The sequence below is a fragment of the Dermacentor silvarum genome, chromosome 11 (assembly GCF_013339745.2).
Source record: "Dermacentor silvarum isolate Dsil-2018 chromosome 11, BIME_Dsil_1.4, whole genome shotgun sequence".
In the NCBI taxonomy this organism is placed as follows: domain Eukaryota; kingdom Metazoa; phylum Arthropoda; class Arachnida; order Ixodida; family Ixodidae; genus Dermacentor; species Dermacentor silvarum.
The window spans coordinates 62,839,501-63,127,858 of record NC_051164.1 but is presented as its reverse complement, the minus strand read 5'-3'; the positions used below and the strand labels follow the sequence as shown (position 1 = coordinate 63,127,858).

The 288,358-nt window shown below is 46.1% G+C and overlaps 9 protein-coding genes and 2 long non-coding RNA genes across 15 annotated transcripts in view; 5 read left to right on the top strand and 6 right to left on the bottom strand.

The window, feature by feature from the left end:
- Nucleotides 1-5,660, top strand: part of LOC125941391 (uncharacterized) — a 5,831-nt gene extending 171 nt beyond the window's left edge. Inside the window, exons 1-2 of the mRNA XM_049658528.1 lie at nt 1-48; nt 4,168-5,660. The exon at nt 1-48 is cut by the window's left edge and continues 171 nt beyond it. Coding sequence (XP_049514485.1) covers nt 1-48; nt 4,168-4,346 — 227 coding nt within the window. The 3' untranslated portion in view covers nt 4,347-5,660. The remainder of the gene's footprint in view (nt 49-4,167) is intronic.
- Nucleotides 5,661-8,373: 2,713 nt separating this feature from the next.
- LOC119432988 (uncharacterized) lies at nt 8,374-16,481 on the bottom strand. Its single transcript, XR_005188224.2, has 3 exons — nt 16,376-16,481; nt 12,966-13,163; nt 8,374-8,587 (listed from the first exon to the last, which is right to left on the bottom strand). It is a non-coding gene; the product is annotated as an uncharacterized LOC119432988 (long non-coding RNA).
- A 5,250-nt stretch (nt 16,482-21,731) lies between these two features.
- LOC125941316 (monocarboxylate transporter 9-like) lies at nt 21,732-33,248 on the top strand. Its single transcript, XM_049658329.1, has 4 exons — nt 21,732-22,170; nt 25,629-25,772; nt 29,001-29,232; nt 33,050-33,248. Exons 1-4 carry the CDS (start codon nt 21,732-21,734, stop codon nt 33,246-33,248), a joined length of 1,014 nt encoding a protein of 337 aa, XP_049514286.1.
- A 38,285-nt stretch (nt 33,249-71,533) lies between these two features.
- LOC119433105 (polycystic kidney disease protein 1-like 2) lies at nt 71,534-77,492 on the bottom strand. Its single transcript, XM_037700251.2, has 2 exons — nt 77,235-77,492; nt 71,534-73,743 (listed from the first exon to the last, which is right to left on the bottom strand). The coding sequence occupies exons 1-2, from the start codon at nt 77,490-77,492 to the stop codon at nt 71,560-71,562; spliced, it is 2,442 nt and encodes an 813-aa protein (XP_037556179.1). The 3' UTR covers nt 71,534-71,559.
- Nucleotides 77,493-77,506: 14 nt separating this feature from the next.
- Nucleotides 77,507-95,040, bottom strand: LOC125941480 (uncharacterized). The gene is made up of 8 exons (XM_049658831.1): nt 94,800-95,040; nt 93,765-93,959; nt 92,117-92,376; nt 90,313-90,491; nt 87,661-87,785; nt 83,406-83,537; nt 80,436-80,677; nt 77,507-78,188 (listed from the first exon to the last, which is right to left on the bottom strand). The coding sequence occupies exons 1-8, from the start codon at nt 94,917-94,919 to the stop codon at nt 77,507-77,509; spliced, it is 1,935 nt and encodes a 644-aa protein (XP_049514788.1). The 5' UTR covers nt 94,920-95,040.
- Nucleotides 95,041-114,595: 19,555 nt separating this feature from the next.
- On the bottom strand, nt 114,596-143,561 carry LOC119432979 (monocarboxylate transporter 9). Of its 5 annotated transcripts, none has more exons than XM_049658865.1 (8): nt 143,294-143,561; nt 140,810-140,953; nt 132,979-133,108; nt 127,387-127,629; nt 122,870-123,085; nt 120,080-120,314; nt 118,176-118,324; nt 114,596-115,326 (listed from the first exon to the last, which is right to left on the bottom strand). In XM_049658865.1, the coding sequence occupies exons 1-8, from the start codon at nt 143,431-143,433 to the stop codon at nt 115,117-115,119; spliced, it is 1,467 nt and encodes a 488-aa protein (XP_049514822.1). In that variant the 5' UTR covers nt 143,434-143,561; the 3' UTR covers nt 114,596-115,116. The 5 variants fall into 5 exon arrangements, with proteins under 5 accessions (XP_049514822.1, XP_049514823.1, XP_049514825.1 ...); XM_049658866.1 differs by having other exon boundaries at nt 127,387-127,626; XM_049658868.1 differs by lacking the exon at nt 140,810-140,953.
- A 13,217-nt stretch (nt 143,562-156,778) lies between these two features.
- Nucleotides 156,779-186,220, top strand: LOC119433862 (uncharacterized). The gene is given in 16 exon segments (XM_037701136.2): nt 156,779-156,920; nt 160,239-160,503; nt 161,351-161,701; nt 164,410-164,619; nt 164,621-164,770; nt 165,492-165,848; nt 166,948-167,028; nt 167,030-167,175; nt 170,168-170,432; nt 171,439-171,625; nt 173,064-173,321; nt 176,792-176,889; nt 179,014-179,236; nt 180,375-180,499; nt 181,723-183,408; nt 185,841-186,220. Coding segments are annotated over 15 exon segments (4,656 nt in total). The 5' UTR covers nt 156,779-156,920; nt 160,239; the 3' UTR covers nt 186,096-186,220.
- Nucleotides 186,221-186,229: 9 nt separating this feature from the next.
- LOC125941243 (uncharacterized) lies at nt 186,230-188,883 on the bottom strand. Its single transcript, XR_007464169.1, has 3 exons — nt 187,908-188,883; nt 186,480-186,655; nt 186,230-186,414 (listed from the first exon to the last, which is right to left on the bottom strand). It is a non-coding gene; the product is annotated as an uncharacterized LOC125941243 (long non-coding RNA).
- Nucleotides 188,884-191,988: 3,105 nt separating this feature from the next.
- Nucleotides 191,989-222,790, bottom strand: LOC119434123 (dolichyl pyrophosphate Man9GlcNAc2 alpha-1,3-glucosyltransferase-like). The gene is made up of 15 exons (XM_037701444.2): nt 222,741-222,790; nt 222,506-222,586; nt 220,570-220,654; nt 219,503-219,592; nt 217,520-217,608; nt 214,023-214,114; nt 211,482-211,546; nt 208,713-208,898; nt 206,445-206,580; nt 204,046-204,131; nt 202,615-202,699; nt 200,357-200,427; nt 200,194-200,262; nt 198,135-198,262; nt 191,989-194,474 (listed from the first exon to the last, which is right to left on the bottom strand). Exons 1-15 carry the CDS (start codon nt 222,748-222,750, stop codon nt 194,242-194,244), a joined length of 1,506 nt encoding a protein of 501 aa, XP_037557372.2. The 5' UTR covers nt 222,751-222,790; the 3' UTR covers nt 191,989-194,241.
- A 204-nt stretch (nt 222,791-222,994) lies between these two features.
- LOC119434121 (asparagine synthetase domain-containing protein 1-like) lies at nt 222,995-278,180 on the top strand. The gene is made up of 15 exons (XM_037701442.2): nt 222,995-223,191; nt 236,441-236,641; nt 241,546-241,668; nt 242,343-242,459; nt 246,026-246,286; nt 250,752-250,975; nt 253,240-253,429; nt 255,579-255,613; nt 259,536-259,683; nt 266,614-266,681; nt 266,772-266,855; nt 268,741-268,831; nt 271,775-271,954; nt 276,352-276,401; nt 278,040-278,180. Coding segments are annotated over exons 1-15 (1,842 nt in total). The 5' UTR covers nt 222,995-223,122; the 3' UTR covers nt 278,041-278,180.
- LOC119434124 (secretory carrier-associated membrane protein 1-like) lies at nt 223,846-227,616 on the top strand. Its single transcript, XM_037701445.2, is given in 2 exon segments — nt 223,846-224,370; nt 224,372-227,616. Coding segments are annotated over 2 exon segments (1,068 nt in total). The 5' UTR covers nt 223,846-224,022; the 3' UTR covers nt 225,092-227,616.
- Nucleotides 278,181-288,358: the final 10,178 nt, after the last annotated feature.

Below are 288,358 nucleotides of genomic sequence, written 5' to 3'. Positions count from 1 at the left end.
CCAGAGCCAGCGACTGCGGCTGCTGCGAGCAGTGCGTCAAGCAGCTCAGTAAGTGAAGGTCCCGAGATGTGGTGGGCGCCATTTTCCAGTGCAGCGGACGGGGAGGAGGAGGGGGGGGGGGGGGCGTGTCACCGAATAGATAAAACAAGGCAGCGCGTTCACTATCAAGTGGTGATGTTTATTGTTCGAGTCTTGGGATATGCCGTAATCAGGTGTCCTTTCGAATGTCATTCTTTGCACATCTGATTACGGTTCTTACGGGGTGTTTTTTTTTACGTGCAAGCGTAAATCGCTAGACGCACCGAGGGCCGTCGTGGGGTAGTGTGAAACCCGGGGAAAGTATGAAGGAGCGCGCAGAGCGCGCTGTAATTCAATGCTACCTAGAGGAAAGTTCAGGTAGCGTTGAGAGAAGCTGAAAAGGAGAAAATAGGCGAAGCTTCGCAGAGGAGGAGGGTAGGCGAAGCGCGCTGGGTTGACCTCCTCCGGAAGTTCCTGCGGGTTGTGCGCGCGCTATGGAGGTACCGGGTTCGTCTCGTGATCGAGTTGTCGAGCGCCGTGCGAGAAGGACGGAGCAGCAACGCGAGCGCCGGCACGCCGACTGCGAGTCGACCAACCCGAAGTCGTCACATGTGCAGATCGTTTTCAAGATACGGCGCGCGCCTCTGCGCGAACTACGCAGTTGCTACCAGAGTACAAACCACCCCCCCTCGCTCCCTGCGGTGCCTTCCCGCTTTTCTTCCTTGTGCGCCATTCGGCTCACTGTCGCACACTTTCACTCGCACATACAGCATACGGCACGTGGGAACCCTTAGACTTTATATGGAACATCGTGGCAACCACGACGGGAGAAATGCGCCTGGAGTGTCCATATCATTGCTATCCCAATTATATAGGAATGACATCCATACGCTTGTACGTAGCCTGCGTTCACAAAGTGAAACGTCATTGTAATTTTCTTTTATCATTTAACAAAATTTGTAAAAAACAGTATGGTTGATTCCTCTTTCATAGGAATTCGTAGAACACGAAAGTGAAGCGTGTATTCACAGAAGCTGCTTGCATATTTGCTTCATAAACTCACGGTCTGCTGCAGCGAAAGGCACACGATTTGCGGGACGGCGTCCGTGTTGCGTATTTGCTTCACGCACGGCGTGTTGGCGAGCGGCGTTGAAACGCGCCAGGCGTCTCAACGCGCCGACTTGCCCACGAGAAATTGATAAGGGCGTTCTAAGCCGCGCGTCGGTGAATGCGTCCGTGGCGTAATGGTTTCACTGTCGGGCTTCTGTATACTAGAGGTACGAGGCTCGAATCCTGCCATTGGACACTTTTAATAATGTTTATTTTATTATTTATTACACAGTACTTCGTTGAAAATGAGTTCACGAAGCCGGTTTACTCTTGGTTCTTTATTCTATGGCTACACCGCGTTGGAGCCTCCGCTACAGCGTACACTGTACCTCCGCTGCGCCGTGACTACCGAAGCGATCCCTGTCGGCGCCCGCTAGTGTCACGATGCAGTACTTCGCCTAACCGCTAGCTCCTAGACGGATGCACCGAAGCCGACGTTAACATCCGTTGCCGGAAATCAGTTGTGAAATCCGGCATAAAACACTTTCGTGTTAAAACAACCTGCGGCCACAATTCTACTTCTTGAGCTAGATTACGCTCAGAGGCGGAATTATGTGCGCAACAAATAATGAATATTTGACTAATTAGGAAATCTTCTCTAGTTAACTTTCTAAACGAATTACGTGATGGCAAGTATAGCAATTCAAGAATTGTAGCCAGTGACTTCGAAAGCCATATCCACTTCGATCGAATTATGAGGATGACGCCAGTTTCGGGATACGCGTTCCAAATGCTTGCTATGAAATGCATTGGTGTTACAGTAATGTTTGAGCTTTAATGTACCAAAATGTGTTTTTTTAGAAAGGTAAGCGTAACAACGTGCAGTGCACCTTTACCGCAAGATTGACTGCGCTTATTTTAAAACGGATGCTAGTTTTAAAATTCGTTCCAATAGGATGTGCCTTGTGAAATCACTGGCTTCAGTCCGAGTATTGCAATATGCGGGCTAAAGTAATTAACTAAAAAGTTGATTAGGGAAATATTGTCAATAAGTCAGTTAGCCATTTTGATTTCCAGTGTAAGCAATTTCAGCCTCTTCGGGTAATCCATATCAATAATCAGATTAGTGCGATATGCCGCAGGAGATATTAAAAATTTTGTTAACGTTGAAATAATGCATCTGGTTTACTTTGGAAAATCGAACAGCAAACATAAAATGACCTCTTTTTCTGCGTTTTTCCCCCAATTCTGCTGACCCATAGCAGAATGGAACTACCTGATGTAACAGTAATTTTTAAAGCAGGAAACAAAAATGAATAAATAATTACCGTGCAATATCCATACTGCCTATTTTTTCTAAAGTGGTTGAACGTGTAATACATCAGATACTTGATTCGATGTCATTTGTGAACAACAGTCTGGTAGACCGACCCAAACAGCACTACTCCACATAAGGGATTACATACTTAACAACATTAAAGAAAAACTTAACAATGCGGGAATATTTCTTGATTTCCGCAAAGCGTTTGATTCTCTGCAGCATGATATTTTGATTAGTAAACTGGAAATGTATGATATACGTGGAACTACGCTTGCTTTATTGAAAAGCTACCTTAGCAATAAAAAACAGTATACAAGGATTCATGATAATAAATCTGACTTTGGTATTATTAAGTATGGTGCTCTGCAACGCTCAATCCTTGGCCCTTTTAGATAAATGACATAATAAATATTCATTTCAGCCCTCACCTTGTCATGTATGCAGATGATACAAACGTCTTTTTTTTCTAGCATAAATTTACAGGAAGTTGAGCCAAAATCAAACCGCTGGTTACACAAACTATAAACATGGCTTATGACCAATCAGTTAGAATTAAACGTAAAGAAAACAAAATGCAAACCCGGAAGCTATAGGCGCTGTAAGTATATCCGATGCGACGGTGAGTGCGTATGTACAGCTCCGGCGGCATCGCGCGCGCACCCGTGCATTTTTTATTTTTTATTTTTTGAAAGGTAAGGAGACGTGCGTTCGGCGAGCGCGCTCATTGAGTGGCATCTATGGCTAAGGGCGATGCATGCGTTTAAAAGCGGGCGACCGGCGAGCTCACCGTCTTCCTTCACCTCCCCTTTCCAGCCGCTTCCATTTTTATTGCGACAGCAATTATTTGGAGTCTCCAAGCGCATTTTGCCGCCGCCGTCGCCGTGATGTTCCGTATAAAGTCCAAACACGACGACATCGTCATAACCAGTGAACCAGTAACCAGTGAACCCATAACCAGTGATGCTAGTTGGTCCTACCGTTGGCTTCGAACCCTGTTCCTTGACCGATCCAAGTTAGCGGGAGAACGGTTAGAGAGACAGGTACATGACCCACTGAAAGGGCGTGAAGCGTCCTAATCACGATAATCGCATTAAAATTGTTTGCAGCAATTGGTCTGTTCTTAATATTGCCGGGAAAATATGCTGCAGGTGCAACATATTTTTGTTTCACAAATAATGTTTCTGCTGCCATGGAATCATAACTGAGGAGACCCACGATGTGTCTCTTCAGATAATCATGGGAGGATACTGCCCAGGAGCTTCTTAGAGAAAAAAAAAAGATCAAAAACATTTTCACGTGATCCAACCAATAATTTCTTAAATGCCTTGCTGTGTTTACCCAACAACTTGACAAAACTGAGGAATCTTCAGCAAGCTAGGCGAATTACCAGCTTTTGTGACAGCGCACAGATTTGCATACTATACCGGCATAGAGCGATTATTTAATAGCTTGAGTAAGAGTACTTAAATGACTACGTTGTCTTACGCAATGAAATATACGCAAGTCTGCACTGCCTTCTAGTTTCAATGCTGCTTCATTCCCCATATTATGTGGCGAATATTTGAGCGCATCAAGAATATGAAATTTCGAGTTCCTCTAGACCACTTCTCTTGAGACGAACTTTTCACGAGACGAACAAACTTTACGGCCCTTTCGAGTTCGTCAAGGGAAGTGTATGTATACTTCAATGTCATTTCAATGCAGCATTAACTTGGGCTCAGAACAACGCAGCCCCAGTCTGCTTCTCTTCCTTTCATATTATTTTTTGTTTCTTTCAGATGAAGGCGACATCTGCTTTGATTTCACCATGTATGGTCTCGCAAAGTGGGCCGAGTGCAAAGAAGGCTTGAAGTGCTACAACAAGCGTTCCAAGTGCGTCAGAATCCGCAATCTGCCCTTCCAGGAATACGACGACGACGCTGCAGACAAGGATGCAGCCATCCTTGCCTATCTGTAGAGCTCGTTCCTGTCCGATGACGACGCCTCGATCGTGTATCCTACTGACGCACGTTCACGCACGCGCGAACCAGCACACCTATACTGTACACCGGACACATACAGACGCGCAGGTCCATACGACATGTACAGACGCGCGCAAGATGTTCCAACGTTTTGGTGACTGCAAAAACCGGACAGATTTACGAATTTACGATGTGGTGGGGCTGCCTCACTATTGGCCAGAATTAGTTCGCGCTAATAGGCGCCCGTCTGATAGAAGGGCGGAGGCGCCCTTTCTGACAACCCCAAGAAAAAAAGAGCCGGGCCGCGGTTTTTAATAAACGCCGTGATATAAGCGAGTATTATTTAGCCCTTATTCACTACCACAGCGGGAGTCCGGAGAGGGGGGATAATTAGTTCAATAAACTATGACAGAAGAAATAGAAACGAAGAAACGACATCAGTATCACAGTATACGACTTCTCATTCAACTACTGTGTGTGCATGAGGAAACAATTTTGAGGACTGGTGAAGGTGATTCAGAACTTTTAATTAAAGCTTACTCCATTTATGTTCGAAACGAAAAAAAAAAGCTCGACGTAATTTATTAGCAGTATCAGAAGGGCCCTTTTCGTGGAGTGCTTCCATGGTCCTAGGGCACAGATTTCTTTCCTTGTATGTGTACTCTGTAACTGAACAGTTTATTGATGCTTTTCTCAGCCAGGTGTAATCGCAGGAGGGCTGATACCTGATATGCCGTACTGACATGAAAGCCACGTACTGCAAAGTAAAAATATCTGCAACTTGCACGCAACGTGACGTAAGTGCACAATGCTACTAACAGTCAGCTCCAGTTTCATAATAATGACGCATATCGGATGCAGAAACGCTTACAAACCTTAAATGCGTTAATTGTTGGCAGTATGATGAAAACCGCAGCAGCGAGTGCTGTGTAACTGCGTGTCTATCGATTGATGTCGTTGAAGCTGTCGGCTTGTCAAACCATAAAGCCCTCCTGTGATTACACCTGGCTGAGAAAAGCATCAATAAACTGTTCAGTTACAGAGTACACATACAAGGAAAGAAATCTGTGCCCTAGGACCATGGAAGCACTCCACGAAAAGGGCCCTTCTGATACTGCTAATAAATTGCGTCTAGCTTTTTTGTTTCGTTTCGAACATAAATGGAGTAAGCTTTATTTAAAAGTTCTGAATCACCTTCACCCTCCTGTACGTGGCTTTCATGTCAGTACGGCATATCAGGTAAACTCACGTCCTTACACATTTTTGGGTGTAAGGGGTGTGAGTTAGACATACACCATTTTTCCTTATTAATGGTGACAGTGACAGTGACAAGAACTTTTATTGGTCCTGAGAAACTGGCCAGGGGGAGCCGAAGGCTCCCTCAGGTCAAGTCGGATGGCTCCGCCCACGATGGCACCGGGAGGCGAAATCCCGTTGCGATGTCGTGGGCCCTCTGGACTGCCTGGAGTTGGATGTGGTGGTGGTCGCTTCTTAGGAACTCCTCCCACTGTTCCTTTGTGGCAAGCATAGAGTTTTCTATGGCTGGGCACAGCCAGAGCATGTGATCGAAAGAGCATGAGTCGGCTCCGCATTTGGGGCATGACTGCGGGAAGTGCGGGTCTATCCTGCTAAGGGACCGCCATTTTACACCATTTACACCATTTAATGGTGTAAATTATTTTACACTGTAGGCAAGTTGTCGGTCTCTTGCTGCTTGCTGCTGTTATATTACTGCAATAGCAACTATATGGACACTCCAAGCGCATTTCTGCCGTCGCCGTCGCCATGATGTTCCGTATAAAGTCCACGGGAGATAACATCACCGCCGCGCGCCGTATGCTGTATATGCGAGTGAGAGCGTGTGATCGATGTGAGCCGACAATCTCGCGTGAGCAAGGGAGGAAAGCGGGGAGGAAGCGAGCCGTGTTACGTCACACACAAGGCACCGGGAGGAGGAGAGCGAGGGGGGGGGGTTCGTTTTATTTCGGCGGCTGTTGTGTATGGCGCGGCCGCACGGGCCCTACCTTGAAAGCGATCTGCGACGAGTACAGAGTCTAGGTGCGCCGAGAGCTCATAGCTTCGTGTGCCCTGTGTTCTCGCCGCATAGTTGGCGTCGAAGAGAGAGGCAGCACGAAGGTCAATTCTCGTTGCTGCTGCCGCGCTTACTCCCTCCAGCGTTTCGACAGCAAGTTTCCGCGGTCATCGAGTGAGATGTGTTCATGTTTGCCTGTGCGCGCGTGACACCCTACTTGTTAATTTAGTAAGCGAATGCTTACCAGTTCATACGGCCTATAAAACTAGTATCCTTGCTGTCTATATAGCTGCCTACTAATTTGCTTTCGCAATCAATGCTTCGCCCGTTCGGCGAAACTACGACCTTTTTGGGAGCGACAGAAAGTTGGGCTAGTTGATGCGGATTCATTTTAGGAAAATGTAGGCGTGCAGACGAGGACACAAGAAGAGGCCAGCGCACCACACGAACGCCGACTATCAACTGAAAGGTCGCACAGTGGCGGAAAAGAAAGCAGAAACAAAACTTGCTGCTTTTATATTGTTGTGCGTCTGTGAGATTACTTTGGTGCTTCATAAGTCTAATATGCTTGGGAGCCAGGATAGAACGTCTTCAGCTTCTCATTAAAGTTAGCACTTCTTGTCTGTGCGATAGAGCAAATGCCTTAAAGGGACACTAAACATAAATACTAAGTTGACGTGGACTGTTTAAATACCGTTCCAGAAATCGCGCAATGCTTGCTTCGTGCCAAGACAGTTTACGAGAAAATTGCATTTGAAGGGTCAGAATACCTTTACCGCAATTCAAATCTCCGGCCACTCAACCGGGGAGTGGTGACGTTGCATAAGCCATCACCGCTCTTTGCGGCCGTCGGTGAGTAAAACGGTGCTCGACAGACAGAGGTACGGCTTTTTGCACAAAACGCGAACGCGCGGCCATGCAAAGGCGAGCCAGGACACAGCGGTGGATTCGCCGCGGCAGCTGCATTCCGTCAAGTGGCGTGGACCGTTCGGGCATCCAGCGACATCACATGGGCGTCAAATTCTCTGATACTTGCAGTTTGTGCGAGTTTCGCAAGCCAGCAAAACCAGCGCAGCACGATTCGATAACGAAACTACCGAAACGCGAAAGCGCAGGCGGCGCAGAGTCGAGCGAAAACGAAACTTTTCGACCGTCCGCGTCTTTGTCAAGGGCAATGTCAATGAGTTCGTTTTTCTAAATATGAAAAATAACTGGCCAAGTAGCATTTTCGTTAGTCTTTTTATGCAATACAATTGTATTTTTTTAACGAGTGGCTGAGTACTAGTGCCATTACTTAAATGAGGAGTGCTTTCGTCATCGAACAAGTACTTGAATGACCCGGGGGAGACTCTAATCGTGTTCTGCATTTACCTCAATTTCTCGATTACTAAAGCTCTATTCGTGACAATATTGACGCCTTACAGATTCTTAAGCACTAATCTCTCATTTTAGCTTGACATAATGTTTGCCTTTAGAGGCCCTTTAAGGCAAGAAATAATCAAAAGGAAGCAGGTTAAGCGTGTGTGCTGGTTACTGTTAACCTGAGATTCGTGTTGTGAAGGATAAATATTTGTGACTTGACGCTTTTCACGTGCCGCTTAATTTGTACAAGAGGTGACTTTTAGCGTCACGCATGAACTGAATGTAAAAAGCACGGAAAATATCGGCATATACCTAAAAAGTATTCACCTTTATTGTGATCGAAACAACCAACACTTCTGATAGATTTGGTACCCGAAGAAAATACAAGTGAATTACACTTGCTGAAACAAAGCTTATGTCTTAATGGCACTTCTCAAATTGGAAATTGTACTAAAAATGTGCCGTTATATTATGGCACCAATACATCACTGCGCCTCACCTTAACGTACACGTGTGTGAAGTAGACAATGGCAATAATCTGAAAGCTCACATTGACATAGGCGCAGGCTACCAGAAATGATGTTATTTGCAATAGCATTCTTTCTTGACACCGAGTAAATGTTGGAATGCAGGGAGTTGAGGCGCCAGCTACTGTGATGCCAGGGTTGTTTTATTGAATAAATTTGCGAAAAAATGTCTGAATGTTTTTGTTATGTTCAGGAGTAATGTGCCACCGAGGTCGGCTGCACACGTGGGTGTAAGAATCGCAGATGAGGCCTTTCGCACATTTGGACGTTGCGGGCACACCGAACAACGTTAAATACATGCACGGCTGCCCAAGCTCTGAAATCAAAACCATAAAGAAATGTCAATCACACGTTGGCAGAAAAAATTTGCAAGCAGAAAAAGTACTTGAACACGAAGAACATTTCTCCTCTGAATCAAAAGCCGTGTTCTCTTTTGTGAATTAGGCATTTTATACGTCTTGAGTCAGCTAACTCAGCCTCTTGGTTCACTTCAGATGATGCCCATGACAACAATTGTCCAATCATGTGAGGTAGGTAGGCAGATTGGTAGGCAGAAACTTTATTTTCTGTCCGGCAAGTTAATAGGGTGGGCTTCACCCTGCCAATATTGTTATACATAATTGTATAGTAAAGTAAATGCTCAGTACGCATTCTACATGTATTGTTCAAGATCAAGACTGCCGGAAATGCTAAACTGATTCATTTTAAGTGTGACCACGATCTATCCAGTAACATGCAAGACTTATTGCGAGAAAAGCAAACTGACTGCAAGTGTTTTCATAGAGTGCCACACAGTTTCACTTTCACTTTGTTTCCTTCAAGGCTCCTTGCGGGTTATTACACAAGGGTTGGGAGCACAAGAACATATTGTTATTTGCTAAACAATATTTCGGCCATGAATGCAGATGAATTGGCGATGGTAGCGTTGTGGTAGGAAAGGCCATTCCAGTCTGCCACCGTGGCGAGGAATTAGTAATGACGAAAAGGCTGCAGTGCGTGCACTTAGGCGAGTAACATTTCGCGCATGGCTCGTGCGCTGCGATAAGCGTGAAGGCGGTAGCATTTGTGGCACGTGGCGAAGTAAACTGGTGCATAAATTGCAAAATAATTGTGAGATCGCGATACGACGGCGATGGGACAGGGCGTACAAACCCGATTCTGAAGAGGACGGGAAACTGGACGAGTTGGCACTGATTCATGGCAAATAAGCAGCAACACACTGAAAACGAAGACGAAGGAAGGCGTAGACACAGGACAAGCGCTTGTGTTGTTTCTACGTCTTCCTTCGTCTTCCTATTCACTTTTAAGTGCGCTGCTGCTTATTTGCCGTAAACCCTATGCTACGTTTAATGAGGACCACCGGCTATCACGCGTTAATTTTTACTACAACACTACACCGTAGAGAATATTTGCGCACCTTAAGGCAGACAGGTGAATTCATAATGCGTTGCATAAAATTCAAGAGCAACGCATGTGGTGTGAGAACGATTATAGCAGGCGCTGTGACTTTCGAGATATTCTTGGTATTGATAGGATGATATCAATAGTTCAAAGAAAATGAAATCAGGTCCTCGGACGAGTCTCTAAGGAGAAAACGAATGATTATCTTCTAATTACCTTTTATTATGTTAAACACTTAATTTCAGCTTGTTTTCATTAGTTGTTGATGATAGTACGTACGCACTGCGTTGCGCTACCATTACTTCGAGTTCCGTATGAAAGCAACAAGAGATATTTAATAATCATCAGTGTAATAGCTCACAAGTTCCGCGCAGCACAAAGGCCTTTTCAAGTCACCTTAAATTACCTCTGTGCTGCGTCATCTTGAATCGTCCTATAAATGAAAAGCCCTAACTTCGTTCATGGACAAGATCAATTAGAAGAACCAGAAAGCTCGGCCTTTCGTTACTAAAACCAAGCCAAGGAAAACACATAAGAAATTAAGCGCTTTGAATTGTAACGTCGAAATTAATAAGCAAATGGGAAATAAGACATGACAATATGCCGTCACTGGGAACCAAACCCACGACTATCGATTGATTTCGAGGGATGATCAAATGAGCTACCTAGTCAGGCTTTCCCCCGTAAACTTTCTCGGGCATTTTTGTACCTGTACTAGACCAATGGCACTGCCGTTTCGTCATTTCCTGTCGTAGTTGGCCGCCTTTCCTTTGACTTAGCACAGGTTGCTCTAACATGCAATATACAATCGAGCGCCTCACAACGAATGCCTCTACAACAAAATGCACCTGTATAACGAAGGAATAATTATGGCCCGGTCCTATTGTGAACTGTGCGGTGCGCGACCTTTATAACGAAGTGACCTGTATAACGAATGATATCGGAGTCCTCAAACACTTCGTTATAAAAGCTTTCCATTGCATACCATCGCTAATCGATTTGTCGCTCTAGGTGACATGTCGGACTTCGTTTCCATGCACTTGATCTCAGCTAGATCGCTGTCCATTCCCGTTTGATTCCTTATCAATTCTGTAATAAAAATTTGAATGTGTTGCTATCTGGCGTTCTATATTGCGTTTTTGTTTCTTCAGTTTTACTATTTTTGAGGCAGACGGTACTCCACCGATACGTCTTTTCTTTTTATTTGTACAGACCAGAGAACGAGAATGCTAGAATTGCGGTGCTAATTAACCGCCGTATATTTGCAAATATCCTCGACACTCTTCCTTCACTCCACCGTGTATAGGGCCACCTGCCATGCCGAATAAGCGCGACAGTGCCGACGTCTGAGTATATGTCCCGAGTCCCGGCTTGACCCAGTCGGGGATGGCCAATTGTCCTGACTTATAGCTTTTTCTGATGCTGTAAAGCCAACAATAAACCAAAATTTCATTTTACTAATGCCTTACAGCTCTGTTGCGCATGGTTCCCGTTTGTCTTCTGCTGGGTTGTCATAACTTACATAAAGGCGGTTTCTTATTTTTCGCGGTTCGAGTTGTGTTGTCGGCTCCAAGCTTTCACAGTATTGCCTGTATTGTTAAGCTGTAACTACTGCCCCTTTGTTGTTGCCAATCGCGACATGGCCGGAGGAAAATATTTCTGCAACTTTTTCTGCACGCACAAACTGAAATTAGCGGCTCCTGTAGTCGCCGTGCTTGTATACAAGCCTTCTCGCACGCCATCTTGACAACGAACAAAATCGGCATCCATTGTCATTTTGTTTCCTCAAATGCGCGTGTGCCGCTGCATGCTCCGACGCGTCAAGGTTCTTGTGCGTGCGCGTTACAAGCGCATCTCTATTCTGCTAACAGAATTTTTGTACGCAAGCAATGTCACGTTCAGAATAAGGCCTGATCCTAATCTGTGTGTTTTTGACGTCTGTTGGTCTGAGCCCGTGTCTATGAAGGGCGTTGTGGTAGCTATGATTTCGCAACGATGATTCCGGGTGCATTATAATCCTCCTTCAGGTTGGCAGCGTCTATATTCTGTCGCTGCTTTTTTTTTTTTGCCATCATTTATGTTTCTACCGTGTGCCTCAAGACTCCGCATTAACCCTTTACCTGCCATTTTTTTTTCTGACTGTGGCAGAGCCCACACCGTTTTTTTTTTTAAATCACGTGCTGGGTCAGTGGATATTTCGTACAAATATAGAAATACATAGAAGGCTGTTTTTCGTCGCCGTTTTCTCATATTTCAGTATTTGTGAACACTTCTTAAATTCCTTGGTCTGTCATAGCCCAGACGGACGGACATGCCATTCTAGTCATGACCAGCACTGTCCTTTCGATACTCAGTCCCGGCCGCTTTTTTTCTTGTTGGCTCGGCAGAAATCTTATGCTACACTGAAACTGGTTCTCCGTAGTCTGTTTCTTCCGATTCATAATTCATCAAGTATTCATAAATCTCTCTGCCTGTCAAAGTGCGGATGGATCTGTCACACTGGTTCACCATGGCTGTCCTGCAGTGACGGAGCGACAGAGCACTGAAACATTCGCTCCAGCTGCAGTAATATATTCACCTGACAATGTATTTGTGGGTTTAGATGACATCGCCATAGATGGAACAACCGGCACACAATGTTAGATTTTGCATTAGTTGCTTCTGGAGAGGCAGGGAGTACGCTGAAAACGCAAACCGAGCATACTCGGGAGTGGTAGTCAAAGGGTTAAGGGTTGGTACAACCTGCTACACGAATTTGGCATCACCTCGCCTTGCCCACGCACGTAAGGTTTTTGTTCTCCAATGCAAAACCACTGCCTTTTCGAATTCATTCATCTGAAAAATTGTAGTGAGTAGAAGCAGCTTCCGCATTTTATTGCGAGCACCGCGGATAAGTTATCCAATCGTATAGCGCCTGAACCACTACACAAAACAAGCTTGTGCATAATTGCCTACGTTTTTTTTTACTTCGCTGCGCTTAGAAATTTTCGTATAATAATCATATAATAATAATAATAATAATAATAATAATAATAATAATAATAATAATAATAATAATAATAATAATAATAATAATAAGTACACACTTATGTTATTCTGTGTTACATTTTCATGTGGTGCACTGTGATGCTTAACAGAAAATTGCTTGTACATATTTCTGCCGTCTGGCTATCGTCCCCGTCCTCCGCTGTAATGCATGAGGGCCCGAAGCGCAGAAATATAAATGGAATGGAATGAAGATCTACCCTTCTCACTCTCCACCTCTTTCCGCACCCCGTCAAAATATTATTCACCTAATTCGGGTACGCAGATCATGCAGCACCCGCAGAAGCTGCCTTCAGTGCTAAGTCGACCGTGGCAGGTTTCGACTGAGACATGCGGGCACGTGGTGTTTTCGCAGACGTGCGGTGGACACACGAAGGCCGTGGCCCCCTGGGCTATCAGAAGCATCAGCCACTGAGTTACCGTCATAGCGCCAGTCCTGCAGAGCCCTGCACGGTTGACAGAAAAGTTCATTCAAACAACCACGAAACTGCGACATGACACATACACGCACGCACGATTATGGTGTGCAGGATTATGGTGTGCCCGATTATGGTGTGCACGATTATGGTGTGCGCGATTATGATGCGCACGAACGGATGCCATATTCGAAGGCGGTAATGGAGCCCAAGATGTCCACATTAGGCTTGTAGTGTGTGCAGGACACTGAGCTAGGAAGAAGGTTCTCGATCACTGGCGTCTTCCCACTGCAGTTCGGAACACTTTCCCAGATGCTTCCAGTTAACCCTGCTTTATATGTGGATCCAATACATTGTATGACTACAACTTACCTGACGTCATAACATAGTTTAATCCTCTTCCGCTACGGTACAGGATTTTCGGAAAAATAGGATGATAATTCTCTCTCTGCTGCAATAAGCTGCATTTCCCCGCCTTCGTAAAGCTTCTCTTATTCTAATGGGTCCATAGTTACCTCTCTGTGCATTGTTAACAGCAGAACTACCTTTCTTTATTTTTATCTCGATTAAAATATATCGTTTCCCCGGGGCACGCTCTGTAATCCGTATACTGTCTTACTTTCATATCTCTTCATAAAAAAGTTGTCGCAGTTCCACCTGAAAGGCGAAGCATCAATTGCGATAGCAAATTTCAAGAGAGCTATACGGAGTAATGATAGCAGCTTTATCAGCTGTATAAACTTGGACATGCAGCAGCACCGGCAGCACGCAGAACTGTTGTCGACGCCGTCGGCGTTTTGCCCGCGTTCGCTCAAAATGCGTGCGGCGTTGGTGACTATTGCCGGAGCCTCTGATATAAATAAGCACTTGGTGCCGCAGCTAAACGTCGCCTCCCTTCCCTACCCGCCCCCCTCCCCCACGGCCTGTCGCACGTCGGAAGAAGGCACGTTTGCTCTACATATATGCATCCCTTCTTTCGCTCCCACTTACCCTTCCCCGTTGGCGCTGAGCCGTGCTCCCTCAAGGGCTGCAGAAGATAGCGTCAACCTTTCCCTTTCCCTCAAGAACCACTTATCATCTACATATATGGTGATTGTAGAGGAGGAAAGAGACGCCTACTTCTGCAGCCCTTAAGGGAGCACAGCGCAGAACGCGCGTTTGTTCTCCGTCGTGCATTCACTCCCCGTGAAAGCGCGCGTCCCTGGCGCCCTTTCACTCGCACATACAGCGTTCGGCGCGCGGCTACGATTTCCTCGTAACAGAGTTATGTTTTCTGCACATTCAAATTACAATCCGACGCCACCATGTCTGTAGGTTGTGGTTAAGTCGCACTTTACCCACTGTGAGAAAAATTGTTCGGCAAGCCTTAGTGTCGTTTCGGAGTAGCCGCAGACCATAGGCAGCTCGTAGGAAGACGCAGCAGTCGCAGAGCAGACAGATACCTCATCATACACCTCGGCGCCGATGGGAGCGCTCTTGAAGGGGGGGGGGGGGGGGTACCTCAGTGAGCAACCGGAAATACCACATCACAAATAATTACATCACGGGATGGGGAATGACTTTGCGCACCAACGTGGCACAAACAAAATAAGCAAGAAACAAGGGAGAGTCATACCCTATGCACAAGAACATACAGCAATATGAACATAATAGTAACATAAGGGCAAGAGTAGACGATATAAAGTAACAATACATGTATCCAATGTACAACAAGACATAATCCCGCGACATAGACCGTTAAGTGGGCGGAGTCTGTTGCGTTTGGTGGCTTCTTCAACCGCTGACAAATGAACGTTTTAGCCAACGCGGACAATTGCATGCTCATATTCTAGTCACCTCAAATCTACGACAGCGACTACGTCGACACTGTTCAAAACCCGTGAGGGGTTTTTGCCAACCCTATCCTTCTCCGCATGCACTTCGACAAGTTTCGAAGCATTCCAAACAGATCCATCACTTAGCCTGAACGTACTTGAAGAGCCCCGACTTGATGGGACGCGTGGTCGCCAACTTGTCGTCAAGTCCATAAAGTAAGCATGGGGTTCCTCAGTGAGCAACCGAAACCAAAACCGAAATACCACACTTAGCAACTCTACTGACGCGCTCGTTCGCGTCTGCCTAAAGCACGCGTACATGCAGCCAAGAGAAATGTTGCGTCCGGGGCCAACGCGTAATGCACGTTCTAGCTAAACCACCCGATTCCTGGCCTAAACCCCACGCTGCTAGTGCCATTTTAAAAGCAAATGGTTACGATCATAAAAGCAAAACAAAGCATGCTTCATATGTCTTCGAAAGTAGAGTACGGCAACTAGCCAACAATTTTTGCAGATTTCGAGTGCGCCAGACAAAGGAGACATTTTACTCGACTTTGGCTTAAAGACTACAACGAGAATGCTATAGGACAGTTACAGTAATTATGTAGCGCACCAGGGCAATTTTCACAAACCTAGACGTCTCTTAGCACGATCTTTCTCTTCTTTTTCCATGCTGTGTTGAATTAATAATAAACTTGAATGAGGCCTGTTCGAGTGCTCAAACACACTTCATCTCTTTTGCTTGCTTTCTGTTCGTTCGTTATATTGTCGCTTTAAAACGATCCTGAACGCCACCTAATTGTTGGTCTTCATTCTTAGACAGTGCGCGCCTTTCTGCTATTTAGATCATCGTCATCAACATCGGTGCCTTGAAGAGACATGTTCTGTCTAGCCTTTAATTTTAGGCTCCCCTGAACGGTAAACAGTTTGCTTGGCGAAATGTGATAACACTAAAATAACTTTCGCACTTAGTTTCCTGGACTTCTACAGAAATTACGGGGCATGATTACAATGCTCCTTCATAAATAAAACGTACTCGATATCCGTTGCACGCGTCTCGATGTGATATGTCCTTCGCGTGGCCCCATCGCTGAGTCGGCCATGGATAATTGCTAAACTGAGTAGGAAACCGCGCCGACGATTGTCACAGACACAGAGAAGTCGTGCAATATTGGCCTACACTGAACAACAAAACAGCTCCAACATGCGGGACAAGCAATTCACACGTGACTGCTAACACGACGATGGGCAAAGCCGAAAGGAGCGGGTTTAAAGAAACGAAGGGGACGCAAACGTATAGCAATTAAGTGGACCGTGAATAAGGCGAACCGTGGCCTGAAGCCTTCTTTCTCCTTCTCTTTTTGCGTCTTCGACCACGGAAACACGCTTTACGTAACAGAGTAAGCATAACGAAAGCTACTTGTTTACCTGTTTCAGTTGCGCAGATGAGAGGTCCGAACTGCCAACGACACCATTGCGCAGCAAAGTGAACGCCCCCGCGAGACCGGCTGACAGACAGCGCTGCGGTGTGGCGGGGGGCTGACCAACGAGGCCGGCACGCACATGCGCAAAAGCCCGCAACGTCGCAGCTGTCGTTCACACGACCAGCAGCTGTGGCCACGGCTGCGACCCTCAAAACACACTCCGCTTCGCTCACGGCTTCCTATGTAGGGAGGCTGCAGTTTCGTTTAACGAAGTGCTCATAGGTGGCGGCCCGTCACGTTTGACACCTGGCTCTCGGTTAATCTCTTCCACACAATGCGGCAAGTGCGGGCCGTGATTCCTCAGATCGACTGCTGTTTGCAAACATGCAGCCTATACTAAACTTGCCGGGGATAGAGACAGAGAGAGTGAGAGAGCAATCTCTAATAAAACGCAAGGACTGCTGTCGGCATGTGTATAGTCGCTTGCATGTTCTCTGGATGAAAAATGGAACGGAGGATTGAGAAGGCCTTAGGATACAGAGAGCGCGAAAAAAGGGGGGTGGGAAGGCGGGGAGGGGGGGGGGGGCGTGATAAGGGTGGACTTGATATTTGCACATAAAATTTGATGCGTTACACTGGAAACGAAGGCAGCGTAAAGATGAACTTCGGTCATTCTAATGTTTATACAGCATTACCATGAAGCTTGTCTGAGGATAAAGCAATGCCGGAGAGTAATCTGCAAAACGGTGCCTGCGTGTGATCCAGGCGTCGCGACTACGCCGGCATAGAATTGGTCGGCACTACACAAATTCACCTAGACATCATTCTGCGGGTTGCGAAGGCTCTGTTTTCATCTTTCTTTGTCATCTTTCTTTATTGTACGAACAGAATAAGTCAAAATGTTAAGTTATAGTGTAAATAATAGTTCAGTAACAGGTGCAGCTGCAAATTTCTATGACGCATATTTTAACTATAGACAGACATATATCGGTATTTGCTCTGTAAAGCAATTGACGACTATTCTTGGGCTACGTGCTGTTAGGCATTCCCGACTGGAGTACCCCTGCGCAATTCTTGATACGTCAGTGAGCTCGGCGCTGAGTTTTTAGACAAAATATTGTTATTAGTTGGTTGGACCAAAGATAAATGACGCGATTCGCTGTCGGTGTGGATCAAGAACGCTCTACTGGTGTTGTTGGTGAGTAACATAAATTTAACCCTTTCAGACGCCAGTGAATTCGGTTGACTGAAAACTTACCTACACCGCATTTTTTTGCATATTCAGAATCATAAAAAGCACACAGCTGCAGAATAGATTAAGAATTTTACATTCTTTAGTGAGTTTTGTCAAGTTTACAGAATATGGACTCCATGCGAAAACTTAGTACAGGAACATTACATATGAGAACATCAACTATTTCATGTCTAGCAAGCTCGAAACGCACCCATCCCGGCAATTGAAATTATGCCTGATGCAACACACTGTGAAAAACGATGAAAGGAGTACACCCACTGCATACAACAGCATACTCGCACCGAGCAAGTACGCACAACCGTCTACCTTCCCACTCGTTTTACTAAACACTTTGAACCCGTTATTCAAACTTGCAACACGATTCCAATATGAACAGTTTCAAGGTGTATGCGACACCACATTTGAAATACCATTACTTTCATCAACGCGATTGCTGTTGACGCTCTTTCTTGACGTACACAATTGTATGCACAGCTTCATAAAGGGTTAATTAGAGAAGAAAGAGAATTTGATCGCGTGGCCTAATTGGTAAGCCCGTACTAGAAATTTCATGTCGAAAACCCTTGGCCTATTACTAACCCCGCCAACCATTGTCTCTTTTGGGGCGACTTCACTGGGACACAGCCACAGCGATGCTTTTCTTGCAGTTTACAATTTCATTAGAGATACAAAAAGAGTACTTTGCTGAATTTCTAGAATTTTGAATTATTTCTATTATTTCCCTTCTTTATGTCAAAATTATTTCATCTCAAAATTCATAGTAGTGTTTTTTTTTATTTCTGCTTGCAAATTTAGTTTTTGTTTGATTTCTAATAAATATAGTTGAAACCGCCTGCTTCTTGGCCAATCCCCCGTAGTGGGTATGAGCCAAAGTTTGGGAGACAAGACAAGAGCGCTTTGTAAGCGCTGCAGTTAAATACTAATTCCATAGATATTTGGAAGTGTATCCTCCATATTAATTTGGAATAATCCACCCATTTCTTGGCCAATCCCCCGCCGTGGGTAGGAGCCACATGCGTGATAGGCTACAACAACAACAGCACAAATTTAATGCCGTCAGGTGCGCCTCGCGGCGGCCTCGTTCTCCGACCTCCGTTCGAAGAAGAAGAAGCAGAAGCCATTGTGACAAGCAGCACGCCTTTTTGTGTCCGTCCAGGCAAGTGCGTTTATTTTTTTTTCTCACCCTACCTGCACCAACAGTTTACTACAGGTTGCATCCGCTTCACTTTTAGCCCCATTTAAGGCCAGGCTTTCACTAAGCAAATCGGGAACTCTTGATCACTAGCATGAGCAAGCGAGGTGGGCCCGAGACTGACTGCATGACAGAAATATAACGCCCTCACTCTTTCTCTGTTTCACTGTCACCCCCGGTGTCATACACCGGGGGTGACAGTGAAACAGAGAAAGAACTTAATCAGTGATCATCATGTATTCGCGGACAATATTGCAGGCCCAAACCATCCTATCATTGCCACAATGGCTGACACGTCATACCCCCAAGTTGAAAGTGTTCTCGGTTCAGTTATCACGACAGACAGCGTGGACTCTCCCACGCGTAATTCTCGCATTAGTTTATAGTCTAACTACAATGCTTGTTGCTCTAAATCCTGCCGGCATTGCTGTTCTTGTTTGCGTGCCTGTGAGGCACGTTGGCCGTGGCCAAGGAATGCCAGCCGCGACGACTTAGATATATGCGTCTTTATATATGTCCCGTTCGAGGCCCAGATGAGAATGCAACAAGCCTGGCCTCTGCTAAGATGGCCACCCGAAGGATGGCTCCTCCATCAACAGTCTGCGCTGTCGAGTTCACAGCAGGCTCACTTTTTGACACTACGCAGCGTTCCGTCTCATTACGAGCGTTACGCTTGGACAGCAATAAATTGTCATTAGTTTATGTGGGCGTCCTTAGCATTAACAAACTTGGTGTTGTGCAGGAAAGAACAGAGAATTTAGTGCATAAATATTACATTTCTAGGTCACGCAGGCTTACACGGTCCCATACAGGTGAGAGCAAACATCAATAAACATCGTAGACGCTCTTTCCGCCAGCGAAACGTCTGACCCATCATTGAACGAACACTCTTGCAGAATTTGCTTTAAAATGCCTGCCATTTAGTTCAAGGCTTGAAGCATACGACAGCAATTGTCAGCACAGCCATAGTAAAGCCTGCACATTTCTTCTATGTACAGCCATGAGCAAATGTCTCGAGGCCATCTGCCATTCCACGATGCATGGTTTCGCCATCCGCGCCTCTAAGGGTTTGCTCCCGGGCGGTACATGTACATGAGCGCTGAGCTCTGACCAGCTTTAGTTCCGCTATTGAGACGTACGCCGTCACGTAAATACTTAAATTATCATATTGCAGCTGATTACATGTACTACTTAATCAGTGATCATCACGTATTCGCTGACATGAACCAACGCTTATTACGCGTTCTCGTTACAAAGACGCAGTTCCAGTGTGCTACCCTATAAAACCGACGCTTACGGTGACGCATTGAAGCAGGTGGTATGTCATACAATAGCCTGGTATGTCAACAAGACAGGATCAAAACAAGGTGGAGGCCTGGAGGCCAAATAAGGGATCCTTCGTTCGACTACTGTCGGTAAATGACATAGGAAGTGTGGTGCGAGTTGCCGTGATGGTATGGTGCAAGGGTTGATAAGATTGCTCTTCCAACACAAAAGAATACAAATACTATGGTAATTGCACCATTCTTTTTTTTTTGTTGAATTAGGTCACATTGTGGTCATGGTTACGTCAGGCAACATCACTAAAGTAGCAATTTGTTCTTGTTAGTGGTTAATTAAGAGCAACAGACACAGTGCGTTGCGGACGAGGTATGACAGGAACAACTTAGCGCTAACTCGCGACATTCTATTTCGAAGATCGTGACTATTTTTTACGCCAAGCGAAGCAAAGGCAACATCATGGTACCGCAATCCTTCTTCCCCTTATTCCTCAAATTTTGACAATCCGCTATGTTAAAATCACTGTTTATTGGCGAGCATTTTTTCTATGTAACACTCAACTGACCGCCCGAGACTCAAAAAATTTATTGTGTCAATGTCTACAAAGACTTCACAAGATCAATAACAAAGGTATGTGTTTTCATTCTTGCATCTGGAGATTAGACCATGAACATATCTCATCGACTTCACGTTTCTACTGGTAGAAGAACATGTTCCTCATCAGGCAACTTCTTTTGAAAACATTTCACATTAAGAAAGTTGATCTTGAAGTGATTTCAATGCTTATTACGTGAACTATGCGCGTCTGTCAGTATCCGTGTGAGGGTCTACGTGAGCACGTGTGCTGCCATGCGCACGGTAACAAGCCAATAGTTCTGGCGGTGATCCCCAGAATGTGCCAGACGAACCATGAGCGAACTATGTCGTTCAAGTCAATTTAATTCATTCGTTTAACAGTAAATACACTAGAGGGACTGGATCAATTGAATTCATTTATTTGCCAGTAAATTATATTTTTTCACCCGCTATAAATGTGTGCCAGAGTGGTTGGATAGCGTCAAATCACTGACAACCGTAAAGCAGTTTTAATAAGGTGCCATCCTCAGTCAGGTTGAGCGGTAGAAAAATTTCGTATCTCCACAGTTTTATATTGTGTAAACGTTATGAATGTGTTCAGATTATGTGTTAACGTCAAGTAAGTATTAGTCTTGTATTTTTATGTGCCAGGCAATAAAAATAAGAGCAGAGTGGTATAGAGGCAAGACTTACGTCTGGCAATGTGTAAGTGCACAGTTCGAATCCCTGTTGCACGGTTTTTTTTTCTTTCACTTACTACTTTTATAAACGACTCGGAGAACACTTCGGCATTACTTTGGCGGACATTCTAAATACTAGAGTAGTGAAAGCATAAAATATAACGTAATAAAAATAAAACGTGTTAATGTCGGCTACAATACGCACTGGAAGAAAAGGCGAACTTACAAAAAAAAAGAGGCTTAAACACTCTTTTCTATTAGTGTACAGGGGTGAGTTACAGACACGAGAAAGCACCCTTAGGGTCCAGCTTTCCTTAATGTGTAACTCTTGCAACACTGCCACACGCTACAGGAACTTTTCGGGCTTCACGAACCCATGGGAGACGAAGTCCAGCCGCATCCTCAGCCCAAACAACCACAAGAGATCGTCGAAGAGCCAGGACAAGGGGCTCAGCCGGAACAGCGCCAGCAGCATGAACAGCAGCTCCAACAACCTGAGCAGCAACCTGAGCAGCAACCTGAGCAGCAACCTGAGCAGCAGCCTGAGCAGCAGCCTGAGCAGCAGCCTGAGCAGCAGCCTGAGCAGCAACCTGTGCAGCAACCTGTGCAGCCTCCAGCTGATCGCAGCCTCGCCCCAGATAACCCGCACAGCCAGATGGTTGCGTGGGCTGCTGCCTGGAACGTGTTCTGCTGCTCGCTGCTGCGTCGTGCCATGCCGGTGATGTTCCTTGCCATGGGCGACGCCTTCGCGACCACCGCCAAGGGCATGGTCGCCTGGATGAATGCCTTCATCTACAGCCTGGCATACATTCTGTGTGAGTGAGGGCTATACGGCCTGCATATAACATGTACGCCATTTTCAATCGACGGCGGCGGTCGTACGGTGACACGTCTGGCCGTCGCGTAAGGCAACCTGTCGCCGTCGCATGTCGCATCGCCAGCTTTACGCCGGCCAGAAATGTTCGTTTGCCAACCGTAAATCCGCGTAGCGGCTTCCACCGGCTACCGTGATTGCCTAACATGGCAGCACACACGCCACCCTCTTCGATGCTGTTAGTTCTTTCTCCTTGCTCTCGGTCATGACAGCAAGAAATAATTTATGAACGTTCACTTAGTTTGGTCTCACGCTGCAGAGGACAAAGTATTGGTGGTGATTTTTCGTTATTGTCGAGATCAGCTGTTTGTTTCGACACTCTTAAGCCTAAAAGGCTAACGAGAGTCGCAAAAGTGTTTTGAGTGTAATCAAACAAGGCGCCACAGCATCCAGTACCCTGTTTAAAACGTTGGCCTCGTGGCCACGTGTGCATTTTTTTGATGGCGTGCGATGGTACCTAAACGGGTAACAATGAAAATTTGTTGTTTTCTTTTCTTCTTTTTTGGCGATAATTCCTGTCCATGTCCCACACCACGACGCCACAGCGGGACAGGGTCGGCATCGTCGCCATCGCTTGAATAGCACGTCAATTTGGTTGCCTCCTTAGCGTACGTCTAGTTCAATTGTTCCCGTTCGCCGTGTTTAGGCTTGAGTTTGCAGAACATATCTTATTGTCGCCAGCTTCGTTGCACACTTGCCACCGCAAGAGTGGTTACGTGAGGATGCCTGACCACATCCCAATATCTTACACAATCGTGTTTTTACTTGGTTGCTTTGTTAGGACCTCACCAATCGTAAGCAAATTTGTGACACTGCGTCACAAATTCGTCACACTGCGCACGCAATGTGACGCTTTGCTTTTGTAATATATGTTCAGGTTCCCTAAGGATCACCATCATCAGCGTCGTCTGACAAAAAGAATAACAACTGAATAGGGGGGCGATCAACAGAAGCATAAACCTTGAGCCCAAATTTCTTCAAACGAACTTGCCTTCTCATTCATCAGTTCTCTTATGGAAAATATTACTTGATTGATTAATTGGTTCACTTATGATTCCGGGCGGTGACAGGAGACCGCAGTGGTAGTGAACTGGTAGAGCGCCTGTCTCGTATGCGGGAAGAGCTTGCTTCAAACCCCGGTGCCACCGGAAATCCATCATTTTTTTTTCTAATGGGAAGAGATGCACCTCAACCGGGCGCTCGGTTGTATATACGCGTATGGGTTATTTATATGGGTTGTTTATATGGGTTTATAAGGGTGCCCTACAGAGATTTGCGAGAAGTCTCAAGGCGTCCCTCGTCCCGCCACAGCTTTGGGGAAAAGGCGAGCATCGGCCGCTGCTGTGGGAGGCAGACGAGTGCTGTCGCCGGGTATACCTATCGGTAAATAGGCACAAGCGCGTTCCAAGCCCGGTGCTCGGCAACTATGGGAGTTTCAGACGCTTGGAAGGACGCCCACATATTGGGAAGTTAGTGAAATGTGACCGCCAGACTCTTTTTCCTGCGCTCACGATGGTTTCAGCTGGATTTTAAGGGCGCAGGCTACTTTCCCAAGCATATCAACCATGCAGAAAGTCGCTCGCCAGGCCGGGGTAGGCTTGTGACCATTTTAAACGAACCAGTTGGTGCCAGGCAGCAGCAGGAATCGAACCCATGACCTTCCGCAGCCGAACATCCCTCCTTCGCGGAAGGTGCCTCAATTGGTATATTCTTCTGGGACACCGTTGTCTTGTTAAACGCCGTATAGACAATTGTTTTATTTATTTCATTCTTTATTTTATTTATCATACTCTCAGGGCCAGAGACATTATAGAGGGGAGTGGCACAAAAGAAAATGTGGTACCTTGGAAGTAAACAAGACAAAGCGCTGCGATTCATGTGAAAACAAAATGCTAGAATACAAGAGATTTCTTTCTATACAATGTTATAGTGCTGTGTCACAAAAGATAAATTCTGGTTACACAATGCTAGTTAGAGTTTCACGAAAGAGGCTGTTATCAGTAATATCTACAATATCAATAGTAATGTTTACAATACCAACAGCGGCGGGCTGAGTGCACAAGCCCTTCCGCGAAAGTTTTGCTTTCGGCAGCTTCAGTCAGAAACGGGAAAATCGTTGTCGAGTACGTGCACGCGCTATTTTAAGAAACGAGAGCGGGAGTATTACGAAAATTGGTGCTCACCTATCATGGTTTCCAGCATGTTTCCAGCATAGTACTTCATAAGCACGATCGATCCCGACGGCAGATAAAAAAATTGTGATAAAGTTTTCCACGGTGTTTCCCGCGTTACCGCTGCAGGGTTCGACGCACTGACCGGTAAGCTTTTCATTGCACTAAAAAAGCATCGTTACCATAAAAATTGGTTGATGGTCCCTTTAGTGTAACTTGGGTTGCTATAACGTAAAGCTATTTCCAACCGTTTTTATTCCATTTCTGCAATCAGCCCGCTATTATTGGTCAAACATTTTTCGGGCTGCCGCCGCTTCGCCTGTCTGCCACGCGACGGCTCGAAAACCGCGACAACTCTCTGATATGACCTGTGCACACCGATTACACATGATTAGAAAGAACAAAAAAAAATGATTATTTCTGATTACACACCTTTTTTCGCCGTTGGCCCTCCGCTATTGGTCAAAAGCTTTCAGGCTGCGCCCACTTAGCCTTTCTGTCACGCGATGTCACTAAGCCACGAAAACTCACCACGCCAAAGTGTGCGCATTAAAGATGCATTATTGTGCCGAACAAAACTGAACCTTTTTTTTTTTCTCGTATAACCGGAGACTGTCCCCCGTTCCGAAAGGAATAGAAGGCGTCTGCCCACCGATCCGCTCTGGCAGTGGCAGGGGTGATGCCGGGGAGGACAGATTTATTTGCGTATGATACAATTTTATCCGTGGTAGTATAACATTGTCAAGCTCTTTAGGCACGTATATGGCATCACTCTGCCAACCCTTCCTCGCTGAGCATCCGCTTTAGTGGCATTTTTAACCTTCCGTTGCACGCCGCCACGATTTTCGACCAGCCACCGCAAGCTAAGCAAAGAGAAGCGGGCAAATCCCAGACGCCGGCACCACCCTCCTCATCCGCTTATCTACTTTCACTGCGATAGCTCGACCCCACTGAAATCGTCTCCACTTCTGCGTGTTCTTCGCCTCTTCTCAGTCAATTGGATAAGAAGGAACTTGTCAAAATTGGCCACGTTATTCGCTTTGAAAGCAAACAAAAGTGACCGCCTATAAACGTGGACAGCATTTTATTAGGGGTTTCAAACAACGCTGTGGGTTACCGCCCGATGCTTGCGTCGGTGGTTACGTAAATTTGACGCCGCGAAATCGGAATAAAAGCAGATTGGCACAGTTTTGCGTTATTGCATCGCTTTACCCTGTACTCTTCGCAGCGCCTGTAGCGACGATGTTGTGCCGCACCATCTCGCTGAAGCAACTGTCCATCGCGGGCGCCCTGCTGATCAGCGTGGGCCAGATAGCCTGTCTTGTCATCGACAGCCTGTTGCTCATGGCGCCTGTGTTAGCACTGTTCTGCGGTAAGTCTGCCAACGGATATTACTAATGCGTCAGCATTAGAACGCTCGTGTGAACGAAAACCCGGCGGCGTCCGGCGGTTACCTCGTGGCGTGGGAGAGGAAGAAAAAGTGGAGAGGGACAGAAAGCGTGTGACGTCGCAAGTGTAGAGGAGTAACGATAGAGGGAAAGGAGGTGAGCGAGGTTGTGCAGGAAGGAGAGGATGTTGTGATGTCACGCCTTAGGAGCCAATAGGAATACAGGTGGAGCGTGACGTTTCGCTTGAGGATTATGAAAGAAAGTAGATGGGGGTGCAAAGGAGGGGGGGGGGGGTGTTCAGGTATTTGCACAGGCAAGACATCGACTCACAGTGGAGGAAAGGAGCTAGGAAGCTTACCATCAAGTATGCGACCGGTATGGTCAGCAACATGGCAACAAAGAACGTCAACCGCAAAGTGAGAGAGGCTGAGACAATGTCATGGGTGGCGACAATGGAAAAGAAACCTGCTATGACTAACTACCTCAAGGAAAAAAAACAAAATCGGGATGCCTTAGAACGCGTAGTTCCAAAGTGAGGTACACCAAGGATGAAGACGCATGTGCTTCCTGCTTTACTAGTAAAGCTAGGGAAGCGATGGAACATGTTTGATTGGAATGTGAAGAAATCTGTCCAGCTGCCAGTCTAGGCTCCTCTTGCCTCCTTGAAGCCCTCGTGTTCAGGGATAGCAGAGGGAAAGTAAACATGTCCACTATAGAGATTATAGTAAGAGGCGCTTGGAGGTTTAGTGGCAGAAAAGTAGGGAGACCACCACAAACAATGGAGACGTACAGAAACAGAGTTCCCAGTAATGGTTCAAAACGTTTGATGCTTGAAATTCTTTGTATTTGTATTCGACCGTAATTTATTAATTATTCACCGTACGACCATAACCAAAAGTGCCATTAAATCATCACTGGACCTTTACCCTCTCCCTCATCATCGAAGAATCGCTCGTGTACGTCTTTTTAACAGCTTTTATTACAGCTAACCTGGCTTGCGTAATAGCATTATTTTCCTCCAGGCAAGTATTCCGTGGCGGCTGTTGAATTCATGTGTTCAGCGTGAATTCGGTAAAATAGTAGCCTTTAATCAATCACTGTCACTGCTGCCATTGATGACTCGAATAAACGACCAGATACCATTGCAAGCCTTCACCCAAAAAAGGTGACCGAGCTCAAATGCAGAACAAACACGTTCAAGAACTCTTTTTTTTTTCTTTCCTCGGACGATTGCCATTGGAATGCCTTGTCTGCTGATGTGGTCGAACGTCCAAGTGTTGATTCATTTCTGCAAGCGATTAGAACTACAGTGCCGTGGGCGGGACCATGCACACTTCAAGGACGTTACGCCATCTGCCCGCACGTTGTTGCTTTTTCTTTCTTATTTTCTTTAGTGGCAAGAGCACGGAGTGACACTCTTGTTTATTGCGCAGCAAGTTCCGGTTAGAGACCGACTTTCGGTTTGTCACAGAGGTGGGACGAAATTGAAAATAAATCATAAAAAATAAAGACAGGTAGATATCGATGGTTCTACTTATGGTTGATGATAGATATGACATCAGAGCACAGGTTTAGCATAGTAAAGAGCTAATTCAGCGCCAGGAATAATTCGAAACAATCAAGGAAAGTCTAATTCCTGTACACCAAAGCACACAATCGTACACTTAGATACCCACCGCACCAGTAATGATATGGCTCCATGTGCGTGGTAGTTTCCCGCCCGTTCCGTTCCCCATAGAAGTAGACGCCGGGCCAAGTGTTGTGTACCGTCGAGTTTCCGACGAAGAGGACGCCGGACCTAGTATAGTGCAGTATAGTGTAGTCTACATCGTTTACATCAAGAATTCACCAGCATTCTGTGTGTCTGTACCTTACCTCAACATATTAACACAAAGTTAACACAAGGAAAACACAAAGTTAACCCAAAAACACACCAGGGTACACCAACGCCGAGGCGCGAGTGCCACTAGCAAACAACGAAGTCATGGATTAAGGTCGTTTCTCATTTTTTTCTTTCCACTTCTGCATGTTCGAATAAATGCGCATGCTTCGTGCACTCTTTCTTTTCTTTTGTATCATTGTTAGGTTTTACTTTATTAATTTCAAGTGGGCCCATCCCCAAATTTAAGTAGGCCCACCCCCAAATTTCAAGGTGCTCCCCCACCCAAGTTTAAGTTGGCCCACCCCTACTAAAAGCTTCTCCATGCATTTTCTTAGGAGCCCTATGTATCCCTAAGGGTTTTCTCTTATAACTTTTTAATTTGTTCTTTGTCGCTTATAAAGCTATCAATCATCTACACTTACACTATAATAACGATTAAATATGTTAACTTTGGAGATTATGCATTTTTGAGCAGATACAAGGCATTACACTTTTCGCGTGAAGGGGCTGGGGTACTCGCCAAGAATGCTTACGCATTAAAATTACTGCGATAAAATTTCCTAAAATAAATTGAAAGATATTGTCTATGAAATACGCAACATCTTATATTTTTAGGTGGATCACCACAATTCGTAATTTACAGTTAAAACGCTACATATTGAATTTTTGCAAATAGGGGACCATTGAACTCTCATATTTCGCTGTTGTATGCGACAATATTTCAGCCAAATATTTAGACAATAATGCTAAGAATAGTAAACAAGACGACTGAGGACAAATATAAAGTTGTTACAAAAAATCTGAAAGCTAGCTGTCTCAGGTTGACGCTTTGTTTACGTTATAAATCTATCAAAAATAAACTTGGGGCCTTAAAAAGAAAGTGCTTAGGGATCGAAGCACAATCCTTCTATGGTATTTCAGTTATTTATGCACTAAATTTTCCGTTTTCTATAAATGAAGGTTAATTTTCTTGCGATTTTCTCTAGTACATCATGTATTGCTTTAATGGTAGATTGCAATGTCACTGAGGCAGGCAAATTTTTTTCCGCGCAACGTATTTTGGGAATACATTTCTAGAGGCCTACTAATTGCCACAATATTTATAAAAAAATCAGAGAGGTTCGAATTTTCGGCTCATGTGCTTGGTGTATTTCTACCTTTTTTGTTTTTGTTTATCTGAGCACCAGGCCTTGACCTTAGTGTTGTTCATGAGCACGTTAAATAAACTATTGGCTGATTGATTCATTAGTATTATTATTATTGCTCACCTGTCGTCGGCCAAACGGATGTTCATATGCTTGCGCAAACGACGTTCCATGTGTGCTCGCAGGCATCGGGTCGGCACTGTCCACCGTGGTGAACGAGACGGCGATACACCTGCACTTCACGCCGGCACGGAGGAGCAAAGCGATGACCCTGCACGGGGCGGCGTTTGCCTTGGCGGCTATCGTGTACCCCGTGGTGCTCTTGTTCCTGGTGGACACTTACGGGCTCAACGGTGCCCTGCTCCTCTCCGGTGCCCTGTCCCTCAACGCGCTCGGGGGATCCCTAATTATCGCCAGGTGCGCAGCGCATTGCACAGCTGGCTCGCGGACGCATTGCGAATACCAAAGCGGGCGAAATGGGTTTGTTGATTGGGTCTCATTCTGAAGGACAGGTAACTCGCTAAAGATATCCGGTTAGAGTCTACCACAAAATCTTACTCAATGGACGCCTGTGCTACCAGCGCCTTTTCTGGACCGCGCCTCAACGCTGAAAATGTTGCGCAAGCGCACAGGGTATGAAAGACAAAACTATGTTCATCGTGAGCATATTGTAATCTGAGCTATGGCTCTTTTACTGTGACGTTGAACAGCAGGAATGGAAAAAAAATCGGCATTTACTTCAGTAGCAGATATTTACAGAATTCACCATATACAACACTTACACGCCCCTTCGAGTGCACCATACGGTGCAGGGAGATCACACTTCAGCTATTTCCTAAAAAAATATCAAGCAAAATGGCACAAGGTAGAAAATAGTCGTGATAATGGAAAACGGTGGACACATTGCGGAAACTGTTTAGAATTTGTTACGCAAAACAATGACACATGCTGCCTTTTTAATTTCTTTTACTAAGCGTTTTTCTGCAGTCCAATTTATGCTAAATTTTGTCCATTTATTTATTATTTCCGCTGCCCATCATTCATATATTTAGTTATTCTTCGTCAGAGTCAGGAAGTAAGGCTAGCGGAAGACATGCGAGCAATTCTTTGTGGCCACTAGCGTGATGGCAGCACATCTTCGCGACTCGGGTACTAGCACCTTCTGCGCTGTGTTCTTAAAATGCGCACATAGTACACCGAGCCACGCAGTCCATTGTACCCGCTAAGTATGTTCAAAATGAAACGACGTACTCAGTGGCCAGGCAAAATATTTGCCCGACGTTAATGCACTAAAACACTCGAACCGCAGCAACCGAAGCAACAAAATCAATACTTGATGTCATGTGCCCTGATATACGGCGGTTTCATATGCCAACATCCATACAAATAAAATATTACACAACAGAAAAAGGTCGCACTTTTCAGTCACTCCAACAAGCTAATCACATAATCGTCGCTAAAACCTAAAACGTCGCTGAGTGAGCTTTGTTGAGAACTCACGCACACATACGCATGCGCGTATGTGCCCAAACTTTGAAAATTCAGGATGCGGGTGTGTGAAGCTCGGCGATAAAAGTTGGCACAGTGCCAAGAGAAAAGTCAGCGGCACAGCTGTCACAGCGGATGATGGATTACCTAGATAAGGATAGTCGAGCAGCGCTGCGGATGACGTCATGAGCACAGCTGGCGCTGTGCCAGCTCGCTCAGGTAGAGCGGAGCGGATAGCTTCAGCGCCCGACATAATTCGCCGCTTGGAGAGGCGCGCAATAAAATAAAATAAACAATTATATAAGCAATAAGAGACTAATCAGGTAAACAATGACGGCAAAAATGAGAGAAAGTACGCTCACGCAAAATACGGGTTCAGTTCGTGGAACGAGTTTTTTTTTTTTTTTTTCTCGCAGCCACCGCAAAAAACATGTACATTCAGAAAAGGCGGAAATAGACCTTTAGACATTTATCAAGCACAGTGGCTAGCCCTTACGTGTGCTATTACAAGGTAGTAAAGCAAACTTTAAGACCCATATCAGACGTGGTTTCACAAAGCGCAACGTCAGCTGAAATGTCGGAACACGCCTAGTTGCTAAATTTTGTTACTCTCCTCATGAATTTTCTTTGCGGGAATTGCAGTCTTGTTCTGTTTCATAACCACGTGGAAAGTATCGGGTGAAATAATACGTCTTGCACTCTTTGTAACGTATTTGAAAAGAAAACCACTCACCTCTTAAAGGTGGCGAAAGAAGAAGCGGAGCAGTCCAGACATGCCTTGACTCGAAGAGCAGCCATCTTGAATATGGCGCGGTGCATCAAAACAGTACCGCAGACACTCAAAGTCGTGCGTAATGTGTGCGAAATACGCCGTTTACGAAAAGAAAAAATTCTAGATTGTTATTTTGTAGCTTTCTATGCAGTTACAATAATTTAGAATGCTTATACTTTAGTTTTGACTCGATTTACAGGCTGGAGATCATCGAAGAACAGGGCATTTCTGTTTATTATTTAGCAGGTTTTTGTGAGAGCATTTACAGAAAAATTATTTTGCTGTACAGAAAATTTCTGTGATTTTTTTAATTTGCACTTATTTTTTGCAGCGTGGCATGGCTTCATGGAGGAAGTAAAATAAAATTTGGCAGACTCAGCTGTACTTGACGTCTACGTAATGAGAAGCATTCATGCATTGTAGCAAACAGCAAGAGGTGATGTTGAAATTAGTATATGTTGTAGTGCCCATAAGTATCATAAGTAAGACAGAATGATTACAATGTCAATATATAAGATTAAAAGCAAACTAAAAGCCAATGACAAATACGCAGGGGCCCCAGTGAACTTGATCAATACATATAACCCGTGGCCCATGCCCAGTCGACCCGGGTCTGTGGCACGTAGTTTTAGACTGCACTCTAACCGGGATCGGCCCACCAAAAGAACAAGATACCGCACTGCCAGCCTGTCTGCAAAAAAAAAAAAAAAAAAAAGTGGCTGCACTTGGAGAAGTATGATTCGCATTAAAACTGAGAGGGACCACGTGTCAGGCAGCTATCCTCGGCAGGCCGACTCCTCAGACGCCACCCCTTCTTCCAGTGCACGTTGACTCTTGGGAAGTAAGCCCTCCATAGTTGCCTGACCTTTAAAGTCATTGTTTAGGTTCCTGGTATAGCTCCTGGCGACGACCTCAATTGTCACGACCTACCCGGTCCACTTGCGCTCCGCTCCACTATCTCCCGTACTGGCGGCGCGCTCAGCGGCCAGAAATGACGGCTTGCGTATCACGTAGTGAAGACATATTTCGCCTGAGCCTTTCCATTATATTTTTTTATGAAGAGGCTTCAAGAATGTCACGTGGCCCTCCTTCCTATAGTCCTATTTTTTCCTCCGTGCGTGGCTTACTCAGGCATATGCTTCCCAAGACAAAGTTGTATATTCTCTACGGTTAATTGATTGATAAGAAAGCCGCAGTTTCGCCCGAAAGGCGAAGCATGGATTGCGATAGCAAATTAGTAGACAGCTATACGAAGTAGGGATAGCAGTTTTATCGGCCGTATAAAGTTGTAAACCTTCGCTTACTAAATTAACAAGCACGGGGCGTCACGCGCACACACGTAAACGTGAACACCTCTCACCCGATGACCGCGGACACTCGCTGTCAAATCGCTGAAGTGAGGAGGCGCGGCAGCAGCAGCGAGCGAATTGACCTTCGCGCCGTCTCTCGCTTCAAGGCGAACTAAACGTCGAAAGCACAGCGCATACTAAGCTACCAGCCGTCGCCGTACTTTGTCCACATAGCAGATCGCTTTGAAAATGAGGTCCGCGCGGGCGCGCACTTTGCCGACGTCGCAGATCCCTTTCAAGATACGGCGCCCGCGCAGGCGCCCCGTGAGCAGCAGCCGCCGGAGGAGAAAGCCGCCCCCCCCTCCCTCTTCATCGCCTCCTCCCCGTGCCTCGCGTGCGAGCGAAGACGGCGCGCTTCCGCCCCGCCTTTCTCCCTCGCGCGCGCGAGATTTAGCCGCGAATCGTCAGCTGACCCTCGCAAGCTTTCACTCGCGCATACAGCGTACGGCGCGCGGCGACGATGTAATCGCGTTTGGACTTTATACGGAACATCACGGCGACGGCAACGGCAGAAATACGGTTGGAGTGTGAATATAACTGCTACGGCAATAATAAATTAACTTACTGCTTAAATGAATAAACGGTGATAATTCGTGGGGAGGCCAAAACACTCTTTCCTACGCAGGCCTGCATGGATGTCTCCGGACGACCCGATCGCTCCTATCCATCGGCCGTCGCATGCAGCGCCGGCAGCAGTCTCTGAGGGCTCGACGGCAGTCGGAAGCGGAGCGAAAGGCGCCGAGGACGACGGGGCCTACAAACCGGAAACTTCCAAGGTGCGCGCCCCGCTTCTTCCGGTGGGAATTAGGTTCCGTTCGCTGTGAGCGGAAAGTGCCGTTTCGATCACACTCGTTGAACGACAACTGATGACGATATTGTCGCGTTTTATGGCGTTTTAGAGCGCACGGGGCAAATGAGCTGTCAATGGGTGGCGAATTACGCGGGGTGGGGATGTTGTCTGAATGTAAACAGGCCTAGAAAGCATTGGTTGTAAGTGTGCCCAAATATTATAGATGACATCACACGGAGATAGGTTCGGTGCCTCAGATGTGCAGTTCATCAGTCCAGCACTACCTTATATTCGTATTTTATTGTGTCTTTAAACAGAGATTTTATTTGAATTTATTGCAGAAAACGCTAGCTTTGTGCTTAAGTGTCCAGCTGTGACGGGAATGATGGGAAATACATGGATTTGCCAAATATTCGAGCTTGTGGCTTCAGGTGTTCTTGTGTCCGTGTGGATTAAGCATTATAGTTTCTGCGCACACGGATAATCATTACACATTGTTGCGTTTATATATAGCGTAACGTTTAGATGATTATGGTCAGTTAACGACGTCACAGAGCTGTTAGAAACAAGGATGAAGTTCAAGCAACTACGTGTACTAATAACTATAATATATATACACACGATCCCCATGGTAGCTGACCAACATGCCTACATCTCCGGTTGACACTAGCGCCTAATTTGCCTCTAGTGATTTTTGTAGGAAACTCGATACCTTTCACATGTCCTCCGCGATGGGGCGCCGCGCGCCGTTACACGTGACCAATCTAGGAGGCGATGCGTTTTATTACTTTGGTGAGACAAAAATTCACAGGGTCTCTTATGTTATCCCTAGGACGACTTGAAGGCGAAAGCCCGAGTGCCGATGCATTCAAGACAGACACATGACGTGCTCTGTTTCACAATCTCTTGTTTCACATTCTCTCATTCCTCTTACTTCGCTTCCTCATCCTCTTAATTCGCTTAGTCATCCCCCTTAATTCGCTTAGTCTACGTTGCTTAGTCATCCCCCTTAATTCAATTCCAAAGATTCAAGGTTCGACTCCCACCCAAAGTCGTTTGTTCGAGTGCCTTAATCAACTCTACCTTCATTAACTGTGCCCTAATTAACTACCGCCTTCATTAACACCAAAGGTCGTGGGTTTGACTCCCACCACAGGTCAAGGGTTCCGAGTGCCTTAATTAACTCTATCTTAATTACCTGTGCCTAATTACCCTCGCCTTAAGTACCACCAAAGGTGGTGGGTTCGACTCACACCAAAGGCCGAGGACTCGACTTCCATTAAAGGACGCGAGGGTTCGTAGCCTTAACACCAAAGGCCGTGGACTCAACTCCCCCCAAAGGTCGGGGGTTCGCAGTCTTTTTGTGCCTTTCGTGTCGTCGACGTGTATTCGCTCAAGGTCCACTGACTGATAAGACATATAAGGCTTTCGCCGTAATAATTGCAATCCCACTTCGACCCCGTCTCACGCGCAGATGTCTGCGGCTGGCGGAGACCTGTCGAGCGCGGCTTCAGCCGGCAACTTGGGCACCGCCTCAGCCGCTGTATCGGGAGTCGGTGGCGAAGGACCCGTGGCCGATGAGCCGGAACAGCCCGGCCCGAATAAGGACGAGCAGCAGAGGGAAGGTCACGAAGAAGCGGCCAAGCCACCTGCAGGAGCCAGCCCAGCCGACCAGCAGGCGCACACCATGGACGCGGCTAAGGCGTCGCCGATGCTGTCCGGAGTAAGGGGAACCATGTGTGGAGCTAAACATGAATTTTACAACGCAAGGAACGGAGCTGCTAGTTGTAAGCGATTCGAGATACCGCCGTAAAAATGTTTAACCTACCAGCCGCGGTATCCGCGCCTTCTATCTCGGCCGCGGAAGCGACATTTCCATCAAGGCTAAAAAAAAAAAAAAAGTTAAAAAAAAAAACGTTTGTAGGTTCAGATTTATGCACACGTTAAAGATCTACAGATGGCAAAAATTAATGAGGTCGTATATTAACCGGATTAACGGCAGAAAAAAATACTTGCAAGCGCCTGAGCCTCCTTAATATAGTTTGCTGGAACACTAGTTTACTGTGATGATATAGCTTTGTCTGATGACCTATCGATAACGTCGACGACACCAGGTCTGGTGTTTGAGACCCAACTTTAGTGTGAAATGAAAAAAAAGCAATAATAACCTTAATACTTCCTAAGCGGGATCATTTTACTAGCTGGAAGCCTGTGGTGTATTGTTTCTAGAATACCGCAAGAAAATGTGTCAGTGTTCAATTCAATTTATTAAGGTTCATTCAGATCCAGGCCCGAGCAAAATACGAGACACTTTGAAAGAAAAGCCCGAGGCTTCCTTGTACAAGGCGTACTACAAAAGCACGCAAATGTATGACATACACACACAAAAAAAGGGCACATCACATATACCGGAACTCGCAGTTACTGAAAAGGTTACAAAAATTCACATGGCGAAATCTTCTGAGCGCTAGCTTAAGACGTACTCGTGGGCTAGTTGGTTAATCACGATGGAATAAGGCAGCGCACTTCGAAACAAGAATGTAACACAGAGTGAACAAACACGAGTTACGTCCTTGTTTGCGTCCCTGTGTTACGTCCTTGTTTCGAAGTGTGCTTCCATATTACACTCCGAGCACCAGTTAGAAACTACTCAATCATTCCTATTTGATGTATCAATTAGTACAGAACAACCTTTGGTTGAAATGAAAGCATTGAAGCGCATTTGTATTTCAAGAAACACTTTATCAACAATGACTTTTATATTTATTTCTAATTTATTTCAATTACTCTCAAGGCCAGATGGCGTTACAGAGGAGTGGGAGAGAAAAACAAATACATACGCAATTTTTTGCAAGAAAAAGCATTGTAAACAGCAGATTTGAAGTGGCAATACACATCTACCCAAATATCGCGATAAACACGTGCTTTTAGACAATGCATAAAGCACAATGGATGATTTCATTGAATGTTGTATTTTTTTTTCGGCTCTCCCTTCTTGGGTACGAAAAAAAAGGTGCTGTACCGTATTTGTTTAAATATAGGTCGACCTCGATAATGTGACCCAAAATGAGCTATCGACTTACATTCGTGACCAAAGAATCTCGACTTATATTCGTGAACAAAGCTAGCAAAAGTATCGAGCTAACGGAATTCCTTCGTCGCACCCACCGTTAAAGTCTGTACACTCTCCAGACTGCAGTTAAGAAATGCTGCATACGGTATACCCAACGCACTCGACAACACTGAGGGCGACGTCGTTTGGGGTTCCGAGGATGCCTGTACAGCATCTGACGAGAAAAACGACTTACTTGTCAGTTCCGATGAGGATGTCACCTGTGGAATCGACTAGCGAGATATAGTATCCAACATGATGGTGAATAAGACTAGGTTGCATTTAGAGCTTTTTTTGTTTTTCTGCGAATATATGGGTCGACCTCTATTCGAATTATATTTGTTTGTTTTTTGGCAAGTTCAATATGTAGGGGTCGACCCCTATTCGTGTTCCACCTATGTTCGAGTAAAATACGGTTACAGAGCAGTTTCCTTAGGAGCAGGGGCTGCACCACGATTTTTCTGTCAGGAAGGAAGGGAGGGGGGGGGGGGGTCAACAGGCATAACATGATTCTCTATTTTCGTTGGAGGTGCAGGAGTACTCTCCAACACTTGGAACTGCATGTTGCTAGTAAAGGATCAATGGAGGGGGGGTGGGAGGGGGGGGAGGCATTAAGAAATATTGAAGGGATAGATGTTCCCCTTTAGAGCCACTCCTGTTCACGGGTATTGCAAGCAGAAGTCCTATGACTAAGCTTACAACACGATTGTGAAGTGTTTGACTCTCTTCCACACAGCCAATTCCGGACAACTCAGTGGGAGTGGTCCTAGCTGTGCACTCTGCCTTGGTCTCCCACTCGGTGACCACGGGTGCGGTGGTCTACGACTACGTCATGGATGGTGACCACTCCCGCTCCCTGTCGGCAACGCTCGTCCTCGTATCGTACGGCATCGGCGACCTGCTCGGAAGGGCCTGCTACGAGATCCTGCTCACCACCGAGGAATACAGAAAGGTACAAAATGTGCATTGCCTCAGGCGGGATGCTACTTGAGTGTTACTTGTCTTCATATGTACAAGTTCGCCCACTAGGGAGCTAGTTTAGTGACTCACTACAATGAGACAATTTCGCCTCTTCAAGTAATCCAGATAAAAATGAAGAATGGGCCTATCCGCCACAGGCAATCTCAAAAAAAAAAAATTCACCGATGATTACGATACTCCCTAATGCGAAATTTGTGCGCAAGAAAGCATAGTTGAAATTGACTTTTACAAATGAAAATGTGAAAAAAATATGACTAATACAATTCAGTAAGAATAATTAAATTTGCCATAAACTTGATATTTATAAACATAAAAAACGCGAAATGGGAATAGAACTAGACGAAAACATAACTTGCCGTCAATAGGTACCAAGCGCACAGTCTCCGGATGACCAACCTAATTTGGTGCAAACAGCCCACTTCGCGCAATTAATTGGTGAGATCAGTCACAATACAAGAAACCACTTACTCTGTGTTCTTGTGGTACAATATTTGTCTTTTATCGCTCACGAACATACATAGAAGATGATATTGAGAGCATAAACAATGTTCGAGTACCCGTAGGAAGCTCTGCAGAATAGTCCATATAGCGCTTGCCATCGTCTTGTTAAACTATACGCGAGGGTAGTAAACATCGCGCTCTCCCACCTGTCGGCGCGATTCATAGCAGCCACCGCAGACAGACCTCCACTCATGCAGCGCTTTGTTTCCATATATGGTTTCGGTGGACACGCATGCCATCGGTGAACAGACGACAGCCTGCCCCTGTGCAGGTGATGGCGGTGCAGACGTTCTTGCACGGCGGCGTCCTGTTCCTTGTGGCGCTGACCCAGGAACTCTTGCCGCTGATTCCCTTCAGCTGTGCTTTCGGGTGGCTCAGCAGCACGCTAGACGTGATGCCCGTGCCGATGCTACAGCGCTTCCTCTTGCCGGACGCCGTGGAACGTCAGCTGGGAATCTGCCGGGCAGCATCGGGCGTGGCGTGCCTGCTCGGGCCAGTGCTCGTCAGTCAGTATAGTCGCACTTCCATTTTTATACAGTGAGCTCTTTGTGCAGCAGTAACAGTGTGCGTGCGTGCGTGCGTCTCTGTCTAGTGCGAAAAAAAGGCTTAGAGTCTGTTGCTTGGAGAAACACTGGCTCCAGCCTTAGACACCTCTTGTCATCTCTTTCTTTTGATTGTACTGATGATAACATTCCAATTTACAACTTGGAGTGTTATAGAATTATAGGTTCAAGCCTTACGCTACTAAACAACTTCATATTTAACAGGATAGTATCTATTAATATACACCTGTCATCGTGCAGCTGTTAACAAAGGGCTGCTCAAGGGTTTAATCCTGGGTCCTTAATTATTCTTATTAGATGTCAGTGATCTGCCATCTTCCCTTACTGTATTCGTGGTCTCTTCTTTAGGCCGACGGCACTACGCTTCTTTCGTGGCACTTTTGCATCACAACACTTATGTCACACTTAAAGAAGACTAAATTTAACTCCAACAGTGGTGTACACAAAACTGGTTATAAATGAATTGCATCTAAAGCTAGCCGTACGATATTCTATTCTCCGAATTAAAAAAAAATAGACATCACTCAGACACTACACGTAAATGGAGAAACACTACGAATAGGGGAACAGTCATTATTTCTAGGTGTCGTAGTCGACTCTCACTTAAAATTTCACAATCCTATTTCATCACTTTTCAGAAAGGTTTTCTTTGCGATAAGAGCTTTGCCCTAAGTTAGGCAATACTTCAAGGGCTTCACCCTCACCCTCACCATGTTACATTATGCTTTTGTATACAGTCATATTACCTACTGTATTATGCCTTAAGGAAATTCGTACGCAACTCACACCTGGCCCTTCTACAAAATAAAAAAAGCACAGTTCGAAATCTCACTTTCTCGCCCTGGCTATAACCGTGTTTCCCTATATTTTATGAACTAAAGGTACTGCCGCTTCTCAAATTTTATCTGTTCAACACTTGTGTATTATTTTTTTAAAGCTTTATCACCACCTACTTATTTTAGGCATTGTTCCAGTCGTTTTACTCTCTAATGCTAACAAAACTAAGTTTTCCGCGAGGGACAATCCTCTTTTGCCAATGTAATCGCTAACTATGGCAAACAAACTGTACTTTGTTTTTGTACATCCATTTGGAATTCCTTAAACGGTAATGTTAAAGACGCTACGTCTATAGAACTATTTAAGATTAAGCCAAAATCGTTTTTTTTTTTTCAATGGCTCGTGTACGGAGTCAATCCGAGTCATTAAGAGTGATACTGACCACCAATCTTTACAAACTGACTTCGATTCACTTAACACTTCGTGTTCATCGTGGCTAATATGACCCTTAAGCACTCTAAGGCAAAGCTCGTCTCCTTTATAAGAAATTCTTGCCGCATCCCAACCGCATACACTCTCAATGACATAACAGTTAGGACAGCTTCCATCGAAATGCGGCCGCCGCGGCCGGGATTCGATCCCGCGATCTCATGCTCAGCAGCACAACGCCTTAGCTGACTGAGCCACCGCGGCGGGTAAGGTTGGGTTCAAGCCACGTGAAGCACCTCCTGTACAATCGGTATTACTCAGCAGCATTCGCTATTAAAAAAATCGATTTCGCCAGGAAATGTAAACGCTTTACATACTTGAAAAACATCGTTGTCTTCACTGCGCATACTGCGTACTCAAATGTCCTACGCTATAGACCCCATCATGAGCATATTTCCCCATGATGTCCCTCACGTGCATGCAAGGGATGTCCGCAGGGAGCGAAAAGTTCGGCCGAATGATAATTCAAGGGACGTCCGCTGGAGAAATTCGGCACATCCTAGGGATCCGTATTCCAACAATGGATATCCGACTGGATGCCATAGCTTGAAAAGAACTTGAGTTCGGCCTAGTTGATGTTTACTGCATGTCATGTTGACCGCTAATAAGAGACGAAGACAGCGAAACAAAAACACGAAATGATGTACATGTCATAGTGGTTACTGGGTTCTTTGTAGTAAAGGTTTTTCGACTGCATTGAAATCGCCTGCGCCATTTCCCAGCAGTCTGAAATGCTGCGACATATTCACCGCACACCGCTACCAGTTCGGCATAAATTTCCTTCGCATTGTGACTTGAATTGCACAAAATAAGGCACTGCTCGTGCTTGAACAAAGTTTCCTGTTGGATGATGCCATTTTTTGTTTTGATCCCCTGGCGGTGTTCCGCGGTACTATATTGAACACAATCGTTCTGTTTCGCTAAAGCTCGAGACGCATGTACTCATTTTGATGCTTATCGCGAACGCCTGTTCCAAATTGATGGTACGGATAATACGAACTCTATGAACCGCCCTCGTAAAAAAATTGCTGAGATTTAACTCTTGTAAGCCTAGTTATCACGAGCGAAAGGTCTGTTTGGCTTGCAGTTTGCAAAGACTATGTGTTGTATTCTGCTTGTTTTGATTCGATTTGATCCTCACCACTGGCGCCCCGCCGCTGCCTAATGTTGTATTCAGCGCGAACGCTGATCCATAAGCTGATCACTTCCCCCTCTCCGAATAAACTGAGTCGTCGTTTGGTCCCCAACAGAAGAAGTCGTCTCGTTTTCTCTGCGGCGCTTAGCGCCAGGCCGTTAGGCCTCACCAAGTAGGTCATGCGCGTCCGGCCGCCTCGCCGTGCGAGGCCCCGACACCACATCGTGGAGACTCGATAAGCACTATGCACACAGTATTTCATTCATGCACGCTTCCGCGCTTGGTAAGCTGCTTTATAGCGTGCTAATCTGGACTCCCTTTGCTCCGGTGTTTCAGCAGCCAGAATAACGTGGCGTGACGTCACACCTGCCACACTTGCGCTTCGGCGGCTCAAGGTCATTGCGACGCGATGAATGACCTTGCGAGGCATGGCGTAGTAGAGGTTTCGCTCTAAAAAAGCTACCTGGCATGCTGTCTGATTCACTTCCGCAGTGCTCTTCCGCGATGGCGAATCTCAGTCGTACACGGGCCTCTTCCTGGTTTCCGGTGGCCTGTCTCTGCTGGCCGGTGCACTCTGGCTACCGGGCCTCAAGAAGGAGATGGACGAGGATGGGGCCAAGCTCAAGGCGACCACGGGTGTGCCTGCGTCGGCCGCCGACTACCCCCGCATGGATAACGTAATTACCTATAGTTAATGATTTCACGAGGGAGAACCATACAAATGGCGTTCAAGCACTGCTCGAATGGTGCATCTGGCGCGTGAACCACGGCTATACCAACCGGCAATGGTCCATTCGCATTCGTTAAATAATGACGTCACATTTTAATGCGAATAGCATTCTTGACATTGTCAAACAAGTTTTATTTTCAGCTATCTAGCTATCTAGACATTTCCGACTCGTCATTTTCTTTTGGGAAATGAAAGTCCAGGCTCTCTAAACCCTGGAAAGAAATACCTTAAAAACCCGGGTCCCGAATTCGATGCAAGATCGATTCAGTCTATGCAATAGCTTATGCGTCTCATCAGTTGGATATGCATTTTGAGCAGATTATAATTATCAATAGGCATCATTTTTAAGATCAGTAGTCTATCGGGTAGATAATAAAGGTTTATCAAAGATTTGCCGCTGTGCGACCAGCGTCAGCCATATCTACGCTCTCACCGCCCTCTCTTTGTCTTTGTTCCAAACACTTGCGTGCCTAGTTTCCTTCCGCTCTCACGTGGTGGCGGGTACGTCGCGCGTGTCTGCATTCCGCCCGGTGGCGGGCACGTCGAAACGTCACGCGTGTCTAGGTTCCTCCGTCTCCTCGGGGCGATGGTAGTCGTCCATGCGTATATAGCGAGCTAGTTCGTCACGATGATCACCGATCAAGACAATAAATGTGTTCGTACCTTACTTCAAAATTCTATGTCAAGTCGCTGGTCATCCACCTTCACAGAGTGGAATGGGTCATGATTTCTTCCGATGACCATTTTCCGCCGGCTAAAAACTCTGTGAAGTTATCGCTTGGCGCAAGACGCGCCTTAATGTATTGGAACTTTCTAGGATGTTCTCGCCGATTCTGCAGCGAGTGAGCCTTGTCTAATATTGTATGCGTGATGCAAAAGAGTGCTGTACATTCTTGAAGGCGCGCTAGCACCAGCGATCACACTGGAATCTACGAGGGGTCATGCATAAATAGCCGCCGCGCTGGACCTGTAAAGATCAGAGCCCGTATTCACAAAAGATTTCTACGCTCAAATTCGTGGCAAGAGAAAATTCCAGCCAATCCTGACAGTGGACATATCTTTAGTAAAGGAAACCGACCAATGGCATGGAGCAGTTGTGAACAAAAGGCTTTGTGAATTTGGCCCCAGATTTCGACGATTTACTACTGTGCTCACCTCTAGCGTTGTGCTTTGAGTGGCACTTCTTTTTCCTGGGTACAAGTTCTCCAAATAAACCGATAAATTCGTGACTGAGAGCTTTCATGCTGTCTGGTTCTTCACCGTGCACTGTAACGTGGGAATACTAGCACTGTTGCGTTTCCCACCATCTCGCATATAACGAAGAAGCCGGTCCGGCTCCGAAACGTTCAGATTATAAATAAAATTTTTGTTTTCTTCAATTTCTTTGTTTTATTTTCTTGGCAATCATGTGTGTTGAAAACGTACGACCTGCCAGTTTCTGGGGTCACAATTCCACAGCGGGCAGAAATTTGTCTGTGTACGCATAGGCAAAAAATTTGGCTATAGCTGCGCGTTGAGCGTTAGAAATTGCAGCTGCGGCCTTACTCTCTCTACGCATACAGTGCATACAGTGCAAGCAGAGACAGACAGTGCAAGGAACGATAAATAATGGTGCATGCGCTGAGTAATTGAAAATTCATTTCGATTCATTCCTGACTAAGTACGGAAAGCGAAACAAAATAAGCTGAGGGAAACGACCAATGAAATGAATCAGAAGAGCAAAGTACATGTGTCAAAGGCGAGCCGATGAATAGTAAGAAGGGGCGGGAGAACTCGAACTCCTTTCTTTATTGTTGTCACAGTTGTACTATAGTGCACTAGAATTTTGGTAGTGTGCTCTCTGGCCTATGCGGCGCACGCTTCCAGCTGAAGCCGTTCGTGTCGCCGGAGGCCGCTGAGGGGCGCTGGAGCTGGTTGCACCTTGAAGATCCGTGCCAGTTCGTTCGCTCCCGTCACTGCCATTCGCTTGCTGAAGCCTACACACGAGGACGCGAATCGACTAGACATTGATTGTTTTTGGGGAGTGCAGCGTTCGTCGACTTGTCGACAGCTGGAAATCAGCTTGTTTGATATTTTAAGGGAAATGATTTTTCATAAATAGACGTGACCGTGTGCCGTATTTCTATTTCCGGCGATGTGTACCCACATGTCAGGTATATGCAATTATGACGCAAAAAAAAAAATGTCCGCAACTTGACCAAGTGCGGTCAGCTTGAGCAACGGTCCACTGCTAAGGCGAGCAGCGCACGGTCAACGTTGGCCTTAGTGGACCGCAGTGGACGATTAGACGGTGATTACTGGTGCTAGATGTGGATAAAACGAATCATATCTTCGCGCTTTGGAACCTGATGGGCATCTATGGTCTCCCTTCTCAGCTGATATAATCTGAGATGCAGCTGCGTAGCTCGCAATGAAAAGTAAGATATAGCCAGCAGAAGTTGTTCTTCTGTACTTAGCCAGCAATGCCAGAAGCTGCATTTCCGTCTTCAACTTTGCATGCGCAAGAATAAATTATTATTTATTAAGGCGAGGAACTGCAGATAGTTGGTATACTTTCATTTTGAACTTCGAACACTCTCTCCTCATGTCCGGTGTGCTCTCTCGTTCTGTCTGGTGTGTCTTCTTGTGTTGCTTGCCGCGATTAGTGTCACTCAACGCAGTTCAAACTGAATTAGGTATTGCCAGTGCACCGGTCCAGTCTCGCTCCTTGCTCTGTCTCCGTCTGCTCGCGCTATATACGTATTTGCACTGTCACGCCAGCTAACCAAATGAGACTTGTTGACTTGTTCTGTCGTCGCACAGGTTGCAGCGGACGAAGCTGGTGCAGTTGAACCAGGAGCCGCTGGAGCAGGCGAAGGTGCGGACGCCGAAGGCCGTGGAGAACCGCCTGCCGCCGACACAGCTATCGAGCCGGTGGCAGAACCAGCGCAAGCTGGAGCCCCGCCCGTTTAGTAATAAGCGACGTTATCGGCCTGGCGAACTTGCGCGATATAACCGCGCCAACAGCCATGCATGGTCTCTTCCAGCAACCGGCGTGGCCCTCGTTTCGTTTACTCTTTCTTTTTTCCATATGTACTCACGCCATCATTAGAACTCTGCAGGTGTCCCTGTCGAAATAATGCGTAGGGAATACGTCAGCGTGTCCAAGATATCTTGCGCGAATATCTCGGTAGTAGTCGCAGGTGGCTTATCATGTGAAGTGCGCTGGTTATCGACCTGAACTGTGTGCCAGCGTTAACTATATAGTCGCAAAAAGCAAAGATAATAAATTTGTTGCGCTCTTCCTTACAATTGCATAGGCTGCACACACACACACACACACACACACACACACACACACACACACACACACACACACACACACACACGCACGCACACGCACGCACGCACACGCACACGCACGCACACGCACGCACGCACACGCACACGCACGCACACGCACACGCACACGCACACGCACGCACGCACACGCACGCACACGCACACACACACACACACACACACACACACACACACACACACACACACACACACACACACACACACACACTATATAGTGCATTTTTAGGCATAATCAAAATGCACAGAGCGCGTACCGCTGCTCGGTTCTTTCTCAAGTTTCGCAGCCAGATCGCATTTTATTGTCCTGATGGTTCAATGTAACACTTGGCCCTGTTACTTATTTGTTTGTGAAAAAAATGCAATTTCTCCCCGTCTAGGTCTCATGCTACCCATATCACACCCCCTAGCGAATAATATGGCCAATCTCGAAGGTCATGCTTTGCCGTTGCAGACGTCGGAAGCGTCATAACCGCCATGTTCTAGACATTACTCGCTGCAAGACGCGTGGACGAAGGCAAAAATCGCATTCTTTTTTTTTTCTTCACAAACCAGACAAATAACAGTACCACGTGTTATATTGGATGATTGTGACCATAAAATGCGATCTTGCCGCGAAATTCGAGCGAGAAAACAGCAGCGGTAAGCGCAAAATCTGTTTCTTCATTTAAACAATTTAAGTGGGAGAACACAGGTCTCCGTATGTCACAAGTACGCGAATATTTTTTTTCTCTCTTTTTTGCATGAAGTCTAATAGGAAGCGGTAGAATGGTCCATTAAGCCTAGCGTTTGAGGTCGGGATGAGAGCGTCCCGTGCGAATGCCTGTGCCTCAGAGGTGGCAAAGACTGCCTCAATGAAGTCAAGGCCAATGGAGCTGCTCAGCGGTCACTCAGCAACGAACCCCTGCTTGCTAAAGAGGATTACTAACATAATTTGCTTATGCAGTAGCGAAGAGGGCACTCTTGCCACGAAAGGAGGTTCTTAAGCCTCTTAAGTCCTAAGCCATTTTAGAGCGCAGCTCCTGGTCGCCTGTTCCTGGGTTGAACGTCGCCGTCCCTCGACGTAACAGCGCGAACGCGCTCGTGCAACTGGTCGCGCGTTCGTCGTCGTCGTCTTCTTCCACAGCTGACTTCGATGCCACTCATCATACCAGCGTTCCCATAATGCCCCTCGAGCACGTGCCACTGCTCGCGCCTTCGTCGTAGTCGTCGTCTTCCACATCTGGCTCACACCAGTTTCGTCGTCGTCACCCGGTTTTTGGCCTATCCCACACGATGGGTTTGTGCCATTGTTGAAGGAAACGAGGCCTCCGTCACCACAACACTTAATAAGCCGATGAGCCATCCCTTCGCTCAATAAAGCTTTACTATACCATACCATCTTCAGAATGCATATGGCGTTCGAAAACTCGACCTGCCATGTATTGGCTGTTCTTATAGCGATGCGCACTCAGTGTAACGCGTATTTTTTTGCATCTGCGGCGTTTTCCGTGTTTATTCTTAGCCGTGATCCATTTCACCGAGTGCACTTATGTTTATTATATCCGCTGGTTTCTTTGTACACCGCAATGACAATGTGCCGTGCTGAACTGTAAGAAGTGCAAAGTTCATTTCAGAAATTGCTGTGCGTTGTGCTACGGATACATACCGGACTTCTGACACCACATAGCACCTCTACCCTATTCTCATTTGTGAAGCTTTTACGACGATTCAGAAACAATGAGTCCTTTCTTTCGTAAGCGCCAACGATTTTCTCTACTACGTAAATGTGGATTGGAGGCCTTCCTTAAATCAAAAGGCACACCCAATTCATTACTTCCTGTTCTTTTATTAGGTACGTCGGTTTAAGGGTATCCTTCGAAAGTAATTTGTCGCGGTTTTATACGCTGCGCTACAGAATCCTATCTACTTTGAAATGAGCAGTTTTTTTTTCTGTGTCAAGTCTATATTCCTGTTTTATGTTCTGTTATCTGCGCTAAAACATACACACTTGAACATGACCTAGTGCAGCTCGATAGACGTGACGCAAGGTAACACATCGACGTGACTTCTGATTTGGTAGAGTAAATTACATAATGTTTTGAGAAAATATACCATCTAGCTCAATTTAATAATTTATTGTTCTGCAAAGTTAGCGACCTCGCTCACCAATCCTCCGTTTGTGTCATAACAACCTAGAGTCGGGAAGAAGAGGACAAAGAAGTAGAAGAAGGCAGTCTCGCTACATATTTTTCTCGGTGTCGAATCCTTGGTCGAGACCCTTAATTTGCCGTCACTGGCGAATACATAAAAAGGATGAAGGCGTCACAGGGGCATCCCAGAGGCGCCGACTCTCCATCCAAGGGTAAAAAGGACGCGATAGCACATCAGAAATCAACGGCACGAAACGAAAAAGTGAGTGAACGCCGTAGTCTTATCCCGTACTGATGATATACCGGGGATCGTATTGAAGTTTTACAGAATTCTTAAATACCTCTTACGGCAGATAACATAATTCTAGTCCTTGAGCTGGATTATTCATAGAGGCGCACATTACTTGCATGATAAATCGTGCAAAATGCGAGTGTCCTGGCGACATGCGCCGTGATACTTGCGATAAATATGCACTATTGTTCAACTTACTTTTTTGACAACTTTCCGTTTCATGCACTGAAGCGCGAAAGTAACTGAAACACCCATGTATTTCGTCGCACATTTTGGGAATGAATACCTCGACACTGATGTCAGTCTGGAAATTCGTCCCGAATTAATACGCCTAGCAATCTCACTGGCTGCAATTCGTAAATTGCAATATGTGCCATAAATTAATCACTTACACAGTTAAATATAAAAAATTGATAAATTGTCAATTAATCATTTCGTTTTCTCGTGCAAGTAATGTCCGTCGCTTTGAGTAATCCAGCTCAACGACTAGAATTATGCTATCTGCCACGGGAAATTTTAACAAATTCTGTATAGTCTAAAAAACAGCTGGTACATAATTTTTTTAAATTATAGTACCACACAGCATCCAATTTCGTCATTCGTGTTTGGCTATTAAAAAATGCGTTAGCCCATGAAAGTGTCGTCCCTTAGAAAAACTTTCACTGCTGACAATCACTTGCTTCAGTGACTCTGAATGTGTATCATGTGTCTTAAGATACACGATATTTCGTACGATTTATCAAAAATACAGATACTGATACCCGTCTTGCCGAATCTATGATGATTTAGAAAAGAAATACCCAAATAGTATCTTAAGATAGTATCTTACATGTATATTCCGCACTGCCCAGCTTTGGATGCCGCGAAAATTATCAAGCATTCAGGAAAACGGCGTACTTTGGCATTCCCGCTTACTTGAATTTGAGGACGGCAGTCGGCGTTTTTCTTTTCTTTTTCTTTCTTTTTTTTTTTTTTTTTTTTTTTTTGCACGAGCGCTGACAGGTGGTGACGCGGCTCTCCGCTAGGGGAAGGAGTGGCGGTGGCGTCTGGCGGTAAACTTGCGATTGGGAGTACTATGCCTCTATTCGGATATAGAGGGATCAGTGTTGAAAAAAGATTACGCATCATGGCAAGGCAGAGAACGGAGGCACCGGACAGGAGCGATCATGTGATTGCACGGTGCCTGCCGAGTTTTCGCGCATGCAGGGGTGCCTTGACTCCGTTGGCGTTCCGTGCATTTTTTTTTCCCTCTTCGCTTAGTGCCCATTCGCCACATATCAAAACGTCTCACATGGACAGTGTTTCCACTTTACTTTCGTTGTCAAATAATAAAAAAAAACGCGCAAAGAACGGCAATCTTTCTGTGTTATGAGTGAGCTCCTCCGGTAGCCCGAAGTTTAGAGCGCCGCTCGTAGGCGCCCGTTTCTGCGGAGAGCGTCGGCGTTGTCCCTCTTTACCGAGCGAACGAGCACAGCGAAGCATCATCTTTAAGCGAATGTGGAGCGCAGCGGGGGATGAAAGACGGCGATAGCGATGAGAGCGCCAGGAGGGAAGCGGAGGAGGAGGGTATGACGAAACCGTGAGAAGTGTTCTTCCAACCCTCACCAAGGCCAATAATATCCCAGGTAATGCCTGATAATTCCTCAACCAACCTCCGCAGAGAGACCTGCTAGGCTAGCCTCATTCGAGAGCGTTCGCGTGTTAAACGTTGCCAGGTTCAATTTCCGTTGACGGCCGGTCCGGATCCAGAGCAGCCACTGCCGCGTCGCAGGTCTGACCACCGCCTTGGTCAGGTGGTCCGCAGCCGATGGGGACGGGGGGCCTTGGGTTAATTCCAGAAGTCACGAAGGAGGTAGTTTTGAATATAAAATAGTTTATGAAATTGGCCGAGTTGCGTTTTTATACTAAACAGCTTCAGGCGAGACCCGGATGTTCTGAAAAATAATGAAAAAAAAAAACATCCTTGAAAAAGAACGATCTTTTCACTCTTCAACCAGCAGAGAACATGTCAACGAAAATTCTTCCAGGAATTCGAATTCAAGTTTTGTTACAAAAAACGGCGGTTTTTCAGCGTGACCACTAAAAAAATAATAAGAAGAGAAGCGTATCAGTGATCTGAAGCTGCGACTATTGCCCCTTATCCGAAACACCCCATGCCAGGCCTTGTGCTAAATCATATAGGGAAAGGAACATCTACTGCAGAAGTGGAAATATTAACGAAACAAAAAATGTTATACACTTAAGCCTCGTTAACGGAACCTCTAGGGACCGGGTATATTCGTTCCATTTGACACCAGTTTCGTTTACTGATAAAAATGCGTAGGGGTGCAGCCCTGTACAATACAGTCTTTCAAGGCTTTGGTCAGGAATCTTGAGGTCTGAGGAACTTAATGTGGCAGCAATTAGGAATCGGTGGGGACCACCTAAACGTCCAAATCATCGGAAGTCCGCTGTAATAATAGATTCCTTCAAAAGTTATACTCCCCGAGTAGAGAAAAAAACTTGTCCAATGTGTTCTGCGCGCGACCTGGTCAGTCTGTATTTCGAGCTTCATCATGCAGTCGCGATAGATGAACGAAAGTACGGGGAATAAATGCGCCAAGTCTACATGCCCAGACAATTTGAACACATGTCGGCCTTGCTACGATTGCAGAATTAAAGCGGGTTTCTTCGCAACAGTCATATTCTGGCACTTCCCTTGTTTAATTGCCGCAGACATCTCAGGTAGAGTTGGTGCTATTTGAACCTGCTTTATAATTGTGAGCGACTAGAAATTCGGGAAAGGAACCAATTAACATCGCCCTAGAGCATATATCACCATTTAACACGTACATGAAAATGCTGGATGCCTGACACGCACAGGGCAAACCGCAAATGGCAGATTTGACAACTTAGCTGCTTGGACTGGCTTGTTCCCTGGTTGCCTGCCGCGTTGAATATGATTTGCTACTTTCAGTTTCAAAATGTTGCCGGCGACCCACCAAAACAAAAGCAGCACTCTTTCTGCTCGTCCAGGTCACACTGTAAGGCATCCCGAATAATCTAGCATGTATGAATTATCGGTCGGCGACTGTACTTGCTAATTAAAATGCATCAGTTCCTGCTTGGTTGTGTCACTGACACTGCTTATTACAGATGACTTCCGTCACAGATCTGTTTTTCTTTTTTTCTAAATAAAATTGCTGCTTGCACGGCCAATTCTGCTTGTTGAAGGGTCGCAATATGGTCAGCGGTTCCGTGTGCAGAGAAACGCGAAAGCTTTTGTTCCGAATACCTAAAGCTTTTTTTTATATAACACGAAAGTGTTCTTATGCCGGGTTTCACGACTGATTTCCGGCAACGGATGTAACGTCGGTTGCGGCACCGCCATCGAGGAGCGGTGAGGCCAAGTACTGCATCGTGACACTATCGAGCGCCGACAGGGAGCGCTTCGGTAGTCACAGCGCAGCGGAGGCTCCAACGCGGTGTAGCCATACAATAAAGAACCAAGGGTAAACGGTTGGCTTCGTGACTTTGTAAACTCATCCTTTTCAACGAAGTACTGTGCAATAAATAATAAAATAATCATTCTTAAACGTGTCCGACGGCAGGATTCGAACCCAGGACCTCTAATGCAGAAGCCCTACACCATAGTCTCCTATATCTATACCTACATTGAAACCATTAGGCCCCTGACGCTTTTTTTATTGCCACATTAAACAGCACGATTACACAAAAACATACATTCGAGGGAACAGACTCCCGTACTGGCTGTGCGCTATCCAGTTATTATTCGGGCATGTTTAACAAGGCTTCAACTCTTGGGAGCCATTCAGGCTCTGGGGGTTTGAAACTGGTACACAGTAATAATTCTATTAATGTTTTCCTTGAAATATAGCCGTATCGGTTTCGCGTCTATGTCAGCGTTCCGCACTGCCATCTAGATCGCCAAATGCTGTGGAGGCCCAAGAGCATAATGAGGTCAAATGGAATACCATCCTCATGTTCAACTGGCAAAAATCGTATACCGAATGAGCCCACAGGTAGGTATTTCTTGAGAGTACGTTGTAAGATGTCCCCCCCAAAAAAATGCTTCCCTACAGTCTAGGAATACATGCTCGATCGTTTCTGGCTTCCGACAAATGAAACAGTGAGTCCCCCAAGGTACAAAAAATCCCTTTGCTTCCAAATAAGTCATTTGTCTTCAAAAAAAAAAAAACATTTTTCTTCAAATTGCATACGCATACATTAGATGTGAAAACATTAGGCCCCTGACGGATGTACCGACACGCGGCTTAGAACGCCCTTATCGATTTCTCGCGGGTAAGTCGGCGCGTTGAGAAGCCTGGCGCGTTTCAATTAACGCCGTTCGCCAACAGGACGCTGCGCGCGAAGCAAACATCCAACACGCTCGCCGTCACGCAAATCGTGCGCCTTTCGCTACAGCGGGCCGTGAGTTCACGAAGGAAACATGCAACAGCTTGTTTCCCTTTCCACGTTTCCCTTTCGCGTTCTACCAATTTCTATGAAAGAGGGATCAATCATTTTTTTTCTTTGCGTTAGCATGAGTAAAAAAAAAAACTACTTTAGCGGCTGTTGTTTCGTTTAAGCGGCAGTTCCGTAAAGCGATTTTCATTTACGGAGATTCTACCTGCAGATATACAGTAGAGGCGCATCTCCGTCGCTAGGCGACGGAGTTGGACGGGCGATTCTGGAGCGTGCATTATAATAACTCTCCCGAAGCAGAGTGCTATATCACGTCCATGGCGATTACGACGACTTAATTCACACGCACGCAGGCCAAGGCGAAGCCCATCGAGCCCGCCGTGGCAGCCGGGCCTACTCTGGAAGTGCAACGTGTCCAAGGCAGGAGGACGCCGTCCGCGTCACGCAAACAGAGCGTGGCCGGGGGCTCCACTGCGGGCCGTGCTTCGGCCACGTCGGGCAAGAGTTCCGAGTCGCGCTCAAAACCGAAGGCCATCGCACTGAGCGCAGACGTGAGGGCCTTCATGAAACAACTGGCCCAACAGGCGAACAAGAACGAGGCTCACAAAGCTGGGGTACCAGCAGCGCATGGCATCGTCGCCGCGTGAGGACCCTTTCGGTGAGTGTCTTCCTTCCTGGGCGTTCTGTCCGTGTTACAGCTAGAGCTGTTTATGGCTGGCCTTTCGTGCGTTTTCGTTCTGCGTAAGCAAAAATGTGGGCCGATCCCGGTGGTAGTGCAGAAAGGGTCCAAGCGCTATGGCACATACCCCTGTGGACTCCGGGAGGTGGGCTCCGGGACCTGTAACGCGCCCTTGAACTACCCTTGTCACACCTGGGACCCAAAGAGGTCCAAGGCACAAGGGTAAGAACAATACCGCGATCGAAACTTAGCCCAAAAAGGCCGACCAGCGTAGGTCATGTCTACGTTCGCACCGCCCTCTCTTTGTCGGCGTTCCAACCGCTTCGGTATCTAGTTTCCTTTCCTGCCGCTCTCACGTGGTGGCGGTACCGTCGAAACGTCACGCGTGTCTAGTTACCTTCGGCTCCTCGAGGCGGCGGTTGCACTCTCGTCTCTGTTCCTGCCGTCAGCTCTTCGTAGACGCGTTGCTCCTCGGGAGTCCGGACTATACGCGAACATGATGGAATTAATATAATAACAACAGAGGTGATACGAGAATGTGTGTGTGTGTACCTAGATCGTCACGATGACCACCAATCACGGCAATAAACGTGTTCGTATACCTTTGTTCAAAATTTTGTCACCTCTGTGTCGTGTGCTAAACAGCTTCGCTGGTCATCCACCTTCAGAGTGGAGTGGCTCATGATTCTTTAATTAAATTACATTCGTGATTTTTACGTGCCCAAACCATGATCTGATTATGAGGCACGCGGTAACGGGAGGTTCTGGATTAATTTTGACCTCCTGGGCTTTTTTTTAACGTACATTCAAAGCACGGTACACGAGTTCTTTAAATGACGTCACATTGGAATGCGACCGCTGCGGCCGGAATCAAGCCCGCGACTATCTAGCTACATAAACAGGTGCTGATAGGTGGGCAAACAGGAAATAATACTGCAGCATCCCACATTGCTTTAACGGAATTAAAACATGATGGGACTGTCTAAATAATAAGTTCATTGTCCTAAATCGTGTCAAAAAATTCCTGTATAGGATGCCTGAAAACGCTACATTTTTTAAAAATTTATTGACAGAAAATTACTGCGCAGAAGCCATATGCCCCGCGCGTTCGCTCAGGGAGTGGTGCCTCTGCGCAGCTACCGTGGCATCTCTTGCATCAGAATCATTTGGAATGGTCCTCATTTGCATAGGTGTTCCTCCATTGAGGCTCAAATAAGTGGGGTTATCTCAATCGAATACGAAGTGAATTTAGCGAGGACTATTTCATTCGTATTCGTAATTATAAATATTCTAAATATCCAAACACCCCTATACTATTTTCTATTTTCTTTAGCGACGCAGAGCCTTTTACACACAATCCACCTATTGTTACTACTACCGCCCGTGTCATCGTGGTTGCTTTCATTTCTGTGTATTTTCATATGAGTCTTTAGCGTCACAAGATATGAGAAATTGGCCAGAAACAAGTGTCTCAGTAACAAAATTTTAACATTTTCCCCTTTCATGAGAAATTTGTATGCGTGCTTCTGCATTTAACTGTCGTTCAAGAATACCTTCAGGACTAATATATAAATTAACAGCAAAAAAGTCGCAGCTTCGCTCGAAAGGTGAAGCATCGATTGTGATAGCAAATTAGTAGACAGCTATACGAAGTAAGGATAGTAGTATAAACATGTAAACATTTGCTTACCAACTATATTAACAAGCATGAAGTTACGCGCGCACAAGCGAAAATGAACACATCTGACTGATGTTTCTTTCCTTATTTCCTTGATTTTCCTTTCCTGCTGACGCTTCGTATGTGTACATATGCCTAGCATCGTCGCCGGAATAAACAGTTGGAAGTCAGCGCTCTTTTCACTCTGTCTCTATCGTCGTCCCTTCTTTGTTATTTTTCGCGCTGTTACACAAGTTACATTTCACTCGATGACCGCGGAAAGTCGTTGTCAGAACACTGGAGTGAGGAAGCACGGCAGCAGCAGCGAGCGAACTGACCTTCATGCTACCTCTCGCTTCAACGCGAACTAAACGGCGAAAACACAGCGCGTGGTGGACTGTCCCCGTCGAAGATCGCCTTCAAGATAGAGTGAGCTAGCGCGGCCGCGCAGCCAAAGTAGAGAGTCCTCCCTCCCCCCTCCCTTCGCTAACCCCGATGCCTGGCGCCCGACGGAAGATGTCGCGCTTCCTCTCCACTTGCCTCCCTTGCACGCGCGAGATTTAGCCGTCATCGTCTGCTCAATCTCGCTCGCTTTCAAAAGCACATACAGCATATACGGCACGCGGCGACGATGTTATCGCCCTTGGACTTTATACGGAACATCACGACGAGTGCAGAAATGCGCCTGGAGTGTCCATATATCGCAATAAACAAATTATATCAGTGGTGCATAGCCGCGCACGCTGTATTGCCCCGCTATGCTTCACGGCGGCTTGTAATCATAAATGATTCAGATGGGCGACTTCAGTTCGCATACTGCATGATATCTGAGTGCTTATTTTGTCCGCATAGCCAGTGCCACCGCCGTTAACATTCGTATTGTACGTAATTTTATTTGATTGTTGACCATCCTCGTAACCTTCCAGGAAAGCTTCTCGAGCGACGCAAAGTCCACCGAGCGCAAGTCGTCGACCTCGACACGCTCCCGACCACGACCGCACCCGGTGGCCGCAAGCACTTGGTCGTCCTCAAACAACTGCTGTTTCACAAGCGGCTGCTGGCGGCCGTGTGCCTCGCCTTCGTCTCACTTGTCCTGGTCGGCGCACTGGCTGTCCTGGTTGTAAGCGGCCGGCAAGTGCCACATGCCGCTGCTCCGAAGCCACTGTTAGCCGCCGTACTGCCGGCCTGCAACAACAAGGATTGCCGAAGCGCCATGGAAATCCTCAATCTGTCAATGGACGCGAACGCTGACCCCTGCAAAGACGCGTACGCTCTAGCCTGTGGCAGATGGCGCTTCACGGACGAACAGGGCCAGCGCTTGACGTACAAGCGCGTGATTTACGACAGCTACGTGTGGCAGGCCCACATGCTGCTCGCAGCCAACGGCTCTCACCCCAGGCCAGAACTGTATGTGCCATCGCGCATCTACCGTTCTTGCATCAACTTCCTCGCCGAAGACAGGGCGCGGCTGGTTGAAGTGTGGGAAGCTGCCGGCATGAATCCAGAGAAGTGAGTACTGCACGCCTGTCACGCAGCATGCAAAATATTAAGAGACACTGCAACATTTTTTTTGAACACAGTAAGGAAACGTTTGCCAGCTGTAGAGAACGCTGAACATACGGGCCAAATATTAGATAGTTAGAGCTTGTCCGTAAACTTACTCTCATTTACGAATTACGGGAACCCGCCGTGGTTGCTCAGTGGTTATGGTGTTGGGCTGCTGAGCACGAGGTCGCGGGATCAAATCCCGGCCACGGCGGTTGCATTTCGATGGGGGCGAAATGCGAAAACACCCGTGTACTTAGATCTAGGTGCACGTTAAAGAACCCCAGGTGGTCCAAACTTCCGGAGTCCCCCTCTACGGCGTGCCTCATAATCAGATCGTGGTTTTGGCACGTAAAACTCCATAATTTATATATTTTTTAACGAATTACGGGAGCCGTGCATGGCAGTTGCAATGCTGGTAGCGATAATTTGGGGTGATGCGTCTAACTACAATGCACTTATTTATTGATTGATTTATTTACCTATTATCATGCCCTAAGGCCCAATGGGCGTTACAGAGGGGGTGGGCACATGGCTTGCAAACAATCAGTTATACACAGAAAGAAGGACAAAAATAAGATGAGCAGGCAGAAACAACAGCAAATAAAAATAAAAGAACAACGAAATTCGAGTCATTTCAAAAGACGGTCGGTTACAGCGGTCTTGAATGGCGATGCATCGGCCATGGTGGCGATAAAAAATGGAAGGTGGTTCCACTCAGAAATGGTTCTTGGCATAAAAGAACGCAGGAACATGCCAGTGCGACAACGAGGAACAGCTACCTTATCGCTCTGTGATCGATACATGATAATACGTACACTGGCTGCGAAATGAGTTGCTGATTAGATGAACTATGATGGAACACCTTCGTGGAATAAACAAAGGCGCGAGATGTCGCGCCAAGTTTGAAGGTTGAAGCAAAAGATGAAACATCAGGCAATGTTTCACATAAACCGTAACAGGTCTAAACCAGTTAATTTGTTGAAGATAACCCAGAGAAACGTTGGTGAGCGTGAGAGCTGTAGAACCAGGAGCCGAATTCACAAAATGTCCATTGGGCAAAAGGTTCACTGAACAGTCCATTGGACTGTTCTTGTTCTTAAGAACTTTACTAGCGTAAGAACGTTTTGTGAATACGAGCCCAGCGGCCGAATTCACAGTTTTTTTTTTCTTTCAAGTATACTCTCTGCTATTGGCCAACCGCCTTCGCTAATAATATGTCCAGCATCAGGATTGGCTGAAATTTTCTCTTACGAACAATTTTAGCGTAAGAAGGAACTGTGAATTCGGGCCCAAATTGGCACGACATGTAATTTTCCACAGAAATCCGAAGCAGCATTTGGCGGGCGGTAGCATGCGCAAAAAAAGAAACTTATTGTGGTTTAAGCAAATGCAGACAAAAATCCATTCCAAATATGAATTGGTTACAATCATACGCAATAAAATATTATCGGCTACGGCAATAAGCACAGCACCACCGTGTATGTCACAGCGACTTGGTTAAGCACGAATTTCAATGGTTCAGTGAATTCAACCAGAGAAATCTTAGCTCGTAATCACTAGAAGCTTGTTCTGCTAGAACTGTTCGTAAGCCTGGCCAATCGCAGCATTCGAGATATGGTCAGCGGAGGCGGCCGGTCATTGGAAAACAGTTCTTACGAGCTTAAACCTTTCTGAATTCAGCCCCTCATTTGACCCCAAGGTAACGGTTCCTCCTGAGCTTTCTTTTAGCACGCCCATGAGTGCGTGATGCGTGGGTTGTGCGTGATGGCTCGATTCCTGGTGCAGGTGGTTGGCCGTGACGCACTTGTCCGAGCTGTTTTCCTTGATCGTCGACACCATGATGGTGAACGGACTCGAAAACGTGTTCAGGATTCAGAGGGCAGCTTACCTCGTCGTGACAACTGGACGATCGATGAAGACGGACACCATCAACCCTGCCGCCGCGACGGACGAGCTGCTCAAGTAAGAAATCTGAAAAGAGAGGCGGCACGCCGTAACGTTTCGGAAATTAAGCATCACACAGACCCCAACACTGCGTGAATCAATATTATTTAGCCAGTAACTGGCTATGTAGCCCCGGCCGCTTGAGTTTCCGCAAGGTGTTGCCACGTACGTCGGAGTGTTCGTGTAAGGTGAGAAATTGTGTGTGCGCGACGCAAGAGTGTGCTTGATAACAGCAATATGATGACGAGGATGCTATGATGACAATAAGGTAATGACAATGGCATGGCGATGGTATTACAGCGACATCAATGACATCTAGATGAAGCCGACAATTAAGGACGATGACGGTGGTCTGGGCATGACGACAGGGACATGGACAACGGCAACTAAAAGACTGCTACACGCCGGCGGTGACATAAAGACAGCCAAACTCGAAGGCAGTGAAGTAGAATCGAGGTGATACCAGCAGCTATACGCTCGAAGTGCAAGGCTCAGCCAAATAGTTCTCGTTTCCGTGGATGCTTCGGTGTTTGTGATAGCAAGTAGGGGACACTGTCTATATACGTGCGCCGACCCTGAAGGTGGCCCGCTGGCTAAACTAGCTTGATCTCAAAGGACAAGCGATGTGATACAAATTGATAGATATCTACTAACTTATCGAAAAGAGCAGGATTGAGTGAAAGAATGATTCTCATTATGTAACGAAGGTGCAGCGTGATAATAAACATACCAAATTATTGAAAAGTAATCTTTCGACAGTAAGAAGAAAAGATCGCGTTTGTCTTACTGATTAAGGCATTAAGAGTGCTGAACATTGTATTGTTGCCGGTGAGATTTCAAGAAATTCCCCGGATAACTATTTAGAAACTGCGTAATCTTATGTAGCACTTCGACATTCCAGCCATTGCTTTTAGTTATCGCTTCGTCCATTATTTCGCCACATTTCGAGTTTTGATTTCTCATATTTTCATGTTCCACCTGACCGGTGCCTCAATAACAGTGCAGACCCTACAGATATGTCCTGAAAACACAAACTCCTAAACAATGCCTAGTCTGGCAGGGTACTTAGCAATGCAATGGAAATGATGATGCCTATGGTGATGATGGCCTTGTTCCAATGGCTTAGCCGCTTGAATGCCGTCTTGCTTGCGAAACGGTGAAGTAATGGTATATTATGACATTTGGAGTGAGCGTTCCTGATGAAGGATACATGATAATCAGTTATCTGGTAACGAATGGTATCAGAACTGAAACCGGTGATGATAACGATGATAGAGCTGTTCCGAAGGCTTATCAGCTTCATCTACGTAGATAGTCCTAGATAGGTGGTCGGTGTCCTTCTTTTTACCCTTCTTCATGATGCCTCCCGACCAGACGGGCTTCCGTCAAAACCTCGGCTTCATCTTCTAGATACTTAATTTCTGACCATGAAACTGTGCAGCAAGTCGGTATATGGGGTTTTCATGTCTGCACTTCCGTGTTTTATCAGCACTTCGGGTATGTTCGGTTATGTTCGGTTCATATATGGTGCCACCGTTTTCCCGCACAGCTACCAGCTCTGTAATTTAAGTTTTCACCACTGCCATAGCACAGGTTCGAGACTGGTGTGGCCGCTATGATTGCGCTCTGTTTGCTAAGTGTCGTCAATATTTCCTCTACTCTTCAGTATGTCTTCGTGAGTTGGGCCTACTGATGCGAGAAGTGCGCCAGAGGCAACCTGACCCAGCCGCACTTTCGTAAACGTTTCATTACAGCCGAAATTTCAGTTCTAGGCGAAATTATAGAGCGTTAGAACACAGCTTCTGGATTCTGGTTGTACAACACCATCCCGTGTCAACTGCCCTCATATGAACTTTGCCAGAGTCGTCCGTTTGAGCGTTTCTCTGCTCTCCAAGCCACCTTAACCAGCCTAACCAGTTTACATGAGAAGTATTTATTGATGCTGCAGAAACTCTACCACACGCTTTTCGTGCGTAAAGAGATGACACATCACTTCTTAGTATATTTTCATGCGATAATAAAAATTCGTCTCGAAATGTTGTCCTGGTGTGGCCAATGTAAAGCCCTGTGTGAAGGGTCCTAGAGTTATTGTCAATAATAAATAAATATTACCGTGACGTAACAAGTCTGCAAAATTCCCAGATGTCTTGTAGCAATAGGGTTACGTGCCGAGACGTAGCTCATAAAAGGGAAATAGAAAGGGCCGACGGTGTGTGTAGTGGCTTCGTAGGTGATTTTTAACTGCAGCGATTTCAGGAACGAAGCGAGCTTATGTACATGACATCTTGACGCGTCCGCGTCTTCAATTCTAAAATCGAAACTGAGTCGTGAAACTAGGTGCAGTAGTAATTTTTTTAATGTTCTGACCCGTACAAATATTTTCTTCCTAGAGCGGTTGGACCTTTCTTTGATGCAAAAAAATTCGGGGTAGCTTGCACTAGTGGCGCAAGTCTGTGACACAGCGGAGCTGATCGGTTCCTAACTGGTCCTGGCTATACGAAGTGATGCTAAGTTATACGAAGTGTATAAGCATTTCCCCGTGGTCCGTGGCATAGGGGAACGCCTCGCGAAGCAATTGCAGTCCGAGCACACGTAGGAAAGTGGGGCGAAAGCTATGCACAGTGTACGGGCGGCGCGCAGCAGACGACACGCCGGGATGACGTCACGGCGCATGCGCCGTAGAGCGCAGCTGGTGGGAGCTCGACCGAGCCGCCGCCAGAGGCGCCTGCTGCAGTCACGGACGCCGCGAGCGTTCGGCGCTAATGCGGGGAAACGGAGAAGCGCGGATGGCGTGGGCAGCAGCTCTGCGCGTTGCCTCGTTGGTGCTGCTACAATTTGCTTCTCTCTCTCTCTCGCTCTCATTTTCTGTTTCTCTCTCCCGAGCATATAGCGCACGACGCTCCGCGAGGTGGTTGCTAGACAACGCCGTGCAGGCGGCACACATTCCGGCCGGCCTTTAAACAGTTTCGCTGTTAAAAATCTGACATGGTCAGAAATGTCATGTTAGTATACTGCTGTAAGTTTCAACGTGCATGTTGGTACCCAGGGAAGCGAACCGTGTGCTGACGCGGTCTGGCAGCTTTGAAGGGGCGGTCTTGCTGCGCGAAGTGGCGACGTTGGACAACGCCGTCGACAACGTGACGGAAACATACGCGATGGAGATACCGGAAACTCTCGTGAATTCCAGCCAGCTGGACAACGACGCACTGGGTGTACACTGGACTCCTTTGCTGAGAAAACTTACGGTACGTGGCGGTCTCTGCGCTCGAAGACAGCCTTGCGGTTCTCGGTGCTAAACAAGAGCGCCGAATTGTGCGGGGATGCCTTGGCTAGGCGCGGTTAGGGCCTTCGTACTCTTCCGTAGTTTGCCATAATTTGCGCGAGCAGCATAGCGATGCTAATGCTTTACCGTTTTTTACTCATTTAAGACCCACACTCTTTTTACGGAATTTTCGCTGGTAAGGCTCTTCACAAATGAAGGAAGTTGTAACAAAATTCATTTCCAACTCGATGACACTGCTATAATGCAGGTTCACTTGCAAAATAAAGCCAATTTGGCTAATTTAAGCTCCGAAACTTACAGCAACGGTGCGTTGACAGTAAACAACCCTGACGGGAATAAATTCTGCAGCTTCCTGCTTAGACTGATTCGTGAATGCTCACCTGTAGGCCGCCGACATAGACGCCGTCAGAGTCAACAACGTCCAAGCGTTCAGGCTGCTGGTATCGCTGATCGGACGGGCGCCGCTCAAGGTGGCCGCGGTGCATGCCCTGCTGGTGCCGGTGGCCGAGTTCATGAGCCTCGAGTACAACGTGTCACTGCAGCGCGGCCGCATGCCGTACGGCTACCGGCGCCGCACCTGCCTCAGCAACGTGCAACGGATGCTGCAAAAGCCATTCACCTGGGCGCTCGCGCGCGCCGTGCAGCCCAATGGCACCGTCGAGGCCGCGACCAAGATGTGGAGCGCTCTGAAGCACGTGGGCGCCACCATGCGGACAGTCGCCGAAGGACTGCAGCTCAGCGACATGACTCTGATGCACGACAACGTCGAGGCAGAAGGTGTGGTCACCGCCGCGCGCGGGGCAGACGGGCTGCTTTTGTTCTGCACCTGCTAATGCAACTACAGCGGTGGAACGGAAAATCGTTAGCCACTCGGAAGTGTAGGCGCTCCTAATCTCAGTTAAACTTTGATTTCAGCATAGGTTGAACGTATTTGTAAATATTTCGCACTTCATGTATGCGGGGATTGTCTCACTTAGATAAGATTCGAGGTAGGGGTGTGGTAGACAATATCCCAAATATCAGCAGCTTCTTGACTGGAATGCAGTTCCACATACCTCAGTGTGTTCCGTATTTTAAAAGTAACGTTTTCAATATATCGAACTCCGAGGTCACGCGATGAAAGTTGAGCAGCTCCCGGAGGCAATGCTATCCGCGGTCACGTTGATCACAAGGGTCACGTGGTAGTGGGGGGGAGGGGGGGGGGAGGGAGGGGTCTTCGTCTTGCCGATTTACTGGGAGAGCACTCAAATCACTATGCTGGAAAGCACGTTGCAGAAGATGGGCAGTTTCATAGCGTGTTCATTAACCACTTCTCACGAAAACTTGGATTAACAGAGATTCCCGCACCTGCGTTTGATCTGCATGATTTTTTAGTATGCATGTCGCTGAAGGAGGGTAATGTTCACTAAGTAACGCTCTCAATGTGAAATTCAGACAAGACAAAAAGACATCGCAAAACGGTCAATTGAATTGATCACCTAATTATGGGTGATCAAAGTAAGAGTCAGGCTAAAGCCGATGTTACATCATCCCCTTGATAATAGGTTACCCTCCATCGGTAGCTCCTCTGCCATGTGCAATTGTTTTTTAAAGGCGAAGCATTTTTTTTTCGAAACCCGCCGGGTTCTCGTGACCGTAGGTGCTGCGTGGATGTTCTCTAGCCGAATAGGCCAACCAATCACAGTGGAGGACGCGCGTGACGCCGCTGGATTCCTTGCGCCACCACCAGATGGCGTTCGCCTCCGCGGCGGCGCCGTCCGTGAGGGAAAAAAACCAGAAAGCTCGCCTTCGCGCATCCGCGGCATTGGATATTATAGCCTCTCTAAATGCATATATAAAGCATTCCATGCCAACCCGCTGCGGTGGCTTAGCCGCTATGGTGTTGGCTGCTAAGCACGAGGTCGCAGGATCAAATCCCGGCCGCGGCGGGGGCGAAATGCAAAAACGGCCGTGCTCCATGCACTGGGGGCACGTTAAGGATCCCCTGGTGGTCAAAATTAATGCACAGTCCCTCGCTACGGCGTGCCTAATAATCTGATCGTTGTTTTGGCACTTAAAACCCCAAAATTCAATTCATTGCATGCCGCTTTGTGCGGACATTCAGTAAACACCATCTCGTGTTTGCACTCTTTATGCACTCACACAAAGCTTCGCTGTATACATATAGATTTAACTCGTTGGGTCTGCTGCATTTTTAATATAAATTTTAAACGTTTTTGTTCGTATTTGCCCTGAAAACCATCGCATGACAAAAATTTCAGGCTGATGAGTTTAACTGTCACCATACAAACATTTTGTGATGAAAAAAAGCCTTCTACACCTTTATTACAAGGAGCCATAAGGACAAAGTTTCGGCAAACCCAAGTGCTGTGCCAGTAAGGCTTCACTTTATTACAGTTGGTGCGGAACTCTAGGGGTAGAAACGCCGAGCTTAGAAGCCTGAAGGTCTGGAGATGTGAATGCAATTGCACATACCTAGGATGCCAGGAAATGTGCCAGGAGATGTGCCTACCATGACGTCAGAAGCTCGCCTGCGCCAGAAAATAAACCTGGCGAAGGACGGAGCCCTAGGTGGCTCCAAGCTGGTTCGTGCTTCATATATGATTGTGCAGTACCTTCGGCACCATGCCTTACAACAAGGAGATGCGTTCCAATTTTTCGCAATTGTCCGGCCACGACAACGGTCATTTCGACGTTACGTCGAATCAAGGTGGCTGACTGGGCTAGTTGGTTTATTCATACCGGTATAGTACAGTATGAATCAGTATGGTCCGTGTTTGCTATTCGTCCCCGTGTTTGCTCTCGCGCTGTATATTACCCGTTACGTCGAAAGCGCGAAAATCGCCGTTGGCGTTGCCTTACAAACTGCCGACAGCGGGGTTCGTGTGGCTGCAGGTCGAATGCACCGACGAATGGCCCTTGGCACTTGGCCCGCTGCCACGCGAGTCAGTCAATGCGAAAGATGGTTACAAAGCGCAGTAAAGTATAGGCTGTTAAATTCTGGAGTTTTCAGTGCCAAAATCATGATCTGAATTTGAGGCACGCTGTAGTGTATGACTCGTGATCAATTTTGATCACCTGGGGTTTGATAACGCACATCCAATTTTGATAACGCACACCCAATGCATGGGACACGACCATTGTTGCTTTCCACCCCCCATCTGAACGCGGCCTGAAGAAGGAACATTAAGTATTGCAGGCAAACGTTAGCTTGAACACTGATGAATTTCACTGCATATGTTAGGTAGCTCTATCTTGCAACACAACCTGTGGAGCAGAGTAACCAGTTCTCAATCTCGTTAGTTGTAACAAGCAGTCGTAATCGTAGTCTGAACACCGTTTCACATATTGTCAGAAAATGTGGCTATTCGATTTATAAGTACCATAAGCGATGAAAGCGCGCCAAAAGAATCTGAAACATTGCTTGATGTATTGCAAGGTGATGCAACAACGAAGATCGTTCGAATTCGGCGCATTTTAAAAGTTATTATAAGTGTGATCATGGTATGGTGATCATGTATACGGTGATCCCAGGCGCGCGCGCGCGTGTGTGTGTATGCCAAGAGAAAGCAGTCTGCTCGACCTATGGCATTCATCTCCACCAGGGGACAGCAGTGGCCCTTCGGCGAAGCCCTTCAGCCTCGATTACGGCGACGCATTCGTGTCAAACCTGGTCAAACACGTGGGACTGACGGGTCGCCGGTTGCACGCCCACGTTGCCTTAAGCGGGAAGCCAGTAAAGAGCCGCCTGATACCTGCCCTGTTCATGATACCGGACTTTTTCTACCCTTTTGCCACCGAGACGAGCATCAACTACGGTACGCTGGGCGTTCACATGGCCAAGATGATGTTCAACGCCAGCGTGCCGCAGGCCCGCCTACCGAAATACAGGGAGTGCTTCGTGAGATACGCCAGACATCATCTAGGCCTGGACCTGAGCGGGAACGAATTCGGCAGGTCACTGCGCACCAGGTGTGGAGAAACGAACGCTTTCTCGTTTGTATGCGAATTCGAGTAACTCAAGTGTCAGTGTCGGTGAAGCTGTACGCGTATTTTTATTTATTTATTTGAAAAATACCGTCAGCCTCGCACAGGCCGTTACATGAAGTCGGACATAAAGTACACGCATAAGTACATGTGGTACACATATTTGTATCAACAACAACATGTACAATAAACACGCCATTACGCCTACTTAAAAAAATGCACGCCAAATTGTGACAATATACTAGCGGTTACTGTCACGCCTTACTAAGCGTACAAGTAAAATCAGTACATATCAATATACTTATTGTGTGCCTAAGTAGGATTCCACTTTAGTCACAAAGTTGTCACCAGAGTCCGTTTCGACAATATCCCGTGGCAACGCATTCCATATCTCTGTAGACCTCAGAAAAAAAGAGAATTTGAATGTGTTGCAGCGTGTGACTGACACACACACACACACACACACACACACACACACACCACACGCACACGCACACGCACACACACACACACACACACGCACACACACACACGCACACGCACACACGCACACACGCACACACGCACACACGCACACACGCACACACGCACACCACGCACACCGTTAACGCCGCCTTGGTCGTGCTGTCACGATATTGACACGCATGCGCGGTCTGCGTGTGTAGGAAGATCTCCAGAGGCGCGCAGTAGATTTGTAGTATAGAGTGAATTTCGTTGCGCACCTGTGGGCGTACGGGGAGGTCCCAGATGCTGAGTTGGGTAGCCTAGTTCATGCAGGATTGCTCTTCTTTGTACAGTACAGCACAGCACCTTTTTGGGAGGCGATTTCACGGCGTCCGCGACGAAGGAACTCCGTTAGCTCGGTGCTATTGCTACCTGTGTTCACGAATGTAGGTCGAGATTCTTCGGCCAACAGTATAGGTCGATTGCTCATTTTGGGTAACCTTCGAACGAAACAAAGGTCGTCCTATATTCGAATAAATAAAGGTGATTAAAATTAAATAACTAAGAAATTGAGGTGTGCGAGTATTAGAAGTCTTGAATACGAATGGAATAGTACTTGCAATTCGATTCGTATTCGATTCGAGAATTCACTACCCGAAGTTGTCGAATATTAGTTTTTATTCGAACATCAGGAACAGGCACGCCATTTGGAGCCTACCGGGAAGAAGCCGGATGCAAGTGGTGGCTTTCAATAAGGCAGAACTCTCTTACAATGCAACCGTGTTTGCTACAGAAATGAATCAGTTTCTGAACGAACGCATGGAGCATCTAACTTCCGGTCGATAATGTTCAGTCATTCACTAAGGATGCCTTAACCTACGTACGCATGTGTTTTCTCAATTTACGCAAATTTATTGTTTTGACTATGTTACCGCGTTTAATTACTGTCAATGACATGGTGCTTCAGAGGCCGATCACTTTTCAATTGTTTCTTATTTAAAGGCCTCTCAGGTAACAGGAAGTACAATTTAAAGTTTTTTTTTTTTAAACGGTTTTTTTTTTTCTGAGCGGACTTCACTCAACCTTTCCATTTCGCCTTGTCTAGAAATGAGAAAAGCTGCGTCTTTCGATTCATTATTCGAGTTTTCCTATAATACTCTTATTTGATTTGAATCAAGAAAATGGCTGTTCGGAACACTCTTAATAAAAATAAAAAAATTAGGGGAATGTTAACGTTATGTAGGGCAATTAGATACTTTTACGACCAAAATGTAAAAATGTGCTCATCTACAAAACGTAACCAGTGTACGGCGGTTCTTACCGCATGGTGGCGCAGGTGGGCTGCCGAGGTGGCGCTGCAGGCGTGGAAGAATGACCGGCCTGGCGTGTCGTCATTTCCGCCACTAGCGCAGCTCTTCTTCCTGCGCTTCGCGGTCGCGTACTGCGGCAATCGGCCACGCCGGCGGAATTCGCTGCTGTTCGCCACCAGGACGTCGGCAAGCTACGCTGCTGCGTTCAACTGCACCAACCCTCCACCGGTTCCCTGCTGATGCTAGACTGCAGAGGGCAGCTCAATAGGCGACGCGTCTCCCGAGGCTTATACGTGTCCAGCTGCTTTCCGCGGACTGTCGACAAACGATCACGTAATTCTCGTGCGTCCGAGAACGGCACCGCCATACAGGTGGCGCTGTTTTCCAGACTTTTGACCAATTAGAATCGTTTAATTCTCCCACGTGAGACTGAATTACATTATGCTGCTGTACATTATGCTGCTTCTTTTGACGATTACAATCACGCATCGCACTTAAGTCTGAAGAATGATGCGTCTATGCGCCATGCTCTTTTCTTGACATCTGACAGACAGTGGTGTCATTTTCATCAATAAGCTTGAAGAGCAGTGTGCCTATACATAACGCTGCTGTTGACAATTTATTATATGTAAATTTGAAGAAAAGTACGCCTGTGTATCATGTGTTTTCCTAACTTTTTATCGATAAACAGTCGTTTACTTCTCATATGTAAGCTTGGAAGAATAGTGCACCTGTACAATGACGCTACTCTTTGGAATTAGAAACGTTTCAATCCTGCAATAGGTTTGAGGAATGACATGCCACTACGTCATTTTGCTTTCCAAGCAGTTGCCACAGGCAGACTGTTACACAACAGCCGCTCGACATTTTTTGCCAGTAATTTCCAACCTGTTGGTAATCATCCGCTCTGTTCAGCGCCCAGTCACACTGCACAACAGAGCTTGTGACGAAGGCAATGCTGCCCAGTGTGACAGCCCGCAAACAACAGACCAGTGACATATTAGCCTGGAATGTGTGTACACCTGTGCGCGTGCCTGTGTGCATGTGTGCGTATATAAAAATGAAGCGAGCAACATGAACAGCAATCACCAATCAATAGCCTTTGGTGAAGACGAATTTAGGCGCGTAGGCTCATTAAATATAGTGTGTGTCATTAAACCAGGAATCATCATCATCATCATAAGTATACCGCGCACCATATTCTGACTGGTTTTATTGTGTTGCGACACTGGTGAAGTTGCTGGAATTCATCGCCTAACGCTTGGGAATCCTCCTCGGAGCCGTCCAACCAGCCCGGGCGCGCAACTATACCATCTCGCATCGATACATACTGCTCACCGCTTCAGTCGCCCCCTGATAGGCCTAAGCACAGAGTTCACTTCCCCTGAATGCCAGCAGCCATCCTTCTGACGACTTGGCGACTGCCTGCCCTTGCCAGGTGAACAACACCCTCACATTCCAGACGCATTTCACGGTGACGCCTTCGAGAATGTCGAGGACTGGGATTGAGCAGTACGAACGGGTTGCCCAAATGAATCAATGGACTCCAGGCCACAAACTCTCAATCGTCTACTTCCCTCTAGGAGGCAGTGCTCTTACATGGTACGAGAACCTGCAGAGGCCACTTTAAAAAGGTAGGACGACTTTCGACGTCAACTTCTCGACACCTCCGCAAGCAGCGATCGGCCACGATTCCACAAAGCAGCTCATTGAGTCGCGCATTCAAAAACCTAACCAGAGTGTCGATCATCCATGTTTGCAGAGGACATGACCCCCCTGTTCCGCCGAGCCGACACCGAGATGTCTGAAGCCAAGAAACTTCGACATCTGTCGGCGAGGCGTCAAAGAACAGCTGTTTGCCGATCTTCTGCGCAATCCGCCGCATACGGTCGCAGAATTTCTTAAAGAAGTTACTGCGAGATGAAACGCTCCAGTAATGGTGCCGCCACTGCGACCGCCCGAACCTTACTTCGATCAGCGCCTCTGCTCTGACCGACAGCAGCGAGAGTTCCTTGTTTGAGCTCATCCGAGAGAGGGCCCGTGAGGAGATTCGCAACCTCGCAGTGACTCCACAAGAACCTGTGGTACCTTCTGTTGCCAAAGTTGCACGGCAAGAAATCGGGCAAGCCTTTTCATTGCCCGACTCGCCATATTGGATCAGCAGTTATGCGTCGGTTGTCCGATACCCGCCGTCACTGACCCCACCGTACAACCTGCCGCCGTATACTAAAGCGTGGTCGCAAGGGGCACCTACTCGTAAGCCACTGATTTGTAAAACGGGTGGTGCACTGCCAACCGCTGTGCTTCCATTGTGGAGAAGCCGGCCACGTTTATTGTCTTTGCCCGTATCGTGAGCCTCTATGCCAAGACTACCAACCTACTTTTCCATGCACTCACTTTGGAAACAAAGACGCCCGTGTTGCTTAGTGGTTATAGTGTTGGGCTGCTCAGCACAAGGTCGCGGGATCGAATCCTGGCCACGGCTGCCGCATTTCCGGTTGTCTCTATATATCTCCCTCAGCAGCTCCATGTCATCGTCATCTATGCCTTCGTGCTTGAGAATATCACATAAATTCCCTGTCTACGTCGTCGTAGGCTCCTTTAACATCTACGAATTCTATCCATAGAGTTCTATTCTGAGCCACTGAAATCTCTGTGCACTGATATCGAATTAGTTCAGACATATCCTCTCAGCGTCTACTTGGTCTGAACCCATTCTGTAGCTCCCCCAGTACATCATTTTCTTTCACAGCACTTAGACAATTTATGGCTTGCATTGTCATTCTATATATCGCCAATGTTGCTGTAACTGGCCTGTACGAGCTCGTCTTATCAGAGCGCAGCTATTAGGCGCCCCTTCGTGCGGCGAGCGTCGGCGTCGTACCTCGTAACCGAGCGAACGAGCACAGCGAAAGATGAGAGCGAATGCGGAGCGCAGCGGGCGATGAAAGAGTGCGAGAGCGAAGACAGCGCGAGGAGAAAAGTGGTGGAGGAGGGTGCAGCGGAACCACATGAGGCGGAAAGCGGAGGAGGAGGGTATGGCGAAAGCGTGAAAAGAAAAGCGTAGTGCCGCGCAAGACGGACTATGGCGACGATGGCTACGAGATGGCGCCAGAGTAGCGCCCGTCGTTTATAGGGTGCCTCGATGCGCTCGCTAACCTCCGCTCCGCTCGCGGGGGCGCGCGCATCGAGGCACTATACGCGTCGTCTATTCACCAAAGCGCTTGCTGTTGAAGTGTACTAGAGAAAGACCGGTTTTAATGTTGAAACTATTAAATTTGGAAGTGGGGAAGACAATTATCCCTCAACGGAAGTATACCGCGTGGTTTCCTCCGAAAATTATGTTACCGAAGTTTCAAGCCTATTAATTGCTGCTACAGCCAAATGGAAAAGCATGAATAAGATTTTATTTATTGACGGTGCCATAGAGCTCTACTCTCCGTTTTTGTTCATTTCATCGTGCTGCACTGCTGCGTACATTTCAGAGTTCGCGTGTGAGGCACATATATTTGCATTTTATTTTTATTTTTTCTGCTTGTTTGATCCCCTGTGATGTTAACCTCTCCAGTTATCGTTAAAATTTCTTACTAGAGCGCGCATAGTTTCGTATACTGGTTATGTGTACGGTTTCCTTGTGACACATTCTTGGAATATGCAAGGCGTGTTCACGATGGCTTGGCTATACTGCGTGAATAGCTTAACATCCCAGTCAGTGTTAAGGGGTCATGTTTACTTAGCTGTTGTAAAATTGCTAAATTTTTATTAATCAAATTATGGGGCGTTACGTGCCAGAACCACGATCTGATTATGAGGCACGCCGCAGTGAGGGACTCCGGAATAACTTCGACCACCTGGGTTCTTTAAGGTGCACCTAAATCAATGTACACGGGAGAATGACGTTTATTAAATAAAATAAGTGTGCGAATATGCAACCCCAGTGGTTTTTCGGGTGAGGTGCCTAGATGGGGTAATTGTTTCGCTCCTTATTAGGTAGAACAGCAAGCTGTCATATATAGCTTTGCGGTGTTCAGGGGTCTTTCTTGGAAGGATCCAGTCGTTTAGTGTGATGACTGAGCTGTGTAGCCTAGCAAGGCAGATTTTTCGAATTGAGGATAGTACATGGGTGTTTTCGCATTTCGAATCCCGGCCGCAGTGGCCGGGATTCGGTCCCGCGATCTCGTGCTTAGCAACCAAACACCATAGCCACTAAACAACCATACGGTGGGACAACATGTTTTTCGACAAACATGTCGACAAAAGTCCAACATTGTCGACTCTGCAGACGGTTAGCGTTCGCAGTCGTCTGCACATTGTACGTGACAAGTTCCCATTGGTGTTGAAGTATCAGCGATATTTCCTCTGCACTAAAGCCATTCAGTGACGTGTCAACATCTTCGCTAGCTGACGTGGAAAACAATGTTGCAAGTGAATGACCGAACCTAATACTATATTCTGACGTGGCAATCATATTCCTTTTCCAGAAGTTAGCGCAGACCTTCTGCCGGCTTCTTCACGTGAGGTCAGCAACTGTATTTATTTTCTGGTTTTTGACCGCCATGCGACTATTTCAAGCTTCTGCTCGTCGACTTGCGTGTCGAACAGCGTTAGGAGCAGAGGCCTGTGTCAGGCTGTATAGCCTTTAGTTTCTGCTCCCACTACTTTAAATAAGTCAGACAAATACCTAAACTCAAGCTGAAGTGTCCTGGCCGCTTCGTATCCACGCCGTAAAATGGAGACTCGAACTCATGAAAACATAGCTCGCGCTGCAGACAATACTAGCTCGTACAAAATGGCTTATATAAACACTGCATTTTGACCCACAATGTAGTGCCCGCTGGCACATGCCTGCTGTCCTCCTTGAAATAAAATTAAACAATAAATCACGGCACAATATTTATTACTTCAATCTATATATATATATGCTTCAAATATATATATTCCAGCACGAAAGACGAGGAAAGATATCGCTTTCCACATGTTTGTAGGTCCGAGTCATTCCTAATATCAGTTGTCGCGACTACTCAATAAAGCGCACCGGTATATTCTCCATCTCTATAGGCGCCTTTATCACGCAAGCCATCACTGCCGAAAAGCAGAGAATCTTGAGCGGGCTAAGCACAAATTCACTCAGGAGGACGTTGATGAAGTTACAGCGCACCCATGACAGACTTCGACGGTAACCGTACGTCAAGCCGTAGAGTATGACAAGCACCGAGGCGACCAGGGATGCGGACAAGCAGAGGAGCCAGGCGAACACCGAGACCCAGGTGGGGAAAAGCGGCACCTGCACGTTGCTCGTCAGACGCTCCCTGGGCACTTTTCCCGTTTTGACTGAATCGTTGGAAGTGTCCGTGTCGTGAACCCAGTCTTCAACCACGTCTTCGACGTACACCTTGGGCACGGCGGGCTTCCGTCGATAGGCGGGAGGCCGGGACTTCTCGAAGAGAAATACAACCAGGAATGCAAATGGCGTGATGAGGAGCGTTGACTGCAGGGCAATGATGAGTTCGCGCCACGTTGGCAACTCGAGTAGCGCGTAGAGGAAGAACCAGTTGAAGGATTCTTCCTCGTCGGCGTCGAGGCCGTAGAACATGAGGCTTACCATCATGCCCGTGGTGACGAGGAGAAGGGCCACCGAGGCACGCTGCTTGCGGGTGAACTTGCTGGTCGGCAAGCGGCTGAAAATGCTGAAGATGAGGTGCTCTTCGCGAAAGTAGCGGATGATTCGGGCGCTGAAGATTCGCCACGGGTTACGGAGAAGCGACTCGTCGGCAACGTGGAACGTAAACGTTGACGCTCCTTTGTACGCGTCCGGCGTCAGCACATCGTCGACGATAAAAACAGCCCGCGAGGTGGTTTGAAGATCCCTCACAACAACTGTGCTCAAATTCCAGGAGCTATCGTTGCCCTTCAGCTCGACGGTCAGAGAAATAGCCTCAACGTTTCCGAGACTTGACGGATGGCTCAGAAAGTACCAATCTCGGCCACCGGCCTGAAGCGCCAATGGGTTTCGCGCGCCGTCGCGAAGCACCACTTCTCTCGATTCGTCGTCAGATCCGTGTACGACGAGAAGTACTCGGCTCGTGGTCCCAGAGCCCTTGAGAAACCACGTGTAGACAGATACGAGGTAGCCGAACGTATCGTCCTGCTCGTTCTCCGCGAGGTACTCTATGCCTGCGGCGCCTTCGTCTCTTGCATCTTGCTTCGCGGCCCACACCATGACCAGCAAATACACGAGCCACACCGCTAAAATAATTATGGTCATCACGAGGTTGCTCGACATGGTTAGCCAAAGGAAACCTAGGTTGGTGAAGTCGATCGGGTGTGGGGCGATGAATATTCCACCCGCAAAAATGGAGTTGTGCTCGCACGCGCAGTGAACAAACTGTTCGTCAGAGTCCATGAGAACACGACATCCGGAACTCGAGTACGCCTGTTCCGTGTTGTTCCAGAAAAGGCAGCTGTAGAAGCACGACCTCAGCGTGTATGTCACGCTGCCGTTATCGTCGCCTCTTCTACGATACGGATCGAGTAGTCTGGCTTTCGAACTGTTAGTAAGCGGCAGAACGGCGACCGTGACCACAGCCGGCTTCTGGACAAATTCGATTCTGTTCTCATGCGGCACGTTGCTTGTAAGGTGAAACCTGTTTTGCTCGAGGAAGTCGAACCGGGATGGAGTTCGACCAGAGACGATGGCGGTTATCAATCTTTTTTGCGCGTCGAAGGCGAACACGTCAATCTTTAAGAACACGCCTCCGTCAGTTACGTTAATCACGTGCATGGAAATATTTGAGAACGACGTTTCGTAGGTTCCCGCGTGTCCGTCCAAGTCGAGTGGCGTTGGCCTTTTCAGGTAGCCCTCCGTAGGGGCACTGACGCTGAAGGGAACTTGTACGGGGCCTCGTGCCGCCTCTACGCCTACGGCCTGGGTGTTCGCCAGCTTTGCTGTCTCGTGGCATCTAAACGGATTGGACGGAAACACTATGGCCGTTTGCGCGTCAATGCTGCCTTCGATGCGAACCCTGGTGCCATCGGATGTGCCAAGGAAGCCTCGCCGTCGTGACTCGCGGATCCACACTTCGTAGTCGCCGGCATTGATGTTTGCGTCGTCCTGCTCAGTGTCCACTACGCGCGACACACCGGCCGCTACTCGAGCCATGTTGTGAACCAATTTCTCCACTATTCCGCACTCGGAATCAGGCTGAAAAGGAAAGAAAGACGTCCACTATAAATTGCACACAAAACTGTTTCCATTCTTATGAGCACCATTTCTATTTAATGGTTAACTTTTACATCAAATACATTGCTAAAGGAATTTTATGGGCAGTATGTAGAAAATTTGCGTATTCGTCGCATACCGATGCACGTGCGGAGTGTCCCGATGTTGTTATGCTGGGTTTTTCCTTTACACCGATATTCCAATGTTGTTTAAAAGCCACACAGAAGCCTAAAACTGCATGTTGTGAGATACAAAATGCCGTAATAACCGTTTTTAAAGATTGGGTATGTTTTCTCTCCTTGGAAAAATTCGCCATGTGATGTTCGAATCAGCAGCAAGTTTCAAGTTTACCACAAGCATTTCGAACGGAGTAGCAAGAACTGGCCGCGGAGTCCATCGGAAATGGGCAAGAAATCAATTGGAATCAGTGCTAACTGACTTTCGCCGCACACTCACTAGGAATGGTACATTGATACATGATGGTGGCATGTTATATCTCATTTATGAAAGCGCCTTTTAGAGACCATTTTGTCTGTAAGCGCGTGGAAAGCATATAGCGATGGTAGACCTATGTGCGTGCTGTGCGCCTCTGATGCAGTTGCCAAGCGTTTATCAGCGCATCTGCGACTCCGCATATTGCGAGGCCCATGACGGTGTCTAAGTGGACGACGCCATTAAAGTGGCAAAAAAAATTGGACGCATATCTGCTTGCTTCTCTGCAAATGACGTCGAAAGACTCTGCCACCCCTGAAACGTAACACACTCTCTTCTTCCCCTCCCCTCTCACTCCTCCCATGATGAATGCAATGGACGTTTTGCTGAATTCAATTCAAATTTCCCGCGTTCGCTCTGCTCTCGCGCCATCTTTTGGGACCTTTTATTGCTGATGGCTTAAAGCCGGCTACAGAGCCGCGGCTACAGTCGGCTTGTTTTAACGCGTAGCGTCTCTTCGACACCATTTCTAACGCGTTGAGTTTTCTGCTATCTGCGCACGCGGACTGTGTCCCTGACGCAGATAGCTTTCAAGATAAAGCGGCCCGTGCGGGCGCGCGAGGCCGGCTGCGCCGCAAGCCACCCGGAGCGGGAGAATAGGGAGAAGGGGGGCGGGGCGTGTGTTCTACTCCTGGTGGCGCCGCCAGGGCAACAGTCGCTTGAAAACCACTTGCGTCGGGGACACAGTCCGCCTTGCGCTGTGTTTTTGCGGCTTAGTTCGCTTTGATGCACGACGCAGCACGAAGGTCAATTCGCTCGCTTCCGCGCTTCCTCACTCCAGCGTTTTGTCAGCGAGTTTCCGCGGTCATCGGGTGAGATGTGTTCATGTTTGCTTGTGCGCGCGTGACACCATGCTTAATTGTTCATTCAGTTAGTATGCCTACGTTTACAAGTTTATACGGCAGATAAGACAACTATGCTTACTTCGTATCTGTCCACTAATTTACTATCGTAATCGATTCTTCGCCTTTCGGGCGAAACTGCGACTTTTTTTCGTTGAGTAATACCGCACTTGGGGTTACGGTATATCTTGCGCGCAGTTCGAATTAACGAGCGCATCGGGGTGTCATTCTGCATTTCTTGCGCCAATTACGCATTAATACTGCTCCGTACAAAGCTCTACACTAACTTGGTGCGTTTTCATTCTAAGCTGCAACATGACGTTTTATTATTTTTTTTTGTCCTATGCGCACTGGAAGACCTCAAATCGTCTAATTTGACGAGACGTCCCATACGCAGAGGTGGCGAGATACCTAGATCCCACGAACGCCAAATCGATCTGAAGTCTCCAAAGAAGACCTTGACTTCAAGAAGCGTCTACAACCAATTCAGGGCAGTAAAGGGTACCGTGTGTCGCACTCACGCTTGATGATGTGGAAAATGGCTTGCTGGGTGCAGCGATCCTGGTAATAGTTAGGATGACAGTGAAATGAACCGAGATGAGCGGTGGATTACGCGATAGGGTATATTGGGTCGCGACGCTCTTAGCCGATACGAGGGACACTCGTCACCCGGGCAGCGCAGCTTTTCGGCCCCTATTCCTGCGGCGGGCGTCGGCGTAACCGAGCGAACGAGCACAGCGAAGGATGAAAGAGCGAAGGCGGAGCGCAGCGGGGGATGAAAAACGGCAATAGCGAAGAGAACGCGAGGAGGAAAGCGGAGGAGGAAGGTATGGCGAAAGGGTGAGAAGGAAAGAGTAGTTCCGCGCAAGATGGGCTCTGCGGCGACGATGGCTACGAGATGGCGCCAGAGTAGCGCGCGTCGTCTGGGAGGTCGGTCTGCGGCGGCTGCCGTGAATGACGCACACGTCACCCACGCGCTGCCTGTCGCGGTCTATACCGATTGGCGAGGCTGTCGCGCCACACTTTACTCCACTTGCAACGCGCCGCACGAGACAGATTGTCAGCGCCGGTCAATATATCGTGAAACGAAAACACGTATAGAGCTGCGCTCATATTTGCAACAAAATGTTGGAAATAAAGATTTGATTGATTGATTGATTGATTGATATTTCGCATTAGGGAGTGTTGTAATCGTCGGAGAATGTTTTATTTCATTGTCGACTTCACTGCGAACAAGACCTTCATGCTAAAACTAAGGCGCTAGTTGCTAATAATATCTACACTCAATAGGTGCCATACGACGCCTTCTGAGCGCAGCTGAGTGCATTCTGAGTGCAGTTGAATGACTTAATTGCCGAAAAATGGTAATGGGCTTGTGCCAACTTTATCGACTGTATTGGATAACATACTGCATATATGAAGCAACATGTGGCATGGTAAACGTGAAGAAGTATCCTTCGACACTATGCGATATTAAAAGCATCCTGCATCACTAATTAGGGGAAACCAGAGTTCGTGCGTTGTGTGGTCAGTGCCGCTTCGAAAACAAATGGGTGTCTGTCATAGGTAAATGACTATTTTTACAGATTAGTCTCCGATATGGGAATGCCTTGTGGCGAGTGAGAGTAAGGTAGGAATTATTTAGTGTAGTGTCGTACACTTCTGATGTCGCCGCACCCTCATGATTCTTACAACGACGATTTCGCGGGTCCTGCAATTTACATTTTGTTAACTGGAGTAGACGACCAAACAGGGCTTGTGCGTACGCGTCGTCGCAGTGGATTGCGCGTGTAGTCGTGATAATAAGTCGACAACGTCTCCCATGTAGACATACTTTCCTATGTTGGGTCGATTTCAGGAAATAAAAATGTGTTGTTTCACTAAAGACTTACTTCCGAGTACCTAAATCAGAACGAAGCATCATTAACAGACTGGGAAGGGAAAGCCAGAAGGCGCTCAATGAAGGCGTGGTCACGTGTTCAAAGACGGAACGCGCCCATGCAGCTGTGCTTTAAACGGTCTATTCTATCTGCTTTGCCGAAAGACTGCGCTAAAGCGATTCCTCAAAAGCCTCTGAGTACAATCGCATTGGCCATTGCTATTTAAGGCCTGTTGTCTAAGGCAAACAACACCACTTACGTGGAAATCCTTCGGTACTTCTACTGGTGGGGCCTGCGGGGTAGGAGCCTTGAGGTCCAGCAACGCTGTCATTCCCCCAATAAGGTCTCCCCCAATGGTAGCAGTTAGGTCCGCGATCCTCCAATTGCTCTCAACCGAAGTCAGCTCACAGAAGGCGCTAGCATAGTTATCAATGAGCTCAATCACCGCATCTGTGAAGTTTTCTGTTGTGGCAGAGGTGTTATCTGGGACGAGCACCTTGCAGGACGCTGATCGCATTGTGCAGCTCACTCTCAGGTGGTCACGGTGCTGTTCTTCAGGTAGCCGATGTAGTCATCCAGGACGTCAGCGTCGCGGCTCGAATTGCCCCCAGTGGTGCCATGACGGTCGCATTGTTTGTAAAACTCCGAGTTGAGCAACATTGCAGAGCTCTTGATGTACGATAGTATGGCGTCAGAGCTGTTCTGCTGGCTTTGCCTAGCGTAGTCGTCGACGGTCTCCAGCGTGATGTCGCTGCAAGAGCCGATTTCAACGGTCACTGCTACCAGGTCGTAAACGTACTGCCCAACGTTGTCGTTGACGAACACAACCACAGAGCAGTCGGTGGCGGCCGCCGTCGAGTTCCCAGCCGGCAGGACACCGGTAAAGGTGCCGTCGTCGAGGCTAGATTTTATGTGCGTGCACGAATGCCACGGCTTTGGCCGTCCGCCCTCCAAGTCCTTGAGCCTGTCCGGTGCGTGACTGCAGAAGTAGAAACCGTAGCTGAGGGTCCCTCCCTCGGGATCGGCGAAACCTGTGCAACCGACGTGGAAGGTGGTCTTCACGGCTATGCCTTTCTTCGGAGTCACCTGGCAGTGACCTTTCGTCGGTGGGAAGTCACTCTGCTCTCTCAAACCCTGGCCCTGGAAAAGCTCGTGCGTGAGAACGAAATGGACGTCTGCGAAGGGCCTCTGGTTCCAAGCGCTCGCGGTGATCCTGCAGTCACGTGTTAAAATCAATTCGAATATTGACCAGCGTAGCTTACAAGGTATCGGCTGACTTCTCCACTTCAGTTCAAACTTTGCACTCTCGTTTCCCAAACTCCCACCGTCTAACATCGGCCCTTACCACCGCACTGTTATCCTGTGCATGCGCGCCCAGTTTACAAAGTGCCAAGCCGTTCTTGTTGAATTTTTTTTTTGCTTGGAAATGACTTGAGAAACTGCTGCTCTTCTATCTGTATTTATTTTGAGCATTTTTCAAGAGTCTGCGCATTCGTGTGTATTATTGATATTGACTGTATAATCACGTGTTACTTTACCAGGTGTTTCTGCGAATACTTTAAGCATTTTTTTTAATTGCCTGTGGCTGATAGCACAATTCAAGTGCTTGAGCTGGTCCACTCGAAGAGGCTGACATTATTTGCTCAATAAATCCTAATGTGTAATCAACTAATGAACAAAAAATATCTAATTGTGCTTTCACCTAATTATCTTACGGCAAATATTGAAATTTACATATTGTAGCCGGTGAGACTGAAAGGCATAGTGACTTCAAAACAACTCTGTGGATGACATCATTTTGTCATTTGTCATGTAGGTTGCCTTACGGATGACAAACTGTAAGGCAATAAAAATTGCCACAACATATTCTAACACGGCCGTGTATCGGATCCCTCACCGAGGTTATATTGCTAGGAGTGATTCCAGCCTATCCCATGATTCCCAAGCTACTTCCTCACAGTACACGCACCATCTATTCGTAACAATCCGTATGACTCGCGCTTTTATGCTGTAACTACAGTACACATTTACACCGCAAACAACAGTGTGTGCATTGCAATTCTTCAATGCAAGTGAGATTTTCTTAAATACAAAATATCTGCGAGCGTGGCAACAGCTTTGAGAGTCGGAAGCAGCTTGGGTAGAATATCTTGTACAATACAATATGCCGGACCTAGACTGCCACTAGGCGATGGGATATAAAATTATTTTTTATTGCGATAGCAATTATAAGGACACTTCAAGCGCATTTCTTCCGTCGCCGTCGCCGTGATGTTCCGTATAAAGTCCAAACACGATAACATCGTCGCCGCGCGCAGCACGCTGTATGTGCGAGTGAAAGCTCGTGAGGGTCAGCCTACGATCGCGGCTCAATCTCACGTGCGCGAGGGAGAAAGGCGCGCCGGAAGCGCGCCGTCTTCTGACGCGCGCGAGGCACAGGGGGAGGCAAGGGAGGAGGGGGGGGGGGGGAGTTCTACTCCGGCGGATGCTGCTTACGGCACGGCGGCGCGAGCGCCGTATCTTAGCGATCTGTGACGTGGGAAAAGTGCGCGACCGCGCGGGCCTCATCTTCAAAGCGATCTGCGATGGGACAAAGTGCATTCGCCGAGTGCCGGTAGCTTCGTATGCGCTGTGCTTTCGACGTTTAGTTCGCGTTGGCTCGAGACGAGAGACAGCGTCAACACTCAACTGAATTTACCTTTCTCTCTCAAATGCAACAAATTTCATTAAAATCAGTTCAGACCAGACAGGAAAACGTTTCTGCGTTTCACATCTATTCGAATAGGAGGCATCGGAGTTGGGCCCGAGCTAAAGCTTCCTCTTAAGTGTATACCGTGTTGTTGGACGCGCGCTACACTCGCTGACAGCTTTATGTGGCAATGAACGAAAACTACGAGGGTGGAGGAGCTACTGCGCATGCGTCTCTCTGCGACAACAAATATTTGGGCAGCGTTTGATCTCGCTATCGGTTCATCGGAACAGCGTGGCAGTTTCGCGTATCTTCCACGTATTACAGGCGTGGTAGTTTCGATTTTGCCCATAAGCGGAAGAGAAAAGAAGTGTATAAGTAAAATCTAACACTCTGTGATCTATTTCGCCTTATTTTGCTGTCGGAGACAAGTTGTTCAAGTTTTCTCGTCTCCGGCATAAGCTGACGCGGATGAGACTGTGGGAGACGTTTTTTTTTTTTTTTCGGGAGCGCACTTACTTCCGCGCACTTTGCCTCCGCACTCAGCTTTCCATTATTCATTGCCACAGAAAGTTGGCTGTGCGTATAATGAAAGCCCGTGAGAAAGCTGCGTGCCCAGATCCATCTATCAACAACGTCACGACGCCTTGGGGATGACGCAATGTGAGCACGTGAGCTTAAGAAAGCTCAGCCAGATTCAGTTTACGCACAGCGCTCAAAACAAGGCGAAAAAAAATCTCGTCGGCAACATTCCCTGCGAAGTGCGCTCACCTGTACGGTCCGGCCCTGGTGACGTTCCCAGCCGGCAGCAGCAGCACGGCCCCACGCTGCTCGGCGAGACAGCCGGGTGGCACGTTGTACGCGCCTGCGTCTTGAGCCATGGGGCCGCTTATTCGCCACGTGACCAGAGGGTAGCGCGTGCCCCACACCTTGGTGCGCTGTGGCCGCGCCTCCACCACCAGGTCCTCGCTGCTCAAAACGCCGAACTCGCAGCAAGGGCAGGACAGCGCCATCTAGAGCCCGTTGTAAACAGGCAAATGAATTCGCGTTCGCAGCACTTTACGGAGAAGCTGTCAATGGCTAGGATCCCGGGATTTTTTCGCGTCCGTCATGTCGACAGAAAACCCAGGTGGGCCAATCCCGGCGGTAGTGCAGGGCCAGGAGCAATGGATCATACCCCCGTAAGGCAGAGGCGTGAAGCAAATATACAGCACAGCGGTCGTTTCAATACGAAACGCACAAATAAAGAAAGCCCTCAAACCACATGATTGACGACGAGGCGCGACCCGCCGTGGTTGCTCAGTGGCTATGGTGTTGGGCTGCTGAGCACGAGGTCGCGGGATCGAATCCCGGCCACGGCGGCCGCATTTCGATGGGGGCGAAATGCGAAAACACCCGTGTACTTAGATTTAGGTGCACGTTAAAGAACCCCAGGTGGTCCAAATTTCCGGAGTCCCCCACTACGGTGTGCCTCATAATCAGAACTGGTTTTGGCACGTAAAACCCCATAATTTAATTTTGATGACGAGGCGCGCGCACTTCCGCGTTGATCAACGTACGTTGCCGCCAATTACTCGCCGGCGGTCGTTTTCGGAAACTCTAACGTAGACATCTCAAAACCGGAAACAAAGCAGTGGTTCACCCATTTCGTGGAAGAAGTTTGGCCTAGGTTACTTCAACAATCGGAGTCAGCCAACTGCCGCACACGGGGCATGCATCGATTTAACTTTTGCTAAAACATCTCTCAAATAAGAACGTTTCCGGGAAACATCAGTGTGTATCATAGCGATCACAAAGCAGTTATAGCAGTCATTTGAAATAAATAAATAAAATGAAGCTTTTGAAAACAGCACTGAAACGTGTGTTTGTGTCAATTTGAAGAGCAATGCCTGTAATGGGCGCACATCATGGGATCGGTGTTTGACAAGTTGACTTACATTAGGCGCGCAACATAAATACAGTTTGGCTGACCAATCACTTTCACAGGAGTGGATTGGCACAGATTTTTTTTAAGCGAAGCTTTTATTTGTGGACCTCGCCGGGTTTTCTTGACCGTGGGTGCTGCGGCGTGGCTGTTCTCTAGCCGAGTAGGCCAACCTTCTTCTTTCTGGGGTTTTACGTGCGAAAACCAGTTCTGATTATGAGGCACGCCGTAGTGGACGGCTCCGGATTAATTTTGACCACCTGGGGTTCTTTAACGTGCACTACAACGCAAGCAGATGGGCGTTTTTGCATTTCGCCTCCATCGAAATGCGGCGCGCGGCCGGGATTCCATCCCGCGATCTCGTGCTCAGCAGCGCAACGCCTTAGCTGACTGAGCCACCCCGGCGGGTCGGAGTAGGCCAACCAATCACAGCGAAGGGCGCACGCCGCAGGGTTCCTTACATCACCATCAGATGGCTCTCGCCTCCACGCAAGAAAAAATAATAATTAGTAGCTTCTTTTTTGTAGAGGAAATGGGGCTAAGCGAAGCTTGCCGTGTGTTTCTTCGGTGTTTATCCGAACGAATTGCGCTGACGAGTACCACCGGTCACACGCACTGCAGCTGGCTCCGAAGTACCGGTTGAGAAACTCGCATTGAAACCTGGTCGTCGCACCGGGGAAATTGGCGCTAGCGTGGCCGAGGCGTGCACCACTGTTGTCGGGTTCCTGGAGGCCTAGAAGAGGCTGACGTTAGGCCTCAACATCGGCGCCGGCCGTGCGGGGGAAGACAAAAAAAAAAAAAAAAAAGAACCAGGAACCTTGATTTCGCGCATTCGGGGTGGCGGCATTGCATTAGCCTCTCTACAATGCCTGCATAAAGCCTTCCTTGTGACTTTGTGCGGACATTCAATAAACACAAACCCGTGTTCAGACTGTCCATGCACTCACACAAGGCTTCACTGTGGATGGATTCCAACTCGGTGGATCTGCTGCAGTTTCCTTTTTCTATGGCAAATGTTACCAAGACCAATCTTAACCATCGATCCTCTCTTATGTCCAAAGGAACTGCTGCAAGAAACTCCATCAACCCTCGATCCGCTGTCCTTTGATCCGTTTCTGCTACATAGCAATCGTTCTTTCAAGGGGCATGCAAGTTCTTCGTGTGATATTTTCTTTACGTTTTTTTTTCTCTCTCGTACATTAAGAGGAAGGAAATACATTGCAGAAGTGAAATAACGCTGTAAACACCAGAATTCCTTCACCTACAATCGGCTGAAAACTACCGTAATTTCAAAAGTTTTGATCATGGCAGTTTGGGCTGCTTCAAGGGTACTGGTTAAAACCATTCGGGAACTTAAAGACAACCGCTATAGCATTTTTTTTTTTTGTCATGGCAAACAGTGAAGGCCAGTATTTCGTGCTCGGTCGGCCTTGGGTATCTTACGGGTTTCATTTCGATCACAAAAGCAGGGATTTCAGGTTGTCGAATGCTACGCATTCTTATGTGACCCATTAAAACTATTTTGCACGACTGGGAAAGTGAGGTTGTAGCGCAGTTATGTCTTGCGGTAAATTCAGTGCGGTTGTGTAGTTAACGGTTGAGTTCTCGAGCCCTAGCCATGGCGTTCAAATCCAACTAATGGCAACACTTCTTTCCTTCGTATTTTATGCGAGCATGACGTCACAACGATAGCCCAGTTAGCTCACGAGTGCTTATAGTGCCCGTAAAAAACTGGCTGTGCCTGAACAGTGTCGCCACAGCCTGGTGGTGTGTGAGGGTGAAGCACCGCCAGAGCAACACTGAGGATGTGTCCGCACCTGGTCGTCCTGATCTCCGGGAACGTGCACGCTGATTGTGGCGCTGTCGCTGTGGCTATCGCTGCTCACGCGAAGCACGAAGTCGAGTCTTTTAGTCAAGCCATACTGCAGGTCGTCCGTGATCTCGATAACCTGCGGAGATACACAAAACTTGCTCATGCTTACTTGTCCCATGAAACATGCCTCCGAAATTATAGCAGGTGCACTGTACTCTTGTACTCTCCTGGAGTCGCAAAGTGAGCGCACTACATATTGTCCACTTTGTTGCTGAAGTCACAATAATGGGCAAGTCCAAGCGTTGAACAAAGAAAGCATGTTCAAACAGCCGAGTTCGCTGTCCTGACCAAAAAAAGGTGCGTCTACGTCCTCTTTTAAGTCTGTGTGAACATTATTTCCACAGCCGAGTTGGCTGTTCCGACCAAAAAAATGTGCGTCTACTTCCTCTTTCATGTCTTCGTCCTTAGTACGAACATTCTTGCCAATATACAACAAGCTTTTTTATTTTTTTTTCACTGCATAGCACGTCGTGCTAATTGTATAATCACCTACAGTTTCTCTCTCAAAAAAATAAAAAATTAAAAAGCAACAAAGAAAAACGTGTAAGTGCTCTAGCCGGATTGCCCAATCGTAAGCAAATGGCCGAAAAGCAGAAGATGCATGCACTGCTCTACTAGCAGTGCAAACAACCGTTCACTTCTGCCGCGTTGTTTCATTTGATACAGTTACTGGTGGTCATACGTACAGCTTCGAGAATGACGTATGTATGCTGCCATTTATTTATTTATTTATTTATTTATTTATTTATTTATTTATTTATTTATTTATTTATTTATTTATTATTTATTTATTTATTTATTTATTTATTTATTTATTTATTTATTTATTTATTTATTTATTTATTTATTTATTTATTTATTTATTTATTTATTTATTTATTTATTTATTTATTTATTTATTTATTTATTTATTTATTTATTTATTTATTTATTTATTTATTTATTTATTTATTTATTTATTTATTTATTTATTTATTTATTTATTTATTTATTTATTTATTTATTTATTTATTTATTTATTTATTTATTTATTTATTTATTTATTTATTTATTTATTTATTTATTTATTTATTTATTTATTTACACAATACTGCAGGCAGCAATGCTGCCCAAGCAGGAGAGGGTTTACAAAAGAACATTTTTTAGTAGTTTTTCAAATGAAACATAAGATGTGCATTCAACAACAAATTCCGGTAAATGATTCCATTCTTCGCTCGTAAGTGGAAAAAATGATTTCTGAAAGATATTAGTGCGGGCAAAGTACGACTGGACTACTTTAGAATGAAAAATACGTGCCGACCTGTGTGGAGCAGGGGTAATATATGTGGCATTTGCTAAACCAGTTTGATTATGAAACAATGAGTAAAAAAATTTCAGCCTGGCGATTTTACGGCGCACATGGAGCGGATCCAGTCCAAGTTGGCCTAACATACCAGAAACTGACGACGAAGTTTTGTAGTCAGAGCAAATAAACCGTGCAGCCAGGCGCTGAATTCTTTCAAGTTTATCAATTTCCTTATTACAGTATGGGTCCCACACTATGGAAGCATACTCTAGGACTGGGCGAACGAGGGAAAGATAAGCTTGCAGCTTGACATATGAAGGTGACTTCTTTAGCTTTCTACGTAGAAAGCAAAGTTTTTTGAATGCTTTGTTGCATATGTTGTCAATATGGGTGTCCCATTTGAGGTTACTGTTAATTGTTATGCCTAAGTATTTCACAGAGGTAATAGATTCGAGGTTCCGATTGCCAATGTGGTAAGTATAAAGTAGCGGTTTTCGTTTCAATGTTATTGTCATTGACACTGTTTTGGAAAAGTTTATTTGCATTTCTCTGTCGTCGCACCAGTCCGCGAGTTTACAAAGATTACGGTTAAGTGTATCCTGGCATGAAGAACTCCTGACAGAAGAATAAATGACACAATCATCAGCAAACAATTTCACCTTGACATTAGGATCCACATTTTTAGCAATATCATTTACATAGATAAGAAACAGCAGGGGTCCCAGCACTGACCCCTGTGGTACACCGGATAAGACAGGCAGGCTATTAGATTTCACACCATCAATTTCCACAAACTGAACACGATTTTCTAAGTAAACCTGAATCCAATGAACTATGTTTTCTGGTAGTCCGAGTGAATTAAGAATTTCAATTAAATTTGCATGTGGCACACGGTCAAATGCCTTTGACAAGTCTAGAAATATTGCGTCAATCTGCAGGCGGTCATCTATGGCACTGGCAAAGTCGTGTACGATAGATAACAATTGAGTTGAGGTTGAGAACTTCCTACGAAAGCCATGCTGAAAATCTACAAAAAAGTTATTCGCTTCCAAGTGGTTGGATATGTGATTAGCGATAATATGCTCCAAGAGCTTACAACATGTGCTTATGAGGGATATAGGTCTGTAGTTGTTAGGAATAAGATTATCACCTGATTTAAACACCGGTATTACTTTGGCCGTGAGCCAGTCTTTTGGTACTGAGCTCTGTTTAAGGGATGCATTAAAAATAATGTATAAGAATTCAGAAGTCAGTTCGGAGTAGCGACGAAGAAAGTTGTTAGGCAAACCATCCGCTCCAGGCGATTTTTTTACGTCAATATCAAGCAGCATGGAAAGAATGCCTTCGCGACTAATTGAAATGTCAGGAATTGATTGAGATGCAGATGGTGTATTTGATTTATCATGGGCTCTGAGAACTGAAGGTATAGTGAATGCTTTATAAAATGTGTCATTTAATTCATTGACGATATCATTAAGATTAGAATTCACGCTATTGTTTATTCTTAGCTGCTGAACACTTCGATTAGAGTCGGACAAGAAACGCCAAAACTTGTCTGGGGAGTTTTTTAAGAATGTAATCATAGTCTGGTTATGGAATTTATCACGGGCGTTACGTAGTTTGATGAGTAAAGCATCTCTTAAGGAGCGGAGTTCGGTATTCTGAGCTAGCTTATACTTGCGTTTGCGCTTTATTCTACGTTTGAGATGAATGATTTCACGGGTGATCCAAGGGTTATGACGTTTAGTTTTCTTTCTACGCTTTGGTACGAATTTATCAATACTATACTTAACAACAGTGTTAAACTTGTCCCAGAGAAGCGTGACGTCGTCATCGCGTTTCAATTCATCAAGGGAAAGATGTAAGCAATCCAAGATGGATTCGTCATCAGCCGATGAAAAATCCAAAAAGGACTGCGTGATAGGTGTAACTTGGAAGCATTTTTGTATTTCCAAGGCCACATGTACAAGCTTGTGGTCAGCTATACCTTCAGTCAGGATAACAATAGGATTTTCCTATTGTTTCTATTACACGCTATTCAAATGTTACTGCTCTCAAATGGTAGAAGATTGCTCCCAATGTGACGTGCACCGGTTACCCAGTACTTCAAGTATTGAAAGAAGCGAGAATTCACATTGTCCATATTCCACATGCTGGTATTCTAACCAATAGCGTTAAAGCACTAAATATGTGAAAATTGCTGCACGGTGCCGGAATGAATGAATTTCGTTGTTCCCGCTGCTCATACCGGTCACAAGTTTCTAGGCTTCTAGAGAATGATATATATTTTTTTTCTCGCAGAAATAGAACAAGCATGACAAACGCCGAACAGAGATTGTTTTCATGCCCTTGTGTCAGCAATGCTTAGTATATTTCTACTTTGCCCATCCCGGTTGTAATGTAAAAGCAGTTACAATTCCGAGCGACCTTATCCAGCCCGCTCTGCGTAAACATCTTGTGGCATCGTGGTCATCGTCTCAGTTAAAGGTACGCTAATGAGAATACTTCGAGCCAGATCGATAGATTATATGCCTAGAAGTCGGTCATCGTTTTCCTACATTCAAATCTGCCACTTTGTTGCGTAGAACATTGCCGCCAATGGTCCCACTGCTGCTCCTCAATTTGAACCACCCGCGCCAAAACGCGCGAGTTGATGCACCCTCCATGTGACCTCCCAGTATACCGCTCTCTTTGAATCAGCCAGTGCTGACGTCACAAATGAGAGGTACTAGAGTCCACAACCGGTGGCGCCACTCCGATGTTTAATTTATCTAGATTTTCTACGCTGTTCCCGTTACGAAAGAGGAATTTCTTATTACTGAAGTAAATCCGATGTTTGAATCTAGCTCGACCTAATATTTCCCTTTAGTGTCCCTTTAAGGAGCGTGAGCGCACGCTTCCTGACAGCAACTACCTGCTGGTCCAGCGGCTTCCTGGCGAATGCTTGGTACAAGGATTCGTTCTTGTCGCATTGGTCGCAGCTCCAACTAAAGGTCAGTGCTCGACCGGGCTTTTCGAGGTGTCGAGAACCGCTGCCGTCTGCAAGCAACAAAGCGGAGCAGATGAATGCATGGCTTCCAAGAAAGCAGCACATTTCAATGCAAACAGCAATGTCGGCAGCAATTAGCGCATGCACTTACCACTGTTGCTCAGGCATGAGTCGAGTCGTTCTAACTTCCGCACGACTTTTGCATACGTTCGTATGTTCACTTGCTCGCTCGTGGGTGTGAGAGCTCGTCGACCTGCCCATATGGTACGTTTTCTTTTATTGCGATAGCAATTATATGGACACTCAAAAGCAGATTTCTGCCGTCGGCGTCGCCGTCGCCGTCGCCGTCGCCGTGAGGTTCCGTATGACGTCATTTGGAGAAGAAATCGTCGCCGCGCGCCGAACGCTGTATGTGCGAGTGAAAGAGCGCGAGGGGCGCGTCTTTCACGGGGAGTGAACGCACGGCGGAGAACAAACGCGCGTTCTGCGCCGTGCTCGCTTAAGGGCTGCAGAAGTAGGCGTCTCTGTTCTCCTTCACAATCGCCATGTATGTAGAGCAAACGCGCCTTCTTCCGACGAGCGAGAGGCCGTGGGGGAGGGGGAGGGAAGGGAGGCGACGTTTAGCTGCGGCACCAAGTGCCTATTTATATCAGAGGCTCCGGCAACAGTCACCAACGCCGCACGCATTTTGTGCGAACATGGGCAAAACGCCGACGGCGTCGACAACAGTGCTGTGTGTTGCCGGTGCTGCTGCATGTCCAAGTTTGTACAGCGGATAAAACTACTATCCTTACTCCGTATAGCTCTCTACTAAGTTGCTATCGCAATTGATGCTTCGCCTTTCGGGTGAAACTGCGACAACTTTTTTTTTCAGATCGTGAAAGGACAGTGGTCGAACAAAATTCCTGAACATACCATATGATAAATATATCAAACCATATTATAGCGTATTTAAAGCATCTCTCCGGCTTAGTGCGCGCGCGCGTGCGTGCGTGCGTGTGTGCGTGTGCGTGTGCGTGTGTTCTATGTTTCCAATTTGCGCCTGCAAATATGCTAAAGTAGCCTAACTTCTGGCAGAAGCAAACAAAACCGGAAAAACTTTGATTTGTGGTCATGTAACCGCATGCGAAATGGAAACGCATCGAAAACGTCCAAATTTCTCTAAAAAATACATTCTGAAAAAATACCTTCCGAAGTTTCCCAAGAATAAACTGAGAAAACATAGAACCTTAACTAAAATACAAGCACTCCTAGATACGAAAAAGAAGCTAGGCCACGCAAAGCTCAAGACACAGCGAAGCTGGCCGAAATGCCGACACCGCGTTGCAACGCCGACCGACAACGCCTTCCAGCAGACCAGCTCCGTGAACGCATGTCGCTATCCCTCTCTCGGACTTATGGGCGTCACTGCGCGTTGCACAGCGCAGCTTGCAACACTGACACCGCGTTCCAATGGCGAAACCGCGTTCCACCGCGTTGTATTAAGTAGTAGTAAGTGGTTCGTGAGGAAAGGGAAAGGTTGACGATATCTTCTGCAGCCCTTTAGGGAGCACGGCTCAGCGCCAACAGGGAGGGGTAAGTGGGAGAGAAAGAGGGGTAGTGTGGAGTCGTCACCATGGCTGGACGGGGCAAACCGGCAGGCTGAGGCGGCACGTATCGGCCGAGGTGGTAGGCCGTAGAGTGCTGCAGAGTCTGCAGGAGTGTTGTTCCGGACCTGTCAGGCCCGGGATGGGATGGGAGGCCGTGAGGCCTTCCCGAATTCTCGTTGCAATGCCGACAACGCGTTCCCGCAGACCCGCTCCGTGAAGGCGTCTCTCTCTCTGGTTCTCATTTTCTTTATCCCTCTCCCAAGCATAGCGCGCAAAACCTTCTTCACCTCGCAGAGAATTGGCACGAGCGCGTGCGAACGCGCCAACGCGCGACGATGACGCTCGAACGCAATCATATGGTTCGCATAAATGCATGTTCTGCAAGCGTGGCTGTATAGCCTAGTGGTTACGGCGCTCGCCTTGGGACCGTGCGTACGCGGGCTCGAATCCCACCCCGACACGAAAGTTTATTTCTTTATTCATTGCTGATGATGATAGTTTTATGATACAAACCACAAATTACGGCTGGCCTAAACAGCTTCCCTGTTAAAAGGGAGCAGACATTTGTTGGCACTACGTTGCATCTGGCCACGGTATTCGCAAAAGAAAGCAATGTCTGTGTTCTCCTGAGATTTTAGCAGTTTCCTGAAAATTTGAAGTCGCCGCATTAAAGTGCACTGCCGATATCGCAACACCCGAGCTTGTGGTTCCATAAAACTATGGCGCTCGCTTCGTTGACCATAACGTTTGATTCACACACCGGAAGCAGCCAATTAGAAGCCTTTACTGTGGGCAACCCAATTTCTGGCACCATTCGCTTGCGGCGGCTTTCAATCGAAGCGCTTTTTTGGGTATAGCGGTGATGCGTATAGGAGGAGCCACCGGAGACGTGTTCTGCATGGCCCTGCATCGTGTATCGTACATCGATTCACCATGCGTCGTGCAATCGTGTGCACTCACTGACATCCGCCTCGCTCGAGTCACTTACTCAGGACGAGCGTCTCGACGTCTGAGAGGAAGACCACCGGCGCGCCGTCGATGGAGGCGTGCACGACGGCGTTTCTCGCTGTCAGGTAGCCGACGGCCAGAGCCTCGATCAGCACGTCTGTCTTGCCGCGCCACATCTGTCGAAGCACCACCTTCGCCGTCTCGCCCTGGCGGAGGCAACTGCGACGCAGAAGAGGTCCGTCCTCAACAAACGAGACAATTTCCGAGGGTCGACGTCGCCAAAACTTGCGAATAGTGTCCGGGATACGACACCGAGACGACCTTCACACCGTTAAATTGTAGTGCTCTCCAACGAGCTTCGCGTTGAACTAAGCTTCAGGCATTGCGCTGCACGTCCCACGAGGTCAAGGGGCCACCAGAAATATCAGTATCGGTAAATTTTGCGGCGCTTTAAGGTCCTTCTGAAGGCAGTGGAGGCGCAGAGCAGTCGACGAGCTTTGTTTATCAACAAAAAATGATAGGTCGTGGCATTGAATTCATGTTCTCCGATAACAGTGCAAGGGGAAAAAGATAAATGCGAGAAATGAGACGGCACGCTTCGTGCAAGTTCTCAGAAGCCAACTTTCGCATGTGATAGTTTCGCTGTTGCCTTAGTGGTGGAGATCAGCAATATGCGTATCTCCTGCAGTGATGTCTGTGAAACGTAATATGCCTTGCTATCTGAATAAATAAAAAGACTGGTGTAAATAAAGTATTCAAGGCGTACCTTTGTGAAAAGTCAGAGAGCTCGTCATCTAACGCCAGTGTTCGCAACAGTATCTATGCTCCGGCTCGTCAAGATTGTTTTATTACGGGTGAAAATTTACCCTTGATAACAAATGATGATATCGCTGAAAAGCGCAGGGAACATCATCAATTACACTGATGCACTCTACAATTAACGCGCCTAGGTAAATTGAGGTCGTCCATAGAAGGTGGGTTGGTCGCGATGAGAAGGTTTCATTCAGCAGCGCTGGTTTCAAACATAGACAACCGAAGCTGGGCTACGCCATCAGAACGTTTAGGTGGCTGTGGCAATTTTCACTAAGCTGGCGTGACACGCTGCGACTAGCCAGTATTGACAGACATGTTTGACAAACACAGGTTGACCATTAACACAGCCTGCTTTGCTTGAAGAAAAAAAAGAAGTTATCGTAAGCAATAGGCAACGTTTGCTAACATTGGAAGCAATTGTCAACTTCTCGAAAGCATTTGATTCTATAAATCATGACCTCGTGCTTAGTAAGTTAAACCACTATGGTATACGCGCCATTGCGCACGACACACACAGGCTCTGCGCACGGCACACGGCGCCTTCGATTTACACCGAAGCACCTCGCGCCACTTCCCTTCGTATCAGACGACGGATTCGGTTTCCGCATGACTGACATGTGCGTGACATCATCATAATATGCGTACGTGCCCCGAGATGATGACGTCACCGAGGCGGCGACCAATCGCTGCTCGCAAAGCGAATTCTTAGAAAACCGAAGCGTTACAGAATACGGCTGCGGTTTCATGGGCTGATCCTGAAGATATTACAGTCTAATAATAGGGGCTGATCCCGAGACGAGTGCATTCAAAGATATTTAAGCACTCCGGCGTCGTTCCTCCTCCTCCTTTCGCGCGAGAGCTGACGCGATAGAGTGCCGTGCGCAGTGAGTCCGCCTCATCTTCATCCAAACTCGCCAAGGAAGACGTCTTTCATCGACTTCAATCTAGCTAGGTTGAATCGTCTTGCCATTGGAAGCGCTGCGTTTGCACAGGACGCTGATCCCTCGCAAAGTGCACCTAATCAAGCTTACCCCTCGTTGACGGTGACCTTGTAGGTGCAATCGGACGACGAGTTCCCTTGCGCACATGATTCGGGGGGACCCGTGCTGCCGCTGCATTGGACCAGCGGCGTTCGACCCTGTCCGCCAGCGTAGAGCACCACGAACTGCACGTCGGTGCGCGACACCAGGGGCCGGCTGCAGTGCTCGGACACTCGCGAGCGCACCCAGACGCGCGCAGGGCGCTGGGCGCTCACCGCGAGCGGACGTCCGCATGGGCCCAGGCCGTCCACCTGCCGCCGCGCGCAGACGTGGCCCAATTTTATCAACTCACCATGCGACGTAAATGTGTTTATTTTTTCCACAATCAGTAACTTATATTCACTGCAGCCTACAGCCTCGCATTCACTAAAAGTCCATTATTCACCAAATAAATTATCTCTAGCCACCCATCAGCGCCGGATACGGGAGAATTCATAAGCCAAAGTGATACCTCGATCGAACTCTTGTGCTTTTTGGTGGCGAAAAAGAAAGTGTCGCCGTTTCGCCCGAAAGGCGAAACATCGATTGCGACAGCAAACTAGTGGACAGCTATACGAAGTAAGGATAGTAGTTTTATCAGCTGTATAAACTTGTAAACATAGGCATACTAACTAAATTAACAAGCATATAGTGCCACGCGCGCACGCGCAAACATGAACACATCTCACTCGATGACCGCGGAAACTCGCTCTCAAAACGCTGGAGTGAGGAAGCATGGTCGCAGCAGCAAACGCCAACTAAGCCGCGAAAACAGCGCACGGTTGACTGGGTCCCCGTTGCAGATGGCTTTCAATATACATCACCCCGTTCGTCGCGCAGCACGCCCACTGTCCTCGTACTTGGACTTCAGACGGGCGATTACTGCGAACCATTGCACCCGCCGCAGAATACTCGTAACTACAGCCTACGACTGGCGGGCCGCCTATGCGTTCCGCCGCGCGGACAGCCATGCGCAGCAACGGCCGGCCTAGGTGAGCAGACGCGCGCTCCCCTCCTTTATTGCGTGCTTGATCACGTTACCACCAACATTAGGCAAGGTCTATTCACATAGTAGCGAAGGCGAGGCCAATAAGGGGTTCGTATAGCCGCGCGACTACCATGTAGCGGGGCAAAGCACCAGTTGATGAAAATTATGCATTCGTTACGTCGCTTGTAGAAACATTTGTATAAGTATACGGACAATGCCAACAGAATACGAAAATTTGAAGCCACGGGTTGTTTGCTTCCATTCACAACAGTTATGGATACGAAACTGTGCTCACGTTTTGTCGTTTGCTCGTGGCGATGCGTGCTGAGATTTGTGAGATGGTATTGCCGTATTTTGTAATATAATGCCACCAGAAGGCACGTAGCAATAAAAAGTGATCGCAATATATATGATGGCAGCCTTAAGATAGCAGCTTTTAGGGGTGTTCAGTTGTGCTAGCGAGGGAAGTGGTATGGGCATCTGCTTCGGTTCTAGCAGGGGTGACAAATGCGAAGAAGTAGGGGTCTTGGCTGTTTTCGTGATGCCACGTGACAGATCAAGTGAAGTGGGCATGGCACGCAAATCGTTGACCAATCGTGGAGGGCTAATGGCAGAAATGGAATATAAACACATTGGAATAGCGCTGAAAGTACAGCGCCCCTAATCGCTCACTTGAAGCCGAGGCCTGCACGAGTGGGCCTCGTCGACGACGGTGACCTTGGTAACGCTGACTCGTTCGATGGCGCGGTGCGCCCGACGCTGCAGGGCCGCCGTGAGGTAGTACTCGCCCGAGAAGGCGTACGTGTGGTTCAGCGTCGGGCTGCGGTAGTTCACTTCCGTGTCGTTGATGAGCTTCGACAGTCGCACCTGCGCCAGCATACGCTTGAAAGTAGACGCCTCGATGTGCCTACGTCTTTTTTTTTCTTTTCTTGCGTATGCTTATTCAACTATAGCTAACAATAAAACTACTCGTAACATGGGCGATAAAGTAGCTACCTCCTCTATTTGAAAGCAGGTCGGCTAAGGGTGGAAGTCTATTCCTAGACGAAATATCGTGAGTGCAAAGAAAGAAGATTTCTGTAAATTTAAGCACCCCGCAATACTAAGCGCAACCAATCGGTTGATGTAGGTATTTCGCGAAAGCAAATCAATTAGCAATTAATAAAGAATTGGTTTCTCGCACAGATATCATGCTCGCTTCTTGATTCTCAGCATGTGCGCATCGACGCCGCCAGCGAAAACAGCGGGAAATACGTAAGTGGTATTAGAACGACGGAGGAGGAGGAATAAATTTTATTAGAGAACCAGCACTTTATATGATGGCCGGGCCTAAGCCTCCCATGAGGGGGGGGGACACGTATGGGACGTTCTTTGGGGACACAACCCATTCAACGGAAAAACTTGACGATCCGAGCTTACAGCGAGTTAGGACTTCTTTCGAGATGCACCTCGGTTTCACTGCTTCAGCCGCCTCACGAGGGACGCAACGCACATTCAATAGGGGCGCGATGCAAAAACACTCGAACACCATTGTTTGCTTGCACGTTAATTCCAGGCGTCTAAAGTTAAAGCAGAGCCCTCCACTATGATGACGGTCCTCGTAACCCATTGTGCCGTTGCGGGACGTTTAACCCCACAATTTATATTTTCAGTTTTCAATATCTTAACATCTTCTAACACCGAAGAGACTGGAATGGAGGGGCTTACAGTAAAGTCTCTTCCCGGAACTTCGTCGTAAGCTGACGGCCCAGGAACAGCGAGGACGTCGCCCCAGGTGTAGTACGCATCGTAGAACGATATATTGACTTCCTGGGGCTGCGCCAGCATGATTGCCTCGAACTTGTCGATGCGGGCTCTGATAGGCGCGTGCTGGAACCTGCAGTGGCGCCGGCTTTATATAAACGTAGCTCACCGGAAAAATTGCTCTTGCCTACAACAATCACACATAGCTAACTGGTACGGATTCCCACCGACGGGTAGAAGACAGGGCCAGCTGTACGCAAGAGATACTTCTAATTCAATAACAAAGAAATACAGAACAACATTACAAAACAAACACGGCGTACCTGTCACAAAGATTCAAATAATACAAGCTTCCGTACAATATACACAGTCCTATCTGGTATAGAAATTGTTGACCATACATACGTCAGTACTGCCTTCTCAGGGTAGAACACGGGTCTTCTATGCTTAGATTACCGCAGTAGCAGAAGACAATGGTTGATGCGTGCGAGCGTGTCAGACCCTTCGTGGACAGGGACTGGCAGCGCGAACCAGGCAGAATGCCAAGATCCACCGGCGCCAGGACGGCACCGGGCCGGTGTGCTGCCTGTGGGTCGTACTAGCACCGGGACAGCTCTTGTAAGCTATTCGTCGCTGTCTCCTGAGCGCAGCTGAAGACACGTCCGCTCTCGACAAAGCCCACGTCACGTACTGCGGATCATCGCCTCTCTTGTCTTTTTTTTTCTTTTTCTTTCTTTTTTTTTTAATTCTTGAACACATTCCCCCGTGCCTTTTGCGTCTTTCGCATAGTAGAAGTGCTCACAGATCATACTTTCTTATCGGCGCCGGTTTGGGCCGTGTATCTGGTCTTAATCTGCTTCTTCTGCACTCACGACGCTGTTCGCTCTGCATCCAAGCTGTCAGGAACGACTCGACAATACCGAATTGCGCAATCTCACGGATTCGACCATGAGCGGCGCGGCCGCATTCTGATGGGGGTGGGGTGCGCAAGAGGTCGTGTACCGTGCTCTGACCATTGAAAACACCACGTTGTTGTATAATAATATAATCCGGAGCCCTATACAAGACGGCGTCTCTAATATTCTATTGTGAAACAATGGGACGTTAATTCCCAGTATTTTAAATATTCCAGGCAGTTCGGAACGAAAGTAACCGTATATTTGTAGCAACTGCTTATCTATCCCATATATGTTGCTAACATGCCCTTGTGCGTAAGCCACTAGGACATTTTATCACGCAGTTGCCAAAGTAGTGTGTCTGACAAACGCACGCACACATATTGTTCATGTGGATTTAAACAGACCATTTCTTTGAAGAAGATTCGTTAGTACGCCTGAATGGCCGCTGGAGGTGGCATGTGATACTGCAGCTTTAGGGCATGATATTGTAGTGTAACGGTAGCAGCGGGTACTGAGAAACACCCAATAAAGTTGTTTCTATGGTATTATCATAGAATTTTTTAGTATATTACCTAGATGGAAATCTGGCGCTGCTGCGCTGTTGTATGCATGGGAATGCCGGTATATGGTGACTTCGCATTGGCATCGTCCTCATAGAACCAGGACACATGAAAGACGCGCCTGGATAGCACCGTTCTGTCTGTCACATTCAGTTCCTACTAAAACAGCACGTAAAGAGCAGTTTTCGCTTTATTATTACAAAAAAAATTGTTTGATTAGGAGGACTTGTGATTGGATGTACAGTTATATGAAACGTAAAAAGTATCAGCGGGCAGCTAAAGTTGGAGGACAGACGACAAGCTTCGCACTCACTTTGGAACAGTTTGTCGTCTGTTCTTGCTTTTCTTCGCTTGATTATGCAATGTAGGTGAGGAAACTTCATTGAAAGATGTAATAAGGTTGAATGAAAACCTTTTATGAAGATTTTACATTTAAAGAGCGCATTATATGTGCGGCCATATTCACGTTTTAGACGAAGCCTCGTACAACACCAGCCAACACAAGCCTCGCACAACCATCTAGCGTCATTTCCATGACGCCACAGCGCTCGTTAGAAAAGTCCCATAGACGGTGGCGAAACATTTCTCTCTAGGTAATAGAGAGAGAAACTATGTGGGTATTATATTTCGTGTGCCATTTCCCTGGGGTTGTGGACAAAAGCCGCGAAATATGAAAAATAGTAATATTATAATAAGCGTCTCTGTGCATTTATGGATTTACTGTCCCTAGATAGGGACCTTATCTAGGGACCTTATGTGAGTTTGGTTAGGAGAGCCCTTAGTCGATTAAAAAATATTCTGTGTTGCTATTTATGAACACGTTGAACAACTGTCTAATTTCCATTTTACTCTTGAGGTGATTCATTAAAGGAGTCACTTAATTTAGATTGGGACATAAGTTGGCCAAAATATACCTATAACAGGTAGCCAGTAACCTCTCACAAGATTAATTTGCATATCGGCGTAGTTTACCTTTATGTTTAGTCATGTGGACAGTTAATTTCGAGAACCTCTATAAACGTGAGTGATATCTATTGGTGTCAAACAAGGAATGACGCTGCAATTAACACCCTCAGCGAAATTCCTTCGATCACTGTTGATCACTTCCAGCGTTGATCACCCTGTAAACTTCTTTCTTGTTTTAAACGTAATTTAGACATAAATCTACAAAAAAAAAAGCAATCTTGCTCTTGCGGGCCGAGACCACTGGTGTATTGGAGGGCAATAATGAGGATATGACTAACTATTACTCAACTATAGCGGGACGATGACGTACCGCTGACAAATGGTGATCAAACGCACGGTCGATCAGACCATGGAAACCTCGGCCGAAATTTTGTGGCAGTGCTGCTTACGCGTTTTTGCTCGACTGTTTCAGAAAGCTGAGAGGGCTCGATGGCGAACGGCCCTGGAAACATATATCGCCTATAAAACGTCTGTCCGATGTCGACCTTCGATGGCATTCGGGCGTGCTTTCACTGGCGGTATGCACACTGATAACCAAAAAAATGTCACAGTTTCGCCCTAAGGGCGAAGCAATGAATGCGATAGCAACACAGCAATGTCATACGAAGTAAGGTGAGCGGCTTTGGTAGCAATATGAATTGTAGTAAACATGAGCTGATTAAGTAAGCAGGTGTGCTGCGGCGTAAGTAGACCGACATGAAGAGAGACTCGATGACCACGAGAAGGCGCGTGTGAAACGGTGGTGTTGATGAGAAGCGCTTCCCGTGGGCAGCGCGTGCGAAGGGACACACCTGTAGCGCTGCACTGCCGATCTGGGCAGCATTGCATGTGTAGCTTGCGTTGGAAAATGTGGCCCGACTATTACTAACTGAATGAACAAGCGTGGTGTGAGCGCGCACAAACAAACATGAACAGATCACACTGAATTACTGCAGACAACGACTGTCAAAACGCTGGCAGCAAGCGCATACGCCGCAGCGGGCGAAGGTACGTGCGGTCTATCGCTTCAACGGAAACTGAGCGGCGAATGCACGGCGCATAAAGGTCAGAGCCGTGTGGAGATAAGAGACGGTGCGGGCGAGCGACGAGCGCGGTTGTTGGCAGAGTAGAAGTGCCCCCCCCCCCCTCCCTTGCTTTTTCCGGCGCTGGCTTCCCGCTTCCTTGCTTGCGCGTGGGAGATTGAGTGCATTCGCTCTCCGTGTTAGCGCACGTCCCCGCACGCTTCCGCTCGGGCATACGGCGCGCGGCGAAGATTTTATCTATACGGAACCTCACGGCGACGGCGACGGCAGAAATCCGGTTGAAGTGTCCATATAATTGCTATTGCAATAAAACATTCACGCGGAAACCCCTCCGGGAGTTGTCTAAGTGTGCGTAAGCATTTTGCCACTTGCTCATCTCCCGCATCCCGCCGTCATTATCAATGTTATGAAACTTTATCCGACCAGTATAAACGACAGCGCTGCCACGACACGAACTGCCGCGGACGGCGCCGCAATCTGAATTAATCCCGCGAGCAAGTTACTCCGGTTGGCGGCAACAGCTGCTCTAATGACGTTCCGATCATTATAAGCCGTTATAGGATCTTTAGCGCCTTATCCATTCGCGTAGAACCATAATGAACCGCGATCAACCGTACTCCGGCAGCGGCTGCGTAGGGCGCGGCCGTGCGGGCCCTATCTTGAAAGCGATCTGCGATGTGTACAGAGTGCGCCAGGTGTTGATAGCTTCGTGTGTGCTGTGTTCTCGCCACTTAGTTCGCGTTTGAAGTGAGATGCAGCACGAAGGTCAATTCTCTCGCTGCTGCGGGCTCTATCTTGAAAGCGGTCGACTTACGTGACGAACGGACGAAGGGACGAATGGACGAACGAACAAACGGGTTCGCTCGTTGGGTAGGCATAGAAATGCGTACGCACTTAAAAAGGGCGCCGCCTACATGCCAACACGCTAGCTTGCCGCTGTCAGTACGAGTGGCCTGTATTGACCGACCTCTGAGAAGGCAACAGTTGGAAGGCGTCATCGTTGCTGCTCCACCGACTGCCGTCGTAGTCGCAGGTGTCGGCGAACTCGAACTTGGCCCCGCCGCAGCCATGTCGCAGCACCAGGGCCGGCTGGAATCGTGAGGCCCTCGCGTGCCTTCCGCGAATAGGGTGTGGCACGAGACGCGTCTCCAGCGTCCACACTACCGCAGCCGTCCACCACAACACCGCGAGCCGAAGATGCGTTGGCCTCCAGAGCATTTTGGGGAGCATTACATGCAACGCTGCTGCTTAGCGCATTTCCTTGCTCGCTGAATACGTTATGGCGCGTGCCCACTACACCGGGGATGGGGCCAAGAAGCCGGCGGTTGATGATGATGATGAACCTCTGTTATGGCTCGCACCCACTAAGGGGGATAGGCCAAGAATCGGGCGGCAGTGGGTATGCTAAAGAAAATTCGTATTTGAAAACAAGAAACGCAAAGTAAAGGAAAAAAAGGCAGATGTTGCGATAACTAGATTACCATGCGAGCGAGCAGTCAGACTAACTGAATGGGTGAAAGTGAAAAGTTGTTACAACCAGGGAGAGGTAATATTAACAAACAATTTGGAGAAACCATTTAGGTGATATGAATGCATCTGATGTGTAGAATACAAATACAATAATTCGCAGAGTAATCGTTTTATACATGGGTGGGGGGAGACGAAACTTGAGAGAAAAAGTATATGTCAGGGTTAAGTCTACATTGTACAAGAAATTAAAATCGACAAACAAATGGTAGATATTTTTTCCTTAGAGGAAAACGTGTGCTTTATGAAAGAATAACTGAAGGTAAAAAATTTTAATAACTTTCACATTCGAATTTTGTGCAATATTATTAACCAAATCAGTAAGTGAACTAGGTATTCTCCTTGTGTTCCAAAGAAACTCCCAGAAGGCCATGCAGACGTTCCTGCGGCTAAAACTTTATGCAGATGCACCAAAGGCAAGAATATTTACGTGTTTACAGCAATGCCTAATTTACGATGGCGGGTTAATAAAAAATGTTAAATGGTCTCACGTTCCTTGCAGATATCGCATAGCGGACACATCGGCAGACCAGACCTGTATAAATAAAAGTTTAATAGTGGAATACGGCATCGTAATTTTATCAGAACAGTTTGCAATTGACGTGTGGGACTCCAACGATTGCCCCCAGGGGAAAAGCAAATGATTCAAGTCTGTTCTTTGGAATCTGTTTTGCAGTCTATTTTGAAAGATAAAATGTTCTATCTCCAACCGCGGTGCCTTAGAAAAAGTCGGCAGGACATACATGACTGGTCCATAGGGGTACAGCAGCAAGTGTGTCGGCCATTTCATTTAAAAACAAAGCCCGGTGACCTGGTACCCATATCAAGTGCACCAGACCTAAGAAAGAAGGGAATAATGCTTCTAGTAAATTCAAAACTGCACTGTCTGAAGATGAGGTGAGTGTTGTGCACACTAACAAATTACTTCCGGTCACTACTACAGCTGTCAAATAATTCGCCTCAAATATGGGTGTAAAATTGGGAAGTTGCAATGAATAATACCAGGACAGTCTCTCGGGAAAAAATACCTACACCGGCTTTCTCCTAGCTCATTGATGCATCCGTCTCTATAACATTATTGATCTTCAATCGCGCTGAATGATCTTGTGATAGGCCGCTTAATTATCTAGTGGAAGGAAATATTGGAAGCACTAGAAGGAAATGCATCATAGAAATCAACCTTAAGAGTACTTACGGGCTCTTTTGTGGGAGTGACCTCTCGTATCTCTAGCTTTAATAGTTCGAGATGCGCTTGCACAAAAAGAACCTGCGTATTGTATAGACGCGACCATGTTTCCTCCAAGAACACAATTTTCCTAATAAATACCAATTGTGATTGTCTCAATGAAGCTTTGTAAATGGTGAAATAGGCTTTTACTCTGAGAATGCGGGATCTGCAAACAAGTGTGGGCAATCGGGCTTCTTGATATAGTACATTATTAGCAACAAATTTTCGCAAACCAAGAGAAATCCCCAAAGCCTCTCGCTCTATAAGAACGAGGGGGGTTAATCTAGTATGCTGGCCCACCAGTGAGTAAGACCCAAATTGGACAAAAGAAATCAGAAACTTAGCATCTTGTACTAATCAGCAGAAATCTTTCGCTACTGAACAATAATAACCATAATTATTCAGGCATTCATATCTTCAGACAATTATCTATAACATAAATTTACTCCTAGCATACATTCACCCGTTGAAATCGAAGCATGCCACAAGAGAAGTCGTGTTTATCCGTAACTGTAAAACACTTTAATATGTACTCTTCAACCACACAGCCGCCGAATAAACCATTTATATTACGATTTAGTTATACACAACACTACACGACATTCATAATTATCATATACACACTGAAAAAGAATGCACCGAAATTTTTAAGACCGCGAAAACAGGAAACAGCCAAATGTCCGCAATTTCCAGGTGGGCCCCGTCCGCAGCGCGATCACCGGTGCAGGTCGCTAGAAGACCCATGAGGCGGTCTTCACCGCGCCACAGTCAAGTTGCGCGTGAACTGACTGCAGCAGTGACGACACACCTGACCAACGCGCACCTGACGAAGTTCGTCGCAGCGCTCTCGGCTACCTGAGCCCACGACAGCAGGAACACATATAGCGCAGAGTATTCGCCGCGTGAGTCTTGGAGCGAAGAAGGCGGGCTTCTATGGTCAGCGTAGAGAGCCGTAGACTGGCGCAAAGGAGCTGACAGCGACCGTAGTTGCAACTAAGTTGTCGAGGCTAATTGCGCGTGTCGGCGTCACAGCACCGAAAGATAAAGGTGAGCGACAAGAACCTCGCCGTCTCAGAGTCCATGCTCAGCCGCCACAGCCTGGTCTCCCCGTGACTAACAGTCACGCTCCGTGAACATCAACGGGACTTTGCAGGCGGCGCACGAAGAGTCTCGCCGTTGCTGACGTCCAGCTCCTCGAGGAACCGGCAGCCACGCACCAGGCATGGGAGCCAGTCTTCGCAACTAATGGTGCAGGATGGAAGCTCCAGCGAGTGCATCTGAGACAGTGCCGGGCCAATGACTGAGCAGAAGTTGCAGCCGAGCATGAAGTGGCTAGTTGTCAGCTTCAGCTCGCAGATGTTAACGACGCATATCTGTAGGACTTCCGCATTAGTTTCAAGTAGTGGCGGGCTGCGCTCGGAAATCGCTCAAACATGTTTGGTTGTGGTTGCGGCAACAGTACGAGTGGCAGGAATTTGACGTCGTACCAACACTCTGGTTGCGTAGCGACTCCTAGGAAGCGGCACGCAGCTTCCGATTTGACGTCCACGGCGCGCGACAGCATGGCGCGCTCCCTGAAGGGACACCCTTGTGGCCGTCCTCGGGACGGACGAAGCTGTACGAGGCTTCAGGGCAAAGGCTGGTGGCCGGCGCAGGTACCCATTCGCAAGTGTAACGGAAGCTGCGTAGACCGGGCCTCACCGTCTTCAGCATCATACCAGCGTTGCCAATCGGCACCACTACGGCATCCTTACGTATGGCAGGGATGTACGGGCGCTGCTGGTCGTCGCAACCGTTCAAGATGTTGGTCAAGAAGTCGGCTGTCAGCGGCGTCGATACCAATTCCACGTAGATGGTATCGGTATTGAGAGTCTGCAGCTGGAAGTGCGTGCTGATATCCGCAACGGCGTCTTTCTCCAGCCACGACTCGTAGCGGCCGTCCTCGTAGAGAGACCATCGCAACATCTTCAGGTGCACCAGACTCCGAGACAGCAGCCGAAAGAGCGCCGATGGCTCGGCGACGAGGTTTGCACAGCAGAGCTCAAGGCAGCTCGCGAAAGATTCGAGTAGTACTTCGGACGCCGCCGCGAGGCAGTAGGTGAGCCCGAGTTTTCGCGCGTACTGCACGCTCACATTCCGACGACATTCATACGGCGTCCATTCGTCCACGTCAGGAAAGAACGTAACTCTCTGGACGACCCGATCGCAGTGGGCTACTGATCTCAGTTCCGTTTGGGCCGCGTTCGGGGAGAGGTGGTGGGCACCGTCTGATCTTCCAAATATCGATTCCCACATGGCACGAGCAAGGCCCGTGATGAGCTTCGCGCCGGTGGAACTTGCATGATGGTGAATCAGTTTCTTCGCCTATTCGATGATTCCCTCTCCTGTCCCAACGTGAGACCTGCTGTGTGACTTCAGAATTCTTGAGCAGCCTTTCCAAACACGTTGGGAAGGAGCCGTCACGCCATGAAATCGTGACACGAGATGAGGTCTTCGTGCCAGCTGCTAGCCTCCCGTTGCAAGACAAACGCAAGTCCAGGACAGGTCTGCAATGTAGAATGGTCTTTGTTACAGTCGGTACTGACTTCGCACCTCAGAAAGGCGCTCATGTGGTAAAAGTGCAACAATGTGGATTCATTGGGAAAGGATCGCAATGACACTACAGAGAGATTAGTTGGGTAGCGGTGTCGTATTCAACAGGCACCTGGTGAACAGTCCTTTCGGGACAGTTCGCTAAGTGTGTATGCAAGCTCGCTTTCATAAGTTTTCGTCGTTTAAAGAAGTTTGAAAAGGAGAAAGTTGAACAAGACCTCACCCGAAACTGGCCACCCTTGCGCTATTGATGGAATCTGCTGTTTTGCAGTGAATGTCACTGTTGCCTCACCTGGATCCTCAATGTCTCTCGTAGGCGCCGATCTCTCATAAATGGGTGTTCGTACGAGAGCTTTCGGTAGATGCGTAACTTAGCAAAAAAAAAAAAAAGGCAGACTTACAAAACTGCCATAAAACTATATTTCGAACAAGAAATACTGACGCCTGTTTTCTTTTTTTTTTTATAGTAATAGGTCCAAATTAAGACGCTGATTTTTATCTAGAGATTTATTTCTTTAAATTACGTAATCATCTTTAAACGCGTGAATACTTCCTTAATGGATTACGATAATCGACAGCCAAAAATGAATGCGGCTGAAAGGACTATGCGCTGCACCGAGTGGCCGACAGTTCACCTACCACCATAAACCAATTTGGACTATAACGCAGAGGAAAGACTGTTCATGACGCCTCGTCTGGTCTACGTTTCTAAACAGTTAAGCATGAAGAAATAGTAAGAGTACCGGGCGCATACACAGGAATTAGCACGCGTACCTAGCAGCCAAGCAGTTATCCTTCAAGGCGCCATTTCAGGACTTCACGTGGGCCGCACAGGAGAGCTTTGCAACGACCGTCATAAAATTAAATGAGTAATCCGCCTCTCACGAATTTCAGCGCCCCAGAAACAGGCAGGAGACAAGATGGTTGCACATTTAAAAACATTTATAACACAAAAAAATGAGCAAGCCCGAAAAGCGACGAAGAAATACAACAAATAACTCTATAAACACCCGCTAAATAAATAAAAAAGAAGCAAGTAAGACCTAAGCTATAGTGCCTCGGTTCCGAATAAGCCAAAGAACAAACCGTCTAACGGTCGCGACGTGGCGGTGGCCGGTCGGCGTTTCAGAAGACGCCGCCGTTCAACTCCAACGCAGGCGTCGCCCTCCGCCGCTGTCGCTTGGCGGGGCTGGTTTCCGTAGTTGCGGCACAGCACCCAGGACCCACGTGGCACAGGACGGGGCCGTAGCCGGTAGTGCGCCGGGTCGCTGACGTGGCCCGGTGCAGGTGACTGTTTCACGGGGCTGGACCGAGGCCGCGGGGCACTGCCACGGCGCCGTAGCCGGGGCTCAGGAGCTGGATCTGTCGCCGGCCGACTCCCAGACGTCCCCTCTCGGGTCCGAGTCCCCGATGAATCCTGCTGGTCACGTCACCAGAGCACAGATGGTGATGCGTCTGCACGCGTCCGTGCCCACGTCAGCAATGCCAGCTCATGCCAGCTTCGGCCGCTTTTTCGGCACGCGCTTCACGTGCCTTCTGATGATGATGATGATGAGATTGAGATGACTTCTCTTGAGATGACTTCTTTTTTGTCTTCTTTTCTCTTAGCCTTTTGTAAATTCCTTCCTTTTGCCGACCGGCGTCGTCATCTTCTTCACCCGAGACGCACGTGGCTCGCTTGTCACTCATGACACCGCCCCAATCAGGCCCTTTCCCACGAACTATAGGGTGCAATTTATCGAGCTTTTGCATCTAGGCTCCCTATGCATGCAATATTTCCAGACGTTTTGAAACTAGTGTGCCTTGCAGGAACTCAGTGGCTTTGCAGTGCTGCTAGAAAGCGCTAACGAAGTGCGCGGGCTGTATTCTTAGCCACGGCAGTCGCATTTGTTCGGGCTCGGAAAGAAAAACGCTCGTGTCTCACGCTGTGGAACCGCGTTAAAGAGAACACCTTTCGGATGCCCACTGACACAGGTCAAATCATTCCCACAATATTCTATCCCTCGATCTCAAAATTTTGTACCAGCAAGCCACAAGTATATTTACAGTTCCCAGTACAACAAGGAGGCTATGACAAACGCTGTAGCTAATGAATGGCTACCGGATAAGTTTTCCCCTCTGGCAGGGTATTTTCGAACAGCTCATTTCATTTTTTTTTTTCATTCTTCTCCCTCTCTGTCATTGGCTCCTCGGACGTAGCTCGAAGGGCACCGTTATCACTGTCATTGGCCACTTTGAACGCATGTGAAAAATGGAGAACCGAAAACTATATGGAACGTCACAAAATACGCACCACGGAAGTTGCACCCAAAGCTGAGTACACGAGCGCATTCGCATGCCGGCTCCGTCCCAATGCGCCTACCTGGTATGAACTCGCATGTCATTGTGCGTTCCCAACTCAGCATCTCCGTTTTATACGGTGTTCCTTTTTTTTTTTACCCAGAAACAGTTGCGACACATTTGCAACCAAGCCTTCCTCATTCGCAAGACCCATGCCCACATGCGCCACAGCAGAGGAGCCAAACTCCTGCGTCGCCCTCATACCGCCTTGGTACTTCAATCTCACAGCACACTTCCAATTGTCTTCAGGCGAAGGACGGACACACGACAGTGGAAGTATCCGTTACAGAACATGACAAATACGTCTTTAGACCAAGCGTCCTCGTTCACGCCAACAGTGCGATAAACTTCGTATAATTTTTTTATTACTAACTGGCTTTGGTCATACACAACGTACTTGAGTCAAAGAAGTGAAGCTCACCTTTCCGAGAACAAACTCGCTGTATTCTGCAGATGAAGTCAGGCCTAAAACGGAAGGAACTGCACATGGGTCATTCGATTGCTTGCTCTCTATATTAAGGTGCCTACCCACTACGGGGCATTGGCCAAGGAACCCGCGGTTAAACGGGTGTAGGGCGAGAAAACTTCAGAAAAGAAGGATTTGTCAGGGTAGAGAGAGATGAAACATTATTTTGTCCATGATGGCGTCTGGGGGCGGCGGGGGTTGGGAGACTAACTCCCAGGCCTACCCTTCCTCAGACGGCGGCCAGCCCTTGTTTAGGTAGAGTTGAATTACTAAAACGAATTAATGTTAGAGACTTTATTCCCTTAGAGAAAATGTGTGCTTTATGAAAGGATAGCAAACTTGTAATTACTAAATTCTAATCGATATCAAATTGGAGTTTTGTGAAATTTCACATCGAAATATCTAAGTTCACCAGGAATTCTCCTTGTGTCACAAAAGGACTCACAGAACGCCATGCAAGCATTCCTGTGGCTGAAACGTAATTTCGATGCCACAAAGGCGAGAATATTTTAGTGTTTACGCAAATCCTAATTTTCGGAATGGCATTTCGAAGTGCATTGTACTTGTTTGTAAATCGACGGCGCGTTAATAACAAAATTTTAAATGATTCCAGGTTCTTTGGAGATATGGCATAGCGGGAAAATTGCCAGGCCAGACCTGTCTAAATAAAAATTTAATGTTGGAATACGGCAACGTAAGTTTTTGACCACGATTTCCAATTTACACGTGGGACACCATTGACTGTACCAAGGTAAAAGCAAGTGGTTAAATTTTGGTATTTGCAATTTATGTGTTGCAGTGTATTTTAAAAGAGCAAGTTTTCTAAATCTAGTCGCGGTGACATAAGCAGAAGTCAGCAGAACAGACATCTAGGAATGCACGCACAAGTGTTCCGGCTATTTCATTTACAAACTCCGGTGACTTGTTACCCATATCAAGTGCGCCAGACCTAATACTGAAATGAATAATGTTTCTAGTAAATTCAAAATTGTACTGTCTGAAGATGAGGTGAGCGTTGTGCACCCTAACAAATTACTACCGGTCACTATTACAACTGTCAAATAATTTACAGGAAGCTTACGAAGAGCTAAAGTAATTGCTAACAATTCTGCCACAAGTGTGGCTGTAAAATTAGGAAGTTGCAATGAATAATACCAGGAGAGCGTATCGGAAAAAATATCTACACCGGCTTTCTCCTAACACATTGATGCATTCGTCTCTATTACATTACTGACCTTCAATTTCGCCGAATGATCTTGTGATATGCCACTTAATATCTAGAGGAAGGAAATACTGGAAGCATTGGAAGGAAATACATCATCAAATCAATCTTAATAGTACTTACGGGCTTTCTGTGGGGAATTATCTCGCGTATCTGACTCTCGCGTATCTGAACGCATCTGAAAAAAGAACCTGGGCATTGTGTCGATGCGACCATATGTCTCCTTCAAGAACACACATTTTTCCGTAATAAATACAAATTGTGATTGTCGCAATGAAGATTGGTAAATGTTCAAGTAGGCTTTTACTGTGAGCTTGCGGAATCTGCAAACAAGACAAATCCGCAAAGCCTCTCACTCTAGAAGGCGGAGGAGGTTAATCTTGTATGCTGGACCACCAGAAAGTGAGACGCAAGTTGAGCAACATTAATCAGAAACTTAGCATCTTGTACTAATCAGCATAAAGCTTTCGTTACTGAATAATAACCATAATAATTCAGGCATTCATATCTTCACACAATTATCTATAATATTTACTCCTAGCGTACATTCCCCTTTGAAATCGGAGCATGCCATAAGAGAAGTCGCGTTTATCTTTAACAGTAAAACACTTTAATATGTATTCTTCAACCACACAGCCACCGAATAAACCATTTATATTTCTATTAACTTATAAATTGAACACTACACGATATTCAGAATTATCATATAAGGCTGTGGCGGCTCGGCCATGCTCAGCCGCCACAGCCTGGTCACCCCGTGACTAACAGTCACGCTCTGTGAACATCAAAGGCACTTTGCAGGCGGCGCACGGAAGAGTCTCGCCGTTGCTGACGTCCAGCTCCTCGAGGAACCAGCAGCCACGCACCAGGCATATGAGCGAGTCTTCGCAATTAATAATGGTGCGCCGTGGAAGCTCCTGCGAGCGCAGCCGAGACAGCACCGGGCCCATGACTAAGCAGAAGTTGCAGCAGAGCGAGAAGTGGCTAGTTGTCAGCTTCAGCTCGCATATGTTAACGACGCGTTTCTGTAGGAACTTCCGCATCGGTTTCAGGTAGTGGCGGGCTGCGCTCGGAGGTCGCTCGAACCAGTTTAGTTGTGGCTGCGGCCACAGGTCGAGTGACAGGAACATGACGTCAAACTGGCACTCCGGCTGCGTCGTGGCTATGAAGAAGCGGCAGGCAGCTTCCGAGTCGACTTCCACGGCGACGACAGCGTGGCTGACTCTCTGAAGTGACGCCCTCTGCTCCAGGTCGTCCTCGGGGCGGACGAAGCTGTACGAGGCTTCAGGACAAAGGCTGGTGGCTGGAGGACGTACCCATTCGCAAGTGTAACGGAAGCTGCGCAGACCGGGCCTCCCCGTCTTCAGCATCATACCAGCGTTGCCAATCGGCACCACTACGGCATCCTTACGTATGACACGGATATGAGGGCGCTGCTGATCATCGCAAACGTTCAAGATGTCGTTCAAGAAGTCGGCTGTCAGTGGCGTCGATACCAATTCCACGTAGATGGTATCGGGATTGAGAGTCTGCGGCTGGCAGTGCGTGCCGATATCCGCAACGGCGTCTTTCTCCAGCCACGACTCGTAGCGGCCGTCCTCGTAGAGAGACCATCGCAACACCTTCAGGTGCACCAGACTCCGAGACAGCAGCCGAAAGAGCGCCGGTGGCTCGGCGACGAGGTTTGCACAGCAGAGCTCAAGGCAGCTCGCAAAAGATTCGAGTAGTACTTCGGACGCCGTCGCGAGGCAGTAGGTGAGCCCGAGTTTGCGAGCGTACGGCACGCTCACCTTCCGACGGCATTCATACGGCGTCCATTCGTCCACGTCAGGAAAGAACGTAACTCTCTGGACGACCCGATCGCAGTGGGCTACTGATCTCAGTTCCGTTTCGGTCGCGTTCGGGGCGAGGCGGTGGGTACTGTCTGATATTCCAAATATCGCTTCCCACGTGGCACGAGCAAGGCCCGTGGTGAGCTTCGCGCCGGCGGAAACTTGCATGACGGTGAATCACTTTCTTCGCCTACTCGACGATTCCCTCGCCTGTCCCAACGTAAGACCTGTGTGACTTTTCAGAATTCTTGAGCAGCCTTTCCAAACACGTTGGGAAGGAGCCGTCACGCCATGAAATTGTGACACGAGATGACGCCTTCGTTCCGGCTGCTAGCCTCCCGTTGCAAGACAAACGCACGTCCAGAAGTACAGGTCTGGAATGTAGAATGGTCTTGGTTACAGTCGGTACTGACTTCGCACTTAAAAAGGACGCTCAGGTGGTAAAAGTGCAACCACGTGGATTCATCGGGAAAGGTTCGAAATGAAACTACAGAGAAATTAGTGGGGTAGGGGTCTCGTGTTCACCATTTACCTGGTGAACAGTCCTTTCGGGACACTTCGCTAAATGTTTGTGCACGCTCGTTCTCAAATGTTTCCGTCGTTTAGAGAGGTTAGAAAAGGAGAACGTTGAACAAAACATCCCCTGAAAGTGGCCTCCTTCGCGCTGTGGATTCAGTCTGCTGTTTTGCAGTGAATGTCACTGCCCCTCACCTTGATCCTGAATGTCTCTCGTAGGCGCCGATCTCTCATAAATGAGTGTTCGTACGAGAGCTTTGGGTGGATGCGCAACTTAGCAAAAAAGGCAAACTTACAAAACTGCCAGAAAAATATATTTCGAGCAAAGAAACTACTGAAGCCTGTTCTTTCTTCTTTTTAGTAATGAATTCAAATTAAGACGCTAATTTTTATCTATCTTGCGAGCTCATATTTCTCAGAAGTACGTAATTATGAACGCGTGAATACTTCAATACCTGATAAAAGGGCACCGTTATCTCTGGGATTGGCCGCTGTAGACGCATATGGATAATGGAAAACGAAAACCAAATGGAACGTCACAACATGCGAACCAAGGAAGTTGCACCCAAAGCTTAGTACATGAGCCTATTCACATTGTGTCCCCGTCCCAGTGCGACTACCGCGGCTGAACTCGCATGGCATTCGCCATTCCCAAATTAGCGTCTCCGTTTTTACAGTCTCCGTTTTTTTTTTCGTTTTCTTTTTCCAGTAATAGAGGTGACATACTTGCACCCAAAGCCTTCCTCATTCGCAAGCCCCATCAACCACCTCGGCAACAGCAGAGGAGCCAAACTTCTGCGACACCTTCCTACGCCTATAGGTCCGTCACCTTGAGAGCACACTTCCCATTGCCTTCAGGCGAAGGGCGGACACACGACAGCGGAAGCATCCGTTACAGAACATGACAAATACGTCTTTAGACCAAGCCGCCTTATTCACGCCAACAGTGTGAAAAACTTTAATTTTTTTTAAAACTAACTGGCTCAAGTAACCTGCAAGACAGGTCAAACGTAACATACTGAATCATCGAAGTGAAGCTCACCCTTCAAAGAATAAACTCGCTGTTGATGAACTCTGCAGATGAAGCCAGGCCTAAAACAGTAGGAACTGCATCAGGGACTGCAGCCGTTGCAACGAACGCAGCAGTAGTGCCACGAGCGCGTGCCAAGCACGAGCGCAACCCGAGGTGCCAACGAGTCAGCTGCGGAAGAAGACAACGACGCTCGAGCCAATGCTGATGATGATACCGCGTACACCGACCCCGACACAAGTGAGCCTTTAAAGCTTCGCTTTAAAAAATGTTAAATGGTTCCAGGTTCTAGGAGATATGGCCCAGGGGACAGCGCCAGACCAGAGCTGTTTGTCATATCCACTTCGAACGAATTCTGAGGATGATACACAGTTTCAAAATACGCATTCCCAAAGTTTGCGACGGAATTAATTGGTGTTCCAATAACTTCTGAGAGCTTCAATGCATAAATAGGGCTTATGCTACAAAAATAAGCGGAGCAATGGATTCTTACGGCAAGCTTGCCTGCGCTCATCTCAAAACTGGTGCTATAGTTTCGAATTCTGTTCCCAGTGGATGTGCCTTGTGAAATCGCTGGCTTCAATTCGTGTATTGCAATATGTGGGATAAAGTAATCAGTTGAAAAGTTCGTTAGTGAACGTTTGTTAATTATTCAATCATGCACATTGATTTCCAGCGCGAGTAATGTATTCCAGCTGAATAAGTAGATTCCTGCTAAAAGCTCCAGGCGATTATTTTTTTAATTATGTTAATTGTGTAGTGAAGAAGAGGAAGAAGTGCTCTTGCGTCTGTCGCTGTGCGCGCCATCAGCGTTCGTGGACTGCCTCGATTACAGTGTACTAGAAGGGGTACTGTACCTCGATTGCTTGAGACATCGTTGTCTAATAAATCGCCATATCACAATTGTAAAATAATACACCCGGTACGTGCGAAAAATTAAACGAAGCTTTCTTTGTTGTTGTCGTAGTTGGCTTTTATTGGACTGTCTTCGCTTCGCTGCGGCTTCTTCCCTTCTGTGTAGCCCAACGCATTTCACCCAATGCGCGCTTTGGTCCCACGAGGTTCACATCGCTCCTTTCTCTACACTGGGCTCCTCCTGTTAACCGACTTAGCCAATTTAGTGCTGCCAATGTCTCCAACTGTTGTTCTGCTTGTGTATTCGGGCACCTCCTCTGTAGATGGTCACCATGGCAACGCGTATAGCCACGTGCTTTCTATTTAAAGACAGACACTGCGCAGGTGTGCGAGGAGGTAACGACCGTGCGCGTATCATGAAAAAGCAGAGGGGGGGGGGGGGGGGGGGGATGCCAAAGGCGAACACACTTAGGTATATCGAAAATAACTGGCAGCGCCTATTCTGTGGAGCAGACCACAGAATCATAGAGGCCGATACAAAGTCCGTTATTGCGAAGCGGCAGTTTTTCGTCATGAGTGGTTGGCCCGTCTCACTGCGGCGCACGTAACATATAAGGGTGCGTACCGATTCACGAAGCGGCACACCCTTATGTTCACCCTTAGCTGGTTAACTTTTAGCATAGATGATGCACAAGTTCACACTTATAAGTTACATTGTAATACAAAATATAAGGTACAGCCTCCCGCATTTTTAGCTATATCGCACGAGCGTCCATCACGCGTCATTTTCGCGCCTTTACGCTGCGATAATCAGCGAGACCGGCAGAAGTACTCTCAAGTGCACCAAGCCCTATCCTGTGCAAGAGTTGTCTAACGCGATGTTCCCTTCAAGACGACGTACGACCATATTATGGTGTTCTCGCGCAATATAGTAGCTAAAAATGCGGGAGGCTGTACATTGTTACCCTTGAAAAACTTGAAAATTTCGAGGTTACGCCATAACCTTCTATTTTCTACAGGCAAATGTAATCTCTAAAAGCCGTTTTATATTTAGGGGTTACTTCAGCTACTTACAGGGATCCACTAGCGATAGTATGGGCGTAAGTTTCCGTGTTAGTTGGGGTAGATGTGTTAAGATACCGTGCGCGAAACTTAATATGACAGGAAGCGGCGCTACTCCCTTCGTCATTGTTTAACGAGCGGTGCCGACGTTCCGGGGCTGAAGCCCCCCCCCCCTTTATATATACTGAAGATAGACAAACCAACACAATGCAAGAACACGGTAATTACCAAGGTGGTCTATTCTTCCATGTGATCCGGGGCAGTGGTCGCAGTAATCGTATCGAATGTTTGCCGAACTGACGATGTAGCGCTCACAGTCGCAACATGAATCCTTGCAGCTGCCGCGCGCTATTCCAAACGAGTCCCGGTTCGTCACTGCCATGATCGGACGCGGCGCGAATGGTACAAAATTGGCGCGAAACAAGCCACAAAACACACACACACACACACACACACACACACACACACACACACACACACACGCCCACGCACACACACACACACACGCATGCAGCGCTCATGACGCCATGTTTACAACTCCGCCCCGTCATGCAATGCTGTAACTATATAATGAGGCGCGGAGAGATGAAAAAAAAAAAAAAAAAACATGGCCGCTGCTTCTGCATTGAAGCACGATTCAGACATTCAGATCCGGCTGCACATATTCAAACAAAAACAGGTTCGTCCAGATTAAAACAAAAACACACATTTGTGAACAGTGCGCTCTTCGAAGCGATGCTGCCGCACTGAACACAATCATTTTTTTTATGGCCATCACGGTGGTAGAACTTCAGACAATTGTGTCTCATTTGTCTACATGGATCCGCCGCAGTGACTGTGGGCGGCTTTTCCGTGCTGGGTTTCCGCGCTGGCATGGATTGGCGCGTTGGGCCAACCGTGTTGTTCTACAATATAGCGAAATATGGCGTGTTGCAGACGTTTACTCGTACCACTGCTGAGAATACAAATAGTAATGGGGAAAACGTGTCAAGCGGATTAATGATTGCAGTTTGCTTGCTCCAATTTCGCACCTCGGCTGCAGAGATTGTTTGCTAAAAATGCTCACTCAGTATATCTTCCGTTCGGGCACCACATTAAGTTCTTTGGGCGCTTTCTAGGCAACGACCAGCTGGTTTTAATATGATGGTTTTAATATGATGGTTTTAATATGGTTTCTAGGCAACGACCAGCTGGTTTTAATATGATGGTTTCAATATGATGGTTTTAATGTGTTTTTTTCGAGGCCAGCTGGTTTTAATATGAGGAAAACGCTGGTCTGCGATTGAATTGTCTGCGATTGAGCTCGCTCCATGAAAAAACCCAACCAAATTCGCTTTTAGCAAACACGGCAAAGGGGCCTTCCAGTTTCCTACCATATAAACGAAAATAGTAATGATGCTTTTTTTTTTCTCGCCTTACGAACAAGCCAGAAGGGCCAGAGGAGCATTATTGCGTCACGAAATAAAGTAAACGTATGGCAAAAGTGCTCCCCAATCCGTGAATGTGTGAATCAAAGCAAGCATCAACCGAAGCTCTTGCTTATCTGGTAATTTCGAATGTGACATGCAACAAAACCGCGAATATTTGCGAACCGCACTGCGCAGGCGCACGGAGAGGTTGCGTCTGTCGAGAGGAGAGAAAGGACAGAAAAGCATCACTATTCGTTCCTGGTCCTAGTTGGTGCATACTTATACTTTATTTCGCATCCTAACACATCGTCGCAAAAAAAAAAAAAAACACTAGAGAGCAGGTTTTATTACTGAAAATAAAATTTTCACGATAGTATCCGTGAGTTTGTCACGGCAACAGATATTACGAACCACATTGGGCATGCTAACGGGGAGGTTACGTTCGCGTTCGTATCACGAAAGAGTAACAAAAAAGAAAGCCATACACGAGCAGGCTTACAACATTGCAAATGAATAACTAATTAGCCATAATCGTACCCGTGGATGGTTGTCACGGCAACGTGAAGCTGCGTATCTTATATTTACACAACACACTGCGTATGCGCACGAGGAGGTTACGTCCGGGCGGGTATATATCGATGAAAAAGAGAAAAAAATAATGAAAAGGCCGCTGGCGAGCAGATACGAGTCGAGTCGAGCCGCTTTCAAAGCCGGACGAGCCGGTGGCACGGCGGCACCTGATCCGGTGGCGGATGTTAGGCCATAGCACCCGGATTCGCAGCTGGCATTTGAGCGCCTGGTATTGCCGCATCGGGCGGGGAACCAGGTTCTCCCGGAATAGGTTCGCCCGCGGCCGGTTCGAGCGCTCCGGGCAACGGCGGTGATAGTTCAGCCGCTCCTGGTTCAGCCGCTCCCGGTTCACCCGCTCCCGGTTCACCCGCTCCCGGTTCAGCTACCACTAGTTCCTGCAGGTAAATGAAACAGACCAAGGTCACCGCGCTTTGTTAAGCGGCAGACATGTACACGTAAGAACTATCATAGTCTTCGCGCGCGCCCATCCGTGCAAAATGGGATTACAAGACACGTCATCAAGAAACTTCCAACAGGCCCGTCAGCATGCATGAACATGCTGGCAGTGTGCTGTGTGTGCGTTATTCTGGGGTTGTGCTTTCTCGACGTTGTCGAATTCCGCCGTGTTGTCTAATTCACCTTCTTGTCAGCTCTGGTTGGCGCAGGGGGCTGGTAAGGCCCCTCTGATCGGATAGAAATGCCGCCATTACAGAAATTGACAATATGGCGGGATTTGATGATGCCCAGAATAGCACCCCTGTCCTGAAAATTTCTGTGAACCAATCAAAACTGACAAGGCGGCGAATCTGACAATATTGTCGAGTTCGGCAGTAGGTAGTGTTAATTTCAGGACAGGAGGTAGGTAGGCATATATATGTGTGTGTGTGTGCGTGCGTGCGTGCGTGCGTGCGTGCGCGTGTGTGCGTGTGTGTGCGTGTGTGTGCGTGCGTGTGCGTGTGCGTGCGTGTGCGTGTGTGTGTGTGTGTGTGTGTGTGTGTGTGTGTTAAGCATGACGTCACTCGACTACACACACTGTGCGTGTGACGTCACGCTAAACGTATTTTTTTCTACTCAGCCTATAGGCAAAAAGGCTGAAATCAAGCGTTACTACCTATATGCGCCTGTTTGACCGGCTGCGCTGAAGAAATTAAATTTTTTGGCGTGTGCTTTTGCACTCGACCTTGTCAGACTTTTTCACTCGACCGTACATTCTGCTTGCCGGAGCAGAGATAAATTGTCAGTCTTGATGCCCGTACTCTTTCAACACCGTCTTCTTTAAGAGCAATATAAGCATATATATATATATATATATATATATATATATATATATATATATATATATATATATATATCCCTGAAATTATGTTTATTATGCAGAGTGTAATATTAGTGTCGGCCGCAAGATGGACGGCGAAACGGCAAAACAAACGACGATCCAAACCTTCGGTCGTCACAGAGAAAACTTCACCGAAAACGACCTCCCAACCACAGCCAGTTTTATCTCACCGAAACTGTAGATTGAGGTTCAGTATATATGATCCATCAAGAAAGAAAATATATAATTTTCTTTAAAATAGATTATTAAACCAATCCTTCACAGAAAACATCGTCTCTTAAATCAATTAAGCTGTAAATGTGCCTGCGTCATTGAAGAAAATAAATTTTCAGCAGGCCTTATCGAGGTGGGGTTGTCATGGCAGGGTTGGTGCTGCTAAAACGGGTAACGTACTGAAAAAGTTTGAGAAACACTGATCTAATGAGAGTGACGGTGATTATCATGATACAAACCACACATATTCATCTTCAGTCCACCGAGGACTATTATACGCGTAGTGAACTATCTATAGAGGTATATAGAGGCGCCACTGATGGCCACCTACCGGGCGCTTTCGAAAGTACGCTCAGGATGGAGTAACAGACGACAACAGACTTCGCAGCAAGGAAGCTGAGGTTTTCCCTTTCTTTTTCGGGTGCCAGACCGCTACTTCAGCTGCAGGAAAGACGCGGGGCTCTATGAGAGCGCACATGTGCACGATGTTCCCGGAGTTTGGGACAACCCAGTCCGCATACGTGCTATAGGTGCGTCCCGCAGACAAGGAGCAACGAAGCCTAGTTAGACGAAGCGGGGTATAGCATTAAGTAGCTGCTTCGTTTTGTTACCTAATGCGATGTCTCTGTCGGTCTTTTTTCGTTGTCTTTTTTTTTAATTCTGCTCTTGCCATGATAATGTTTCTGTACTTCGACTTAGCAACGCCCCACCAGTCGCGCGTCCATCAGCGTGCTCTGAAGAGACTCTATGCGCACACTGCGTATACTAGCTCGATGCTTTGCGGCAGCGGTGTCGCAGTTAAAACTCGGTGTCAAAAAAAAAATAAGCTCAGTTGAAAGCTGCGCTTGTGCGTCCTGCCATCGTCCCATCTTTTTAACAGCGTAGCTGTTTAAGCTCGAGGTTCTGCTACAAATCGTTCGCAGAAACTCCGCCGAGCTATGACGTCACTGCGTTGCCTAGCAACCACTTGGCACAGCTGCGCTTGTCTTCGCGGAGCTCGCACAGGTGTCATGACGTCACCGTTTCGACTTCCGCATCGCTTCTCCTAGCCACGCTGCGCTGCGCCTAGCTCTTACGTCACTATGCGTCGCCCAGCAACCACGTGGCATGTCTGCACCCGGCCGCGCCACGCTGCACCGCGGCTCCCCGTATATCGCCGAGCTTCCACAGCCATGTAGGCGGAGAAAAAAAAGCCATGACGTCACTGCGCGCCGCTTCGTTCGCGACGTTCGTATGAAGCTCCGTGACGCCGCGACGGCGGCATATTGCCTAGTGTCTCTGCGTCTAGCACATCGTTTGCGCCGCCTAAAAACATGGGTCGGCCGAAGAAGTACGTAACCCCCGAGGAAGAAGATGCTCGACGGGAAGCCCGTGTCACCGCTGCTAGTGAACGAATGCAACGGCTCCGATCAAACCTGGAATACCGTACTGGTGAATCTTCGTCAAAGCGACAGCGAAGAACGAGTGCAAAACTCTGTAAAATCTTGGCATAACGTAGTAATACATATCAAAAACTTAGCAAAACTTCGTAAACCTTGGTCGACGCCCAGCTACGCTGTTTCTTCAGCCTTGCACCACTAGTGCAAGCTGCCCTAATTTTTTTTTTTTTGTCGAATAAAAGAAAAAAAGATTCCCGAAATCGTAGCTCACCAAATGCCCCAGAGATACAACCTACAAAGCTCGTGAAGCGCTTACCGTTTTCGGGTATGGTGTCGTCTTGCCTCTAGCCTCGTCCATCTCCTTCTTGATGCCAGGGAGCCAGAGTACGCCGGCAATGATCGAGAGGAGGCCGGACAAGATGAAGACGACCGCGTAGGACTGCATTTCGCCGTCCCGGAATACCACTGTCGATTCGAAGCGATACCACGGCTGCCCTTGTAATATATGCGCAGCAGCGAGGTGGACGCAGTTTTTGCATCTCGAGAAGCGCATGCGCGAAGCCTTCTCTATAAGCCCAGAATTGCGGGACGCAAGACACGTGAGACGCCTGCCGCCCTGTCTCGGTGGTCGTCCGTTCGGCGGTAGCATGAGCGGGCACCCCAAATTAAGGACGAAATTTATAGGAAGAGCGCGCAGCTATCAGTTAGTATTTGATTTATATTTAAACAGACACATATTTGGGGAACATCTTCAGAAAATTTTAGCACTGTGATAACCGCGCTCTAGCTTCCTGACTGGTCTGATTATTTCGGTGGGACCTCATGAATAACCGAACTGCTCAGGAGCATGCAGCATTATTACAAGATTGCTGAAACTTTTCAGAGGTGTTCCCAAACGGGTCTTTTTCAAGTATCAACGAATTACTAATTGATGTGAACGTTTTCCCGAGAGATTTCGTTTTTAAAATGCGGTGGCCATTAAGTTATGCAAGGCCGAGCGGACACCCACCGAAAGAAGGCGTTCGGCGTGTCGCGCGCCCGATGGGCCTCTATTCTGGGCTGGCTACTGCCACATAATCGCAGGATACACACCGCGATTGCCATGTTAATGCTACCATTTACGAAAATACACGGCACAATACCCCTACGGCATCCAATGATGTTAAATGGGTTACAGTTAGCAGGCGATCATGTTCGAGCGCTCCCTGCGCGTCGGAACCGCAGTCACAGCACTGACGATTATGAACAGTAAGAACCGCGGGTTGACCAGAGACTGCGTCTTTAACCCGTATTTTTTTTTTTTCAACACGCGTTCGGCAGGAAAGCGCGGCTGTCGCGACGTTATATTGTTATGGGTAAGTATGAAGAAAGAAGATGGAGAAGTGCAATACACCCTAAAATATACCGGTTCAATAAAAGAAGAAAAAAAGCTTTGGGATAAGGGTTGGTAGACCGACGGACACAGGAGCGCCTCACTGAATCCTTGTAGGACCTTGTCCTTTAGCCCGTGCCCCCTACATTCACTACCGACTCACCCCAAGAAGCAGCACTCCTATAAGCGGCGGGAGTGTCGGGTTATGTATCCTACCACCTCCCGCCAGCAAGTAATCATTACCAGCCACTATCTCACTCCGTGATAAAAGCTGAACAGACATCAACACCAGACTGTCAACTCCCATCTTCTACAGCTCCTTACCAGCAGAACGTAGCACTGACCAGCTGCAACATGCTTCATCATCAGCAGCAGCAGCCTATATTTATGTCCACTGCAGGACGAAGGCCTCTCCCTGCGACCTCCAATTACCCCTGTCTTGCACTAGCTGATCCCAACTTGCGCCTGCAAATTTCCTAACTTCATCACTCCACCTAGTTTTCTGCCGTCCTCGACTGTGTGTGTGTGTGTGTGCGGCTTCCCTTCGCTTGGTACCTATTCTGTAACTCCAACGGTCCACCAGTTATCCATCTTACGCATCACATGGCCTGCCCAGCTCCATTTTTTCCCTTAATGTCAATTAGAATATCGGCTATCCCCGTTTGCTCTGTGATCCACACAGCCCTCTTACTGCCTCTTAACGTTAGGCCTAGCATGTTTCGTTCCATCGCTCTTTGTGCGGTCCTTAATTGTTCTCGAGCTTCTTTGTTAACTCCAAGTTTCTGCGCCATATGTTAGCACTGGTAGAATTCAATGATTGTACACTTTTCTGCAACATGTATACTCACTGACAAACACCGGTCCGAGCAGGCATCCGATACCCGAGGCGGCCCGGCATATCCCCAGCTGGCGTTCCACGGCGTCCGGTTCGATGAAGCGCTGCAGCACCGGCACGGGCAGCAGGTCCAGCGTGCTGCTGATGCCGCCCAGGCCGAAGCCAACCGGTGCCAGCAGGAAGACTTCGTTGGTCATCGCCATGAGAAAAAGGACGCCGCCCTGCAGGAACGCCTGCACCGCCATCACCTGCACCGGCGACAGGTGCGCTCATGTTAGAGACGTGAGCATTTGTGCATAGCATCTATACGTCATCCTGGGCTTTTAAGATGTTTGCATCGGTGCCAGTGACGACGTCTGTCGTCACTGGCACTGATGACAGGTATGCGCATGGACGTTAAAAGTATCCTGCATAGCATTCATACGTCGCCAAGTATACGCCGTTGTGTATGGGCACACTGCCTGAAGCGCCGACAGCACAAATAGGAGGAGGAGGCAACACATGCGCACCCTTTGTCCGTGTAATTTTTTTTTTACTTTACCTGGCGTATGACGTACCAACAAGGTCGAATTTCTAACCTTCTCAAGTCAACACCTGCCCCGCGGTGGCAGGTATGCAAATGTTTGCAGGTGAACGTTTGGGCACATCTATAAGTTACCTTGTGCTTTAGCATGGTTACATTGCCTTCGGAACGTCATCACCGGCACCACTGACCGGTGATGACGTGTGTTTGACACAGACTCTCGTGTGTAGATATCCATTCTTCACTGCGATACGCTGCTTTTATTGACGTAGACACCGTCAATTGTAATGGAGACAAACATGCACGTGTTATACGTGGATAGCCTTGTATGCACACAATGTCTTTGGATGTATTATAATTCGTTCTCAATGCTGCCCGACTTCTGACATAAAAACACTACTTCACGTCGTTCATCCCCTTCACGTCTAATTTCCTATGCCAAAGTGTAAAATGAAAGATTATTGTATTTTTTGTTCAGGAAGTCGTATAAGTTCAAAACTTTTGTCTTCACATTTTATTTTAGCGCATCGCGCTGCTAACAGACGACTCGTTACAGACTTATGATGTTTGATGACTCGCGCGTATCACTTCCGAAATTTCCCTTTTTGAACCACTCGTGACTCTGCAGGGGTGTTGCACCTCACCCACTTCAAGACGACTTCACTACATTGTAAACTTAGCTCGACAGCGCTCGCTTGAATCTCCATCAAACGTTGTCTCGTTTGTGTTGTCTGCTCGCTAGAAAGCAATATATAGGCTTGCATGGTTGCACCTCCATGCCATCTCTTCGAAACTGTTTTCTTTCCATTCCACGCCACAAGTGGGACAGTTAAGACATAAGAAGGCGGTTGTCGGACTTCGCCTGACGGGTGTCTCGCGTTCGATGCGAGATTTTAAACACGCCTGATGTGATGCGCTGCATTAGGAATCCTCTCATCAAAATTTCATGTTTGCCCCCCACTGCACGGTCGCCTAACAGGCTAACTTTGCCGCTGAACATAGCTCACGAACACCGCAATATTTAAGCGAGCGCTCGAAGCGAGCAACTCTCTTGAACAAAATTGGACTGTCTAGCATTCTTACTGTAGTCACTTAAGTGTCACACGCGGCAGCTGCCGAATAAGCTGACACTCACGAAGCAAGCACACATACGGAAAGCTTTGCGCTTCAACGGCGAGAGCCGAATCCACGACCTCTGCGATGACGGGGGGCAGTCGCCCTTCAAAGATGAGTTGAGATGGTGGCGTGAACTAGTGACTAGCTAGCTCTAGATCCAATTTATAACATTCGTGGGCCGATACAAGCACCCAATTTCCTATACCTCTTATATAAGAACATCGCTATTATACTATGATCGCCGTATACAGCTCACTTAAAACTGAGAACGTGGCTTTCTTCTTGTCTGGTATAGTTAGCGCCCTCTTCTGCTCGACAGCTTCTAGCTCTCACACACTTTCACCTCACTCCGCTGCCTTTCCTCTACCGGTCTCTGTGCTCACTACAGGCAAGCTGATGGTATACTCTCGTCAAGCGCTATCCATGTGCTCTCGGACGCTCTCGGGGGCTTCCTTGTCGGAACATCGCAACCTCTCGCGAGGATTCATCCGCTGAAAAAAGATCATTGCCCGCTGACAGCGGGACCCTGCTGCCTACGTCTCAGCTTAAGTTAACGTAATCGGTTTTCACGCAATTGATTAACGTAACCTGGTCGTTTGTTTACGCCCGCCTGGTGCGTCGCAGCGCACATGGCAAATAATCCATTGCGAGTCATCATTGCTGCTCTCTTCAGCGCTCGCGTGTTGTGTCCTAAGTACTGGTGCCAGCTTTCAAAACGGAATGGCATGATGGTGATAATTATCTGGCCCACTACTACGGCTACGATAAAGAACGACGATGACCGCTAATGCAGCTGGTAAGGCCTCACGTAACAGCGACTGCTGTGTCACTGTTCCTTCGCAAACAGTCACGCAAAGTAGACGCGATCCTCGTCCTCGGCGCCATTCTGCGAGCGCGCACACAGCCGTTTACCGTAACCCGCCGTGGTTGCTCAGTGGTTATGGTGTTGGGCTGCTGAGCACGAGGTCGCGGGATCCCGGCCACGGCGGCCTCATTTCGATGGGGGTGAAATGCAGAAAACGCGCGTGTACTTAGATTTAGGTGCACTTTAAAGAACCCCATGTGGTCCGTAGTTTATCCGTAGCCCCCTATTACGGCGTGCCTCATAATAAGATGGTCGGTTTGGCACGTAAAACCCCATAATTTATTTTTTGGAATGTTTACCTTCCGGTGGTCGCCGCTGCTGAGAAGGGTCTCGTAGCACATGCGCCCGACGAGGTCGCCAGCGCCGTACGAGACCAGCGCGAGGGTGGCCGAAGGAGCGCGCACCGGGTCCCCGTCCATGGCGTAGTCGTAGATTAGCGCGCCAGCCGTCACCGACAGCGAGGTGAGCGCGCTGTGCGCAGCCAGGGTTTTGGCCACCGTACCGTCCACAGTGGCCTGCATCATAGATAGATAGATAGATAGATAGATAGATAGATAGATAGATAGATAGATAGATAGATAGATAGATAGATAGATAGATAGATAGATAGATAGATAGATAGATAGATAGATAGATAGATAGATAGATAGATAGATAGATAGATAGATAGATAGATAGATAGATAGATAGATAGATAGATAGATAGATAGATAGATAGATAGATAGATAGATAGATAGATAGATAGATAGAATAGATAGATAGATAGATAGATAGATAGATAGATAGATAGATAGATAGATAGATAGATAGATAGATAGATAGATAGATAGATAGATAGATAGATAGATAGATAGATAGATAGATAGATAGATAGATAGATAGATAGATAGATAGATAGATAGATAGATAGATAGATAGATAGATAGATAGATAGATAGATAGATAGATAGATAGATAGATAGATAGAGATAGATAGATAGATAGATAGATAGATAGATAGATAGATAGATAGATAGATAGATAGATAGATAGATAGATAGATAGATAGATAGATAGATAGATAGATAGATAGATAGATAATAGATAGATGATAGATAGATAGATAGATAGATAGATAGATAGATAGATAGATAGGAAATTTGCGGCGCAAGTTGGGATCAGCTAGTGCAAGATAGGGGTAATTGCAGATTGCATTTGCAGAGAGAGGCTTTCGTCCTGCAGTAGCTTTAAATATAGGCTGACGATGATTATGGTGATGACCCTAATTTGGCTAATAAGACATAGGGGCAAAGGCTTTCTGATTCGCCCTCGTATATTTATCAGAGAAAAAACCGTTATCGTCAGGTCACCTTGAAAGCTTGCTTTCCCGCATCATGGGTGTGGCTGCAAAGAAGCCTGCTGTGGGGCAGCTGAGTATAAAAATAAGAATAACTGATTGGTACATGTGACAATTTAATAATAATAAATTATTGTGATGGCGTTAAAAACAGACGGTGACGTCGCCATCAAGGTCGTAACAAAAAAGGGGAGAAAATACAAATAGAAATAAAAAGGGGGAAAAACAGTTGTGGTGAAACCGGTTGCGATGGCGTTCCGGCTGAGTTGATACGATCGCTTTGAAGGGGCCATGCAGCTTCCTGGCGACTTATCTCCACCCTGTTCAGTACACGGATTTCATTTCTCTTGCACCGGAAATGCAATGGGTAGACATGCATAAGCTAGGAAAAGCAAATAAGCAAAAGCGAAGTAACGGCCGAGCCAAAGAATGCTTACGCATTAGTAGACAATTCCTAGAATTTCTGTAGCATTTTTCTTAACCTCCTTGGTTGCGGGACGCTCATTGAAAAGCCCCTGCTGTTTCTCAAGAGGTTTGAAAGTTTATATTCTGTCTTCGAATCGAAAAGTAAGTATTCGTAAATGCGAATATACGAATATTCGTACTTTGAATACTTTTCGAATATTTCAAAACGTCAATTTCGCCCAAATAAACATAGAATTCGAGCAAAAATACCGTGTATTTTCAGCCCGGGGACATATTATAGACATAAAACATGAGAACTTGCGTAGTGGAGCGGGCTACCGTCAGTTAGGAAGCCGAATTTTGCAGGCTGTACAGCGATCATTCGCACTCTCTGAAGAGCCCTGTGCATGTGAAAGCAATTACGTGCTTTCTGCTAATGCACCAATTGTGCATTTTACAAACTACGCTTCATAACGTACTATGCATATTCGATTCGTACTCGATTCGGTCTCAAAGATCAATATTGGCACACCCCTACTTATATGTATATAGCCATACTACCATACTACTGCTGGTCAGCGACTCTGTTCTTTGTATAATTACGCAATGAAGCAACAAACGCTACCTAAATATCCTCCTAACTACAAATATTCACTTTCAGGCGTATATTTTTTTTTCAAAAAAGCGAATAGCTTTCTGGAAGCGTTCGCCTATCGGCTTACATCGATAATCATCAACAGTTCGCGCCAATTTTCTGTTTTTTCGAGGTGAAATGTCTTTCAGTTCGGTAAGCATAGAATGTCGCATGCCAAAACCGCATATAACATCTAATGCTAGCAGTCACTTATATACCCTGTACTGTATTCATGGTTAATTAGAAACATAAACATGCATTGAAATGCATTGTGCTAGTATGTACCACTATTGAAATTTGAATTGTGGTATGAGCTCCCTGCATGAGCTCCCGCTCTCGGAGCTCATGCAGGAAACTACATTCCCTTCAGTCACGGTGTGTACATTTGTGGACGCAACGTATTTTTGCCATTTCTGTGCAGTTGTGGCAAGGAATAGACCACAAAAATTACGCTCAGGGTGAATTGAACGTTCTGCTTGCCTCAACTACCTTCATTTTACTTCCGAGGGAAATCCATCGCTACTGAAGAGCGCTTTGGAGAAAGCACTACAGTGTTTGACGGGAGGTGTCACGTTTTTGTTGCAACTACGAAATAATTTTTTCTTTCTAGTAATGCTTGCGACCTATAGTTAAATTGTACAAGTAATTAGCACTATATAGTGATTCAATTCTTTTTAGGAAGAAACGTATCATTACTGAGTGCACATTATTTCGATAACCAATCACTCCGTAATTATAGTGACTCATCATATAATGCAGAACAATATCACCTTGACTTGCTCTTAATGGAGTCTACAGCATCTTTGCATAAAATTGTGTTAATTTCATGCATTTATCGACAGTCGATCATAAAAATTTTGAGGGCGCTTGAGCTTCGCCTTTAAGAGTGGAACGCGATAGCATTCAAAGGTCCCTGACTGTTTGTCAAGCTTCCCGGCAACTGCAACTTTCTTTTTATTGCGATAGCAATTATATGGACACTCAAAAGCAGATTTCTGCCGTCGGCGTCGTCGGCGCCGTCGCCGTCGCCGTGAGGTTCCGTATGACGTCAATGGAGATGAAATTGTCGCCGCGCGCCGAACGCTGTATGTGCGAGTGAAAGGGCGCGAGGGGCGCGCGCTTTCACGGGGAGTGAACGCACGGCGGAGAACAAACGCGCGATCTGCGCCGTGCTCCCTTAAGGGCTGCAGAAGTAGGCGTCTCTTTCCTCCTTTACAATCACCATATATGTAGAGCAAACGCGCCTCTTCCTACGCGCGAAAGGCCATGGGGGAGGGGGGGAGGGAAGGGAGGCGACGTTTAGCTGCGGCACCAAGTGCCTATTTATATCATTCAACATCTCCTGCTGGCCTGCCCGGCGTACCTCCAGCAGCGGGGCCCACTCCTGCAGGAGTTCCGCCGCCTGGGCCTCCCCTCTGGCAAGGAGGAAGATCTCCTCTTCCCCGGCCGACACCACCTTTCTGCACTTCGAGGCATCGTGGAGTACCTTGACTCGTCAGGGCTCTCCGCACGCCTCTAAGACATTTCTGCAAACGGGAAGGCCTCACGGCCTCCCATCCCATCCCGGGCCTGACAGGCTCGGAACAACACCCCTGCAGACTCTGCAGCACTCTACGGCCTACCACCTCGGCCGATACGTGCCGCCTCAGCCTGCCGGTTTGCCCCGTCCAGCCATGGTGGCGACTCCACACTACCCCTCTTTCTCTCCCACTTACCCCTCCCCGTTGGCGCTGAGCCATGCTCCCTCAAGGGCTGCAGAAGATAGCGTCAACCTTTCCCTTCCTCACGAACCACTTACTATATCAGAGGCTCCGGCAACAGTCACCAACGCCGCACGCATTTTGAGCGAACGCGGGCATAACGCCGACGGCGTCAACAACAGTTCTGCGTGTTGCCGGTGCTGCTGCATGTCCAAGTTTATACAGCTGATAAAGCTAATATCATTACTCCGTATAGCTCTCTACAAATTTGCTATAGCAATTGATGCTTCGCCTTTCAGGTGAAACTGCGACTTTTTCTGCACCTTCGCCTCGGCGCACCGCTGCCGAGGAGGCGAGCGCCATCTGGATGCTGTTTTTGCAAGGAACTCCGACCGGGGCGCGTCGCTGTATGAATGGTAGAAATGCTGGAAAAGGGGGTTTGTGTTTGAATTTCCGCGTAACATAATTATGTTTTCTCGTATATTCAAATTACAATCCGACGCTATCATACCTGTATAGGTTGTGGTTAAGTCGTACTTTAAGATTTCTCCGACGAATTTTACCTTGAGAATTTCAATTAGTTCACCAGTTCATCTGCGCCACGCGGAGGGCCTGCGTGGTCGGGGTGGTTCGGCAAGACTTCCCTTGGCCGCGGACGCCGCACGCCGACGTCAGATTTTCTGCGCCACGGCGCCCTTGACGCTATCGCGTAAATACGTGACTGCAGGGGATAGGCTTACCCCCACGACTCCGGTAGGCGACATCACCTTAGGCGGCTCCGCGGCGGTCCCCTCGGGCTGCTGACCGGCGTTAGCTTGGCCTTCGGGCACCGCTGCGGGCTGGTCTCCATCGGGATGTGGTTCCATTCCTTCGGCCTGGGCCGCCATGCCGGGATCGACCGAAGCTGCTCCTGAGGCGCCGCCCGAAACAGGTGCGGGATTATTCCCGGCGGTCGAGGGGTCTTCGCCTGCCACCGACATCTGCTGAATCCGGATTGACCAAGCTTCATTGCGTGCATATGCCAACAATGATCGATTCCACTATAATTGCACTTTAATAATATAATGGCTACCGATATAATGCCTACAAATAATATAATACCTACTTTATAGTATGACGCGTGTTAGCGATATCACTCCGTATTCAGCTAAATACAACACAGCTGAGTGTTTGCATTCTGTAAAGGGTGTACAGTATCTCGTATACAAGAAGAGAGGAAAGCGTAATAGTCGAGCCAGGATACAGGATATAGCTTGTGAATAGGACTTTTGCAAAATGCCCAAAAGCATTGCACAAATTTTACATCATAACTGTAAATTCATATTTCAAATTGATGCTCTAAAGCCACAGATGCTCTAAACGTTGCAGTTTGTAGAACTGTGATATCTGTTTCCAGTGCAGAGTTCCTTCAGTCTGTCCTCCACGCTTATGCACACTAAACATTTTTACACTCTTAAGGGTGTTGAAAGGGGTGTTTTTCGTGTTTACATCCACGTGTACACCCCTTTAGCAACCATATTGCCAAAAACACGCTATCATAAGGGTGTATACCACACATATAAGGCGTGAAGTTGCTGAAAGAAGGGTGTTAAATCGACGACTGAAGGATGTTGAACACAAGGATTCATGGATAAATCTGGGCATAAGAACGCATATACGTCCGCGCATTGAGCAATATGTCTATGTATTGAATTCTTTTCTAAGATACTGATGTTAGGATATGACGGCCACTCCTAAATGTATGACCCAGAAAAAGTACACGCACTCACAATTTCATTGAATGTCATTAGATTTAGTGCTCACTGTGATACTGCAATGCAATTAGACTCTTTTTAACAAACTACAGTAGCAGAATGAAAACACGCAAGCAATTTGCACAACCTTGCACAAATTGCGGTGCCCTTAATAGCCCAACAACAAGTGGCGAACCTAACCAATTTTTCTGGATACATTGCTAAACAAACAGGGTCGTGTAGTCATACGACATTCTGCTGTAGAATAGCATCAACATAGTTTGCTTCGCGAAGCCATAATGAAGACATTTATAGCGGCGAGATCGCGCTGGGAGCTCTCAAACTGCTCCGGAATATCCACGTAGCCTGCCCAAGTGCTTCAGAGGTTCACTAAGCTTTTCATGCGCTCTCTGAACACATCTCAAACACCGATGGTCAGTCTCAGCATACATATTTGGGTCTAGCGTTGTCAGCTGGTCCACAGTTTACGCTCTCACAAACGCAGCCTTCAGTCTCTTCGTCTGTTTCCACGAAACGTACATTTGAGAGAACTAGGTGGTGTGCTGAAATGGGGGAATTTGCAGGTAAAAGATGGTGTCAGCAAGTATAGGTTGGACTAAGTGGAGATCGGTAGGCCAGGCCGTCGTTCTACAGAGAACCTGCTAAGGCAAAGTGACGTTGATTTCAGGAAATACGTTCGCAAATCCTTAAAATTTGGAAATATGCTATACTTAGGCCACTACCTCGAGATTGTGTAACCACGGTGACGTGTCTTTCTAAACGATTCGAGGAAGTAATTAGACACGCAAGTATAAAAATTTGGCCAATTTACTTATCAACCGACGAAGTCGGACAGCTTATCCTACTGCTCGAAGCCCTTAATCGAAATAGTTCATAGATGGTTCTACGAATGCAGAGAACTGACGCCACCTATTGCTTCAGCGTAATGAATTGCGGACTAGAAAGTTATGGAAGCCGAAACATGCACTGCGGAAGAGCACAACTGTCACTCCTTTGGCAGACGCGCATGAGTGATGTGAATGCTTGCGCCTCACCGTCACACGACCAATATGTGAGCGCCCTTAGCGAGCCACGATCTCGCTGAAACTTTACGCTGTGATCTCGCATGGCCGCCTCGATTGGACGCAGTGGGTAACTTGATCGCACCTGTAGAAGAGCGCCGATCGGCAAGCTCACGGTCACGATTTGTGCGCTGTACCCACAGTGATGCGGCCCAGACAGCGTCTAAAAAAGAAAGGCTCGGCACGAAACGTATTCGCAGCTCACCGCTACAGCTAGAGACCACAACGAAGTGGCAGCAAGCAGGCGGCCACGCGAGCAAGCAAACCTGTTAGAATAAATGGGTAGCAGCAGCAAATTTTTAATAGTTCAACTGAGTTCGGCGCAGCGCGATAAGTGCGCAGCGCGGCTGCACCCTCCCGAATGAGAAGCGACCGGAAGTGACGCGCGGACACTGTACCGTTGCCTAGACAACGCGGCTCGCGGGAGGGTGGGAAGGTGGAAACTGCTTCATCACCTTATTCGCTGCTACATGGCTCTCGACGTAATAGTTCAGCTATATGGCTCTTGCTTCGAAAGATGCATTGTCTATATTTTGCCATCGGTCGCGTCTCGCGCTCTGCGAAATAGTTTTATACGTGAGATTGGTTTTGTGCGCGGTGTAATCAAAGATGTGGCCCGTGCGTTGTGCGTTAACCGTGCCCAACCTCAACGCAAAGCCTTGTTACGCGCTGGAAGATGGATCCACGGAGGCTGATACGAGCCGTTGCAAGGTGCCCGGTGTCGGCGGTCGGTAGTACTGTCAGCATGGAAAGTTTCAGGCAAGCGTCCATTTATTCGGGGTTTGGTTATTTGATTATTTTATTGTTGGCTGTAGAAGTGTCCCAGCCATAGCCTTTTATACCTCGGTGGCACAGGCGAGGCTTTTCTTTTATTTTATTTTTAATGCCTCACCATAATTTTGTAGAAGTATCCCACTGTGATAGCACAATTCACTAATGTCAGCTCAAAAGCGGTTGCGCTCTTAGTACGGCAAGAATGCCGCAAGATTGCTACTTCTACTGTGCGCCTGCATAGTTTCGCATTGTTTCTGAGCGCTTGAACTTTCAGAAATATGGTCGACCATTTTTTGTATTGCGTAGAAAAAGAAGTGACGGGACTGGCTTCACCTTTCGAAAGTCCCGGCGCGGTGTAGGCCCTCCCTGGCGCGGTCGCGCACTTCTGCTGCTTGCCGGACACCTTTCTTGAGCGTGTTTTGGGCTAGCTTTACGTGCGTATGTGCATGCGTGCGTGCGTGCGTGCGTGTGCGTGCGTGCGTGCGCGCGTGCCTGCGTGTTTTGCGAGCGCTTTGTGTGTGTATGTGTGTGTGTGTGCGTGCGTGCGTGCGCGCGGCGTGCATGCATGTTTTGTAAACGCATTGCGTGCGTGTGCGCGCGTGTTTGTGCGCGTGTTTGTGTTTGTGGCGAGTGCGTGAGTATTTTGAGCGCGGCGCGCGTTTGTATGCGGGTATTTGCGTGTGCGTGCTCGTGTTTGCGTATGTGGTGTCTGCGTGCATGTATGTGTGTGCTTGTTTGTGCCTATAAGTGTGGGTGTGCGCGCTTGTGTGTCTGCGTGTTAGTGAGTGCGTTTTGTGTGTGCGCGTGTGTATTGCATACGATCGGTAGTTCTAGATGCAATAAACCTCATCAATATTGGTGCAGCGGCTGTCCCATGCCCTGAAAACCAAGTTTGGTTTCGAGCCATCCCGGAAGACTGCAATAGGAGGCGCCGTTTTTCGGGAGGACCAGTGGAAAAGCGTCAGGTGTAAGTTACCTCCTTTTCCCGTCCTCTGCCCTGATGAATCCACTTCCTTGATTGTTATTGTGAAATGAACGTTTTATCAACAGCATAAATAAACGAATCAGAAATCTGCTAGTGAGTTTCACGATTACACCAATTTCCATCGTAAAACCTCGGGTTTCCCGTTATCCCACATTTCCATTGAAGTAGACAACTGCTTATGGAGGCCGCGGCGGGCGAAATGCACGAGGCGCGTTCCTCGCGCCTCGTGCATTGGGGGGCACGTTGAAAAGCGCCTAGTGTTCAAAATTAATCCGGAGCCTCCCACTGAAATAAATTTACTATGACGTTACTTCCAGACAAGGTCATGTGCTGTATAATTATTGATTTTACCGACACACCGCGGCGGCTTATATAGTGACTATGGCACAGCACTGCTGAGCTCGAGGTCGCAGATTGGGTCGTTGGCTGCGGCGGCCACATTTCAACCAGGGCGAAATGCAAAAATGCTTGTGTACTTAGATTTACGTGCACGTTAAAGAAACGCAGGTGGTCAAAATCAATTTTGCTGCCGCCTTAACTAGATGGCGCTAACATACCGACGGACGCTCGGGATCACGTTGATTGCGCTAGATTGGACGCGTTGCAATGGGAGCGAATGTGACAGCCGTAGTTGCATTGTCGGCCGCTTGGCTGGGCCGAACGGCGCTAGCCATCGGCGATGGAACGCGTCGGCTTGCAAGCGCGACGGCGTCCCAAGCGCGTTCCTGACGTATTCACTCAAATTACTAGGTAGTACTACAGTGCCTAGAATATACTTCTAGGCACTGTAGTAGTACTGTGGAAACGCTCATCTAGCTTACGCTGTGAGTGTGCTGCGTGTGCCGCGCAGGCCTGGCATTTTTTTCATGTTGGGAGGGCCGGTAAAACTGCATGACCCTTGCATGCTTCGCAATAAACCGTAGCTGGAAAATTAGAGCTTGTGGTCGAGCCTTTCTTCCTGTCGTCTTCGTTGCTTGTTCTCACAAATACCAGCCACGAGTTCTGTTAAAGACAGGCTCACATAGGTTGGCCTAGGCACCTGGCAGAGAAAGTCACAGTTTCGCCCAACGGGCGACGCACTGACAGTGATTGCAAGGTATTAGAATGTTACACTAAGTAAGGCTCGTACTTTTATAGGCAGTGTAAATAGCAGTAAACACTCGCCTGCTAACTAAACACGCGTGGTGTCACGCGCCCAAGGACACACGTGAACAAAGTTCACTCGATGACTAACAGCACACCGGACCATGGCTCAATCTCGCCAAGACACAGCATGAGACGAACGCTACCTGGTGGATTGCGTCCGGAAGTGTCTGGAAAAGTTCACCAGCGGAGCCTTGCATTGAGGGCTCGCTAACCTAGCGGCTTCGTTTATGAAGAGCAATGTTTTCATTCATTTCATTAATTCATTCGCGATCGCGACCCATTGCGTGACGAAGACCGCCGGCAACGGGAAGCGCTCGCGCTTCTCCCGAAGCGAACGTTCCGTCCTATCGCTCCCCTAAACGATTCACTGTGCCACTCCTCCGAAAGTCAGGCAGTTCACGTGACCTAGAACACTTGGCACGCTGGAAGGCAGCGCCGCATCAAGGCACCAGCCATCTCGGCTCGCCCTCGCCGTCACCCTCGCACCGGCATCAGGTCACGTGACCTACAACACTCGGAGCGCGGGCTCAGCCGTACGGGCCGCGCATGCGTCGTAGCACCCGGGTCAGCATGGCGATGACCCTAAGCGCGCCTCGAGTGCAATAAACGCACCTTGGATGCATCCGGCTTCTCGGAGGCGCCTCCCTTGGGGCCCTGCTCTAATTCAGCCGCTGGACGGTCATCCGCGCCCTCTGGTCGGTGTATCGATGGCATAGGGTCGCTCGGAGACATCCATGGGGGCCTGCGGAGGCGGTGCAAGAGAGCAGTGAGGAAAAACAAAGTGAGAAAAAGAATGCATCTCTCGTGCAGTGCCTAGTACATTTATAAATGCCAAGCTACCTTGTACCTATGCCTGTGCTGCTGACTGCCGAATTGTAACATAGGGGACCAGGCTTAGTCAAGCTACATTTTCCCGCCACACCCTTGCCCTTCTTGAGATGAATAAAATTTCGATTGATTTGATTGATTGATTTACGGAAGATCTGAGTAAGCGTTCACTGTTCACACTCAATAAATAAGTACTAACACGTACTATTGAAGTTGCAGAAACTCTGCCACACGCTTGTCACACGTAAAAGGCTGACACCTTGCAAGTACTGAGGTTGGGACGCACTTATAAGATACTTTATTTCCGGCAAAGAACGGCAAAAAATGGGGACGGAGATAAGGGCTGACTTCCAACTCTGAATTTCAAAGTTGAACAAGTAAAATCCTGGGGTTTCACTTGCCGTAACCACGATCTGATTATGAAGCACGCCGTATTGGGGGACTCCGGGATAATTTTGACCACCTAGGGTCCTTTAACGTGTGCCGAATGGATGGTACAAGCGGACTTCCAAAGTTGGAAGTAAGCGCTTGCCTCCGCCCCACCTTTGTGTTCTTTGTCTTGTTTTTATGCCGTCCTTTGTCTCTTTTCGCGCTGTTTAACAAGATCGAACCCTCCCGGAAACTTCCGGCCCTCCGGCCCGAACCCTCCGGCCAACCTAAACTTGCGGGGGTAACTTGAAATTCAGGGGAGGGCCAACTTGAAATTTGTGGGTGAGTCAACTTAAATTTCGGGGTGGGTCAACTTGAAATTTCAGGGTATGCTTACGCATACACAACTCCAGTGGAGTTACTGTATACGTTTTAGTGAGCAATATTAAAATAGAGAAAGTAAAACGTTGATTATTCAGCGTTTCTAACCTTGCCACTTCTCGTGAGCGTGGAAACATAGAGACACAAGAGATATCGTGAGCTTCGTTGTCTCCGTTTTCTGTTTTTCTGTCTACTACGCGTTGTAAACACGCCAACGAGCCTAGAACTCGGTTTTCTTGTTCCCTGAGCCTGTTCCCGGTTCTCCCGTTCACTGTTCCGTCCCCTGTTCCCTCTGTCTTTCTGCGTACGCGTTTTGGCGGTATTAACATGACTGGCCACCCCAAAACACCACTCAGACACGAGTGAGGTAAATCAGGTATCTTCTCGTCAACTGTACATTGCCTCTTGAAGAGTGCCCCTGTCGGCGTCCTTTTGAATCTAGTTGCCTGTATGATTTCTCTTCCCAGTTGATATCGCTGCTTTGATAAAAACACTGCACTCTTCGATAATGTTCACCCTTCAATTGGGGCGTACACCTTGCCCTGCTGCCACGTGACCACATTCTGTGTCGTGAAGTCACAATACAGTATCCTCTTGGGAAAACTGGCTGTAGAAAAGCTTATTATAATCAGTCATTTACAGTGCTCTGAGGCTTGCCACTATTTTTTCTAGGGTTTAGTGGCCTAGGACCTTCACTTAAGACACAAAAAAAAGACGTTGAGGAGATATTAAGTTCACTTTTAGTTTGAATAGGATAACTTAGCATATAAAGGCATTCATACGAATTTAGAAAGCTTACAAAAAACGAGCTTGTGTGGCACCATCCTAGGGGCTGCTCATACGATCGTTATCATCATCTTCTGCCTCGGTAGCAGATAGTTTGTCTGGTGGCGAGAGCCACAGACAAAGGCAACTTCGAATTTTTTTTCTTGATGAACCAGTATATAACTGTGCCAAGTGTTATTTTGAACGATAGAATCGATAACTTGCGATTCTGTCATGAAAGTTTAGCAAAAATAACGCAGCGGAAAACGCAAAATTCTTCCTAACATAAAAATGCCACCGGTTACAGTGTCCCCCCTAAAAAGGATAACAGTACCAACGTAAATCTATCAGTAAACACCGGGTAACAAATGCCACCATGGACTCTATACATACTGTAAAGGACAGACATGGAGAAAGGGGGGAGAGGGTAATGAGAAGAGGTCCTGACGTCACTCACCGCGAAGCCTTCTGGGACTTGCACGTCAACTCCTCCTCTCTAATCTGTCCTTTTTCGCTCGCAACCTAGCGCGCCTGCGCGCTTCACGCCACGACGACGAAGGTCACGCCTGAACAACAACTTGATTCGGGCGAGTTGGTTCATCTTGAGAATAACTTGAAGCAGCGCGAAGAAGACGCGGACAAGAACCGAAAACAAACAACAGGACGAGCGCTGTGGGACAAGAATCGAAAACTAACACAACTGTTCGTCCTGTTGTGCTTGTTTTCGATTCTTGTCCTCATCTTCCTCGTGCTGCTTCAAGTTATACTCAGTCACGCCAGAGAGAGCAAGCAGTGGCCTTATAGCAACCGTTGCGCTATACTATTAGCCCCATAATCGAAGAGGACTGCGAAGCATAGAAATGACACGTGACTTCCAGCACACATTTTTTGCAACCTCACTTATTCGTCTTCCTCCGTGTTTATACAGGCGACTGCTGCGTGCAAGTATATCGCCCAGAGGTATCGCGAGATTTACTACCTGTCCATGAGGAGGGAGCCGGCCAGGGCGTTGAGCGATATGGCGCCGGACACGAGCAACGCGCCGTCGAGTCCGTACGTGCTCACAAGCAGCGCGAGCACCAAGGGGTAAGCGATGGCCGACAGTGAGAAGGCCGCCCGGGAGATGGACATGGCCTTGCGACGATCCGCCTTGAAGTGAAGGTGCACGACCGTCTCGTTCACGACCATCGACAGGGCGGCGCCGAGGCCTGTGGCGACATGCACAAGGCAAACACGTCGTGCGTGACCACACGGGCACATACGGATTGAACCGATTCCGTCGAGTGCCCCTCTGATCGCAGCCGTCGACGTGACACATTCAACGGGTTCCGTACTGACCCTTTTCGCGGAGCAGTTTGCTCTAGAGGAACGAGATGGCACTTTCGGCGACGCGCCATACGGTGCCTCAGCGAATGCGCACGAATACGAAACCACTTCTGCTTCTGCCCTGCTACTGTTCGATCAGCTGTCGGAAATTTTATTTTTATTTGCAAGTGGGTTTTCGCTAATGCACCGTGCCAATTCATGCTGCAAAATGTGTAACGATAAAGGGAAGACGTGTGCGGTAGTTAACTGCAAAAATAGTGATTTGCATATTAAAGAATGGAATCAACCTGCGTCGCCGCTGCTACATAAGGACTGCCTGTGTTGCCGGCCCTTCGCGATGTACGGCTTTCCTCGAGGATAAAATAAGATAATTCATCCACCAGCGCTGTATAGCCAACCTCCAAAGAAAGGACTTCATCTCCGCAACGTCGGCACTTAGAAAGAGTGAGTACCACTCGTTACAGAAGGAAGTAACGCCACTTACTGGCATAGTAAGTTTCTCGTACGTTATCTACACACATCTACCCCTACTCGCACACGAAATTACACCCACCCTGTCGCCAACGTATCAATAATAAGTGAATGGGCGCACACTTGAATCAATGTGCCGAAGCATGAGTGACTGCGACTATACACTGACAAGACACGAATGTTGGAAGCTGAACGTTTCGTGACGGTCCACAGAGTAAGCGAGGGACTAGCGATAATGCGCCTTTGCTACAAGCTACCACAAAGTACAGAACATTTACATTCCAAGCTTTGTGCGCAGCAAGAACAAATCCATCGCAGCACAGCACACCCGCGAGCGATTAGGCTGAAAATAAACAATCACGTAGTGGCCGCACCGAGGAACTTTACTGAGTCAGAAACATGACAAGCCGCTGCTGTAAAATGTTTGCCAAAAAAAGAACGAACACATTGATCCTGATTTAATTCATAAGCGGAAAGTTTCGACAGGTTGGAAAACATTTCTAGCCCCGCTTTTAGTACAAGCATCGTATACGCTGCTCGCGCCGTTTGGACAAAGCGTAATGAGCTCTGAAAGCACTTACATATGTCCTCTAAAGCTGTGGCCAAAGCTTCGTGTCGTCCACACAGTCACCGTCTACGATATGCGTAGAAACGGAGGTTTGCTGCGCCGCACCGGTGCCACGCGCTTGCATTGTAAACACGGAGGCGACGGAGGCAGCTGAGGCAAGCAATGGACGCGTCGCCACGTGATCAAACATGGCAGCGCCCACGGGAGCGCCGGGAAGAGGGTCAATAGGAACCATTCGTTAATTTAGCTTCGTTCCGCTTAAATGAAGGATGCTTAAGAAAATGGCGGTCGGAATTGCGCGAAACAGAAGATACGGTGATTGACCGATTTCTTCGGAATTCTTTTTATCTCTGAGGCATAGATATAAAATGACCAGAGGCAGGAATTTAGCAATTATTCGTAAATATTAGACTTTAGTTAACTTTTCAAGGGAAGGTTTCAGACGAGTGATCCTATAATAGGATACTTCAAGCCCGTCGTCTGCGGAGTTCATTACCGGGTCGAGACGTGCAAAGTGCTAGCGCTGCTGATTTCTGTGGCGTAATGAATGCCGACCAGTTTCACCCAGGAAATCGAGACTGGGCTGCCGAACACTACAACTGTCCCGCTCTTGGTAGGCGCCCATGAGTGACCTGCAGGGGCTCCGGAACCAGGGGGGACGGGGGGGGGGGCAGTGGAAGCAAGCCAGCACCTCCTAAAACCATTGTTGGACTAGCGCAACCACAAGATCCATTCAAGCTCCAAGCGAACTGAATCATCCCCCCCCCCCACCCCCTCCCTCTCCAGAGTTGGCCCCCACATTCCAAATAAACTTGCGGTGCCCCTGCAGTGACACGACTGCTTGCGCCTCACTCTCGTGGGAGCATGGAGCGAGCCGGATCGCGGTTTCAAAAAGACGCTCGATTCGTGCTTTCTCGTGAATTTTGCGCATGTGTAACGCTTCCAGGGTGCAATTCGAAGCTACTCTTTAGGGTGCGTTTTGGCCGCCCCCGCGCATAACTCCTTCCAAGCGTGCGCATACAGTTACGATACCACGCTATCCAAGCGGCACGACTCTCATTTCTGCGCTGAGCATGTGTCAGATTGCTCGCTTCTTTGCACAGAGAAGCATAGGGGGAAAGCCCGCCTTCATGCAAATACACCGCTGTCTCTACAGTGCAAAAAGGTGCTTTAGAACTAATAACTGAGAAGCCGGCATTTAGGCGTTAATTTTTCCCGAACACGCGCATATTTTCTCGAATAATGCTGAATAAAATCTTGTAACCTACAATGCCGCTTCAACGCGTAGATTAATTGTAAAGGGACATATATTTAACAAAACGTATCTATGACCCTCCGTGTTAGGGTAGCTAATAGCGCATGGCTACGGGCGTCGCGTTGCTGTGCACGAGGTTTGATCCCTAATCTTTCGTGTACCGTGCATTGGATGGAGGATAAAGAACCCCAGGAGGTCAAAGTTAATCCGGACCCCTCCCCTACGGCGGTCTCCCATAACCCACTGCGCAGTTTTTGTGGATGTCAAACGTGCCAGTTCACCACAGTTCAACAAAATGTATAAAGAAACGTTTAGGTGTGAAGCGTAATGCTTAAGTGCGAACCGTTTACCGCTGAATAAAAGGCCATTTTAGCGTGAACCCCTATGGCGTATCATAATTTTGTGACTTAAACGGTAGCTTTAGCTCGGGTGCTTTTATCTAAATACATGCAAAAGGAGAATTCGTTTTCCTCGGCAACCACTGCACCAAGTCTGACGAGCTCTGTTGCACTTAAAAGAAAAACTTAAACTTTGGTGACTGTTAGTTTCGAACGTTCTATCTAGTTCGTAAATATTTTATTTAAAAATTGGCAGAAAAGCGCAAATGTTCTGAAAACGAAACCACCAACTTTACAAATCTAACTCGGCACTGAAAGAATGATATCACAATTCTTCGCATTGCATCTAATAGTACACCTAAAGCGGACAGAATTGATTGATTACACATGAATCTCAAAGAATTTAGTAATATGGAAATGCAGCTTTTTGCAGAACCCTTGTACACAACGTAACGAATTCACGTAAGATTTGACGCATCGAATTTGTCCGCTTTGAATGATCTAATGGTTGCCGTTTACAGAACCGCGATAGCTGTTCTTGATGCAGAGCTATTAATTTGTAAACTTCGTGCTTCTATATTTTCCGAACTTTCGAATTTCTGAATTTAAAAAAAAAAGCTTGCGGCCCTAAATGGAAATTCTACTTTCAGAAGTCACTAGACTAACTTTATCTCTCAAAGGCAACAAATTTCATTAAAATCGGTCGAGGGGTTGTCTCAGAAAAGCGTTTCTGCGTTTTACATGTAATTGAATGGCCTGAAGCTAAACATTTCGACAGAATTACCTGTCAGGTTGGGAAAACTAATGAAGACTTAGAGATTGACTCTAAAAAGGTCCATCGTAAGAAAGGAGGAAGGTGGAGAGAGCGGAAGGTGGGGAGACACTTGACAGGGCACCTGTTCTTGACCACGGCCGCTGGATAAAAAAAAAAAAAAAGGCGTTTTTTTTTTTTTTTTTTTTTAATCCAGCGGCTGTGTCTTGACAGACGGAAAACGCGAAAGGTTGGGGTGGCTCCGGCGTTGCTGGTCGGCAGGGATGACCGATGCTGGGGGCGCTTTACCCGCGGGAATGCCGTTGAAGGGGGAGGGGGGGGAGCGGGATGTTTTGGTGTTGGTGACCTAGAGCGGGGGGGGGGGGGGGGGGGGTGGCTGGGGCTTTTTTTTTTTCGTCCTGTCTCCAAGGCCATAGACATACAAAGAGGTATGTGTACGTTCATGGCCTTGGAGACACGACGAAAAGAAAGGACCCCCGATCGAGGTCACCAGCACCAAAACATCTCGCCCCCCCCCCCCCCCCCCCCCCCTTTCAGCGGCATTCCCGCGGGTAAAGCGCCCTACTACTACTAAGTGGTTCATTTGAAAAGGAAAGGTTGGCGCTATCTTCTGCAGCCCTTGAGGGAGCACGGCTCAGCGCCAAAAGCGCCCCCAGCATCGGTCATCCCAGCCGACCAGCAACACCAGAGCCACCCCACCCTTTCGCCTTTTCCGTCTGTCATGAACAGGTGTCCTGTGAAGTGTCTCCCCACCTTCCGATCTCTCCCGCCTCCTCCTTTCTTACGGTGGACCCTTTAAAAGCTGCACATCGCCACCTCCGAAGAATACCCCCTGAAGGAAGAGCCGGGCTAATAAATTCCCTTATGTGGTTGGAGTCAATCTCTGAGTCTCATTTGAATAGGCCGCATCGGAGTTGGGCCCCAGCTTAAGCTTTCTCTTAGGGGGAGATAACAGGCTAGAGTTAGCATAGTGCTTCTACCGACTTTGTAGCACCATGATCTGTACCCAAGCTCGTTGGTAAGGCGACATCTTAAGGCACGTAAGACGCAAATGGGATGTGACTGTACTACGAATGGTGAATGCTTATATACGGGTATCTTTGCATAACACATTTAGTTGGAAGGAACGCTCTATATGTTCTCATTCTCTCCGCTTCCCGTGTTTTAGTCGCGCTTTACCTGCCTTTGTGGAAGTTTACCAAATGTTTGCGGCTCGCTAACACGCATGTCTGCAGGAGGGGCTTTTAGCCACTATAGTTTCGCAGAATACTATGCCCACAAAGTATTCCCTTCAAAACATGCTCCAACCAGTTCCGGTCAGCGCACTCCTGCACGACGCGTGACTGCAGCTGATAAAGCCCGAGACTTACCGCAGCAGATTCCTATCGCTGGCACCATAAGGGCGAGGCTGCCCAAGAAGAAGCACATTATCGGGCCCACGCCGACCAGCACTGCGCCTCCGATGGACAAAACCTTCAGCGGCACGGTCCGGCACTGTACGGTCACCACGGGCGCTGTGAACGTGTGAGGGTGAGAGATGAACAGTCGAACCCGGATATACCGAACCCACATAGAACGAAGTACTGTGTAGAACGAACAGCTGTAAAATCCCTTTGAACATTTTTATTTAAAAAAATGTCACAGTTTCGCCCTAATGGCGAAGCAATGAATGCGATAGCAACACAGCAATGTCATACGAAGTAAGGTGAGCGGCTTTGGTAGCAATATGAATTGTAGTAAACATGAGCTGATTAAGTAAGCAGGTGTGTTGCGGCGTAAGTAGACCGACATGAAGAGAGATTCGATGACCACGAGGAGGCGCGTGTGAAACGGTGGTGTTGATGAGAAGCGCTTCCCGTGGGCAGCGCGTGCGAAGGGACACACTTGTAGCGCTGCACTGCCGACCCGGGCAGCATTGCATGTGTAGCGTTGGAAAATGTGGCCCGACTATTACTAACTGATTGAACAATCGTGGTGTGAGCGCGCACAAACAAACATGAATAGATCACACTGAATGACTGCAGACAACGACTGTCAAAACGCTGGCAGCAAGCGCATATATACGCCGCAGCAGCGGGCGAAGGTACGTGCGGTCGATCGCTTCAACGGAAACTGAGCGGCGAATGCACGGCGCATAAAGGTCAGAGCCGAGTGTAGATAAGAGACGGTGCGGACGAGCGACGAGCGCGGTTGTTGGCAGCGTAGAAGTGCACCCCCCCCCCCCCCCCCCCGCGCTCCCTCCGGCGCTGGCTTCCCGCTTCCTTGCTTGCGCGTGGGTGATTGAGTGCGTTCGCTCTCCGTGATAGCGCGCGTCCCCGCACGCTTCCGCTCGGGCATACGGCGCGCGGCGAAGATTTTATCTATAGGTAACCTCACGGCGACGGCAGAAATCCGGTAGAAGTGTCCATATAATTGCTATCGCAATAAAAATATTTTATGTATCGAATTACCTATATATAAAACTTTCTTGTGATCCCCGCCTTTATATTCGATATATATCCCGGTCCGACTTACAGGCCCGGTGGCCATCAACCGCATTGCGGCTACGTATTTCCTTTGAATTAGTGTGAAACCCTGGTTCGGAATAAACGACAATATTACTCATTGCGTGGAATTAGTGGCGAAAGTAAAATACGGACTGAAGAAGGATAGAACGCATGCGCTAACTTCGACAAATCGCTTTTCTCGAAAGAGTGCGCAAATATAGCAGGTTTCTTATTTTCTCTTTTTTTTGTTATTTTTGTTAAGCGGAACGTATAAAAAATATATGTGCCCCCACCGCTTTTGTAGTCAGGATACGCGACTATAGGCAGCTAACATCAATGACATTTTGAGCAATAAATTCGCCGACTGCCTAAATGCATTTTGGAGCTGGCTTTAGAAACCTCGAAAGTGGTGCTCTTTAGTCTTAGAATTTTGGCTAAGCAGACAAATGACTTCGCCCCTGCTCTGCCTCAACATCGCAATCACAACATGCGCCCTAAAGTTAGTAATTAGAAAGTTATAAGTTGTTTTTTTCTTAACGTGTTTCACTGTCACCGGCAATAAAATAAAGCGATCCGGACCTCATAGTTACATCGCCCGGCTGCTGTGCTCGACGGCAGAGGTTCTATTCCCACATCAGTAGCACAATATTTTATTTTCCTTAAGCGATGTGACACAGGAACCTACCTCTATCTACCTCTATCTACCTCTACCTACCTACTTACCTACCGCAACGTGCCAAGAATGAGGCAAGGAATGCCTCGCATTAAAATAAATACATCAAACGCGCCGGTTTGACACTGGTCTCATCCATGTCTTAGTATACAGAGACTATATGCCGCCTTGGCGTTACCACCTAAGCGTTACGGAACGCTGGCTGCCACCACTGCGCATGCGTACAGAATAGCGGGCTCCGTTAAGTTTACCGGGCGGCTCCCGTCGGTCACCCGTGACTCTACCGTGACTGCGTAACAAAATGGCAATGCCCAGGTTGTCCGCTTCGAACCTAACCCTCCTGTGTGTTACTTCCTTTTCATCGCAACAGCAGGAAAGAAGTTATACTATCAGCCGTCACCTTCTCTCAACTCACTAAACCTGAAATTTAGGCTAGTTGCTTATTCACGATCGTCAAGTAACAGCGCGTAAAGAACTCACACTGACAACAAAGTACAAGCGCGTTTTTGTATATAGTTATTATTCAGATCAGCTGTTTGTATTGACGCTCCTATAGACCCACAGCTTAATAGATAGTATTGCTAGGCCTGGAGGGACGACACTGAATGGTAAAACGCGTCAAATTCCACCTAACAGATGGCGCTACATCATTGCATACGGCGGCATCGATCAACGCTGAATGCTTCGGCGCTTACACAGCGTGTATGCCAGGCTGTAGATGAAGGCGTTCATCCAGGCGACCACGCCTTTGGAGGTGGTGGCGAACGCGTCTCCCACAGCGGGGAACATCACCGGCATGGCGCGACGCAGCAGGGAGCAGCAGAAGATGTTCCATGCCGCCGCAACGGCCACCCTCCAGCTGTGGGAGCCATCCGGCACCAGCTCCACTCTCGGCTGCTGCGGCTGTTCACCCGGCGGTGCCTGTTCACCTGGTGCCTGTTCACCTGGTTGCAGCTGGGCCTCTTCACCTGGCTGCGGCTGTTGCCCGTCGAACTGTGGTTGATTCATACCATCGGGCTGCGGCGGTGACAGCATCTCATGTTGCTCCGCGCCCGGTGGTGGCGGTGGTGGACCTTCGGCCATGCTCCTCCGACGACTATACCGAGTTTATCTGCATACAAGCAAGTCGTGAAATTGCTGTGTCTTTACACTGAGACAAACGGTCGGAGTCAGTTTTTAAGCGAAGCTTTCATAGCGAACGCTCCCGAACTTTGTTGATCGTGGCTGCTGTTGTCTTGCCGAATATATATAGCTCGACACAGGACAGCACACAAGTATTTCGAGTCAGCGTATATACGCCGACTCGAAATACTTCTGGCGCGAGGACAAGCGGGTGCGAGAGAGAAACGATGGTATTCCTGAACGAACGCATCACTGTTTTGATGATCCAAATATAATCTCACTATCACGGAGGGAACGGTCTACCTGACTGGAGCAGTATGCTTTTTATTTGGGGTGTTGCTACGCTGCGCCCGGCACCGGGGTACAAACGCGAGCAGTATCCGCTTGTGGAAGAGCGGACAATTTTCTCTCTTGCACCCGCTTGTCCTCGCGCCTGCGGACAAACGACTGGCGGTCCCTCCAAAGACCGTCTCGTGTCAGACCAGTGCCTCAAAAGTCCCTAAACGATTATTTCCCTAGGCACCTAGGAGCTCCACGATTGCCATGACAACACGTGTTTAGCGGAAGTCACGTGACCCGCACTGCCACGCCCCCGCTGTACCTACTAGCAATTGTAAAGTCGCCGCCGGGACTGGATCATGATGATGATTTATTGGCATCCCCTTTGAAACGGGGTGGCGACAAATAGTCACCTAGCCTGCTTGATTTAATCAGGTATACTACACATGTTCTTTATCTCGCATTTTTCTATACCTTTTTCAAAAATTTAGCTTGTACCGCTGCCTATGATTTTAAGAGATCAGGTCGAACTGGGACTGCGTTTCGCAGCGCCCTCTACAACGGTGCCGACCGAGCTGTAACGGTGCCAAACAATCTTGCCGCGAGCAAGTTCTTGTCTCAACCATCAATCCATCCACACAACAGCTTTAGCAGCTGTGTTGTTGCAACCCCAGAAATTTTAGATTACTGTGAGCGTCTCACAGACCCCGGGATACTCAGGCAAGAAGGTGGCCGGGTGGCCTACTTGTCAAACTCGTCCTTCGCCTTCTTTCCGCCTGTAAGATATGTCATCTCAGTAAAAGACACCTTAATCGGTCTTGCCGGCCCGTGACTGTACGGTGCGCTAAAAACGCGAAGTGCGGAATATCGTTGCAAAATCAAGCTGCTTACCGTATCCGGTGAACTGCAGCCGCTGCTGCCGAAGTCCGTTCTTCTTCTGGTGACGCCTGAACGCGCTGCACGAGGCACGCTACCGAAGATGATGATGATGATGGCCTCACACTATTGCTCGTAACCACACTGGAGGATTCGCAAAGAATTGTCTGCCTGAACTTTTATTTGATGTTTTGAAGTTTTACATATTCGATCTTTTTTAAAAATAGAAAAAGAAAGAAAAAAAATAAAAGAGAACATTCAAAAACTTACTCGTTTGTTTGATTGTATGAAAGCACAAACGGCGTCAAATACATCCCCGTGGCTGAAGCTCAGAACTGACGCACCGAAAGTCAGTATTACTTCTGATGTTAAAATTAACCCTGCTGTAGCAAGCGCAACTTCTAGAAGCCTTTTTCTTGATACGGTGACATAGCAAAAAAATAGTTATCTAGGGATTCTGTTTCTTGGCTTCTTCTTCTTCTTTGTCTTCTTTTCCTGCCTCAGCAAAGCGGCGTGTGGTTAGCATCTTTTCAAAGAGCACCAGATGATTTTTTTTCCTCCAGGGGCCCACGGTTTCCAGGAACCGCTTGATGAATAATAAAACGTTACTCTATTTCTCTCTCCATCTGCAGAATGTTCCTCGTACTTCCAACTAGCAGCCTAGGCTTAAATTTACTGACATCAAACCTATTGTCATTTGGTGCGTCTCGATTGGGTATCAGCCACACCTCTGCATAAGTTCACTGATGCGTCCAGAAGGTCGGGTCATTGCGGCATCATCGGCGAAGATAAAGCCGACGAACCAGTACGCTCCGCCCAAGTCGAAGCAAGCATATATAATCATTATTATTTAAATCAAAGTAGCACAGACCACTTATTCAACGGAAAGCGAGAAACTTCAATTGTGTTTCCATTGCGAACCTTGGTCAATCCCCCCTCGTGGGTATACGTGTCATACGTTAAAGGCGACATGAGCAACATCACCGAGCCAACGAGCAAGTCCACATTAAAATTTAGGTTCTACATCTGCAAGCAAATTCAGCGTGTTCATGCGCGATTCTCAATGCCAGTTCGGCAATGCATTAGAACATTGAAATTCACCGGTATGTTCCAGCTCGCGATTGACATCCCCAACATCCAATAAACTCTCTTTCGATCTATATCTCACTCGCGTGCGCGCGGCTGCACTTTCTTGACTATTTATTGCGCCTTCGACTACCGCTTGGTCTATCCTCTATCTCGATGCGACGCAACTCAACTGTGTCGCTTATGGCTGGGCGTCGCTTTTACGACAGCTACCTACCGTTTCCGTATCACCATGACGGACAGTGCCTCGTGCAGATTTTGTGATTGCGACGAGACCATAGAGCATAAACAGTCGAACCCGGATATGTCGAATCTGAAGGGGATCACAAAAAAGTTCGATATATAGGTAATTCGATATATAAAACGAAAATTTCATACAAATATTTTCAAGGGGATTATACTGCTGTTCGTTATACACAATATTTCGTTGTATGTGGGTTCTACTGCACTATACAGGGTGTTTGTTTGTTTGTTTGTTTGTTTGTTTGTTTGTTTGTTTGTTTGTTTGTTTGTTTGTTTGTTTGTTTGTTTGTTTGTTTGTTTGTCGCTGCACCAAATTTTTAAAAAAATTTACTGTTACAAATAGCTGAATTCAAAACCCCTCAGCTAAATTACTTGATGAGGCGGCCATTACTTCTACAAAAAAAAAGTCAAGATGCCTAATTTAATAATTAACATAATTACGCTAGATAAGTTTTTCATTACGTTACGGCACGTATTTCAATATACGAATCCTAGCTAATGAGTTTGCAAGGCATATCGATTAGGAATGAATTTCGGAGGATGGCACCGGTTTCGAGATATGAGCCGTCAAACTTGAGGTAAAACTGCAATGTTCTACTTACTTTTTAAAGAAAACGCTGCTTTATATGCATTGAAGCACAAAAGTATCGAGAATGCCAATGCATTTCGTCGGACACTTCGAAAATAAATACTCGATACTCGCTTAGCCTTGAGATTTTTTTCGAAGTGTATATGCCTTAGAAAATCACTATAGGCACGATTCGTTGCTTGAAATATGTGCCTTAAAGTAAATAATTAAAAGGTTAATAAGTGCAGTTATGCTAATTATTCAATTTTAGGCTTTTTTGTTTCTCGTAGAAGTAATGGCCGCGCCATCGAGTAATTTCGTTCAAGGGTGAAACTTGGGCTATCTGCCACAGGCAATTCTTAAAATGTTGGCGTTAAAAAAAAAAAAAACACCTGGTATATAATCCCTCCTATCAGGATGAAAGACTAACATTGCGTGTATTGTGGCTTGCTTGAAGTGAACTTGTCGATGATGTTTTGATGAGGCTGAATGTCCATAATGCAATCGACAACAGCAACTGTAGTCATTGAGGAAATCCTTCCTTGTGGTTGACGACGTCTGGGTATAGCGAAGGGCCGCATGTTAGTAACCGCTACCAGTGCAAGCACTGCTTGACCAGAGGTCACCAACAGGGATTTCGACTCCATGCACCACATAATCGCTAAGCCTCACCTGCGTGCTGGACCTGCCACTGTTGGCGGTTGTCCATGCAATAGATGGAACATGCCGCTGCGACACATCACGCATTTGTTTTTAGTTCTTGTTATAGACGGCAGCACGAAATTCATGCACCGCAAAGAGAGAGAGAGAAAGAAATGACATTTATTTATGCACCGCAAACAAGTCCCTTCGTTACTGTTGCTTCATCTTTGTGAATACAAAGAATGTTCATGAAATACTCAAGCGAAAGTAGCGCAAATGACTAGAGCCATGATCAGAGTGACATTCTATATATAAGTCGACCTTAAATTAGACAAACTGAAAAATCGCCGAGAAGATATAAAATGTTAGCCCAACGTTTCACAGTTATTTCGACTCCTACATAACCTGTGGCTTCGGGAAGCTGCAGCAGTTTTCTGTATGTCCAGGCGTGTGGGTTGAGTGCCTATTCGTGAGTTCATTTTCCACAAGCGATGGCCGCTGCAAGTGTAAAGAAAAGAATCAAATTCGACCTTGCAATGAAGTCGAAAGCGATCCAGCGATCTTTTTTGCAGGTAAATAAAGTGTACTTGCTTTTCTTTTTTTTTTTTTTTTTCGAGTTGCGTGTAGTAACTTAGCGGTCCTCGGACGCACCAATCAGTAAGCCGCCGTTTGCCTCAGGGCCTATTAATTTATATGTCGAATTACCTACATATCGAACTTTTTGGGGATTCACCTTCAGATTCGATATATCCGGGTACGACTGTAGTAAAACTATCGAATCAGAGATATGAATAGAATACCAAGCACTATACGATTCGTATTCAAAATTCTGGACGTCCGCACAACCATATTTAAAACTATAGCCAAGTGCCCAACACTATGCGACGTCCGTTGTAGCCTCCTCTACTTTTGGAGTGCAACCAGTCGAAGACGCGGCGCCCGAGGCGTCCCTGAAGCTGTACTGCTTTGCGGCGGTCTCGCCTCCCACCTCGACCCCACCACGAGCTGTTCGCGTTCCGAAGGGGTCGTGTCTGAGAGGCGGCGTCAACCGAGGACCCGCCGTCGACCCGTTGTGGGAGCGGTTGTCGGCTGCCTTTTGTGCAGCGGCACGCAGGAATGGTCCCTTTGTTCGTCGAGAACGGTGACCGTCGAAAACGTGGGCTTGTCGGCTGGCTTGCCGCTGTCTTGATTGAGTGCCTCGTCTGAAACTTTAGCGAGCGCAAAGCTGCGAAGGTAAACTCGCGAAGCGCTCGTGGTGGGTGATCGTTCTGTCGTGACGCATGTTGGCCTTGTTCTACGTATAGTGTCGCCGTTTTTATTGGGGAGTAGTCAATTAATCTTTGTTTGCAGCTGTCGTCTTATTGTTCTTTTTTTTTTTTAGGAGGGTGCCGAGCCTTGAGCAAGAAAAAGAACAAATAAAAAGAAAGAATGGCGTTCTCTCTGTGTCTGTTCAAAAAAAAAAAAAAAAAAAAAAAAAGCTTCACCCTCGAAAATGCGCTTGCGGCAGTCTTGAATGTTGGGCGGCGCGCACGTAGCTTGTCAGTCCGCTAAGCATTACAGCTTGTCGGGGCAAGTAGCTCAGCTCCAGCATTTTTGTTCGGCTGTGCGCAGGCGAAGCGGAAGATTGAGCAGCTTCACCACAGATGTAAGCAATCGGTGCAGCTGTAGCGTTAACCATGTAAACAAATTCGTTTCTCGCTTAACTTCAGTGATGCGTTCTGTGCCTTCCTCGCGTGGGCACGCACATGCTAGCCGAACCGGCAGGCGTCTCAACACCAGGCCGAAGGAGCATTTGAACTCCACAAAAGGGCACATGCATACCGCAATGCATATACGTGTAAGGAGGGACTGCAAGTCGCATGATAAGTGTACGCCTCAGTCTGAAAAAAAAAAAAAAAGACAGTCTTATATATCTGCACAAAGATCGAAAGACAAGAGAGCAACGTTGTTGAAGCCCGCGAGATAAAGAACAAGGGGACGCGGTGTGTCAGCCACGCCGCCATAGCGTTTCCTGATACTGAAGTGGCTTTTCTAGATGCGACTTGACGCGTGGCATATTTTTGGTGTGTGTGGAGCACCAGAAATTTTTCTTTCGTTTTACGTGGTATTTCGGATGACGTATGACATAGATCGCGTTTTTAAATGTTCTAACCTTTCTAATAAACCTTCAGTTGCGAGTCAGCGCTGTGTCTTGTCTCTTCTCGTGCCTTTGCCTTTGTCTTAGCACTTCGCACGCCGAGTTAGCCACGCTTCCATACCAACTCGCCCATTTTTTTCGCTGCTGAATTCTAGTCCTTGAGCTGGGTTATTCAGAGAGGCGGACATTACTTGCAAAAGAAATCGATACACATGTTCAACTAATTAACGAATATTCACGAATTGACTTATTAAGCAAATACTTTACGGCACGTATTCCAATTTACGAATTGCAGCAGACGAGTTTGCAAGGCGTGTCCACCTGGAATGAATTTCCAGAATGACACCAGTTTCGATATATTCGTCCTCAAATTGGCCGCAAAAATGCACTGTTGTTCAACAAAAAACTCATTTATGCATTCGAGCGCAAAAGTAACTGTAACGCCTATGAATTTTGTCCCACACATTGGGAAATAATATCTCGAAACTGGTGTCCTGGAAATTCATTTCAAGTGGATATGTCTTGCAAGCTTAGCGGCTACAATTCATAAGTTGGAATACGTGTCGTATAGCAATTAATTAAAAAATCATTAGTGAATTTCTGTTAATTAGTTATATATGTGTTTCGATTTCTCGTGCTAGTAATGTCTGCCTCATTGAATAATCCAGCTTAATGATACGAATTTTGCTATCTGCCACAGGCGATTTTTTTTTAATTCCGTAAAACATAAAAATGATCACCTCTATATAGATTGAATAGTTCCAGTACATGAGAATCCAACAATTTCATAACGTGAGGCACGCCATTGTTGGACGCGGCTGATTATAATACTTTACAGTCCCTCGCCCTCAGGTTAAATATAGCAAGCTAATTCTGTGTTTTCAAATATGATTATGCGGTTCCAAAAAAAAAAAAAGAAAACTGGTCATGATGCAAGGAGCGCAACGTGAAATTTGTTATGGCGAGTAATGCCCAGCGCCAGTCTTCTCCGCAATGCCAGCGTGTATGGCGCACCCCGTTGGTCGTCTGCTACAGCTCTTCGCGGCGAGGCACGAAAGACAATCCTCACTGCCCAAACAGGGGATGCGTAGTAAAGAAAAGCTCTCGAAACTGGTTCAGTCCTGAGAATTACGCGTTTTGATTTTTTGTGGAAGTAATGGCTACCTCATCGGGTAGTTTAGATCAAGGATTATAACTGTGCTATCTGCCACAAAACCAGAGCCCTTCCTCACTGTGAAGTTCAGCGAAGCTGGCGCTCCGGTGGGGTTTGCTATGTTAGCGTAGCAGGGGAGATGTACACAGATGTACGTTCCCAAGAGGAGCAGCGGCGGCAGTACAAGGAGCGTCGGCGTGCCCAGAAGCGTGAATGGGCACGCCGCAAACGTGAAACCGCCGTTTCCGCTGCTCCCAGCCCGACAACAACATCGAGTGCCGACCACAATCCCCCCTCCGACCTCGCCCGCGTCGAGCGCCGACGCGAGCAACAGCGTTAATTCAACCGACGCAGTCATCCTCGGAGAGAAGCAAAACGCAAGCGCTACGCACATCACCACGGCGCCAAACCATCGCAACGCTTTCCCGGCGCGACCTCCGAGGTTCCGGAGAGAGTTGATCCAGAACCCCTTCGGCGCCACGTGTATCGCGCGTGACCGTCACGGACAAAGGACGCACTCGGTTGGTGGGTAGAGACAATGAAGTTTTATTTCAGCGCCTCTACGCCAATCACGGCGCAGACTAGTGCGCCGCACAGGTGTCTGCCGAAGAGCGCGCGGCATTACGCAATGTCAGGAGGGAGAGAGACGCCACGCGTGGCGAGGAGTATACACGACTCGGGAAGGAGGCGGCAGCGGTGGAGAGGAGTACAAAGGAGTCTACGCTCGGTCTGTCGCCGGAGACGAGCCGCCAGAACCTAGCCATAAACAGCTTCGCTGTAAAAAAGGAAAAGCAAACGTCATAGGACCAAAATCCACATCACAGAGTCCTATACTCCCACGAACGAACATACGAACTATACACCCACGAACAACATACAAAAGGCAAAGCCAAGTTGCACCACAATGAGTTTGGAAACAATGCCACAAACACAAGCGGCGGCGATGTAGACTGCAATGAGAATGTAAACAGATGAGAAACACAGTAAAAATAACGCACGCAGGGAATTATATGACAGTAAAAGTATTCTAGCCACTGTAGTAAAAGTGTCTTCAGCACAGAATACAAAAGAAAACACGCAACGGGTAACGTACGAGCGCTAATAATGACAAATAATGGAAGCAAGTTGTAGTTATATTGTGCGACTATTCATTGCGGTATCTAGTACTAGTTAAGGGTTTTTAAGTGTACTGTGCAAGCTTTCTACAACAAAAAGACAGACTTAGTTTAGCGCGTTGAGCGTAATAGCGGGTGTAAAGAAATTACGGGACTTTCGTCACACTTGGTTGTGCCGCGCGATGCAGGTAAAGGACGCAAGAAAAGCTGTTTAACTCGTGATAAGAACCGAACTACATTTATGAAAACTACAAAAAAAAAAAAACACCGCATATCCACGGGGTGAATGATGATGAGTGGGCGAAGCTCCGGAGGGAATCATCGGTAAACCGTGAATCTTCCGTGTAATTCGCCCAGTCTCGCCGCACTAAATCGAACGATTGACTTCCACCAATGACACGCGCCATATGTGACGTCATTCCTATTTTATAACAGCGTCCTTCATTATAATTGCACCATCTCCCGCTTAAGGGGACGCTAGCACAAACGCGTTAGAAACGTGCAGTACTCTCTAGTAAGGGGGAGAGGCCACAGCGTCTTACACCAGCTCTTTTACACGGGCCGTAACACGCTAGCACAAACGCGTTAGAAACGCGCAGTCTTTCGCTAATGTTGGGTATTTATTGTCATCGTGGTCAACGCCTCCTATAAAGAAGACGCGTTGTCGTGTTACGTGTGTCCATGTGCGCTCCGTGGCGTAGTGGTTAGCGCCATGCGTTCGGAAGCGAGGGGTCCCTGGTTCGATTCCGCGTTACGGACACAACTAAAGTAGACGTGGCTACCTACTACTACGACGACTACTACTACATACTACAGGGGAGGGACAGACCCACACCCTAAGGAGCTTCGCCCCTAAAACTACAACCGCACAGGACGTAGGCATATGACATTACAAACATACTAGGTTAGAAGTACTAACGCTGCCGCGAGTCCAAGAAAGAAACAGATCAAAACAGCTTACGGTGCAGTAGACAGGCGATGACAGCTTTCTGGAATGAGGAGCGATGACATCACGACGTAGAACACGCCTCGATGTTGGACGGTGAGAAGATGGCTCTTGGCAAATCGGGAATGACCGCTCAGCAGTCAGCCTGCATCCGAGCCGCAGTGCACGTTGCAAGAATGGTCGGCCTGCCCAGCGGACAGCTTGCGCGCGAGCCGCAGTGCTCGGCGCATATGCGGCCATTAGCCAGGCCACGAACGCTGAACATCTGACCGAGGAGACGCCTTGCCCGCGATCCGCAATGTTCACGGCAAGGTGTTGCACAGCAGAGGCCACGCCATGCTCCGAGCTGCAGTACTCGTGCTGGTGGACGCCTTGGCCAAGGGCAACGGTCGCGTTCCCTGGAGCCTTGATCGTCGGCTTCCGCTACTTCGGCCCGCTGTCATTCGTCTCCCGCTGACTAGGTATCTGCATAGAGAAAGGAATTCAACAAGAGGGGACACTCCCGTAGGGCCCAGCGGCCGAATTGACTGCAGCGTGCCAAGCGGTCGGTGTCGATCACTTACATCACTTCCGGTTTCGGTTTTGGCGCGCGTATTTTGAACGCAAGCTAGCACGCCGGCTGCGACCCCCCCCCCCCCCCCTCCTCATTTTTTTTTTTTTTTTTACTCTGCGTGCAGAATCGGTTTATTTAGTAAAAATGATTGCGAACGATCTCGTAAAGTCCCATCGAATCTGTGCCACGTGCAATTTCACAAAGTAGAGGCAAGACCTTTTGTGCAATGAGGAAATATTTATTTTGCTCTATATAAAAGCTCGTTCCGCGCTTTTTGTGCGTTCATCCAACGTTGTGACACCAGCAGGTAAGGCAGTAGTTCCTGTACGAAGCTCCACCGGACGGCACCAGCTTAAAAAAAAAGTAAATTACAAGCATGTTACATTTGCAAGCACGTAACAGCATGTTACAAGCATGAGTCATTTTGGTATTTAGATATAGGAATACTGCGTGTAGAGGCTAAACGTGCGAAAGCGGTGAATGGGCGGCATTACAAACAAAAGCAATTCGCTTTTACATACATGGCGTAGAAAATACCCGACTCATCCCAAACATATATGAAAACATCTGATTTCCAAGCGTTCCCCCCTTTCCGGGCATTATTACCTGCACTTTGGCACCACAAATACACGGGCGACTTCGCGTTTTCACAACTTGGCCTCAGGTTATGCGGCGGTACGTGACATACACAGAGACGGACGCAACAGGCACTCAAGACAAATGCGTGGGTGCAAAGCCTGTTTTCAGTCCTTTAGAAGACGGAATTATCGAATTACAAGTGTGATATGTTCCTCGGCGTTATCTTTCGCGCGTTCTGCCGGCGCCAGCAGCACACTCCCATGTTATCACTCTTGGCAATCGCCCATCGCGTTTTCAACAGGCGTGAGTACCGAAAGAAGGTATATGTTGTTGCGGGGCCACAAAAAACGTCACAAACTTGACCCTCTATAAGATTCATTACACGCCAAACTAAATTTATCACCACGGCCGAGCTGCTTATCGCCAACTGCGTCACAGCGCGCTGTGCGGCCAGCGTGCCTCAAAAGTACCCCAGAAAGTAACGAAATTACTCTTCAGTAATGTCTGGCGTCAGAGAAAGCGGCACAAACTTCTCCTAGTAAGATGCACTACACTGCGCACTACGACCGAGTTGGTTCTCGCTAACTGCGTCACAGCACGCTGCGCGGCCAGTGTGCCTCAACAGAACCGAAATAAGTTACAATAATCCTCTAGGAAGCTTCGGAAACATGTCCCAGCACGATTCATTAACTCAAATTAACTGCGCCAGACGGCCGAGCTGTTTTTCGCTAACTGCGTCTTAAGTCTCGGTCCCATGCCGTAAGCCTAAATGCGTCGTAGACTGTGAAACCAAATTTCTCACCTTGCCGTAATCCAATAGTGCAGTGGTGTCTTGTCCCAGTGCAAAAGGAACGTAAGCATACGCCGGGAGCCCACGAAACCAGGCTACTTTACAAAAAAAGGGGACAGACGGGTCGCCGCGGGCGAGCGCTCAAACGCGCGCGCGGCCGCACTCGCTGGCTTCGGGGGACTGTCTGGCGGATGACGCATGTATCTGGCGCGTCATTGACCTGTGGCTAGGTAAGACTAGGAAAATAAGTCGCAAAGCTTAAGTTCATTTATACGCAAAACGTTTTAGTTTTCGCGGCAAAGAATTTAAAAAATAAATCAATGCCTGTTAACTTAAGTTCACTTTCTTTTTTTTTTTTCGATGCTCGCGGCAGCTAACGTTCGGTGTCAAAAGTATAGCGTGACGTATGGTGACGTGTTTCCTGTTGCCAGTTTTTGCCGAGTGTCCCCTCTTGTTGAATTTCTTTCTCTATGGTATCTGTCTCACCACGAAGCATTTCGTCACGTGCTCGCCATACGTGGCCCAATCGTGGCACGACGCATCTTCGGCATAACACGGGGCCATCGCTGATTTGATGAGATCACTCACATGCGTGGTCCAATGGCGAAAGAACCCGTACGCAACTTCGTCGTCGTCGGCATCGTTTTCTTTCACTCATCAGAGCGGGCTTATCGGAATAGAAGGCCTAACGAGAGAGTTGATGATGTTGATAATGATGGTCATGACACTTCCGGGATGGTAGCGTCACCTATCGACGAAGTCGGGAGATACACACAACGGCATATTGTCACGTTGTGGTGACGAACACAGTAGCGAAAACTATGAATCACGAAAGTAACTCTTTATTGGTGGCCACCAAAGTAACTTTAGTAGCCAGAAAAATCAAACAACGGTAAAGCACAACGATAGGGGCGAGCACAGCGGGCGATCATTGAAAATCTGATCTGCCAGTCAAGCGCGTCGGCTTTTATACATGACTCGTCGAAGGTTCCAGCGTAATCGCTGGGGACCATGTACCTTGTAGAAAATACTACACAATTCGTTTAGCGCATACAATCTGATTACACAAGGTTACACAACAGATAGAATCAATGATAACATCCCAGTAAGTTCCAATCGTGAAGGCGCGTCATGCTCTGAGCGATAACATTAAATTGATAGCGGGTGAAATGCAGTCCTCAAGAAAAGGATAAATAAGTACACGTGTCAATATGGCTTCCGAGATTAGAAGATCTCGGAGGCCATGGCTTGTACTGATTTCGCCGCGAATCGGCAGGCATGAAAAGTACAAATACAACACGCTCCCGGCATTTATTGCACTGCCTCTCGCACTTTCCGGACGCACACGCAAAGCATGGCGAATAGGTAGAATCACTTAATTAGCACTATATATGCGAAATTTAAGGCGTTATCGAATAGCGTCCCGCACGTAAACTACGCTATCACGATATACTGAAATTCGCGTTCTGAAAAGTTCATTTGGTAACGCTATTTCCATTAACCCCGCTCGTTACTAAAATACACTCTAGTTAAACTAAAACATGGCAAAGTTGTGTAAATTAAACTTGCAGTTGAAATAAAGCACTATTTTAAGCGCGTACAGGCGCAGTCGGTCTCAGTGATCGCAGAGAAAGCATATTCGAATATGCCGCGTAGCGCGTCTCCGCCCCAATGCAGGTCGCTCGCAGCGCCCTCGCACAATTTTTCCACACGAGGCGCCTCAGTGGGAGAGCGCCATCCGGCCCACTCGCTATATTCTACACCGCTTTGGATGCCACTAGAGCGTACTATTATAGTATTACTAGTATACTCTAGCGGCGCACGCTTTATGTTTTCTACAACAGAGACGCCGCAAGCAGAGCGTAAACATTCCAGCTATATGATGACGTCCTTTGGATTTAAAATGTGAATCTTAAAGGCTACCGGTTGAATGCGGCGAAAGCAAATGTTGGGAGCCGGAAACACGTCATAGACATCGGGTTTTTCTGCTGTCCGGAAAAGCCGTTAGAACACTACAGCGCTGTCATCGCATCACAGCGCTTCCTATAAATAGGGGAGGCGCTGGTGGGTCTCGCCCGTCATTCTCGCAGGGGCACTCGGGAGAACGCGCAGCGCGTGTTTCGCGCGCTCTTGTATCGCGCGCTCTCGTGATATCGTTCGAACGATTCGATGTGACGCATCTTCCTAGGCTGCTGTGTCGTGCACTGCACTGACGGCGACAGCGCGTCGAAAGGTAAGATTGGCCGTATGCGTACGTTTGTCGTGTTTTATTCTGCGTGTCGCGTTTTAGCGTAAGCACTAGCCATTAGCATTTGTCGCGCATACCATGTGCTTTTGTCATCTAAGATAACAGCGCACGGCTAAACGAAGACAAGAAAAAGACTTACTCTTTTCGGGTACTCATTTCGTTTTGCCCGTGCACTGCTAGCATGGTTGTTCCAGCTCGCCATTCTTGTAGAGTTCAGTCGAGGTCCGTTGGTTCCAAACCTCTTATATAAGGGCACAGTAAAGAAAAAGAACGATTCTGCATATTTCGCGCAGCACTTGAAACATGTGGCCGTAACCCACATTGGTTGCGATCAGAAATTGGGAAATTTTGTCTTTGTTGTTTGCGAACAAATGTTCACCACACAGAGATGGCGCGTGAGCGCGTGCAGGGGACGTATTCTGAAACGTTCCACTTCGGCGACATGTCGCTTTTCGTGTGCAGGCGCGCACTGATTGGCTGTTTTAGCAAAATTGGATGGGATGATTGGCTGTATGAGCCCGACGTCAATCAATTTTGCTCAATCAGCCCGCGTCTGAAGGCGAAAAGCAAAATATCGCCGAAGTGGAACGTTTCAGAAGACGTCCCCAGACGACATGGCGCCGGCAACCGCGCGTTGTCTGTAGCGCATTGTAGTGACCTGCGTACTTTCTAATAAGTGAAATATCGTTTTGTTCGTATTGGATGGATCCAGAACTGCAAATTACAAATAATCTAAGTGGGCATGCCAGAAATTTCAAAAAAAAAAAAAGCGCGATGGGATGTACTGGTACAAATAATTATGAATGTACGATGCGTACCCCTCATGGCTAGTTGGGCTCTGAAAAATTGCTGAGAAACTGTACCAGGTCGTAGCCATAGGCGTAGGCAGGGGGGTGCAATCGGAGTAGCCACGTGCTCGAGTTTGTCGGATGTCGGTCGCGCGCTCCCAGGTTGAAGGTGGCTTGCAACGTCTGGCGGGCTGAAATGGGAGCGAATGTCACAGCCGTAATTGCCTTCTCTACTGCTTGGCTGGGGCCGAACGGCGCTAGCTGACGGGGATGGGAAACGTTAGCTTCCACGGGCGACGGCATTCCAAGCGCGTTCCTGACGTATTTTCTATGCCGATCCCAGACATATCCCCGACTGCGAAGCACCGTGACGCCGTTTTGGATGCACGCGGCAGGCCTAAAGCCCGTTTCACATGGTGCGAATTTGCAGTGCGTTTTTCGCAGCTGCAATTTCCGCAGATGCAAAATTCGCAATCCCGTTTCACATGGATCTACGGCAGCTGCGTTTTTCGCATACTCGTTAAGCATTCTGACTGGCGATGACATATGAGCGAGCCGTCTCCTATTGGTCGTCTGTTTGCACCGCTACAGTAGCTACCACCGCATCTGCGTTTTTCGCAGAGAAGTTCAGCACGCCGAACATCGAAAAAACGCACGCACGAAGGGTCCAGCGGCCTCATTTCCGCAGCTGCGAATTCGCACGTGCGAATTCGCAGACAAAATCGCACCGTGTGAAACGGGCTTTAATCGGCGGCCGTGGTAATCCGCACCGCAAGAACGCTTTAGAGCGCTAGAAAGCGTCCAGCTGAATGTATCAGATGAAGCTTTAGCTCAAGGACTTCTATCTAAATGCACGGGAATGGAGAAATCGTTTTTTTAATCGTTAGAATCTAGTGACTGGGGAGAGGAAAAAGATTTTCTATTTAGGCCGTCTATTTTTTACCAAGTTTGTTGAAAATCTCAAAATTTCAAGAACGAAACTAAGCTCAGTAACTAAACTACAGTAACATCTAAAGCGGACAATATTCATGTATTGTACACCACTCCGAAACATACCACTAATGTGCGAGTGGTACTTATGCAAAGCCCTTGTAAGTGTAATGAATTCACTTGAGCTGTAAATTCATATAAGAGCTGCCCATTTTAGATAATCTAATGGATACAATTTACAGAAATGCAATATGTTTTTGATGCAGAGTTGTGGATTTGTAAACTTCATGTTTATATTTATATTAACAGATTTTTGACAATTTTAGTACATTTCAGGCTCTAAATCCAAATTCTGTTTCTACAGTCACCAGAATTTAACATTCTTTCAAATGCAATAAATTTTATTCAAATTGGTCCATGGGTTGTCTCTTAAAAGCATTTGTTTTACATGCATTTTAATAGGTGGCATCCAAGTTGGCCCTGAGCTTAAGCTTTCTCTTAAAATTTTTATTTGTCTTTAATTCACAAAAATTTGCTCAGCTTATTTGGTTTGTAATGAAAACCATGACTTTGAAACTGGATAAACCAAAGCACAACTGTAGCTGGCAGGTATACTTTTTCATTATCATATGATTCATTATCATATATGGAAAGATCTAACTTTTCTTTCTCCACTGAAATGTTTTGATTTGTTGCCGGTGAGTTCTGTAACAGGTACACAAACTGCTAAGCATTCTTGTTTTTCTTAATTGTATGTGGGGCTTGCTGAGCAATTGTGTAGATATTGACAAGTACACTAAATTGTCTGTTAAGATTCTGAAACCTGTAACAACCTGTAATTAAGGTTGGAAGGAACCTTGATACTGCAGGCGAGACGCATTGGTGTGAATATCTTTCAGTGACATCCCACTCCCGGTGGACAGGATTTTCACACGAGACTATGGTTATTCAGGTAAATCCTTGCACAATGAGAAGTAGACCCAGTGCAAATATTGGTAAGACACTGTCTTGCAAATTGGTAAAGCCAGCAAGTTATGACCACACATTTTGTTGCAGCTTTGTTGTTAAGCATTCTTTGCTTAAGGGCAAGCTGCAATAAAATTTTAGACCACGTGGAAAGTTGTTTCAGATAGCATAGATACATAGTAGTCTTCATACAAAATTTTGTTTGCGATATAAGTGGATGTTCTATTACCCCTCACTGGAAGTCGCGCAGAATCTGGAATGTTAAGAATCAATGTGGCTCCTCGGCATGATTTCTGGCTTTTTGCTCCACGATACTTGAGATTCTCAATGAACCAGACCTAATTACGGGGCAAATGCAACGCATTCATCGCGATGGATTAGTGGTCATGTTCTGCTGCAGAGCATGAAATCTGGCGGGCATTCGATTTCGGAGTGCTCGCGGCCGAATTTTGGTGAGAGCGGAATGCAAATACAATATTCTGTGCTTTGGGTGCTCGTTAGCGAACCGCAGCTGGTCGAAATTAACCCAGAGTGCGCCCCCTCCACTATTGGGTCTCTCATAACTCATTGTGCAGCTTTGCGGCATTAAATTCCAGAATTTTTCCTAAATGCTATGCAGTATGCCCCCCACATATCACCAGCTGAAGCTTCAGCTATGGTGGATCCTGTCGGACCCCGATGAAAGCCACGACACATACCTAGAGGAGTATCGAGCCTTCTTCCGCAAGCAGGCCCCGCTGCTGGACGTTGACGCAACATTTTCATTCGGCGAGGTATGCCGCAAGCAGAGCAGGAACCTTTACGAAGAACCAATTTACCAGGTCGATTGCACCATAGAGTGGCCTGGCATCACCTGGTTTGGCCCGTCCACTAAACACTTACAGGTGAGAGTTCACTGCCTGTATTATGATACAACCAAAGCAATCATCTTACTAACATACAGTTTGTGCGCGACGCCGTCTTACAGCTGTGCTGAGAGTTGGTCTGTTAATGTTGTATAGGAATTCCTTAAAATGAATTGCAGATTGTGGAACACTGGATTGCTTGAAACATAAGTGTAAACAGCGAAATTGATGGTGCCATCTTCCTCCGAAGTTCTGTGGTAAACTACGGCCAACAGACCGTACAGTATACACTGCCTTCAACGTTGAATAAGTATGGTGCCTCCTATGATGTTTATGCTTTGCCTCCCACTTCCGTTAAGCTATACTTTACTCAAAGAATCCAATAGTGCTGTTTTCTAATGTTCAGCTTGTGCAATCTTATTGTAGATCTTTCATCCCCAAATGTTTCACATGGCTTCTTGTGCCCTTTATGGTTGAAATGTTATTTTGTTTTTGCATGCCAACATACACCGAGTGTGGCCTGCCCCTGCATAATGTGCGTTGGTACTCTTTTTCTGTGCCCTACATGTCCTCAAGCCAGTTTATTTATCTTTTTGCCTGGAGTTCATACCCCAAGTATGACAAATAAAAAGCGCTCATTCATTCATTCATTCATCTGCCATGGTGCCTTAGTGGCTAAACATTGCACCCCTAAGCAACAAGGTCACCAGTGGTTTTGATTCCAAGTCACAGTGGCCACATTTCAATGGGGGCAAAGTGCAAAAATGCTCAAGTACTTAGATTTAGGTGCAAGTTAAAAGAGCTCCAGCTGTTAAATATTATTTCAGATTTGTGGCACGTAGAATCCCAGAATTATAATTAATTTTCACTGTGCAATTTATTCAAGGTTGGTCGTGCGTGGTGCAATGCCGGCCGTGACGAGGGGTCCAACAAGGCACTGTTCCAGTGGTTGGTGCCAAGCCCCCTCGAGGCCTTTCAGTTGGCCACTCACCCTGTGGACCGGAATGTGAGCCTTTCGTCATTCTCCTTTGGCACGCTGGCGGAGCTCGGAACATACGTGCAGCACCAGCTGTTCTCCGCAACTCTTTATCGCGGCCACCGTAACTATTGGGTGGAAGCAACATTCCAGCATGACCAGCGCAGCCTCCACATTGACCTACACCTCAACCACCATAACGGGTGCGAAGACCGAGTCGCAGAATACAGATTTGTCATGCCCTATGTCAACATCTTGAAGGTGCGTACTTTCCACCTAGTTTGGTAACCACAGCAGCAGCATTCTGATGGGGGGCAGAATACAGAACAACTTGGGTACATCAAACTTAATTTAACGAGCATGGATGTAACAAATTATTGCATATAGTGAAGTAAATCTGAAATAGCGAAATAGTAAATGTGAAATAGTAAACGTGAATTTTTTCATGGTGTGTGTATAGCATTACCGTTGTTATATCTCGTCCCGTTATGTTACAACCCCTTCAAGTGATACAATTGTTCACAAAGAGTGCTTCGAAAGCACTCGATACCCAGCACAGGGTTTCCCCTTTAGATGCCAATTCTGTTCATGGAAACATCAGTTTCAACATACTTCTTGCCACCTTCATGCTCGTTAAGGACGTACTGCTGCAGAAGGGACTAAGAAATTTGCAATTCTTCAGTGTGTTTTGTCAGGATTACAGAATGTGGACTTCATGCGAGAACTCGCTACAATGTCTAATACGAGAACATCAACTGTTTCATGTCTAGCATACTTGGAAAGCATCCATCCATTCAGCCACATCAAATATGTGCTGGATGCAAAACAATTCGAAAAACAAAACGAATTGTTTTGAAAAACAAAACGTAAAACCACTGCACGACGACGTACTGACACAGATCAAACAGCCAGCCATCTCGCCTTCCCAACTCATTTCACTAAAGCGCATATTATTCAAACTTGCTGCACAGGCACGATCGTAAGTGTTGGTGACGCAATTTGAATATATTGCCATCAGTGCCTTTGAATATATCTCGCCTTCCCAACTCATTTCACTAAAGCGCATATTATTCAAACTTGCTGCACAGGCACGATCGTAAGTGTTGGTGACGCAATTTGAATATATTGCCATCAGTTTTCGGAGCACTTTTTTTGTGATGAATTGTGGCACTCGAAGGGGTTGTAACTTTATGACGGACAAGATATAACCGGTATTTTCGTGTTGGATGCAACTTCTTTATAACAAAATGTGGCTGTCCTTATAATTAAATGCTCCTTAAAGAACCATCCCCAGGGAGCTGAAATTTAATGCGGAGCTCCCCACAACAGTGTCCCTAATAGCTTATGTGTTACCTTTGGACAATAAACCTCGTAATTTAGATTTTTATTTCTGGACTGTCAGTGTGTCAATGCCTGTACTCTGTTGCATAGTTATGGTGCACCCACGACATTCGCAAACAAAAAGTAGCACATTAGAATAGCTTCACACTAACAAAAGATTGCAAGAACATTCTCAGTAATACGTAACTGCTAACTTGGAGCTTAATACATGAAACAAATATGTCTGTAATCAGAAAGACGGAAAAACCATTTCGTCTTTGTAGTGCCAGTCTACGCACAACAGTTGTGCACAGCTTAGTCTGCTGCGCGTGACTAAGGTAGGCATGCTGTGTTTGTAGCACAGACTATTGAGACTGCAAGGAGCCCTTGCGCCACCGAGACTCAACTTTTGCACTGGACTTTGTCCCCTTGGCTTCTTCCTTGTGTAGCTTCCAGTGCACTGGCAGAGACTGAAAAATAAAGCCATGTATCTGTGCAATAACGCAGCTGGAGATTCAGGAGACATTCTTTAATACTGAGGCCATTCTATGATTATTTCGAACAGTGCTTTAGGGCCCGTCTGGGGGGAGGTGGGTCTTAAAGCAACATTTTTAAATATTTTTATTCTACGAGGTGTAGCGCTGAAAACTGATGTGCTTATTTTGAATATAAGGTCCATTTTCATTTTTATCCCCTTCCGTGCAGATTTTATGCAAGCTTCCTTTTATCTCTTGCAAAGATTTGCAAGATATGTGCACCTTAGTTATCGCTAAATAGGGTATCAATGGCTTCTGTATGATTCAAGGAATGCAATAAGACCAACCTAGGTGCTCTGCCTTGAGTAGAACCCGAGTTGCCAGGTATTGAATTTGAAACTCGAAAAAGTGTTTCTCTGGTGTCTAACTTTGAAGTCTCGCTACTCTTGTTTTTGGTAAGGCAGAGCAATAAGGTTGATCTTATTGCATTCCTTGACTCGTACGGAAGCCATTGATACCCTATTTAGTGATATCTAAGGTGCACATATTTTGCTATTCTTTGCGGATACACGAAAATGGACCTTATATTCAAAACGAGCACATAACATTACATATAAGTACAAGTTTTCAGCGCTACACCTCGTAGAATAGATATTTTTAAAAATTGTTACGTTAAGACCCACCTCCCCCCCTTAGAGGAATGAGGTATATGCATGAAGTTGTAGAAATACTGGCCCAATTATTTAATTAGCCATGCTGACACACTTTGTTTTTCTCAATGTTGGATATTTCCTGCAAAATGATTTCTGCAGGAATTATTTGACCAGAAATGTTTGACAAGAGGAGCAGTTCAGTAATGCTGTTGGAGTACCTTGCTGGCACACCCGCCGTGGTTGCTCAGTGGCTATAGTGTTGGGCTGCTGAGCACGAGGTCACGGGATCGAATCCCGGCCACGGCGGCCGCATTTCGATGGGGGCGAAATGCAAAAACACCCGTGTACTTAGATTTAGGTGCACGTTAACGAACCTCGGGTGGTCGAAATTATTCCGGAGTCCCCCACTACGGCGTGCCTCATAATCGGATCGTAGTTTTGGCACGTAAAACCCCACAATTTTAATTTTAACTTGCTGGCATGTCTCGAAAATGGTGTTCCCCTGTGCTTGACACCTCAGGTGCTGATAAATGAAAACGACCACTTCGTCGAACTCTACCTTCACCTCAAGATACCGCCGATGCTGATGGGCGAAGTGGTCAGCGACATTCCAGCAAGGCCCGGCAGCGCAGCGGCGGCAGCTCCGCTCCGCTGGGAGCGCTACCTTGCCATCGGATGCAACTGCATCGGCGGTGCTGTGCGCACGTCCTTTCTCTGCGGAGGCCTCTTACCTGAAGCTAGTTGTACGGGACCACTCCCTGGCAAGGCGCGTGGTTGGGCGGCTCTCGCAGCGTTGTGCCCATGGGACACTCATCTGCTACGCACCCATTCGGACGTACTCGTCCAACAATGCAGCGTCCAAGTGGAGTCGCGAGGTTCAGGTATGGGTGCTGCGGCATTCCTTCTGTTGTAGGCAAATGCAATCAAACATGGTTGCAACCTCCTCAGTCTAAGACAGCTTAGATGTAATTGCTTCTCTAGTCGGTTCTTATTACGAACCGGTATCGCATTGAGACAGCTTTAGTATATTAGAATTTAGAAGCCAAACATGCGCTACATTTCAGTCAACCATGCCCACAAACAAATTTTGTTTTCTGAAATGCTGGCACCATTCACTAGCACAGCATTCCCATCCAAAATGATAAAATGACTACTAAAATGCCTCTGTGGACTCCTGGAATCCCTGGACTAGCAGGACTAATCATTGGCACAGAAAGATTCAATTTGCCATTTATTGGCGATTAGTGATAGTTACAATGCTATTTCTTTGTGTAAGTAAACACAATGTACAGTAAACTTGACAAATGTTGTATTTTAGCATAACTTACACAAGCCACAGAAACTGTAAGGAGAAAGCAATTTCTTCATGAATGTAAGGCACTTCTTTGCTCGCCAACAAGGAATGCCAGAATTTAGGAACGCCAGTTCCGCCTCCTTTCACTGCCTGCCTGAAGCAGGCTGCAAGTTGCTAGAACAGTGTGTGCGCGTGTGTGTCGCAAGACATCAACACCAGTATTGCAGCTAGAATGTCTGTACAATTGTTTTCGCAATAAAAGAAACGGGTGGTCCTGCTGTGCCAAATATTGTACACTGATTTTCTAGGTGCGGTGTGAGGTGATGCAGAGGACTATGCCATTTCCCTGTGCCTATGCATTCAAGGCCGCCCTGCACATCACCTTCGATGTCCTCGACCAGATGTTCCTCATGTCGGAGTCGCAGTTCAACAAGCTGGTGCGGGAGATCGAGACTCAATCGGAGAAGGAGCCATTGGTGGTGGAGCGGGCGCTCGGCCACATTGTGTCCAGCATCGACGCCGGCAACGTCGTGGTGTTTTCGCGTGCCTTCTATGCCGCCTGCAGCCTGTTCCACGATGAGAAGCCGCCACAGCTGGCCCGTGGCACCTGCCTCGTACGCAGCATCTTTGTCACACCAGGCCGGCTCATATTTCGGCCTGCGCAGGTCTGTAAATTTAGTGTCGCGGAGTCCTTTCTAGCAGCAGGCATTGCACCTGCACTGTAGGCTCGCGTTTACATGATTTCAGCATTGAGTCCATGGGGGGGGGGGGGGGGGTACGATGGTTATGGAGAGGATAGCCCTATCAAAATATGTCCAAAAGTATATAGCTCAAAACAAGTAAAATATAGTTCATAAACACAATGTCTAAAAATTATTGCTTATTGACTTGATTGTAGACTGACCTCGCAACATGCATGCACGCTCAGCTGCATGCGTGTTCTTGAGTCTTAAATGGCGCTTGAGGGAGCGGAGTTAAAGGCGTGGTTCGACGAGCAGGAGGGTGCAAGCTCGAGAGGAAAGGGCTCTGGAACGAGAAGTGAATAGAGATCAGTTGGAGCGCGAGACACGTGTGTTGCAGTTGCGTCTCAAGGTCGCGGAGGTGGAAAGGGCACGCAAGAGTACTTTTGGCATCGAGCTCTCGTGCTAGCTGATGGATGGAAATCAAAGCACTTTCGCAGCAGTGGGGCATCTTTTATTATGCCTAAACCATACCTGCAAACTTCATAAGCATGGCTGCAAACATACATACCTTCATTATGCCGCAAACTGTTGTGCATTCAAGGAGTGGTAACCGCCAGCGGGTGAATTGGCAACCTTGTGCTTGATGCATTGTTAGCTTTATATTTTTTGTTGTTTTTGCCTCTCCCCCCCCCCCCCTTCTCCCTGACAATGTTCCCAAATTATGAGGTCCCTAGTTTGGCAGGCATGCCAACAGCGTCGCAACGAACAGCTGATCTCAAAAATGCTACAAGATTGCTCATACTCTGCCCTCCAAGTGAGAGTAAAGTTAAGCAAAAGCTAAATTTATCATTTTTATTTCTCGCTGTCATGATGAAGCATAAGTAGAAAGGACAAGTTTTGGTTGAAGTGGGTGGCCTGGGTGCAGTTATGTTGTAACACTAGCTACGTAAGAGACCCAAGGAAGTTTGTGTGTGTATGTAATGCTGCACAAGGCTCTTCTCTGCATTTTTGCAGCGGGCACATGCTTATGATACACTAAAACTCTCTAACGATAACCGAATTGCATTCTGCCACGCCGCAGGTCCACTTCGAGAACAGGATTCTGCGAAAGTTCAACAGCGAGTTCGCCATCCGTGTGTCATTTAGGGATGACAACTTGGACAAAGCTGTCATTCACGCTCAATTTGCACTCGTCTCGTGACGATCTGCTCGATGCCGTAGTTGGAAGCTTCCTGCGTCGGGGAGTACGCGTTGGCACCAGGGAATTCAAATTCCTGGCACCGTCCACGAGTCAGCTTCGCGACCACGGGTACGGAGTGAGAAAAGCAGTTTGTGCTTGTTAGTAGTGGTAAAAACTCAATATAATGAATGCGTATATAATGTAGCGATGTTCGGATATTATAACAAATTCTTTTTTCTGTGTAAATGCTTTTTCTAAGTGTGATGGATCCCTCGAATTTCTATGCAAAAATTTTTAATTATGAATTCATAAATAAGACAAATTATTGGATATAACGAATGTTCAGATATAATGAAGGTATTTTGATGTCGATATTTAGGCAATAAAAATGTGGGTATTCCCAGTCAAAAAAAAATTGACTCCAATTAGCTTTCCTAATAGGAATCAACTGGGACCAATAGGAACCAATGCTTCCAACCTGTTACGATTGGGTCAGAGGAGAAACCAATTGGAGTTGCCAATTGAAATGAACTGGCCCAAATTGGAACCGATTGGAAAATCCAGAGTTCCAACTCGTTACAATTGAATCAAAGTGAAACCAATTGAGTCCGATTGGACTTGCCAATTGGAATCAACTGGGCCCATTGGGAAATATTTACCTCCATTTGGTTACGATTTGGTTAAGAGTCAGAGATGCAACCAATTGAGTACAATTGGACTTGCCAGTTTGAACCAGCTAGGCCCACCTTACATTCCCAACCGAGTCTAATTGGACTACCAATAGGAATAAACTAGCTAGAACGTAACCAACTGGGAACTAATACTTTGTGAACCCATTCAAGAAAACTGAATGAAATATAGCTATATATGCATGGGGGGGGGGGGGGGGGGGGGGGCAGTACTAAGGCTATAGCAAACCTGTTTCTGACAGCTGTAATCCTATTTAGGTTTGCTTTGTGGGGTATATATGTGTATTGGTATGGCCCATTTCAAATCAATTGGCACCCATTCGGTACAATTGGTCACTCCAACAAAAACCAATTGGTCACATTCCAGTTGGTTCAATTGGTCCTGTTATGTACTTATTTACGATAGGAAATTTTCCAGTTAGTACCAATTGGAAATTTCCCAATTGGAGTCTGTTGTTTTTTTTTTTTTTTTTTTTGACAGGGTTAGACAGGTAGAACAGGCACTAAAAGCCTCATTTTATGCACGATAATGACTAAAATAGGCACTAAAACTGTTTGCAAACCACATTCTATGTGTTGAATGTGTGTACCCCATTTTCATAAGAAAACTGACTTAGTGTTCACTTCTGAGGTCCGAAAGACAGCAACCACATAGCTCAAGCCATTTTTTTTTTTTTTGACAGGGTTAGACAGGTAGAACAGGCACTAAAAGCCTCATTTTATGCACGATAATGACTAAAATAGGCACTAAAACTGTTTGCAAACCACATTCTATGTGTTGAATGTGTGTACCCCATTTTCATAAGAAAACTGACTTAGTGTTCACTTCTGAGGTCCGAAAGGCAGCAACCACATAGCTCAAGCCATCGCTTCACATGGTTTTGCTGGGCACATTTTCAGCACTGTGCTGCTGAGCTCAGCATAGCACAGTGTGATCAGAGGTGCACTATGGGAAGAGCTTTTATTTTTTTTTTTTTTCTGGTGTGTAGTTGTGACCCTTTCCACATATCGCACAACATACAGCTGGTGTATGCTGTGTACAGTATGTGGCAAGGAGAAAATGCCTGTGTAGAGGGTAGCGAAGATGAGCGAGAAACCATGACGGTCGCAAAGTCTTTTATCAAACATTTGTAACTTTGCTGTTACAGCTTCATTGCAACAAAAAAATTTGTGGCTATGTTTGTAGACTGGTACACAGCTGCCAATCTGTACCAAATTTTATAGCCTAGAGTGGGCTTGGGGGCCCTTTAGGCATAGTGTTGAAGGACATTAGTCTGGGGCATGAAACTGGAGTTCTGTTTAGGCGAGGAACAACTGTCTCAATATATAAAAAAATTTGCTCAGGGTTAGTTGAGGGTCCTTTAACCATCATATTGAAGGCCCGTTGAGTGGCTGAGGCAGGCCTTTAGTCGGGCCTTTAGTCAGGCCTGACTGCTGTTTATGCGAGAAGCGCCGCTTTGGGTAAAACGTATGTATAGGAAATTGGTGTGGCGCAAGCTGTCAAAACAGCAGAGGCTTGCATTATAATTCATCAGTTGCTTGAAGCTAGGAAGTTTAGGAACATCTATGTGGTACTACTACTACCCTTTGTAGGGAATTACTGCACGACTGTAAAGAGACACCACGCAAGGAGACTTGTAGAAGCCGTGCGTCTTCCTGCGGGATATGTTATTGCTATTCAAGTAATTTCCAATAATGATCATAACCCTGATTAGCAGCTCAAGATGTCCTGTCGTATTCTTTTTCCTCCTGTTTCTCCCTTTCCAGTTTATTCTATGCGCAACACACAATGAATGTTAGTTGCAGGTCAGCGCTTCATCTGCACCCAGCCCGCACCATCACCCTCGGTCATGCTCTACTATCCATCATCCTGGCAGTACCACCATACTTGCAGCTCCCCTAGCCACTGGCACCAAATTTCTTTCTAGTAGTTCTAGTAGGATATTCTATGGCTGAAACATATTGGAGCTGTCTGTTTGAAAGATTCATGTCTTTTTTCATTCTTGTTGCCCGTCGTCATTGGCTTGGACGTGACTCTTATCTGCTATGCTTCTAGTATCGCGGTGATAGGCCACTCTGTGTGCTGCGTGATTAGAAAAGCATTAGCTGGACAGCTAGAGCATCTGCGGAAAAAAAAAAGCAGGGAAGAGATTGATGGAACTTGAGCTGTTACAATAATAAGTAACTGTACAATATAGTAAAGCTTTAACGAAGAAAAGATCAAGGAGAGAGAGAGGCAAAATGCTGGACTGTGATAGGTGTAGTCAAACCTTATTAGCTTAAGCAGGCTACCTGGCTCATTTTAAAGGGGATGCCCCCAAACATTGACATCAGCACAAAAAATGCCACGAAGTGTTGCAAAACACTTGCGATTTTCATACCTCTTCCTCTACAAGGAGAAAAGGCTTACAGCTATCATCATCATCATGCAGAACATGGATGTACGCGGCCGACGAGCAACAGAACAGCGCAGTGACGATCCGCGAGTGGATGGGCCAGTTTGAGGGCATCCCCAACGTGGCCAAGCGCTTGGCACGCATGGGCCAGTGCTTCTCCTCCACCGAGCAGGCTGTCCGTGTGCAGGCCAGCCAAGTGCAGGTTGTCCCCGACCTTGTGGGTGGCTGCCACCCAGTCAGCAAGAAACCCTACATTTTCTCGGACGGCGTTGGCATGATGTCCATGCCACTTGCCGAAGAGGTGAGTGGGGGGGGGGGGGGGGCATCGAAGATGCGTTCATGTCGCATCCATTGTCCAACACAGAGTGCACTGGAACTTTGCCACGCAGCAAAAAAAAAAAAGGAAGATAAAAGTGCTCATCACATTAACACTTTGATATTAAAAGAAGGCAGGGAAAGGAATGCAGCTAAAGCACATGTAGCACTCTTGTTAATGTTTCTTTATAAGTAATTTCATCATTATTGCTGCATCTCGGCAAATTTTGCTGTCTTAACGTCACAATAATGCCGATTCCAAGTTTATCATTTCTGCTTACTCTAGTATGAAATTCAAATATTGCATAACTCAATTCATTGCATTTTATTTGCGAGCTACTTCTGGCTGGCTATCTGAGCTAAAAGCTGTAAACAGCTTGACGAAGGACCAGGTAGCCACTACATAGCAGATACAGCAAAACATGTCGGATACAGAAAGGATCTGTACAGAACAAGGCCAATCTCAATACAATACTTGGTGCTTGGGTGGTCTGCTTGGGTGGTTCCTGGTACTGCACATGTGGGCTGGTGCACTGTACAAACACCTGCACAATCCAATAAGCCTTTGGCGAAGGGCACCAGCAGACCGAAGTCTTGAAGGAACAGGGAAAAAGCATTAGTTAGCTTTAGGAACATTAAGTCTTTGTATCTGTGTGCACTGGACTAACACCTGCAAAAACAGGCTAGTGTGAGGAGAGTTTCACTGGCAGACCCAAAATAAGCATTAAGGACTTTTAGGCAACAAGAAGGCTTTACACATAAGTGCACAGCATACCAGGTGAACCTATACAGGGTGTCCTAGCTATCGTGCTTCGTATTTTTAAAAAGTGCATATTGTTCACGGTTGAGTAGAGCAGACACCAGTAGTTTTTTGATGCTGACAAAACCTTGCCAAGTGCGACTGTTTTGCATGTGAGAAACATGTTGTGGAGTTTCTTCAACTTCGAAAATATATGCCTGTACTCTTCTAAGGGCGCAAAATGTGTGCACAGGTGTACGATGTGATGAAGCTGACAGACCGTCCGTCGGCCATGCAAATTCGGTATGCCGGATCCAAGGGCATGCTTTGCGTCAACCCCGCCCTGCCCAACGAGAAGCTGCTCTGCCTGCGGCCCAGCATGCAGAAGTTTCCCTGCACCAGCTCGGAGTACCTCGAAGTGGTCAAAGTCTCTGCACCTCGTATGTTGATTGATCAGATATGTATTCTTTTGGGCCTGTTGGTGAATCAATGAAGAAGCACAAACATGTTACCGAAGGAAGATTAGATAGATGGCACAATCGCTCATTGATATTTGTTAGTAGTGCTTCTCATGTCCATCTTTTCATGTCCTTCATGTCAATATTTGGTCTAATGAGTTTAAATGGCACAAAGCAACACTAATGTTATGAGACACCATAGCATTGGTGTCCTAGCATTGTACCATAGCATAGGTACCATAGATTGGCACCATGGCATTGGCACCCTAGATTAATATTGACTTCCTGGGGTCCTTAAACATGCGCCTAAAACACAAGCATCATGTGTGGCACGAACTCCTGTGTTCTTATTCAGGTTCGATTCAGATTATGATAGACTTAGAAATATCATTTACAGTTGAGGCACTAGGTACGTCACCTCATTGAGTCTGTACCTTGTGTAATTGGTGTTAATGTCCCTTAGACACAGAGCATTACATAGGCGCCAATTAATTCTGTCTTTTGAAACTTAAAGTTTACCACATCTTTTGAATCTTAGAATTGTGAGACGTGCACTGCCAATGAACAGATCAAAAATTTTCTTCCAGAGTTTTGCAACAATGCAAGCTCCATGCAAGAACTCCCTCTAGGGACTTCGGATAAGAGAGCACCAACCGTTTCATGTCTAGCATACTTTGAAAGCAATGAAAACATGAAAAATGTGAACACGCTACACGATGACATACTGATACCCAGACAGTGCCTGAATTGTGCCACACAGTGCCTCATCATGTCATCGACGTTGCACTGTCATAGTTGTGCCTTCGATGTGCCATCACTGCCTGTGATTTCGTCCAGTCGTAGTAAAAACATCTTTATTCGTACAATGGCCTCAAGTCTTGTGAGGGGATGGGAAAAATATTGCTTTCGTCTTTCGCAGCAGGCAGCCCAAACTGGCCTCCTGAATGCAAAAGAGGAGGGGGTGATAAGATGTGCCATTCAGCCATGTCTCTAGGCTATGTTCATCTGCAAGCTGACTTTGGCTTAGGTGGCATGACGATATCCGATATTTGCAGCAGTTGGGCAAGTCCATAGTAAGTTGTGTCCATGGGGCTCATCTTGATGGCATAGGGGGCAGCTAGTGGTAAATATGCTGGGTTCACTGAATCCAACTGCACTTTCATTTCCACTTTTCCGTGGCGCGAGGTGTTGAGCAACACCAAAGTGAAGCCTCGTCGTTGTCATGCCATTTTTCTGGTTCTTATGCTTTCCCCTGTCTTGTTCTTTTGCACCTTGTCAAACCATCGGACAGCATGCACTGAGGATATCATTTTGCAAACTGTCATGGGAATGTTGCACAAACATACTGCACTCTCGTACTACCCTGTTGTGCGCTCTATTGCTTTTTTTGAAGTGCTTTCATTATTTTCCTCTATTCCAGGCTCGGTGACGTTGAACCGACCCCTGATCACTATCCTGGAGCAGCTGGGAGTGCCGACGGACACATTTGTCCGTCTGCAAGAAAATATGATCCTACAATTCACAGACGCCCTCGTCGAGGAGTCTAGTGCCATTAACGTGCTGGCAGCATGGTCGAAGCTGCCACTGCCGTACGAAGACTTGTCCAAGGCTGGCTTTCAGCTCACGCTGGACCCCTTCTTTCGGTCGCTGCTTCTAGCAGTGTACCGAAATGCAGTCGGTAAGTAATCTTAAAATTTTCATGAGGTGCAATTGCAGAGTAGTACAGTGGAATCTTGATCTGATCACGGCTAATACAAATTTTCGGATGATACGAATTCTTCTGTGGTCCCGGCCGAGCCGCATTACTTTGCAACATGCTAGAGAACGGTTGTTACGAATTGATTTTCGACCCGTGTCGGTTGATACGAATAAAGGCCGCCCCACCGACGGCTGTGAAAGAGGACAACGCAGTCGCGCGCTTTCTCCCTTTCTCTTTTGGGTGCGGAGGCGAGGACGTGGTGCTGGACAGCGCGGAGGCCGCGACTGGGCGCGAAGAGTTCGAAGCGGTGGCGCTTTTGTGCTTCTGTGCTTTTCCTTTTGTGCTTTTCGTGGGGAAGCGTGGCCGCCGCAGTGAGCGAAGGTCCATGCGGTCTATCGTTTCAACGGAAACTGAGCGGCGTAAGCACAGCGCATACAAAGGTCGGGGCCGTGTTGAGATCGCTTTCAAGATGCGGTGCACACGACAGCACCGACAGCCGACTCGACGCAAAGTACAAGCACGCATTTGTTGGCAGAGTAAAAGCCGCCCTCCCTCCCGCGCTGCCTTCCCGCTTTGCTCCTGTTGCGTGGGAGATTGCGTCGCCAGTTACCCTTGCACCGGTTGGAAGATACGCATTTGGTGCCACAGCACAGTGTCGCCCCCCCCCCCTCCCTCCCATTGGTGCATTCAGAATCGCATTTGAAGCTACGATAATTGTGGAAACTGTGAAGATGTCTATGGTGGTTGGGTGGAAAAGCTGCAACAAATGTATATTCAATAAGGCACCTACGTGATTGCATGGTCAAGAAACCGCTAGTCCAAATACAGTAAAAGCTCGATGATACGAATCTCACGGGGTCAGGAAAAATATTCGCATTAGCCGAAATTCGTATCATCGAAACAATTAAAACTACTGTCGAGTCTCGATAATTCGAACTCGAAGGGGCCCGAAAATTTGTTCGAATTAAAAGGACGTATTTTTGAAGTATTCGTGCACCATAGCACGATGCACGAACGGTGCGAGTTGTGAAATATCGCGGCGCACAAGTGCATAGCAAGCGCGGGCCACGAAACTGCCCACGCCGGCTAACGGTCGCTTCCCGATAACGACAGAAAACAAAGCTTCAGGGAGCGAGCGGGCGGCGCCCGCACACGGTGCGCGCGGAGACCGTCGAAGGTGAGGGAGGAGGGCGGCAGGAAAGCGGATTTGGCGGTGGCCGCGTCAACTCGGCCGCTTCAGTGGCTCCCCTCCCCTCCCTCTCAAATCCCTCGTAGCTCTCACCTTCGACTCCCGTGCGCGCCCGCCGCCGTGCTGGCACCAGCTTATTTTAGCCGCCCCCTGAAGTTTCGTTTTCTGCCGTTATCGAGAAGCGAGCGTTTGCGGGCGTGACAGTTTCGTTGGCTGCGCCTCCGCCGCTGCTTCCCTCTGCGCTGCTGCCGCAGCGTGCAAGGTCAACATGTGACTAGAAAATAGAGAAGGGTTCACTGCCATTTTATCCGCGTGGCTGAGACGTCGGCACTATTGTGTGCTAGAATACGGTTGTCTAGAACACTCTAGTCGGCACGTACACGCATCTTCCGGCGCGATGCAGAAACGGCGACCTTGCAATTTGAGAGAGGGTGAAATTTCCGCCGTGGGATTTTTTTTCCCGTTCCTTCGCGCGGGGCATTGAGGGGTCTCTCCTGAGCTTTTGCGGTGTCGGAGCAATGCCGGTCGGAGGCGCCGCCGCGTGATTTGGCGCGCTGCTAAGAGCATTGTCGGTGCGCGGTATGTTCGAAATAAGCACGTTCGAATTCGCTTGCTTCGCGTTTACGTTGAACGAAAGCACGTTTTTCATGATAGTCTCGCTGTGCAACAATTGTGCTCAGTGTTGACGTTGCGAGGCCTAGCTCCTTAGCCAACTCCGTCCGCTTCCTCTTGGGATCCTCATCGACCTTTCGAAGAATGTCTAATTTATCTGTAAAGGAGAGTGCTTTCCGCTTGCGAGACATAGCTCCCTGCGACTAGGCAAAATGGCGCAAACACGAAGAACGCGGCCCGAAGCGCAGCAGCCACTCCATCTGACGGCTCGCAGAAAAGAAGTACAAAAGCACCAAAAGCGCCACCGCTTCAAACTCTTCGCGCCCAGTCGCGGAGTCCGCGCTGTCCGGCGCTGCGCCTCCGCACCAAAAGAGGAGAGAAAGCGCGTGACTGCGCGCTGTTCTCTTTCGCGGCCGTCGGTGGGGCGGCGTTTATTCGTATCAACCGACGCAGGCTGAAAATCGATTCGTAACAACCGTTCTCTAGCACGTTGGCAAAGTAATGGGGCTCGGCCGGGACCACAGAAAAATTCGTATCATCCGGAAATTCGTATTAGCCGTGATCGTATCATCGAGCTTTTACTGTATGTCGATTTGCCCTTTGCCGGATAATTCAAACTATAGTGACCCCTTTAGTGGCGACGTCAGTCTCTGTTGAGCTTGGGGGACAGTGTATGCACTGAGCACACGTCGTGTCACGTACCCACCGTGGTGGCTTGGTGGTTATGGTGTTGGGCTGCTAAGCACAAGGTCGCCTACTACGGCGTGCCTCATAATCAGATCGTAGTTTTGGCACGTAAAATCCCATAATTTTATTCTTATTTCCGGCCCTTAGGTTACAATGTTTGATTACAGTATTTACCCAATTCCGATGCGCGAAAATTGCCTGCGCGTTCACTTAGACATGAAACCATAAGCTTCTTTGCAATGTTGATATGCTTTGCCGCATACCAGGGATGTATTGCGGCAATGCTTTAGAAAACCGGCTGCCATTTTGCAATAATCTTTCTAGCTAAAAAATGTGTTGCGCATTGGATTTGTACTTTATTTTCTACGTTAGTTTGCGACTTTGGACACATGGAAAGTGGGTGCGTGTTTGATTCGGGGGCGTGTTAGAATCTGATAATTACTGCTAAGTGAATCGGCAGTGTGTTCCGGTTTTCCTGCAACTGATAACCTTATGGCCTTGTAGTGTGTCAAAGTGCTAGCTGCCTTGAGGGAAGAATCGAGGAAACTGGTGCATTCTCACTTTTATAATTTCTTGTTATGCGACATGAAGGAGGGGGGTAAGATTGGCAGTTATGCATGCATTCCATTCCTGAGTCAGTGGTGCAGGACTGGAATTGCACACACATGCCCTTGTTTTTACAAGTTGAAACACAGGCACATTGGCACAAAGAGGCATGCATACAGACATAGTGCATAGGCAGGAAACCGTAACCTGGGCAAGTTCATACATGCTTTTTAAAGATGACTGCATAGCCAACCTTGTGTGCCAGAACTGATTGTAAGCCCATCTTTGACATGTTCACATGACCACAGCACAGAATGTGCTGCTCTGTCTTGGAAGGAGGGAGGAAAGTTCAGATGTCGGGGGCTGATAGCTGCACACAAGATGAACAGTGCTCCTTTTGTTTGTGAATTTTCAGCTGGCCTTCGGTACAAGACTCGCATAGTTCTGCCCGTGGATCGTGCCCGCAACATGCTTGGAGTGGTTGACACTACAAACAAGCTCCGGTATGGCGAGGTGGGTAAGAATGCTAACCAGTGTGATATGAAAAAAGGCATTTGGTTTCCTTGTCAAGCAGACAGTTGACAAAAAATGTCAGTTTTGCAAAGTATTAGCGATGATGACTCCAGGTCGTGTTACCCACCTTAGTCGGATCTCAAGTAAATTCTGTCACCTACTGAGCCATGTTTTCAAGTGTCTTAGGCACTGGGCCATGGCCAGTTATGCACACGCACATATATAGTGTAGACCGCTTATAACATAAGTCGTCAGAGTCTCGAATGTCCACACTATAACCAAAACAACTATTTTATTGCGGTAGTGGACACTCCAGGCGCATTTCTACCATCGCTGTCACCGTGCTCAAAGTTTCGTATTCGCTTACTAAATAAATTAACAAGCATGGTGTCACGCGCGCACAAGCAAACATGAGCCTATCTTGCTCGTTGACCGCGGAAACGAACTGTCAAAACGCTCAAGTGACGAAGCGCAGCGAGCGAATTGACCTTCGTGCTAGCATGCCTCTCGCTTCAAAGCGGCAAAAACTCAACGCACCACGGACTTCCCCGTCGCAGATTGCTTTCAAGATAGGGCCAAGGCGATCGTATTGCCAAAGTGGATCGTCGCAGATTACGTCCTGCTTCGGTCCACTGAAACCGTTCCGCATTGCTTTGCTGGTGAAAATCCTCTCCTTCTGTTCGCGCCAGTCCCGCACGCAAGTTTCAGATGCTCCGAACGCCCGTGATGCAGCCCGATTTCCGTCTGTCTCCGCACACATGATCACTTTCCTTTTAAATGCGGCATCACGATGAACTCAGTACTTCATGCTGATAGAGCAGACGCAGAGAACGTGAAGACAGATGGTAGACTATTGCCTAAGCATGTGTACTGCAGCACATGGAGGAAGTTACGGTAGCTAGGCTCGAGAGTAGCTAGGCTCGATGCGCGTGCGAGGAGGCCATTTTAAAATGCCGACGGTAACCGATTCTAACGCGCGCGCAATTTTTGGACCTGCTTTATCGGGGGAAAAAAAAAAGTGCACGTTAGATTAGAGTAAATACAGTATTTGTGGCTTGAGGGGAGCGTTTGCCGTCTAGGTTGACTGCCGAACTTCCAGGCAGCCGCACTGTAACCGGTATTTCGTGTCCCGCAACAGCACTATAAGCGATACGCATATACATAGTGCTATGGGAAAATTAACGGGAGTCTGATAAGACCGTATTATATCCGGTCCTGCACTATAAGCGGTTATAAGTGGTCTATACTGTACAGGGGGTATCGCAGCTATCATGCAACCAACTGCATATTGTTCAGTCGAGAAGAGTAGCCACGAGTAATCTTTTGTTGATGCTGTTTAATTGAATAATTGTAATTGCAATGAGCATTATTTAATTATTCCCCTGAATGCTGTGCTGTCAATGAAGAATCTGTAGGAAATTGAAAGAAACTTAAGCTGGCATGTTTTCAGCTAGGTACTCTTTGCCCATTTATTTTTTGCAGCTTGTAAAGAAGGCCAGCGAATTATGAAGCATACTGTGTAACTAACCGCCCGCCCACATCAAAAAGCATAATGGTCCTCAAACGTTTAAGTTAGTACATAGTGGGCTATCTCTTCCACCAACTCCTATGTACTAACTTAAACGTTTTTTACAGGCTTTTTTTGTCGGCATCAAAAAACTGCTGGTGGCTGCTCTACTCAACCTGTGAACAATATACACTCTTTAAAAATATGAAGCACGATAGCTAGGACACCCTGTACAGGTTCACCTGGTATGCTGTGTGCTCATGTGTGAAGCCTTTTGTTCCCTAATGCTTATTGCTTAAGGCTTATTTCGTTAATGCTTATATTGGGTGTGCCAGTGCAACTCTCCTCACACTAGTCTGTTTTTGCAGGTGTTAGTCCAGTACACACAGATACAAAGTCTTACTGTTCCTAAAACTCCCTAATGCTTCTTTCTGTTCCTTCAAGACTAAAGTCTGCCTGTGCAACTCAGTCTCTGGCTATTTTGATTTTTTAACGTGTTTGTGCAATACAGAGTCGCAAAGCTTTATTGTTCCCTACAACTCGCTAATGGTTTTCCCTGTTCCTTCAAGACTTCGGTCTGCTGGTGCCCTTTGCCAAAAGCTTCTTGGATTGTGCAGGTGTTTGTACAGTGCACCGAGATCCGCAGCCCACATGTGCAGTACCAGGAGCCACCCAAGCGGACTGTCATCACGGGCACTGTCCTTGTCACCAAGTGCCCCTGCCTGCACCCGGGCGACGTGCGAAAGTTCACAGCCATTGACGTGCCAGAGCTGCACCACGTCATTGACTGCATCGTGTTTCCAGCACACGGACCCAGGCCACACCCCGACGAAATGGCTGGTAAGCCTTCATTTTGTGGCTACTCACAGTAATTTCCGCCTTACTTTTAGTACATTAGTGCCTGAAGGTGTTGCAAAATTAGTAAGCGAAAAAGAAAAACAAGCATGATGAATGGTTGATGACCATTTGGTTGCAGCAGACTAGCGGTTCTCGCTCTTGTATTCAGGAAGATGTCAATGTGCCGATGGATAAGCACGAGCGTCTTTGGCACATTCATGCCATTTCTGAATATGAGGGTCAAACTGGGTTACATGAAGCCCGGTGGCTCCGCAAACAGCATTTCGGGGTTCTTCAAGCTAGCCCCATCCCACATCCTCACTGGTTGCACCTAGAGCCATGCGACAAGCTATAAACAAGTCGTGTAACTACTGCTAAGATATACTTGTGAGCTGCTATCATTTACTGTTGACCTCGATGTAACGAACTTCAATAGTAACTAAATTCTCGAAGCGAAACGAAGCATTAAAACTTGTCCTTGGAACAACATGTGCATTGAATCTCAATGTAATGAAGCGTGTGGCAAATGAGCCTGTCTCCTTTTCTAGCCCGGTCATGGCAACTAGTGCATGGCTGTCTGTGCAGCTGAGCGCATATGTGGCCGGCGCGCTTCATCTTAGCGGTAATCTGCAGTGGGTGCCAAGGTTGGGCAAGTTGAGGTGGCCGTGGCTTCGTATGCGATGCCTTCATCTACGTTTAATGCTGGAGGTCGCATAATCTCTGGCGTTTCAGACTCGTTGAAGTCCCCTGTGCCTGCACTTTTTATGATAGCATCGTGTCATCCCACTGCAGGCGACACTATCAGCCGCAGCAGTGAAGTGAACACGCGCTACATAAAGCCAATGTGAAAATATTGTTTCGGTGAGGTGAAGAAGGGAACGATGGCTCTGAGGACAGCTTGACTGGGCTATTTTCAATGTCCCCTAATGTTCTGTATTCTGTATACTTACCGAACACCGTGTTCGGTGGTATGTGCTAAAAACTGAGCCCTACTGAGGGAGAGGGCTCAGACCATGGTCTCCCTTGTAAGCTGTGTGTTGATTTGGGATGTTGAACCCTACAATTTATTAAATCTCTGTTCGAAGTATCAGGGAGCTTTGTCCTCTGATAAGCATGGGTCTCTTCTTTTTCTGGCATGCAGGCTCAGACTTGGACGGGGATGAGTACATCGTCATTTGGGAGAAGTGTCTGTTTTTTGACGGACCAAACAGATCTCCCATGAACTTTTCGGACAGGAACCCGGAGCCGGACAACAAAGAAATCACGGCAAGTCTTATTCATGAATGAATTAAACCTTTATTTACGGAAGGGGGTGGCTGTATGGTCAGGATTAGGGGAGGTATGGAGGTTGGTGGGTGGGGTTATGTAGGCATTTGTACTATAGGTGCCAACGGCATTCTTATTCAAGTCTTCATTTAGATTCAACAGGCCTGCTTTTGTATTATACAGTCGAATCTCGTTAATTCGAACACACTTAATTCGAACTGCTGGTTTATTCGAACTGACGCTGTGGTCCCGTCAAAGTTATGTGTATTTCAATAAGCGAAAACGCACGACGGTTAATTCGAACATACCGCGGACCGACAGTGCTCTCAGCAGCGCGCCAAATAACGTGGCGGCGCCTCCGACACCGCCATAGAGCAAAAGCTTAGGAAACAGTCGAAGGGGAGGGAGCCGAGAGAGAGGGTGAGGGAAGCCACCAAGCTGAGTTGCAGGGCTTCCCTGCTGCCCTCCTCCCTCACCTTCAGACGCTCTGGCGCAAGTCGTCCGCTCACTGAAGTTTCATTTGCTGCCATTATAACTGAGCGTTGGCCGGCGTGGGCAGCTGCGAGCCGCGATATTTCAGGACTCGAACTTCTTTTAATTCGAACAAATTTCCAGGCCCCTTCGAGTTTGAATTATCGAGATTCGACCGTATTTTAAAGAATGTTTATTAATAATAATTCTTATTATTACATATTAACAACCTGCGTGAAAAGAAGTTTCACAATCTTGGACTACAGTTGCTTTCTTTATAAGCTTTTAGTTTGTTTTTATTCAGTTATTTGGCGTGTTAAGAACAGTGGCACTGCACTTGCTTTTTTTTTTTTTCTTAGTGTTAACACCTGATTATCCCTGTTATCACTTGGTGCAAGACATGCTTACAGTATCCGAAAATTCAATGTAACTCCCTTATTTTATAGCAAGGGCAGTCTTGTCAGTCTGTGCACATTGCATCTACGGTGAGACATGTATAGCATTGTATAGACATGTATAGACATGTATACTAGATAGCATTGCTCATCTATCTGGGCTAAAGTTTGGCTGATAAAAAGCTAGATTCTTAACTCTCTTTTACCAGTGTTTCTGGTTCTTTACTCTCACTACAAGAAAGTATGTAGGCTGCCTTGCATTTTGTACTTGCTGTTTTTTTAATTAACACAGAAGCCATCATTGAACCCTGCAGTAGCCTCTAACAAATTTGGACATCTTTTCGGTCTTCATTGCAGACTGATGACATGATAAAGTTTTTCTGCAATTACATCAAGAACGACTCCATCGGGATCCTGTCAAACGCCCACCTGGCATGGGCTGACCAGGAGCCGGGGGGAATTCACTCGCCAAGGTGTCTTGCCATCGCAGAGAAGATCAGCATCTGCCTTGACTTTGCCAAGAATGGTCAGACAGCCTTTCTGCGGCGTGACGAACGCCCCCTGCTTTACCCAGACTTCATGGAGAAAGGCAGCCACAAAACTACATACCGGTCGGACCGGGCGCTCGGGGTCCTGTACCGAACCTGCCGTTCCCTGGAAGCTGCTGTCGGCAGGCTCGGCCATCGGCATGTCGATCCAGGCCGGTGCCGTGCACTCGCCGTGCCAGGGTGGGAGAACTACAGAGAGTCGGCGATTCAAGCCCTCGCAGATTATAATTCAAACATTCGCCGAATTCTGAGCCAGTATGGAATTGGGTCGGAGGGTGAGGTGATGGCCTGCATGGTCAACACCTTCGACACCTACCACAATGCCCAATCAGACAAGCTAAACATGGAGGACCTTGTTGAGAAGATGACGAAGTTTTTGACGGAGACAACACGCAACATCTTCTATACTGATGTCCTAAAGGAAATGCATGACAACTGCATCAGTGATTCTGAGGAGCTGCGCAAACGGAAGCTTCGCAGAGCCTCTGCCTGGTACATGGTGACGTACGAGCCGAATGTGGAGAACACATTCTTCAGTTTTCCTTGGTGCATTGCCGATGTCCTGGTAGAAATTTTGCGCAGCTCAGATGCACAGTCCAGGGTGTGGTGCCCAAACATTCTACACTGGAAAATTGACCAGCTCGTCACTAACAATAGTGACTTTACAGAAGATGACGATCTGGATGCAGGTTGTGATTCATTTAGGACTGCCTTCAAAATCGTTGAGAAGTGGCTTAAAGATGAAACGCTTCTCGGTCGACATGAACCAGGTGCTTCAACCAAGCCTGGGCTGTGTTCGAACTGCCTGCTGGACATCTACACAGAGTTTCTTGGAAACAAAAATCTCGCCCCAGTGGGCAAGATTGTAATGAGGAGGAGGCATGCAATGATGCTGTCGGTGGCAGGGGTACCGAACTTGACTGAATCGACGGCTCAAGAGGCAATGGAAGAAGAATGTGCTGATCAAGAGGAACCCACCGAAAAGGCTGTTTCTCAAGCCTGGCAAATAGTGGACGGTTTCTTGGAGCCTCTTTTGTTAGACGATTCTGAAGATGAGACAAATGAGCCCAGGACGGAATACCAGAACAGACACGATGATCAGCAAGACCCAGAGGTCTCTCGTTCTCTGATGTTTCCTCTGCAACAGGCTTCGGACACGAGCAGCTCTGAGCCGGACACTTGTGAGGACCCCAGCGTCGGAACTCTGGTCGTCTCCTTCCTCCGGTGGTGTCTTGAGCAGCACCAGCTGCCCCGAGGAATGTGCCGTGTTGGTGCGTGCGCGGGCGGTGGCTACGAGTGCCAGACCCACAGGTTGCCGATGGTGGCGTTGCGGGCCTACAGTTCGTTGGCGGTGTCGCTGGACCCGTGCCACGTCTCTCTGCCCTGTGACCCCGCGTATCACGAGCCGCACCAAGAGGTTGTTGAGAGAGACCCCGTCCGGATCCAGATAGCCAATCCGGTGATGGATCAGATGCTGAAGGACAAGCTCCATGCGGTGAGAGGATGTATTTCACTACTTCACGCACTTTCCAAGGGCTATGTATCTATCTGTATCTAAACTGTTTTCTTGCCTACTTGTTCGTGGTTGGGCTGCTGTGCTGAGGTAATGGGGTTCGTAACCAACCGTCGGACTAGCTTGGGTCACTGAGCATGTGCCATTGTGCACACATGTGCCGCTCTTAAATGAACCTAGTTTCGCACCGATATGGGTCACTGTAGATGTGGGTAGGCACCAATGCTCGAAGAAACTCTTCGAAGAGGACTTGGAGCTCATAGGTGTGTGCCACTCTCCAATTAACGTTTTTGACACCAACTTGGGTAACCAGATAGGTGCTGCTGGGAATTTGCCGCTCTTCAATGACAAAGAAGATCCCTTAAATTTCTGATGCTGAGCGGAATCGAACCCATGTCACAAGGGTTGCTCAAGGACAGCAACCCAATATACATTAGTAGGCTGTGCCACGAATGCACTGGGTATGTGCCGCTTTCAATGAACCTCTCTCCAACATAGGTCGGCATACTCGGCAATTCTCGGCATACAATTCTCGGCGCCGGTGCACCGCGCTTCTCGGCAGTGAGACTAGATGGCGTAGCATGTCCAGGAAGTGCAAGAGAGGAGCCCGATTGTGGCACGCATGCTTCGCAGAGGTGGCACTTGATGGTGCCGAATGTTCTTTAAGGAAGTGTCAAAGAGGAATCCTGCAGAAGTACACGCCTCGTACGTAACTCGTTTTGACGGTGACGATATGTTGTCGCTATATCGATTCAGTGCTAATGCAATTGCCCTGGCGGCTTCTACTCTGCCAAAAAATGCTGTTCGCGCCTGTGCCGGCTGTCTGTGTTGTCGCGCGCACCATATCTTGAAAGCGATCTCCACACGGCTCTGACCTTTGTATGCGCTGTGCTTGCGCCGCTCAGTTTCCATTAAAGCGATAGACCTCGCGAACCTTCGCTCGCTACGGTGACTGTGCTTCCCCACGCCCGCGTTTTGACAGTGGTTGTCTGCGGTCATCGAGTCTATTCATGTTTGCTTGTGCGTGGTGTCTAATTCAGTTAGTAAGCGAATGTGTCAAGTTTATGCAGCCGATAATAAAACTACTATCCCTACTCCTTATAGCTCTCTACTAATTTGCTATCGCAATTGATGCTTCGCCTTTCGGGCGAAACTGAGACATTTAAAAAAAACTGATTACTTTGTCTGCTTCATGCGAAGGTCGTGGGTACTTGGACATTAACCTTTCAACGGTCTTAAATTTAAACGGATGCAAAACTCCCAGTCTCGCGCTTCGATTCTCGGATACGCACGGCTGCTTGGTCTGCATGTTTTGCATACATGCAGGGCTTGAAAATCGTTGTTTTGGTTATAGTGCGGTACCGCTTATAGTGCAGATATTCAGGACTCCGGCGACTTACGTTATAAGCGGTGTACACTGTGACTTGACTACCCTTTGAACCCTCGAATTCAAAGTTTCGATCTGGCAAATATAAGTTCTGCCACAGTATGCAAGGTATACAGTTTCATAAAAGAAAGCTGCTGGGGAAGCCCATATGGGTTTCTCAAAGAAAATTGGGACTTGTCCAAGGATCGATCCCGGTGCCGGACAACTTTTCGTGGCAGGAAGGGAAGTGAAGGCTACAGAGGTGGAGCACATGAACCTGCATACTGAGTCGGCAATGCTTCCACGTAAGATGGTTTTGTATTGTTCAAACGTGGAAAAGAAAAACGTCAAAAAAGCCAAATTTAACACTCCGTGGTGTTTTGTCTAAATTTTTCTATATAGTGAATGACATTGTTTTCTCTTCTCCTGCTTGGCTAATATGGTTGAGAATGTGTAATAAGTTTTTCAAGAGCGCTCTTGCTTGTGTGCACTTTTCCATAGTAAGTTGCCCATTAGTATACCATCTGAGCTCCACCACGAAGCTACCAGAGCTAAGCCTGATCTAATTAATCATCTTGTAGTGCATACACAGAACACAAATCAATTCTGCAGAAATCCACAAGGTGGAAGGAGTTTCATGAAAGAGAAATTGTCTGGCTTCATTCCCTAAACCGAGAAACCCATATACCGATATGGGTTAGCACAGAACAGTGCAAAAAATGAACTGAGGACTCTATAGTTTGATAAGGACTGATAAGAGTTGTATGTTTGGATCATGCCATATAAGGTTGATAAGGATTGGATCGATTGCGATAAGGTGATCCATTGGATAAGTGTTTATAAGGGTTGGATCGAGTCCGATAAGCTTCATAACGACCAATAAGGGTTGATAAAGGGCGGATAAAGTTTCATAACATTGATAACATCGTGCTGCATGGAGATGAGCAAGTTGCACAATCCTTACGCATACTTGGACAACCCCCAGAGGAGTTCCTGCGTGAATTTGCAAAAAATTTCTCCAATTTCTTTCTTTTCCTCTCACCTCTAGGTGCGACAGCTTCTTATGCGCTGGACGGGTGTTCAGGATGTACAGATACAGCGACAGGATGACTTCGACAACAACTATATTGTGGTGACATCGACGGGGCGTGACTGGCAGATTTGGTTCTTAGAAGAGCTGCTCCTGCAGCGTTGGCTCCCACAAGCCATTGACTGTGGAGACCTTCAAAAGTTTCTAGGAAAGAACAGCCAGGCTGGCCCAGCAAAGTGGGGCTCTAGGAGCCTGGCATCTACGCAGCGCTGAGCACTCTTTGAGTAGCCAGCTTTGTGTGATCAGGCAACGGCACCATCTGGTGAGCTGTGAACTTGCGAGCTAAAGACTCTTTGGTGCTTTGCCAAAATGTGTATAAAATTTGCACTTCACCAGCGTTTACCAGCGTTCTGTGATCAAGCAAGGCACCATCTGGTGAGCTGTGAACTTGCGAACTAAAGACGCTTTGGTGCTTTGCCAAAACGTGTAAAATTTTCACATTCATGACATTCAAAGGTGTTTACATGTACATTTGTGAGACGTTAAGGGTGTTTACATGTACATTTCAGGTTCTTGAATGTGTTCTATGTACCTGAACTATTGCCAGGCAATGTGCTTTATTAATGGGTTTTTCAAAAATGAATGTGTTCTATGTACCTGAACTATTGCCAGGCAATGTGCTTTACTTAAGGGTTTTTCAACAAGGTGTCTGTGTGTCGGATTCCAAGAAAATGTGAATGTCGTTGGGAATGTACAAATGGATTCCCGTTTCCACTCATGCACTTGACGTGCAGACTTGCTGCATCAGTTCGGGTTGGGTCATTGAATTTACTCTACACTGAAATACAGGAAAATAGTCATTAGTGAAGCATACATTGTAGAATTACCTCATTATTTATCATACTCCTGCTTTGATGGGGCACTTTTTATACAAAGGCTCTGCAACAGTGGGTATAGTGTATTGTCTTTATGCGGTTTTGTGACTGGGCTTTTGTTGCCGACTGCCATTTTTTAACATTGCCTTAGGGAACGTTCTTGCCCTAATGTGCTTTCTCGTTGCATTAAAACACAATTTTTTTACTTGACGAAACATTGCCATGATGTGATATTTTTAAATGGAGCACTGGGGGCACAATATTGTGCAGCAATGCCTTTTCAGATTCTATTCCTTTTCGTGCCTAGTCAGTGGTCAGAGCGATGCTCTGCCCGCATTGCCAATGGGATCAGCCAGCTGTGAATGGTGGATGTTAAGTGGAAAGAATTGAGCGGAAGGCATCGCTACAATATTTCGGCCCATCTGTGCAAACGGGATATGATGAAAAAAAATTGCAGGCAGAACCCTATCTCGCGATGACTGTCAACGATAATGCATTTGCATAGAATCAATATAGCGACGCAACCGCCGTGGTCGCTTAATGGCTATGCTGGTGGGCTGCTAAGCACGAGGTTGTGGGATCAAATCGGAGCCACGGTGGCCGCGTTTCGATGGGGGCGAAATGCGAAAACACCCGTGCACTTAGATTTCGGTACGCGTTAAAAGAACCCCAGGTGGTCAAAATTATTCCAGAGTGCCCCACTATGGCGTGCCTCATAATCGGATAATTGTTTTGGCACTTATGTATGAGGTGTGTATTGCAGTGGAAGAGACTCCCCTTTCACGCTTCCCTAAGACACTTGGCGACGGTTGGCGCCACCGTCGCGAAGCCTGCACATGGCATCTGAAATGCATGGCATGCTGGTGTGTGTGAACACCGAGGAGTGAGTCGTGCCGTGACCGGCTTCGGAGGCCATCTGCAGGCTTCGCGGTGGTGGCGCAAGATGGCAACGAGTGTTCTTGCGATGTACGAAAGAGGAATCCCACTGCAGTACACGCCTCATGCATAACTCTTTTAGATAGCGGCAATATGTAGCCAATTACCGTTGTCAGTCGGTAATGCCGTAACCCATTGGCAGTCTGTAAACCATCTCATGACATCGCGAGATAGGTTCTGCTGCAATTTTTATCGTCGTGCAATATGCTTTATGCAGTTTTTCTTCTATAATGTCTCTTAGTCGTTCAATCATTACGGGTGTGTACGGGTATACTCGCTCAATGTGCCTTTTCTATAATGTTGTTGCTTAGTTGCTCAATGTGCATGTGCACTGCCTTTCTTACAAAGGGGATTGACTGCATGATGCCCTGTTCAAGGAGATCTGTGCAAGCACTCTTTGCATCCATGAAAATGAAGCTATTTAATACTAAATGCATTTCGATTACCTCTAGGTTATCCATTTACTCTGCCACCATAAGCATCCGTAAGCACTTTCATTACAGCTGTACTATTTTTATGGACAAACTAAAGCTGTAATGAAAGTATTAATGAAAGTCGGATGCAACTTCGTTTGACGTTGGACAATGCTGGTCGTGGAATCTTGTCGCACTTGGTTCAACTGCGCTGCATTAGGCACATTGCCGTGTTACCGATCCCAGTCGCCTCCCAGCACGCCCTGCAGTTCAGAGACTGCCTCCAGGTGGTTTCTGTGTATTTCGTCGTCTAACCTCGAGTATTCCCATAGCATGTGTCCCAGGGTTGCCCTGGCATGCCCACATTTATCCGATCGAATAAAGATCCAATAACATGAAGCTTTATTTTCATGTTAACATTCAGGTCACTGCCGACCCCAGCAGCTAAGTACAATATGGTCGGTTACAGTAACAATAGCTGTTTCAACTTGGCACCACCAGGTGGCACCCTCAACTTGCCCGTTTGCACTTGCATTTCCACTAACCTTACATCCTGCAAATGGCACAAGATTTACGGACGAATCAAAACTCCCTATTATATCCGATATTCGTTACCATATATTTGTTACTTGCGAATATCAGGAGAAACAGTGAAGATTTACTTCATTATATCTGGTGTGTTACATTAAGGTGCGACTTAAAAACTATATTACATCACTCTAAGAAAAAATTTCAAGGACACGTTTTTAGCAACCAGTTGCCAGGCCATATTGTACAGCAGCAGCCGAGGCTGCCTGTATTAAAATACATGCAATAACCGAGTGGCAGATCGAGCTGATCCACTGTAGTTGCAGTAGTTGCAGAGGTGCATAGGTAGAAATTTGCAAACTTCGAGGCAATGGCAATGATTTGTATAAACGACCAGCTTCTGTTCTGGTGGAGTGTACCCGTTTATTCCTAATGTGTTAAGAATAAAAATTTATGCACATGTTTAGAATGCAATGCAGTGTTTGCAGAGTGTTTTGAGTGGTGCTGTAACAGACTTTTGTGCTGTGTACTTGCAGTGCTCAAGATGTCGACCTAATTTATTCTGTGATATGTGTTTTAAAATTAAATGATTTCTTTTCATTTGAAGTGCAAGTATCTCTGTTATACCACACTGAACTTGGAACCACTCACAAACACAGACCACAATCATAGGCTCAAGGCATACAGATCTGTTGCCTGTGCCACTAGGGTACAACAATTGGAGCAAGGCTCTGTGACCCTGTGCAGGCTGGATTAAACTGCAAGTATGCCAAGAACTGTAAATAGTACCAGTGTGTGCCAATACTGCCAGCCATGACCATGGGAGGATCATGTTTGAATACTACAGGGAAACAAAGCCGCAACCCTAGCCACTGACCTACCCCACCAGTTCGTTAACAGCTAAGCCAAATATTACTCTAATACATACAGCCAAAGGCCTTGCAGTGTAGTATCAAGCACTCGTTTTTGAGTCTGGAAATGAAAGAATGCATTGTAGTAGTTTTTGAATTGTTAACATTTGTATTTATGCTAATGGGTACATAGCACACACCAAGGCAGGCTTCCTGGCGTTCTATGCTCACATTCACATACAAAGCACCAGTGCATTACCTCTCAAACTTAATCATGCCCACGAACAAGATGTACTTGCCAGATTAAAATCGTGCAGCTGTAAAGACCTGTGCCATCTGAAAGCTTGTAAAACAGTCAGAGGCATCTGACTAGCAACATCTATTAAGGCACTGCATACAAAAATTCCAAGGAACCCTGAACACACAACTCGTGCACAACCAATAACAATGCCCTCCCAGAATGCCTATCAACAGGATAATATTTGTGTCGCAAAATGTACGGATAAGATGGACTACCTGTAATCTTCACACTTTCCGTGCTTACTGCGATGCCCCAATAAACGTAACAGCTCTTGGCCAGATTTCTTTGGGCATCTTGGCAGTGCCTATGGTGGTGCCATTTGCCAACAGTGGTGCCACCTTGTGGTGAATGACATCAGTGCCAATACTACTGCCTGAAGATCGGGCTCTCCGAGATGTTCCGATACTGGAGGCTGTGCCAATACAACGGTGCAGTGCAATCGTAGATAAAGTGCAATATGGCCAATGAAAAGTAAATGCCGTAATACCTAGCAGGGGCAGCATTTGATAGCTGAAAACTATGATCACACGAGATGCATCCCAATTTATTGTAAAAACTTTGCGAGGTGATTTTCAAAAAATTCCAAACAATTTTTTGCGCAAGAACTTTGCAATAATAAACTAGTGGTAAACTTATATTATTGCGATAGCAATTTATATGACACTCAAAAGCAATTTCTGCACGTCGCCGTCGCCGTCGCTATAAGAGTTCCGTATGACTCATGGAGATGAATCGTGCCGCGCGCCGCCAACTCTGTTCTAGTAAAGGGCGCGAACGCTTTTCATTGATGACGCACGCAAACAACGCGTCTGCCCGTGCTCCTTAGGCTCAAGGGCGTCCTTTCCCCTTACAATCCCTAATTAGAGCAAACCGCCTTCTTCCGACAGACCTTGGGGAGGGGGAATGGGGGAGGAGGCACTTTTGCCACCGAGTGCCTATTATAAGAGCTCCGGAACATCACCACGCCGCCCATTTGACAAACGCGGCAAAATGCGAGCGTCGCACTTTCGGCGCGTTGCCGTGTGCTGCATGTCCAAGTTTATACAGCTGATAGCTTCATGACTCTATATTCCACAAATTTGCTATCGCAATTGATGCTTCACCTTTCAGGTGAAACTGCGACAATTTTTTGAGCAGCTGGTAAGAAAATGCTGCCATTTTCGGGCCATTTCTCTTATCCGGTCGTGCATCACTGGTGGCAACACCAGTTTTCTCGAGAAACGTTTAGCGATAAAGAGCGTTTGTTTTTCCTTATTATTGCGATAGCAATTATATGGACACTCCAAAGCAGATTTCTGCCGTCGGCGTCGCCGTCGCCGTCGCCGTCGCCGTGAGGTTCCGTATGACGTCAATGGAGATGAAATCGTCGCCGCGCGCCGCCGAACGCTGTAGGTGCGAGTGAAAGGGCGCGAGGGACGCGCGCTTTCACGGGGAGTGAACGCACGGCGGAGAACAAACGCGCGTTCTGTGCCGTGCTCCCTTAAGAGCTGCAGAAGTAGGCGTCTCTTTCCTCCTTTACAATCACCATATATGTAGAGCAAACGCGCCTTCTTCTGACGCACGAAAGGCCGTGAGGGGGGGTGGGGGGGTGGGCAGGGAAGGGAGGCGACGTTTAGCTGCGGCACCAAGTGCCTATTTATATCAGAGGCTCCGACAACAGTCACCAACGCCGCACGCATTTTGTGCGAACGCGGGCAAAACGCCGACGGCGTCGACAACAGTGCTGTGTGTTGCCGGTGCTGCTGCATGTCCAAGTTTGTACAGCGGATAAAACTACTATCCTTACTCCGTATAGCTCTCTACCAAGTTGCTATCGCAATTGATGCTTCGCCTTTCGGGTGAAACTGCGACAACTTTTTTATTTTAACTTCCAAGCATCAATGCACATGTACACTACTGCTCAGCCCACTTATCACAATAGTTTCAATGTTGCAGATTCAAGATGTATGAAATTAACCGAGTGACACCAACATACGATTATAACGATAAAGTTTGTATATTGTTGTTATATTGCGATGCCGAAGCTGCCCCCCCCCCCCCCACCACCACCACCACCTCTTTGTTCTGTCAAGAACAGGCGCCCACTGTTCCCCACCTGACGCTCTCTCTCCCCCCCCCCTTCCTCTCCTTTCTTACGATGGACCTTTTAAAAGCGGCACACCGCCACCTCCAAAGAAGGAGCGGAATTGGTTCCGAAACGTCGGGCTAGTAAATTTCCTTATTTGGTTGGAGTCAATCTCTAAGTCTTAATGATAAAGGATGAATGGTGGCACACAAAGGAAAGGCCTTTATTATGAAAAACAGACACGTGCTTAAAAACATGCAGTAAAAAGAAAAAGTATCACACTTCAGTAATCTTGCAAACATAGTAAATGATAAAGGGAAGGAAAAGGGATAAACAAGGAACATGTGCCTTGAAGGAGGTCTACACACTCCAATATCAATGTTACATCAATGTTACATCAGCATTGCTAACATAGTAAGTAGAACTTTTTTCATACGTCCTTGAAAAAAAAAAAAAGCGAGAAAAAACATACCTAACTAGGAAAACGTACAATCCAAAGTCACTGATGTGCCTCATGCCTTTTCTTCTCCACATGGGATCTAGCTGCCAGGAAACATACAATTGCAGTTTGGCGATGTAATCAACATTGGTTCCGGAAGACCCATGTTTTCCGGGAACATAACCGGTAAAAAAGAAGCCTAACTATATTGGGTCACTTCTTGATTGGGAACGTTGGCACTGGGAAATCTACGAAACGGGATCGTATCAATGAGGTTCTCCTTTTATTCTGCTCTTAATTATGTAAGAGCTTTCAATTGTTTCGTAGGCCAACAATGAACCATTCCAAAGTACTATGATCAACTACAGAAATGTGAACAGCGAAGCATATAGTTCTTGCACATCCACATCAGGGCTGAATTATAAAATTTTACATTAATCTGCATCCCTGATGTTCTCTTGCATAGAATTGCTATGGATTCGAGGAATGGTTAGCAAGCGTTACTGAATGAAGCAGTACATGCACATAGACAGCTAAATTAATTGCAAATGAGGATGAAAATTTTAGAAAATTAGGAAATTACTGACCAAATATGTTTTCAGTATACGCTGCAAGAGGTGCCCTGCCACTGCACACGTGCAAATAACATCCGCAGAAAAGGCAAGATGTTAACATCAGTTAAGACTATACAGCAATAATTGTACCAATTGAGCACAAAAAATTAGCTGCAAGAACATAATAAACTTTCATGTGAACAGCCACATATAAAAAAAATGTTGCTAAGGTATGGGCCTCAAACATTTTCTGAACAGAGGCTGAAAGAAAAAAAACAAATTTTGGAAAGGAACCATGTTGCATCTATGGCACACATAGGTAGCATCATAAATGCAAACAGGAAATAACTGACAACAACTGTTACGCATAATTACAAGAAAGTGTGACATGTAATCGCTCCATAGCCAGTTTCTATGCATGGTGTAGTATCAAGCATTCGTTTTCGAGTCTGGAAACAAAAGAACGTAATGTAGTAGTTTCTGAATTGTTAACATTTGAATTTATGCTAATGGTACATAGCACGCACACAAGGCAGGCTGCCTGGTGTTCTATGCACACATTCACACACAAGGCACCAGTGCATGACCTCACTAACTTAATCGTGCCCACGAACAAGGTGTACTTGCCAGATTAAAATCATGCAGCTCAATGCCTGTAAAGACCTGTGCCATCTGAAAGCTTGTAAAACATGCAGAGGCATCTGACTAGCAACATCTATTAAGGCACCACATACAAAAATTCCAAGAAACCCTGAATACACAACTCATGCACAACCAATAACAACGCTCTCCCAGAATGCCCATCAACATTAATAGGACACAATATTTTTGTGTCGTAAAAAGTAAGCTCTTTGGTGGCACATGGTGTTTCTGATTGGCACAGATATTTTGGCATTGGCAATGGTGGAGGAGTAGCTTACCGCACTATAGATTGCAGGAGCTAGCGATTGCTCGCTTTTCTATTCGCCTAGATGCAAAGACGCTTGCTGCTCGATTCGCTCAAAATCTCATGGCACTTGGCAGCAGCTGCTTATAGCTGCACAAACACAGAAAGGAAGAGCCCCAGACCCGTCTACTGACCTCCTTCTTGACTCAACTGCTGTTAGTGAAACATTGTCTCTTGAAAACACCCGGTACACCAAATCTGGCCCCACGCACAAGACAAACCAGAATTCAACACAGTGCACAATTAGGTGTTCAGTCTACATCATTTTAAGACAGTGAGACAATCCGGATCAAGTGTTCAAGCAACAGCAGCAATCTCCTCCAAATGCAGCAGCGTGAAGAGTGTCAAGTCCTTGAACACGCGTGTCGTTCCAGCTGGTGTACAGCGCACGTACGGCTGGTGCTGCAGAACATCCACTGTAATTTCCTTGTTTCGTACCAATGAGGACGAGGGAGTTTTCATTCAACGCTGAGACTAATGTGCAGTGAACTCTCTCATTACACTGGCCCTATCATGACATGGGCTGTACACCAGAAATGTCGCACCTCACTTCTTCTTGAGCTTGGTGAATCGTGATGCTGGCAGCTGGAACTGCAGGTAGTGCGTGTATATCAGAAACAGAACGAAATGGCCGCAGCTGTAAGCCGCGTTCAGAAGCTGATGCAGGTCTGGGTAGCGTGCCGGTGGTGGCATCGTCAGGTGCAGTGCGTTGAGTGCAACACAGCCTGCAAGTGACAGCACGAACTGGAAAGCAAGAAAAGAAAGAAATATGTAGTGAGCGAAGATGTAATGGACGTACGAGTTCTTTTACCACTTTGCTACTACAGTACTGTTTTTGTGAACAGTTCCATGTAATAGATGTGGATTTGGCCTTCGTTTCACGGATTCACTCATAAAGCTCTGCTGGCAGTTGTAGTCCTCTTTTTTTTTTTTATGGGCCGGCGCGAGAGCTGAAGATTCTTGGCATTCAAATGACTCTTGTCCCAAAATGTAGTTATGGTTGAGATGTATTTTTGCCTTCACAAGTTTCTTGACTGGATTACTATAATTACATGGATGTGCAGCTCTTTTTTAATGAGAGAAGAGCAACCTAAAAGCTGTAAAAATCATTGCTTAACTGACAAATTTCTGTCAGTGCTTACAACAAATTTAACCATCCCCTAAAACGTGTACTTTTTTTTGTTATTCCAATCCCGACCGAAGGTTTATTATTTCGATCCTAAAATTAGCCTTTGCCAGATAATTAGAACTTGACCTTTCTTTTCCCAAAAAATTGGGCCAAAAATTGCCTGCGCGGTGCAATCGAATATGAAATCGAAAGCGCATTTTCAGCATTCGCGTGCTTTACCGCATAACACGGCTGTATTGCGGCGGAGCTGACTTTCGGAAACCGGTCACCATTGTGCAACACATATTACAACCCTGTCCACTTTTTTTACTAAAATGTTGGATGTGTGCACGATTTCTACTTTGTATAGGTGCTTTACTGCCATTTTTACGTTAGTTTTTCAACTTTGGACACTTCAAAAGCAGGTGCTCATTTGATTCGGGGGTGTGTTAGAATCGGGCAAACACTGGCACATGAATGAGCGGTGTGTTGCGGCGCCTTTTCTGCATCTCTTTTTCATTTGACCTGCTGAATAAGTTGATCAATTTAACGAAAGTCGACTGCATGCAAATATAATGCTCCACCAAGAGCAATATGACAGAAAACACGGGACCGTGTACAAGGTACCCTCAAATTCTACTAAGGCCGATACACAACCGTTTTCAAAAACAAAGTGGAAAAGAGAGGTGTTGTTAGTTTAATCAGTTGCACCCCCATTGCACCTGCATTTCTACAATACAGGGAGCGTCATATTGGCAGCTGACACTGAAGCGAGAGGTGCTATTAGTTTAACCAGTTGCACCCCCATTGCACCTGCATTTCTACAATACAGGGAGCATCATATTGGCAGCTGACACTGATAGCGCTGTCACTCTCAAGATGTCTTCTAACAACCCCACCTTGTCCTCCAGTAAACCCAAACTTGCTTCATTAGAAGAGGCAATGGCCACTGTTGCAACAGCGATGAACACCGCTGCACTCAGGTATGTTGCCGAACATTGTGTCACCTAAATGTGTTATCACTGCCGCTTGCAGACAAGATGCTGCCTGCGTTGTAAGGAGTGCCACGAATCAAACCAATGACGCCTTTCTTTGCATTTTGTTTTTAATTTCAATGACGGTAACCACCATGTATTGTGCCAAGTTGTGCCTGAGGCCACATGCTGCTGTGTTCCCTCCCACACTGCTCATGGTGGCACAAACTGGATCTACAAATTAGTGTTTGTGTTGGCTTGTTAGTACGTTGGTTGGCTATTAGGAAACACAGCGTGAAGACGGGACACTGAGAAGTGCGGCCAGCACATCATCCTGTCGGCTGACGATGAGCGGCGAGACAGCAATAATGTGAGTGATCGCAGGTGCGATTATTTTTTCTCTCCTGCCTTGCCGAGCCTCAGTCAAATTCCATTACTCTGTGAGCGGAGTCGCATGTCGTCCACACTTTACAACTTCACAATGGCAGTGAACTCTTGCAGGCAAACATCCTTCAAGTAGGCTTGTGAATATCAATTTTCTGGTTCGAAGCGAATAGTAATTAGTGTCAAATAATTTCAAAGCAAATGGTTTAAATAGTTGTGGGAGTTGCATAAAATCTTGACATAAGAGCCAGACGTTGAAAAATGTAAGAAAAGTTTGCTATTTACTTGCAAAAAAAGATCACCTTCTAAGTCGGTTTATTTTTAAAGTGCCATTATTCGGATATTTTCGTGCAAAAATGCGAGTTCAACATTTCTTACAACTCCAGCTGCACAGAAAATGTGTTTACAGACTCTTGCTCACTGTTGTGCTACACTCTACTTAAAACTTTGTGGTGGTTGAGGAGGCCACAAGAGCGTTTTGCATTCGCCTGTTGTGCGTCGTCACGATGCTGTGAATTAAGACCTCGACTGCACAACGACTGCAGTTTATGCTGTGTTGCGCAAATACAGCTTGATGTGTTCTGATGCAAGCTTGACTCATTCTGTTCTGGAAGCATACAGACGAAAAAAAAAAAAAAATTTAACAGTAACATTGAGATGCCATATGCGAATTTCGCCTTGAGGTCTGGTTTCACGGCAACGTGCATTGTGCTGCTGTGAAAGCACCTTCAGGGCAAAGTTCTCTGCCATCAGCGTCGCTGCATACGCAATGAGAGAGCAGCTGGCCGAAGATATGACAAGGACGATTCATGCATCCGCGAATGGAGGCTTTTTACAAAGATTTGGGCGTTGTATGCATATACTTTTGCGTATTACATGCGCTAATTTTTTTTTTCCAGAGCGTTGTATTTTGGGGTGCAGCTTATAAGTGGAAAAATAAGTATATTAGTTCATTTCAAAAACTTCAAAGACTGATATTCAAGCTGAAGCAAATATCAAATAGCATATTTGATCGTATATTCGAAAATATCGAAAATTCACACAAGCCCACTTTCAAGTGATTGAACCGGTGTTCTATGCAAAAGATACGCAGCCTGGACTACCAAGACATTATTGGCTCACACAGAAGGTGTCAGATCACACTTTTGCGTTTTGTTGTCTTGTCATCACCCCTAGCACATGGTGGGACGATGCTCCAGCACTACTATCCATGCAACACCCTCGACTAGCTTTCTTCTCATCATAGTCATGTGACATTTCATGTCATGCCCACCATAAGCCAACTTCTCCATTCCTGCTGAGGTGTCTATTACTAGCCATTGGCAGTAAAACATTGTAAAAATTTTTACTATGGCTATTTAAACGTTTCCAACCAGCTGCTGCAATTTTTAAAACGTTTATACAACCAGAAGCTGCCCCCCACCCCCCTACACACACACACACACACACAAGTGCTCTTAGGTGGTTTTGTGCATGAGGGTGTTCGTATATGTGAGTGTTTTTCGCGCTCTCCGTTAAAATTCAACCTAGGTACAAGTTCTTATGGGTTATAGTTTCACAACAAATCCAAAAATTTCACACTCGGGCAGTGGATAGTCCAAAAAAAAATTTTTTTTTCAATCTATTTGTGTTCCTGTTACACAGATGCAAGTTACTATATTTATTTATTTTTACATATTTACATAGGATAATAAAGTTCATTGTCTCTCTGTCTATTTACATAGTTACATATTTTTCTTTGAACAAGAGAATTTCAGTCATAAAGAGGTCAGAATTCGTCATTCTAGAACACTTGCATTCCGCAAGCATGGTTGTGAAGGCCAAAAGTGATCTTCCATCCCAACCACAGGATTTCTTTTAGGACAGAAAACCTTACACATGTTCAATGAAAAGTTTTGTGAGAAGCATTTTGCTGGGAACTCCGCTGAGGACACTTACCAGCAGTGTAATGTGAGTGCTCCTGCTCACATCTTTCAAGTAGGCCTGGTAGACAAACACTAGGTTCAGCACAACCAGCGCGACTGTATGGAGTCACCAAGCCATCCTTATAGAGAAGTGGGAACATGCTAACCGAAAAAGGAAAAAGAAATCGAGAGGAAACATGTTAACTATATGTGCTCACTGCTTGCTACAGAGTTTCTTGGAAGGAAAAGTGGTGCTGCAGGTGCTGTTGTTTGTAAGCCCCCTGATTAAACTTAAGATGGTGTCATTCCTTCTCATCCCGCACTTTTCCTCATCGCTCGCCTTTCTCAGTTGCTCGTTTTCGTTGCAGTGTACATAAGCCCCATAAGTCATGTGCACCACGCTGGCATAAATAAAGTCAAGATAGTTGCGTATGCAGTTTTGTCGCATACACGCCGTTTATTGTGTGAATGGCTCTTAGTGCGGTATCATAAGAGTTTTTAGGCCAAAAGGAGGTGCAAGATTTATTTATTTTTCGGCAGCATAAGAGGCCCCCGCAAGTTGAGTATGTTATAGTAATGTGTTGAAGCAGGACAAGATAAGTGAAAGTGCTCTAACCTGATTAATGATTTGCTGCCGTGATACTCACGATTTTTCGGTTAACTGCACAAACACGACCTATGTGAATGACGATCGTTAGAACATGCTTGTAGTGATCCTAAATGTAACACACTCATCACCTTCGCACTGCTTGTACGTACGGCCTCAAGTTCGCATTTTTAATCCTGCTTTGTTTTAGTTTTGCACCACACAAGGAACGAAGGACATGATAGATAAGATAGTACAAGTACTTGTTGCCTATTCACATTACCTTCCTCATCATAAGTTTCATTCTAAGCTCAGTCATGTTAACTTGTGATTAAATGGCTTGGCGCAAATACCACAAACTACAGCAGTTGCTCACACAGTACACTTGCTGTTGTTTATTAGACTGGTTCTTTCTTTTCTAACATGGTATAAAAGACAAATATAAAGCTTAAGACATTCATCTCAGGAGCATATATGTGAAACGGGAATACACACCTTCAGCATGAAGCTGCATTATATATATGCGGTCTCCATCATTGCTGAAGTCATAATAAATTTTTCTTATCCGCAGCATTTGTGAACAACTGCTATACGATTCATAAACAAAACTACAAATTCCTTGCATTTAGAGTACGCAGGTACACTAGAACGAACGGAAGTAATGGACGAAGCGCTGTGCCCGTTCATTCCGAGCGGAAGCGTGCGGGGACGCACGCTATCACGGAGAGCGAACGCACTCAATCACCCACGCGCAAGCAAGGAAGCGGGAAACCAGCGCCGGAGGGGGGGGTTGCACTTTTACTCTGTCAACAACCGCGCTCGTCGCTCGCCCGCACCGTCTCTTATCTCCACACGGCTCTGACCTTTGTATGCGCTGTGCATTCGCCGCTCAGTTTCCGTTGAAGTGATAAACCGCACGTACCTTCGCCCGCTGCGGCATATGCGCTCGCTGCCAGCATTTTGACAGTCGTTTGCAGTCATTCAGTGTGATCTATTCATGTTTGTTTGTGCGCGCTCACACCACGCTTGTTCATTCAGTTAGTAATAGTCAGGCCACATTTTCCAACGCACGCTACACATGCAATGCTGCCCGGATCGGCAGTGCAGCGCTACAGGTGTGTCCCTTCGCACGCGCTGCCCATGGGAAGCGCTTCTCATCAACACCACCGTTTCACACGCACCTTCTCGTGGTTTTTTTATCCTGTCCTATGTGCTATTTCTCCATTTAGCTTTAACATGTAAAACCAATAAGCCGAAATTAGCATTCTTTCGCCCTAATTGCTTTCACAGGTAAATATAATACCACTCGCTACCAGCAATAATAATTCTGTGCGCTCTTGTTCAAGTCACAAAATGCTAGCATCAGAACTGCTGTTCAAATTAAACTACGTTACCAGTATTCTGTAAGCGGTATACTAGTGTGTATAATGGACAGGCTTGCTCTCTAATAATTAAAGTGTAGCATAAAAGAACTGCATGCTTCTTTTTTTTTCCCCTTTTTACATACCTAAATGTTGCTACTGTTGAAAACCACACCACCAGACCAGGATGTTTATGTAGGATCAGATAGAATGCTCTGAAAAACGGCATAAGAATATGAAACAATAGTGAAACACATAGAAGAACAAAATGATTTTCGGAAAAATACAGTAAATGCACACAATACTCACAGTGCTGGGAACAGTATGGTCTTTTCGTGAACTTGGTAGGAACAGAGAAAAAAGGCCAGGGAACAGTTTATCTGTAGCCAGTGACAGCAAAAACAAAAGGTTGCCAAATAAATGCTGAGTGCACCTAAACCATCAATAAGCAAATTGATGTAAACATACAAAAGGTGTATGCTGACAGACCCATTATACATATATGTGCCAACAGAACATTGAACCAAGCATTAAATGAGAGAAGCCAGCTGCTTCAGTTTTGTACAGGATGTGGTTTCGGTACCGTACAGTTTCGGTTCAAGTGAAATAAATACATGTGCATGCACATAGCACCACACGCTTATTGGCCTGGCGATCTTGACTGTGTCAACATACTATAATCAGATCATCAGGAAATCTTTAGTAATACAAAACCAATCGAGTGAAGTAAAATTTCAGTGGGCGGACGTGTGCTAACAATTTGCATGCAAAAATGCCCTACGTGTGAAGATCACATCAAGTTTTACATTTCATGCCATGTTTTAAGTTCCTTAATTTTCTTTTGTGGTACTTTTGTGGTACACATTTCTGGTACTTTAATTTATGAACACATCTTGTGTGCAATTTGGTGTACACGCTATGTTGCACATATAAAGTCATGGTAAAGAAACTTGCATTCTCACATGACCATTTGCACTTTCTGAAACAGTCGACTGTAACTTGTTGCTACGCAAACTAAGACTAATCCTACTGTAGAAGTGGGTCTACAGAGAACAATAAGCAAGTGAGAATCTCCTTAATAATGTCCCTCTCAAATGTTTTCTTCCTAAGCCATATTATGCCCCTATCCTTCTCAATCTAAAAAAATTCATACTAGATTTACATCTAAATTGCAGTGTCATATTTTTTTGGGGGAAAAGGGGTGGCTCTGCAACATGCTAGTTTCAATTCCTAAAGTCCCTCTATAATAATTTGGCCCTAAGCATACAACAGACAAATATAAACACGAGCTTTACAAAGAAAAACAAAAGTAAAGTAAAATTCCATTTCAGATTTGATTTTTTACAACAAAATTTCACGCTATCTGGATCAAGCTTAACTTACAAGATTCACCCAAATAATAAGGACCCCGAAAAATAATACACCCTAAATAAACAAGCATCATGACACTTCATGCTTCATCCTAGTTCTAGTTACAACACAGTTTATTCCTTCCAACATTTTCCATCACACGAAATTCGTGGTTGCATCACAACTGTGCGAATATGTCACTCACTCCAGCTGTATTCGTGCAAGGCTGCTCAATACAGTACAGGAAGAATTAAATGAACTCATGTTAAATTATGGGCTTCAACGTCTAAAAGCAATGCATAGGCTATGAGAGAGATTGTGGGGGAGCTCTAGGTTAATTTTGACCACCAGGGGTTCTTAACATACAACTAAATTTAACTTCAAGAGCGTTCTTGCATTCCACCCTCATCAAAATACAGCCACAGCAGCTGGGAATCAAACCCTCGACCTTGCACTATGCCATAGCCGCAGAGCTACTGTGGCGGGTCTAAACGTCTAAAAAGTTCAGCTCTATAACGGCAGAGAGAATAAAATCACAGAACAGATGTACAGGGCGCATCATTAGAGTACTTTACTATCCTAGCAAGGGCTACAACAAAATTGAAATGCATGTACCAGTACAGCATCATCAATAATGACATGAAATTTTAATTTGTTTTTATCTAAATGACATTCCGAGCTCTCTATACCCGAGAAGACATACTGGCAATCGTCACAGCTCCCTAAACTATTTAATGCAATACTTGTTTCTACGAACCAGTTTTGGTTTGGTGCCAAGGAAGTGGGTGCGTCAGGACGTCACTATACACTGGCTTGCTTCGTGTGATCACTGTGGCTGCTACACGCTATCGCCAGCCAGAAGAAATGCACGCAGCATGCTTGTTTGCCATTTTATGATCAACATCACCATACCTAGGAAATTTTGCTCTGTGTCATGATGTCATGATAGTGCCCATGACACCAAATCTGGAATTTTGAGACCCAACTTTAGTATTGAATTAAAATTTCATATAAACATTTCCCAACATTCACGCTTGCTCAGCACTAATCTTTTAAGTGTAAGAAGCATGCGATGGTTTCTCTACAACTTATAAAATCTGTGTCAATACTTCTTTAACAGACAACACGTGACCCATTAGCGTGCGCTGTAACCACTCACTGTAGCCTCACAGTAACCACTCACAGCAAACGTTCCTTGGGTTGCGATGCAAGCTTACCAGGCTGAATCGAAAACGTTCCGGCATCGGTCGGAGAAGCACGTCAACTGCCGAGATGCTTGCCGTGCCGAGCGTCACAAGGCCGCTAGAGGGATGAGCAATCGCTTTTGAAAAATGCAAACTCGTACAATGCACTCAAGAGTGAGAACAATGAGGGGGACTGAGAGGGACTGAGGGACTCTATTTTTTTGTTAGCGTCAACCACAGAGGCCCAGAGCCAGCTCTCGCACACATGCATAACCATCCAAGAAAGTGGATAGGAGGACAGCCGCCGTGGTAGCTCCATGGTAAAGCACTGCGTGCGTAAAGAGATGCGTGCTTGGCTTCCCACCTGTGACAAATTGTCTTTTCGTCTGCTTTCATTTCCATTTGACTTATTTTTCATACATTTCAGTAACAGTGCATTCCGGATATATTGAACTGAAAGAGGATTGCGAAATAGTTCGATATATCGATAATTCGAAATATAAAACATGCCTGTCTGAAGCTTATCGAAAACTCCGCACGTATCGGACAGTTCCTGACATTATGAGAAGCGGGAATTTACCAATTCGTTGCTTCAAGGCCAGGTCGAATGTACAAAAGTTTGCTTATTTTTTGCACAGGAATGCCACAAATGACTCGCTTTGTGGAATGGTCACTGATATTCTGATTGTATCGCTAACCGTAAAGCCCATTCTCCAGACTGCGAGACTGCAATGACCGTGGTGCACCGTGCACGAGTCAAAGTGCTTGTTGCGAGTTTTTGTTTATAATAAGGTAGAAATAGAAGCTGTACGGAAGCAAACCAACCTGCATGGATATGTACCATAACACCATGCACATTTGTACTGCAAATCGTGCGTTACAATGAATCGTTTATGTGTGATCCTCATACAACGGCAACGAGTTGATCCAGGCAAGCACAGTTAGATTCAAAAGTGGCCTTCAGCTTGCAGAAGATCCGAATTGATTCCCACTCACGGGTAACTTTACGAGCACGAATGAAATTCAAGATGAAAAGAATAGCGTAGATACCACGGCCGCCACGAGCCGTCTCGCCGCAGAGACGTTCAACTTGTTAAGTGGGGCCAGTGGGGCATTGACCTCTTGCACCCACTTGCTGCCTCTCCTGTGTAGCTTGGATCCAGAGTGCTAGTGGAAATGAAAGGGGAGCAAGCCACTCGTCGGTCCGATAACTATGTCTAACTTCATTTGTGCTTGAAGGATACGAAAAATTTTCGCAGCAGGCGATTCGTGAGACAAGATAATTTAATAGTGATGTCATTCTATGATTAGTTTGAAAAGTGTTTCCAGGCCCCTTTAACCAGCATCCTCCAATGGTTTCTGCCTTTTTTTTTTGTTGTTGTTTTGCTCACTTTGCTCACCTTTGTTCTCACAGTTGTGAGAACAAAGGCTGCAGCATGTAGGACAGCCTGGGAGCAGTCTTACCTGACCAAGGCGAGTTCAGTCGGTGAGTAGAGGTTTTTAAGCTTGACGACGATGGACAGAGTGCACCAGATGTTCGCAACCTTGTCCTGGAAACAACAAGGAGTGTTAGCTGCAGTGAGATGTATGAATGTCTTTCACACTCTTTGCAAGTAACAAGCTCAAATAGTATTTTAGGTGTGTTCAAACAGGAAAATTCCTAAACCGAATTGAATACGAATATTTGAGAAAAACGACCTTCGAATGTCGAATCGAATACCGAATATTTCCTTTTTCATTTCTAAACAATCTGAAATATAGAAATTGTGTGAAGTCAATTTCACACACAAAAAAAAGAGGCTAAAAAAATTTAATTCTGGGGTTTTATGTCTCAAAACCACGACCTTATTATGAGGCATGCCACAGTGAGGGACTTCCGATTAATTTTGACCACTAGGGAATCTTTAATATGCATCCAATGCACACCACACAGGTGTTTTTGCATTTCACCCTTATGGAAATGTGGCCGCAGGGGCCGGGATTCGATCCCTTGACCTCGTGCGTAGAAGGGCAACGCCATAACTGCTAAGCCACCACAGAGGGTATAAAAAAAAAAAGGCAGATTTACATCTTTTGATACATGTAATGCCGTTAAGAACTAGTGTCCGGTCAACTGAGGAGCTTGTAAATGACAAGCAACTGCAAGGTGATTGTATCCAGTGCACCGTCGCAATGACAGTAATGGAACATAGGAACAGCACATTCCCAGATGCACACAGGGTGCAGTGTTCACTAAAGGATCAGAGAGTAATGTAGTACTATAGCATTTCACATCGTTTAACAGGAATGAAAACATGGCAATACTGTACAAGAATAAAGTGTTTTACCGAAATTGGTGAAAACTCGTAAACTGCCCAGAGAAGAGATATCCTTATTGAATGACTGGGTATTATTGAGCCAATGTTACCTTCTCTGTGATTTTGCTTGACAACTGCGGCTCCGCTGCAGCAGAGTCATTCACAACAGAAACCACTTGCATCTGTCTTTGTCCATGTAGACAGTGAAAGCAATATTCGAAAACTTTAAATTGCAAATTTTCACATTTGAAGTTTCAAATGTCACACACCCCTACCTATAGCTAACTATAGCTGGTTTTCTCAGCTACCAGAAAGAGTAAAGCATTGCTGTTTTGTTTTTTCTACTCTGTATCTTGCAACTGTAATAATTAACTTTTCAAACTTGTAACTAGCATGTTATGCTGTTGCAGTAACTTTTCTCTTTCTTATAGAAAGGAAAAAGTGAAATGATAACCCTCTTTGGTGCCTGATTGTCAGTCAGTTAACTGTAAACATCACACCAAAGTGATTCTGTAGAACTTCTAGTTGCAAACAAAGTTTTGCTGAATAACAAGAACCACCAAGTAAATCGGACTGCAAAGCCATGATCATACGGGTGGGCAGGCCTTCTTTTTTAATCCCAGTTAAAAAGCAAACTCATTCTGGACTCCTAGAGGGACAGCCGAGATTCTGCATAAACTAATGTAACCTGCCACAGGCAAGGATGCAGCTCAGCATATTTATCTTTTTTCACAGCTACTGTGCTACTATTGTCATATCGAAATGAAGCTTTTTGCAGTCTCACTGATAATCACCGAAGCGTATTAATTGGCAAGAGCAAAATTAAAGCTATGTCAACTGTTTTGGCAGCTCCTTCTGTTTATGCACCTTTCCATCAGGGTGCGAGAGCAATGCCTCTTTGTGCTCTTGCCCTGTGGGTATCAAGCACACAAGCCACTGCTCTTGCTAATGCTTTTGAGAAAGTGTTCGCATTGACCCACAACATTCAAGTAACATTCCAATGAGTAACTTATGCACTTGCTTTGAGGCAGTGATGCAGTTCTTTCCACGAACAGAAATTGACACAAATGACTTAAGTTATGTTACGAGGTTTAACATCTTGAAGCAAGACATGAGCTGCGACAGTTGCTGCAGTGGGAGGTGCTCCGGAGTTGTTTTGATCACCTGCAGTTCTTTGATGTGCCCCTATATCAAAGTACACGAGTGCTTTTGCATATGGCCCCCACTGGAGTGAGTGCCACCACGGTGGTCGGGTATTGAACCCGCGACATCGTGCTCAGCAGCAGAATGCTGCCACCAAGAAAACTGTACACCAACTGACTTTACGCTAAATCAAAAGTTTTAATTACTGCCTGAATACAAGGGCCCACTAAAAACGCACAAGTTATCATTCTCCTACCAGGACCTTCTTCCAATGGAGTCTGCACTGCAGTGGCAAAGATTGTGTGACTTTGATGTGTTTATCGACAGTCCATCACAACTCGTGACTGAAGGCGATTAGAGCAATATCCGTATGACATACGTCACAATGTAGGTAGTTCTAGCAGTGCTCGCCGTTATGCTTACCTCAAACAGACCCCTGTCTAGCGGAAACAGACGCTTTAGGACTTGCAAGGCTCGGTCGGGGCTGCCCAAGTAAGGTGCCCAGCAGATGCCAAATGTGGCACTGACTGCTAGGGCAAGGCCAAGGAACAGCCTCAGCCTGAAAAAAGTTCTTGTATTACTACATCAATGCTGTTAGTTTATGAACTTCATAGAATATAAGAATGGGCATGTTGGTGATCAATATTGATTTGCATCTTGGTATACTCGAATCTTGTATGATCAATTTCTCGGAAGACGTGTTTACTATGACTATGGACGCGTATCACACATGTTCAACATTAAGCCCCTAGAAATGAGATGAAAACATTGTGATTACTTATTTTTGTATAACTTAGTCCACAATAACTTCTCCTGTTCATGTTTACTATGAGCCGCAGTGACCTCTACACCATTCACAAACGTGCATAATCCCAATGTTTCCTATGTTAATCCAACTTCTACCTCTAGCCTATAATGTGTGTTTTAACCCAACAAAATACCTTGCGTGATGATCTTAACATTTTAACCCCCCCATGTGTGCTCTTCGACTGATTTCTGTTTGTGTTTTTATAATCAAACTGTCCCCCCCCCCCCCCTCGCTATCCTGTAAAACTGTTTGTTCATGTTTGTTTCGTGCTTCGTTTTCTTTTTTTCCTTCTTTACCAATTCATAAGTGCACCCTTACCGAGGCTTATAGCTGTTCATGGGCACTTCAAAAACAAATTAATCCAGTTGAATTAAATAGCGTGAACAGAAGAAAAGGACAGACAAGGAATGACAAAAGGTAGCCCTGATTCTTGTATTGTCCACCCCCGCGTCTTGTTTGCACTGTTCAATTAAGCAGTTTAATAAAGTTTGCTTGTCCTGGAGTAGTCCAAAAGAAGCACACCTTCCTTGCGAAACCAAAAATAAAAAGAAATCAGCACAATCTTCACACTCTCTTATAACGGAATGAACAAAGTCACGGCCCAACGGTGTTCCACACTTGTCCCTCGAATTCGTACAGGAGCTTCAGCTTAACTCTTTAGTGACCAATTTATTTTGGAGCCATAAAAAATATAAACTGCTGTGGTTTCTCATCCTTGTGTCCTTATCTTCACAAACTAGATCGAAAATTTTCATTGCACTGCTACATTTCTCAAAATTGCCATGCTGCAAATAAGAAACATTAGACAGTTGGAATTCCGTCCTCCCCAAAACCAAAAATTTAGGAAGCTTCGACTCGCAATTGAGGAATTCTCAGTAAACTCATGGGTTTCGTCTCGCTGGCTGAGCTGCTGGTTAAAATTGAAGTAGTAGTTGTGTTTGTTGAGGCAGAGGTGCACACTGCACTTGAATCCCCTGAAAACCGTGTCCTTTACAGTTGGGCTGTTTGCACCTTTGCCACATATCTTTTACAAATGACCGACTGGCGCCCTGTGCTGTTAATCCTGATGCCTACAGATGAAAGTGGCCTTGTGGGCCCTCTCTCTCTCACTTTTTTTCTTCGTCTTATCATTTGTGCAGCACTAATTTAAAAAAATGCAACTTTATGCAGTTCCCAAGCTTTCAGGAGCAAGTTCAAAGACTGAAGCATGCTGGTCTTCGTGCGCATGTGGTTTATCAGGCTTCCAAAAAATGCACCGGTCATTGAGGACGAAATAAAAACGGGCCCGGGACAAGCGAACAGGCAGGCAAGGCAAACAGATGCACTGCTACCCCATATGCACGTAAGTTGGTGCACAGCCTATATAATGTATCGAAGCATTACAGTGTGGGGCATGTTTTTTTTTCCTCACCCAATAAGCTCACGAGTATTCGTGCAAGGACAAAGAAATATTTCAACGCGAAAGGAGGTGACGCAGGATGTCGCACGAGACATGTGCCCCAATTTGTGAACTGTAAGGTTGGTACTGTTTGCCAAATACTGCTATCATGCAGTAAAAACATACACAGTAAAGCGTCGTTATAACGAAGTTGAAGGGGGATCCACGCTTAGTTCGTTATATTCATTACACTGTTATAACAATTCTGACTTTGTGGCCGATGTAGGCCGCCACAAAGGGAAGCTAGCAACCTGCTGCTAACCACTAGGCAAACCGACGCAAACGCCTGCAGCGCACCAACGAAGGACGATGGAAAAATTTCTGCCACATTTTTCGTCAGCAAGGTGACTGGTTTCTCTAATGCAGCTGTCAACTCTAATCCCATCTGTCAACTCTAACCCATCTTTCAGGAATGGGCATCACCAATGCCATCGCCATCACTTACTTGGATCCAAGGCCTCGCTGCTGGAAACAGCATCCCAGTAAGTAGCAGAAGAAAGGTATCGCATAGTACAGAGCCATCTGCTTGTAGTTCAGTGCCAGCGAAAAGGCCATGGCGCTGAGCAGGGGCCTCTCGCGCTCTACGAAAGCTATGGCAGCCAGGGAAAGGCCCAGGCTCACACAGTTGTACCTGGAGTTGCACTCTTGTTAAGGGCAGCAGTATTTCTAAATTATCAGACCATTCTAGAACACAGTGCTCAGCAGAATGAATGAATGAATTCCTCATTTCACTTACCCTCACAAAGTCCAACTTATCCTTTTTGAAACATCAAGTTGGATACCTCTTAATTCAGATTTAAGCGCGATAAATTAAGTGCAAAGTCTGTAAAAGCGTTTTTGATACCCTCGAGTGAGATCCCCACCCCAGTTGTGGGTAGTTCAGCAAACTGATTATTAAATCACTAATTACTACAATAAATAATTTCTTGCTCAAAAACACTTCATTGCTTTTTTTTTTCTTCGTACAAATGTACACTCTATGGCCATAAATAAAGGTGAACAAGGTTCTTTTATATTTCCCTGATGTGAAACGGTATTCGGCCTTTACGGGGTTCACAGGTAAAATAAAACAACTCGTATTTTCGAAATCAAATCCAATCAGTTTATCAGGTTTAACAAATCAAAGCAACACCGAAGCTATGAGAGACGGATAGGGGCACTCTGGAATAACTTTGACTGCCTAATGTATGCTATAATCTAAGCACACAAAGGTTTTTGCATTCTGCCCTCCATATGAACGTAGCTGCTATGGCTGGCAATCAAACGAGCAACTTTGTGCTTAGCACTAGAAAATCGTAGGCACTGAGCCCCCATGGTGGGTTGAGTCATCTCTAATGGCACTGGCAGAAGGTGCCAAAATCTCAAATATCTGAAGAAAACCCACCGCGAAAGCATTTAGTACAGAACCCAGGTCTGTCGATAGCAGCACGCGAAAGCGTTGCCAACAGTACCATCTGTGTGGTCTGCTGGTAAACCATCAGCGCTACAGGTGAGGGTGAGAGATCTGGCCTGAGAGATCTGGCCCTCATTGATCGGCCACGTCCAGTGTTAAAAAAAAAACAAAAAAAAAACATGAATACTGGCTTTTGTGCATAATGGTTTGATATCTACCTAGGCACAGAGACTGTTCAATGCAGTTAACAGCGTGGACAGCTCACAAGTGCTCTGGCATCTAACAGTGCACACAACCCAGGATAAGGTTGTGTTGCCGTGCACAAAAGCCTGCATCATGTTTTGTTTCGCATGGTGTATCGCGTTCCGATGTGAAACGCTCCAGATTGTATTGTTTCGAATTGCGTCAGCAATGTTGCTATCTGGGAATGTCGCAACACTGCAGATTGCAACACTCATCTGCATGTCTCCCAAGCTCTACAACATTTCGCATTTGGAAGATTGCATAAAACCATGGTAGCATTGATAGGAGTAACAGCCACCGACTTGAGACTTACCTTGTCTTATCTAAAGTTCAAAAGCAAGGAATGAATGATACCTTCAAGCTGTTTCTGGAATAGGCATTTAGATCTAGACAGCTTGCAAGCTTTAATGATAGATGCCGTCCTCTGCTGGTAGTCCCTCAAATTTCACAAGTTTCACACCGTGGCTTGCTTTAAAGATGGTTCCATTTTATGTTTGCTATCTGCAGAAGCAGATGCAGCTGGGGACCATGCATGTGTGCAGTAGTATATCCATTCTGCTTTTTGAAGCACTTGAGCAGCAATTCCTTCTGAGCTAGTGACATTTCATGACACAAAAGCAATATACTAACACTTTAATCAAAAAGGGCTGATTCATTATCATTGGCAGATGCAGCCAAATTATTATGTCCACTAGGGAACAAACACCTCTCTGAGTAATCTTCAATTACCCCTGTCTTGAGGAGAAATAATCTCCAATGTGGAGTCGACTATGACTCAAGATGTGACAGGAGACATTCCCCACTACAATGCTATTTGTCTGCTACGAAACCCAGCCACTGGCAGCCTCTGTCTTATCAGTAACACGATGAAAGCAAGATTTCTGGTTACAGTGAACCTGTCGAGTTGTGTTACAACATTTAGTGGAAGAAAGACATTCTTTCAACAACTGCCTGTATCACAGCCCTGCAGCCACACATGATATGGCAGCAAACGTGATGTCAGATTAAACGTGAGACACATTTATCACATTGAATGTCATTGCGCAAGATGCGCTCGTGATATCAAGGCATGAAGAAGTTGCAGTCACTGACCAAGTCAAAGCGAAAAAAGCAGAGACCTTTTGGAGCCTTTTTGGGTTACAAAGTGTCTCTGCCGTTTCACTTCCACTTTGTCAGTGACCACAACTTCTTCATTTGCCATGTTACCTGACCCAACAAATTCTCCTTGAACTTTTCACTAGATATCAGGGTGCTTGTACATCTAAAATGTCGTAGCCAGCCATAGAAAAATGGGTCCATCTTATAGGAGTGTATTGATGTTCTTAAAATTGCGCAGATATATTAAAGTGCAACAAAGGGCCTTATAAATAGGAGATAGCATGACAGCCGCATCATTTTGGTTTGATGCTTGCTGCTATTGCCACACGTGAAGTGTACTCAAGTTTTCAGAACACCAGTTCACCCAAGTAAACAGATCGCTGTTTGTTCTCCAGTTCTACTTCTTGCCAGTTCGCAGTTCCAACGCCACAAAATAACACAAAACACATACTAATACCAAAACATAACACAAAAGGATACTGAAAATGACCATGGTCGATGAGAACCAACCCAGGCACGATCAAGGTGAGGGTGCTGGCAATAGCCTGCAGATATGGTAAAATTCATCATTGTCATAATCGCCATCCACTACACGATAAAGCTCAGACAGCTGTGTTAACTGTGGCTGTTTGTCACTGTTTAACAATGCAGGTATCTTCTTCTGGCACACTAGTAATGTTATGCGAGAAGTTATGGAAGCATTCAAGAAGCATTCAAAAATCTTGAGGAACTGCACTGTCTGCTAAAGAGGTAGACCGTCGGGAAGGCACATGATTATCGTTGCTGTCTGCTCTTTCATTCCGTCTCTAGGTTTTTTCTTCCTTGCGCATACGTGACTTGGGTGCAGGTTGTTTGGAGCTATTTATTTGTGTTGTTTTAATGAAATCTTTCAGTTGCGAGCAGTGCCGTTTTTCCGTTGTTTTCTCATTGTGTTCTGCTTTCCGCCCTAGGACGCCACAATGAATCTATACTAATAGCCCAGATTATAGCTCCTCTTTATGTACAGCAAAGCTGCAGATGGGGCCAGTTGGTTATACATTGTTTCAGGTCAATGTGCTGTTCTGCACAATACACCCCTATATGTGTGCACACAAATGTATAGTCCGAAAGAAAAAGCTCCTAGTCAGTGCTCTGTGTGTCCTGCACCATCTTGAAGTAATTCTTGATTTTAAGCAAAACGGCATGTTTATCTGAAACAGTCCTTACGTGTATTTTCTGTAGTTCTAATTCTACGCACAATGGCTTCTCATCTAGTAAGGAATCCGGGAACGCACGGTATCAGTGAAGGAGAGAATGCATTTATACGACACTAGACTTCTTGCTGCACTGTTACTGTTATTGTACATTTGGCCACAAAAGCTTACGGGACATGGGATTTGTGAATAAAACTGAATTCTCATGAAGCCCAGGCACATAGTCTTGAATTTGAAGTTTCAGTCGGTAGTAGTCTTATGTGAGCTACATAATTATCCATTAAATTAATAATGCATTGCCATGACAGAGCCGAAATTCACGTTTGTCATGGGACTCGCGCCCCATAAGCCTTCCTGGCCAACTATACACAATGCACTAGTTGCAGTGGCATCATAAAATTAACTGAGAAACAATATGCATTAGGCTTAAGTCGTTTAACAGCAGAAAAAAAATTTTTTTTTAGAGTAGCTCTTAAAGGCTTTTGACTCCCTTGATTTCTATTCTATCTTTCATCAATTTATTTACATTTGCACCCAGCAACATTCCTAAATAGAGTTAAACTTAGATATAACAAACTTCGGAGCAGTTAAACCTCGTTATAATGAAGTCGGCAAAATTGACTATTAGTTTCGTCATATCAAAATTTCGCTGAAATTGTCACCCGCAGCGGGACAACCCAATCATGAAAAGCACCAGCAGCGGGAAGCGAATGCTTCATTTGCCTATCGCTTCAACACCTCTGTGCTCAGCCGCACTGACAGCCACGACTGTGCTAAAATAGGAGACGCGTGCGAACGTACCCTCCACTCCCTCCGCCATCTTGAATGCGCTTGATCGCGTTACCGCGAGCTCGATGTCCTCCTCCATTTCCCCTAGCTTGCACAGGAAGACTGGCGCTTATCACACCACCATCCTTCTCGACTCACCCTCACACGCTTTCACTCGCACCCAAAGCATACAGCGCATGACGCGCGATGGCATCTTATCGTCATCGAACATGACGCTGCTCCGCTTTGGCGGTTGCTCTTGGTCGGAGGGCGTGAGATTTGAGAGGTGCGTTCGCAAGCAGACCTTTGTAACTAAACCATTTGACTATCTGCATCCGCAGAAGTTACTGTTCATTGTCTTGGTATTCCTTCGCGGTGGCAGTGAAATATCGTTATATTTAAATTGTGTGTAAACACACTTCGTTAAATTGAGGTTCTAAAGAGATGCTGTTCTACAGACAAGAAGTTATGAAAAGTTGAATACTTCAATATATTGCCAATTTCATTATATTGAAATTCGTTATAACAAGATTTAACTATAAAACAAAATTTTGGTATAATGAAGCAAATTTCCAATTTTACCAGCTTCCTGATATCGAGGGTTAAGTGTACAACACATTTTTTGAAAGCAGAATAAGCACAAACAATAAAAAATAAATAAAAAGATAGAAAAGGTCAGCATTTTTTGAAGAAAAAAAAAAACACACCGCCAGATTGAAAGCCCCAAAACGGGCAGTAACTCAATACAGTCAGACCATGATATAACAAACATCGATGTAACGAATTGCTGGATATAACCAAGTAAATATGAAATGCTTCTTGCCCATATGAGTTGGTAATAAATATATGCTCATACCAAATATTGGAGGTAATGAAGGAATTTTCGTATCAGATGAGACTTTAAAACAGTGTTAGACTGCATTTCTGAGCTCAACATGAGCAGACTGAACTGTATAATAAGTATGAAAAAAGAAAACCTATGAGGACACTTACGAAAACGACAGCAGCATCGAAATAAACTCAAAAAGAAAGTGAGATGTCAGATTGCATCTTGGCTCACCACATCTCTTGGCTTCATCCTCACTGGAGACCAAAGCGAGTTCCAGAAGAACAGCACGGCAGGAAAGTACACAAGGACGTCAGCAGCCAGGACTGCAAGAACGATGGAACCAGAGCAACCAACCATGTTTTGCTGACACCACTACACACCATCAAGAAAATCCTAACCTAATTCATTCAAAGTGCCTAAGTCTGTCCTTACTTGAGGAACATGGAAGAACTGCAGTAACATTAGGCACGTGCACACATTTAAACTATGCAGGCACGTACGTCAGCAAAATAGCGATTGTGTGTGTCTCCTTCTTCTCTTGTGCACTATCTTTTTTGTGTTACAGTTACATATGCGCAGGGATGTGCTATACTTCATTTCATACGTTGCAAGCAACACTATGAAGGCATGAGAGCCTTCTCCCATTGCTTGCATTTGTGGCCAGAAAATATAGATAGTATGTATATATGTGTCAAGTAATTTGACGTAAAACAAAGTTTCATACTTTTATTTCACTGAATATGACGTAATTACTACACGGAAGGCATAGCTGAGATGAACCTATTTACCACCACTTGGGCAGAGTGACATTTTCCTGCGGCCAGCAGCCACTGTGGGCTCAGGACCAAAATGTAGCAGAAGCACAAAGGGGCGCAAATATAAGATGTGATTTGCTATAACCTTAGGCCCACAGGCTGCAGTTGTAATATATGAAGTAGTTCCGTAGAAAGCATTGCAAATCTAAAACAACTGCACTGTGAAACGGATGGAACGCATTTCTATGACTGCATTACTTGTAAAGCTTTCACAGTGTTGCCAGCTAAGTATGAAAAGAAGTACTATATGAAGAGACATACTATGAGGGAAGTACACGGACCAAGTCCCATATGAAAATGCACTAACAACTGAAGTTCACTGCATTTCATGTGTTCATATATAGATACATGAACACAAAGCCACGTGACACTCACTGTTTGCCTTACTGCTGAGTTTTAGAAGCACATTTCTTTTTGTGACAACGAAACTAACGGTACACTGACATACATGGAGCTCTTATTGTTTATGAGTTTTGCTTCTATAATTTCTCGCTTGTTTAATTTTCGTTTCTATAACCTCATGTATAATTTTTTGTGCAGCATAATCAGCCCCCATAGAGATAAACATACGCGTGAGTATGTTTGCGAGTAAGTAACAGAACAAAATTTGGTAACAACTACTTTCAATGCAAATTCGTGTCTTATATGTTCCCCCTTCATTTAGGGAAGTTCACTTATAGTGAGCATTACGATACAGCAAATGCATCTCTCACGATGATAATGCTCGTTTAAGTGTTTTTTCAACTGCATCAGGGAATCACCGCGCATTCTGGAACAAGCAGTGGTCATTGCAATAATTCAAGAATGCATTATACACATCACACAATTTAATGCACTCAGCACGGTAGCTACCAGACTCGCGAGGTAACAGAACTGTGATAATGCGTGCATCATCATCCCCATCATCATCATCCAATTTTTACATCCACTGCAGGACGAAGGCCTCTCCAAGTGATCTCCAATTACCCCCGTCTTGCGCTAGCTGATTTCAACTTGTGCCTGTAAATTTCCTAATTTCACTGCCCCACCCCATTTTCTGTCGTCGTCGACTGCGCTTCCCTTCCCTGGCACCCATTCTGTAACTCTAATGGTCCGCAGGTTATCTGCCCTATGCATTGCATGGCCTGCCCAGTTCCATTTTTTCCTCTTAATGTCAACTAGAATATCGGCTATGCCCGTTTGCTTTCTGATCCACACCGCTCTCTTCCTGTCTCTTAATGTTTCACCTAACATTTTTTGTTCCATCACTCATTGCGCGATCGTTAACTTGTTCTCGAACATACTAGAGGTTGGATTGTGCAACATTTTGACGACACACGCAGAAGAGAAACACACACCACAGAGCGGTGTGTGTTTCTCTTCTGTGTGTCTCGTCAAAATGTTGCGCAATCCAACCTCTAGCGTGCTATACCAAAACGCCCAGTCTTCAACCTTGGCAAGCTTGTTCTCGAGCTTCTTTGTTAACCTCCAAGTTTCTGCCCCATATGTTAGCATTGGTACAATGCAATGATTGTGCACTTTTCTTTTCAACACGGCTAAGCTGTCAGTCATGATTTGGCAACGGCTGGCATATGCACTCCAAGCCATTTTTATTCTTCTGTAAATTTCATTTTCATGATCAGGGTCCCCTGATAGCAATTGACCTACATAAACGTACTCCTGCGCAGACTCTAAAGGCTGACTGGCGATCATGAATTCTTGTTTCCTTACCAGGCTATTGAGCATCACGTTTGTCTTCTGCATATTACTCTTCAACCCAACGCTTACACTTTCTCTGTTAACGTCCTCAATCATTTGTTGCAATTCATCCTCAGTGTTGCTGAATAGGACAATGTCATCCGCAAACCAAAGGTTGTTCAAATATTTGCCACTGATCCTCAATCCTAAGACTTCCCAGTCTAAAAGCATGCAGTGAATAGCTTTGAAGAGACTGTCTCTTTGCCTGACCTTATTCTTGAAAGGTAATTTTCTACTTTTCTTGTCGAGAAGCTAGGTAGCTCTGGAATCTTCGTAGATATTTGCCAAGATATTCACGTATGCCTCCTGTACTCCATGATTATGCAATGCCTCCATGACTATTGGTATCTCTACTGAATCAAATGCCTTTTCATAATCTATGAAAGCCACATAGAGAGGCTGGTTGTACTTCACAGATTTTTTAATTACCTGATTGATGATGTGGACATGATGAAGTGTACAATATCCCTTCCTGAAATCACCATGTTCTCTTGGTTGGTTGAAGTCAAGTGTAGCCCTGATTCTATTGGAAATTATCTTGGTGAATATTTTATACGATAGTGAAAGCAGGCTAAATGGGCCTATAATTCTTCAATTCTTTAACGTCTCCCTTCTTATGGATTAATATAATGTTGGCACTCTTCCAGCTCTCTGGTACACTTGAAGTCATGAATTGCGTATAAAGGGCTGCAATTGCTGATGACATTACCTTGCTTATCTTTCACTGTATGCATCTTGCCCTGTCCTATACCAAGTTTTCTTCTCATTGATTTCATGCTGCGGCTGTATTTTACTGCTTCCTCAATCATCCCAATGTTATAATTTAGAATATTGAATGTGTGCATAACTTGTAGAAAAGTGTGATAATGCAAATAACATGTACAAACTGATCAGAAGCAAGAGCATCACAGAGAACATGTTGCAATATACACTTTGAGGTGATGCTAGTTGTTCACTTTGGCCAACCAAACTACCGATGTGAAAGTTGTTCAAGTGTAGCAGACCGAACTATACACACGAAAGCATATTTGACTTAGTATAAAAATAAAACACTCAAATAAGAACCCATAACATATAGGAAATACACAGTGGCACACAACACAGCCAAATGGGCCGTTTCCATCTACTACACATACGAGCAATATCTAGACAAACTAAATTCAGGCCTTTTCTTACCTGTGTATCGCATGAACAGCTTGTGGTCATAGCTCTCTGTACCTCGTGATGTACTGAGAGCAACCCAACTGCCATTGATGACTTCAGCACTACAGATACATAACAAAATGAAAGTTCAGACACTATGTACTGTTAATTTTATAATCTTGGATTGTTAGTGCAGAAGCATCACAACTTACATCACATTTCATGCTTATCAGGCAATGCTGTTGAAGCTACGCAAGTAATGTGGTCACGGAGGTCTCACTTTGCACATATTGCAGTGCAGTTATTTTCAATCTGCAATGCTTCTTAAGGGATAACTACTTCACATACTATGACTGCAACTTGTTGGCATAAGGCTAAAACTGAAATCACATATTATTTGTGAAATTTCATGTATCCAGCATGCGAAATGGTTCTGCCGCAAGCGGTGCACTGTGGCCGTTGGTTGCCAAAACAAATCGCTCCACCTGTTTAGTGGTAAAGCAGTTCATATGTGCAACACCTTCCATGTAATAAGTGTGTCATCCTTTTGCGGCATAAAAGTACGAGACTCGCCTTTATCTTTCTTTTACAAGTGTGGCCGGTAATGAATGTCAGCTGAGAACACAGAGAAATGCAGACTGTGTTGGCGCCCTTGCCATCGTATGAGCAGGGCGTCGGTGAGAACGCGCAGCCTTGAACACCGGTGATGAACCATCATTAAAGGGGCCCTGAAACACTTTTTTAACCGACTAATAAAACGTTCCTGATTTGTTAACGAGGCTCCTGTGAACATGTGAACCAAATATTACTCCACTGCATGAAGCAGGGAACTTACAATTGCGTGGCAAAAAGCAGTGAAAAGATCGCTGGCTCTTGCTTCTGCAATGTCGTCATGCAGCAGCATCGCAGGAAGATGGACCCACCAACAGCTATTGGCTGATTTTGTGATTGCGAGAACATTCTCATTAATACAATTACTGCTCACTTGAGTTAAATAAATTAAAGATATATATGTCTGTGACTTCAACAAGACGGAAAGCAATTTCATCTTTGCAATGCCAGTCTAAGCATGACAGCTGTGCGCTGCTTCGTCTGCTGCACGTGATCTCCAAGATGAAAAGCGCAGTGTAGATACCACGGCTGCCATGAGCTGTCTTGCGTTCAACCTTTGGGCGGGGCCAGCAGGTCATTGCTCCCTTACCGTCTCCCCTGTGCAGCTTCAAGCGGGCTAGTGTAATAACGAGACAGATCCTTGTTGATCGGTCCGATAACCACATCTAACTTTGCTTGTGCTTGAAGGACTCGAAAGAAGTTTGCAGCAGGAGATTTGTGAGGTGATGTAATTTGTTAATGATGTCATTCTGTGATGAGTTGGAGAAGTGTTTCAGGGCCCCTTTAAGAATAGCTAGTGATGCAGCCAGCATTGCAGACCCAAAGCTGCCATATGACCAAGGCCATTGGAACATGCATCGAATATAGCAGAGAGAACAGAAGTGCTAAGCTTAGATATAGTGAATCATTTGAAAAGACTCGGGCATAGCAAAGGAATTCCACTCCATGTATTGACACATATGCAAAGTCTTGGGGAGATTTTTCACAATGGCAAACCAGAACCCCCAGGGCTTCTGACGGGTGTGAGAACTCTGTTATACAGATTTGCTGTCTTTTATGTAAGAGTTGCTTCGGTTTGCACACATATGCGAAGGTTTTTCTTTTGGTGTCGTTAAAGTTATCAACACTGATAATCACAACGTCAACAAAGGCCCCTCCCAGATACCAAACACCTTTGTCCTGAGCCGACTAAAGCCATCCTATGCCTGCAGGTTTCCTAATTCTGACACTCCATCGAAGCCTCTGTAACATTCAATTGCATTTTCCTAGCAATGGCATGCATTTTGTTAAATTTCACTCAGCATTTTTCTTTTTTTTTTCGTGTACTGTGTTGTAATTCAACAAGTGAAGCATTACTAAAATTTACAGCAGTGACCGCAGCATAGCAAATGAAGAATTTCTTACACTTTCCCACATAACCAGCTGTGGTAGGCCGTCAGAGGTGGGTAGTCCAGACCCCAGTAGAGGAGATCATTGTCTGTCGAGTTCTCATACCTGTAGAACATGAAGACACTGTCACTTCATGGGAGCACAAAAAAAGTTGCGCAGGGCAAATAGACTATGCCAATGTGCGGAACTTAAATTGCGAGGTTTAACGTTGCATTACTGCACACTCGATTATGAGGGATGCTACAATGGAGAGTTCTGGATTTTTTTTTTTTTTTACCACTTGGGGTTTCTACGGCACACGAGCGTTTTTGCATTCTGCCTCCAATGAAATGTGGCTGCCACAGTCTGGAATCGAACCGATGACCTTGTGCTCGGCAGGGCAGCACCATAGGCACTGCCCACAGTGGCAGGTAAAAGTAGATAACTCCTGAATATCCTCAACTTGCATTAAAGGCGTATCCTGGCAAGACATTTCTGACTTCTCATATTCTTGCACTAAATGTACGTCAAAACCCCTAAACCCTAGAAGAAATACTGGAAAGCATCAGAGAGCCCTAAGTAATTACTCTAATCTCTTCTACGAACCAGCTTTGATTATGGTGATCAGGCCGTGGATACATCATGACGTCACAATACATTGGCTTGCTTTTTCGTACGACTGCCGTAGCTGCCACAAATGAGCACAGCACTCTTGTGAGTAACATCATCATACCTAGCCTTACGGCTGCATGACATCGAGAAATTTCGCTCTGCGTCATGACGTCTCGATAATGTTGGTCCATACTGCAACAGCACCGCTTCCAACAGGGACGAGTACAGGTTGTCACCAACTTTGCCCAGTCTACAATCCTAATTATATAATGTTAATGACACCAGGCCTGGCATTTTGAGACCAACTTCATTGTCAATTTAATATAATTACTATGCGTTTCACATACTTCATAGCCACGAAGTGCCATCCTTTCATGTGCAAGAAGTGTGCGGTAAAGTTCTTGCAACTTCGAACTGTGTGCGTCAGTATTCGTTTGATTAGCGAGAAGTGCGAGATATAAGATGAGAAATATGCTAACGCATGCCATTACCATTTTGTCACCGGGAGATTCACGGTGACTTCCTGCCAATGCCTCTGAGCTTCGTAATCTCCAAACATAGGCGGCTTCCCGGCACCTGCGAATCGTGTTGAAATTATCGCTCTGAGAGACTAACAGCGATCAGTCGGTGTCGGCAGTTAGGTCTCCCGCAACCCCTTCCGGTTAATGCTAAGCAACATACCTTTTATAGTTGGTTACTTTGCAAAGCAGTCTCTGGTAAATTGGAAAAAATTATGGCAGATACAGCGCACTTGTTGGAATCAATCTTGAGAGAAGCTCTCTCTTGAAATGTTTAAATTTTATTTTACTTCTAAGTATGTGCAAGTAATTGTTCACTTCATTCTCCAGTCAGATAAGTTTTGTGTCGCTTGGTTTCTCCGTAATGTGCATGTAACTGTTAATCTTCCACAATGCATTTTTCCGCATAGTGAATACATGCCTGTGGGCAGAATGCTTCTTCTAGGTTTTAAGAATGTGCTTCGGTGCCATGTGATACAGCTGCAAATACCACACACTCACGGAATGCAGGTTTTAATAAGATCAGCCTTGTATACACACCCAATCACGGATTGCACTATCTCCAAGACTGAACCGTTTACTCAGCAACAAACTGACCGAGCAGCCAGGTCAGACCCTGGGAATGTAGGCTAATAAAGCTTGGCCTTTGACAAAAAAAAAATGTTTGGTCAAGTGCTGATTGGCTGTGGCACATGCGAAAGCGCACCCCAGTCCAGACAATCAGAACTTCAACAGCAGACGAAATGAACATGTCCACTAGGTGGACTCTTACAGAATATCTCCCCAGGCGTGTACTTCCACGTACATGGCAAAGTGACTATCTCTCTAGTTTTCCAGGTGAAAAAATATCTCACAGTTTAGCCATAAGGGCAAAGCAATGAATGCGACTGAAGTAAACGTAAGCTGACTAAGTAAAAACTAGTTGTTGTGCTAGGGGTTTTCTGTTTGAATCATGCCATCGGACAATTTGATTTACGTTTATTAATTAAAGCCAACGTCTTTCTTGGCAACTTTACCACCACTTTTCCGTATAGGGTATGTTTCAAACCTCTTTCCTGGGCCGATCCCAAAGGTAGTGCACAGCCGCGCCAATAAGATTACATGGCTAGAGGAATGTACCTCAGGCTGACCTCTCTGCATTTCGTATCAAACTTTTCTCTCTCTTCTCCCTACATCATTTTCAGGTTTGAGCTCTGTTATTGTTAGCACTTCTAATATTTAAGTCTGAGAATATCTAAGACAAAAGGCATGCACTTCCGGTGTTTTGTTTCATGACATTTGTTTGTGGGCTGCCATTCTCAAAATTCTGAGGAATAATTTTGTAAAGAATTTAAGACTTGGTATGAGCAACCGCAGTGATAGAATGGCGTCGCAATATAACCCGCATGTTATATATTTACGTGGCATTATGGCATACATATACCTAAATATATACGGAACCTCACGGCGACGGCAAAAATTCGCTTGGAGAGTCCATTTAATTGCTATCCCCCCCAAAATTTTGTTAGCCTAAATGCAGTTGATAACGCTAACCGCATCACAGTTCGTTGTGTTGATCGTTCATTTTGCAATATAGCAGCTGTACAATCTGATATTGCATTAGAAATTTACTTCAGAGAAGTTTTTTGTCGTCAGAGATGACAAGCGCTTGCGCGCTAAGATTTATTACCGTAGTTTTATCTACTTACTCTAGAAAAAAAACTGATAGTATCAAAGAGATGATTAAATCATTGATAGTGCGGCGTGTGCCTCTGGCTAAATTCCAAGTTACAGCTGATTTAAAAAATATATATATGGCATACATCTACAACACCAGTCAGAACTTTGCCTTAAGTATGGACATGAGGATGGACTTGGGATCTCAGGAGGTTAGGTGATGGCAAGCTTTATCAAAGTGACGCGTCCATACCCGAGTAAGGCCATAACGAAGTCGCCGAGCGAAGCAACAGCGCTGTCAGGACTCCGAAATAGCAAACGTCGTCGATTTCCCCTGGGGAAAAATGAAGGATCTACGGTTAGTGATCGTCTCCTAACTGCGCTAAGAACATGCCGCTTGCGTAAATCATTCTGTCCACGAGCGGCTTGATTTCAAATTTAGCGATATTTTTTCACATCAAGTTACTTTCGGAAACAACGCTACTCACCGGCAAACATCGTGCCACACGGACAACCACGCGGCCAAGGCAACGTAAACACCGGTGTAAAACTGTGAGACGAAAAGCGCGGGTCTAATTCAAACTTCAACTCGTTAAATATATTTAACACAAACAACTATTCATTTAAAAAGACACATTTGTTTATAAAACTGGCAAACTTGGTCGAGCTTTGGAGAGGACGATAAAAATATGCTTTGATTTCATGTTTGATTTCTTTGCTTTGGTATGCCGTTTTGCATCTAGTTTTAAGTACCCGGTGTGCGTCTGCCAGCCATGCGTCGGAAGGAAATGTCGTCCGGCGCATTTTACAAAGTTTGTTTTTAAATTCTGCATTTATCGTCGCTAATTTTGCTGCAAAGTCACCGTAAACATGTGCGGGATCGGACTGTGCGTCAGGTTGTGTGGAACCAGCTCGTCGAAAGACTGCGCGCCTTTCCTGGTGAGTGGAAGACGAATTGCGCTGCTGAGATCTCTGGGCGCGGAAATTTATTTTAGTCCGATTTTGTAAACACGTGGCTTGTTCACATCTTTTATTATACCACTCACACGCATTCAGCACTTAAAATGCGACCCGGTATAAACCTCGCGCGTTACGAGGCGATCGCTAGTCGTGAGCAGGTCGAAACAGGGCTGTGCTCCGCCGAAGTGGCTCTGAGCGCCTATTTTGCTCGTATCTTGTGCGCCAAGACATTGCAGAGGTTATATATTTTTTTAATTCTTCAAGCATTTATACGTTCTCGTTATTTTGTGCGCTGGGAAGAAATGTGCACATATCTCATTCAGCGCAATGGGTGCGAGCGTTCATTGTATTGTGTGCGAGCTTTTGAAAGCGATATATCGTGCTTCGAAAAAAATTATGCAACGAAATAAGCTTTGTTTTCTAGTTGATACAGTGATGTGGCTGCATATTGGTTTAATGTCATAAACGCCGTCGTTTGACGTCCTCGAAGAAAAAAGTCGTCTGCGAAGCGGGGACTACCGACTTGCGCATGCGCATCCGGAGTAGTGGAGGTCACTTCCGGCAGCCGGAGCGGTGGCGCTCGCGGCGTTTCCTGTCGCCCTTTTGACTGGCTTCGAGAGTATCTCTCGTCGTCACTTCTTGGCGCAGTTGTTGCGAGGTTACGCGAGATGGTCTGGGCCGTGTTGGAACTCCCACCACCATTCGGCAAGTTGTCGGCTTAACGCGGAGTGAACACAGAAGCAAAACAAACACCGGCTCGTCCACATCACGAGCGGTGCGACTAGTCTAGGCGCCGCCGCCAGCACCACCATGTCGGGCCTCGACTCCAATCCGTTCGCGGACCCGCACGCCCCGAGCCCGTTCGCCGACCCGGCCGTCACGCAAGTGACAAGCCGCAGCCAGCAGGCGCAGTCGGGGTTAGGCCTAGAGGACTACAACCCGTTCGCGGAACAGCCGCGACCACCGACCGCGAGTCCACCCCAGTACAGGCCTTCGACGGTCGCGACGCCAGCGGCGTCTTCGGCCGTTGTCCAGCCGGCTGTTATGCAGGCCGTCACGGAACCGCCTCCGGCTTACACGGCGGGCGGCGGCGGCGGTCAGTCGACCACGATCTCCACGGCCGAGCTCCAGAAGCGCCAGGAGGAGCTCGAGAAAAAGGCGGCCTGAGCTGCAGGCCCGCGAGGAGGCCCTGCGCGGGGCGCAGTTCAACGCGCGCGCCAACAACTGGCCGCCGCTGCCCGACAAGTGCTGCGTGGCGCCCTGCTTCTACCAGGACATCGGCGTGGACATTCCGCTCGAGTTCCAGAAGATCGTGCGCACCGTCTACTACCTGTGGATCTTCTACGTGCTCGTGCTGGTGCTCAACTTCCTGGGCGGCCTGGCCATCCTTGTCAAGGAGGGCGGCGCCACGCACTTCGGCTTCTCCATCCTCTACCTGGTCCTCTTCGCGCCGCTCTCGTTCCTCTGCTGGTTCCGGCCGCTGTACAAGGCTTTCCGCTCCGACTCCTCCTTCAACTTCATGGTCTTCTTCTTCGTCTTCTTCGTGCAGCTGATCGTGTCGGTCATCTACGCCGTCGGCATCGGCACCACGGGCGCCTCGGGCTTCGTGGTTGCCATCGACGCGTTCAGCAAGTCCATCGCGCTCGGCATCTTCCTCACCATCGTGGCGACGGGCCACGCGGTGAACGCGGCCTGGTCGGGCATCATGCTGCTGCGCGTGCACCGCCTCTACCGCTCGACGGGCGCCTCGTTCGCCAAGGCGCAGCAGGAGTTCACCGCGGGCGTGCTGCGCAACGAGCACGTCCAGGGAGCCGCCGCAAACGTGGCGGCCGAGGCGGCGCGCACGGCCGTCCAGCAGAACCTCGGCAGCCGGTACTGATGAGCCACTCCCCGAGTCTTTCTCCGCACTAGCTACACACTCCGTGCTCCCCGCACACGATTTTACTTTTTTTTTCCCCTTCTGTGCGTGGTCGCTGCTGCCCGCAGGAGAAGGTTGCTGCCGCCTATCTTTTTACCGGACAGTTGAGGAGGCGGCGTCAGTAAAAGAGAGTTGTCCTTTTGTGTTGTTCAGCCCCGTGTCGTTGTCGCCGTTGTTCGTCCGTTTCCAGAAAATAAACATACAGCGCTGTTTTGATTAGACACTTCTATTGGCCCACATGCTCTCTCTCCACCCCTCCCTCCCCCAAATCGCCTCTGTCCTGGAGCAGACTTAAACACCTGCATTCAACACTTTTTTTTCCCCCTGCTGCCTGTGATGGGGAGGAAGGGCGCAAATGAGAAATGTCTCGGTGCTTTTTATCCCCTCATGTTCTGGACGCACGGTTTTAGAAGTAGAGCTGCCTGTCATACGAGGGTAAATATTGTTTTGACTTTATCCCGCCAAGGTGGCTATGCAAGGCACTTTGGTAGCAGAACTGCAATCAAGAGATGGGCGCGTGGAGACTTCTTACATTTGGGTGGCGTGGTGCGTTCAATGGCCTCATCGTGCCATGCAAGAGATGTGACCGCACTTGTTTACTCTTTTTTTTTTTTGTCAAGAGTGAGTGGGTAGTGCTGGTGAAATAATCTCTGGCAACTCGAGGGTGTGTGTATGAGAAAAAAGGCAGATGTCACAAGCATGAACCGCTTGTTCGCTGTACGGGTCAGAGCTGTGTCCGGTTCCATGTTGAAGCAGTGGGTGCTGACTTTTCCAAACATGAAAGGTTTAAACTTGCTATGGATGCACAATTCCGGGGCACGTCGCAGTTGCTTTATAATGCAACTCAACGTTGTGGCAGTTCGTGTGCTTGTCACGCAGTGACAGCTGACTGCACTGCTCTCGTAACTACTGCAGTGAAGTTTTGAGGCTCGCGGACGAGCTCTGTCCATTCCTTTTGTTGAGTGTAAGCAATGCTGGAACATGAAGCTAGGCTGCGCACGTGGGACCCTTTGTAGGCAAAAATCGCACGCACACACTGGCACTGTTAATTTCCTGGCACACCGTTTGTTTAGGAAAGCCTGCCGTGACACTTAACTGTTATTTTGACTGGAATGAATGCTTTGAGTTTATCCCAAGCTCGGTGCGAAGTGCGTGTTCTGGTTTTTGTGGACGCTCGAATCGAGAAGTGTGCTACAAAAGAAAGTGAAGTTGGTGGCATGCTGAAGTAAAGTGACTAGTCTTTCTTGAAAAAACACTGACATCTTAAGTGGGCTGTGGGAAATGTTGGCCACCCTCCAAATACCCGTCCTTAACTTGTCCACAGAAGGATTCCTTCACATTCTGGCACTCCTTATCTTGAGTACATAGATGAGTAATGTCTGTTGGCCTTTGGCGATAGAACTTCTATTTCCTGTTGAGTTACAGTCCTAGTTTCTGTGGCTAGAGGCTGGTTTGCGTGTGCTTTTGTTGACTGCACCGTCAAAATAGGTTCACTTTAAGAGCATGCATTTGGAGTGTCTTGTCTCGACTTTGTCTTAAGCAAACAGGCAAGTCTGGAATGAGTGCTTGGATGATAAACACCAAGTTCTTCGCCAGGCAAAGTTCTTGTTGTTACATTGCACGTGATGGTCATGTTGACAAGTGCTTATCGCTTGCTTGTTCTATTCTAAATGTGTGGAATTAAACTGAATCGTTTGCATGTTTTTGCATTGGGCGTGCTTTTACGTGTGATACGCGTGTCTGAAAGTTGACATTTATTTATGCATTGGGGGGGGGGGGGCTGTGTGATCTCTGATTTGCCGTTTATCTGGCAAGTTGCCACGGCTTTGTTCCATATCAGTGGCTGGGAGAAGATGTGTACACATAGTGTCATCACGGGTGCGATTAAAGTGCGACTCCATGTGGCTTCTCCAGTTTTTGCCTGACTGTACTTACTGCTACATGCAGGGCTTACTGCATGAATGTGTGTGTACTAATGTTGAAACACTGGCCACTTCAATTGCACTTTTGAAGCCACTTCAATTGCACTTTTTAAAGAGCAAGATGTTACACATTTATGCAGAGTGTTGCAATCCTTAGATTAAACTTCTGGGACCCTATGACTGTTTTTAATCAGCAAAAGCACTGCTTTATTTGATTGCTAGCATGGCTTGATAAATATGAGCTCCTTTTTTAAGCAGGGAGAGTTGTGGATTGGCCCTGTAAAAGAGCGCTGTGAAAGGTGGGTGGTTGGACATGCCCCTCCTGCATTGCAAGTTTGATTATATCTGTGTGTGTGTACATAGTTTGGGAAATTTGTGCATATGATCAAAAATGAAGAGTGGAAGGGTACAACAAGCAATCCTATTAGCTTTTCTTTTACATGCTGGACAGTGGCACTTGTCTTGATAAGATACTTCCCTCAAGATGGTAGCTTGGTTGATATAAGTATATATATATTTCTTGCCACAATGTTTGTGTTCTAATAAAGCTTGAAGGAAGAAACATCTGTGTGTGAAGTTGATGTGTAAGATGTGCACTTATAGTATTAAGTTAGCAGTCCTTTGAGCTTAAATGCATTTTTTTAGTGAGCTAGGAAACAGACCAGTCGAGTTTGTGGTACATTGGTTCAATAACGGCACATAAGAGGCTTTACAGAGCCCCTAAACCACTCTGAGCTGAAATTTTTCATATGGTGGACGCTATGCACCAGTCTACTGTGATCCGCAAGAATTTTGATAAATGTCATAATAGCAACTGCAGCAGGCATTTGATCAATTTCTATGCAGTTGCCATACTTTCTCACTCATCTTTGCTACCCTCCATGCAGCCACTTGGTGTGGCTGCGGGAGAGTCTGCGGCTACCCTCCTCGCCGCATACTCTCACCATGGGTCGGCATACTCACGAGTTCACTGACTCATATTTGCTCCACTCTGGCTTGAGATAGAGCACTAGTAAAAAAAAAGACGTGAGTATGAACGGGGGCAAGTGACTGATTTTGAGTTGACGTGAATAGGATCGGAGTGACAGTCGGCATGTGTGAATGGTATGCGAGTGAGTACCGTTGAGTGGGAGACATGAGTATGACCATGAGTGGGTGCCGGTACTTGTGAATGAATAACATTTTATTTGAAACTGCTCTTCGTCCGTGCCGCCCGCTGTATGAATGGAAGCGACTACGAACACGGGTGAGTGTTGGTGAGCGCAATAAGTGAGTATCCACTTATTGGACCGTCCCATGACTCTCGAGCTCTACAGTGCAGTGAAACCTACAGGTGCTTTCATGCAGTGTGAAAAAGACTTCTGAATTGTACGCCTCTGATTGCCCTATGCATAACGCCGATTAAATGAAAACTTCATGGAATGATCAGTGGGCGAGACCCTTTATGGCCCTTTTCAGGACACACAGCCGGCTGTTGTCACGCTGGCGATCTTGCCCTCTTCATATGACCATTCGGCAACTTTTGCCTTGGTGATGTACGCACATGACCCTGCTGTCATCACAATGCAAGAAGAAGGGACTGGACAGAAGCATGGGATTGTTTCTTGAATGAGTGGCTCCCCCACAGAATGAAGCGCTGCCGTGTTCACCAAAGATGATCATTGTAGTATTCTGCGAACGACGCCGGATGTTTGTTTAAAATGTCCTCAGAATGCAGCAGATGGTAGTGGGGCTCTTCATGAAGGCACTGGTGGGACATGATTATGGTGACAAGCAAATGGCTCCAACGATGACTACGTGATGACAGCGCACCAGCCATGGAATCGGATTATTTCTTTTTGCTATGCTTTAATACTTCTTTTGCTTTTCTTCAAGCCACCAAACTGATAAACAATGACTCTTTTGAGCAAAATGGTTTTCATGCGCTAAAGTAACAACAAGGGAGAAGCCCTAGCTCAGTTTCTCTTGTATACATTCATTGAAACTACTTGACATTTCTTGAAACTACTTGATGAAGATCCCGACCACGGCGGCCGCATTTCGATGGAGCCGAAATGTAGAAACCCCCGTGTGCTTGCATTGTAGTGCATGTTAAAGAACCCTAGATGGTCAAAATTCATCGGGAGCCCTCCACTACGGCGTGCCTCATAATCTGAACTCGTTTTGGCATGTAAAACCCCAGAAAGAAGTATTCATGACAACAATGTGCTTTTACAATTTTGGTGAGGTTGTTTTGGATCTGTAATCAACTACTCCATGTTGCAACTTGTGGATGTAAAGTGATGTTAAATTTTGTATTTGCGCACCATTCCGCTTCCAGTATGCGATGTGCAATTTTGATCATTAGCACAAGCCTGAGCTCTGTGGCCGCTCGTTCGATAGTAAATAAGTTCAGGTTTGCAGGGGGGGGGGGGGGGGGGGTATTAATTGTGTTATATTTTACAAAATAAAAGTATTAGGCTCAATGTCACATCAAATTGCATGACACACACCTAGTATATCTTTCATATGTGATGCACTGCTTATTGTTCGCAAAAACGAGCAGCGAGAGAAGTCGTGTTGTCTGCTATGTATTCAAAGAAATATAGGAGCGTCAATTTACTAAGCCTTTTTTTTTTTTGCATATTGCAGTGTTGTGCGAGAAATGCGTAGCTAGGCTCTCCAGGAGACCTCGGTTTTCCCGAGCACTGTTGCGACTCGAACAGCCCTGAAAGATGAGGCTCGTACAAGAGGGGCTCTGTGAACATAATTAAGGCATGCACGTGCAGTCTGTATTATGTATCAAGTGGTGCCTAGGTCGGGGCACCAGGTATACATGATTCTATCTAATAAACAGCTGGCTGATCACCACTCAAATTTGGCATGGAAGTACCACTTTGCGTTATTGTGTTTTTGGGATTGCTTACCAAATTCATCCACAGTAAACCTCTAGGTGGGCGACGCCGTTCAAAACATTTCAATTCCACTGCAGCGGAAGGGTGGCGCCAGCTGTCATGGCTATAATGTAAGCACAATGATCTCCATAGCTGTGACAGATGGCATCACCATTTCGTTACAGTAGACGTACTTGCCTTTTTTTTTTTATTTTTTTTTTATTCTGGGGTTTTATGTGGGAAAGCCACAATTTGATTATGAAGCACGCCGTAGTGGAGGACTCCGGATTAATTTTGACCACCTGGGGATCTGCAACGTGCCCCAGTGCACGGGACGCTGGCGTTCTTGCATTTCGCCCCTACCGAAATGCGGCCGAGATTTGATCCCACGACCTCCTGCTCGGCAGAGCAACTCCATAGCCGCTGAGCCACCACGGCGGGTGCATTCGTTGATAAAAAAAAAAGAAAATGTATAGGTTGGCATGATGATGCTATGTCACTGGATTTTCATGTCAACTCGTGGTACTTGAAATGCACTTAATTGGGGCTTTTGATCGTCTTTGAGGACACAACAGTCTAGATCAAATTGGTGTAAATTTTCACAAAAGCTGACTGCAAGAATATGCCTAAACCACCTTCAGTCCTCATTCACCCAGTTCTACGTCCAAAATGAATGTTTTCTGTAATCGCTTGTGAGTGAATATTGAAAAGAATTTAAGGAAATGTGCATTATAATGTGCGAGAGCTCTCGTTAGGTTAAGGTGTGTGTGCTAAAGAGCATTGACTGGCCAAAACAAATCCAGAATCCTCAACTGTGCAAAGAAAAACCTCGACTGTTGCACTCCTCGTAGTCTTCTGTGCAGCTTAGAGATGCGAAACCCCATAAATAATCCTTGCAAATGACAAGGACATTTTCAAGAGTGCAGTGAAGAGAAAGGTTTAGCTGGGGGCCATCTCCACTTTCTCTAGACATATACATGTGAAATGCAGAAATGCTCTCTTTAGACGTATCGCTGAACCAATTTGAATTAAATTTGTCGCATTTAAAAGAGAAAGCTGAATTCTACCCGCTGTACAGGCACAACTTTAATTTAGGGCCTCGTATTTGAATACAGATTGGGAAAATTGGTGAGTTAAAAAAAAATTTACAAATCCAGTGCATTTCTTGGCTTCTATGTGAAGTGAAGCGTTCACTAGGCGGTTAATCAAATGGTATAAATTTGCCCATGTCATTCCTATGTCATTGGCGCAAAGGAAACTGGCATGCACACATGGGCTCTCATGCACTTGTCCTATGCGATGTGACGTGCGCAGGGATCATCTCTAAGAGTTAGGGCCAGCATACCATGAAATTATCCCAATCTGTTCTGAATCCAAATCGGCCATTTTGCCCTCCCCGATAGGTCAGAATGGTTCCAGTCTAGCCCATATGGGCGGGGTGCCACGTGGGGGAGGGCTAATGGCTGATTTGGAATAAAAACAAATTGGGATAGTTTTACGCTATACAGGCCCGAGTTGACGTTGGCATGATAGAAGTATATGTATATTTGTGGCCTAAGGGTTAGAGTATCGTGCTGCTATGCTCTGACAGACTGAGGTTCAATCCCACCATCAGGCACGATTATTATTATTTTTTTTTTAAGTGAGCTATTCTCAAGACAGCAGCACGCCGTAGTGCTTGAACCCATGAGATCATGGGTTCAAGCAGCCGCAGCCAGGAAACTTCGAGAGGGTTCGCGAAGAAAGGTTCAGTTTAAAATATTCAAGCAGTAAGTTTACGAATCTGAAACTCTGTACCATATACAAATATTGCAGTTCTTCTAAGAAACTGCATCTCTTGGAGCATCTGAAATGGACAAATTTGATATGTGAACTCGCATCAAATTGTTAGTGTTTACAAGGGGCTAGAGCCTTACCAACAAATTAGTGGTATTTTTAGAGCATTGTATCATTCATCAATTTTGTTTGCTCTTGATGTCCCATTAGGAGCCGCTTAGCTGCGATACTCCATAATTGTGATGTCATTTATTTATTGTTGAGAGTTGTAGACCTCATGCTTTTTCTCAATTTAAGTTTTTTCTTAATTTTGTTACTTTCGGCAATTGTAAAAAAAAAATTATGCCATAAATAACGAAATCTACTTCCTACGGTCGGTAGATTCTAACGTTCTCTCTTTAAGTGCAACAGGCCTTATCGAATTCGGTGCACGGGATGCCGAACAAAATTATGTCTCCTTTCCCATGTATTTAGATAGCAGCTCCTGAGCTAAAGCTTCCTTTTAATGTTATCTTTATAGCATCCCTTTAGTTTTGGCTGCTGCCTTTTGTCTGGTTCACCGTAATCTCAGCCGGCTCTGGGTAGAAAAAAACAACATAATGACGCTCATGGCAGCAGCTGCCAAATGGGGACGCAGCTCTGTTACTGCGCTACCAGCCAAGTTAGCCATGGGCTGCTTGCAGCAAATGCTCTTAGAAATTTCACGCTTTCACCGAAACTGTAAAGCTGGGACGGGGAAAGGTAAATTTGCATACCTTGTCCATAACATGAGGTCGTGGGTTCAATTCCCAGCCACGCTTCAATTGGGGTGCAATGTAAAACACTTGGGCGCTGAGCATCAGGTGCACGTTAAAAAATTTTGGGTGAAAAAGAATTTGGAGCTTTCCACTACAGCATCTCTCATATCCCATCAGAGTCATATCTGTCCCACTGTGCCATAGCGGTGAAAAACAGGGTGTCCCAGCTAACGCGGGCTGAACTATTTTAAAAATAGGGGTGGAGGGGGGCCTTGAAACACGAGGACAGGACCATTGTACACTGGCTTAGGGCAGTGATAAGCAAATTTACTAAAGTGAAGCAAAAAATGAGAAAAATAGCTTTTTTATTGATTGCTCACCGCCTTGGCACTTTTACGTGGCTATCGAGTCGGAAACCACATAGTGTAAGTTGGGATACAGACACACTAATTCAGCGGGCTTCATGGTGCCCTGTGCCAGTGTTGCCAACCATAGGGTAATTGCCCTACTTGTAGGCTTTTTTTTGTGACATAAGGTTTGTTTGATTTAGAAACGGTGCACAGCACCACAAGCAAAAAGGTGCAGGTTGTGGCACCTTACTTTGCACCCTCTGCAATCGAGGACAGGGGTGCAGGGCACGTCGCTGTGCCTTGAAAGAATCGAGGGCCTAAGTGCACTATGAATAAATGCAGAAGGCGCACAGAAACTTTATTGAATTGAGTAGACATATTATGTCTGTCTGCTCATTTTTCAACCAGATGCAGGGTTCTTTCAAAGTTTCACATTTATGCAATGAAAAGTAAAATAATAGCTTTCAAAATGCACCGCAGTGTGCTTACTCAACTCCATTCCTTGCTATTAAATCGACAAAGTGCCACAATCAAGTCGGAATCCCTGTATTCAGCATGGACTCCATTTTCCTTAATAATAACAATGCACTGTTATGTCTGCCATCGTATACTAGTGACGTCGCGCATCCACCATTTTGCTTTTCAGTGAAAAGGCGGAGTGCCAGTGTAGTTTATTCACAATGGAAGTGTGAGCCATATCAAGAATGCCTGTTGCACACCAGATGCACGAGCGGCATAGACGTATTTTATGCCGCAGTGTGGCAACCTTGTATGACTATTGCACTTTGTTCACATTTAGGTTAAATCCAGGCCTTCTAAACAGATTAAGGAAAATGTGGTTGTGAGCCTAGCTGAAGATATGGGTGACAGCTGCGATACTGCAGCCAGTTGGCAAGAGGTATTTCTGCTGTCAATTGTGGAGCAATAAAAGCTGCTCTAAACCATCTACTTGCATTCATTGTGGGGAATAGTTTTTAACTAGCACAGAAAACTAAGCTTGTCCTGGCCAGTCATGGAATAAATGAAGCAATACAACACTATGGGCATCAGAATCTCCCACTATGCCCATTGATGGTTTTGCGGAACACCATTTTGGAAGACCACTGATGGTTTGAGACACAATGTGTGCTATTTTACTACTGAGTATCCCTAGTACGTACGATAACACAAAACAAGTTGAACAATTGAAGAACACGTACCTGAACGCTTTCTTCATGCGGAGTCACCAATGCAGATTTCAACATGCACATAGAATGGGGCAACATGTCAAGAAATAAGCTCACATGCTATGCTGCTGTACTTCAAGGAGAGACTTTTGTTAAATTGTTGGTCATACAAGTGCGGCATATTTACAGCACTAAAAAACAAATGCAGCGTAAAGAAAACATGACATGTTGCGGCAGACTAATCACAATTGACAGAGGTGAATCTAAAGTGTGGGACAGATTTGCAGAAGTTGTCATACACATCAGACCCAACATATCTGGCTGCAAAGCGTTACAGCCTTTGGATAATTGGCAAGGTGAGATTATGTTAAAAAGTTGGGTTGCAGCAGAAAATGTAGCCATAATATCGCTCGAAGTCAGGCGTCACTGCAACATTCCTAATTACATGCAATGTACCTATTATTTCTCCGTTATCAATAAATAAACTTCAATTGAAAGAATCTCTGCCTAGGTGGCAACACTTTGAAAAGACCAAGACTTCCTACACTCCCAGCAAACAGTGGCAGAAATACTGTAATTGCTTCGTTTGACACCCAGTGATTCAATTTTGGAAAATATTGAGTGTATTGAACCCATTGGTAATGAACAAATTGCTCCAGAATTAATCTTTTTTCATTTGGGGTGGACCAAGTTCTGCGATGCACTCAGCGGCATGCCAGTGGCAGATCACCGACATCCAATAGTCACCACCAATCATGCGAGTCTACTTGCAGGACAAAGGCCTCTCCCAGCAATCTCCTATTATGGCCACCTTGTGACAGCTGATTTCTTATCAACAAATTTTCTGATCACGTGTGACACTGCTTAATCCTGCGCTGGCCTTGACTGTGTTTCGCTTCCCTTGGCACTCATTTTGTGACTTCTATGCAACAGACCACAGCTTGTCTGTTCTGTGCATTGCATGACCAGCCCAACTCCATTTCTTCCTCATAATCTCATCGAGGATGTCGGCTGTCCTGTTTACTCTCTGAGCCATGTTGCTCTGTTTCTGTCTCTTAAGCCTTTCTCGTTCAATGATTCCTGTAGGAGTCGTGATGCTTTACAACAAATATCCTACACGGAGAACAACCAACACCAAGACTTATCTTAGAAATCTGAGCGTCAGCAACTCTGATTACCTAAGTTGTGAAGTTGGTGCCGTAAATAAATGTGGTTCTTTCTGGTATTTCGCAAATGTCAAGCTGAGGTTTCTCAATCAAGCTGAGGTTAGGCCTCTGTGTGATATCCTTGGAGAATGGCATATGCACAAAAATGGTCTTCAAATATTTTATGGCCCTCGGTTAACCATTACGATTGTAAATTTAGAAGTTTGTGAAATCATTCAGCTGCCTCTAATGCCTTTATTTGTTGGCAGTGCACGAGAAAAGCCTTTGTTAAGTTGCCAAAAACTGAACAGAAATTTTTTTCTCTATTTTTACGTGTCTTTTCTCATTCTGATGCACACAATATAAATTTCTCACTTCAGCGATAAAGTTTGGACTATAAAGGGCCAACACTTGTGTCATAATTGTATTCCCAACTGTCACTCATTGCACAGGCCTCACTCCTTTGCTTTTTCTGAAGTTTCTTTGTAATCCACCAACATTCAGCCTCATAAGGCAGTACTGGTAGAATACACCATTTGTATACTTTTGTTGCAATAGCAAATATAGACACTCCAGCTGCATTCACGGTGTTGGCTTCAATACATGGTGTTCTGGCCATTTGCAGACTGCTTTATGTATCAAAACAGGATGCAGAACTGGCATTCCGTGTACACCACACACGGCATTCCTCTGCCAAACGCAACATGCTATGCTGAAACACTAGTGCCGGCACGTGAATGTGGGATAAAAAATACAGAATTTTGTAGCACTGGCAATGCTGAAAAGGCAATGCTGAGATACTGGAAAATGAATACATCAAGTTCCTTGTATTGTTGGACAGTGAGGCTGAAGACTACCTGTCGAGTGCCCGTCAACAATATCCATACATCACTGCACCTGTATGCCTCATAGTATTAACCAACAGAGATAAACAGTCAGTGTCCCAGCAGCATATCTCGGCACATTTAATGGTAATCGACTTCGACATTCGTCCTTTGATGCTCAATTCTATTCAGTCCATTTTTTTCTTTTTGTGGATTTATTCATTCGCTGTTTATTTGGCCTACAAAACAGGAAAAGAAATAGGGGGGGTTGTCTTGTCAGGAGGCTGATAAAAAGGCACGTACGCCCGACAGGGTATCAGACTTCTTTCTCATACATACAACACTCAGTCAACAGAGGTAGTTTAATATAAGTATAACGAGATTGAACATGGGCATAATGATAAAGATGACTTCAAAATACCGCTTAAACCCTTTCCTTGTTTCCCAGCCATTGCCTCTTTCACTTGTTGGCGAAAAGAACAGTGACAGGAGTTTGTGTATGGCTACTTTTGTGCAGAGCACCGAGACAATTGCACTCCTGAAGCGACGGGGCCCAGAAGGATGCCAGCTGGAAGAGGTAAAAGCAGCCGGTGCAGCCCGGTTCACGCTCCTTGCAACGGTGTTGGGGCTCAGGGGCCGCCAGCTGACACTGCAACCTGTAAAGGACGAGCTGGGGAACCTGCTGGCATGGAACGGGGAGATCTTCGGAGGCCTCAAGGTAACACCTTTTTTTTTTTTCTTAGTGTTAGTTTGCCCTCTGGAGAGCTAACATTAATAAGAGAGCAGCAATGGGATCCATGAGGTCCCCTGGATGCAAAGCATCCATCAAAGTCATCTGTGCAATGTGGGTCTTCATCCAAGGTAACACTTGCATACCTGCCAGCTGTCCCAAATTTTCTGCAAGGTTTACGAATTTGGACTCATTTTACAATTTTGTTACTCTTGCATCAAGATTTATATTAAAAAAAATTCCGTTCACAGAAAAATTTCGCTCGTTGGTCTCCGAATGTTCCGTTGGCAGTCTTTTGATGAAGAAAGGGTGCCAGATGTGGTACTTGCTTTTAGAAAATTTGTACAGATGAGTTCGCAAAACAGGCAAAATTGGGAACAGAAAAATTGGGGAAAAGACATGATATAGAAACAATGTGTTGCTTGTCAGTCTTTGTTGTTCCACATTTTCTGCTGCTTGTGCACCACATCTAAAGGTAAGTCATCATTAACAAAGTATGTATCCCACGAAAGACATGTTCTCAAGGCAAGCATCAAAAAAAAAAGAAAAGAAAAAAAATCCGTGCTCTCTATCATCTTGATGCCACGTCTGTGGACTTTTTACCAATTTTAACTCTTTTGTTACCATGAGTAATGCGCTCATTTTCGGTGCTTTTATGTTTTAACCCCTTATTTCAAGACATAGTAGTCGCAACGTATACTGTGATACATAAAATTATAGCCTGTGATCACTGGTGTGTTGAAAGGATGTATAGCAGTAATACTGCTCAAACAATTTTTGAGGATTCTTATGTGAAACTTCAAAGGAGCACCTCAAGGAACATGAATGGAAGTAATAATTTATTTTTAGTTTAAGTAATGAGGGTAAGAAAATCTGAAATATACAAAATATGCTCCTGATTCCTAGTTCCCAATTTTTGTAAGTCAGATCACACAAAAATATTATTATGAAGATTTGTCGGTGTGAATACTGGCCATAGCGATGCCCATGCTATGTGGGAAAGCAGTAGCTTCACAAATGTGAAAATGGCTAAGTTCTTATTGTAAAGAGAGCATTTGTTTTTACTCACTGCAGCAGGCACCTGGCTCATTTTTTATTGCACACTTTAGGCTCACCAAGCAATGGTTGTCAGGTCAGGGAGCATGGAGAAGCCTCCTCATTCTCGATTATTTCGTTCAGTAAGCATTTCTGGGCAAGCAAGGCGGTCCAGTTCAAGTGATGCTGGAGTACTCCACATGCATTGTTCAGTTTCTGTACATCGCTGTACAGTAATGTGAAATGTTGCACTATATATTGCACAGTAATGAATAAGGGCACTTGAACAGGCGGTGTTCAAAATGTAAGGGCTCAGACAGCTAGTCAAGCTTCAGTCGAAGGTCGGTCTGTAATCAGCTGCGTGCTCTTGTGTGGGTGAAAACCCTACACGAAGGGAAGGATTATTGTAATAATTTGCGCATACACTGTCGAAGTGGTGATGGATGAAAGCAACCCACGGGAGGTAAAGTTGCACTTGATATTAGTCAAACACAATTATCAAAATAACATGCACTTATGAGCATCCACAACTGAGGCATCGTTAAAGCAGCCTATACGTCTGATCTGAAAAATGACAACCAGACAGAAGCGCACCACATCTAAAGGTAAGTCATCATTAACAAAGTATGTATCCCATGAAAGACGTGTGCTCAAGGCAAGCATCAAGAAAAAAAGAAAAGAAAAAAAAATACGTGCTCTCTATCATCTTGATGCCACATCTGTGGACTTTTTACCAATTTTAACTCTTTTGTTACCATGAGTAATGTGCTCATTTTCGGTGCTTTTATGTGTGTCTGCGCTGCTGTTTTCATTTCAAAATGATCTTGCCAAGTCAACCAAAGCATAAATTTTGAGTCTTTTTATTGAAGAAGTTCTAGGAGCACCAAAGGCAAATCTCAATGATACCTCCAGTCAAAATTTTATTTTTTCAGAATCCTCAATTTGCTTAATATTGTCAGGTCTGACAAATATCAATAGTTCTATTGTCATTTCAGAGAGTGCATGATGTTGCTAGTAAAGGAATTCTAGCAGAAATGTGTAATGCATAGAAAAACTGCCAATCAAATTGACCAATTTCTATAGGTGCAGTAACAAAATAGTTAAAGTTCACAGGTTGGCAGGTATGCTCTTATTCTGCGCACCACTTGTTACACGTGGGCCTACTGTACTCCATTTCATTCTTAGCAGCCAACAGTGCATAAACTACGCAAGTGATCTTTCAAATCTACCGCTTCACACGTTCGGCAGTGAAATGGCTTTTGATCTATGGCATCTTACTGAATAATGTCTTCATATATTAGAGTGGAGCCTCGTAACAATAGCTCACAAATGGAGCTACTGTTATGAAGTTGATAAAATCTGCAACCTAAATTTATTAAACCTGATGTTTTGGTTCCTAATTGGCTTCTTCCTTGTTGGTTAAACAACAGATGGCAATGGGTAGGCTGGTCACCAGACCAGGAAAACAAGTTTTTACCAGCCCAGGTGACATCCTCTGCTGCTATCATCAAGATCTGCTGTAAAGCTGCACTCTGCTGCCATTTGTCACTTAACAAACATGTTAAAGGCAAGACAAAGGATGTAAGGGCAAGGTCCTTTTATCCTCATCGCTTAGGAAGCAACTCCCCTTGTTGAAATGTTCACTACGGGCTGAGGCTTTTCGTTGATCGCCCACTGCTAACCAACGTTGCAAGGCATGGCCGGCGCAAATGCGCTCTCTTCACTGCACACTAAAGAGAAAAATAAAGTTCAGTGGTATATTAGTAAATTATACTTCTACAATACAGAAAAACTCACTCCCACCATGAGAGGAAGCTTAGTAACTCATAAAAAGTGCAAAAAAAAAAAAAAAAGCTCGCTGTGCGGCCAAGCCATCACTAGTATTATTTTAGGACAAGCTTGATGATGTCTTTTACTATGAAGTATTAGTGAAACCATCATTGTTTTCTTGAACTCCCTCAGCGATTTGGCCATTATGGACGCCTTTCTTACTGTTTTAGTTTTTATTAGTTATTATAGTTAGCACGAGTTAAGTTGTAGGCTCGGTTTGAGTGGTGAATTAAATTTTATGCGTAATTGTCAAATGACCCATTGAGCGAAATGTAGCTCCACTAACGTGAAACCTGGGGAGGTGCGAAGCATGCAGTGGTGCACCGTAAATGTGGCCTCCTCATTACAATGACAGAAAAGAAGTGAAATTGTACACTGCAATGATGAGCGGCAACGCAGCCAGCTGTGGAAGACGACGACGAACGCGGGAGCAGTGGCACGAGCGTGTGCCGAGTGCGAGCCCGAGCCGCTTGCGTTACCGTGACGACGACAACAGGAGATGCCAACAGCCCAAGCGCATAAGGTGCTTCGCACCTAAAAACGGTAGATTGGTTGCAGCGTTGTCTGTAGCTCCTGCCCCAGCTCACCGTGACGTTATGTATTTTAACAGCACTTGTTTGGAGTTAAAGCTAAAGTGGGGCCACATCGTGTTGTAAGAGAGCAAAAGTGATAAGTCTTCGAACAAGTCGAGGGTGACCGTCCGCTGAGATCACGTGCTGTGTGTGCGTGTGAAAAGATTTGCGGTTGGAACTTGTTCAGTGATGACATGTTTTTGCTTTAGTTAGGGTTCTCAGTATCCCTAATAAATTAGTTTTATTGGCAATATGTGTCAGAAAGACGGAACTTAGCAAATTTCCAAAACTATTGCTGCACCACAACGACCCATACTACGAGAGAATAGTGGAGGCTCGAAGGTTGCGGCGCAGAATTTGGAAAATTGAATTTTGGCCTCAATTTTCTTATCTACTGATCAACCTCTTACCACGACTAAATTAATGAAAATAATGTTTTGACCAGATAATTCATCATTCTGTACTGATTTAGTGTTTTTCTTTAGTCTCCATTTAACCCTGTTTTGAGAGGAATCACTTTTGCACCCCCTACTTAAATTTCATCCGGGTCACATTTAATGTAAAAGCACCTGCTTGCCGCTTGTATTTCTTTGGCAACCTAGCAAATGTTAGGACATCGCTCCCATCCTGGACTGTTAACAATTCAAATCTGTTGTTCATAACACTTTTTGTTAAATTAAGTGCATGTGCATTCTTTTTTTTTTTCTTCTATATATTTTTACCACTCCTCTCTGAAATGGATTCAGGCTCGAGAGTACAGTCGTACCTTGTTATAGCATAGTCACATCTAACAGGAAAACATCTTCGTTATGTCTAATGTTCATTAAAAGCACACACGCTTATATCAATGAAAAAATGTATAAATTTTAGATTTACTTCATTATATCTGATAATTTTTTATATCTGTGTATATATAGGTTCATCTGTATTGCAAAGAAATAAATTAATTATATGTGCAGATGGATTGAACTTGGTGCATTCAGTCCGTCAAAAATGTTATGGTGGAAAACAATAGTATGAGCTTTGTGCTCACTGACACCGTGTCAACATTGCGACTAGCCATGGCTGCTTCGCCCTAGTGCTTGTTTAGTATTGTGTGATTTTTTTTTTTCTTTTACAAAAGTATTATTTTTTTTTCTAGTACCTCAAAGAAAGGCCCCTTATTAGAGTGGCTTCACAATAGGGATTGACTGTATTCATACACGAGTTCTTCAATGATGCGTTTAAAGTTTAAAGGGTTTGATTGAAGTACAGCATTTGTGGGAGGGTTATTGCAGTTCTTTGATGTCTAAATGAAGAATGAGAAAGCATGGGAAACAGTAAGGGCTTGAGATGGGTATTCAGTCTTGTTGTATTGACTTCTGATGCACTTTTGCGCTGTGTTCTACCACATTGGAAAGTAGTAGCAACTAGCTCAAGTCGAGAAAGTCATTTTTGGCGCTGCCGACTTCGCAGGTTTCGGACAAAGAGTGCGACACCAACTTTCTGCTTCACCAGCTGTCGCACTGTGCCTGTGAATCTGAGCTGCTCAACACCGTGTCACGTATCGAAGGACCGTGGGCATTTGTCTACTTCAAGGTACACATGCTCATTATTACTTTTTTAATGTGAAGCGTTTTTTGTCTCATTCGAGGCACTTTGTGATAGGTAGGTAGGTAGGTTCCTGTCACGCATCGTTTCGTGCCTCTTCAATAAAGGAACGATTAACCCATTAAGGCCCAAGAAAAATTTACCAGCCAAATTTAATTTATTTAAAGGATTTAAAGGACATTAACTAGCATAATTCATCGCTCTTTTTTACGCTTGGGTTCTGTCTAAACTAAGACGACCACAATAAATAAAAAGGGGGGCAGGAACCATTAAAGGATGGTTGTCAAAGTCAACCGATAGCTTCCCAATAGACATGCTGAGATATGCTACTTATTGGTTAGCTTTCCTTTTGCCTGTATTTTCTTTGCTCTGTTGCGCCTTTTTCGTTTTATGTAGTTGCTGTATGTTCATTGTTATTGTGCTATGTACAATACACACTAACAGGTACATAATGGGCACTGATTGGGAATGAAGTTCGTGTCAGTTTGCATCTTCCTTCCCATTCAGTGTCCATCTTGTCCCCGTTAGTGTTTACTGTACATGGCGCAATAACAAAGAACCAAGAGTAGCCATTTCTGGATGAGCCCACTGCTTGGTTCAGTCCAGAGGGCAAAGCTGTGACACATGTTTGTTTCATACTTTTTTTCTTGCGTTTTATACAGAGGAACGAGCATCAGCTTTGGTTCGGACGTGATGTCTTTGGACGTCGAAGCCTACTGTACCAAGTCAAGGGCACAAGTCTCGCACTCGCATCGGCTGTGGCTTCAAAACCAAATGAGGTATGGCTGCCTAAGCAATATTTCAAATTGGTTTCCTTATTATCTTCTTTTTTGTTATGCATTACCAGTTTTCAGTGACAAGGAACATTCATTGCAATGTCGAAGTTCCTATTACATTGCATGTCGATTAGTTGAAACAAAGGTTTCAACTAATGGAGTGACAACAAAGCAGGATTTATCCTTTCCTCAAATTTAGTTGTTCTTAACCCTTTATCTTTTGTCACTTTGCGCATACTTAAAAGAATTGCCCTGAACTCTTTATCATTCAGTATCACATTTGGTGCACATTTGAGCCACCCAGATTGGCCAGTGGTGAATTATTCTGTGTTAGAGAGACTCCCTGAATCATGAATGCTCGGGTTATGCCCAGGTCATGCTCAGGTAATGCTCAGGTAATGCAAGAATGTAATACTGCGTGCCGGATCCCAGTGCTGGAAGCTGTCACGTGTAGCTGGCAGAAGTAAGCACTCTTAGAACTTTTAGTTGAATCCATGCCTAAAAGGCACAACAATAGCAATCAGCCTTTCGGCGAGGTGAAATGAGCTATAAAAAATGTGAACCCATTCTGAATTGAGCAATGGAGCACAAAATTGTTACCATAGAGCAAAAAAATAACAATAAAATGCACTTTAGATGTAACAGTGCAATTCACCTTAACATTCAGAAAGCTACAGTGGATGATGGATTACATATTGAGAAGAAACGACAGCTGCATTGATAGAAGGTTGTCACAGTTGGGAAACTAATTGCCACAATTGTCACAATTGTATTTACAATTGCATTGCCCCTAGCTTGGAACAAAAACATGCCGATCTTCATTTTTTCTTAGAACAATAGCTGAATGGAGTGCACTACCACACAATCTTGCAAACCCACCTAAGCATGGCCATATATTTGTCGGTTTTGCATGGGCACCTATGATACTGCTGATTTTGCTCTTGTTTAACATGATTTTCATTATCATCATACATATGCCAAACTTCTCTAAATGTCTGCCTTTCTTTTCATAATTCAGTGTGATCTTCTATCAGTGGAGGCATGCGTTGTGAACCTGACTTGTCAATGTCATCTTAAGTGTTTCTCATCTCCCCCCCGCATATTGCAGGCTGTGCATGTTTGTTGTGCTTTGCATATAACCTTTTTGTTGCCTCTTGTGACTTCACAGCAGCTTGGTAGTGGAAGTTTATACTTCCTGTTAACATCCATCCTTAGCTGTCAAGAGGCAGCTGGCAGGGTTGTAATAATTAAATAAAATAAATAAGATTGATGTTGCGACATGTGAGCAGTGTCACCACCCTGGTGAATTTTGGACTTATTTTCATCTTCAGTTAATTGTACAGTGAAAGAAGATAATTGTTACGGCATCCCTGAAAATTGGTGGTGTGAGAAAAAATGTCGCAGTTTCGCCTGAAAGGCAAAGCATCGCTGGCGATAGAAAATGAGTAGACAGCTATACGAAGTAAGGATAATAGTTTTATCAGCCGTATCAACTTGTAAACATTCGCTTACTACAGTTAAACCGGCTTATAACGAACCTCCATATAACGAATTCCTGGATATAACGAAGCTTTTCTATTCCCCGCCATTACTCCATAGAAGCACATATATTTGAGACCTCTACGTAACGAAGTGGTAGCAGGAGACGCCCTCGAAATAACGAATTTTCCCCGCCGACAACCTAGATATTTCGCCCCAAATTTTGTCATTTTTGCGCGAGCAGCAACTGGAAGCACCTTCTCCGCCGCGACGGAATGCGAAGCGGCGGCGGCGCGCGAGGCGGGCCTGCATCCCTCGACCTGGCGATCTTGCCGCCGCGGGCGTGACCTTTCCCACTCCCTTCATTGCCATTGGCATTTCAATATGGCCGCCTCCTATGCACTTCGAGCCTAGCTCCCGTAGCTTCGACCATGTGCTGTAGTACGTGTGCTTAGGCATTAGTCTACCAATTTAGTTAAACGGCGAATGTTTACAAGTCTATACGGCCAATACGACTACTATCCTTACTTCGTATAGCTGTCTGCTAATTTGCTGTTGCAATCGATGCTTCGCCTTTCAGGCGAAACGGGCACTGGGGCTTTTTCCTCTCTTTTGGTCACGGAAAACGGGTGCGCGTTACAATCGAGGGCGCGTTAGAATCGAGTAAATATGGTAAGCGTTTCTTTTTCGAATTTTCATGCCGAACCTGCATATAACGAAATCCTCTTTATCACGAAGTTTTTTCGGGAATTTGTCAATTTCGTTATATCCAGGTTTAACTGTATCCAGGTTTAACTGTAACTAAATTAGCAAACATGGTGTCAGCGCAGACAGGCAAACATGAAAACATCACACTCGATGACCGCAGACACTCACTGTCAGTCAAAACGCTGGAAGTGACCTTTATGCTGTCTATCGCTTCAACACAAACTGAGCGGCGAGAATGCACCACGCACATAGGTATGAGCTGTCAGCGCACCTAGACTTTGCCCCCAACGCAGGTCGCTTTCAAGAAAGGGCGCCCGTGGGCACGCAATACAGAGTTGCTGTTACCTGCTGCGGTGGCTCACTCAGCTGAGTCGTTGCGCTGCTGAGCACGAGATCGCAGGATCGAATCCCGACCGCAGCGACTTAATTTCGATGGAGGCGAAATGCGAAAACGCCCATGCGCTTGCGTTGTAGTGCACGTTAAAGAACCCCAGGTGGTCAAAATTAATCCGGAGCCCTCCACTACGGCGTGCCTCATAATCAAAACTGGTTTTGGCATGTAAAACCCCAGAAAGAAGAAAGAACACAGTTGCTGCCAGAGTACAACGCCACCCTCCCCCTCCACTCGAAGCCTGCATGCAACAAATGACGGCGCGCTTCCTCCCCGCGCCCACCCTTGTGCGCACGAAATTGAGCCGCGATTGTCGGCTCCCCTCGCACGCTTTCACTCGCCCATACAGAATACGGCGCGTGGCGATGGTGTTATCGCCCTCGGACTTTATACGTAACATCACGGCACCTGGAAATGCACCTGGAATCTCCATATAATTGCTGTATAATTGCATATAATTGCCATTGCTATTATAATTGCTATAGCAATAAAAATAATGAGATGTGCCCACCAGAGTTCCTACCCTGACTCTGGCCCATAGACCAACCTTTTGACCACTCAATGCTGACCCACAGAGCACATGAACACGTGATGTCTCATGCAGAGCCTATTTAAACCTATTGTTTTTGACTGTGACCTGGGGGGCCAGCAGACTCAAGGTATTTAGTTTGAAAATCTACTACATTTTTGCTGCTGTGCCTCCGCATGCACATACATATGCCCGCACTCACATGGAGACATGCACACATACGTACACACGTACACACACACACAAATTTTTGCATGACAAGTCTCGGTGTTGTGTGCGTAGGCATCCAGGACACCCGCTGATTGAATTCTCTCTTTGAGAGAATTCACTGCAGTAACCTAATTAGGAGCAGTGCGTTTGAAGACGCTTACTGTAGACTAAGATACAAATGTGAGCTTACCCCAGAACATGTTCTTTTAGGTTGCGAGATGTGTAACAAGGGCATTCAAACCCCCTTTGCAGAGCTGGACGGAGCTGCCAGCGATAGGCATCTACTGCCTCGACTTGAAACAGAGCGTGGCCCAGGGACGCCTGGTCGTGCGCCTGTTCCCGTGGAACCGGCTGCCCGCGGGCGACCTCTTTGAGCCTGACGGGTGGCAGCCTGGCCCCCTCGGCGAGACTCTGCTGTGCCCCATCGAGTCAAGGCTCAGCAGCTCTCTGAACAGGGAGCTTGGAAATGGACCGCCACCCATGCCGACCCTTGGACGGGCCTTCTTCAGGAAGGCACGTTTGGTTGTTGCGTATATGTCTGTTGAAAGATGGCTAGTAGGGGATAGTTGGCCATTATTCATGATAATTATCATGCATACGTTGTTTTGCTTTATTCGGTGACCGTATTTCACCAGATTGCCACAAGGCACAAAACACGCCTACTCTATTGGAAATTTCTTGAATGTTGGCGACGATTCTATGGCAAAAGAGTCTTGTCTAATCAGATTGCGTGCACAACTCAATTAATGTTGTACAGTCTTTGTGAGAAGCGTGCGAGTTACTTTGCACATTCATCATATATGTTGTTCCACTGTATGATGTGGTTTCCATGGCGCTTCTCACACTCCAGGCATCTGGATGGATGCCTGGAGCCATACTCGACGCATGAGTTAGATTCTATGACTGTGCTCACTGTTATTAGAGAGGTTTAGCTTGTCCGGTAATCGGGTAAATGCGGGCGTAGGGACATTCAGGCGGAACCGTAAACTTGAGTGGCCTGTATGGTGCTGCCACCTGGTGGTGCAGAGCTCAAACAGACAAAAACGGCTAATATTGCACTAATCAAGTGTATCCCTATTGCAAAAACCAGCATCTTCCAGTGCCTTCCAGTGTGAAACCAGTGCGTTTTTTGACACTGGATGGCACTTGGGACGCTGGCGCACGCTGGGAGTCACTGGGTGTCACTGCGACACTGGTGACATCACTGGAGAAGAGCTGAGTCACACTGGACAAGACGCTGGTTTCACTGCTACGACGCTGGGGCGCACTGGTGTGTGCTGTACACGCGCTGGTTTTCGCTGGAGTTTGCTGGCTCGTGCTGGAAACTCCGCTGGTTTCGTTTGCGCCGCACTGTCAGAGTATAGGCGCTGTTGAATATTAAATGCTTGATACAATTTTATAGGCATGTCCTGTGCAATAAACAGACTCCTGTCCCAAATAGCGCTATAATTTGGGGTCATAAATGTCTGTTTCGTGTCGGTAGTGTTGCCGCTTGGAATAAAGGTGCGTGAGATGCATGCACATGCATATGCGACACTGAAGATCACTTTCGCTTTGTGCATTTCCCTTTTGACTGTGCGGATAGCTGCATTCATGAAGGAAATTACGCAAACGCAGATAACGCCTCATTTTCCAGTAGTTTGTACGCAAGCGATGACTGCCAGTTGTCGCAGTGTTGTGCAGTCGACACGAAACCCAGCAGCCGTTCATACGTGTTCAAACGGACCTCAGGAAGCCTGCCGCTGATTGATGTTATCGCACCGACACCAAAGCTGAGGTGATTCGTGTGCTTCCACTTTCCCTAGTGTGCTAAAAATAATAGTTCAAAGGTTCTGAGGCTCAAATACAAACATTTTCGCATTCATCAGGTACCCGTGCCGAGATCGTTCACTTCCACCGAAGGTTAGGCCTACCGTACCCGCTGAGTCTGTCTACACTCTATCGGCCCGTCTGGGCTGAGGAATCAACAAGTCTAACGAGGATAAATCACTCTGTAGTTCAGCTTTCCCATCGGTGTTTTTAAACAGACCATTCTTTCATGTCTTCAGTGTCAGCACAACAAGCGATGAGCGCCGATATTGCGCGTTATAAACATACCTATATGTGCTGCCACCGAAGGCTGCCAGGCGCATTAACCGACCGCTTCTCTGACGGAGATATGTGACTACACATACGTGTCGATTGAAATGCATTGTAGAGCCATGGAAATGTTGCATTACCCTTGCGCGAAGAATAAGAAACGGCTGTCAAAATCGGCAATAACAGCCCGTACAGCATCCTGGGTCGGTGGTTCACTTAAGGCTTTTTGCAGAGGTAATATACCAATCGCAAAAGCAAATAAGTGTTGTAGCACTTCCAGGCATACTATGCAATACGCACAACTTTTTCGTTCTGATAGAGGCGTAAGTTTTAGTTACGGGGCGATAGCGCATCTACCATTTCTGTGCGAGACGACTGTGCAAAACTGCAACTGTGTCTGCGTATTGGCATGGCAAATTATGAATGGTACTCACGAATCAGCAGTGGCGTAGTTGTAGGGATACTGTGATTGGGATCTGTCGGTGGGAGGTTCGAATCCTAGGGGCTTTTTTGTTATTACATTTTTTTTTCTTTTTTTATTGCAATACAACGCTCTCTGTTCCTTTTGTATTTGAAAAAAAATATATAAGGTAGCCAGGAACCACGTATTTCTCGCTCTAGAGCTGCATTTCGCACCAGTATCCCGCGGCCAGCGCCTCCCAGTATGCCGCGCCTTGCCAGCGTCCCAGCATCCAGCGCGCGACACTGGGCCCATTATCAGGCATGGCATTGGGCACTGGATGCTGGGTTTTGCAATAGGGATTCTACTTCGCTGCTGGTGTAAATTTTCGGCAGGGGCGTAATCGTGTTGCTGCTGAAAATTTACACCAGCAGCGAAGTGGAATACACTTGGTTACTGCAATATTATCTGTTTTTGTCTGTTTAATCTCTGCCCCACCAGGTGGCAGGCGCCGTACAGGTGGCAGCACCATACAGTTCGCTCACATTTACGGTTCCGCCCCATCCGCCCGCGTTTGCCCGATTACCGGACAAGCTAAACCTCTCTATAGTTGCGGTTCGAGTGTAGCTTGTCTTTTTTGGCACAAGTTAACCCACCAAAGAGTTAGACTCTTAACTCGCGCTCTTGGCAGTGTTTTATTCTTCCATGGTAAAATCGGGGTAGTGCGAAAAAACAAGGATGAAGAATATTGCCTTCATTTTACCATGAATCCGTACCAACTTGGCCAAGTGTCAACCTTGTCGTTTTATTCTTTACCATCACCTACAGCATGACAATGCAATGTTTTTTTGAAGCGCTACAGCTGACACACAAAAAAAAAAGAACGAACAGAAACTACAAATGGTAGTGGGGCCACAAGTAGACTTATTGCAAAATTTGCGGTTGCTTAATGGGGAAAAAAAAAGACAAGGATTGTCACGGCTTGTAATCAGAGAGAAGGTTCCAACTGTGTGGTCGGTATGGTATTTGCAGTCACTGTCAGCTTGAGGGGGGAGACAAAGCATGCTAGCTTGAGACGTTGCAGTCGTGGTGGCAGCCGTTCTGGTTGTGTGCAAAATGTCAGGTGGTGGCGAGTAGCTCCAGCAGCCCGGCTTGGCTGGCCTGCAGTTGGCGAGCCACTAGCTGGTGACTGCACCAATTATGCAGCTCCATATGACAACAGTGCAAAGAGCACGTTTATAAAATCGACAGGAGACTCGTTGCTTGGACTTGCATTTCCTATGCATGGACGTGATCAGGAATTTTTTATTTTTTTTTTTGATGCGGGGGGGGGGGGGGGGGGGGTCATCCCTTGCGCTCAGTAGCGCACCCAGGATCTCAGCCAGGGGGGGGTTGACAGTTTGCCAATACCATCTAAACAGAACTAATTTCGATTTATTCACGGGAAATTGTCAAAAAATGCGCTTTTTGCGAATGTGCAGACGATTGCACGTCTTACATCTTAGTTGCAGTACTCAAATGCGTAAGGAAAGAAAAGGGATTAAACAAAAGGAGGGGTTCAGTCGGCCTCAGTTATGACGAATATTTAATATGAGGACGATTCAGAAAGTAATGCCTCCAAGCCCATTACTACTTTGTCAATAGTACTGCAAGCATTTTGAACTGTTTATCATTAATGCACTGATGTTTAAGCTATGGAACGTGGCTTGCCTCACCTTCCTATCTCTTCTCGTTCCAGAGTAATCGAGCAATCCATGGCATCCAGTGGTGACGTCCGGTTGAAACAGCGGGCTGTAAATGAATTTCTGACTGCAGAAGGTTGTAAGGCCATCAACATTCATCGCCGTCTGACTGCAGTTTTTCACAGTCCTTGCCCAGCTACGCACAGTGCTGACGTCAACACAGGCATCCCTGTAAACTGCAGTCAGACGGCGATGAATGTCGATGGGCGCACGACCTTCCGCAGTCAGAAATGCAATTACAGCCCACTGTTTTACAGCCACGGTGGACCATTTGAGTTACAGAATGGATACCAAGAGAAGGGAAGCGTAGTCAAGGACGGCAGAAAACTAGGTGGGGTGATGAAGTTAGCAAGTTTGCAGGCGCAAGTCGGAATCAGCTAGCTCAAGACAGGGGTAATTGGAGATCACAGAGAGAGGCCTTCGTCCTGCAGTGGACATAAATATAGGCTGCTGATGATGATGATGTTTCAACCAGGCGTCGCTGCTGGATGCCATGGATTGCTCGATTACTCTGGAATGAGAAGAGATAGGAAGGTGAGGCAAGCGACCTTCTATAGCTTAAACATCAGTGCATTAATGTTAAAGAGTTAAAAGTGTTAGCAGTACTATTGGCAAAGTAGTGGACTTCTAGGCATTACTTTCTGAATTGCCCTCGTACTATATAATGAAGGTATCTTCGTGCTGGATGCAAATGCTTTATACCGAGCTTTTGCCACAAATGTCCGCAGGAGTACATTTACTTTTGTTCTGCATGCAGGTTTTAGAAGAGTGCACAGAGATAGCGTATGCTGTGGCTGAGCTGGACAAGGTGCTGTACGAAGCTGTGCGCCGCCGTCTCGCCAACCACAGCATGGTCTGCCACCTGTGCATGCCCAGGCATCGTTCGGGCCTCACTGACATTCCAGAGTGCAACCATGCATCTGTGGCTGTTCTCTTCTCTGGTGGCCTGGACTCCATGGTCATCGCTGCGCTGTGTGCCAGGCATGTTCTTGATGCCAGCATTTGCTGGTTGAGTGGCCGATTGGTCAGTTGATGGATTCATTGCTCTGCTGATTGGTTGGTTGGGTGATCTAATGATTGATTGGTTTTAGTTGGTAGGTGGATTGGGACCCCATATGGTTGTCGCTGCACATTGTGCCGGGCATGTGCGTTACACCAGCATTCGCTGATTGATCAGTTACGTTGTTGGTTGATGACCATTCGGTCAGTTTATGGATTGATCAGTTGGTTGCTTGATTGATTGATTGGTCGATTGGTAGATTGATTGGGACCCCATGGGGGTAATTGCTGCGCTCTGTGCCAGGCATGTTTGTTACAACAGCAATTGCAGATTGATTGCTTGGGTTGTGTTGGGTGATAATCGGTTGGGAGGAAAGTTCCCTTTCATGAACATTCCTTTACTTTGTGAGCTTCCGCTGAACTGATTTGCCAGATTGGCTGACTGGCCAGTTGACGGATTGATTGCATGATTTATTGGTTCCTTGGTCGATTGGTTGTTTGTTATATTGGGTTCATTAGTTAATCAAATAATTAATTGCTCAATTGGTAGGTTGATTAACTTATTGATAGCTAAGCATGTCGGTCAGTCACTTAGTCTCAGTAGGTAACCGTTATACTTATTTGCATTAAGTTTGATTTTGTTTTACATTGATTTATAGGGTTTGAAGTTACAAATATGGAAATTTGTTACATTTAAAAAGCTTCAATGAGTAGTGACTGCTTTTTTCATTCAGGCACTGAACATTTTTGCAGGAATTGGCTGAAAATTTATAAGTTAAAATAATAAATATAAACATCAGATTTGTTTGTGTGTCACTCAGTAACAAACATAAATCTGATAGTCCTGTCAACTGCATCTAATAGGACATCTAAAGCACTCGCTTTGCCCCGTATTTAAAACGGGAGATCGTACACTGCTAACAAATTACCGGCCTATATCATTCAAAAGTAACAACTTTGTAACCCCCCCCCCCCCCCACCCAAAAAAAAAACTACCTGTATTACATTTCTGTAAAACTGCACCTATTAATTGGGAGATCAAAAGCAGAAGAAAATTACGTACTTGACACCCATCTGAAGTATACCATTAATTTGTGAGCAGGACTTTTATAACACCCTCATAAAAGCTAACAGTTTCGCATAAGCTGTAAACGCGTGCACCAAAACATTTGTCCACTATGGGTGATCTAACAGATGTAGTTTACAGAACTGTGATTACCTGGCTCTCAAACTGAGTTATGGATTTCTACACTTTGTTTTTCAGTGTTTTCTAAATAGCTTATATTCGTCAATTTTTGCTAAATTATAGCTTCTAAATAAAAATTCTGCTTCCGTATCAATTGGTAGAATTCAGCTTTCTATCTTTAATTAAATGAATTGCATTCAAATTGGTCCAGCAGTCATCTAGTGAGAGTGTTTTACATGTATTTGAATAGGGAAATCGGTGTTGGTCCCAAGCTAAAGCTCCCTCATAAACTGAAATCTTGTGGGCACGTGTTCTTTGTATGTGATAGGTGGCAGGAGAAAGATTATCAGTTGGTATTGCTGTCATGGCATGTTTCTCTTGAACATGGCAGGCTGGCGTAAGAAGCCCACGTGATATTTGAATGATGTCAAAATTCAAGAACTTTTTGTGACCTCTGATTTAGAGGACCCTGATATTCACTGTGGTGTGGGTTCAGGTGATAATGATAGCAGTGAAAAGGCCATTTTGCCAACGGAACAATTCAGAAAAACAAAATGCACTGGCAGCAACCGACATATCGCTTTGCGTGGTTCCATGCTTCAAACATATCATATGCAGGGAAGAACATGCAAAAGACAACTTTACATTTTGAGCGCTTCTTCATCATAAAACAACCCAGATTCAGTTACTGTAGTAGGATACTAATTATTCCTTTAAATCATTAATTAGCATAATTGTTCACTTTGTTTAAGGATCAAGAAAGTCTGTAACATCTTCATCAACGTATCGCTAGTAAATACTATTTCAATTTATAGCCTGCTATAGGTAATTTGTTACTTTGGCAGTGCTCGAATGAGATTCAGCCTTGGAAAAATTCCAGCGCAGAACAGGCCGAAATGCTCAAAATGCCCGGCACACAAAAGGATTAAGTGTTGATGAGACAGGTGTCGAGACCAAAAGGAAAGGTGGACAGGCATTCCTTTTACTGTATTTCTGTCTATGCCAAGCAAGTAGACAGAAGCTAGCCATTGATCAGTCGTGTTGTGCCATCATGTTACAGGTTTCTCCCCAGGCACTGCCCCATAGACCTGCTGAATGTGGCCTTTGAGCACCAAGTGCACATGATTGACAGCCAGAGCAAGACCAAAAAGTGGTTCAAGTCCTTCGATGCCCCCGACCGTCTCAGCGCCAAGCTGGGCCTCGACGAACTACGCGCAGTGTTTCCTGACCGCAAGTGGAACCTCGTTGAGGTGATGGCCTTTTATTTATTTTTTTTAAAGTGAAGCTTTCTTATCAAAGCCTCCCAGTCTTTCAGACTTTGCAGGCTGTAACTGCCGTTGCTGTATAGATTGCACACGGAAAATAAGAATTACGTGCTCAGTGGTAGGCTTGAACCTCGGTCTCTTGGCATAAAAGCACAATACTCTAACCTTTAGGCCTCAACTTTACACATACTTCTCTCGAGTCAGCGTCAAATAGCTCTTTGAGATGATTTGTGTGTGCGCTGCGTCTTGTAGCATGTGCACGCACCAGTTTCGATTAGACGTAGATGCTTTGGCCCCTGGCAATTTAGCCTATTCAGGTGTATTACCTGAAGAGGCACAGACATTACTTGTGCAACAAATCGCAATGTTCAGATGCCTTATTAAAAAGATCCACTAGTTAACTTTTTAATTATTCACTTTCGAGGCACATGTTCCAGTTTCAAAAATGAACCCAAACTGTAGTGAAGCCATGAAGCATCGTCCAGGGGTGGATTTATGTGTCATTCAAGCCCTTAAGGGGGCAGTGCGAGTGAAGTTTAACCTTTTTGTATTCTTGGCATACCGGTCATTTGATTTCGAGCAAGCTATGAAATGGCCAACATGTTCTTATGGTAGAAGAGGAACTTATCTTGAAGCGATAAAGTTATGCACCTTATGAAGAGCTTTAACTTTTTTTCAAATGCCCTTGGAATACTTGAATCAAGGAACTCCAAATATTTCCTCTAATATACTGCCATCTTTCTTTTTTTTTGGTGTTCATAGCATAAGCCACATCGCACGTACATTGCAATACATTTGCACGGAGCAGAAATGTGTAAAAATAAAGTATGTGAAATATTTATCGTTTATACAAAGAGAACTAACTGTAAACACAAGTGAATGATTTTCATCGCCTCTGTTATGTCCAGGGTTCAACAATTACATGCTAACACATTTAAGTGTTTAAGGAGCACCTCATGCTTAAAAAACACTGCAAATAGTTGAGAAAGAAAATACGATTACTTATCGCACGTTACAGACTACCGTATTTGCTCACATAATGAACACACTCGTGTAGAGTATGCACCCCCCACTTTCCAATAAAAAATTTTGTTTTTTCTTTTCCTTACATAATGATCGCACCCGACACTTGCTGCCGTGAAGTGGGAGACACATGGTACCATTCTGGGTCCGATACGGCGTCCAACGCACCAGAATGGCAGCCAAATCTGAGCCATGTTGCTGTGCCGTAGCACTGGATCAGACGCCCGGTGTGCAACAAAAGTAGGAGACGGTTAGTATGATCTGGCGTTCGATACGGCGTCTGACGTGCCGGAAAGGCAGCCGGATCCGAGGCATTTTGCCCTGCCATAGTGCTGGATCGGATGCCTGCTCATGCCAGGCACCTGATCCGGCGCTACGGCACAGCAGAACGCCTGGAATCCGGTGCGTTTGACACTGTATCGGATGCCAAATCATACCGTGTGTCTCCTACCTTTTAGAGATGGCTGAGAAAAAAAGATTGCTCAAAATTTTACCTGCATAATGAATCCCGACTTTGCGCAAATTTTTCTGGAAAAAAAGTGCAATCATCATGCGAGTAAATATGGACAGCCCCATTTTTCTGTGTGCGAAAGCATCGGGTACGCCATTGAAAGGGGAGGGGAGTTGCTGGACCCCATCATTTTGAAATCTGCCCGCGGAACCCTCGTCGGCACCGGCGGTATAAGGTTTAATGCCACAGGAAATGATGCGATGGGCATTTAATTAGTACTGCTTCGTCTTCAATTAGGTATCTAATCCTACTTGCTTTCATTTTGATGTTGCTCATAATGTCATGTAATTAAAGTGGCGTTCTTGCACATCTGTCACAATGTGCTACAATATGCTTTAGATTCCTCCTCCTTGACATGCTGCTCTGGCCAGTCATCTTGGTTTACCTTGCACCACCTATAGGTCGTGAACCTTGTGAATACAAGCTTATATCTTGGTCAAGCACTGAAGAGCATTATTGAATCTTTGGGGAAAGCATTTCAACGTTAACGATCTCTGTATCATTGTGGAAGGCTGCGTTGACTGTATACTTTGACCATAAATCATGCACCACTAAGAGGTGTCTCTCGTCCTAACTAGGGTTTTGTGATGGCGTTTTCAGATTGACGTGGGTAAAGAAGAGCTACAGTTGGAACGGTAAGTCAGACCACCATGACTTTTATGGTTTTCATCTTGTTTTTTATGATAATTTTGTTTAAATAATGAATCTCGTCAATAGATATTGGATATTCTGCTCTCTCTTGCTGCACTGATGTCACGGGGGAGTGTTATCCCATTATTAAAGAGCTTGCTTTAAGACATAACTGAAGGGTAGCGGCCAAAGGAATCCTGCATCACTGCATTATGCAGGTTCTGGAGTGGCCTAACTGCAAACTCTCCTGGTGTACTTAAAGCTTGTGCATTGCCTGTGAAGTGTCAATATTTGGTCGATCTCTGGTTGTCTTGCTTTACTAGATACCTTGCAGTCGATCATCCTCTACAACCCAATTAACTCATGTCCACGTAAATGAACACACAGGAGAAATGTTAGAGGCATGCTACAAAAAAATGTTAAGTCAAGCTGGTGATAAAGATAATGGTAAATATTAGCGTTCCAACAAATCCCAAGTGTCGCTTTTGCTAACTTAGCTTTCGTAAGCAAGAGAAGGGTGTAAACAAAGGAAAACATTGTCACCACACCTTCGAAAATAGCAGTAACACTTACCATGACAGAACATGTCCTGTTCACAGTTAGTAAATTGTTGTCAATTACTGATAATTGAAAACGTTCATTTTCTGCATTCTGTTCTCTGCATATAGGGCTCTGCTCATCTTGCTATGGTTCCTATGTGTGAGTTCTGTCTACCCGATCTGTCTGAATTCTGTCTGGTTTGTGGAAAGTAATGAAATCAGCTTGCGCTTACAAGTAGGCTTCAGCACTCTTGGTTTAGACTTGAAAAAGAGGGAATTTACTAGAAAACCCTATTAACTCGAAGTTGTAAAAACTGTTAAAAATTTCGAGATAAGGGGAGCAAATCGAAGTTGTGAAAACTGGGAAAAGTTTTGAGACAAGTGGAGTTTGAAGATGAGCTAATTCACGAAAATATAAGCCCCCGTCCATGCATAGACCACATAGAGCCTTTCGAAATAGGTGTCAGTAGCCGCTAAATTTCTCTGAACGGTTCAGTATACCAGCAGCGGTAGTTTCGGCAGATCGCGTTTGCAGAGATATTGTGCGACTTAGCACCGTACACATCGGGCGTCTACGAGCTACAACGACCCTCGCACATAGCACTTTCACAAAATAATGCGAATGAGCTTGCTACCCAGAAAAGTAATCAACCAGAAATGCCATCACAAGGCTGTGATATTATCGAGCGGAAGGCCTTGCCTTCCGCTCGATAATATGCCACTCTTTCATCATCGATCCGGCTAGCTTATCTCGTTGATGATGTGGGCGGAGCATTGCTATGACCATTGACGAAGCATGATAAGAAACGGCATCAGAAAAGGGATCACTACAAAATGGCAGCCCTGAACTTGTTATCCACAAATATAGAAACGTGCAGAGCACGGCGAATAAGCAAATTGACGATGCTCCGTGCATATGTGAGCATGCATGTTGTGGAGGTCACCTTCTCGCCCTTATTGCACTTCTTCAGAGGTCAGAGCGACACTACACCCGAATTTTCAATGAGAATGCAGCCAGCCGTGAACGAGGGATGATAAGATTGGCGTAGAATGAAGCGAGATTTGCTACAAACTTGCGGTTCTGTCGCTTTTTGGCGATATTGCGGCTGCGCATAAAGTATGAAAACCTTTGGGTTGTGACTTTTTTACCGACGTTTTGCAGTTGAAATTACGAGATGTCCGGAGTATGATGCAAGAGCATTTCAAGATAAGAGGTGAAAAATACATGAGATTGACACCGAGTCAGGAAAAAATTTTTTACTTAGCCAATACAATCGAACCCACTTATAACGATACCGGTTTTAACAATATATCGGTTATAACAATGAGGAGCTGCTACACTGTCAACTTTTGTATGTTTGCTACGTTGAAATAACCCGCTTACTACAATGCCCCCAGCCGCATTATTGTTTATGACGCTGAAGTCTGGCTATTGGGTGTCTGTGCTGAATGGTAATAGAATGCGAAATCCTTGGAAAAGAAAAATGAAAAGGAGAAATTCGAGCTGCTGCTCGCCGCCGCACGCTGTTTACCAGCCTTTTTTTTGCATTGCCAGCCTCGTGCGCCTCTCTCCCGTCTCCCTTCCACCCCCTCCAAACACGAATGGGCTGCACCCATAGCTCTACATCCCGCCATCCTTCGAAACACGAATGGGCCACGCCGACTGCATTGACAGTGCTGGGCCCGGCTGGGTGCTGCAGCCACTGCTTCCAGATTGCTCGCCTGCTCGCTGGCCCCTCAAACCTGCACAGTTCTGCTAACAGATTAAGTCGCTCGTGCTCGTTTTTGTTGGTTGCGTCGAAGTCATTCCTGGCCACATTGTTTCTCAGCCTCGTTTGACTTGCCACCGAAATGTAAGATGGCTGATTCGCCCGCTGGTCATCAGCAATGCCGATAAAAAGAAAGTGCCCTGCTATAGATTTGGAACTCATGTGTTTCTAAACGATGAGGTGATTGTCGCGAACGACGTGCTTGCATCAGATAGCGACGGCGACAGTGACAGCGATGACGCAGGGATGACGTGGAGGGCAGGCTGCCTCAACATTGTCCCCGCTAAGACCCTCAAGTTGATTCAGTCGTTTTTTGCGAGGGACCTTCTGTTGCACTAAGTGGAGCACCTGGATATCTTGGAGAAGGATGTCGGCAAGCTTCGCGTGAAGCAAGCAAAGCTGACAGACATGGGGTTTTCTTGTGCAAGCCAGTGAGAAATACGTGGCGAGACGCTTGTGGCGATCTTGCCCCAGCGTTTCTTCTGGATTTCTCAAGCTGAGAGGCTGCCGTGGCAACCTTCGTAGCATTTTTTAAAGAACCCCTTCTGGGGCCACCAAAGCGATGCCTCAGCGGAGCTTGCACGGGACGTGCCACCCGTGACCCCTGTTTGCAGTTGTTGTAGCAGTGCCACTCTCGAACGCCGACAGCCGCAGCTTGCTACACACGATCAGAGCGGACAGGAAGCAGAGTTGAACAGTTAAACAAGTCAACACAATCAGCAGACAGATGAACGAAGGTGGTGGGGAGGGGCACTGGCCTCCCCACCATTATAGGTTTCTCGCAACAGCTCTGCCATCCCCCTATTTTGATTGTTTTCATGCAACCCGGTTATCGGTTATAACAATGGAATTTTCGTGGCACTTGAATATTGTCATAAGTGGGTTCGACTGTATGTCAAGATATCAAAGTTTAAGTTAACGAAAATTTACTGTATACCATTTTAAAAATATGCTTTCACTGATCATTTCCAATAAAAAAAAATCTGATTGGAAATGGTCAGTGATAGCAGGTTTACCAGAGAGCTAAACAATCGGCACACTGCTGCAAGATACGTATATGCATTCCAATCCAAGGAGCCTGACTTTCCGAGCGCTGCTGCTGCTGTTGTGGTCTAGCTCGCACACGCCGCTGGGTTTCTTGCAACACCCCCAGATGGCACTCGCCTCCGCATCTCATCCAATAAGAAAATACCTTTGTTATACAGTGTTTTCATTATAAGCATGTATTTGTTACATGCTGATATTGGCGCGAAACATTTTAGATTTGCTTCATTATATCCTATATTCGTGTCCATTATATAGAAGTTTGACTGTGTTCTCTGAAAAAAACAATGAGCTCAGTACAAAAATTTATTCGCCGAAAAAAAGTCACTAAAGATAATGTTAAAAATTATATTGGCCAAACAGAAGCCAGATTTTCAGATGCAAATAAAAACTGAATAAAAAAGTATACCGAATTCTCAAAAAACGAAAACTGAAAATTTTGAGCCGTACCTACAGCATCGTGTTCTGTCACACTCTGTCTGGCTTTGCATTCCTTTAGTCCTTGTTTCGCCTCAAAGTGCCAGGATAAGCAGTGTTGGCAGCCAGCCTCCTACACGTGCGGTGTTCTCTTACAGCGCCAACCACATTCGCAAGTTGATCTACCCACTGGAGACCGTCCTGGACGACAGCCTCGGGTGTGCCCTGTGGTTTGCCGCTCGCGGTAGGGGAAATGTCTCGGGCACCGCGCCACACCCTGGTGCTCCCTATGAGAGCCCAGCAAGGGTAAGAAGCCTTCATGCAAATCAGCAATGCAGTAAAAGCTTGCTTCAATGAAGTTGCATCCAATATGAGAATACCTTTGTTATGGCCAATATTTGTTACAGTGGAACCTCATCAATTCGAATTTCAAGGGGACGAGAAAATTATTTGAATAAAACAAAGTTCGAACAAAAGTTAGCGCCTTTAAATGTTGCACCCAATAATACGCACAGTGCTGTGCGATACAATCACCTACCTTTAACTCCGAATCAGTGGGGCTGCCTAAAAGTCCAAATAATCAGAGTCTGAAATATTTAATTCACCAGAAAATAAGTCTTTATTCCACAAGTGGCCAGAAAAGCTGGTAAACACTTTGCTGCACGCACGTGCATGTGCTTGCTTGCGACCTAGTCAGTCTGTATTTTGACCATTGTCGTGGCTACGGACAGATGGAAGTATGGTCTGAAAATGCATTAAATCTTCATTCCCTGCAACTTCAAGGGGCCCTGAAACACTTTTCAAACTAATCGTAGAATGGCCTCACTATTAAGGTATGTCGTCCCACAAATCCTAATGCTGGAAAATTTTTAAAAATCCTACTATACTCGACTTTCTGTCTTCGTCTCTGCTAGCGTGCTAGAAGCTACACAGCGGAGAAGCTGAAAGGGCAAAGCCCTGGCCAAAAATTGAGTGTCGTGGCAGCGAACGGGCTCGTTGCGACACCCCGTGGCAGGCTGTGGTAGACTATGCCACGCAACACGCAAGCCACTGCCATCTAGGAAACCGCACGCAGTGCAAAGATGAAATGAGTTTACTGTCTTTTTTAGATCGCCGACATATATACGTTTTTCATTTATTTAACTTCAAATTAGCAATTACGTTTTACTGAGAATATTCTTGCGATCGCAATATCAGCCAATAGCGTTGGTCGGCCAACTGCTTTCGATCAGCTTTCGACGACGACATTGCGGATGCATGAGCTAGCGTCTGTTCCCTGCTGCATGCAGTGCAATAATATTTGGTCCACATGTTAACAGGAGCCTCATTAACAGATCGGCAACGTTTTTTTACTATGTTCAAGAAGTGTTTCAGGGCCCCTTTAAAAAGAGGCCAACAGCACGTTTCCTCACAACAGTCATTGTCCAACAGCTCTCTTACTTAATCGTCACCCTCTTCAATGGAGACATTGAGGGTGGAGTTGGTGCCTTTTGAAGCTACTTGGTGACAAAAATGGTAATAGCAGTCAAAAAAGTTGCTGAAGGCCGTGTTGGAATTTAACCCCATAACCCTTTAACGCTGGATAGATTAAAGGCACAGCAGAAAAAAATTATTGCGGGAAATTTTAACTTCATTTAGCCTTCGTAATCGAATGCAACCAATGTTTTGTGTGAAAGACAGAACTTTCCAGTGGCGCACCGACGGGGGGGGTTCGGGGGTTGTAACTCCCCCCTGAGGCCAACTTAACCCCTCTCTTTTGTTTAACGCCTTTTCTTTCCTTGCCCATTTGAGTACTGCAACTAAGATGTAAGACGCGCAATCGTCTGCACACTCACAAAAAGCGCATTTTTTGACAATTTCCCGTGAAGAAATTGAAATTAGTGCTATTTAGATGGTATTGGCAAACTGTCAACCCCCCCCCCTGGCAGAGATCCTGGGTACGCTACTGGAACTTTCTATTAACTTTTTGGGGTATGTCACTAATTCGCTACATCTGGCACATAGGCCAAAAAATGTTGCACACATATTGCAAGAAAAAGAAACGAGTCTGAGGCCATTTTTTGCTTAACCGGAGCTAACCTGTTTATTTTTCGTTAAGGATGGCTACATTGTTAACGAATTAGCGACACAGCCTTTACTGATAACCTATGGCTGGTAACAATACTGAAAACAGTTGACACTCTTGTTCAGACAAAGGTGCACATTGCACTTTGCACACACAATAAACTGTCTGTCCCTTGCACCCTGGTTGCTTACACGGTTGGTGTGTGCTGTTGACGGCAAGCCAGGGTCCGGTGCTGTCAGTGCTAATGCAGGCACAGTAAGGAGACATAACCAGGGAGAAGGGGGGGTGCACACACCAAGCACGGGCCTTCCTCATCACCCCGCCCCAAACTTTTTTTTGTACCAGTGGCATAAACTGTGCGCAACAACACTCAGGTGCCCCACTCCTTTACCCCGATCATGTGCATGCCCCTCATCTCTGGAAGAAATTTGACTACGCCATTGACTACAGGTGTCCACTTCGTACAACTTCTCTTCCTCCTAGGCAGCTGTTGTCGCTTATATCCTCTGGGGGAAGGCGTGTGCGAAGCTCCTGCCTAATGTAAAAAGACCTAATGTCCATTCGCTGCCGTAAAACATAGCTCTTTCCAAGCCTTTGGACATGTCGTCAGTCATTGAGTGCCGCAAATGCCAAATGTTCGCAAATTCGCGACACACAGTTGCCAAATCGGTAATGCAAAAATTAACTGCATTCACAAGCTCACTGCATACTCGTCGTAATATCTGAGACGTAAACAGTAAAAAGAAAATTTTTCACAAAACCTGTGGAAAATAGTTGATGTTGCACGTGAGAACACCTCATCGATCATGACCCCAAGCAATGGTTGCCAGCCTCCCGCTGTCGCTCCTAGATAATGCCACATGTCAGCGGTGGAAAACATTGTCTCAAATGCTTGACTACCGGCACTTGAGCTAGAAGAATTCTAATTCCCAAGGCACAGACTGCACTTATTCAGTTGGTTGTCGACAACTGGTTGTCGACACTTGGGTTAAGCGTTTTAATTATTCTAAAGCGTTTTCAACCAATTTACTTTATACCTTACACGTGCAAACTTATTCACTATACCTCTTCACTAAGCAACATACAGTGAAACCTTTTCATAACAAAACAGGATGTAACGAAATAATATATATAACAAAGTAAGTGAAATTCCCCTTGAAATCCCCACAGAGGTTCATATTGCAGTACATGTATTAATGGATATAATGAAGTAACAGACGTGACCAAGTAATGCCCCCTTCAACTTCGTTATAATTAGGTTTTACTGTATATGTATTCTTACAGTGCCAACCACATTCTTACTTTGATCTACCCACTTAAGACCGAATATGTATTTGTCATTGCCATGGATGATACAGTCGGAAATGAGGAAGATGTTATACAGTGTTTCAAATTCAACTATGCTGCGAAGCAAAGTTCGGCATCAAAGAAGGCTTTTCACCCATTCTTCCCCTGCTAAGGCATGCCACGAAGTGTTTGACATTTCACGAAGCACGGAACGACGCACAGAGCTTTGCCACAGAGCTCGCACCATGTTTCAAAACCTCCAGCCAAAGGCGGTGCAATAGTGTGATTTCAAAAATGCGGTCTTGTAGCGCTGACAGAATACTGCCATCTATGTATAGTAGAACACAAATACCGAATAAATGCGGCCTTCGAGCGCTGAAAAAGTAATGCTGATGATGTTTACATTTTCATCAGCACGTGCTTTCTTGCTGGATGCACTTTTTCCCCGAAACATTTGCGCAAAGTTGGGGAGTGTGTTCGTTATGCGGGGCAAACTTTTTAGAAATTTTTTTCTCCGTGGCCACCTCTAAAAAGTAGGAGACGCGGTACGATTCGGCATCCAACGTGCTGGATCAGAGGAGTTTTGCCATGTAGGACCGGATCAGACGCCTGGCGTGAGTTAAATGTAGGAGACACATGGTACGATTTGGCATCAGATACGATACTCGACATGCCGAAGCAGCAACCAGATCTGAGACATTTTGCCGTGTATAGCGCCAATGCGGACGCCTGGTGTGCCACCAAAGTAAGAGACGCGCAGTACGATTCAGCGTCTGATATGGCGTTCCAAACGCTGGAACGGCAGCTGGATCTGAGGCATCTTGCCATGCGCAGACGTCCGATCCGGCACTTCAGCACGGAAACATGCCTTGGTTCCGCCTGCCGCTTCAGCGCGTTGGACGCCGCATCAGATGCCAAATCATATCGTGTGTCTCCTACTTCACGGCACCAAGTTCGCGGTGTGATTATTATGCAAGGAAAAGAAAAAAAAAACACTTTTTGATCGTAGAAGTGATGGGTGCGTTCATTATGCGAGTAAATACAGTATGTAGTAAAACACAAAGAGTGCAATAACTGTAGCTTTGTAGTTCCGAGACTGTGCAGCCCACCTATGCAGTAAAAGAAAAACTACAGTGGAATCTTAATGATACGATCACGGCTAATACAAATTTCCGGATGATGCGAATTTTTCTGAGGTCCCGGCCGAGCCCCATTACTTTGCAACGTGCTAGAGAACGGTTGTTACGAATCAATTTTCGACTGGCGTCAGTTGATACGAATAAACGCCACCCCACCGACGGCTGCGAAAGAGAACAGCGCGCAGTCGCGCGCATTTTCCCTTTCTCTTTTGGTGCGGAGGCACAGACGCGACGCCGGACAGCGCGGAAGCCGCGACTGGGCGCGAAGAGTTTGAAGCGGTGGCGCTTTTGTTGCTTTTGTGCTTTTCCTTTTGTCTCTTCGCTCGCTGCGGTGGCCGCGTTTCCCCACGCGCGGCCGCCGCAGCAAGCGAAGGTTCATGCGGTCTATCGCTTCAACGGAAACTGAGCAGCGTAAGCACAGCACATACAAAGGTCAGAGCCGTGTGGAGATCGCTTGCAAGATACGGTGCGCGCGACTACACCGACAGCCAGCACAGGCGCAAAGTACAAGAACGCATTTGTTGGCAGAGTAAAAGCCGCCCCCCCCCCCCCCCCCCCCCCCCTTCCGCGCTACCTTCCCGCTTTGCTCCTTTCGCGTGGGGAGATTGCGTCGCCAGTTACCCTTGCGCTCGGTTGCAAGATACGCATTTGGTGCCGCAGCACAGCGTCGCCCTCCCTCCCTCCCATACCCCCACGGCCTTTCGCGCAACAGAGGTCGCGTTTGCTCTCCGCTGTGCGTTCGCTGTCCGTGAAGGCGCGCATCCCCCGCGCGCTTTCACTCGTGCTCCACATCTCATGCTCCTCCTCCGCATCGCCCTCGTTGATCTCCTCTCCCATCGGTGGGCGCACCTCGTGCTCGCTACCGCCCTTGTTGGCGAGATTTTCCTGCGGAAGCCGCAATTTCATCTCACGCGGCTGCACTGTAAGCGGTATGCGTATACATGGAGTTCTATGCGAGGGTAAACGGGAGTCGGAAAAGGCCGCGTTGTAGCCAGTTCTGCACTATAAACAGTTACGTTATAAGTGGTCTATACCGTAAATACTTTTTACTTACATGTGCCTGAGTGAGTTCACCTCTGACTCTTTAATTTAGCTAGTTTTAATTGTGTTTCGATGATACGAATTTCGGCTTATACAAATAGTTTTCGTGACCCCGTGAGATTCGTATCATTGAGATTTCACTGTAAATTGATTCGCTCCATTCGTCCAAATCGCTTTGAAAACAAGAACATTGCTGTGCTCGAGCTCAGCTCATCCGAGGCAGTTTACCAGTATTGTGTTGTTGAGCTAGACAAGACTTACGTAAATGCGTAAAGGAACAAACTTGAATGCACGGAACTAGTGCGATGGACCGCAAATGCAGTCCTTCACAGCTTAGCAGCTTGCATTGACTTGTGCCATTGTTTGAGTGGAGTCGGCTACGTATAAATCAACTTTGCGACTAGGCAGATTGTTAATTTTGGTTTCTTGGAAATGCCAGCAACATATCAAAATATCGCTTTTCTGCTCGACTCACTCAACTTGGTGGCCAAAATGCATTTGATCATGCAGGTGCAGCAGAATGGAGTCTGAATTTTCGAGCAGCATGCTGTAAAGTGTCTGAAATTTTCAAAAAGCTGTACAGATTATCAACCGCACCGTATCACTGAGGGGCTTAGGGCCTTGACATGCATTTTTGAAAGCGTTGTCTGAGAAATTATGGATCTCTGAGTGAGTGCGGCTAACTCGAGCTGGGAATGCAAAGGGAAGGTTAATTGCACTGGTGTGCCCCATAGATTATGGGCTTATCAGATAATGCCACAGCACTTGACACTGGTCATTTATTGGCAATCATGCCTTAAATGCCTTAAAAGCCTAATTCTTTGTTGCATCATTAATTTGCTTATTCGCTGAAGCATGGCACGTGATGACACTAAGCTATAACATTGCTGGAGGCCTAAATTATCACACAAAGCTATAAGACTCAACTTATGCGGTATGCATCGCTACGGTGACTTCCTATGCATTGGAACTTGGCCTTTAGCTCGAAAGGAGTCGATGAGAGTGATAAATTTTGTCCAAAGTAAGTGTTGTGTGGTTCTAGGAACTCGAATTTGCTGGAGTGTTTCCCTATTCAAAGACCTGTGACTTTGCCGTTCAGTTGGAACTAAGAGATTTCATATTACCGGGATTTCACTGTATTTGAGTTCCTAAATCAAAACTCACCTTTCTACAGTGAGTGGAATTCAGTTTTCTCTGTGCATCAAAACTTCACCAAAGTTAGTTGAGTGGTTATATAATGAGAGCATTTTTTCGGGTGACATGTATGTGAATATGGAAATGGGAGTTGTCCCTGAGGTAAAGCTTCCTCTTGAGACGGCAGCTGCCTGGCAATGATGGCACAGAAGCAGTCTACACCAAGATCTGTAACACACACAAAGTTTCACCCACATTGCTTTCAGTTCACTTGGGAAGTGATATGAAGTGATAACTTAATGAAGCATGATGATAATGAAGGTTCAGTGTATAAGCATGTTGGGGTGAACCTTTGCAACCCATCCTTATTCGGTTGATGTTGCTGGTTTCTGCATGAAAGAAGACAATGGAAACGAGAAAATGAGCAGTTGCCTGCCCTTGACCTTATCCTTGTTCTTCTTAGTGTTCGCTGTCTTGTGTAAACCAGCGCAGTCAATTAGAACAACTGTCTTGCCAACCAGACCCAGTTGAAGCCTTACTGAACTTTGCATTTACATTCATTCCCTGCAGGTTGTGTTCCTAGGAATGGGTGCAGATGAGCAGCTGGGCGGCTATTCAAGACACATGGTGAAGTACAAGTGGGTGCCTGTTTGTGCCATTGTCACTTAAAATCAGTGCTGTCACTTGTTCCAGTTTATAAGTTGTTCTCTGTGCTCCACTCGCTGCAGAAACTTTGGCTGGCAGGGTCTTGTTGATGAGATTGCCATGGAGCTCAACAGGATAGCCCACCGGAACCTCGGCAGGGATGATCGGTGAGAGGCTACGATTTTTGCCTTTGCAAAACTTTGGCTGCCCAACTGAACTCATGCATTTAAAACAGCCTGCTAGCAAATATGCTTGCTTCTTAAGTATTACAAAAACTTCTTACAGGCACTTTCTTTTTCTTGCTGTCAACGATGTGAATGACTAAAGTCTCACATTAGTTAGCATTTTACATGGCCTGTAAAAGAGCATAAAACCATTTTATGTTGCCATATTTTTATACGTGTAGTCCTCACAAATAACTGCATAGGACGATGTTCAACTCTTTCTAAACGCAGCTTGGCACTTTTTTCAGGACTAAGCAATGGTGCAGAAAAACATTTTGTTTTTCTCCACCATTATGTATGCTCAGTCATAACCACTTTCAGATGCTGTCAGTTTACTTACAATGAAGTTTTATTTGTAGCACTTTTGTATACCATTCCTGCCTTCAGGGTCTGTATTATGCAAGGGTTCCTTTTGTAGTCCTTTCTTTTAGCTCTTTTTCATTGGCTGGCATGGCATCAAGAGTGCTTGCACAAAGCGTTTTACTCATAGGTAAATTTACCAAGCAGTAAGTAGGTACTCTACGCTCCTAAGTTCACACTGCACTGCGTCCAGCAGCTCCCAAGGCCAAATGCGCGTCAGGCTCTCAACGCAACTTTGTATGGATGGCTCACCCATTCACACTGGGGCAAAATGAAACCATCTGCCTCTCTCCAGGGAGGAATAATTTCACAACGGGGAATTTTCAACCTGCTACAATTATGTGCCATGTGCATGACTTAAGGTCCTCCCACAGAGGTACAGCGAAAATGATGCCGTCACCTTCGAAGTGAGACCGGCATCAAAGCTCTTTGTTGCTGAAGACGTCGAATAGATCAGTATGGTCTCCAAAGACGTGTTCGCATAGCAGGCTCAGCACAATCAAATGGATGCACCCAGCTCGAGAAGCAGCAGCAGCCTTTTTGACAAACTAGCTCGCTCGCATCATGGTAGCAGGGCAAGCATTCCCTTTTCTGAAATTTTTTTCACTGGAGACAGGCAGGCGGTTTTGTTTTGTCTTCATTCGAATGAGCGTGCGAGAACAGTGCAAAAACAACACAAGGGCGAGAACGAGGCAAGGACAAGCATGCCCGACGTGCGCTCGCCTCGGGTGCTGCTGGACGCAGCGCAACGTCAAGTTAGGAACCTGGAGTGCCTTTTTACTGCTCAGTAATTTTACCCGTGGATAAAGTACTTCATGCAAGTGGCCCCAGGTCTTTGTTGTCACCAGTATCGACTGCCCGCTGCGACGAGTTATAACAGATTAATGGAATCGAAGGAAAAGAACCCTGAAGCAATACACTGCCAGGTATCGCCCCATGGCATTGTCTCACCTTGTGGTGTGGCTTCACAGCAGTGCACCACCCATCGCCATTAGGTCGCATGTAGAGTCACAATTTGCATATAATCTGAATCCCACTCTGTGCTTAACTTTAACTTTTGATGGTGAGTAAACATGCGAAAATATGCATACTTCTTGTTAAATGGTACAACCATTTGGCAGATCCTTAACTAAGGCAGCCTGTAATACCTGTTATTCGTACCTCTTATTCCAAGTCATAAAAATGCAAAGCTTTGAAGTTATCGCTATTGAAAGTAGTATACCTTAAAAACTTGAACTTGTGAACAAATTTGCATGAAATTGAGATGATTCTGGAGCCTTGGCAAGTCAACTTCACCAATCACTGTGAAGCTTGTAATGCACATATATATGTACTTTTATAATGAAAGCAACATTTATTTATTTAGAATCTGTGCACTTTTTTGTTTTTGTTCTTATGTTGTTGTTGTTTGAAGTTGTGCATTGAGTCATGTACCTATTTAAGCATTTGCGTCCGCTATTTTTTGCAGCATAGTGTCCGACCATGGGCGGGAAGCCAGGTTTCCATTCCTGGATAGAGATGTTGTCAATTTTCTGAACCGGGTACCAATTTGGATGAAAGTGAGTAGGCCCATCACAATTGGCAGCTTACCACTATCCTTGAAAAGAAAAGTATACAATCACTGCATTCTACTGGTGCTAACATATGGATCTGAAACTTGGTGGATACCAAAATGGCTTGAGGAGAAGCTATAAGGATAGCAGTGCAATGACTGGTGAAATGAAGCATGATAGGCATAAAAGACGTGAAGACAGTGATGTGGATTATGAGGAAACGGGGGTAGCCGATATTATAGCTGACAGTAAGAGGGTGAAATGGTGTTGGGCAGGCCATGCAAATGGCCGCCCGTCTTCATAGAGCAGATCATCATACGTCTTCAATGATCATCCATGGTCATCATAGAGCCAATTACCAGTGGTCTGTTAGAGAAACAGAATGGGTGTGAAGGGGAGGGGAACACAGTCGAAAATGGGAGATTATTAGGCAGTGTGATGCGATCAATAAATTTGCAGGCATACAAAAAAGGCTTTCTTTTTCTTTAAAGGGGTCCTGAACCACCCCTCGAGCTAAGTTAAAAAACGCATTGCTGTGAACATCTCAGCAAAATTTTGCACTCGTGCACGGCACATAGGGCTCACATGTGGACTGCGAAGTCACCTTTTTCTCAAATGCTTTCTTTTCAAGAGAGGCCTTCTCCTCACCCTTTTTGGGGCTGTCATGTTTCGTCATATAGCAGATTCCCATACACTGCTGCTATTGGCCAATAGCTGACATCAATCAAGAAGGGGGAGCCAACTACCGTCTGCTCATGCCCAGCCACACCTGCCCTCATAGGAACGAAACTTTGGACACAACTTTGGACACACTGCTTATCGGGGTGTCATAGCCGTTACCTCTCGCTAATTTCGATTGGTCTGGAACACTCAACTAGCTTTGAACTACGCAAAGCTTAAGCCCAGACCACACGTACACTATGTCTGCCGTGCCTTGCGATGAATAGCGGTTAGCATCTACAAGGGACACGAGCCAGTGCGCGTTCACACACGGCCGCTCCTGGCTTGGCGTGCTTTGTATTAAGCTTAGTATTGAGTGCTCCAAAGTTCGCAATCTGGAATTGCCTACTATCCGTGCAGGACAAAGCCGGTCCGCACCACACAGAACGGCCAGGCTAGAGTACGCGAGCGCACACTCCAGCCCTGCTGTTAAGTTACAGTTGCGCGTAGCCACACGTAACTGCATCTGCTGCGTAGCATAACTACTGCAGTCGTTGCGGGGGGCCCGCCCGCGCACCGTAACACCGTAGGCTGTGCATCGCCACTCTGTTGCCACCAGTGCTCCTCTACTCCTTCGGAACGGAGGACATTGAGGGCGCATGGGAAAGGTAAATACCGCGCTCGGAGTATCTGCGCTCCTACTAGGTCTTGTTGAAAAATTATTTCAGCAATATATTCCCGAGAGGTACCGTACTCGTTCAAGGGCGTTTTTGAGGCTTCAAAGAAATGTGGTTCAGGGCCCCTTTAAACTTGGTCCACGATAACTGGGACACCCTGTATATTGTTCTTATGAAATAAATGCTCACTTCAACAGAAGGCTATTGTAGCAGTAGGTCATGTGTACACTCGCCCACAACATTTTGCACTTCTTTTTCACAATAAACGCCATTTGGTTGTGGTTGGATTTTCTCTCTGCCATTCAGTTTAAGCCCTGTTATGCCAGCTTTTGTAAGCGTGTTAGATTCCAAAGTAGTGCACCACTTTTCCATGTTTGTGGTGACAATGTCAGCTCAATTGTGGCAGATGCTAATCGTGCTGTTCAGCTCTGGATAATTCTGGGCACTACTTTGCTAAAAAGTTAAACATCAAACTGTGGAATTTTATGTCCCGAAACTACACAGTGGGCTATGAGGGACGCTGTAATGGGGAACTTCGAAATAGTTTCAGCCACATGGGGTTTTTTGAGGTGCACCTAAATCTAGCATTAGTACACGAGCATTTTTGCATTCCATTCCCATTGGAATACAGTCAAACTCGTGACCCTGTGCTCGGCAGCACAGTGCCACAGCCACTACATTTGTCTAATCCTTGTGCTTGTGGTTTCAGACATTCTTGTGCCTTTACTTGTTACATTTAGTCTTTCTGTATTTCCAAGCGATCATATTTTGCTACGGTTACAGCTTTAAGAAATAACTGACTAGCCGAAGAACAAGTTCTGCTGAGCCATATTTTCATAAATGCACAAACAATAAGGCTCCACGCACATGCTTAATCAATACAAATTGTTGCACGTATAGCAAGACTTTGTTGAAATGGATCTTAATTGAAAAGTCGTGAAGCGTTTGATGCCAGAAAGACGAAGTTTAGGCAAATCCATGTACTACCCATCATTCCAATGCCTGATGAACTGCCATGCTTTCGGAGGAGTAGGCAGCATATTTCATGCATAGGAGGCAGTGCTATGGAAGCTACGCAAGTAGTACAGTCATAGATGCTTCACTCCATGTGTTTCAGAGTGCAATTGTTTTTTGATCTGCAACGATCTCTATGAAATAACGACTTCATATTTTACAACTACAATGAGTGGACGCAAATTTGCATCAAATGTGGTATTATTCGTGTACCTTTATGCTCCCAGTGTGTGGTGATCTATGTTTCATTTGCGAACGCATGAGATGTGCTGTGGCCAGTGATCACAGAAACATGCCGCTCGACTAGTTTACTGGTTAATAGATTCAGATCTCAGACACCGTCCAAGTAATGAATACATTTTATTTTGCGACATAAAAGTACGAGACATATTACATCAAATTGCATGGCGCGTACCTGCATCTTTCTTTTGTATACGATGTACTATATTTCTCGGTCGTGGATGCAAGCATCGAGAGAAGTCTCTCTAGCCTTTGTTGCATTGCCTGCCAAGTATGAAATGGAATATAGCACCAGAGTTTACAATAGCAGTTCTTGAAAAGTTCTATGGCTGAGCCAATTGTGCGTTGATGTGTGCAGGTGAACCCCCACCTGCCCAGAGGGATCGGAGACAAAATGCTGCTGCGCACACTAGCTGCAAGCCTAGGCCTCAACGAGGCTGCCAGTCGACCGAAACGGGCCATGCAGTTTGGCTCACGTGTTGTGCATGCCGAAGAAGACCGGGCCAAAGGTGGAGACATCTGCAAGAAACTCATGGACGTAAGCTTATGGGTCACTGGCATTTTATTTTATTTTTATTTTCTGTTTCATACCAATACTAATGAAACTTTACACTCCTGTTGAGTTTCCTTTTGCATTGATTTTGGATACGTAATTAGTTTTGGCGTATGTCGATTACTTCCTAAGATAATTTACATTAAGCCCTGTTTTTAAGGTCACAGTAGGAGTAAAAATTGGTGCCTATTACAAAAATTATGTCTAAGGCATGGTTAGATACCCTAAAGAGCAAGAAATGAGAGCTTGGAAGCACTTTTTTATCTCATCTTTATTACCCATTTTACAATCCATGGAACTTGGTAACCATGTGATGAATACTCGTGCCGATGGACTGAATCTAATCACTGTTGCCTCTGAAAGACTGCTAACTTTTGCTGCGCGTTAACTTAGCTGGACGGCGTCGGCCGTGCGCGCAGGAGCCACGAAGGAAGAAGTTCACTATTTGGGATCAGTTTCGAGACTGGTTTATTTGCAGTAGTAAATGACTAGAGTGGGAAAGGAAAGTGGAAAGAGAGAAGTAAAGAAACACAATAAAAGGGCATGAGTCAAGCACGTGCAGTGCCGTAGAGAGGGTGCAGTGGCCACTGTTGGGTCGGTGACAGGGGCACGGTTGTATTCACAATTAACTTGCTCGGACGGTGTCGTTAGGGGCCCCCCTCTGGCTCTCGCTTCTTGGTAGCGTCTTCACTGTTGTCATCAAGGGTCTTGTTAGGTGCCCCCGCCTCCGCTCTCGCCTCTCAGTAGCGTCTTCACGGTTGTCAGCGAAGGTCTTAACATCCTCCCCCGCAATGAGCACCGGCTTATTCCTGGCCACTATTCTCCACACAGGCTGGCAATTCATTGAGCTCGAGGGGGCGGCTCGTGTCGTCGCACAAGTGAACAAAGCGGATATAAGCTTTGTGTTCGGACCCGCTATCGTTGTAGAATATGGGCCCCGCAAAGTCTATACTCGTTGTTTCAAATGGATCAGCCTGGGTGACTCGGTAGGAAGGAAGCGGGGCAGTGGGCTCTTTTGCGGCTCGGCAACTCTGCTTCTTACACGGAAGGCAGCTTCGAATGACCGATTTGATTGCCTGTCTTCCTCGAATAATCCAACAGCGTTCCCGAAGTTGGGATAACGTGTCCCATACTCCTGTGTGCAGTAGGTGTCTATGCTCCCAAGAAATAAGTAAGCGTGTGAATGGATGACACGGTGACAGTATTATGGGATGCTTAGCGGTTTCTTCTGTGCTGTACTGAAGCCGCCCGCCAACTCTCATTATACCGTCAGCGTCCAAGAATGGGTTCAAAGCTATCACTGATGATCCTTGGTCGAGCAGCCTGGCGGCACGTAGTGCGCGAACGTCGTTTCTGAACGTGTCTATTGACAGGCTCTTTGCGAAATCTTTTCTGCATCGGCTACCTCTTCAGCTGTCAACTCTCCCGTCAGCTTCGACTGGCTTCGACAGTTTTGAATGAACCGCCTGACCGACGCTGTTACGCGGGAGCACTCTCGTCAGTGAGCTGTGGTCTTCCACGTTCATCAGTGGCTCTGGTGTGCTCTTGTTGTCCGTCAAGTCTGCCGCGTTCTCTCTCTGTGGGGGAGTTACTTCGTACCTACCGTTCTTGTGTACGTTGTTTTCTTCAAAGGCCCGACGAACGTTGTCGTCTTTGACGGTCAGCTGTGCATCGTCGATGATACCAGGGTGCTCCAGCTCCCAGAATGACCTCAATTGAGGAGAAATTTCGTCAGGTTCTGTGGCCACGCCTACCCGCATCACGTAGGTTGCGACGAACGATGTAGGCTCCGTGCCCTGCAATGTCCACCCAAACACAGTCTCCATGGCCACGAGATTCTCACAGAGGTGCTTGACATTTCCTGTTATGTCCCAATAGTGATCTGCCCCGATAAGCAGCTCAACTCCAACACCAGGATGGTAACCGTCAGGTAAGGTGTCAGCAAGCTGGAGGCCTTGTTCACGAGCGATGCGAGCCGTGCAGTCGTCAGGTGGTTGCAGGAGATCTCCGCAGATCGCAGGAACCTCTAGTGCTTCGATGCGGATTCTGGCGTTGTTGCGCCAGTTTCGTAGCCAGCATTCCACGCGATGACACCTTCTTTGCTCAGATGGCTTCTCGCTTCCGAAGGCGTAAATAGCGAGCTTCTCCTCTCCTGTGACGCAAAGATTGAGGCGCCGGGAAACTTCCTGTCGTATAAATGTTCTCTGGCTGCCACCGTCGAGCAGCATTCTCACCAGAGCACTCTTGTGCTGTCCTTCCGCATACGCTCGCGCCGTCTGTAGAAGAACACGGGTCGCTTCCAGTGTTGGTCCCACCTGAAGTGACGATTGCGCTGTTGTCTCTGCTGGTGCAGCATCTTCTAATGAGGGAGGTCGCGTCAGTCTTTGATTGAGTTCGCAGACGCCTGTTGCGTGTCGCCCAGAGCATTTGGCGCATTTCAGCCACCTTGCAATTCTGCACTCAGCGGCCCGGTGCTTCCTTTTCGCACACTTGTAACTGCGCCGCTCCCTTGACATCACCTCCTTCTTCTTGTCTATCGGTAAGGGGGCGACAGAGTTCGCTGGTTGATGTTCTTCTGCATCACAAAATGCGCATTGCATCTCGTCGCCGGTTACGGTGAGAACAGACGCCCATGGGTTTTGAGGACGAACGTCCCCCTTTATCGGTGCTTTCTGTTTAACAGATTTTAACTCCTGTGCCTGTTCAAGAAGAAGGTCGAGATGTTCCTCAAGCTCACCGACTTGGATGGTTGGCGATTGCAGTGGGTCGCTGGCCGCTGCGATGATCTTGTCGATTGCTTGTCGCAGGGCGGCCTGCTTCTTCTGGAGTCATTCCATAGCGCTTTCGATGTCAGCAGGCGAAGTAATCGCGGGTTTCGGCACCAAAATGTGATGAATACTTGCGCCAATGGACTGAATCTAATCACTGTCGCCTCTGAACGACTGCTAACTTTTGCTGCGCGTTAACTTAGCTGGACGGCGTCGGCCGTGCGTGCAGGAGCCACGAAGGAAGAAGTTCACTCTTTGGGATCCGTTTTGAGACTGGTTTATTTGCAGTAGTAAATGACTAGAGTGGGGAAAGGAAAGTGGAAAGAGAGAAGTAAAGAAACACAATAAAAGGGCGTGAGTCAAGCACGTGCAGTGCTGTAGAGAGGGTGCAGTGGCCACTGTCGGGTCGGTGACAGGGGCACGGTTGTATTCACAATTAACTTGCTCGGACGGTGTCGTTAGGGGCCCCCATCCGCTCTCGCCTCTCGGTAGCGTCTTCACAGTTGTCAGCGAAGGTCTTAACAAACCATATGGCAGAATAATTTGTGAAATGTAAACAAAACGAAAAAAAAATCTGCTTTCAATAATTTATTTGTAATAATTGAAATAATTTATTTGTAATAATGACTACGTAATAATTTGTATATTGTTTCTTTTTCCATTATAGCCTCAAGCATATTAGTGAAGTGCTAATTAGGAACCAATTGACTTCGATGAAAACTGTTTACGTATTGAAAGGATTGCTGTTTCAATGTTCTATGCATGATAGTGACAGTCGCAATATTTCCTTGACAATTGTCAAAATGTGCTTTAGTGTTCTGGATTTTTGGACTCCAGAAAGCAAATTTCAGCCCCGCCTCTCGACGGAAGTGTTCACTGCAATTCATTGGCAGTTCATTGCAATTCTTGAGAAGCGCAGTGTCTTCTTCAGCCGAAAGGTGGTGCTGTGCTCAGCACGGTGGCGTGGAGGAAGAGCTCCGAGTCGAGGATCGTCTGAGAATATGAGGCTAGCCCCCGTGTTCTCAAACAATCCCAGACTCGAAGCTCTCTCTCCACTCTGCCGAGTTGAGCACAGCACCACCCTTCAGCTGAAGAAGACACTGTGCTTCTCAAGAATTGCCGGGGATCATCATAAAGCACGGTGACTACTTCTGTCGAGGGGTAACACTGCTGTCGAAGGGGGGGCGGGGGGCTATTGTAGCCAGCCATGGCAACAAAGATCTGGTGTCATTTCACAGTGCTGGCTGTTATGGGCTCTCTTAGCTATCACAGCACGCCACACCACGAAACTAGCTACCTCACACAACCTCTATTGTTGCTTTGAGTACCCACACTGAGATGGTGAAAGTCTTCCTCCAACACTAGTAACAATTGTAAAGTGCTAGCAGTAGCAATAAAGAAGTGTACTCTAAGCACGTTTTCTTAAGCTAGTACTTTGTTGCTGCAGCGCTGGCTTTTGTGTTTGCCATTGTAAGCTGTACGTACCAATTTAGTAAAAGTTATCCCAAATGTGTACACGCTGAGGTAATGGGACTTGCAAGTGAATTAAATAGAAGTGAGCACCCCTGTCCATCTTGTAACTACCGTTTTGTCTTTCTCTTTGAACCCATTCAGATCGATTTAGGATCTGTTCCTGACAGCGAGCGAGCTTACTGGAAAGCATGGTATGCATTTTTCCAATTTTTTTGGCTGCTGCAATTTTTGTGGTACACAAGGAATACCGGATATTCGAGCTCAATGCATGCCTCGTGTTTTTGTAGCGACTGTCTCTGGTCATTAAACAATAGGGGATTCACGATAAAATTATAATTTTTGCTGACCTGACCTTCGTGATCAGAACCTTGGCTTGCAGCCAAGCCATTTGATGGCTTCATTTTGCTGGTATCAATGTTGGTATCAATATGTTGACCTTTTGCCTCATGTTATTGCTGAAAAAGATACTTCTTTTCTTTGTGCCAAATGTAGCCAGCTTTTGCTCTGGTTGGATTTTAACATATTTTATGCACCTTTTGGTTTTTTCAACCATTCTGTCTAAAATATTCCTTTTTTTCTTTCTTGAGATAACAGTATTGAAACATGGTCATACATTTGCAGATGTTAAAAGAGATCAATAGCAATTGTTTTAAGATATGGGGGGATAATGCCTCTTTGTGTCTTTGCTGTTCTGTTCAATACATGTGCCAATTGTTCCAGTGACAACCAAAATATGGGATCTAAGATTCTTTTTTCTGGAATGTTGGCAGCAGCAGTTGACACGAGGAACTGTGCAATAATTCAATAATTTACTAAATTTCATTATTAGTCTACTAATTAGTAAATTTGCATGTAAGTTAATGTAATAGTGAAGAGTGGGAATGACATAATCGGGAGGAAGTTCTTAGCATGCAGGAAAAGGATAGGATGGCTGTAATAACCGTCAAACTAAGATAATCATGCAATGAAAGGCTCCTTATATACACATCTGCTTTCAGATATGGGACAAATAATTTTTGTTCTTTTCACTATTGTTGCTACATATCTCCCACAAAATCTCACACGCATTAGCACTTCATTTCAGCTCTTCTGTAGACTTTACAGCAATACAGTCGAACCTCTCTATGACGAAGTCACATTTGACACAAAAATACCTTTGTTATATCCTACATTGATATCGGCAAAAAAAAAAAAAAATTGCTATCAGTTTTTTATGTAAAAGAAATTCAAGTGTGATGCCTGATGGGCCAGCAAAGGATTTCGTGTCGATTTTGATGGTTGTTGATGGCTTGTTCTGCTGACACATGGCAAATGAACTACACTGAATTAAAAACCAGCTTGTCACCATCATGAATACACGGCCATGCAATCAGTGTGAGCACATGAAACTGGCATGTTGGCTTGCTGGCTGTGGGCAAGCGAAGCCAAGCCACTAGCCAGAAAAAGCATGCATATCTGGAATGTGCTGTTTCAACTTGCTCTTATGACATTTTTGCTACCAGAATTGACATTTCTGCTGCCAGATTACATATTTTGAGCCGCGAGCAAACAAAAGTTGGCCTCGGTGTAACCAGTATTGTCTCAGATCTTGCATTTTCAGTTTTGTTGGAGTAGCAGAATACTCACTGAAATAAAGCAATGTCAACCAAATTTTAGATTTACTTGGCTAATGATGTGTCAGTTCCACGTTCGTTATACAAGGTGTCAAGTGGACTGATAACTATCAGTCGTAGCACTTTGTCTAGTGAAATGAACCAAGGGTAGCAGCTTACCTTTAAATAAGATCTTCAATTGATATTGAACTGCTTTTGTGTCTTGCCTTTGTGCAGAGCACCTACTGGAGACTGCAACTAACATGTGGAGTTCAAGGCGGGCACCCACTGTGATATCTGGCAGATCTGGGTCCTCAGCATTGACTGATGTTGAGGAGTATCCGCCACTGTAAATTATAAGTATGATTGTCATGGTGACTTGCTTTGTTGTTGTTGTCTGTTCTGTCAGCTTCATTTGTCAAGACTTCATGGGAGTTTATTTCACGAGTGTGAGCGTAGTTGGGAGGAATTTAAAACAGCGAAGCACACAGCATCAATACAGTGGCAAAGCCACTATAGGTTAGCTATACAAATGTTGCGATTTAAGCTCAGCTGTCATTTTAATGTTGCTAAAAAGAAATGCTTGTTCTTTGGTTGTCAGCACAAGCACGGACTGACTTTACTTGTGTATGTGCGCTCGAACCTCGTTATAACGAAATTGAAGTGGGAGCCAAAATCACTTCGTTATATTCGTTACTTCCTTATATCCATTATTGGCATTTACTGCAATATGTGCTCAATGGGGTACAGCATTGTAAACACCGAAATAAGAGGGCTTTGCGGCCCGCGGTACCGCTACATGGCCACGCATGCGATGAAATTTGAATGAAACAACAAAAGAATCTTAGACATGTGCAATGCGCCATTTCCTCGCACCTTACGCGACAGCCTTTAGATAGTTGCCTTCTGTTCCATTGTGATCGTCTTTCCAAGCTTCCACTTTCCACTTGGCTCGTGGCGGTCGCGCAGCAAGTGGCACACAGCACGGCGCACCACAGTTAGATCGGGGAGGGATGCCAAGTTCGCTGCGCCAGGCTTGGCTCGGGCGGCTTGTGGACCCCGAGATTGCACCTTTGCCTATGTGACCTAGGAGGCCACTCCCAGCTGCCAGCCCAGGCTGCATGGCATGCCGCAGGGAGAGAAGAAGTAAATGCATTAATCTTTCGCACCGCCGCCGCACCCGCGTGGGCTGGCGCAGGCACGGCCTGGGTAGAGTGTACTAGAATCATAGGAACACCTACAGGGTGTTTCAGTTAACTTGGCCCAAAGTTTAAAAATATGGAAATGCCACGTAGCTGGACAGAATGAAGGTAACGTTGTTTGCCGTCGCTTGGAGATACTCAGGACTATTTCTTGCATTCCACCTAATTAGATAATTAGTCGTAATTAATTAAGTTCACAAACATTATAATTATGTGAAAAGTGTCAATGAGAAAATTGTAGAGCACTATGAGAAACTTCCGATACAGCTTTCTGTTGCTCAGTACGTGCTACATAAAAGTGTTTTATCCGGGCGTGAAAGAAGGCCAGGAATACACGCAAAATTGCCACGAGACTGGCTGCTCGAGGCACTTCGCCTTGATTGTGATACAGTTTGCTCTTACCAGTAGACAAAGCTGACAAATAGAACTTCCTCCTCATTGTCACCTGACCTGTGTTTTTATGTACCAAGTATCATTGCGCAACTTCACTAACTCATCCAGCTTCCATTCTGCCCTCAGTGCCTTTTCTGTGTGTCAACGTCACGGAGTAAGATAAACAGGAACGCCGACTCCGCCGCCGCGGAATGCATTCGCTCGGGACAAACCGTGTAACGCGGATGCCGGGGGTCCAGCTCATGCCTTTGCTCTCTCCCTCCGCTCCTCTTCACGCTTTCGCGAGTGCTTTCTCCTTCCCTTCTACTTATGTTAGAGTTACTATACATGGCTCCCTGCGGGAGCCAGTTACATAGAGTAACTCTAGTTTTTCCTAATCCGTAGCGCCATCTGGCGAACACGCTGTGAAGCTAGAGCTGGCGTTTCAGAAAGTCTGTTCCAGACGAGCAGAGTCGGCGTTCCTGTCTTATCTCACTCCGTGGTGGTCAACGTTGTATAAACGTGCTAATGGCTGAAAGATTACTCTTCATGTTTGCCTGTTATCTCTGTACTTACCGATGGGAAAACCGCGCAAACAGTCTTCGTGTGTAGGCATGAGACGGTTTATTATGTATAGCTGGAGCATTGCAAGTGTCCTGTGAGCAGATTTTTGCAGTTCGTATTTATTGCACGTATGAATGCTAGGCATTGCATTAGCGGTGATGGAAAAATTGTGTTGTTGCTGGCTTGTTTCACCAGACCTTTGAGGAACAGGCTTTTCTGCGAATGTTTTCTATGGGCTGATGCAAAAAGTGTCTACCTCCTGCTCCCCCTTGCCACCAGTACTGAAGTTGTGGCCAAGTGCAAAGTAATACTTTTCCGTTTTTAGTACGATGGTATTTTTATTCTGCCAGGTCTGCTTTTTCATTTTGTTTAGTAGTAGTGAACGTGTCACGCATTTCATACACTTTTGCATAATATCGATCTGAGCAAGTATATACCTAATTTCAGTTTTCTTTTTGTATGGCTGTCAATAAAAGGATAGTTGCTTTATTATTCTATTTTTTAGGCATTTTGCGCATCTTCACTGTTTTTGCCATTATTAGTGAATTTTTGCTTTGTTTAGTTTTCATGACTCTCATACACGTCGTCCAGTGTTGTGCAATATCTGAGGGCATATATCAGAAGCTCTCCTCCGCTTTGGTCATGAGGGCATTGTATAAAAACTTTTTTTGTGCGTGTACATGAAACGGCGATCACATTTTATTGTGTGGTATTTTAATTTTTTTGGCTGCCCACTTTTATTTTAAACCTTTGTGAACTTTTGTGTTGTTTAGTAGTCATGAACATGTCATGCATCCTTCTGTTCATTTTCTGTGCGTGTATCAAACCACATTATATGAAAATCTTGGTTTGCAGAAACGAAGTCAATAAAACAAGGTAAAATATCTGGTGTTGTAAGTGGAATTTTTTTTTCATGTTCTGGCACATGCTGGCATGATCGCAGTAATGTACAAGACTGCGTGCATGCAAAAACACGTAAAGAACGCGCGAATACACAAACAATGCACAGCGTAGAGCGCGCAAAAAAAAAAAAAAAAAACTGCTGCGCACAGGCAAAAAAAAAAAGTGCGGAGCGCGCGGCACAGGGGGTGGAGGGGGGAGCAAGCGAAGCGGCTCGGCATAACAACTGCTGCTGCACAGGCAAAAAAAAATCCGGAGCGCGCGGCAAAGGGGGGGGGGGGGGGGGGGGGGGGGGGGAGCAAGGCGAAGCGGCCCTCGGCATAATAAATAAAACAAAGGAAAAGAACCACTAGGACGAGAAGGCGCTGGCCACGGCTGTCCTGTTGCAATGGCGACAGTAAACACAATCATGCGCGCCGCCATTTTGACTAAAGTGTCCTCCCTCAAGGGGGCGGGGCCTTGGGCGCTAGCGTCGACTGAGCGGCTGCTTTAAATCAGCCAATGGCAGCCATGTGGAGATCTTGGACGCCATCTGCGGCCGGGCCAGTGTCCGCCCTCGCTGTGTTTCCGCGGCTGTTGAAGCGAGCGCTGGCACGCAGCTGAATTCGCTCGCTAATTTAGCTTCCTGTCAGCGCTCGCATCAACAGCCGCGAAAATACAGAAAGGGCGGACTCTGCCCCCGCCGCGGATGGCTTCCAAGATCTCCGCATGGCTGCCATTGGCTGATTTAAAGCAGACGCTCAGTCGACGCTAGCGCCAAGGCCCCCATCAGCCTTGCAGGCGGGCAAACACTTTAGTCAAAAAGCCGGCGCGCACGGTTGTTTACGTCGCTATGGCAACAGGAACAGCAGCCGCGCAGCGCCTTCTCGCCCAGCGGCTGTTTTCTTTTTTTTTTTCCTTTGTGTTTTTACCGCTTCGCTTCCTCCCCCCCCCCCCCCCCCCCTATGCCGTGCGCTCCGGGTTTTTTTTTTTTTTTTTGCCCCTAACATCAATCCACATTCTTCCATCTTACTGTAAGTTGTACCAACCTTAACCCACTTTCATATTTCAGGCCAGAGCAAGTTACAGCTCAGGCCGACCTCTCTGCCTTTCTGTAAATAAATTTCTCTCTCTCTCTTTAACCCACTTTCATCTACCTTGCTCTTAGTTTTAGAACATTAATTACCCATAATCACAACTAATTAATGTTGTTATACCATTAACACTCGCGTGGGTATTACAAATCATGTCATACAAGACGCTGAAGATGTCACACTGATTTTTGGTACCACTCGAGGACAACACCGCCTTTGCTGCCTCATGGGACACATAATGCTTTCTAACAGGCACTAAATTATTTAGTCCAATTTAAAAGCAAGAAAATACCAATAGTTTATTTCTTCGCCAACAGTTAACGCTACAATCAGCAAACCCATATTCAGGGCCCCACCGAGAATAGGAGCGACTTAGCGCATTGTTCGCGAAAGTACGATTTAGTAGCAAGAAAATGCGAAAAAGTAGTTTCTTTCTTTGCCAACAGGAAACGCTACAATCAGCGAACCCTTTGCGATTGGCGCTACTGAGCACATTTTTTAGGAAAGTGCAATCTGGTAGAAATAAAATACCAATAAATAGTGTATTTCTTAACCATCAGGTGGCGCTACAATCGGAGATTCCGTATTTTGGGCCCGATCGGAAAAAAGGTGCTACAGATCGTATCATTTTGGACGGACTCTTTTTCGATCGGGCCCTCAATATGGGATTTGCTGATTGTGGCGTGATCTGTTGGTGAAGAAATACACTATTTACTGGCATTTTTTTGCTCCTAAATTCTACTTTCCTAAAAATAGGCTCAGTAGCGCCTGTCCTACAGTGTTTGCTGATTCTAACGTTACCTGTTGGCAAAGAAATAAACTATTTGTTGTTATTTTCTTGCTACTGTGGTGCATTTTCCTAAATAGTACGTCAGAAGTGACTATTTTCGCTCGGGGTCCTGATTACGGGGATAATTTGATTGTAGCATTCTCTGTTAGCTAAGAAATAAACCATTTATTGGCATTTTCTTGATAAGTTACAGTCGGCATAGAAAGAAAGTAGGCCACTACAGTCGTTGCAACAAGAAGCGCTACCATGTTTCCATAATAAAAAACAAAGCCTATGGTACATAGCAGAATAAAAGATTTCATTTGGTTTTACTTAGGAAAACGTATATAACGTCTAAGGTTGCCGCAACAGTCAGTTCAAAAAGAAGGCAGACAGTACAGTTGCCACAACAAGTAATTATACCACGCAGAAAGAAAGCAGGCAGTTGCCACAACTAGTAACTATATCACACAGTTAGTGTGAGAGTACGTAGACCACTAAAGTTGCCGCAACACTTAAGTATACCATACCATACAGTCGGTGCAGGACGAAAGCTTATCGCTATAGCTGCTGCAAACCAGTAAGAATACCATACAGTCGATGCAGCAGGGAAGCTTATATCACTACGGATGCCGCAACAAGTAAGTATACCATCAGTCGGCCATATCATACAGTCTGTGCAGAACGAAACCTTACCGCTACAGCTGCCGCAACAAGTAAGTATACCATGCAGTCGGTGCACAAAGAAAGCTGATCACTACAGTTGGCACAACAAGGAACTATATCATACTCTTTGTGTAGGAAGTAAGTAGGCCACTGCAGTTGTGGCAACATGTAAATAATTAGACCAAGTTAAGCAACTAATTAAACATAATGATGAATAATTAAGGATACTGGAGTTAAGGTAAGCCTAATTTGAGGACTTAAGCTTAAAGAGGATTAACGTGAATTAAGGCTGCTATAGTATGGAGCAAGGTGGATTGAACTTGATAAAGGTTGTTACAAACTACAGTAAATTGGAATCAGGTGGACTAGTGTAGATTAAATTAAGGTTTAATAAGGTTGGTATAAATTAGAGCAAGCTGATTAAGGCAGCTTAAAGTGGATTTAGGTGGATTAAGGTTAGTACAAATTAGAGCAATATGGATTAAGGTGCAGTTGTGAAGCCTTCAATGATGATAACTTACAGAAGTCATAACGCTAATGTATTCAAATCAGATCAGGATACCTAGGTTACATTTAATTATATGCCTCGTTTTATGCATACGTGGCTTCCTTAATTATTACGTACTTGGTTTAAAAGCCATAGCTTGCATTGACACACATTTATGACACACGATTGTTCTGACGCAATTAATGTCATTTACTCGTTTTAATTTCCAGCGTTTCTGTGATTATGACCCCGCGCCTTCCTTAATTCTTGACCTCAGCACGGACTTGTCAATAAAATATATATATATATATATATATATATATATATATATATATATATATCTTGACGCACACAGATGCTTCCTCGATCAGTCCCACGGTTCTTCATACTCAAATGGACAATCTCCCACCAAAGGGCGTGGGTTCGAGTGTGTAAATAACTCAATCTTAATTAACTGTGCTTTAAGTAACTTTGCCTTAATTACCACCAAAGGTCGTGGATTCGACTCCCACCAATGGTCGTGGGCTCCAATACTTTTCGGACCATCGGTGGTCACAACAATGCCGGAATTTGTCTCATGAGCCATATGATGCTTTCGCATTAATAAACTATTTATTGGTGTGTTCTTGCAACTAATTTAATTGCTCTTTCCTACATAATCCGTTCAGCAGTGCCTTTCTTATATTCGGGTCCTGAATGCGGTGTTTGCGGATTGTAGCGTTACCATTTTGTGAAAAGATGCCACTGAGCGCATTTTAGGGAAAGAGTAATTTGGCAGCAGCAAAATACCGATTAGTAGTTGATTCCTTCGCCAAGAGGCAGTTACAATAAGCAAACCCAGTATTGAGGGCACGAAAGGAAGAAAGCCCTGCGGAGAGCATTATATAGAAAAGTGCACTTCGGTATCAAGAAAATACCAAAAAATGGCGCATTTCTTCGCCAACAGTTAACGCTACAATCAGCAAACCCATATTTAGGGCCCCACCGAGAATAGGAGCGACTTAGCGCATTGTTCGCGAAAGTACGATTTAGTAGCAAGAAAATGCGAAAAAGTAGTTTCTTTCTTTGCCAACAGGAAACGCTACAATCAGCGAACCCTTTGCGATTGGCGCTACTGAGCACATTTTTAGGAAAGTGCAATCTGGTAGAAATAAAATACCAATAAATAGTGTATTTCTTAACCATCAGGTGGCGCTACAATCGGAGATTCCGTATTTTGGGCCCGATCGGAAAAAAGGTGCTACAGATCGTATCATTTTGGACGGCACTCTTTTTCGATCGGGCCCTCAATATGGGATTTGCTGATTGTGGCGTGATCTGTTGGTGAAGAAATACACTATTTACTGGCATTTTTTTGCTCCTAAATTCTACTTTCCTAAAAATAGGCTCAGTAGCGCCTGTCCTACAGTGTTTGCTGATTCTAACGTTACCTGTTGGCAAAGAAATAAACTATTTGTTGTTATTTTCTTGCTACTGTGGTGCATTTTCCTAAATAGTACGTCAGAAGTGACTATTTTCGCTCGGGGTCCTGATTACGGGGATAATTTGATTGTAGCATTCTCTGTTAGCTAAGAAATAAACCATTTATTGGCATTTTCTTGATAAGTTACAGTCGGCATAGAAAGAAAGTAGGCCACTACAGTCGTCGCAACAAGAAGCGCTACCATGTTTCAATAATAATAAAAAAACAAAGCCTTTGTTACATAGCAGAATAAAAGATTTCATTTGGTTTTACTTAGGAAAACGTATATAACGTCTAAGGTTGCCGCAACAGTCAGTTCAAAAAGAAGGCAGACAGTACAGTTGCCACAACAAGTAATTATACCACGCAGAAAGAAAGCAGGCAGTTGCCACAACTAGTAACTATATCACACAGTTAGTGTGAGAGTACGTAGACCACTAAAGTTGCCGCAACACTTAAGTATACCATACCATACAGTCGGTGCAGGACGAAAGCTTATCGCTACAGCTGCTGCAAACCAGTAAGAATACCATACAGTCGATGCAGCAGGGAAGCTTATCACTACGGATGCCGCAACAAGTAAGTATACCATCAGTCGGCCATATCATACAGTCTGTGCAGAACGAAACCTTACCGCTACAGCTGCCGCAACAAGTAAGTATACCATGCAGTCGGTGCACAAAGAAAGCTGATCACTACAGTTGCCACAACAAGGAACTATATCATACTCTTTGTGTAGGAAGTAAGTAGGCCACTACAGCTGTGGCAACATGTAAATAATTAGACCAAGTTAAGCAACTAATTAAACATAATGATGAATAATTAAGGATACTGGAGTTAAGGTAAGCCTAATTTGAGGACTTAAGCTTAAAGAGGATTAACGTGAATTAAGGCTGCTATAGTATGGAGCAAGGTGGATTGAACTTGATAAAGGTTGTTACAAACTACAGTAAATTGGAATCAGGTGGACTAATGTAGATTAAATTAAGGTTTAATAAGGTTGGTATAAATTAGAGCAAGCTGATTAAGGCAGCTTAAAGTGGATTTAGGTGGATTAAGGTTAGTACAAATTAGAGCAATATGGATTAAGGTGCAGTTGTGAAGCCTTCAATGATGATAACTTACAGAAGTCATAACGCTATTGTATTCAAATCAGATCAGGATACCTAGGTTACATTTAATTATATGCCTCGTTTTATGCATACGTGGCTTCCTTAATTATTACGTACTTGGTTTAAAAGCCATAGCTTGCATTGACACACATTTATGACACACGATTGTTCTGACGCAATTAATGTCATTTACTCGTTTTAATTTCCAGCGTTTCTGTGATTATGACCCCGCGCCTTCCTTAATTCTTGACCTCAGCACGGACTTGTCAATAAAATATATATATATATATATATATATATATATATCTTGACGCACACAGATGCTTCCTCGATCAGTCCCACGGTTCTTCATACTCAAATGGACAATCTCCCACCAAAGGGCGTGGGTTCGAGTGCGTTAATTAACTCAATCTTATTTACTGTGCTTTAAGTAACTTTGCCTTAATTACCACCAAAGGTCGTGGATTCGACTCCCACCAATGGTCGTGGGTTCCAATACTTTTCGGACCATCGGTGGTCACAACAATGCCGGAATTTGTCTCATGAGCCATATGATGCTTTCGCATTAATAAACTATTTATTGGTGTGTTCTTGCAACTAATTTAATTGCTCTTTCCTACATAATCCGTTCAGCAGTGCCTTTCTTATATTCGGGTCCTGAATGCGGTGTTTGCGGATTGTAGCGTTACCATTTTGTGAAAAGATGCCACTGAGCGCATTTTAGGGAAAGAGTAATTTGGCAGCAGCAAAATACCGATTAGTAGTTGATTCCTTCGCCAAGAGGCAGTTACAATAAGCAAACCCAGTATTGAGGGCACGAAAGGAAGAAAGCCCTGCGGAGAGCATTATATAGAAAAGTGCACTTCGGTATCAAGAAAATACCAAAAAATGGCGCATTTCTTCGCCAACAGTTAACGCTACAATCAGCAAACCCATATTTAGGGCCCCACCGAGAATAGGAGCGACTTAGCGCATTGTTCGCGAAAGTACGATTTAGTAGCAAGAAAATGCGAAAAAGTAGTTTCTTTCTTTGCCAACAGGAAACGCTACAATCAGCGAACCCTTTGCGATTGGCGCTACTGAGCACATTTTTTAGGAAAGTGCAATCTGGTAGAAATAAAATACCAATAAATAGTGTATTTCTTAACCATCAGGTGGCGCTACAATCGGAGATTCCGTATTTTGGGCCCGATCGGAAAAAAGGTGCTACAGATCGTATCATTTTGGACGGCACTCTTTTTCGATCGGGCCCTCAATATGGGATTTGCTGATTGTGGCGTGATCTGTTGGTGAAGAAATACACTATTTACTGGCATTTTTTTGCTCCTAAATTCTACTTTCCTAAAAATAGGCTCAGTAGCGCCTGTCCTACAGTGTTTGCTGATTCTAACGTTACCTGTTGGCAAAGAAATAAACTATTTGTTGTTATTTTCTTGCTACTGTGGTGCATTTTCCTAAATAGTACGTCAGAAGTGACTATTTTCGCTCGGGGTCCTGATTACGGGGATAATTTGATTGTAGCATTCTCTGTTAGCTAAGAAATAAACCATTTATTGGCATTTTCTTGATAAGTTACAGTCGGCATAGAAAGAAAGTAGGCCACTACAGTCGTCGCAACAAGAAGCGCTACCATGTTTCAATAATAATAAAAAAACAAAGCCTTTGTTACATAGCAGAATAAAAGATTTCATTTGGTTTTACTTAGGAAAACGTATATAACGTCTAAGGTTGCCGCAACAGTCAGTTCAAAAAGAAGGCAGACAGTACAGTTGCCACAACAAGTAATTATACCACGCAGAAAGAAAGCAGGCAGTTGCCACAACTAGTAACTATATCACACAGTTAGTGTGAGAGTACGTAGACCACTAAAGTTGCCGCAACACTTAAGTATACCATACCATACAGTCGGTGCAGGACGAAAGCTTATCGCTACAGCTGCTGCAAACCAG

What these genes read in the sequence shown, in the direction of transcription:
- LOC119434121 (XM_037701442.2), top strand. Translation starts at nt 223,123, where the DNA reads ATGTGCGGGATCGGACTGTGCGTCAGGTTGTGTGGAACCAGCTCGTCG. An exon ending in AAGACTGCGCGCCTTTCCTG is followed by an intron (nt 223,192 to 236,440) that starts GTGAGTGGAAGA and finishes ACTTTTGTGCAG; the next exon opens with AGCACCGAGACAATTGCACT. An exon ending in GCAAGTGGAACCTCGTTGAG is followed by an intron (nt 253,430 to 255,578) that starts GTGATGGCCTTT and finishes TGGCGTTTTCAG; the next exon opens with ATTGACGTGGGTAAAGAAGA.
- LOC125941480 (XM_049658831.1), bottom strand. Translation starts at nt 94,919, where the DNA reads ATGCTGGCGCAGCCCCAGGAAGTCAATATATCGTTCTACGATGCGTAC. An exon ending in TTCCGGGAAGAGACTTTACT is followed by an intron (nt 93,960 to 94,799) that starts GTAAGCCCCTCC and finishes ATGCTGGCGCAG; the next exon opens with GTGCGACTGTCGAAGCTCAT. An exon ending in AAGGTCACCGTCAACGAGGG is followed by an intron (nt 90,492 to 92,116) that starts GTAAGCTTGATT and finishes TCTGCGTCGCAG; the next exon opens with TTGCCTCCGCCAGGGCGAGA.
- LOC119434123 (XM_037701444.2), bottom strand. An exon ending in AATCTCCCGGTGACAAAATG is followed by an intron (nt 219,593 to 220,569) that starts GTAATGGCATGC and finishes CATGTTCTACAG; the next exon opens with GTATGAGAACTCGACAGACA. An exon ending in ACCATACTGTTCCCAGCACT is followed by an intron (nt 200,263 to 200,356) that starts GTGAGTATTGTG and finishes GCCGTTTTTCAG; the next exon opens with AGCATTCTATCTGATCCTAC.
- LOC125941316 (XM_049658329.1), top strand. Translation starts at nt 21,732, where the DNA reads ATGGGAGACGAAGTCCAGCCGCATCCTCAGCCCAAACAACCACAAGAG. An exon ending in TGTGTTAGCACTGTTCTGCG is followed by an intron (nt 25,773 to 29,000) that starts GTAAGTCTGCCA and finishes GTGTGCTCGCAG; the next exon opens with GCATCGGGTCGGCACTGTCC. An exon ending in GGATCCCTAATTATCGCCAG is followed by an intron (nt 29,233 to 33,049) that starts GTGCGCAGCGCA and finishes TTTCCTACGCAG; the next exon opens with GCCTGCATGGATGTCTCCGG.
- LOC119432979 (XM_049658865.1), bottom strand. Translation starts at nt 143,433, where the DNA reads ATGGAACATCTTCTGCTGCTCCCTGCTGCGTCGCGCCATGCCGGTGAT. An exon ending in GCTCGGACCGGTGTTTGTCA is followed by an intron (nt 118,325 to 120,079) that starts GTGAGTATACAT and finishes TCGAATCGACAG; the next exon opens with TGGTATTCCGGGACGGCGAA. An exon ending in CGACACCATACCCGAAAACG is followed by an intron (nt 115,327 to 118,175) that starts GTAAGCGCTTCA and finishes ATTTACCTGCAG; the next exon opens with GAACTAGTGGTAGCTGAACC.
- LOC119433105 (XM_037700251.2), bottom strand. Translation starts at nt 77,492, where the DNA reads ATGCGATCAGCGTCCTGCAAGGTGCTCGTCCCAGATAACACCTCTGCC. An exon ending in AAGTACCGAAGGATTTCCAC is followed by an intron (nt 73,744 to 77,234) that starts GTAAGTGGTGTT and finishes TTTCCTTTTCAG; the next exon opens with CCTGATTCCGAGTGCGGAAT.